This window comes from Pseudomassariella vexata, assembly GCF_002105095.1.
Source record: "Pseudomassariella vexata strain CBS 129021 chromosome Unknown BCR38scaffold_6, whole genome shotgun sequence".
NCBI lineage: Eukaryota > Fungi > Ascomycota > Sordariomycetes > Amphisphaeriales > Pseudomassariaceae > Pseudomassariella > Pseudomassariella vexata.
The window spans coordinates 118,943-339,227 of NW_024467961.1; the positions used below are offsets into that span (position 1 = coordinate 118,943).

General features: G+C 50.0%; 64 protein-coding genes across 64 annotated transcripts, besides 3 other annotated features; 23 read left to right on the forward strand and 41 right to left on the reverse strand.

Moving 5' to 3' along the window:
• The first annotated feature begins 1,979 nt into the window (after nucleotides 1-1,979).
• Nucleotides 1,980-2,809, forward strand: BCR38DRAFT_431028 (glucose-repressible protein Grg1). Its single transcript, XM_040860072.1, has 2 exons — nucleotides 1,980-2,586; nucleotides 2,648-2,809. The coding sequence occupies exons 1-2, from the start codon at nucleotides 2,410-2,412 to the stop codon at nucleotides 2,657-2,659; spliced, it is 189 nt and encodes a 62-aa protein (XP_040715949.1). The 5' UTR covers nucleotides 1,980-2,409; the 3' UTR covers nucleotides 2,660-2,809.
• Nucleotides 2,810-3,048: 239 nt separating this feature from the next.
• BCR38DRAFT_341988 (uncharacterized protein) lies at nucleotides 3,049-4,805 on the reverse strand (the record flags this gene model as incomplete). The annotated part of the gene is made up of 2 exons (XM_040855913.1): nucleotides 3,049-4,489; nucleotides 4,543-4,805. The coding sequence occupies 2 exons, from the start codon at nucleotides 4,803-4,805 to the stop codon at nucleotides 3,049-3,051; spliced, it is 1,704 nt and encodes a 567-aa protein (XP_040715950.1).
• A 2,929-nt stretch (nucleotides 4,806-7,734) lies between these two features.
• BCR38DRAFT_523382 (uncharacterized protein) lies at nucleotides 7,735-9,590 on the reverse strand (the record flags this gene model as incomplete). Its single annotated transcript, XM_040865257.1, has 3 exons — nucleotides 9,311-9,590; nucleotides 8,943-9,264; nucleotides 7,735-8,227 (listed from the first exon to the last, which is right to left on the reverse strand). Exons 1-3 carry the CDS (start codon nucleotides 9,477-9,479, stop codon nucleotides 7,735-7,737), a joined length of 984 nt encoding a protein of 327 aa, XP_040715951.1. The 5' UTR covers nucleotides 9,480-9,590.
• A 1,896-nt stretch (nucleotides 9,591-11,486) lies between these two features.
• BCR38DRAFT_484279 (Argonaute siRNA chaperone complex subunit Arb1-domain-containing protein) lies at nucleotides 11,487-13,459 on the reverse strand (the record flags this gene model as incomplete). The annotated part of the gene is made up of 5 exons (XM_040863728.1): nucleotides 11,487-12,480; nucleotides 12,530-12,811; nucleotides 12,864-12,881; nucleotides 12,936-12,999; nucleotides 13,054-13,459. 5 exons carry the CDS (start codon nucleotides 13,457-13,459, stop codon nucleotides 11,487-11,489), a joined length of 1,764 nt encoding a protein of 587 aa, XP_040715952.1.
• Nucleotides 13,460-15,782: 2,323 nt separating this feature from the next.
• Nucleotides 15,783-17,499, forward strand: BCR38DRAFT_431042 (inositol polyphosphate multikinase). The gene has a single exon (XM_040860073.1). It carries the CDS (start codon nucleotides 15,876-15,878, stop codon nucleotides 17,007-17,009), a length of 1,134 nt encoding a protein of 377 aa, XP_040715953.1. The 5' UTR covers nucleotides 15,783-15,875; the 3' UTR covers nucleotides 17,010-17,499.
• A 217-nt stretch (nucleotides 17,500-17,716) lies between these two features.
• BCR38DRAFT_341824 (mRNA cleavage and polyadenylation factor IA/II complex) lies at nucleotides 17,717-19,206 on the forward strand (the record flags this gene model as incomplete). The annotated part of the gene is made up of 2 exons (XM_040855898.1): nucleotides 17,717-18,842; nucleotides 18,911-19,206. The coding sequence occupies 2 exons, from the start codon at nucleotides 17,717-17,719 to the stop codon at nucleotides 19,204-19,206; spliced, it is 1,422 nt and encodes a 473-aa protein (XP_040715954.1).
• Nucleotides 19,207-20,194: 988 nt separating this feature from the next.
• BCR38DRAFT_465451 (Alpha/Beta hydrolase protein) lies at nucleotides 20,195-21,078 on the reverse strand (the record flags this gene model as incomplete). Its single annotated transcript, XM_040862703.1, has 2 exons — nucleotides 20,195-20,638; nucleotides 20,683-21,078. The coding sequence occupies 2 exons, from the start codon at nucleotides 21,076-21,078 to the stop codon at nucleotides 20,378-20,380; spliced, it is 657 nt and encodes a 218-aa protein (XP_040715955.1). The 3' UTR covers nucleotides 20,195-20,377.
• A 2,334-nt stretch (nucleotides 21,079-23,412) lies between these two features.
• Nucleotides 23,413-25,323, reverse strand: BCR38DRAFT_457130 (Sodium/calcium exchanger protein-domain-containing protein; the record flags this gene model as incomplete). The annotated part of the gene is made up of 3 exons (XM_040862002.1): nucleotides 23,413-23,447; nucleotides 23,502-24,508; nucleotides 24,569-25,323. 3 exons carry the CDS (start codon nucleotides 25,321-25,323, stop codon nucleotides 23,413-23,415), a joined length of 1,797 nt encoding a protein of 598 aa, XP_040715956.1.
• A 3,131-nt stretch (nucleotides 25,324-28,454) lies between these two features.
• On the reverse strand, nucleotides 28,455-34,106 carry BCR38DRAFT_341472 (uncharacterized protein; the record flags this gene model as incomplete). The annotated part of the gene is made up of 1 exon (XM_040855871.1): nucleotides 28,455-34,106. The coding sequence occupies one exon, from the start codon at nucleotides 34,104-34,106 to the stop codon at nucleotides 28,455-28,457; it is 5,652 nt and encodes a 1,883-aa protein (XP_040715957.1).
• Nucleotides 34,107-38,656: 4,550 nt separating this feature from the next.
• On the forward strand, nucleotides 38,657-40,328 carry BCR38DRAFT_341773 (Tannase/feruloyl esterase; the record flags this gene model as incomplete). Its single annotated transcript, XM_040855892.1, has 2 exons — nucleotides 38,657-39,937; nucleotides 40,005-40,328. 2 exons carry the CDS (start codon nucleotides 38,657-38,659, stop codon nucleotides 40,326-40,328), a joined length of 1,605 nt encoding a protein of 534 aa, XP_040715958.1.
• Nucleotides 40,329-41,206: 878 nt separating this feature from the next.
• On the reverse strand, nucleotides 41,207-43,193 carry BCR38DRAFT_185196 (FAD binding domain-containing protein). The gene is made up of 2 exons (XM_040853962.1): nucleotides 42,543-43,193; nucleotides 41,207-42,493 (listed from the first exon to the last, which is right to left on the reverse strand). Exons 1-2 carry the CDS (start codon nucleotides 43,019-43,021, stop codon nucleotides 41,353-41,355), a joined length of 1,620 nt encoding a protein of 539 aa, XP_040715959.1. The 5' UTR covers nucleotides 43,022-43,193; the 3' UTR covers nucleotides 41,207-41,352.
• A 173-nt stretch (nucleotides 43,194-43,366) lies between these two features.
• On the reverse strand, nucleotides 43,367-44,658 carry BCR38DRAFT_408573 (uncharacterized protein; the record flags this gene model as incomplete). Its single annotated transcript, XM_040858277.1, has 3 exons — nucleotides 43,367-43,943; nucleotides 44,327-44,583; nucleotides 44,653-44,658. The coding sequence occupies 3 exons, from the start codon at nucleotides 44,656-44,658 to the stop codon at nucleotides 43,367-43,369; spliced, it is 840 nt and encodes a 279-aa protein (XP_040715960.1).
• A 1,439-nt stretch (nucleotides 44,659-46,097) lies between these two features.
• On the reverse strand, nucleotides 46,098-46,536 carry BCR38DRAFT_484288 (uncharacterized protein; the record flags this gene model as incomplete). Its single annotated transcript, XM_040863729.1, has 2 exons — nucleotides 46,098-46,118; nucleotides 46,192-46,536. 2 exons carry the CDS (start codon nucleotides 46,534-46,536, stop codon nucleotides 46,098-46,100), a joined length of 366 nt encoding a protein of 121 aa, XP_040715961.1.
• Nucleotides 46,537-48,176: 1,640 nt separating this feature from the next.
• Nucleotides 48,177-48,359, reverse strand: BCR38DRAFT_341005 (uncharacterized protein; the record flags this gene model as incomplete). The annotated part of the gene is made up of 1 exon (XM_040855833.1): nucleotides 48,177-48,359. The coding sequence occupies one exon, from the start codon at nucleotides 48,357-48,359 to the stop codon at nucleotides 48,177-48,179; it is 183 nt and encodes a 60-aa protein (XP_040715962.1).
• Nucleotides 48,360-48,624: 265 nt separating this feature from the next.
• On the reverse strand, nucleotides 48,625-50,192 carry BCR38DRAFT_341556 (exopolygalacturonase; the record flags this gene model as incomplete). Its single annotated transcript, XM_040855877.1, has 4 exons — nucleotides 48,625-48,948; nucleotides 49,004-49,061; nucleotides 49,116-49,287; nucleotides 49,352-50,192. The coding sequence occupies 4 exons, from the start codon at nucleotides 50,190-50,192 to the stop codon at nucleotides 48,625-48,627; spliced, it is 1,395 nt and encodes a 464-aa protein (XP_040715963.1).
• Nucleotides 50,193-53,327: 3,135 nt separating this feature from the next.
• On the reverse strand, nucleotides 53,328-54,793 carry BCR38DRAFT_431062 (enoyl-hydratase). The gene has a single exon (XM_040860074.1). The coding sequence runs from the start codon at nucleotides 54,522-54,524 to the stop codon at nucleotides 53,592-53,594; it is 933 nt and encodes a 310-aa protein (XP_040715964.1). The 5' UTR covers nucleotides 54,525-54,793; the 3' UTR covers nucleotides 53,328-53,591.
• Nucleotides 54,794-55,021: 228 nt separating this feature from the next.
• Nucleotides 55,022-58,047, reverse strand: BCR38DRAFT_390594 (uncharacterized protein). The gene is made up of 4 exons (XM_040857558.1): nucleotides 57,838-58,047; nucleotides 57,654-57,740; nucleotides 55,493-57,588; nucleotides 55,022-55,435 (listed from the first exon to the last, which is right to left on the reverse strand). The coding sequence occupies exons 1-4, from the start codon at nucleotides 57,860-57,862 to the stop codon at nucleotides 55,343-55,345; spliced, it is 2,301 nt and encodes a 766-aa protein (XP_040715965.1). The 5' UTR covers nucleotides 57,863-58,047; the 3' UTR covers nucleotides 55,022-55,342.
• A 159-nt stretch (nucleotides 58,048-58,206) lies between these two features.
• Nucleotides 58,207-59,133, forward strand: BCR38DRAFT_431068 (uncharacterized protein). Its single transcript, XM_040860075.1, has 2 exons — nucleotides 58,207-58,259; nucleotides 58,315-59,133. Coding segments are annotated over exons 1-2 (753 nt in total). The 5' UTR covers nucleotides 58,207-58,257; the 3' UTR covers nucleotides 59,066-59,133.
• BCR38DRAFT_367501 (tyrosinase central domain-containing protein) lies at nucleotides 59,134-60,860 on the reverse strand. Its single transcript, XM_040857245.1, has 6 exons — nucleotides 60,460-60,860; nucleotides 60,239-60,401; nucleotides 60,095-60,181; nucleotides 59,843-60,033; nucleotides 59,513-59,783; nucleotides 59,134-59,452 (listed from the first exon to the last, which is right to left on the reverse strand). Exons 1-6 carry the CDS (start codon nucleotides 60,633-60,635, stop codon nucleotides 59,186-59,188), a joined length of 1,155 nt encoding a protein of 384 aa, XP_040715967.1. The 5' UTR covers nucleotides 60,636-60,860; the 3' UTR covers nucleotides 59,134-59,185.
• Nucleotides 60,861-62,779: 1,919 nt separating this feature from the next.
• Nucleotides 62,780-63,474, reverse strand: BCR38DRAFT_431071 (uncharacterized protein). Its single transcript, XM_040860076.1, has one exon. The coding sequence runs from the start codon at nucleotides 63,168-63,170 to the stop codon at nucleotides 62,877-62,879; it is 294 nt and encodes a 97-aa protein (XP_040715968.1). The 5' UTR covers nucleotides 63,171-63,474; the 3' UTR covers nucleotides 62,780-62,876.
• A 25-nt stretch (nucleotides 63,475-63,499) lies between these two features.
• BCR38DRAFT_523397 (uncharacterized protein) lies at nucleotides 63,500-64,493 on the reverse strand (the record flags this gene model as incomplete). Its single annotated transcript, XM_040865258.1, has 1 exon — nucleotides 63,500-64,493. The coding sequence occupies one exon, from the start codon at nucleotides 64,491-64,493 to the stop codon at nucleotides 63,642-63,644; it is 852 nt and encodes a 283-aa protein (XP_040715969.1). The 3' UTR covers nucleotides 63,500-63,641.
• Nucleotides 64,494-65,175: 682 nt separating this feature from the next.
• BCR38DRAFT_457139 (Alg9-like mannosyltransferase) lies at nucleotides 65,176-67,072 on the reverse strand (the record flags this gene model as incomplete). The annotated part of the gene is made up of 3 exons (XM_040862003.1): nucleotides 65,176-66,243; nucleotides 66,293-66,971; nucleotides 67,035-67,072. 3 exons carry the CDS (start codon nucleotides 67,070-67,072, stop codon nucleotides 65,176-65,178), a joined length of 1,785 nt encoding a protein of 594 aa, XP_040715970.1.
• Nucleotides 67,073-68,148: 1,076 nt separating this feature from the next.
• BCR38DRAFT_341334 (Gar1/Naf1 RNA binding region-domain-containing protein) lies at nucleotides 68,149-68,877 on the forward strand (the record flags this gene model as incomplete). Its single annotated transcript, XM_040855860.1, has 1 exon — nucleotides 68,149-68,877. A coding segment is annotated over one exon (729 nt), but the record flags the coding sequence as incomplete, so codon positions are not given.
• Nucleotides 68,878-70,580: 1,703 nt separating this feature from the next.
• BCR38DRAFT_342033 (uncharacterized protein) lies at nucleotides 70,581-71,174 on the reverse strand (the record flags this gene model as incomplete). The annotated part of the gene is made up of 2 exons (XM_040855921.1): nucleotides 70,581-70,733; nucleotides 70,842-71,174. The coding sequence occupies 2 exons, from the start codon at nucleotides 71,172-71,174 to the stop codon at nucleotides 70,581-70,583; spliced, it is 486 nt and encodes a 161-aa protein (XP_040715972.1).
• A 1,481-nt stretch (nucleotides 71,175-72,655) lies between these two features.
• BCR38DRAFT_523400 (glycosyl hydrolase) lies at nucleotides 72,656-75,751 on the reverse strand. Its single transcript, XM_040865259.1, has 4 exons — nucleotides 75,270-75,751; nucleotides 73,425-75,193; nucleotides 73,300-73,370; nucleotides 72,656-73,242 (listed from the first exon to the last, which is right to left on the reverse strand). Exons 1-4 carry the CDS (start codon nucleotides 75,397-75,399, stop codon nucleotides 72,765-72,767), a joined length of 2,448 nt encoding a protein of 815 aa, XP_040715973.1. The 5' UTR covers nucleotides 75,400-75,751; the 3' UTR covers nucleotides 72,656-72,764.
• Nucleotides 75,752-77,010: 1,259 nt separating this feature from the next.
• BCR38DRAFT_457142 (uncharacterized protein) lies at nucleotides 77,011-79,147 on the reverse strand (the record flags this gene model as incomplete). The annotated part of the gene is made up of 2 exons (XM_040862004.1): nucleotides 77,011-77,601; nucleotides 77,651-79,147. The coding sequence occupies 2 exons, from the start codon at nucleotides 79,145-79,147 to the stop codon at nucleotides 77,011-77,013; spliced, it is 2,088 nt and encodes a 695-aa protein (XP_040715974.1).
• Nucleotides 79,148-82,925: 3,778 nt separating this feature from the next.
• Nucleotides 82,926-84,468, reverse strand: BCR38DRAFT_457143 (major facilitator superfamily domain-containing protein; the record flags this gene model as incomplete). The annotated part of the gene is made up of 4 exons (XM_040862005.1): nucleotides 82,926-83,099; nucleotides 83,156-83,260; nucleotides 83,291-83,854; nucleotides 83,989-84,468. The coding sequence occupies 4 exons, from the start codon at nucleotides 84,466-84,468 to the stop codon at nucleotides 82,926-82,928; spliced, it is 1,323 nt and encodes a 440-aa protein (XP_040715975.1).
• Nucleotides 84,469-85,378: 910 nt separating this feature from the next.
• Nucleotides 85,379-87,139, reverse strand: BCR38DRAFT_367512 (D-3-phosphoglycerate dehydrogenase). Its single transcript, XM_040857246.1, has 3 exons — nucleotides 86,500-87,139; nucleotides 86,284-86,421; nucleotides 85,379-86,234 (listed from the first exon to the last, which is right to left on the reverse strand). Exons 1-3 carry the CDS (start codon nucleotides 86,832-86,834, stop codon nucleotides 85,634-85,636), a joined length of 1,074 nt encoding a protein of 357 aa, XP_040715976.1. The 5' UTR covers nucleotides 86,835-87,139; the 3' UTR covers nucleotides 85,379-85,633.
• Nucleotides 87,140-88,278: 1,139 nt separating this feature from the next.
• On the forward strand, nucleotides 88,279-89,772 carry BCR38DRAFT_390613 (pectinesterase; the record flags this gene model as incomplete). Its single annotated transcript, XM_040857559.1, has 2 exons — nucleotides 88,279-89,285; nucleotides 89,354-89,772. Exons 1-2 carry the CDS (start codon nucleotides 88,463-88,465, stop codon nucleotides 89,770-89,772), a joined length of 1,242 nt encoding a protein of 413 aa, XP_040715977.1. The 5' UTR covers nucleotides 88,279-88,462.
• A 58-nt stretch (nucleotides 89,773-89,830) lies between these two features.
• Nucleotides 89,831-91,338, reverse strand: BCR38DRAFT_431085 (bacteriorhodopsin). Its single transcript, XM_040860077.1, has 7 exons — nucleotides 91,290-91,338; nucleotides 91,175-91,241; nucleotides 90,948-91,124; nucleotides 90,565-90,869; nucleotides 90,321-90,513; nucleotides 89,969-90,269; nucleotides 89,831-89,917 (listed from the first exon to the last, which is right to left on the reverse strand). Exons 1-6 carry the CDS (start codon nucleotides 91,331-91,333, stop codon nucleotides 90,249-90,251), a joined length of 807 nt encoding a protein of 268 aa, XP_040715978.1. The 5' UTR covers nucleotides 91,334-91,338; the 3' UTR covers nucleotides 89,831-89,917; nucleotides 89,969-90,248.
• Nucleotides 91,339-94,080: 2,742 nt separating this feature from the next.
• BCR38DRAFT_457147 (uncharacterized protein) lies at nucleotides 94,081-94,677 on the reverse strand (the record flags this gene model as incomplete). The annotated part of the gene is made up of 2 exons (XM_040862006.1): nucleotides 94,081-94,116; nucleotides 94,180-94,677. The coding sequence occupies 2 exons, from the start codon at nucleotides 94,675-94,677 to the stop codon at nucleotides 94,081-94,083; spliced, it is 534 nt and encodes a 177-aa protein (XP_040715979.1).
• Nucleotides 94,678-98,814: 4,137 nt separating this feature from the next.
• On the forward strand, nucleotides 98,815-100,199 carry BCR38DRAFT_408591 (DHH family protein; the record flags this gene model as incomplete). Its single annotated transcript, XM_040858278.1, has 2 exons — nucleotides 98,815-98,984; nucleotides 99,041-100,199. 2 exons carry the CDS (start codon nucleotides 98,815-98,817, stop codon nucleotides 100,197-100,199), a joined length of 1,329 nt encoding a protein of 442 aa, XP_040715980.1.
• A 1,442-nt stretch (nucleotides 100,200-101,641) lies between these two features.
• On the reverse strand, nucleotides 101,642-102,711 carry BCR38DRAFT_457149 (dienelactone hydrolase family protein; the record flags this gene model as incomplete). Its single annotated transcript, XM_040862007.1, has 4 exons — nucleotides 101,642-101,880; nucleotides 101,947-102,251; nucleotides 102,406-102,541; nucleotides 102,624-102,711. The coding sequence occupies 4 exons, from the start codon at nucleotides 102,709-102,711 to the stop codon at nucleotides 101,642-101,644; spliced, it is 768 nt and encodes a 255-aa protein (XP_040715981.1).
• Nucleotides 102,712-103,661: 950 nt separating this feature from the next.
• Nucleotides 103,662-104,277, reverse strand: BCR38DRAFT_408593 (uncharacterized protein; the record flags this gene model as incomplete). The annotated part of the gene is made up of 2 exons (XM_040858279.1): nucleotides 103,662-103,990; nucleotides 104,244-104,277. The coding sequence occupies 2 exons, from the start codon at nucleotides 104,275-104,277 to the stop codon at nucleotides 103,662-103,664; spliced, it is 363 nt and encodes a 120-aa protein (XP_040715982.1).
• A 496-nt stretch (nucleotides 104,278-104,773) lies between these two features.
• Nucleotides 104,774-105,455, reverse strand: BCR38DRAFT_523407 (CoA binding domain-containing protein; the record flags this gene model as incomplete). Its single annotated transcript, XM_040865260.1, has 2 exons — nucleotides 104,774-105,267; nucleotides 105,362-105,455. 2 exons carry the CDS (start codon nucleotides 105,453-105,455, stop codon nucleotides 104,903-104,905), a joined length of 459 nt encoding a protein of 152 aa, XP_040715983.1. The 3' UTR covers nucleotides 104,774-104,902.
• A 500-nt stretch (nucleotides 105,456-105,955) lies between these two features.
• BCR38DRAFT_341093 (methyltransferase domain-containing protein) lies at nucleotides 105,956-106,843 on the forward strand (the record flags this gene model as incomplete). Its single annotated transcript, XM_040855839.1, has 1 exon — nucleotides 105,956-106,843. A coding segment is annotated over one exon (888 nt), but the record flags the coding sequence as incomplete, so codon positions are not given.
• A 905-nt stretch (nucleotides 106,844-107,748) lies between these two features.
• On the forward strand, nucleotides 107,749-108,378 carry BCR38DRAFT_341107 (myosin regulatory light chain cdc4; the record flags this gene model as incomplete). Its single annotated transcript, XM_040855842.1, has 3 exons — nucleotides 107,749-107,929; nucleotides 108,058-108,291; nucleotides 108,350-108,378. The coding sequence occupies 3 exons, from the start codon at nucleotides 107,749-107,751 to the stop codon at nucleotides 108,376-108,378; spliced, it is 444 nt and encodes a 147-aa protein (XP_040715985.1).
• Nucleotides 108,379-108,817: 439 nt separating this feature from the next.
• On the forward strand, nucleotides 108,818-111,652 carry BCR38DRAFT_473856 (peptidase family M3). The gene is made up of 2 exons (XM_040862949.1): nucleotides 108,818-111,057; nucleotides 111,142-111,652. The coding sequence occupies exons 1-2, from the start codon at nucleotides 109,208-109,210 to the stop codon at nucleotides 111,410-111,412; spliced, it is 2,121 nt and encodes a 706-aa protein (XP_040715986.1). The 5' UTR covers nucleotides 108,818-109,207; the 3' UTR covers nucleotides 111,413-111,652.
• Nucleotides 111,653-114,001: 2,349 nt separating this feature from the next.
• On the reverse strand, nucleotides 114,002-115,219 carry BCR38DRAFT_340946 (Ecdysteroid kinase-domain-containing protein; the record flags this gene model as incomplete). The annotated part of the gene is made up of 2 exons (XM_040855824.1): nucleotides 114,002-114,490; nucleotides 114,545-115,219. The coding sequence occupies 2 exons, from the start codon at nucleotides 115,217-115,219 to the stop codon at nucleotides 114,002-114,004; spliced, it is 1,164 nt and encodes a 387-aa protein (XP_040715987.1).
• A 654-nt stretch (nucleotides 115,220-115,873) lies between these two features.
• On the forward strand, nucleotides 115,874-118,474 carry BCR38DRAFT_408599 (uncharacterized protein; the record flags this gene model as incomplete). Its single annotated transcript, XM_040858280.1, has 4 exons — nucleotides 115,874-116,026; nucleotides 116,092-116,385; nucleotides 116,450-116,559; nucleotides 116,608-118,474. The coding sequence occupies 4 exons, from the start codon at nucleotides 115,874-115,876 to the stop codon at nucleotides 118,472-118,474; spliced, it is 2,424 nt and encodes an 807-aa protein (XP_040715988.1).
• Nucleotides 118,475-121,496: 3,022 nt separating this feature from the next.
• BCR38DRAFT_408601 (uncharacterized protein) lies at nucleotides 121,497-121,908 on the forward strand (the record flags this gene model as incomplete). Its single annotated transcript, XM_040858281.1, has 2 exons — nucleotides 121,497-121,563; nucleotides 121,598-121,908. 2 exons carry the CDS (start codon nucleotides 121,497-121,499, stop codon nucleotides 121,906-121,908), a joined length of 378 nt encoding a protein of 125 aa, XP_040715989.1.
• Nucleotides 121,909-123,511: 1,603 nt separating this feature from the next.
• BCR38DRAFT_342020 (uncharacterized protein) lies at nucleotides 123,512-124,573 on the reverse strand (the record flags this gene model as incomplete). Its single annotated transcript, XM_040855920.1, has 2 exons — nucleotides 123,512-123,874; nucleotides 123,908-124,573. The coding sequence occupies 2 exons, from the start codon at nucleotides 124,571-124,573 to the stop codon at nucleotides 123,512-123,514; spliced, it is 1,029 nt and encodes a 342-aa protein (XP_040715990.1).
• A 358-nt stretch (nucleotides 124,574-124,931) lies between these two features.
• Nucleotides 124,932-127,206, forward strand: BCR38DRAFT_341296 (fungal-specific transcription factor domain-containing protein; the record flags this gene model as incomplete). Its single annotated transcript, XM_040855858.1, has 4 exons — nucleotides 124,932-125,176; nucleotides 125,233-125,872; nucleotides 125,927-126,445; nucleotides 126,493-127,206. 4 exons carry the CDS (start codon nucleotides 124,932-124,934, stop codon nucleotides 127,204-127,206), a joined length of 2,118 nt encoding a protein of 705 aa, XP_040715991.1.
• Nucleotides 127,207-127,243: 37 nt separating this feature from the next.
• BCR38DRAFT_185473 (major facilitator superfamily domain-containing protein) lies at nucleotides 127,244-129,198 on the reverse strand. Its single transcript, XM_040853963.1, has 5 exons — nucleotides 128,528-129,198; nucleotides 128,386-128,446; nucleotides 128,053-128,285; nucleotides 127,470-127,998; nucleotides 127,244-127,408 (listed from the first exon to the last, which is right to left on the reverse strand). Exons 1-5 carry the CDS (start codon nucleotides 129,179-129,181, stop codon nucleotides 127,281-127,283), a joined length of 1,605 nt encoding a protein of 534 aa, XP_040715992.1. The 5' UTR covers nucleotides 129,182-129,198; the 3' UTR covers nucleotides 127,244-127,280.
• Nucleotides 129,199-130,453: 1,255 nt separating this feature from the next.
• Nucleotides 130,454-130,913, forward strand: BCR38DRAFT_484316 (uncharacterized protein; the record flags this gene model as incomplete). Its single annotated transcript, XM_040863730.1, has 2 exons — nucleotides 130,454-130,642; nucleotides 130,728-130,913. 2 exons carry the CDS (start codon nucleotides 130,454-130,456, stop codon nucleotides 130,911-130,913), a joined length of 375 nt encoding a protein of 124 aa, XP_040715993.1.
• Nucleotides 130,914-134,581: 3,668 nt separating this feature from the next.
• Nucleotides 134,582-136,628, reverse strand: BCR38DRAFT_457159 (mitochondrial matrix Mmp37-domain-containing protein; the record flags this gene model as incomplete). The annotated part of the gene is made up of 3 exons (XM_040862008.1): nucleotides 134,582-135,994; nucleotides 136,236-136,391; nucleotides 136,572-136,628. 3 exons carry the CDS (start codon nucleotides 136,626-136,628, stop codon nucleotides 134,582-134,584), a joined length of 1,626 nt encoding a protein of 541 aa, XP_040715994.1.
• Nucleotides 136,629-136,922: 294 nt separating this feature from the next.
• Nucleotides 136,923-139,635, forward strand: BCR38DRAFT_390646 (spindle assembly checkpoint component Mad1). The gene is made up of 2 exons (XM_040857560.1): nucleotides 136,923-137,205; nucleotides 137,287-139,635. Exons 1-2 carry the CDS (start codon nucleotides 137,131-137,133, stop codon nucleotides 139,477-139,479), a joined length of 2,268 nt encoding a protein of 755 aa, XP_040715995.1. The 5' UTR covers nucleotides 136,923-137,130; the 3' UTR covers nucleotides 139,480-139,635.
• On the reverse strand, nucleotides 139,636-140,644 carry BCR38DRAFT_431107 (uncharacterized protein). The gene has a single exon (XM_040860078.1). It carries the CDS (start codon nucleotides 140,561-140,563, stop codon nucleotides 139,721-139,723), a length of 843 nt encoding a protein of 280 aa, XP_040715996.1. The 5' UTR covers nucleotides 140,564-140,644; the 3' UTR covers nucleotides 139,636-139,720.
• Nucleotides 140,645-141,462: 818 nt separating this feature from the next.
• BCR38DRAFT_431111 (Muniscin C-terminal mu homology domain-containing protein) lies at nucleotides 141,463-144,842 on the reverse strand. Its single transcript, XM_040860079.1, has 5 exons — nucleotides 144,513-144,842; nucleotides 144,287-144,379; nucleotides 144,146-144,231; nucleotides 142,436-144,084; nucleotides 141,463-142,383 (listed from the first exon to the last, which is right to left on the reverse strand). The coding sequence occupies exons 1-5, from the start codon at nucleotides 144,549-144,551 to the stop codon at nucleotides 141,671-141,673; spliced, it is 2,580 nt and encodes an 859-aa protein (XP_040715997.1). The 5' UTR covers nucleotides 144,552-144,842; the 3' UTR covers nucleotides 141,463-141,670.
• A 129-nt stretch (nucleotides 144,843-144,971) lies between these two features.
• BCR38DRAFT_185527 (kinase-like domain-containing protein) lies at nucleotides 144,972-147,024 on the forward strand. The gene is made up of 4 exons (XM_040853964.1): nucleotides 144,972-145,383; nucleotides 145,458-145,554; nucleotides 145,727-146,683; nucleotides 146,742-147,024. Exons 1-4 carry the CDS (start codon nucleotides 145,316-145,318, stop codon nucleotides 146,772-146,774), a joined length of 1,155 nt encoding a protein of 384 aa, XP_040715998.1. The 5' UTR covers nucleotides 144,972-145,315; the 3' UTR covers nucleotides 146,775-147,024.
• Nucleotides 147,025-148,062: 1,038 nt separating this feature from the next.
• On the forward strand, nucleotides 148,063-148,810 carry BCR38DRAFT_457164 (uncharacterized protein; the record flags this gene model as incomplete). The annotated part of the gene is made up of 2 exons (XM_040862009.1): nucleotides 148,063-148,152; nucleotides 148,400-148,810. 2 exons carry the CDS (start codon nucleotides 148,063-148,065, stop codon nucleotides 148,808-148,810), a joined length of 501 nt encoding a protein of 166 aa, XP_040715999.1.
• A 153-nt stretch (nucleotides 148,811-148,963) lies between these two features.
• On the reverse strand, nucleotides 148,964-149,440 carry BCR38DRAFT_484323 (Mss4-like protein; the record flags this gene model as incomplete). The annotated part of the gene is made up of 1 exon (XM_040863731.1): nucleotides 148,964-149,440. One exon carries the CDS (start codon nucleotides 149,438-149,440, stop codon nucleotides 148,964-148,966), a length of 477 nt encoding a protein of 158 aa, XP_040716000.1.
• Nucleotides 149,441-149,540: 100 nt separating this feature from the next.
• On the forward strand, nucleotides 149,541-150,265 carry BCR38DRAFT_185531 (uncharacterized protein). The gene has a single exon (XM_040853965.1). It carries the CDS (start codon nucleotides 149,640-149,642, stop codon nucleotides 150,090-150,092), a length of 453 nt encoding a protein of 150 aa, XP_040716001.1. The 5' UTR covers nucleotides 149,541-149,639; the 3' UTR covers nucleotides 150,093-150,265.
• A 9,097-nt stretch (nucleotides 150,266-159,362) lies between these two features.
• On the reverse strand, nucleotides 159,363-160,316 carry BCR38DRAFT_431124 (uncharacterized protein). The gene has a single exon (XM_040860080.1). The coding sequence runs from the start codon at nucleotides 160,068-160,070 to the stop codon at nucleotides 159,573-159,575; it is 498 nt and encodes a 165-aa protein (XP_040716002.1). The 5' UTR covers nucleotides 160,071-160,316; the 3' UTR covers nucleotides 159,363-159,572.
• An 11,409-nt stretch (nucleotides 160,317-171,725) lies between these two features.
• BCR38DRAFT_185664 (CVNH domain-containing protein) lies at nucleotides 171,726-172,687 on the reverse strand. Its single transcript, XM_040853966.1, has 3 exons — nucleotides 172,148-172,687; nucleotides 171,915-172,062; nucleotides 171,726-171,845 (listed from the first exon to the last, which is right to left on the reverse strand). The coding sequence occupies exons 1-3, from the start codon at nucleotides 172,349-172,351 to the stop codon at nucleotides 171,796-171,798; spliced, it is 402 nt and encodes a 133-aa protein (XP_040716003.1). The 5' UTR covers nucleotides 172,352-172,687; the 3' UTR covers nucleotides 171,726-171,795.
• Nucleotides 172,688-174,120: 1,433 nt separating this feature from the next.
• On the reverse strand, nucleotides 174,121-176,030 carry BCR38DRAFT_341385 (uncharacterized protein; the record flags this gene model as incomplete). The annotated part of the gene is made up of 3 exons (XM_040855866.1): nucleotides 174,121-175,049; nucleotides 175,119-175,870; nucleotides 175,933-176,030. 3 exons carry the CDS (start codon nucleotides 176,028-176,030, stop codon nucleotides 174,121-174,123), a joined length of 1,779 nt encoding a protein of 592 aa, XP_040716004.1.
• A 1,087-nt stretch (nucleotides 176,031-177,117) lies between these two features.
• Nucleotides 177,118-178,270, reverse strand: BCR38DRAFT_341382 (uncharacterized protein; the record flags this gene model as incomplete). Its single annotated transcript, XM_040855864.1, has 4 exons — nucleotides 177,118-177,656; nucleotides 177,715-177,941; nucleotides 178,106-178,121; nucleotides 178,201-178,270. The coding sequence occupies 4 exons, from the start codon at nucleotides 178,268-178,270 to the stop codon at nucleotides 177,118-177,120; spliced, it is 852 nt and encodes a 283-aa protein (XP_040716005.1).
• Nucleotides 178,271-179,748: 1,478 nt separating this feature from the next.
• Nucleotides 179,749-180,378, forward strand: BCR38DRAFT_408618 (ubiquitin 3 binding protein But2 C-terminal domain-containing protein; the record flags this gene model as incomplete). Its single annotated transcript, XM_040858282.1, has 1 exon — nucleotides 179,749-180,378. One exon carries the CDS (start codon nucleotides 179,749-179,751, stop codon nucleotides 180,376-180,378), a length of 630 nt encoding a protein of 209 aa, XP_040716006.1.
• Nucleotides 180,379-185,981: 5,603 nt separating this feature from the next.
• On the reverse strand, nucleotides 185,982-191,813 carry BCR38DRAFT_341677 (glycosyl hydrolases family 18 protein-like protein; the record flags this gene model as incomplete). Its single annotated transcript, XM_040855885.1, has 7 exons — nucleotides 185,982-186,887; nucleotides 186,960-189,317; nucleotides 189,430-189,972; nucleotides 190,082-191,143; nucleotides 191,233-191,393; nucleotides 191,455-191,612; nucleotides 191,665-191,813. The coding sequence occupies 7 exons, from the start codon at nucleotides 191,811-191,813 to the stop codon at nucleotides 185,982-185,984; spliced, it is 5,337 nt and encodes a 1,778-aa protein (XP_040716007.1).
• A 1,294-nt stretch (nucleotides 191,814-193,107) lies between these two features.
• Nucleotides 193,108-196,353, forward strand: BCR38DRAFT_431162 (uncharacterized protein). Its single transcript, XM_040860081.1, has 5 exons — nucleotides 193,108-194,032; nucleotides 194,151-194,361; nucleotides 194,425-195,445; nucleotides 195,520-195,667; nucleotides 195,733-196,353. Exons 1-5 carry the CDS (start codon nucleotides 193,579-193,581, stop codon nucleotides 196,299-196,301), a joined length of 2,403 nt encoding a protein of 800 aa, XP_040716008.1. The 5' UTR covers nucleotides 193,108-193,578; the 3' UTR covers nucleotides 196,302-196,353.
• A 19-nt stretch (nucleotides 196,354-196,372) lies between these two features.
• On the reverse strand, nucleotides 196,373-198,280 carry BCR38DRAFT_185748 (uncharacterized protein). The gene is made up of 2 exons (XM_040853967.1): nucleotides 197,708-198,280; nucleotides 196,373-197,531 (listed from the first exon to the last, which is right to left on the reverse strand). The coding sequence occupies exons 1-2, from the start codon at nucleotides 198,165-198,167 to the stop codon at nucleotides 196,444-196,446; spliced, it is 1,548 nt and encodes a 515-aa protein (XP_040716009.1). The 5' UTR covers nucleotides 198,168-198,280; the 3' UTR covers nucleotides 196,373-196,443.
• A 2,457-nt stretch (nucleotides 198,281-200,737) lies between these two features.
• BCR38DRAFT_185786 (extracelular serine carboxypeptidase-like protein) lies at nucleotides 200,738-202,821 on the forward strand. The gene has a single exon (XM_040853968.1). The coding sequence runs from the start codon at nucleotides 201,026-201,028 to the stop codon at nucleotides 202,637-202,639; it is 1,614 nt and encodes a 537-aa protein (XP_040716010.1). The 5' UTR covers nucleotides 200,738-201,025; the 3' UTR covers nucleotides 202,640-202,821.
• A 1,913-nt stretch (nucleotides 202,822-204,734) lies between these two features.
• Nucleotides 204,735-204,907: a sequence feature (Protein overlapping with rRNA (BCR38DRAFT_390672, ORY64858.1) was converted to a misc_feature.).
• A 231-nt stretch (nucleotides 204,908-205,138) lies between these two features.
• Nucleotides 205,139-205,623: a sequence feature (Protein overlapping with rRNA (BCR38DRAFT_390672, ORY64858.1) was converted to a misc_feature.).
• A 194-nt stretch (nucleotides 205,624-205,817) lies between these two features.
• Nucleotides 205,818-206,104: a sequence feature (Protein overlapping with rRNA (BCR38DRAFT_390672, ORY64858.1) was converted to a misc_feature.).
• Nucleotides 206,105-207,535: 1,431 nt separating this feature from the next.
• Nucleotides 207,536-208,357, forward strand: BCR38DRAFT_408624 (uncharacterized protein; the record flags this gene model as incomplete). The annotated part of the gene is made up of 3 exons (XM_040858283.1): nucleotides 207,536-207,613; nucleotides 207,692-208,143; nucleotides 208,183-208,357. The coding sequence occupies 3 exons, from the start codon at nucleotides 207,536-207,538 to the stop codon at nucleotides 208,355-208,357; spliced, it is 705 nt and encodes a 234-aa protein (XP_040716011.1).
• A 272-nt stretch (nucleotides 208,358-208,629) lies between these two features.
• Nucleotides 208,630-209,815, reverse strand: BCR38DRAFT_431168 (uncharacterized protein). Its single transcript, XM_040860082.1, has 2 exons — nucleotides 209,299-209,815; nucleotides 208,630-209,244 (listed from the first exon to the last, which is right to left on the reverse strand). Exons 1-2 carry the CDS (start codon nucleotides 209,395-209,397, stop codon nucleotides 208,768-208,770), a joined length of 576 nt encoding a protein of 191 aa, XP_040716012.1. The 5' UTR covers nucleotides 209,398-209,815; the 3' UTR covers nucleotides 208,630-208,767.
• Between the last annotated feature and the right edge of the window lie 10,470 nt (nucleotides 209,816-220,285).

Below are 220,285 nucleotides of genomic sequence, written 5' to 3' on the forward strand. Positions count from 1 at the left end.
TCGAGATCCAGGCTGTTTCTTCCGTATAGAACGAGTCTCAGATGATCCTAGAACAAGACCATTTGATCCTCTACCTTCTAGAATACCTGTTTCATCCATATTGTATCGATTCGAGGCCTTAATAGCTTTGATATCAGGGATAGCGAGGTATTTGAACCATTGCCTGATCACATTAGCTGAGGCTCCATTAATACGCTGGGAATCGATAGCTCTGCTTCTCTGGACCTTGACTGAAGGGTTCCTCTTGATAAAAGCCTGGACCCAGTTCTTTCCAAGTGGTTCGGTGTCTCCGTGGATCTGTAGGATACGCTCGGCGAAGTCTTTGAGCTGTTGATGGGTTGGTGGGAGGCCTAGGGCAGCCTGGATTCGAACCCATTCAGCCAGATGAGATTCCTGGGCTGGAGAGAGCCTCTGGTAGTCAGCGAAGGCTATATCTCTTGACTGGGCTCCCTGAATCCGTCGTGAAAGAGTAGACCTTGGGACACCATGCTCATATGCTGCTTTTCGGAGGCTTTGACCGGTAGCTATTGCTTGAAGAGCTCGATAAATATCATCTTCGGTATATTGACTCATATTAGTGTAAAGAAGACGTACGTAAAATTTCGTAACGATTGAATCGATATTGGTAAAGAAAAAAGAGGTTGAAGTTAGAGACTAGCGGTGTTGATGAGGCATTTTTGGGTGTCCCACATGTGGGGGTGTCCCGGATGTGGTGTGGGACGTTACATGTTAGCGTCGAAGAGGTGGTCGATTTGAAGGTCTTTATTATGACTACGGTAGTCGCAGTACTCGTACCATTTTCCAGAATTAGGGATTTCCCCCCGAGGCTGTTCTATCATATATCATGAGATGTGTACAATTTCTATCTACACCTTCCAAAGAGTCTAGTCGATCTCTTAGACCATTCTCCAGTTCCTCTATCAAGACAACCCGAATCAATATGCTGGCATTGGTGCATGTTATATTTTCAACCTGGGGCGACTATGCCTCGTACGTGTTCTTTTTATTGATGGTTCATGGTAATCGCTTCTTCATTATTGTATACTCTCATCTCATCATCGTGCTAAGGCTCCTGTTTTGCTCAGCTGGCGGGAGTTATGCTCCTGGAATTGATGGTGTCGCTTGTACAGCGTCTGCCCCGCTACCATCTCAATCGGAGAATCCTATCCTTCGAGAAGCTAGTAAATAATAATAATAGGCATGCTTTGTGGTCTAGACCAGCCGAGGCGTCATGAGGCCAATGACTCTCATCTCACAACCAACCATTGCTTTGTACTACACAAGTGCAGACGGCCACATATCCGTATCCCCGCTTGGCTACATGCGTGAGGGCTGAGGCGATGGTCTTCAACATTTCACCCATTTCACCAAGACCCGAACATAGCACTTCCACAGCTTAATTCACGTCCGCCTATGGTGCTAAGGTTAGCTTCGAAACCTAAGGCACTATCTCAATCTATTCGGCGTCGAGGGGCAAAGCATGAGTTTCAGCATCGGAATCCTGCCGCTGCTCATCATCATTGCATGCATTTCGCATGCCTGAGATCAGGAATGATTGACAGGTGCAACGGTAACGGTGCAAGGTAGAGAGGAATTCCGTCATAGGTCTGACGTAGACACGTGGGGGCCACACATTTGCGAGCATGGACATTTAGTCCTAATTTGATGTGCTGATGTAATAAACATCGCATGTGGGTATGCGTATGACACGCAGTTCAGATCGATCTCGTCATTCACAAAAGAGCTCGCCCAATAGCTATGACAAGTAAGTAGATGCGGCGGACCTTTATTTCCGAAGCATCGTGATGGCATTCCAATAGAATACCCGCTTGTATGCGCGCACATTGAAAGTATGGCTTAGTGGCTGTTCGCTCGAGGCTTCTGTGACGCGTGACGCGGCTTCATTGGCTCGGCGAATAAGCTATCCACGCCTTCGGCGCGGCGAGTTTGGCCTTGCGTGGGAACTTCTCTTTTCGGACGTCATACTTCGTCATAATACCATAAAACTGGGCATTGGATTCCAGGCTAGGCAACTTGGGTTTATGGGTTTTGGAGACAAGCGAGATTTCTCTAAGGCAAATGTCAAACCTTAATGGGGGTTTCTGCATGTTTCTGTGGCTTCACGCTGCCCAGGCTGCCTGAATAGGTTGCACCAAGACATTACTGCATCACGAAATACCCCACCATTGGGAGATCTACGCAGATGAACTACGTAGTAGGTTTATTTAGGGCTGACATGAGGGGCAGATGAAGGGGCAGGCCTTCCAGGTTGATACTCTTGAAGTCTCACTGTCACTTATAAAGTGAGGCTCCTTCCTTCATTATGGACAACTTGGTTCTTCACCATCATACATCTAAAGCATTCGCCTCATCATAAACAACCAGTTTTATCTTAATTTATATTTCAAAATGGAGACCATCAAGAACGCCGCCAATTCTGCCTCTGAGACCGTCCAGCAGGGCGTCTCCAGTGTCTCGAAGGAGGGTAACAAGGAGGTTGCAAAGGACTCCAACGCTTCCACCGGCACCCGTGCCTCAGCTGCTAAGGATGCTGTTGGCGACAAGGTTGAGGAGACTACCCACTCTGTAATGCCGCACATTCTATCATTTTGATTAGATCCGAATCAGTTACTAACAATATTTGCAGGTCAAGAAGTAGATAATAAGCTACACTCATATCCTTGGTATCCTTGTTTGGAGACTTAGTCGGAGGAAAATAGTTGGGACATGTATTCTCACGTCAAGCCTACTGTGAGCGTATTCTAGTACAAACATCTCAGTCAATGAAACAGTCGCACAACAAAATACGTTGAGTTTTGGTGAAATTATCTCCTTACTCTTGGTCTTCCTACTGTTGTGCCAAATCCCCACATCATCATACGTATTAATCTACAGGCATTAAAATTTGTAGAACTTCGGGTTCTCTCTGTGCCTTCAGCATGTTATATGATAATCGGTAGGCTTACATATGGGCGGGTTGAATATATCCCTATTGGGTGCTTGTCTGGAGCTAAACAAATATTGGGCTGTGAAGGTCCATATGCGGTATTATAAAGTTGCGCACATCCTTCCATCATCAGAAATAGTCCAAGCCTCACTGCCAACACCCTTTGTGGCATATAATAAATCAGTCGGGTCCCACCTCTTTTTAATATCCAGTAGCCTCTGGTAGTTGGAACCCCAGAACGCATCCTGGAAGTTCGCCTGCCGAAAGTCCCCTTCGTTGGCATATGCGCCGCTACCGGGCGTGGCTGCTTCGATCTCCGGCATGATCTTTTCAGTCATGAGGTCTTGTAGCGCAATCATGTCTTCCCATGGTGCCGTAAAGTTCCAAGGCGTGGTCAATGTAGCGTGGACGATGGCCTCGCGCCAAGCTGGATGGACAGAGGTGGTTTCTGTCGTTCCGAAGGGGTTGACGTTGGTGCCTACACCAATCCAAGTCACGCCCTGCTCCACGATGCTCTTCATAGTATCGGAAATGTTTGAAACCACGGCTCGGGGAATGAGCCGCCCACCATATTGCGCAATGCCGACTTGAATATTTCCGAGAGGAAGCGGGCCGAAATATGTGTCGTAGTGGTCATAATAGGTTGCAGACATGTTGTAGGACGCAGTGTAGGTCACATCCAGTGAATCCAGAGCCTGCACGAACGGTGACATGATGACCTCAACCTCGTCTTTGGTCTTGTTGTAGGCGTTCACGGGCGAAATCATGAAGAACGTGTTGGTGAAGTAGTAAACGACCATGGCGCCGGCGTCCACTATTCTCGGCAAAGCCTTATGGAATGCCTGGATACCGCCGTAGAACTTGTCTGCTGAGTTGTCGGTCGCAAAGAAGGACAAGGTGGCACCACCAACCACAGTGTCAGGATGAGTTTTGACGGTCATGGACACAACAACCGCGTAAGTGTTTCCACCGCCGCCATTCAAGGCCCAGAACATGTCCCGGTTCTCGGTTTCATTGGCATTGATCAACTCCCCAGCAGCGGTGACCACTTCCCAGTTCAAAACGTTATCGGCAGAAAGACCGAAACTAGTGCTCACCGCACTATGGCCACCTCCTTGGGTATAGCCTCCAGAGATGCCAATCGTGGGGCACTCCCCGCCAACAACGATCTGTCCCCGGTCCCGTGCTGCTTCCATGATCTCGAAACCCTGGACCCCTGCGCCTAGTGTGACGGCCGGGCCTGTGTATTCCGAGCCTTCCCAGTTGTCGATGAACTCAATATTTTTCAGGTGATGAGTCCAAATTGCCAGAGCCCCGGCTCCCGTTGAACGGCCCAGATAGTCATGACCAGTGTTGCGAATAACCAAGCGGATATTCTTCCGCCGCGCAAATGCGATTGCCATCTGTACATCAGCTGGGCCGGTTGCGTCAACTGCATAGTGGACATAGTTGCCAAGTTTGCATGGCTGTGACTGAGGCTGAAATGGATCACAGCTCTGGTTGGCAAAGAAGGGTGCCATGATTGATGACGAAGAGTTGAAACTGAGCTCATATTAGTGTTAGTCGCAGATGTTACGGGGTCTGGTGTAGCATACTGCACTTCTTCATACTGCCACCCGCCCTGCAAACCTTCGCATGCCGATTTATCATAACTTGGATCATGGCATGGCGCACCAAGGGGAACGGTCGCAATGAGGCGGCCGCTCACCGTGGTGTTCAGTGCATCCCACTCGCCCGTTGAAGGCCAGCATTCATCACTCGGGAAACACTTGCAGCTAGTAGTCGAATCACTCGTCGCCGTCGACGTCGCCGTTGCGATACCAAAGAGCACCGAAGTAACAAACACTATATGAAGCATCTTGGCTGATGATAGGTACATCTGGTGTCCCAATCAAAGTGACACAACAAATTATATTGCCAGCCTGTCGGATGCGTCGGTGAATAAACATGAGGACCAGTCCAGCAAGATTGTGCAACAAAGATTGCCGAGCAACTGGAGACCAAGCGCCAACGCTCTAACTATCCGTCTCGAGCAGGCGTTCCAGTATGCGCCAGTAAGGGAGTCGCCCCACAGTTCCTCGTGAAGATCCACGATCAGTGGTCGCACTGGCTTCTGATTGGTGTACTTGAGTAACTAGGAAGTAGATCCAGGTCGAGCAACCCGAATCCAATCACCAGTACCGGGATTAGCCCTTGCTAAGGTTCTCGATATCCATTCTCTCTATACCCCACGATGTAACGTCCATCGGCCACATCTTACTCCTTCATGTTAAGTCTCATCTGCTGTTCTTGGTCAATTTTGACGATAAGATATCCACTGTTTATTCCTCATTGCTCGGCTCGTACGAGGCACATCCAATCTTGTTTCAAGATGTTAAGTAACTGTTCTGAATGAACAAGAAATGTGGATCTACTACCGTTGGGCCAACCTGGCATTAAATGATTGTGTTCTATTTGATATTGAAAATTTCATCGGGGCTAGGCTGCTTTTCGAAGAGTACAAAGAAAGAGAAAATAATAACAAAAAGAAGCAGTTAATGCTCATTTCTATATATTCAAAAGCGTTCAGAATTCACTTTTTCACAAGTGCTAATAAGATGATGAACTTGGAGATATATTACTTCAGCTGTATGGAGTTGTACCAATGGTTTCTAGAACCCCCTCATAAATCTCTCAAGACTTGATGACATATTTTATCTTTATTTTCTTGTCGTTAACATAATACGAGTATATCTTCCGACAAGATCTTTATCCCGCCTTTTGAGGCGGAAACACAAAGCACTGACAGATGCCGTAAAGTCCTCCGAATAGGCGTATCGTGTGTGAGGACCACACCGGTTCCAATGGGCAGCGGAACTTACAAGTAACGTCTATAACATAGGAGACCAAAGGGATTTTCCTGAGATGTTTCTTGTCAGATGGATTGTCTTGAGCCATTTTGCTTGGGAGGAAATGGTTCGTTGTAGCACATCAACGTATAAATATATTTAGCCGTCAGGAGATTATACATTTTCCATTGGCACTGCCACTGGAGCTACAAAGATGCATTTAGAAAGAAGTGACGGCCGGGTCACTCAAGCTTTGGGTTGAGGAGGAGCCGCTGAATCGTTTATTATTTCGATAAAAGGAAAGGATGAGGATGATAACCTGAGCCAGCAGAGCTACATGAATCCTAGAAGAGGCCTGTAACTCTTCGCTTTGGATATTGGACGACCATGGTCATTGAGCCCTTGTGCATCTTAACTGTCGTCGTCGGGCGAGAAAATATGAGCCATATTCATGCCGGTATTGATAGGCTTTGGCGTCTGTTAGACGTCCTATATTTAGATAAAGTATTGAAGAAAGTATTTCTAAACCTGGAGACGGTCGCATTCATACCCCCCAGCCGAATCGAGCCCAAGCAACCAAAGAACCACAAGCCACAGAACAGGATAATTCTGCACTTCTCTCGGAGAATAAATAGCTCAGTCGTACACTATACAGTTTAAAAAGGCTGAAGACATGTCAATAAATAGAGGTGAGGAGCTAATTGGCCAGTGATGCCAATCTATATTGCGAAATCGATGGTTCGGATTACGATAAGGAAAGATATTTACACAAAGATTGGGATTTATATTTTGAGTCAATATTATTGTTAGATGAAGATTCGATGGATAATCCAGGAGTTAATGCAGAAGCCTGTTCGGGGCAAGATCCAGGGGAAGATTCGGATGATCAAAGATTTCTGACTTAGTCGCCGATTAATCTTCTGGGATGATGTATTGCAATGATTTCATGGAAAAAGGAAATACTTCGTGTGCTAGGATGAGTGGAACAGCCACATCAGACTTCGAAAGTTACAAGCCTTGTCGGGGATGAGGTTGGAGAATCAGAAAGCCCAGCTGTCAAAAATTGCCAGGGAGGGGTCATTGCCACATAATGAAGTGGCACTACCTCTTCCCAGATTCAACAATTCGGACATTTAATGCGGTATGTAAATTCAAGTTCAGTTATAAACACTAGAAAAGTTCTCAAAACAATATACCTATCAAAACTTCGCTACACGAGTAGTCCCACGTGTTGATATCATCCTCTTGTTGCTTGGGCCTGGCTGAAGCAGAGCTTTATTTGGTTTTTCTGTGTCTTTTAGCTTTCACCATCTCAGTGTCGAGAAACTATTTTCCAATAGTAACATCATCTATCATAGATGTATTTAAACCTTCTGTATTAATACGCTTACTTGTAACACTAACCGTATTGACCACCTTTTTGCATGCGATTAGATCAAACTTAAAGCACAGGAATGGCGTACCTGTATCGCCTATTTTAGCCAGGAAAGATCAACTTATAAATCCATCTACAGATATATCCAAGCCTCCTATACGGCTTCACTACGACCGGCCCCAAAATTCCATGGTCTTGCCTACTACCAGCCGCATATAGATCCAGCATCGCCACCCTGAGCCTGTTCAACAATGTGGTGGCAAATTTTATCTCTAGCATGTTCTTTCCCCTTTCGATCCAAGGCCCAATGTCGAACTCAGTAGCCAGCTAGTCCTAATGTGGCAGATTATTCCCATTCACACTGAGCCTAAGCTACCCACGAAGTTCGGAATGCTCAGCATGGCACCTGCGTCGGAATGCCAGTCGGAGAGTATGATGAATGTGCTATAAGTTCCAATCCCAGATATTTTTTGTAACTCGATGATGTTTTTTCCAGGGTATGAGGGTATTCAAGGTGACCTTGTGCATGGTGTAAATGGTATTAGTGGAATTGATGTCTGCTGTGGACTCCCAGGACTCTGCGCTTAATGACCAGGATTTGAGTTCTTGGTCTGCTGGGATTTATCGAATGCATGTGGTGGAAGTGAAATCGGCGCTGAATTTGCTAGTATAGGTTCTTGGTTGGTTGGCTCTGAAGTAAAGACCACCGAAGCCACGGGGATGTCAGGTGTTGTGGTGTTGATGGCATGGATGGGTATAACAATTAGTGGCACGGGTGTGATCATGGTAGCTTGATATATTTCAAGACTGATATGCAACTTGATATGTCCCGGCGACAGCTCAGTATAGACAGAGATAGGCGTCATCTGTCCTGTCCACAAGTCGATGAGTATGGGAATCTGGTTCTTGGTGCGCCGCGGCAAAACCACGTCGACTTCAACATCAACGACTTTGGTTTTAGTTGGGACGGCAAAGGTAGCCGGGGAAGCGGCCACGAAGAGGAAATCATCAAGGTCTTCATATATGCGATAATAGTTGATGAGCTGAGACGACGGATACTGGTTGTCAGGAACGACCCTATTTGTGCCAATTTGGCAACGCCGGCTACTATGTCATCCCGACTAGGTATCGTAAGCACATTATGTTGCTTCAGTATCTGGGAGAGTGTTTATGTGATACATTCGCTTTTGTTTGATTCGAAACACTAAGAGGTTTACGCTCAAAAATGGCGTTAAACCACACCATTATTACTTACACCGTATGCCCTGACTATTAACCTATCGCCGATCAATAATATAGGCAGTCCATCCCGAGCCATATTCAATATCTTTTTCGCGTTCTTCAGCTTCATTACCGGCAGTGGCGACGAGGCAAAAGCGTCGCCCTCGAAGGCCAGTAATTTACAAGCCGGACCGTTTGGAGCAAGTTGTTGGACCTTCAAGGCTACTACATCAAGACTGCCAGTCTTAGAAGGACATATGGCCACACACCGTACGTTATAGGCCAGTATGAGCACCACCCATCGAACCACACAAGTCCTGCCTATGGGACAGGTATCAGTCATTACTGTCTATATAAGGCCCTTATGGCCGCCGTTCACTTCGTTTAGCACTCTCCAGAGATAATGACACTTTCAATACAAGACCATTTGCCCACAATCCAACACAAGTCGCTTGTTCTCGACAACTGCGCTGGGGTAATCAAGTTAACTTGGGCCGATGATATTCAAACTTCAGTCTTACGTTCTACTTGACTGTTAGTGTGCCCATATTCAAACTTCGGGACAACTCACGTTCCACTATCCGCGAACCAAGAGCTGTTGCAGCCAGCGCCCACGTAGCTTTTCTGCTCAAAGAAGGCAACATCATACTGCGGCTTGCCATATTTGAGCAAGAGGTGCATACATGCGATGTAGCTGGTGATTTCATTGGCGTGATTCCAAAGCAGGGTACGTGGTGCCCAGGATTCTGCATAGCCAATGTTGCCGCTGTACGGCGAGAAAGCAGCAAACCCCGGCCACAAAGCAATCGGTGCAGATAGATAGGAGAACCCATGAAACAGATGATGGTTGATTCCAGCAGTGAATATCGGATTTATTGTTTGAAGCACTGCGTCTGCTATTGGTGAGGTCCAAACATAACAAGGGGGGCGTTCACTGACCAAGATCCCAAGTGACACTGGACGCGCTACTAGCAAAAGCACAAGCCTCATTACTCATCAGCTGAATACTTGCCATATTTGCCGCACCAGCAATACTCCTATAATCGCCCAGCTTCTTGAAGTGCAGGCTTTCACCCTCGAGGATATCTGCCACCGCTTGACCAGCCATGGCATCCGTCGGTAGCCCATATATCTGCGCTCTCCACTACATGCCGAGGCTATGTATCCAATTCTTTACCTTCATGTCGTGGCTATCGATATACAGCTGCCCCAGTACATCCTAGAAGTCGTTAATGACGCTGCACGTGATCTCTGAGTCGCTGAAAGAAAACGCGTTTTTCTGGTTCTCCTGCGCCACAGCAGGCAACACGGACCAGAGATCGTATCCCATACGCTTTTGGAATTCAGCGCGCAAGGTGTCCACAGAGTGATGTATTCAAGCTCGATGGAGTCTTCAAAGATGGAGCCACCAATTTGCTTCAAGAACGGTTTTAGTTTCGAGCTCAGGATATTAGTATCCCAGTACTGTGTAATTCTTTAGTTCCGGCCTGTGAAAGGTGGTCGATCACAGTACCATCTGTATTGTTATGCGGACTAGCTTGAGCCACTTGTCCAGTACCAAAATAATGAGCCATGTGCCATTTCAGGGAGTGTGAACTCAACTTTGCTGCTCTCTACATTGTCTCTAATGTCAATGAGTGTGTTGGCATCCAGGACAACTGGCACTGCCGCGTGCAAGCTTCTAGAGTTCATCCGTACGGCCTGTAGTGCAATGAGGACCTGGTTGTATACTCTATTTCCTGCCGCCTTGTAGGGAGCAGGCACTGGCCCATTGTAAGATACTCCATTTTTGATGACAACTCGGCCTATTGCGATTTCCTTCTCGGCAGCTTCGTCCGGTAGCAAACTTCGCTGTGTCAAGTCCAACGGCGATCCTTGCCATTAAACAAACATGCCGGCAAAAGTTTTACTAGGCTTAACACAAGCCAAGCAAATTTTGTACTCCAACAGTAGCTACAGATGTACAAACGCCCACTTCAGCTTCCACGGTGTCTATTCGCAATCTTTCTCCATCACACTCACGTACAAGCACTTAGCGGTCGACTTAGCCTCGTATCCTATATAACCGGATATAAACCGTGAGAGTCAATTATCACGGTGCATATCCTGTTATTCTTGAATATTCCACACATTAGTATGCAATAAACTTACAGAGAGCAGGGCGGGAAGGCGAGTTGTGTGGCGGCTCAACACAACATGGTCCCTAACTTTGTCGTACCCGAGCGCATATGACGTAATGTTGCCTCTCACCCTACACAATTGTATTACCGGCAGTTCTCTCCAACTGTTTTACTCCGTCTCACCGCATGTGGTCACCAATTCAGTTTTCCTGTCACAGAAAAAAAAAGCAAGCCTTCCATCACTCGTTTCGTTGAATTGATAACGAGGAATTCCTCGCTTACGGGAAAGAGACTCTGCCGCGGAAGCAAGCTATGTAAGTCTGAACCTATTCAAATGCTACACTATGGGATCTAACTGGCGGTCTTCATGAACCACACTTCACAACGACGATTGAACCTCACATCGATTGATTTGGATTTACTCACTCTCGCTAATTTGCTAGGGGATTCAGCGGAAAGTGCAAGATCTGAAAGCTCATCGGCTAATGCTAATTTCGACGCGCACAAGCGAGCCTTTGTTCTGTGCTGATGGTCATCAGAGTTAATTTCTTGGTGAAGTCCGTAGCATCTTGGAGAGTTTGATCGAGTGCCACCACCAAGTGTAATTAGTTAACTCTTTGATGCTGCCCCAGTGGGGACATTGAGGTCAAGCTAAATCATAGCATATGATCTTATCGAAACATGGCAGCCTGGTTCAGAAGTGTCATCAAACAGTGTCTCGTTTCATCATATGCCTGGCGGCAGATCAGTGTTTATCTTAAGGATGTCATGAGCTCGTGATACGCGCCCTTCGCGAATCGCAATGGTTCCCATGTTCCAGATTCATCTCCCAAAAATTCATCAAGGGCCCCGGAGCTCTCAGTCAAGGTATATTCAGCTGGCCCTAAAACCCCCAACGCGGCTAGGTCCCAGAGAACTAGAGCTACCACTTTGTCAAAAAGCACAAGTCTCTCGTCGTAGCTCATCACACCTTCATTCTCGTCTATCAGAATCGGCTATTCCTTCTCTACCGTGGGGAGAGTGCTCAGAGCCTTTGTCTCCACGCCGGAGTTGACAGTCTCCTCCTTCACACTAGGGTCCATGGCCTTCTCCTCCGCATTGGGATTCTCTACCGACGGCGCAGGTCTTTCGTTCTCGACGGGATCCTTCCAGCCGTGCATCAAGCTCTGGGGTAGGAACGTGTCGAAACTGACCGTGATATCGATGCAATCCTTGATAAACGACAGGCCAATGTTCAGCTCGCAAATCACCAGCTTCATCCTCATGCCCTTCTTAAACTTAGCGAGCATATCGTCATCGATGAAGAAAGACTCGGTTAGGTGTTTGCTGAAGTCGACTTCTTCGGGGCGAGGGAGGTTCGAATATGCATGCTCTATGATGCTCGGACAGAGGACGAGTAGACCGGCAGGCTTGACCTTGCCTCCGTAGCCCATCTCGTCGAGAAGCTTCTCAAGTGTCTTCTTGTGACTCTTCTTGATACGCTCGATGTCGACTACCTGGTAGGTTTCTGTCTTGGTACTGATGATCCGGATCTGGGTAGGTTCTCCTTTCGTTATAATGTCCTTCAACTTGGGGTCTGGGATCTTGTCTAACACGGTTAGGCGGAATCGGATGAACTGGGTGAACGGGTACGATTCTTCAGCATGAGACTCATCCTCCTCCATATCACCATCTGGCTTGGAGGTCTTATCAACGGCAGCCGGCTCCTGCGTAGGCTCGTTCAGTCTGTAGATGCCTCCCTCGCAGAAGAGGAATCGTGCCGCAGCATTGAAGGAACCGGGTAGCTCTACGAAGAGCTCATTGGCGTGACGAATTTCGGTAGGGGCAACGTGGCAGATTTCCCTGGCCTGCATGAGCTGCGACTTGTATTCGGGGCAGACATCGTGCATCATTATGTAGTTCAAGAAGTTGGTAACCAGGCTCGCCGCTTCCTTGTTGTTGGCATTGGAGTCTCCACCTCGGGGGCAGACCTGGGGGACCTCGCGAGACCTGCTTCAGTGTCAGTAGCGCACAATAGTGAAACACACTTGTCACCTACAGGAAGCCCTTCACAACGCCTACGAAGTCCACGTCCCACTGCTCGTGGTCGTCGATATCATAGAATTTGGAGCCAGCAGTACCGTAGTGGATGACATCTCTGGCGGTCATCTGGCGGATCTCATCGGCAGTGGAGAGCTTGATAGTATCGGTGTCCATACCAGTGAACTGGCGCTGTGTCGAGTCGATCCCACCGAGAAGCAGGTATCTGTCGAAGATGAAGTTACGGGTGCAATCCCAGCGGCGGCGGGCACGGTAGCGCTGGATGCACTGCTCAATGCGTCTGTGGGAATTAGAGTACGGCCTTCATTTCTGCCATCACTCGAGAAACTTACTCGGGGAAAGGGACGTGGCTGTTTCCCGTTAGCGAAACTCATCAACATTTCTGCTTCGAACGTGACACCTACGATGCATAGATTCCTCTCTCCTCCTTGTATTCGTCGGGTGTCACGGGAACATCGGCAAAATTTGCTGGAGACAGGCGTTAGAGCACATCAAGGGACCGAACGCAGAATCATGACTTACGTTCGAAGCCGCTTATTTTTCTGGTAGACTTGCCCGGTCTCTTGCTTCTCTTTTTCTTCTTTTTATTGGGTAACTCGGATAGGCCACTCACGATAGATGCGACGGCCTGTTGGTCATCGTCTTGAACCTCGGTGACACCAGCAGCGTCGGCATCAACAACATGAGCATTCACGGACTCTTCATTGATAGACGATCTACTCTCACCTCCGGATGAAATAGATGCGGTTACATGGGTCTCAGTGGTTCCATCGACTGTGCCATTGACCTTGCTCTTGGTGACTGCGGTGCTGGAATGGCTACCCATAGAACGACCTGCGCTGCCAACATCGTTGGCAGTGCCATCAGGCTTGCCATCGACTTTGATGAAGGGAAAGTCTCCCGGAAGCTCCACACTTTTCTCCGCCATCTTGTTCGACCTTGATGTTCTCCGTCTGTGTTTCCAGCACTGGTTAGCCTCGTGCATCATTGCGCCCTTGTGAAGCAATCCCTAGGTGAAACGAGACAACGCATGCTCTCGTAGGGATTGAAGTTTCAGATACCTCTTGTATACCATCAGCTATTGCTGCTGATTTGTTTGTGGGAAACCCTCGAGCATGTAAGCGATGGAAGGTCCAGGGAAGTTGTGCAGTGAAGGGAATGGAAGGCACGGCACAGAGTCGAGATACGTTGCGTAAGCCAATCAGAGACACTGGCGACCTTGAATGGATGCCAGATAGAGTCAACATAAACGTAGAGGGAGCGTATGCAGGTGGATTGGCTGAGAAATTGGAATGCATAGGGCAGCGCTTACCTTGGATGGGTCGAGGCAAAGTTTAGACAGAATACGAGGACCTTTAGACAATGAATGGGAAAGTCAACGAATCAAAGGGAGTGATGAAGGAAACGGTGTCAACGTTTTGAAATTAGTTGGGTGTACCGTGGAGACATCTTACCTACTGCTCGTGTTTGGAGGGTGAGATCAGATGCTATGGCAGCAAACGGGTCACAAACACCAAGCCTGCCAGGATCAAGGTGTCGGACGAAGGCAGTTGATTGCAAAAGATGACACCATTCTGGAATTCAATTATCCGCGTGCCCAATTTCTCAGTTTTTCTCAGTTCTTCTCAGTTCATAGTGTTTAGCAGGATGATCGCAAGGCTGTTAAGTGGTCAGGCTTGAGGACGTAGAGCATCATCCCCTTAGAGTAAAAGCCTGGGTAAGGAGATACAGGCACCCTTCGGCCGTGACTTCTCATCTATACCTATTTCCATTCACGAATTCACATTTATAGAGATATCTGCGCAAGAACAGTAATTTAGCAGAAATAATTTCCATGGAAAAACATGTCGACTCTACTGGTTGTTTGACATATCCTGTTCGTACATAGATAACTTCTCTTTAGGAATTGCCGTACAAGGTGAGCGAAAGGACCCGCATCGCCCTGTGGCATGGCCTGGGGACCCGACTCGAATGGCTTCAGGCAGGATACGTGATATGTTATCTTGACCAGTCATTTTCATAATGTGAATGATATGGTAATATTTCGGCATTTGCAACGATCATATGATCTGTGATGCTGCTTTTCTGCCGCAGATGAGAATGTCTCACTCTATTTGGACCCATTGGTGGCTTGAGGCGACCGTTAAACTAGCTGCGAGAGACGCGAGAAGGAGTGGGTAAGTTACTTCCAGTGTCAGCCTTTATGGTTACTTCAAGAGCACTGAGTCCACATTTACGGGAGGGCATTTTGAGCTAGTTTGACGACGTTAGCATCGTGGCGCCCGCAGGGTTCTCTCATTACTCTTTAGACGAAATTGACTGGCCGAGGAAGACTGCTCCCAGCGTGGCTGTGCGAGCGAACCGCCACTATGAGCTGCGTAACTGCACTGCGTGCGCAAATTGCCGCTTGATCCGGCATGGGAAATGGGGGAAATCGCCATGCGAATGTCACCAACAGGCCTTGGTTACACAGTTTGCCTCACTAAAAGAGGCCCTGGCAGCCAGTTATCTGCCCCCTGCGGCAGTGGCTTGACCAACGGAGATCCCTCGCTGGTCCTTCAATACGTTGAGTGCCTTTCCACTTCGAAGAGAGGCTTGCGATTAAGGATTTCTAGCTGGGGTATTTTTTCTTTCGCCTGCGCCATCTTGCGGGAAGCGATTGATGGTCCCTCGCGCCGGTCCATGTCCAGGTGTCCCCTTTCCGATTCCCCGTCTGTGTGTCACTGTGACCCTGCTCTGCCTGCTTAACTTTTTGTTTCCAATGCCATACGCGCCAGTCCCTCGGGATCGTCCTCGTTCATATTAGTATGATCCTGTCCCCCCTCCTTTGTGCACCTTCGTAACAATACCTTTTTTCACCCATGTTTGCGTTTTCTGCTCTGAACCTTCAGGCCCATGTACAACCTTGCCTTCTTTATTTAGATCGGCCATCTGCTGCTTTTGGCTGTCTCGTGGGGTTACATCAGTTGACCCTCCTTCTCCTTTGTCGCACTCCGACACGATACCCTATCAATTTAGACTAACCACCCCCTTTGCGACCCAACCAAGGCGCCCAACTACAAACCACCTCGACTTCGCCTGGACATCTAGATATGACGATACGGTAAACAGAGCCATTAATCAAGCAAATATTCGCTCTCGTCTTTGCTATGGACCCGCACAAGCTGCTCGCTACGGCCGCGACATTTCCAACGGGGAAGCGGACCCGCAGTCGCGAACGCGAGATGCCCAAGCCGCAAGACCTCGTCGAGTACAACTACGCCGTCGCCGGACAGTAAGAGCAGCCTCACCTTGCGCGCTCTTTCATCTTGAATGCTGATGACCCTGGTTTTAGTGCGGGCACAATGTGCGATGCCGACGGCGAGCTGTTCATCAAGCCGTGCACCACTTCGGAGATCACCTTCTACGAATCCGCACACGCATTACATCCCGACTTCTCTGAGTTGATGCCTCTGTACCTGGGGAGCCTATCGCTCAGTGAGGGCATGACGGACGAGATGATCCATGCCGCCATTCCAGCCATCGTCGAGAACGCCGACATTCCCACCCCTAAGAAGGAAGAGATCCAGTCGCACCTACACTTGGCTGAACGGCCAGTCATCCTTCCCGAGCCCTCGCTCCAGCGCGCCGTTACCGACGGTGTGACGTGGATACCGAGTAAGAGTCGCAAGATCATGACCGATCGCGCCGTCGTACTGGAGAACGCGAGCTTCGGTTACAAAAAACCGAACATCATGGATGCGAAACTGGGAATCCGACTCTGGGCAGATGATGCGCCATTGGAGAAGCGGAATCGCTTCGACAAGATTGCGACCGAGACGACGCACATGAAGTACGGCTTCCGCGTCGCGGGCATGCGTGTGTACAAGGGCTCTACGGATGCATCCGAATTGGACGTGGATGACTACCGCATTTACGACAAGGACTGGGGCCGCTTCACCGTCAACAATAACAACCTCCTGGAGAAGCTCAAGACATTCATCTTCAACGAGGCTGCCGGCATTGACGAGGAGCTCGGCAAGATTGTCGCCGGCGCATTTGCCTCGGATGTACGCAGAGTGCAAGATGTGCTTGAGTCAGAAGAGAGCCGAATGTTCTCGTCGAGTCTGCTATTCGTGTTTGAGGGAGATGGCGAGGCCCTCCGCGCGGCCATAGAGGAGACAAGCGCCAGCGCCAGAGAGTCAGTAACCGAAAAGGCTTCAACAGCAGCGTCCGGCCGCGCTAACCTTAGGGTGGATAGCGGGATCGGAATGGGCGATGATATCGGCGAAGCCAAGAAGCCCAAATCCGCAGAAGCAGACGAGACCAGCTCAGACATTTCTGACGATCTGGACGAGTTCTCGACCATGCCTCACATCTACAGTGTGAAGCTCATTGATTTTGCGCACGCAAGATGGACTCCTGGTCAGGGTCCAGATGAGAATGTCCTTCTCGGCGTACGTAGTCTAGCTCAGCTGTTCGAGGAGATGTCGCAATGAGGCGCTTCATTGTAATAGTGACATCTCGTGTAAGATTATGGGAAGTGGGTAATGCATTGAGACTAAGCAGGCAGGAAGAGGTGAAGGGCATTTGCCAGCCGGAAACCAGATGCTGCGGCATATGCGTCGTCAGCAGATCACGCCCAAGGGTGATTACATCGCATTGCATCGAGACGGGAAAGACGGTACAGAGAAAAGTAGACAGTACGGGCGTTTTTTCGACTGGAGTTTGCCCAATACCCCTCGCATGTTACATTCATAGATCAACCCTGTCCAAGGGGACTAGGGATTAGGGATGGTATGTCATGATGACCATGATAAGTTTTACGGTTCCTGATAGTTCTTCATGATTGAATTGTAGGCATCGTAACCATTGCTTCCTCGTACTTCATAAAGACTCGCAAAGCGTGTTGGAATTCCAAAAAGATGGAGTATTGCCAGTTGTAATTTCAGCGGTTTCATGCAGCCTCTTTGCTTCAGGGTTGACCCCTGTTTCTTTACGTTTGTAGGTTAGCAACTTGCAGGACTGCGCCAGCCTTGCCCCACTCTATCAACCTCACATGCAAGGCTGAGCCTTGTATTTGAAGCTACCGCTCGAGTCATTCCAGTTAGCTAAGGGCCTGAGGTCAACACTGTTTTCCAGGCTACAATATACAACACCACGAGACTTTCACCCCATCTTACGGCCCCGAATGAGCTGAGAAATAATGTCGATTCCCGGCCTGGGCATAGCCCCCACGGCTGCTACCCCAACCGCAGCGCCGACCTCCACTGCGACCACTACCATCGTCTCGCTCCAGCCCTTCTGGGAGTGGCGCTTTGAGGTCCCCGTCTCATCGTCGCTGACTATCCGACTACTCTCGGGCACCGCAGAAAAAGACGGCACCGAACTCGCGCCCAGCACGCCCTACACCTTCAGTGGCGCCAAGTCCAAAATCAACACGTGGAAAGGCTGCGAGCTACAAGTCACCGCCCCGACCCCTGATGCCTACGACGCCTACACGAGCAAGCCCACAGCGGACGAAACCCCTATGGTCAGCTATCTTAACCTGCACATGAAGCTCGAAGGTTTGCGAGCCGCAGCCGCGAAAGCAATAGGGAATGGCGAAGGGGATATGGGACCGCGCATTCTGGTCGCTGGCCCAGCTAACACGGGCAAGACGAGTCTAGTCAAGATGCTGGCTGGTTGGGCCACGCGCATGGGACACCAGCCAATGGTGGTCAATACAGATGCGGCGCAGGGCATGCTCTCGTTGCCTGGCACCCTGTCAGCGGCTGTGTTTGCGACCATCATGGATATCACGACTGAATGGGGCGGCATACCCAGCAGCGGGCCGGTTGCAACACCCATCAAGCTGCCGCTTGCATATTACTATGGTTTGAGCAGTCCGGACGAGAATCTTAGATTGTTCAAGAGCTTGTTGAGTCGTCTAGCTGTTGCAGCGACTAGTCGACTGGCCGAAGATCCAGATGTGAAGAAGACGGGCATGTTGATTGATACCAGGACACCCAATGCAGCAAAGGGAGGCTACGACTTGCTGGCGCACATCGTGGCAGAGTTCTCCGTCAATATCATCATCGTTCTGGGCTCAGAACGGATGACTGCCGAGTTGGTCAGGAGATTTTCCGGCCAAAGGACAAGCTTGGGCGAGTGCATACACGTCGTTGGCTTGGACAAGAGTGGAGGTGTCGTCGAGAGAGACGCCGCCTTTATGCAGGGCGCCAGGGAAGCCACTATCCGGGAGTACTTCTTTGGTGATGTGCGGAGGTCCTTAAGCCCGTTTACACAGAGTGTTGCTTTCGACGGTGTGGGAATATGGAGAATCATGGAAGGTATGTCAAGATTCGACCGGCATCTGCACACCAATCTTCTAGAACAAAACATGCTGATCTTGACATAGCACCAACTACTGCAACTGCTGACTCAGACGACTTTTATAACGTATCTTCGCGCGAGCAGCTCCTGGAAAAGGTGGAGCCTTCCCTTATGATGGTCAACTGCATGCTGGCCGTCATGTACGCCTCTGTCCATGATGCGCCTGAGACGATACGCGACTCCAACATTATGGGTTTCGTCTACGTCGCAGATGTTGACGAGAAGAAGAAGAGACTCAAGGTCCTTGCGCCAGTGAGCGCCAAACTCGGTGACAGACCCTTGCTTTGGGGTAGCTATCCGGAACCTATGGTCAGCCTCTAGGGATGATCACCAAGTTATGGAAAAGTGCAAATACATAATACTCACACTTCAATATGCGTGCAATATTCTGAGAGGCTCTTGTGTCTTGCGCCAGGAATTCTAGCGCCCGACAAGTAAGAGGAGGTCGAGAAACATTTAGTTTGAGGGAGGCTGGATAAACAAGAAGACTCCAAGGCGAGGGGTAAATTCCCTGGCCCATTTCAGAAATCTATGCATACTGGACAGAAGCGCACCCAAAGGCTCTTTAAAGAATACTTCTCAGAGGGAAAAGTACCTAAGTACCGAAAGTGAAGCCAACTAGCGATGTAGGGTGCAGCGAGATACCTTACTTTTGGCCCACAACATGATATAATATTTCAATACCTCATGCCAGACCCGATATAACCTGCCCCCCGCCTCGCCCGGCCCCTTCCCTACCCCTTCTGATACTAAATCACATGCCATGCCAGATTACTTGTACAAATCAGCAGGGCCTTAAATACCTATCTAACACGTCTAACGGGAGGATTCCATCTGATCTTGTCAAAACTGGGGTGCCCGGACCCAGCTGGTCGTGCGGCCTTGGCATCCTCGCAAGCGTCATGATATTGCCATGACATCTTCTCGGTTGAGTAAAAACTAAGCGCATTTTCCTTTCTTGATTATGAAGTTTCCAAGCATACTTACATGATGATTTCGTAAAGGGCAAGACTCGTGAAGCTGTTGTCAGCCCAGCCTCAAATAGAATGTTAAAGTTTGCCTCGTTGGATTTGGTTGCTTCACACCTGCAGATTCAGGGGTAGTCGACAGATGGGCAAGTATCCTTTTTTCTGCACGATGATTTAGGATATCGAGAACGTTAATTTTTACTGATTTTTACCGAGGTACGCATATGCAATGTTGCTTTGTTGTTGGCCTATCATTCGATCGTGTGATGAACATATGGAAGGCATTTTTCGATTTTTCCAATCAAACAAGCCACAGTCCGTAAGCTCAAAGATCACTCATTGCGTATTTCGTCCCTAGTTTAGGCTCTACTACATCTATTTTTTATTCCCCTATTTCGTTTCGTTTTCTTATGCACATGATACTCCCATCGACTCTATGAAAGCAGCTAACCAAAAAACACCGGGAGATTTCCCCAAGTTTATGAACCAGATACAGATAGTCCACATGGTACTACAATGTTACTTTACACCGGCGTGACGAATTCTTTCAACCACCTCTCGAGCTGGTCAGTCCAACTATGTTTCTCATCCTCCAAGGCCAAGCCAATGCCATGAGGACCATCCGGCAAGACGACAAGCTGAAAAGGCCGCTGGTGCTCGGCCATGGCGGCGGCAAACAGCAAGGCGTTCTGTACAGATACCAAAGCATCGTTGGCCGTGTGTAAGATGAATGTGGGCGGTGTAGACTTGGAGACGCCGTTCTGTGCCGACATGTCGTGCACCAGCTGGGGATTGGCATTTTCACCAAGGAGGTTTATCCGTGGGCCACATTTCCATGCTCCAAGGTGATGACGGGGTACGTCAATATGGCAAAGTCGAGCTCAGCTTCTGTCCTGGTGGCGGTGATGGCGGCGAGATGACCGCCGGCCGACCAGCCCCAGATGCCGAGGGTGGTGATGCGTTTCTGGGAGCGGATGTCGACAATAGCGGCGAGGGCTTCGTCCCGCGGCTTGGGGTAGATAGGCACGGGGGGTTCAGTACACGATACAGTGTAAGAGAGGACCCAGGCATCGTAGCCTCGCTCGTTAAGCCATTGGGCAGGGGCAAGACCTTTTTCGTTTGTGATGTTGCCATAACCGCCGCCAGGCAAGAGCAGCACACCCGTCTTGTTGGGTTGAGGGGAGGGGCAGAATTCCAGTTTCATGGTGACTGTCTGCTTGCCCATCTTAATTCATTACTTATTCAATTCAATTCAATTCAAAGCAAAGTCTTGTTAGTGCTTCGGTCGTTGGGTATGTCCAGACTTCAACGCAAACAAACTTGCTCTTTCCTGGCCAAAACTGCGACCGGCGTCGAAGTTAAGTACTGGGATCCTGGGTAGCAAACATACCTCATCCTGTCACAATTGCAGACCTTAAGGTACTATGATCTAAATATCAGACCATTTTCACCAAGACTGATGCAGATGCAGATACAAAGTAACAAACTGGGATACTTAGTACTCAAATGGGCAACAATATCAATTGGCGTCTGTTCTTGTTGACTGGCCTTGGCAATCCGGCCCCCAATCCGTATCAGCAGTCCGGGGTTCTGTACTTCGAAGTTTCTTTTCTTTTCTGTTCTTTGTTCACCGGTTGTCATAACCAGGGCCTTGATCCAGAGCCCTGAAGTTGGGGCATTCACCGAGGTCGCAGCGCGGCAGTAAGAAGAGCATGCAAGGTTAGTCATTGTAAATACGATGGATAAGCGAGTGCTGAGTGCCACGGGCCGGCGGTTTGCGGCACAAGTTAGTAGGGCGAATCACAAAGTGCAGATCATGAAACCCAGAGATCGGCTCTGCACGACCAAATGCGGTCATTACAGGAACCGTTATGGCGGGAAGCCTCAACACACGGCTGTGACAGCATCTTGCATCAGCCCAGCGCAAAATCCTTCAACTTTGAAGGGTTGAGAAGCTCGATCTCAACGGGCTGTGCGACCTAGGTTCAGTCCCCACCTACGTCACTTCTGCGTGCAAACCCGGATACTTGGTATCGGTCAAGCCAGGGCCAGACACTCTACGATTCTAGATAGGAGATAACATGAAGATGGTGGATGTTGGACTTGAAGAATCCTGGCCGAGAATTTGAACCTTGGCTGTAGTCCAAGACGTTGTTCAGCGTCAGAGCTGGAGCTCACATCTCCAGTCAACATCCTCCACCATGGAAACCTGAGCCATTCACTAACACAACATTTCACACCACATGCAACTAACAATCCCCATGACTCCCAAACGTCCCCTTCTCTGGGACTGGACCCTAACCCGCGATAACCCCAATACCCCCACCCTCCAATAAACCGTCTCCTCCCTCTCGCCCCCATCTCCATCCCTCCATTCCCGAAGCCGTGGAGTCCTGGCGCAGTAGAACACTCCCCCTCCGCCAGGAAAAGGGCCGCCTCCTCAAGCTCGTCGGGCCGGCCTGCGCATCCGACCCAGCCGGGTCCCAATGGCTCTCGAACTTCATGTCCTCCCTTGAAGCGGACGAGAAGCCCGATTATGGCAGCGAGATCAAAGCCGCTAGATGGTAGACGGAATCTATGTACAACGCATACAGGTTGCCTGTCGTAGTCCCCGAGATGACGACCACCCGTCGGGATCCGGGCGAAGTGTGCGAGACTAGCAGGACACCGGCGGTGTGAATGGATGAGCGTAAGCTGTTGGTTGAGTATGGGTTCTTTGGCGTCGTGCTGGAGGTACTTGACCAGTATGCCAATCCCGCAGATCAGATGCTTCATAAGGAAGGGGCATGGACTGAGATGGGAAAATAGTGGGTTGGATTGAGCCTACAGTGGAGAGAAGGATTTGGCTAGATTGTCTCAATTAGAAGCCCATCAAGTAACAGTGTAGAGGCCATTAATGGGGTAAATTCGAAACAATCGGGAGGGCATGTGTAACATTATAATTTGTTTTTGAGACTACATATCTGGTGTGCCACTGAGTCGTTGTCAATTTCACCAAGCCCTCTACTATTGGAGCTGGATTCACACGATACCTTTCTCAGAGCACCCCTATCGCGTGTAGGGGCAACCGACTGCATCGCCCAGACCTTCGCACCACCCGGGATAATCTGCCTCGCAAGATCGTTTCGTTCCCCCTTCCCCTCCCCCCTTTTTTTAGTATATATTTTTACGCTAGACATCTTATAGTACTCTCGCAACCTCACGTTTTCTCTAGCAGGAAAGAACCCCATCGTAACGCCACGCTCATGCTAACACTTGGAACACGCCTCCAATCTCGAAATAGTTGATTAAAACAGTGGACCAGCTGCCGGAACGGCGAAAAGGCGCAAAGAGAGGATACGGTGAAAGAGGCCAGATCAGAAAAGAATATATACAATACATCCCGGCAGTGACATGTCGCATATCGCATGCCGCATATTTTCGGGTATGAGTATTTTATACAATAAAATCGACCAGGGGGCGTAAAGGGAATATGCCGGATTTCCGGTAGTGAAGAACAAGCCCATGTGGCACCACTCGTGAAGTATATCGTCTTGTGCTTCGTCCTGTTGAAGTCTTCTCAACTTGCAGTCGCTGTGTCCGCAGTGGGGTAAACTGTATATCATCAGCATCTAGCGCAACTCTCATAGGAAACGTTGTAGCACTTACAGAAGGAACAGACAGCTATAATGGCGTACAGACATACCAGTAACATCCCTTCTAGCCAATGACTTTCACCGTCGGCAATCAGATAGTTAACCAGTAGGACTGACACAAACATAACAGTGATTTGAAACAAATCAAAAGCAAGCGTCATCTTTTCATTGCCGATGCCCCATCCGATGATGACAAGCAGAGGAATCAGGAAAAGCGCGACCTGCATCGACGATCCGACCGCAACACCGATGGCCAGGTCCATTTTGTCTTTGATAGCAACCGTGACCGCAGTAGCGTGTTCGGCTGCGTTGCCCACAATGGGGAGCAGAATGAGACCAATGAATTCTTCACTGATGGCCCCCGTCGCAGTAATATCTTGGATGCCGTCGACCATGAATTCAGCGCAAAAAGCGATGATGACGGTGGAAATGGTTAGCGTCGCAACCGCAACCCAAAAGGCAAGTTGGGGGTATTCCTCTTCCTCTTCCTCCACAACTTGCATGTTGAGAAGATCGACCGGTGTCCCATCCTCGTGAGTATTTCTTCCTTGGCCGCTCTGTGCCACAGCACCCATTTGGCCCCCGGCCTTGGCGAGAACACCAAGATCCCTTTCCTTGTGCCACGGCATGGGTACCGTATCAGCCTTCTGGGATGTCTCATTGTATACCTTACTGTGCGTCTTGAGTTGGAAAAATAAGTACCCGCCATATACGAAGAGCAGGATGACGGCCGTGCCACGAGACAGTGCAGCTACATCCTGACCCGTTTCCGTCTGGGCTACATCTCTGAAAACGGTTGGCACGATGACCGATGCGGCGGCTAAGGCGAGAAGGCTGGTTGCCGTCTGGGCTACTGTTTTGTTGAAGAACTGAACTCGGCGGTTCACACCACCAGCAAAGAAGCACATGCCCAGAACCAGGAGCAAATTGGAAAGGATACTACCGATGAGCGAGGTCTGCACAATAGGTACTTCATCCTTCAACAGTGCCATGACGGCCACAATCAACTCGACAGCGTTACTAGATAGTCACATTAGAATCTCGATGAATAGTATCCGAGGACCGTGGGGAATCGCATACCCAAAGGTGGCGTTGATAAGGCCACCAAGCGTCTCCCCCGTCCTTAGCGCAATCTCCTCTGTCGCAAAACTTAGCATGGCTGCCAGTGGGATGATAGCGATGAAGTTTACGGCAAAGACGATCTTGCCATCGGCACCAACGTAGTTTAGGGCAATGCCGGCGGGAGCCGCAAGGATTAGGATGTTGATCCAAGAATTCAAAAACGTGCGTTGAAGTTGGTTCTTGAGGGTAAAAGGATCGCCTTCCTTTGGTTTTACATCTTTAAAGATGCCCGTTTTCTTCTTTGGCTTCTCGGGCTCCTCATCGCCAACTGTACCATCTGCCTCGCCATGTCTTCGGTTCCTTAAGCCACCGTTGGCGTTGGTGTTCGTGGTGGTATTGGTACTGTTGTTTTCCGCCGTCGTAACCTGCGAAGCGAAGGGGTTGGTGTTTTGCGTCTCGCCAGACGAACCTGGCACCTCACTATCCTTGCTTGTTCGCGACCCTTCCCGCTCAGCGATTGGCGTGTGTAGTCGATCTGGTGCTGTGCTTCGGTGTCCAAGTTGGCCAGGGCCATCATCGCTGGGTCGTAACGTTCCAGTCTCTGCGTCGTTGGCCGTATTCCTTCGCTTCGGCGTATCAAACTGAATCAGTCCGAAGGGGTTCCACCTCGAAGCACCTTGTGAGTCGCGGCGGCCAGCACGACGGGCTTGGCGTTTGATATCAAAGAGATTAAAGCTGTCTTTTTTTCCAACTGGGTTAGAAATTTCGTCCATAGCTTGAAATGCGCAATGAATGCAACTAGCGGAAAAAGTGGAATATACAACGAAAGAGAGGGCAATGTGAAATTATTGAGGGAAAAATGCAGCAGCGTGTGTGACAAATTGTTTAACCCCAATCCGTTCCACGTGAGATCTTTCTTCTGAAATTTGAAGTCGGCGATCGGAAGGACCATGCGTGAGATGCGGTGTTGGTGGTGGCAGGCAGCGGTTAGAGGGCCATTGAAGAGAATGCAGAATGAAGAATTGACCGACTGATAAGGTAACAGATGGGAAGGGAAATTGTTTGGTGTTGTGGAATGGCTCAAACTCAGAGCTCAGACTTCGAACTTCAGACTCTGGCATAAACATGCGACGAATACGTTCGCACTCTAAAGTGTGATTTGAGGTGGGTTGGGCAATGAGTGAGCATGCATTGGCATTCTTGAACGGACAATAATTATCCTCGAGAACCCTGCAAGATCCGGTTATGGGGGGTCCGCAGTCTCGAAGACCAATTTCCTATTTTCGGGCTTTTTTGGTCGGACACTCTCCGAGGAACAGAACCAATAGGGCGCTTAACGTGAAAGAGAGTATGGTTGCTTACCTCGTTGACCTGGTCGATTATAGTTGGCAGACATGGTGAAATGTGTGACAAGTCGCGCTAGTAACAGACCACTCTAGGCGCGTCTCGTTTGCGTTGATACCGGGGGTTGATTCGACGTATGCAACCTCGCAATATGGGTAGCGTTTGCGTTGTTCGTTTGCAGCACCTAGCAATTTGTCGTCTTCCTCTCTTTTCAGCTTCAGAAGCCCCTAGCTCCCAAGAATGCCACACAATTTGCTGTGCAAGGTGTATTCATTTACTTCAATAGACGTGAGCTTGAATAGTACCTGTCCAAGTTTCTTTCGGCGGTCGGCTGAGGCGTAGAATATCGGTGAAATGACGGGTCAATCGAAAGTGCTGAAATCTAAAATCTAGATTCACTACTGCAAGTCGGTCCAAATAGAGTGGGGAAACTGTACTATTGCGGCATGTCGCTGGCTGAAAGTACAATTGATGCGTCGAGATGGTGGAATGAGATCTCGAAAATCAAAGCAAGTAGTAATGAAAGACAAAGAATGCCATGGGAGTGTCTTCAATTTGAAGGAGAACAAAGGGGTCGTGGGGATCTGCTACCAGCAATCTCCCATCAATTGCTGGGATTCGAAATCTGCCGCCCCTTGGCACTCAGGCAGCTTCAGCGAGTCACGTCCTTGGTTGATGCCACCTGGCCAGCATGTAACATGGTCTGCATCAAGCGGTGATAGTTGGCCCAATAATAGCACACGTCATTGTACGATGGATTGAAGCTTGTTGTCTCGCGACGTGACCTACAGCAGTCTAGTGTTTACACTCAGCTACACCCACCAAAAGTACCTTCCAAGGTTGGGTCATGAAGGTACATTAGTGAACTAAAAGGACCTTGGGAGGCCTCATTACTCTCATGATGAACCATGCCGCGGCCAGTATCATTGATTGGTCACAGAGCTCAGAGTCAGGGGTGCACAGCCAATCCCACTTTGGCTGTAGAAACGCTGACGATGGACTACCGGATTTGCAAAAGCGACACTGCACATCACGATCCCTACATCTACGAGACCCCACGCACGATCCGACCCGATGCTTTCGAGTAGAGTACAGTCACATACACACACGTGGCATCTGATTCACAATGCTTTGTTGGATAAAATCAAATGACTCCATGTTAGATATGCTGCCGTTGCCAGGGCCGTGGGACCCACAGAAAGCTTTGATACTTGCCATAAAACATGGCCAGCTGCACAATGACGCACCTTGGTTGAGCTAGTGCACCATGAAATTGTATCAAGCTTTTAGGCAATGGTAGAGCCAAGCGATCATGAGCATTTTGGCAAGCGAGTTCACGGTGACTAATTGCGTCAAGCTTCCTCCAAGACTTTCCAAGACACCATCAGAAAATCATGTTCTGCTTGGCTATCTTGGCTACTTGGCAGAGTTCAACGACATGTCTTGGACCAAGGGGAAACATCATGGGGTTGGGGAATTTCGTATTGTTTGTGAGGTATTTCAACCATCCGGGACAATCAGCTATCAGATATGGAAGGATACTAATCATAGTAATTTTAATTCCAAATAGGCATACACGTGTATGTTGTTTCTTTGCAAGCACGAGGACGTATCTGACGCAAGAAGTAAGGAGCACAATATCACTATTATCCGAAATATAACCGATTGAACAAGTCCTGAGATGTTCGGGACTCTCCTGAGTAACAAATGACTACTGCGACACATGGCATGCGCTGTCTGGGTCTGCAACAGGTCTGGAAACTAGAATTTCCATATAGTGAAGACGAGATAGCCGTCTATGAGGGACCGAATATCAATGGTCGCAGGTAATACGCCGATTGACCGCTGTGGCCGGCTGCGGATACAAGCATGTCCGCCAGTCGTTGAGAGGTGAATATACGCCGACAACCACGTGTTGCACTGCCGTTTCCCCTTATATGTAGTAGGTATTGACCCTGGAAGTTTGGGCAAGAATGCATACATCCTAGTCCCTTGCATGTTATATGGATACTCAAGCAGGAACAGCCAAGTCGAGTCCAGCAATCTGACAACAAGCTGGCATTCAACCATCAATCGTCGCAATGAGAATAGCCTGAAGATAGACAATGCCCAACAAGGAAAGTCGCATTCCGAAGTCTCTATCGTTTGCTGTGCTGACGTGTCTCTGCATCCGCCCTGCTTCCTAACAAGGTCATCAGGGTCATCAAGCCCACCAACCAATCACAGCCCGGGCGCGTTCCAATATCAATGCAGTTTGTTGTAACTTTCCTTGTGGCTTATATACAGACTGGCTACCTTGGTATCACATCATCAAAGCAAGAATGAGAAGCTCATTTATCTGATTGGAACCTTCAGCTGGTGCAAGCATCCTGTTGCTCTCCACGGGTAACTTAGCGGTGAACTCACCGCTGCCAAATTGGTTCTCAGGACCCTGATGACTCAGCTCTTAGATGGCTGAGCTCAATAGACGCGAGTCTGGTATCTACATCACTATGGTATTGCGGCTCCTATTTCTCGTGTAATATCATCGCCATCATTTACATGTGGGTAAACCCGTCCATTATTGTTCGTCCGTCCCGTGGTCTCTCGTCAGCTCTCTCCCGTTCGCTCTCTGATACTGCGCACTGCCTCGCCTAAAGAACAGAGATCCAGTCATGTTACTAGGTGTCCCTAGCCGTGGGCTGGGACTAATACCCAACTCATCAGCTCCGCTGCCAAGCACGCCGGGAGGCAGCCCAAGCACCGGGATCCCGGAGTCGGAATCTGGTTCACCATCCTGTACCGGTGCGGTTGCAGTGCTGGCAGGTGTAGCAGCCGTTGGTACCTTCTCTAATGTTTCTTTGTAGAAACTTTCGAGTGCCTCCTCATCTGAGCAAAAGGCTTCTAGATTGTCAAGAACTGACTCAGGCTCGCCCAGGTGATACTTCGGCGTTGCCCCGGGTTTGGCCTGAGTGGACGCAGCTTCCGAAACCGCTGCTCTTGATGCCTGTTGTGCCGAAGTGAACAGCACAGGCCTGAACATGGGACTGGACATGGGTGTCGGCTCCGCCATTCCATAACTCGTGTATGCTGGAGTAGCCATGAGGCGTGACACACGCTCATTGGGCAGCGGCTCGGTACGCGGTGGAGCCTGCTGGGACGCTGCTCCCCGATTCGTGTAGACTCGATTGGCAAGGATTAGGAAGTTTCCGTCGTCCATGATCTCGGCCAGCAACACACCAGAGCGGTGGATGTACTGTGTGTACTTAAAGTCCGGCTTGCCCCATGAATAACTCACATCTACGTCTCCAGGGAAGTTCGACGCTGCCTCCACGTCCAACACAAAGTCGAACTTCCGCAAAAGGGCCTTTTGGTAAAAGTGTTTACCTGGCGGCGCCTGTGGGGTGAATGAGTTGGGATCATAGTACGTGACGGGACGCTGACTTGGCGGAGGCAGTGCAAGCTTGACAGTGTAGGGCCTTCTGAACGGGTTGACCTCGGTAATTGTGCAAGCTTCAGCGATGGGCACCTCGACAAGGCGCAGACCATGCTGTGCTGCAATGCCTGCCCACAGCTTAATGGCGTCCTCAATCAGCTTGGCCGTAACGTTCATCCAGTCTATGCGAATATGGTAGCAGTTGTCGGGATTGTGTAGCCTGTCGTAGTGCAAGTTGATCCGTTCAGGTCGATACGACTTTCTACGTTGATCGACGTCGTACTTCATCACCTTGCTTAGTACAACTTTAGGCTTCCTGTTGTTGCCGGTTCCTGGCACAGTCGGAGTCGAGGCACCGGACACAGGCGAGTTCTCTTCGTGGATGGATGTTGGCCGCGACATGTTGCTAAGGCCAGTCCGAGGAGAGTCTCTTGGAATCTGCTCTGAAAGTGGAGTCGAAGGAACAGACGGGTCTCTTCTTCTTATAGAGAGCCAGCCCGGAGGATGCGGTTTGGCATGTTCGGTGGCAATCTGGTAGAAGAACTGACCATCGCGGAATGGATGCCGCCTTTCAACATGAACAAATATGCCACGATCCTTCTTAAGCTCTTTGGGAGCGTCCCTATCTCTATCCTTGTGCTTCTCGTCATCGTAGACCATCAATGAATTTCCAAGCTCGACAGCTTCTTCTCGACTCTCAAGATCCTCAAAGCTGTCCAAGAGCCAGGTCGTCATATCCGAACCGATGAAGCAGTTGTAATGAAGACGAAGATGCCATCGCCGGTTCTGCATCCGAATGCCCCCATTTTCTGCCGGTTGCTGAATCGCCTCCGCAAGAGCAGCAACGTCAAACCCCTTTTTCGAAAAACGCTCCCGGCTGGATATCAGCTGGCCCTTCCTATGGGTAGTGTCTACGTTCTCGAACAATGGAAGGGTCTCCAATTCTGCCGCAATAACTACCGACGAATCCTCGGTCTTGTAGACAATGTCAAGAGGGTTCGGGTCTCTCGCTTTCCTTGCGCCTGCGCTCTGGAAATGACGTTCAGATGGTGGCACGTAACGATGCCGCTGCCACGTCTGAGCCAGCCGCTTGATCCCTTCAAGGCGAACCTCCTCCTCGTTGTCGCCGTTCTGGTGGGTTTTGGAAACGGACATGCTCCGAGAATGCATGGGTATGAGGACGAAACGGGCCCGCCAAAATCTTAGATTATCCGTCATTTCGTCAGTGTGGCCGGCTAGGTACGAGTCAATATAGTTCCAGTTCTTCTCGGGTTTTGGCGTCAAGATATCAATCTGCCTGTCCTCATACGCGGAGTCGAGGAGCGTACAAATGGCTGGCTTGTAAAGAGCCGCCGGCTGGTCGGCCTGTCCAGACGACTCGGTGGGCTTCCGAACGAAAATATTAACTTCAACTTCGGTGCCATTAACACATGAGAGTTGGTGGATGGTGTTTCCAATACTCATGAACAGGCTTGTGCCGTCTTCGACAATGTGATCCCGCGAGAAGATATCGGCGATCTTGACAACTTTCTGGCCTAGAGCCCTGGCCACACTAGGGCCAATAACAACTTGAAAGCCGTGGGCAAACCTGGCACTGATAAGTTCCCGCAAGAAGGCTTCACGCGACTTGGGCTCCTCAGATAGGTCATCTTCTACGTTCTGGGCGATGTTGTACGGTTGACGCTGATACTCGGTGTCGAACTGAGCCTTAGAGGGAAAGTACTCTGTGGTTAGGGGAACTGCCGCCGGTGATGAGATAGATTTCCACTTCATGACTTTCATCTCAGACGGTCGGGGGAAAACGTGCTGCCATCTACTAAAAAGGATTGCGTCGTCCACCTTGTTGACATCGGGATTCGACGGGTTAAGAACAACGAGCCACGGAGCCATGGCCGTGGTAGGAGAAAGGGTCGATGGTAGCTCTGGAATGGCGCCTGCAAGAAGCTTATTGTTGAAGAGCTTTTGCGCATCTTCGGCTCTCAAAGCGCTGGAGAACTGTTCATCGTGGTCTTCCCTGGGTCTGGTACCCCTGAAAACCGGTGTTGCTAAAGCCGACCCAGCTGCTTTGATGTTTGCAGACCTCGATTGGTTTGAACTTCCAGGATCCACAGACGACGCCCTAATTGATATCGGCCTGCTAGGTGTATTCCGAACGAGATCGTGGAGCTGGTCCGATAACTCGGAGTCAAACTGTTCGAGCGGTCGCAGAGATCTATCGCTAGGTACTATTCTCGGCGAGTTGGTGGTAACCATGACAGGCATCGCGGGGGCTGTCACGGACGGGGTCGTAACTTTCGGCCTGTATTGCTTGCCACTCGCATGCTCCGTCCTGACTTCGGCAATCGCTGTTGTCGGCGCTGCGACGCCAAACCCTTTGTGGCCCAGACTGACCTGCCTCATGAACTTTGGCATCTTCGTAGGTGTTATCTTGGGCTGCGAGCCCATAGTTGTTGATTTTCTTCGAGACCCTCCTGCAGTGACAGTATTAGAGACTGCTGGGGCGGCGACTCGATCCACAGGGACAAAACTGGAAGAAAAGCCGCCAAGTGGAAGCTCGGGTTTTTTCTCACCCATAGAGGATCCAAATAACCCGGTATCCTGCATGAGTGGTCTGCGGGTGGCCTCGTCGAGATCTCTTGTGGATTTCACAATGGCCAACATGCTACGTGACGCTGGCAGTCGAGCCCGAGATTCATCAAAAGCTTGCAATTGTTTCCACAACGAGTCTCCACCACTCTTGGTCAACTTGTCGGGTACAAACTTTTGAAAGCCGTATACAGGATCGAACAATGCCTCAGGCACTTTGCGAGGCATTGTGGACAAAGGTTGTGACTTTTGATTGTCCTCCAAATTGATCGTCTTGCTAGGAAACTTTGGATCTGCGTGCAGCGGTGTCGTCTCTATTTCGTTCGTCTCCAATACACTTCTCATTTGTAAATCGTACAGCCGACACCTAATTGTGAATTCTTCCTGTGCTTCTTTGCGAGCGTACCCATCTGCGGACAAGGCGATTCCCTGGAATGAAAGAGCCTCCTCCGACTTGCCGGTCCAGTACGAGACGTGAAGCCACTGAGGCAACGCAAAAGCCCACTCGTCAGCACAGAGTTTAGCAAGTGGATCAAGGCGACTTGCGACATCCAAGGCTTTCGTCGGAGACAAGGATTCAGTCAAAGTGGTGTAGCTGCCTACCAGGGGGGTGGGCTGCTTTGGGGTACTGTCCCTACTACGTACGGATTGATTTTGTGCGCGCTGGTTGCCGTTGAGGAAGAGCGGGTTCCGGTATCGAAACAATGGCACTGAATGGAGCGGTATCTTGGGGATACAGATCAAGTCAATGCCTATGCCATTCCCGATCAGAGCTTCCGTTGTTCGCCGTAGATTCTCATACTCAACCTCGAACACGCCAGTCCCTGGACTGATGACAACAATGGAGATGCCGGTGCGCAGCAAGTCTCGATCGATGTAGTCATGTGCATATTGGGAAGATGCAAGGTTGATGGCCTCGAGGAAGTTGCCGTACATAGCCAGAGACGATTCTGCCTTGATCCTGGTAGCAGAAGCAGTTCTGGGCGGGACATCTTCGACTGGTGTCTTGGCGCCGCTGCTCATTGCATCAAGATGATGCAGGCTGATATCTTTGCGGAAGATGTTGAACTCGCGCTTAAGTTGGTGCAGGATGGTGGTCCATTCACCACTCGACATTTCACTCACTACAACGCGGTAAAAGTCCTTGTATGGTCGTCGATCTCCTGAGGCTTGGAAACCCGTGTAGTAATCGTCCTGGAGAGAGGTATTCGCGAATTCCGTGTTAAGGCCCGTATCATACTCTACTCTTGCGAATAACACGATACTGACTAGATGTTTCACCTGTAGCAAGGCCCATTTCTTGAAGAGGGCAGGCAGAAATCCGTTTACGACTTTGTAGAACATGATCTCGCCGGAACCGTCAGAATCAAAGTCCCACATCTCACGCGCCATTTGAATGAACAGCACATATCTGGCGGATTCGCTGCGGAAAATGGGGCGTGTGTTGCGGCCAAAAAACGCGGACTGAACCTTGCGGCCTTCAACAAAGACGGTAGTGACGGTGGCCTTGATGGTACCCAGGAAGAAGACCACTTGGCCCTTGTAGACAGTCCTATCAGCGAGGTCCGACACAGCTAGCCTCCACATGTCGGAGCGTGAAAGATACATGTCCTTAAAGGACAGTTCGACATGTGAGGCCTCGATGGCCGGGGCGTGGTCGTCGACGGGGGCCAGCAGGACTTGGGTTCCCTTTTTGATAGCAAAGGCATCGCTGATGTTCTTGGCTACGTAAACCTCGACACCAGGATGCCTAGCCCTGAGTTCCTTGGACATATCCTTCACCACGAATATGTATCGCTTGTCTGCGTTGCCTTCGAGTTTAGAGAAGTCGGGTGCGGAGGGTAGCCGATGGAAGGACGCGTTGGGCCTCAGAGACCCATGTGGGCCAGTTGCCCTGTCCTGATCCCCCTTCAAGGCCGTGATGGACATCAAGGCACCGGGCTTGATACCCCCTCCCAGTAGCTCGAGGTTAAGAAGTACATCGTCGCCAAGCAGGGACTCGTTAATGGACACGATACAGGTGCGCTCGGCGACTCTCTTGGCCGAATTTGACTCGCGGATGGTCGACGAGCTGGAGACGGTGTCGGGGGAACGCGGTGAGTCTAGCGAGGCCCTGTCGAAGCTCGTCTTGCTGATCTGGCGGAGATGCGACGTCCATTGCGGCGCGCTGCGACGAGCGGTCGAGGGAGACGCGGCGGCGCTTCGCGACATGACGGACAATTACAAAAACGTTATCCATCCCATGTGAAATAAGGGCTTTTTCATGGCGGGGGAGGTGCGGTCACGCCCATGTCGAGGCGGCCTGGTGTTCTTCGCAAGTCCTAATGTATTGTTGTCAATGGTGCTAAACTTCAATTGATTGCTAGCATGGACATTAAAGGAAGTAAAAACGGCAGAATTCAGGTGGTTAGGCTAGCAGGTCACCGCCTTCTCAGCTTGCTTAGTAGCGCTAAATTCCCATCCCGGCCAACTATCTCCAACCTCCATAGTCTCTATAGAAAACAAACTAAATTCATAACCACAGCATTCGTCCAGATCCTCCTGAACAAGTTCTTTGGATCAAATAATGTTACAGTCTTGGTCACTTATTTCGTGTGTGTTCTATCCAGTGGACTCACACAAATGAGCAGGTTTGATAGATTGTGCTTATCTACATAGTGGTTCCTAGACGTACTAGCGCCGAGGGTTGTGACTCAACTCAGACTCTTACCCGTGCCACACTGCACTTGTTTCGGACTCGCTTAAGCTCACAAACTTAGCGAGGTTTTTACTACTTTTAACTTCGACCTAACGTGAACTATTGTGGATCTGAGTGTGGCCCTAGGCCCCACAAATGTGGAAATAAAGCCAACGCTGTTACCGCGTTACATAGAAACCTAGACTTATCATCAATCGATCCACGAATCAACAGATCTGACCACACAGCTGACTTGGCACGAATTCAATGAACTTGACATTCGTGACATGAGTCCAGTGCGGTAGGTCGACCAGGATACACACTATAAGTCATTTTCGTATATAAGTTACTTTCGTACTTTTCTTAGCACCTTTAAGTAATTTTGTAATATCCTATATATAACGTGAATGTACACCGAGCTGGCCATGACACTGAGCTGGCCACTTTCATGCGCCAACGCGACCGGCCAACTTAATCTTTGATTTTCTCAACAACCAATTATGGCAAAGTCATACAACGAAGCAGACTTAATGCTAGCCCTTCAAGCTCTCAAAAATGACCAAAAAATTAGTCTCCGACAAGCGGCAAAAACGTACCGAGTCCCCCGAAGCACCCTCCAAACGCGTAAAAACGGTGGCTCGCCCTCGTACGGGCCGAGTGCGCTGAGCTTCGAGAGGCAAATAAGATGTTAAGCCGGCGCCGGAGGACTAAAAAAATGCAATTACGGGAAGGAGAATCACTTAGTTTCCAAGAAGGACAGGACCTACGGGACTCTAGGGAGTTGGCGACGCAGATACAGCAAGAAGAGCGCCGAAATGGTGGTCGCGCAAGGCGTGTTGAAACGCGCCCGAGGCGCTGTGGTATTTGCAACGGGACTGGGCATAATGCGCGAACTTGTAAGATCGCATTGCCATCTTCTGGAGAGGAAGATTCAGAGTAGTTTCAATTGATTTACGGCGTTGTGGTTTTACTATCGTAAAATTTCTATGCGAGGTTATGTAAGGGTGGCCAGCTCGGTGTACATTCATTCACGTTAGTGCATCAATTTCCTCCAATTTCTAATTTTCCTCAGCCGACGCGCCATTTGATCTCCAATCCGATTGCTGTATACTATGTGATTAGGTCGAGATTATATCACTCCATGTGAGTAAGCCATAATGGAATGAACTGCTTTAAGTATTCCTGCTTACTAAATGTATTGGCCAAACTCAGATAACAGTCCAGTAGACCAGCCTAGGGGACGACTTCCATCATCGACTCTACGAGCGCAAGATGCAACCGCGACCCAATTCAGCCCTGTGTCATTACTTGATTATCTATTCCAGCTTCAAGAACACAGGCACTGTGGGTAATACAGGCAAGAGAGTTATACTGGTGATGGTAATAATGATGTGACTAACTCGAAGGAATCTGTAGCTACAGAAGGGCTATCTATGGCGGTTAGCCCGGGCGCTACACTCAGCACACAGGCGGTGTGTCTGGGCCAACGCAACAGACACTGTCTAACGGCATGATGCCGAAACTAACAACATGAGACACAATCCGGTGGCCATTAGAAGGCAAGTGAGATTCCAGCAAAAGCAGGATTCAAGACCGGACTTCTTAGTGATTGGTCTTGTAGGATATAGAACTGCCAATATGTAGTCCTTTAGGACACTCCAACCAGTATCTCACACTTATGCCTACATTACCATAACCTTGTTGACCTTACATGTAACTCGTACCCTTAATAGATAGTTATATACTTTGTGCTCGTAATTCTGGATATAGCGCAGACTTTGCATAGCTTGTGTTACAAATGAATAATCTAGTTCATTAGTAGCGAGGCGTTATAGCTTGATTGCCTAGTCTTCAAGGGCATGCGCATGTATCCAAAGAGCACCGCATTAGTACTTAGAGACCTGCGGCTTTAGGCTAGTCTACAATTTGAAACATTTCCCGGCCTGAGAAACTACGTTTGAATGAGATGTTGCTTAGGAGTATGTTAACGTTTCTCATGTGTCACCCATTGACGAGTCCTAGTTGGATGGTAGTCTGATCACGTTATTGACTCATTGATGTGTCTCTTCGTCAGGGCTGTCAGTCAGCGGCAAACTCAAGGAGGAACTCGGCTTTATTAGGCTCGCCTACCAGACCAGTCGGCTCACTTCAGCAGATCTAAGTTACCTGCTTTGGTCTCGACTATGCGCCTTGCTCCAACGAACTTTGGACCGTCGATAACCTGGTGGCTTGGTGTTTCCCACGGCAGCGTTCCGCAGGCGCGGTTGGACAACATGGCTCTTCGCTCCGTGCTGCCTTACTCCAAGCCCCCTGATTCGCAAGACTGGTGGTGAGGCTATTAGTCTGCTCAAGAACAACGTGGCGAATGGCGGTGGCTTCGGCTCGGGTCGAATGTCGCTTCCGTACCTCTCACAACTCTACATGATCAGCAGAGCTATTTGCTAAAAGTCATACCTTTAACAGGCTATGTCGGCCGAATGCGAGCGATTATTTTTATCTACCGGTAGGATGATAACTTCACAGCTGTCTGGCCTTAACGCCAAACTCATAGGTATATACCAGACACTACAAAGTTAGTACAGGGCCGGCTTAGCAAGCCTAGGAGACCCTCTGTTAGCGGCTATAGCGGCTGGGACAGCCATACAAACATACTGGCTAAGTGAACCGGATAAGCCTACTCATGAGGCTGCTGCGGAAGCCGTTGGCATGCTAGGACGGTATAGCGCCGATGATACGTGACCCCATGGGGGTTCCCCTGTAGCTATAGTCGTGTCTTGAATATTCGGAATAATGCGCCGCCGTTATCGCGAGGAACAGTAAAAGAAAGACGACTGCGGCTGAAAGTGATGGAAGGTACTTCAGAGGTAGTAATTGCCCTCATAAGGCAACAACTCAGCCATTTTTGGAGCGCAAAAGTCTTATAAGGACACTCGTAGAGATCGCTTCTAGGGCTAGAACGCATGCGGCTGGGGAGGCCCCAGAGGGACAATTTTACTACTTCTCCGGAACACAAGATGCAATTTATACTGCTAATCGATTGATACGAACCCGGGAATGATTGCGTTGGATTCTAATCTGATGTGTAAAAAGAGGAAGCCATTTCCTGCGGCCACTTGCCAGGACTTGGTGTAGAAGGATTCTCAACCAATCATATGCATCCATATACGTGTATAGTAGCCACCAATCTTGAAGCTCGCACTGCTGGAGGCCTAGCGCCATCGACCCCGTTTCTGCTTACATGCCTCTCATTTAATTCGCCAAATGTAGGACCAATGCAACCCGATTATGTACGCGGAATCAACGACTCTCGACGTATTTGCAGGATCTGATGCAAACAGTGAGAGCTGCGAACAGCTTGTCACGTTTAGAATGAGCCCGCTTGGAGTCTGTTTGGATTGGGATTCACGGACACCGTTTTAGGTGTTCAGACGAAGTACGGAGTTCACGCGTCGACTTCGTGGGGAATCCGTGCCACACTGGCCTCGGTGAAGTTGCGAGGGGACGTGTTAATAGGCTATCGTCTTTTGCCCTCTACCTATCCATCTAAGAAGAGGATATCGTTCCTGGCTGCAACGAAGGTTTCAAGTGCGTCTGTTCAGTGCTTCCAATTTGATCCAGAGCCAGTGAGCCACCAGCAAGTGTATTACTGAAGTGAGTTCCATGATACTGCCCCAATGGGGATTGTACTGTTGCAATGACTGGATATTGGCCAGTCGAGAGTCATACAGTCAACAAAGTAGACGTGTCCCTGCCTCTGCGGTAGAGGGTCATACGACGATCCGAATCGATCCGTGTAATGTGAAGCATTTGGATGATGTCAGAAGTGCCAGAGATTTTCAATCACATCTTTCGGTCAGACGGTGTTTGTGCCTGGTGCTACAAAACTGCGGGGTTCTCATTGGCGATGCATCATAATGAGACATCGGTTACTTCCAAGTCGCTACCATATAAATGAGAATAATGCACTTGAGTAGTCACTGCTGACAATTGCTCCAAAATCTATTCTGTGGAATGCATACGACGGCTCCGCGTGGCCACGATGTTTTCCCTAAATAACAACGATTTATTTTCCCTTCCTCTGAGTATGCCTGGCATCCTCCAGTCTGTCTTGTCTGTGCCCCAGCACACAGAGACTGCAGAGCCAACCGTGTCTCTTTCATCAGATCTCCTATCGCAGTGCGCCTCTTCAACCTTTGCAGGCAACCTCACCCTGACGGGCGCAGACTTCACCTCAGTCACTGCAGATCCAGTCTTCAACTTTTCCGACACCGCACCCGAGTACCTGAATTTCGGCCATCCCAACACATCTGTCTTCAATGCGACCTTCTGTAACGTGACCGTCACCTACACGCACCCAGGCCAGGGCGACTTTCTCACCATCAACGCCTACCTCCCCATTTCCAATCCGTCGTGGAATGGCCGCTTCCAGGCCGTGGGGGGAGGTGGCTGGGTAGCGGGTATGTTTTCTCTATCCTACGCCGAGATGGTCGGTGCTCTCAGCGATGGGTATGCGACCATCACGACGGATGCTGGTGTCGCAACTGATATGAGTGTGGAATCGTGGGCGCTGCTGTCGGAGGGAAACGTGAATCTCTACGGACTACAGAATCTCGGTAGTGTCAGTCTTCGCGACGAAGCCATCATCGGAAAGAACCTGATCGCATCATTCTACGGTGAGGGCCCCAAGTACAGTTATTGGTCTGGATGCTCCCAGGGCGGAAGACAGGGCATGATGTTGGCTCAACGCTATCCGGATCTGTATGATGGTATCGCCGCGAATGCCCCTGCCGTCAACTGGGCGAAGCTGTTCGCTTCCATCTTCTGGCCCCAACTCGTCATCGACCAATATCTCAACGGGACCGAGCCAGCAGCGTGCGAGATCAACGAACTCACGAGTAAGGCCATCCAAGACTGTGATAAACTGGACGGAATTGTGGACGGGCTGATCTCCGAGCCCGATCTCTGTCTGTCCACTTTCCATCCCGACAAGTATGTAGGCACCTCTTTCAACTGTTCGACGACAGGAAAGATGACGACTATCTCTCAGGAGGCGGTTATCTTGGCCAATGCCACATGGCACGGTCCACGACATCCTGACGGCAGTCTGCTGTGGTACGGGCTCTTTATCGGATCTCCTCTGGCACATCCGGACCTGTCTGATCTAAGAAATATATTGGGTGGGCAGTGGCTGCGACTGTTTGTGAAGAAGAACTCCACTTTCGACATGAGAACCTTCACCGTAGAAGATATGGAGCGGTCTATGCACCGGGGTGCTGCTGAGTTTGACTGCATTGTTGGCACGAACTATCCTGACTTGCGGGAGTTCAAAGAGCTGGGCGGCAAGATACTGGCATATCATGGACTTGTGAGTTGATTATAACACCAACCAACTAATCATTTAAATGATCCAGTAATGACAATGAACATTGCAGGCGGATCCGATCATCCCCTCCAAGAACTCCGAGCATTATTTCAATTCCGTCACGGACTTGATGGGCAATGTGGATGATTTCTACCGCATGTTCGAGGTACCCGGCCTAGCACACTGCTACGGTGGAAACGGGGGCCAACCAACGACCTTGTTTGCGGCCCTTGTGGACTGGGTCGAGAATGGAACGGTACCAGAGACAATTCCTATCAGTTTTCAGGACCCGTCCGGTGCGATCAACAACCGCATCCTCTGCCCCTATCCTTTGAAGGCTGTATGGGACGGTGTTGGAGATACGACGGAAGAATCCAGCTTTTACTGCGCATAGGAGGTGGGACGCCGCCATCAAACTGCAGGCATTCGGCAGAGTCGTGCGTCTTGGACAGACGAAAAAGACGTACTTGTACCGCATTCTCGCAATGGACATAATCGCCTGGAGGACATTGCGAAGCTCTTTGGCCGTGTGACACGGGATGCTCATGACAGGATCGGCTTTCAACCTGACTATGTGGACGAGCTGGGGCAGCTCTTATCTCTCTCGGGAAATCAAAGTTCAAACACCTAAACACCCTTTACCTAATTACTTTCACCCCCTTTCGTCTGAAGTTACCCAAGACCATTTCATCATTCACGAGCATGACACAACAGGACGCCAAGCGACACCCTCGCAACTGATTTACACCAGGCTAATCCTTGTCGAGGACCTGCACATGCCGGAGCCTGGAACCATCAAAATATTCAACGGCGAATTCTTGTCTGGAAAGAACAATCTGGGTATAAGCCATCGAGTCATTAGTCTTCGACATCTTCTTGCCTTGGTGTAACCTGTGTCTAGACCCCATCAAGTTACTTGATTACGATTTGGTTTCAGTAGCCAACCTATGCGTGAATCCCATCAAGTTCCTCGAAGTTCAAATCCTTGCCCTCACCAAATCCGTATATGTAAATCCCACGAAGTCATTTGTCTCGAAATATTCCATACTATTAATCTCCATCGCTACTTAATCTCCTCCGGCCTTGACGACCGGGACTGTATATTCCAACACCGATGTTGTGGGTGACCCATCCGCGTTATGAACACACATGATAGTATAAGCTTCTGTGTGAAGACGACATTGTATAGCTTATATCTCAAGGATACGATGCAAGACATGGGCATGTGCCCAAACCATTGATACCCTACTTCAGTTGTCAAGCAACTTTTTCACCCTACATGATGCACCGAAGGTCCATAAAATAGCCAACACGCTGATGGCAACCACTAAACAAGTTTACAACAACCCTCATTCCGCTGCGAAAACCAAGCCCAGCTACCCAAATAGGCCTCGACTATGACAACGAACATACACCATCTACGTGGCCACAGCAGTCAGCGCCTCAAACATACTACCCCTTCCCGTAAGATAATTGAACTTTTCGTCAGCTCCATCCTTCTTGCTCACAGGTCGACTCTCATCCAAGAGATCCTGAACGGACCACGCGATCCTTTCCGCCCCAATCCGCGCACCGATCAAGTTCGGCGCCCCAGGCCCCAGCTGCAGACCGGCCAGTCTTCCCGCCACGAAGAGCGGCACGTCATCCCTCCACTTCATATCCTCCGTGATGCAGGGAAAACCGCCACAGTTCTTTACGGGGTATTGCTCCTGCAGGGACTTCAGATAGGGCAGGGTCTCGAAGTCGGTCTGGATACCTATGGCGAAATAGATGTGATCAAAGGGTGGTATGTCCTGGTTCTGGTCTTGTTCGGGTCTCGACAGCTCGACGTGCCAGGTTTGCGAGGCGCTGTCCCACCGATAGCTACTTAGGGTTGTATGGAGGCACAGTTCCAGCTTGCCCTTGGCAACGTGTCGTTCTACTATTTTCTTGTATGGCATTGTGATGCTGCCTCCGCCCCTCGCGGTCCTGTACTTCTCCCAGCGCTCTTCGTCGGTGTCCGAGGACCAGAATGCGGCCTGCTCGAAGTTGCGGAACTTGCCAACCCATTCTAGGCCTATGTCGAAGGGCTTCACCTTGAGCGGACCGCGCATTATCAGCCAAACTTTTGTTACCCCTCTACGGAGAGCAAGGTCGGCCAATTGTGCAGATGTCAAGCCGCCACCGACAATCAAGACATTGGTCGTAGCTTTCGCAGCAATCTTGTTTCGGACACGCTGAGATGGCATCTCCGTGATCTGCATGGCGTGTGTTATAGCATCCGTTGGTTCACCGGGTAGCATGCCAGGTATCTCTGGGCCATTGGCGGGGCCGACAGCCAGCACCGCCGTCCGGGAATAATGCATACCCTTGTTGGTCTGTATGGCAAAAACCTTGTCTGTTGAATGTATGTGGTCGAAGTAGTCATATCGAATATCCAAGACTTCTTCCTGTCGAACGACATCCTCGCGGAGGGCATATCGATCGATGAGGCATCCGCAATGAGAAGCGAACAAGCGCGTCGAGGGCACGAAGTAGTCGTTGCGGTCCCGCTCGTCAATGTTGGGGTGAACATCAGGTCTGGCCAAAGTTAGAAACGTTCCACGACTGTTCCCAGAGAAGGACCTACTGTCTACGAAGCTTCTCCCTCTTCTTTCGTTGATGTTTGCTCACTTCTTTCCCAACGCAGCCACCGATCTCCTTGAGTTCATTGCCTCTGCCACTCATATGCGCGTATGCTAATAAGCCGTCTCTCTGGAGGGGGTCGAAGTGGAAGAACATGGGGCTTCGCAGATGATCGATTCCAAACCTCGCGAACAAGGTATCCCAGCGTGCCATCCATCGGTCTCCGCTGGTATCTAGCACCACCATGTCCAGCTTAGCGTTGATCGTCTGTTGAGGAGGAATCGCAGCATGAGTCTTGTAGTTCTTGATGCTCATCTTGCCGGTGTGTTTTCGTATCCAGTGGTATCGCTGATGTTCTTCGTCTGTAAAACTTGCCGCGGGCATGTGTTCGCTGAGCCGACAAGCAACTGCGAGGCCGCAAGGACCACCGCCGATGATGACCACATCGTGCAGTTCGCTACTGTTCTCAAGATCGTCCGACATTGTGGCTAAGGATACGTGAGAGGAATCATGTTTTCCGAGCCGGTTCTCCGTGTGACGAGATTCGGGAGGTCCCCTGTCCTAATAAACCCCAGCACACGTCTACCTCGAGGACATTCGCCAATATCCATCACGTCCATCCGGGTTCTCACAAAGTCTTGAAATCACGAATTTGACGAGACATCAAGGTCCTTATTCCAGGATGATCAACCCACAAGCGAGTCAGAATCACCATACAGAACCATGCATCAAGCACGCGAGGGTGACTGTCTCCAGGATTGCAGCACTGTGTGGTGGTCGTGCCCTTGCCTCGATCTTGCTCTGTACTGCTGGGGCGTTATTGCCCCATCACTCAAAGTGTTCGGACACATGATGCGCAACAGCTGCCTCATCACCTTCAAAGGCGCCGCAAACGGGACAAGTGGCAGTGGCAGATGCGACATCGGTTGCGATCCTTTGAGGGTCGGCGGATGGCTCATTGAGCGGGGGTGAATCCTCTGCTGGCTGTGCCTTGGGCGTCTTGCGCCCTTTTCCCTTCTTCTTTTTGGGAGCTACCATGTATGCGGCCAGATCAATCTGCTCCTGTGGAGGTTCAAAATGCCCATCGAGACGAACATCTTGATAACGCGGCGGTGCGACAGCTCGTGGCGGCCAAGGTGCATCGGTCTGGGATGCGACTACCCCACCACCAACCGCCGCGGAACTGGTCGCACCTCCACGAATTGGCTCTTGCTCAGAAGCTGAAGCGGACGAAGACATCCTCTGCACACGCCCAATGCGACCATCTGTCAAGCGGACCTTAATACCGCGATGGTGGTCGCCGCGTGTCAAAACATTCTGGACGACGCCTTGCACTTCGCATCCAGTGCGTTGGTCTGCTTTCAGCACAATGCTGACGTTGGCGCCAGGAATTACCTGAGTCATCCTGGGAACTCTATTAGTCATTATGTCTTTTTGACTGATGTCTATGAGAGATTGAGGTCGCTTGCTTGAATTGGCTGGCATCAAAACGATTTGAAGAAAATATGAGCTCGACATCGGAAAAATCAGAGTGGCACAATACTGATTTGTCGTATAAGCATAAACTCAATTATATTGCATATCTAGGCACTCGTCCAACCACATTCAATTCTCGAAAGGGTTTCGCTAAAGCCAATTATTTCCATGTGTACCATCATCCTTCCCCTTTGAGTCCGAGCGACGTTCTCAGTAACGCATTGCAATTTTACAAGCTGAATCCCAAAGGCCACCGTACGCTTTACCCCAAATCATCCGCATCTCCCTATGCAATTATTGTCCCTTGCACACTTGCAATTCCCACACGTCCCAGCCAGATATATCGTCAGACTGCCTGTCGACGGGTTGCAATATGCGCCGCTGTTGCTGGAAGAACACATTCTCGTCACCGAGGGGGAGCCACAATCGAGATGAAAGCTTGCCGTTGCGTCGGGATCTGCATATGTGGGGTCTGTATCAAGCACGCCGCGCCGGTCTTTTGAGTTTTGACTTGGTGCGGCCGTGGTCGTGTAGAGCTGTGCAACGAGCAGCAGGATACTCGAAGTGATCTGCGTGCATTCGGTTATTTGCATCAAGAATAGCAAAGAGGATAAATGGATAAATATCTAGAGACTAACCTTCATCTTGACAACAGGTCTGTTTGCTGAATGGCTGACCTAGAGCAGATGAGGCGAAATTAAGAACGGCAGATGCGTGAGGTATGAGGGGATGCCCTGTTCCCCAGTCTACTCTCTTGGTAAGTGATGGGCGACGGTCATTTATGAACATCTTTCCCGGATGTTCCATGTGTTCAATTTGTTTCGGTTCCGTGGTCCTGGTCTTGGGAAGGGCGGGTGCAACACTCCTTGTTCTAATTAATTTCGCCTACCAAGTACAGATTGATTTGGTACCCAAACCTGGCTGACAATGGTGATAGTCGTCAGGTCTATCCAGTCTTACGAGGTTAGCGGCGTTTCGTTGGGGTAAAGCTTCGCACCGGATAATGTAATAGCCAAAACTAGAAGTGGTCTGTCTTTCGGGGCTCCGGCTCCGGCTATTCATGGCAGAAAGCCGAAGAACGGCGCCGAGCGAGTACCATCACATTGTGAGCCATGGTGACGGTAACACTGGCATGGATGAACGTGGTTGGAACTCTTGCAGGGCACGGGATGCGCGGTCAAGGCCGCTAGTTCAAACTCATCATCCAAGCTATCGAGTCTCTTTTACCTACGCGAGCCCTGAGAATTTATAGGCACGCGCTGTTAAAATAAGCCTTATGTCATTACTATGGTTGTGTTCCCAAGACTCTGAAAAAGTAATAGGATAGAGAAGCAGGATTTGACGAAGTTTCAGAACGAGCAAATGTGAGGGGCTGTGTTCGGCAACTATATGCAATGGGAGGAGTGTCTCATACAGGGATAGAGCTGCCTTTCTCATTGATGATTCAGATCAAATTTATTAACATGCTCAGTCAGTGTAATACCAAAACGCCGCTCACCACCAAGCAGTTACATTCTGATTTATCATCCCTCCCGGCCCTATGATTGTTACTTTGATCGGAATGTGTTGCATGCCCGTGGATACTACCACGTATTTAGCCATATTAATATCCGTTGTCCCAATATCGCGGTGCTTAACCTATCAAGTAGCATTTGCGGCTCATTCATCTGAAAATCGGTTTCTTTGTGTTGTCCCTTGTTAGTGACAACACGAGCAAGTTTCGAAGCCCCATCCATATGGGCCCCGCAGCTGTGTAAGCGTACACTCTGTTCAGTGAGTTGCCCTTCAGGCGAAAAGTATGCCTATCACGGGGTTGTTAAGTCCAATTCCTAATCTCTTCGAACTTCCCGATCCCTTCGAGCTCGTCTCAATGCGGGGAGTAAGAGGATATTTACATCGAGAGTCACGTCAAATCGTTCAAAAACAAAAAATCCGCCAAACGTGATGAGTCTCGGAATGATGAGATTAAAGTGACTTAATTGAGTAACAGTGGGTATATAAATCTCCAGCTAGCCTGTTGTGTAGCTCGACTAGAAACGTATCTAACGCTTATCGCTCTACCAGTATCGTTCGCCACCCTAACTTAGTTGGAACCATCCAGAGTCTGCCGACACGTTAGCCTTGTTTGTGGATAAAGACATTTCCAAGGTGACCCTTGTAACATCAATGGCGCTTACAGTTTGGAATGTATTTCCAGTATCCTTGTCTTTACAAGACGCCGCCCCCGTAGCATCTATAGTGCACGAGAGGCTCCCATCATCGACCAGCTTCTGCAGGTTCTCAGGCAGACCCGAGGTGATAGCCGCGGCGCTGGCTGATGAGGTGGCACCGCTACTGGCGCTGCTAGTCTGGCTGGCATTGTTGTCATCGTTGTCATTATCATCATGATCTCTTCGCAACACCATGCTGGGGGGAAGCCTTGGTATCACGACCGCATGACGCTCGCTTTGAGGGTTGGGAAGGGTCGCCACGCTGGTTATGAGGCCTAGCAGGGCGAAGATGACGATATTCTGGAAGTACATGATGAGGGAAGGATCGGACCGGCCGGTTGAGATGAAAAGATTCAGAATGAACGGATTTAACCGGAGATAAGTGAGGAACGGAATGGGTCGACGAACAGTGTGTGGTTGTCAAGAAAGCTTGGCTATGGGTAGATCTACTTGGCGTCGATTGCATTTCCTTGGCAAGCGTTTATTTATACTACCACCTTCGAGTTGAACGCTGGGTCGCCATAGCTTTCCACGTAATTGTTTGTTTCTCCATACTTCCTTTTGGCTTGCATGACCCACTCTTGTTTGAGATGCCAACACGAGGTTGCAGATCTTCAATGAGCCTTGCTTCGGCATATGCAAATCCGTTTCCAATGAAGTGAATCTCGTTGACGCCCAGGGTCGTTAATCTGCACAGAGGGCCGTCTGAAAACTTCAGATGACGTCGGTTGTGGCAGGTGTCGTTTGAGATTAGCCCCATGTTCCAACGTTCGAGACACTCCCCACTTTACCATGACAGCGTTCCACCGGGCGCCCAGCTGATACCACGATTTGAGCTGAACACAACCCCGTTTCCGCTTTATTTTTGGACGATCGGTAGAGAATGTTGCGAAACGCCAAAAAGTTGAAATTGTGATAAAGGGTTCAAGATTCATGGAAATTCAATGCCATGTGCCCTTACTGGTGCATATGGCTCATCGCTGGCCTTGGCTCTCCCAAGGCCGCTGTAGCCTGACACAGCAGGTTTCGGAAGAGGTGAGCTACAGAAACTACTCCGTGATCAATGAACTGATTCCGAGGGACGAATCGGCTGTCACGGAAGCAAGGACTAAGCAGGTCATGATCATCTGTTGTTGATTTTCAAATATGTCCTTGGGCGCTCACAGTATCCGCCACCTTTGAGGCTATGAGGCTTTGGCGTAAAGAAGCCAAGGGAAGGAGTTGATCTACTGCAGTCGCTCTCACAATTATGTAAGTCCCATATCATATTATGCAGCTACCGAAACATGGTGACTACTTAACTAAATACGTAAAAGTGAAGATAATAAATAATGGGATCCTGATGAGAATCTGACGGTTTCACATTCACACCAGACGGCGTGATCAGGCTAGACGATCATACTATGACCACTCAATCCCCATCCCTAAGAATTATGGCCGCTTGTTTCAAATAACCAAGGTCGCATTCTCGCGAGTTTCGCGAGAGCTTGGACCCACAGCAAAGGTGTAAGTGGCACTGGCGACAGCCCAGTCCTGAGCGCTCACATCCTAGTAACTCAAATCTCGACGTCGAAGAATAAATTCAACCTCAGCCGTTTATCCGCCATAATAGCGACCTTTTTGAACCCACATATAATACGAACCGCTGCTGTGCCTCCTCAGGGAAACTGATGGAAGCTGCGTCACCTCGGCACCTTCGACGACACCCCCGGGGGATTCTGGACGGTCGTACTCACCGTCGCAACGATATCATACAAGTCCAAAATGTACCAAGTCACAGCTTACCAGAGTCGGGTATTTAGACGCCAGAGCCGAAGAGTTCATAACCTCCGCCGTAACATACCGATACCCAAAGGTAGTGTAACTCAACTCGTATCCAAACGGATACGCGGCTCCATATCATTCTTGTCGAACCATTGGTAATCCACATACACGCCATCCTCAAACGGACACTAGACCGTCTCGTACACGCCAGCCGGGTAATTCGACCCATTTTTAGCAATACTGTTTCTCAGCTTCCCGCTCGGGTTCACATCACCATAAAGCATCTCGGCGATGGAGTTTCTGGACTCCTGACCCAGCAGGCCCGAGTTTATGACCGCGGTGACGTTTTCGTGCTCGACCCAGGAGGTCATCTTTCTCATATTATACGCACGCGCAGCTGAGAAAACGAGGACAATGGATCCTTGATAGGGTTTCTGGCAAATTGAGCATACGGATACAGAGGTCTTTTATGCCATTTATTTGAGGCAGAATGAATGTGAAGACACCAAGAACAAGATTCGAAAATTTTGTTATTTATTAATGATTCACTACAGACGTAGGGTAAATATATTACAAGAAGAGTATTACGCTTTCCCACCTTCAGACTGTTGCACACCCAGGAACCATCATATGCATTTAGAAAGGGGGCGCGATGGTAGCCTGAGGAACAGTGCAAGTGGCGGCCAGGGCAGCAGTCGCCTCGGTCGAGTTGGACGGCACGCAGTCAACACCTATTCCGCCACGAATATCATCGCAGATGATGACTGCCTCGCCGCAGGGAGAGGTGATGTTGAAGTTCTTGAACGTAATATTATCGCACACGGCGTCGGGGTTGGCCGAGCAGGTGAGCCTGGCAACGGCTGTGCCGTATTTTCCGCTCGTGTAACCGGTGAAGTTCTCAAACAGGATATTGGTTATGTTCATCTGCGACGGGTACTGCTCACAAGTGGATGCGTCGATCTGGGCTCTGTTAGTTTGGTTTGATGTAAGAGGTGGATTTCAAAATGACACATACGTTGAAGTAGCACGAGTCGAGGAAGGCAGCGTATTCATTGGCTGCTTGCCAGAAGTTTCTAAAGGGAACTTTAGCCGAGTACCAAGTTTGTTTTGGATGTGAGGCATCCTACCGAAAGGTGATGTTGTCGACGAAACCGTAACCAACGTCCGGTCCAGCCCAGGTCTTGATACGGGCACCGTGTTGACCGTTGAGCAACCAAACATTCTCAATGACCACGTCCTGGATGAAGCTCTTTTCGCCGGCGTATTGACCGACAGATCCCATAGATTGGCCATGTGTACCTGTGAGAGTTAACTCTAGGCCCATCAAGTGTATGTGTATGTATGGGTGTATGTGAGGGCTCACCATTGCAGTACATGGTATCAACGTGGATGTTGGTAGCATTGGACTTAGGCGAGAAGCAATCATCGCCAATGTTTACCCAGACACGCTCGACTGTGACATCCTCGACATTCAGAGAGTCGAAGAAATCCGTGTTCTTGGGCAAGGAGCTCGCGTTGTTGGACTCAGCGGTGACAATGACGTTGGTGAACGAGACACCCTTGGAGGTGACGATGAAGTTGGTCCAGCAGGGGCTGTCCTTTTCATGAATACCCTCCATCTCAAGGTTGGTTGCGTTCTCGGCGTAGAACAGGATGGGTCTGAGGTATTCGTTGTCGGGGTCCAAAATCTCCAGCCCGGCGAACTCATTCCACCACCGTTGGCCGTTTCCGTTTAGAATGCCCTCGCCGTAAAGCTTGATGTCCTTGCCTCCCCATTTCCAGAACATTAGAGAGTTCTGGAAAGGATGGGCGAAGGCATTGGCTTGCCAGAATGGAGTGTCGTCTGTGAACTTGACTTCACCATCCCAATGAACTTGTACGTCGTCCAAAAAGGTCAAGTCGAGCGGCTTGTCGATAATGTACAGCTCTCCTTTCGGCAAGTAGAGAGTGCCACCATGATTAGCCTTGTGCAAGCCCTTGAGGAACTCGTCGGCCACACCGTCGGTGGCGTTCCTGGAGGGCCGGATCTTGACAATAGGTCGTTGTCCATCTGCGTGGTCGCTACCACCTCCATTCGACTTATAAGGGTGCTTCAGGCGAAACTCATGGACATTGCGTGGGACGCCTGCCGGAAGTTCACCGAAGGCAGTGGCAAGGACGCCGGCCGCGGCGGAGAGGGCCACAAAAAGAGTAGAACAACGCATGTTTCGTGCACTGCAGCTCAAGAACGATCGTCACTGATCCTGCGGGTATCAGAGCAACCAAAAGTAGGAACCAGCCTGGCGAGAGCTGCCAGCTTTATGTCTCCCCAACTGTGTCGCAATCATAATTTTGCCGATCTGCAGCTACTCCAACGATGGACTTTGACCGGTAAACCAGTAAACCGGGTCGCTAGCCAACAGGCAGCAAGGGCGCCCAGTGGTCTCGGTTCCACCTATCATGACACCTGAACATCGAGTGCGACCCGGCAACAGAAGCGGAAAAGCTGTTCAGGCACAGGGCTCAGTGAAAGGGGCTCTCCCGTGTGCACGAGAAATTGGCATGCCGGGGATAGAATATGTTGATATAAGCTTCTTGGCGGTCGAGCTGATTGATGGGATTTGCAAGGAACATGCCCGCCGGAATAATCTCCGCATCACCCCTGAGGCCCAGCACAGCTTCTCCACACGACTACCCCAGCATTTCTCCGCACTGGCATCAGCTTTTAGCAGCTTTTCAGTCGTTGCTATTGTTGTAGACGAGATGACGGCAAGGACTGGCTCAACGAGCTCCTTAGCAAGTTGGGAATGTTGTGGGGGACTCCTTAATGTTGAGTTTTGACTATGTCAGACTTTCTGGACAATTCAGCCTCAATGCCTTTGTTTTATAGTATGCTCTTGGCACATCTTAACATGCGTGAATGGTGGAATAATCTGTATCTTTGTGCCGAGTTCCATGAATATCTCGGGCTCTATTCTGTAATTTGAGTCCTGTTTGTAGTTTATGGGTGCACCTCAAATTAAACTACATCAGCGAACCCCTAGTTAGCAAACTGCAGCTGATTGTCACTTTGATGAGCACCTGAGGCTACCAAACATGCCGTCCTGGCCTCAGTACCTTCCCTTTCCGATCTTATTTCCGTCGAATTGTATATTCTATTGCCATTCACAGGCGCTTGCCGTACCAGGTATCCGTTAAAATCTCCTGACAGCGCCCTCTTGTCAACGGTTTCACATGTCCTTTACACCTTGTCAGTGGCTGGCGGCCCTTCAGTAGACCTTATCACGCAACACTTCATCCAGCCCTGGAGGGAATAAAAACCTGTAGTAGCTCGGGTCTTGTGCGTCCTTGATAGGGGACGGCGATCTGTACCAACAGTTCGTCGCGTAGCCCCTTCTGGTTAACTTATAGCAGTGCTCTTGGTTTCGCCAGTATTCTTATCCTTGCCCTGCAAATTCACTGACCTTTTTATTATCCTTATACTTCTGATTCGTCGACTTATTATGGAATCTGGCCTGGTTGTCGGTCTTCAGCTATCTCACATCGTATAATTCCGTGAAGTGCTGTTTATCTTTAAATTGAGGATTAAATGCTAATGTGGTAACGGATAGGCGTATTTTCTATAGCTCTAAACTGTCAGTATCGGAAAACCTGTTCTAGTTTCTAGGCTGGACGCAAAGTGCCCCACTTGAGGCACTTGGTTATCTCCATAACAGTAATTATGGCTTCTATTTACTCTGCTATAACTCGGACCTAGCGGGAGCAGAGCCGCGTTGTGTTTTTCTATCTCTTGCTTTCACCATCTCCATGTCGAGAAACTTATATTGTTGGCAATGACTTAATACAGAGTATGCTACATTGGCTAAATCCACTTACGTATATCCATTGCGCATAAAAGAAATGGTAACTTAGCCAAAAAGTGATTTATCAAGAATGTGATTTACAGAGGATCGATTGCCAAACACAAACAAAAATGACCCCTGAGAGCTTAGAGTGTGCCCATTGCACGTTCTTCCTGCAAAGGGCGGCCTCTGCAGCCGAATGAAATTTCGGTAAGACTTGCTGCGATAATCGGGAAAGTTTCACGCAGCTAGCGTCAACTGAAAGCTCGACTTTGACGGTCTTGGGGCTAGGCACCTTCTTAACACAACAACTGTCGTCATGGAAAGAGTGCAGTTTGCTCAGCTGGTCCCTGTGGTCGTGAACAGCGCCGAGGTCGTCAGGCTTCTCCTCGAACAGGGTTAATCTAGCAATGTCTGCAAAGCTCTCCGCGGGGAATTGTTTGGGCAAGCTCCGATGCCACGACATAGTCAAACCCAGAGCCTTGCGCTAGGTGGCGGTCTCGCTGAAGAGATTTTCTCCATGTTGGACCAGGCCATTATCGAGCGAGTGAGCAGTAAGTTTGTCATGGTGCCGACGTCCCAGTTCCCATTGTGGTCAAAACCAACCCATAACACCATCGCCCACAAGAACGGTATAGTCGAAAACATTGTAACATATGCGTTCTTGCAGTTTTTGGGAATGAACATTACGTTGCTCTGGGGTTATTGTCAGCATCATGTTTGTAACGGCGAATCCGTCAAAATCATGACGTAGAGCGAGCTTTCATAGGCTCTTTCTTGTCTGGCTGTGAGGCCAAACTCATCCGGGGTATGATCAAGGACCGACTGGAAGCTTGCCCAAATTGTTCAACGGCATATTCAATATGCATGGTTGCATCTTCGTGATCGCAGAACACCCAGAGAACAGCACAGTTGTCATACATCACATTGACCACCTTGAAGCCTCTATTGCTGACGTTGGCGAGATCGGCTGCATTGTGGCAGGTCTAGGGGAACTTACCCTTTAGCCATTCTTGTGTTTCTTTGACAGCGTGAGAGGGAATTTTTGATCCAAGCTTTCGACCATTCCCTTAACGTCGAAGGGTGATCAGATGGCAGACATGTTGACCCCTCTCGTCTCTGAATATAGTGTTAGAGGTACTGGCGGAGGCCGAGAAAAGAAAAGCGAAAAGAGTGGTAAACCTAAGCATTTCCTTTTTTTTTCTCAATGAGCCGATTAAAGAAGCGATTACTAAGTAAGAGACAGATTATTTAAAGAAGCCTGCGCATGATGAGGGGTTTAGGTGACTGACGAGTGTATTGCGGAATCTTTTTAGTTGCGAGGACGATTTGAATATGTAGTAGGAATTGCAATTTCAAGTTGTTTGAGGGGAGGGAAAGACAGGATGAAGAGACATCAGTTTCAATGGATATGTATTTTTGAGATCTGCTACGGAATTTGCGAGCCCGTGAATCTGGGTATCTACTCTCTTATTACGGGTTTGCTATGCTATAGGTCGTTGATACTAAAGCCTTTGCCCCTGCACCGCCCTCGTTTCTACGAAAACGGAAACTTTGCTGATATATGGCCTATCCCCGCCTTTTAATAGGGAAGCTTTAAAATTCATCCAACTCCTGCTGATATACAAGTTAGCTATATCTTGGAACCTTGGAAGCTTCCAAGTTCCAGCAGTGGACAGCTTGCGCCCGTGCTTCCCACTACTTCAACGAAGTCCTATCAAACTAAGCGCGTCGTTATTTCCGGCTAGATTCGTACTGCGACTTTATTGGTACAAAGGCCTGTCACAACTTACTATCCCTCCAAACTGGCTTCCTCCTCTCCACAAAGCTCTTAACCCCCTCCACCATATTCTCCCCCTTGTCCATTCTCCCGTACCACCCCTTGGTAAGAATTTCTGTTGCCACATCCGGCGCAACGCCTTCCCATCCCAACTTCAATCCCTCCCGACTTACAATCACCGCATCAGGGCTATTCCCCGCGATCCTCTTCGCCCATCTCATCGCCGCATCTAGAACCTTCCCTTCCTCCTCTTTCTTCCCGTTTTTCCCCACCTGAACTACCTCATTCACCAACCCCCAACCCCTCATCTCCTCCGCCGTATACGCTTTGCCCCCTAACGCCATCTCAGCCGCCCTCTGCCTTCCCACGGACTTGACGAGACGCGGCAAGGCACCTGCTAATGCGATGACGCCGATGGTCACCTCGGGCAATCCAAAAGTAGACGACGAAGAGGCGATAACCATGTCGCAGTTAATGGCCATTTCCATGCCGCCACCAAAACAGATGCCATCGACGGCTGCTAGGATGGGTTTTTTGCCGGGGCGGTTACTCATACCGCCGAAACCTCCGCGGGGCATTCTCGAGTTCGAAATTCCTCCACATCCTTCCTTCATTTCTACCATTGCGACCCGTTGTTGATCTTGGTCGCCTGTGTCATCATTAATCCCATCCCATTCCTTCAAATCGGCCCCGGCACAAAACGCGCGTCCGGACCCCATGATGACGGCCACACGCAGGCCTGGTTCGTCGTCGAACCATTCCCAGAGGCGCTCGAGGGCAAAGTGCTGCGGGCGCGGGATGGCGTTGAGTTTTTCGGGGCGGTTGAGGGTCGCGAGGAGGATGTGTGGTGCAGGGAAGGAGATGAGGGTATGTAGGACGGCTGGTGGCGGGGAGATGAGGTTGGTTTGGGCGTTGATGTTGTTTGGTGTTGACATGATGAAAATTTATATATTTTGGTCTGCTATTTCAAAGCTATAGACGGGAAGAAGTTGTTGTTTTATTGAATGGCGGCCGTGGCGTGCAGCTATTATGAGCGGCGGAGTAAGTTGCTGCGGGATACTCGGAGTACCGGCAAGTGCTCAACAAATATGAAGTACAACAAGGCAGATGACTTGAAACATGAGTTTGAATGAAGTGAAATGAGGCCAAGTACAACACAAAGTCAAGCTTTAAAGCGAAAATGCGTAAACCGTTTGAGATAAACATAGCGTCGCCGTGGCTCGATCTTCAGTTCAGGAATCATTTCCAGGTGTGGGGGTACCTCGGCATGCGGTTGAGCTCCCCACGCATCTGCCGTACCACCTCGTTCGTGACAGCCAGGTCGTCATTCAATCGCAAAGTTTATTGCAATCGTCGGATTCGTTTTGGGAAGAGTGATGATATCTCACCATACACAGTATTAGGGCCACAGGCTTGGTCATGTCACTGATAGGCCTTTGTTAACCTCCATGCACAATGAGGATTCTCATTGTTTGACTGTTGAGCATTGTCTGATTATATCTCAAAAGGGTGTATGCAATCCTAATCCTCACAGTTCTGCCATCAACTCTACCTTTCTCCTGGAACCCTCAACGTGTAGAGCACTCCCACATTTTTTTGAGCTCATCGTCATCTGAAAATGCCCCCATCGAGTCCTTAAGGTGGCTTATCCATCCTCTCAGCTCGCACTAGGCTCGAATTGCGAAATGCGCCAACCCTATACTTATGCACACTATAGATACAACAGGCGCCCTCGCCGGCGGCCTGGTTGATTTTACGCTGAATAACCCCTCTTCTCGCTCTCTGTAAAGAAGATAACCATACGCCAAAGTTTCTTGACAAGTGCCTCTGCTTCATCATCAAGCGCCTAATAACAAGTCAGCAAGTATTCATAGAGTTTCATGAACATGTAGGGATGACGTACCTCAGCCAACTCTTCTACCAATTCAGACGGTTTGGCGTGCTTCCTCAGATGCTCTTCCACCACCTCAATGAGCAGTTGTTCCTGTACACCGAGATACTCCACCAACTTCTTCTCCACGAAAGGTCGAAGCTTGTCTCGGATGACACTCTCGTCCAAAAAGTCCCACTTGACGTCCCACGCCCACAGTCCCTCCTTCTCATTGGGAATTTCCTGGGCAAGAGCACGAACGGCCTGCTCGCGCTCCTCTTCCGACATCCCGGCCGCAGTTGCTGGTTCAAATTTGATTGGGATGAGTTGTCTGCGAGTCGTAGACTCCTCTTCTTCATCCTCGAGCAGTCCTTCAACTTCAGCAATGGTTTTCCGTTGTGGTGCAGCACGTTGAGCCTGTGCTCGCTGAGCCGCCGCACCAAGTGACAACTTGAAGGGTTGTGGCGCGGCCAGGCCTGGTCTGCCGGTTGACCTTTGCTCCATTTCTTGAGCCTGGCGCTCGAGGAACGAGTCGGCCATGCCCCTGGCTTGCTCCCGCTCTGCCTCCTCTCTGAGCCGCTCTCTCTCCTCTGCTTCGCGATCCGCATCATCTTGCGCAATCTCTCTGGCTCGAGCTGCAGCTCGGTTCCGGATCCATAGGCTGCGATCTTGATAATACGCCTCCTTCTTTCGCGAGGCTTCTGCGTCGTCGTCGAAGTGCTTAAGATAGTGCAATGCGTCCTCGCGTCTCTTGGCCAAGTCATCGTCATGCGAGTCGTCACGCTCCTTCTCGCGCTCGAGAGCCGCAGTCCTGGACTTCTCTCTGTTGAGCCACCGCCTTTCAGCGTCGAGATACAGCTTTTCCGTCTCCGCATTTTGCTTGGCGGTCCGTCTGCGTTCGAGTTCGTCGTCACTGGCGTCACTGTCTTCATCTTCTCGGTTGATGACCAAGGCCCCATTAGTAGTCCCGCCGTTGACAAAGTTGATCGAACGATTGAAGTCCTTACCCATCTCGGACTTTTGGCCTTTGGGACCCGAGGGCGCATTCGGGACACCTCGCGGGCCCAATGGGATGTTGTTCGAGTTGCCTCCATGAGGCGGGGATGCCAGTCTGGAGGGTCTCGATCCGCCGGCACGTTGGCGCTCCAGTGCCTCGAGCTCTTCTTCACGTTTCAAGCGCTCCATGTCTCGCTTGATACTGCGGTCTCGGAAGGCAGCGATCTCTGCAGCAACGGTCTCGCGCATCTCGGCCGGAATGTCGGCAAGTTCGTCCTCCTGTGCCAAGGGGATATTAACCACCTCGACATTCTCGCCATTCTGGCCGGACAATTCGCCCATAACCACGTCTCCGTCTGCATCTGCCGCAGCACGCAGGGGAGGGTAGAAAAAATTCCGGATGAGCTGCTTCAACGCACCTATGGACGCACTGAGTCTTGCCTCCGCCTCGGACTCATTCGTTCGACCCTCTCTGTAGGCCTCAAGGTAGTTCATAGTGTTCTCGTCCAGCTTGAACTTCAGCATGGTCTTGTCAAAGCCGTCGTACGCATCGTTGTCGTCAGCGGGACCGTCGCTAGGCGCCTGTTTCTTTGTGGGTATTTGCAATTCCCTAAGAAGTTCCGAGGCTACCCACAGTGATTCGGCGTCCTCGTACTGCGCAAAGCCAAAAGGCATCTCCTTACCAGCTGCGTTGGTGGCCCGGTCCCATCGCCGTAGCTTGCCGACTACGGTCAGAATCTGTTCAATTCCCTCATTACCACCAATACCCTCGGTGATGCCGTCCACGAATATCGTTCGAATGATCTCTTCTTTGGTCGGTGGGGCCAGGGCTTGCATCGTCTCGCGGATGGCTTGTCGGGTCTGATCGTATCCGCGGTCCATACCGACGCCTGCTCGTGGCCCAGCCGAGTTTGGGTTCTCGTTATCTTTCCGTCCTGGCATGCCGGGCGTAGAAGGCTTTGCGCCGCCAGTGGTTCCGAGACGAATTACGGGTGCATTGAAGTTGATGTTGGGCATGTTTGGGGGAGCTTGGAAGTTTGAAGGCAAGCCGCTAGGTCGATTAGCTTGATTGATGTTTTGCTGCTGAACGCCAGGCGGCGCGGTTCCCGGGGCAGACATGCCTGGTGGAGGTCCTGGAGGTATAATGTCAGTACAACAGGCGCGAGTAGAGTGATGGGTTGGTTGCCTTTGCACATACCTAGACCAGGAGCAGATGACATGCCCGGAGGTGCACCATTGGCGCCAGGATATGAATTGTATGTTGGTGGAGGCCCAAACCCGGGCACTATCGAAAGAAAGTCAGTACATTTCTCATCTCATATACCCTAATCTATCGCATCCTCGGCGAAGATGCAGCTCACGGCTGAGATCGCAACACTCACCTCCTCCATAGGGGTTGTAGGACATGGTTGGTAACTCTTCGTTGGCGAGTACTGGGGTTTAAATTTGCTATTCTATATCTCGATGGAAGTGCGCAAGGCGTGGATCGTCAATGTTTTAGCGATGCGCAAAGAATTCGCCGGCAGCAATGCGGGCAGATTTCACAAAGCAACAACTTGGAAGCTCCAACCACCCTGAAGGTTTATCAGGTGTGGCTTGGTGTCGGGCGAGCGCTCCCCTGCAACTGGCAAATGCTATGGAAAGCGCGACGTGAGTCTCAGTGGAGCCCCGGACCCCTGGTTGTTCCATGCCGGTGAAATTCAACCAGGGAGCTCCGAGAGCGATAGCGACTGCGGAACTTTGAAGCTTGCATGTGGTGCTATTGAATTATTATTTTGAGTGGCCAATTCGCCCAATTAATCATGTGAGACCTTTTGGTGAACATTATCAAGCAATAACAATACTGACATGAATTCCAGGGCGTCGGAAGTCGGGCTGGTAGCCAACATGGCATTGCGATGTGCTTTGAGAACTACGACATCGAGAATACAGCCGTGTGCCCGAGCACTTACCCATATGATCGCTTCCTCCTCTGCCCGGCCGCTATCAACGAGTACCCTTTCTTCGTCGATGCGAAGCCTGAGCAACTCCAATGGCTCCTTGTCACAAAGGCGACACGCATCAGGCTGGTCTGCACCCGACCGTGCAATCCGACCCAAGACCGTGTACGATGACGCTAGCATCTCCAAGCCCACCGGCCCAACGACTTCATCCGACCCCTCAATGCCTCGCGAATTCAAACCGACAAGCAGTACACGAATGTTTGGCGACCCCAACGATCTGTTTGATAGCATCAGCGCCGAAACTGGATATGGCGATTTGACGGACATGGAGGACTTTTCGAGCCGCTTTAATTTTGGTGAACTCAGTAACCCGAATAAAGCAAACGAACCGCTTCCAAAACAAGAGCAACCAAGGGATCGTTTAGTTCCGCGTCTAGGACGCACAGTCCACGTCTCCAAGGGTGCCGACGTCGCCCGCAGCTTCAAGCTGCTCAACATGCAGTGTGCGGCCAACCGGGTGCGCCAGGAATTTCAATACCAGCGGTACCACGAGCGTGCAGGTCTGAAACGCAAGAGACTCAAGAGTGAGAGGTGGCAGAGAAGGTTCAAGAAGGGGTTCAGGGCCACATGTGACCGGGTCAGTGAGCTGCGACGCCAAGGATGGTAAGAGGCAATAAAGTGTAACATATTGGAAGCCGTGTAGGATTTTGATACTATATGCATACATGGAGCACAAAATGCAATCCATGTTTCCATGTTTTTCTTCAGTCGTTGCGAGCTTGTCCCTCTAATTATATATATAGCAGAACTGCCCGTCAAGCCCACCCATTGTTTTCAGAGCGTCCCCCAGCCGAAGCTTTTCAGCGAGAAGTCCAAGGTCAAGCTCATCATCTAGAGTTCCGTTCCGGCTCGGCGGTGAGTTCGCGGGGGTGATGGTACCTGACACGTCGTGAAGCCGAGCTGGCAGGTTCTGCAGCTGCCATATCCAATACACGCGATCGATCATGCCGTGATGTAGGTAGAACGCTGGGTCACCAGGCGAGACGAAAAAATCCTGCTGGTTGTCAGTCTTGATAATCTGTCAATACTTAGGACAGACATCAATATCACTCACGCCACCAGGGTCACCCCCTATCGTGAAATGCCCCGCTGTATGGACACCCCACTCCCCACGCTCAGCGCGTCCGTTCATGATGGTCTGGAACCAGTACACGTTATTGCTCTGCTCGATCAAGTATTGTGTCCAGTTCGAAGTCGTGGCGGCAGCAGCGTTCTTGTTGACGTCCCGACGGAGACAGCGTGGATTGTACCCCAGCCCGTCGGCCTGCGGGTTTGGTGGAACGTCTGGTAAGCCGGCAAACACGGGGCCCAGGTTGACTTTCATGCTGTTATTTGGCTCAGTTACAGCCTCATGACATCTACAACAGGAGAAAACGGGTCATACTCTTTGAACGGGCCTGTTGTGACACAACCGCCTCCCTGATCTGGTGGGACGATATTGTAGGGGGCCTCATACAGTGGTAAAAGCAGGCCTGGGTATTCGGAGTAGACGCCATTCCCAGACATGCTGGCTGCATCGCCATTGAAGATGGGAGAGTTAATCGGGTCTAAGGCGTAGCGGCCCCAGTTCCAGTACTGCGGGATAAGATTAGATGACAGTTCAGGGTATAACATCACCATGGTAACTAAGACTCACAGGTTGGTATCCCGTATACCCACACTCTTCGCGCAATGCCTTTTCATAAGCCCACGTGAAGTATCGATGCCACGTCAGGAAATTTGCCTATTCCATGTCAGTTCCTTTGTCGGGTGGGTGAGGGGCGTAGTCGTCTTCGCTGACTGTGGCATGGATAGACCCCGACATCTTGATGTGCACAGCAACAAAGTCGTCAAACCGGCTCCGAGCCCCTGGGACCGTGACGTTGTCTGATATGGGTGGAAGTGATTGGAGACACAAGACGGCATTGACATAGTCCTCTCGCTGCCGGATGCTCAGATCACCCCTGAGGCAGTCAATATATGTTGATGCGCCAAATCGGCACACGTGGGGTTAACAATTACCATTCTGATCGCTTTGCGGCAGTTTTGAGCGTGCAGCCCCCTGAAGCCGGGTTCTGAGCTAGGTAACGTTCGAGTTTGACCAGACCGGATAATGCCAATCTATCAATGGCATCTTTGGAAATTGGATAGGCATAAGTATAGCTGACTAGTAGCAGCAAGAGCGCAAACAGGGGCATGATGGACAGTATACTGTCGTTTCATGCACGTTATTTTCGTACTGACTGTTTGACTGAGAGAGCAGAAATCAAAACAAGGAAAACGAGTCCTCCTTGAGGTTATTCCCCTTATAAATATGTGCCAGTCTTGTGTAGTTGCGAACTTGCAGAGAGTGAGCAACCTGACTAAGCCACCGTTCAGCCGAGAAGAAGATACGGGATTGAGGCTGCGGATAGAGGTTGGTCTAGAACCCAGTATGCTCCAATCCTTGACCCTATACTGACAAACGGTGTGCATCTCTTCTCCGGGATGGACTTAAGCGAGTACAACGCTGATCCTGCATGATAACGAAGAAGGGTGCGCCACCCTGGTCTTGGCACTATAGATTACACCTACCACAAGCTACATGACGCTGAGCTGAACAACCTCATTAGAAAGCGATTGGCGTCTTGCCCCCGACCGAGGGGGAAAGTTCTCGTCTCCAAGAAGGGCTGTTACAATGAGACCCGGAAGGGTAAATCAGATTGGACATTAGTAGAACATATACGAAGAAAACTAAATCCCACTATAGTGTTTCGCTTGTCACGTTTTGGGTCCTTTGAAAAGTACGCGTAAATAACCACAGAAGGAGAGCTTGGATTCCCTCCATAACAGATATTTGGTTACAATTTGATCTCGATATATCCAAAATTTGCGCGAGCCTCGTGTATGCCGTGTATACCGTGACCACATGCCCTGATGTGTTAACCACATAAAGTGAAGTGCTATGTTCATGCCGATAAAAGCATGCGATACATGTAAGGCATGCCTTAATGTCTAGTCCATATGCAGCGTTACACTTAGGAGCAGATGAATTTGATTTTGGCAACTGTCTCAAAAAGATGGCTTTACCATATTTTGGCCAAAGAAATTATGAAAAGACTTACATAGCAAATTCTCTACAATTATACTCTTGTCATATTGACTTCTTTACATAGGCAATCGATTTCTATACATAGGATAGAAACGGGAGGACTGCCGGTCCCATGCGCCAGACCAAGAAAGACTTGCAGACGGGGAGTGATGTCCTAGTGATCGCTAAGTACATTACCATGAAGAGGCTTTCCTGACACTAAGTTGCTAAAAGCCAGGCGATATAATGAAAATAAAACGCGGCTCATCCCTATACGATTCCAAGCAACAGTAGCCTATGTACCTGTTAAGGCTTTATTCTATTGTCCACCTGCTGAGGTGATTCCGTTCTAGGACCTGTTAAGGCCCTATTCTATTGTTTATGCCTTTTGGTGTTTAGTCAATTGTTCGTACCTGCTGAAGTACTTTGTTAATCCGATCAGAGCGATAAGGCTCTTGGTCTTTTATTATGTTACCCGCCCGGACAGTCTTGAGGACCTTGTTTTCCGTCTCTATCATCTTCACATTAAACCTGCGGGCATTTACTGCCCGTCATCACTATACTCGAGTCGTTATCTATAATATCTTTCCCTATTATAGTCCTCATCTTCCATCTTTATCTCCTTTGTTCAGCGGTAATATAGTCGCTTTTATAACCTTGAAGGGCTAGACTAGATATGAGACCGCTTGTCATATTCAAATATCCCACGTATTCCTAAAACTACTCCAAATCACAACTCCCTCCTCAGCAAAAGCCCAGCATGTCCCGGATCTACAGACGAGCTCAGCGCCACCTCCGTATCCCCCTTCCCTTCCTTCTCCACCTCCTCAGCGACCTGTGAATCCGACTTATCGGCCGCCGCCAAAAGCAACGGCACCGTCTCCTCGGTAATGATCTGCGAAATAGACTGCCAAAAGTTCCCCTGAGCGGGTAATTTCGAGTGCGTCAGGAACAGCCCCGTAATACCGATAATGCATACCAGATTGACGAGCACTATGGCCGACACGCCTGCAAGCCCGTTGAAGTGGATGGGCGCATTCACGTCGACAGTCGACAAGGTCCTCACATTCGTGCCGTTGTTGGCGAAGGCTAGAAGGTCGTAATAGTTGTTCATGGACAGGATGATGAGGATGGCCTCGAGCGCTAAGGCGGGACGGCCGGTGGATTCTAGTGTTTGTTGAAAAAGGGACATATAGTGTGGGTGCATGGCCTTCATCGGCCTCCAGTCCGTTGGTTGGTCCAACGTGCTGTTGTCTTGTATCATGGAGCATGCTGGGCACATAGAAATCGAAATGTTTCCAGGTGGATACTGGGTAGGTGCTGCTGCCACCGCCTGAACAGCGTCTTCACAATAGAGCGGTTCTTCGTTTTAATGTCTCGTAGGCTTGCCTCTGAGCCGCCGCATCTCGAGGACCTGCCTCTCTCGCCGATCGAGGGGTGTTCGCCAGGCTCCAATCTGTTTTCGGACACTGGCCGAATTCCACGTCCTTTTCATGGAGTTCCATTCGAAGGACGGCTGGGACAAGTTCCATCGGGCACTCAAGTGGACTTGAGAATAGTCTACGGTGAGTGCAGTGAGGCATATATTAGCAGAGAGCGTTGTGTTTTTCTCTAATTTGTAAGTGACCCATTCGCCGTTTTCGTATGGGTCCCGTAGCACCATTGAGTGGTTTGTTGTGCCATCAGAGGTATCCCATTGATTCGGATCGCCGCTGATATTGAAAACCAGGTACGTTTTGTGATATGGTGGAATCCATGCGACCTCACGGAGTGGACTGTCATAGGAAGAATTTTCAACGTCGATAGGGAGATCCAAAACGCATGCGACGTTTGTAGCATTGTCGAAACCTCGACCGTAGCTGATTCGAGTGGAACAAGTGAAAGCCCGGTTCGAGCAGTTTTCTGGCCTGAAGCCGTTTAGCAAACCGTCAAAAGTGCAGTTCTCTCTGTACGGGAACCCATAGCCTGCAGGGATACCCGCAAAATCCAGTTCACCGACTAGGGCACTCTTAACACGATATGTTGCGCTCATTATTGGTCTGAAACAGGTGGTCCTCGAGTTGAAGTTGGTTGTATATCCAGTATACTCTCTAAGAGAAGTACGATGAGTTGGATTGGAAAAGGGTAGGAACGCTCATTCAATGAGGCCGGTGTCGCTGACACCATTCGAGTCTGGAGTAGGTAGTCGGAGTTCAGTTTGGCCAAACGGAGTAACGACCTGTGGCCTCGCGCTGTAGTCAACAATCGAGGATAGGAGAACAGCATTCTTGTTCATAATGTCTTCATCGGTAGCCGATAGAGTCTTTAAAAATTTGTCCCCGGATCGACCTCTTTCCGGACCGGGATTGACGCTCTGATTCTTATATGAACCAACGATGGATGTGTCGCCAAGATCTTGCACGAGTATAGTCGACGAAAATTGGATCGCTACAGATCCCAGAAAGAGAAGGCATAAGTAGGCAATTGGGATAGAATTGAATCTCTTCGCCCACCATGTCTGAATCAAGAGCATCATGAGTTTGTCAGGGCTGGTATTCCCACTCCGAAGGGCCGAAAATTGAGCGACCTGGGCCAAAGGGACCTGCCTCCGCTGTAGAAGCAACGCTGCCACCAGGCTCGTACAGAGCCCAGCTTGAAGCGTGATCCCTACACGAAGTAACAAGGAAGTGAAAGTTATAGCAGGCGTCGTCTTGCCCTGGAGCACAATCCATCGCCACAGAGCAGGAGCATCTCGACCCTCGAACGACTGGTTGGCTGTCCAGAGAAAGATGAGCAAGGCCATAGACAGCAATGTCACCGTCAGTCCAGTGAGCAGTATAGCCCATCCTGAGCCGCCGATGGCATCTTTCCAGTGCAACTTCTGAGGTGGAGGCCCTGGAGGGTACAAAGGGGTTCGCGGAAATCCATCCTCGTCTGTTTTCGAAGGCGAAAATTCGACCGTAGACGGAGTAAGGGGACTTAGGAGGTGCTTTCTAGAATCGTTCATATTTCAATTGGTTCAGTATATAAGATGCTTACTGAATATCGGAAAGGACAATGGCTCGGACTGGACTCGACCAAATATGTAGCGCATCCCGCACATTATACCGACCCAATCTGCCCCGCCGTCCAACCTCATCACACCCCAGCTTGGCACTGGTACGCAACACTGCATCAAAGGTGTGATAACATCTTCCGCCCGTAGTGATGCTGCAGCCTCCCCAGTTTGTCAAACCGTATGAGGTGTTGAGTTACAAGGTGGACCAGCTGCTGCGATGGCTGACCAATGGGAGTTGCATGCCATGATTGCTATATGCAACCTTGCACCAACATCATTCTACACATATCTTATGATCCGCAGGTAAGTCCACACACACCAGTATGCGACTACCACATGTGCCCTCAACTTTCGATCCCAAAGTTCGTTTGATGATCCCCAATTTAGTCAACTGATATGCACGGCAGCAATTACTACGCCCCGAACACGACAGTGCCACTAGACGCTGTGATTGAAACATGCAGTACCGAGACCGTACAACCAGGGTTGTCTCGTGTAAATCATGAACGTTCCTCAGCGATAGCCATTCGGAAAATAGTGAAACAACCTATGCAGCTTCTCAGCTTGAATTTATATTTATTCCCAACACACGTGATCGGACCAAAACTAAGCCAACGTTCGGTACCACAAGTTACGCACCAGACGCAACCTTCTTCTGGAGCAGACAGTGGCGTCCCCATTTGCGTCTAAACTTCTCCGGCACTAGCTCCGAGTCGGGTAACCAGAGAACCCTCGCTAACCAGTGCGTCTTCCCGGCATCCAAAAAAGGCACACACTTGGCGACGGCCCAATTGTCCGTGTCCGCAACGTAGTCGGGCTCGTTGGGCGGAAGCGGCTCCGTGTTCTCAGGATATTGCGTATCGACCAAGAACGAGCACTGGCGAATGTCAACGTACTTGCCCAAGTCTTCCTCATTTCGATTGTTCATGCCGCTCGTTGGCAGCCACGTTCCGCTCCAGAAACCAAAGCCAGTGCGCGCTTCTGAGAAGTCGCCCGGCAACAAGCCACGGAACTCTGATCGAATGAACTTGGCGTGCATGTCGCGTGGCAGGAAGTATGAACTGGGGAACCGGTACCACTCCTTTCCGAAGCAGACGTAGTCCCCACGACCGCCTAGACCTTCTTGTCCAGGATTGCCAGCGCCAAGAGGGGAGTAGAGCGTCAGCGGCCCAGAATAACCTGTATAAATTCCAATGACACGGGCAAGTCCGAGGTCAAGAGACAGGAATAGGACTGATGTGACGGCAACCAGCTTCAACCGCGCTGGGATCTTTCCAATCAGTGTCTTGGGATCAGAATTGCCAAAGGCGTTGAGGATAATGTGGAGTGCCAGAGCAGCATTCAGGGCGAGGAATGGATACACCGGGTACATGAACCGCTCTTCCTTGTGTGGCTGAAGCGTGAATATGCCCAGCCACATGTAAAAAGGTGCGAGGAAGACAATGGTACGCATTCCCGACTGGAAGCCAGTCTGTCGCACTGAGGCTGCCTTTTGGATCATGAACAACGGCAAGGATAATAGGGCCAGTATGAACCATAGGTTGAAGTTGATTGCAAGGTTGCGGAAGTAGAAGGTCCAGGGTTCTGTTCCATATAGCTCGGGCCCGCCAGTCTTCGAGAAGATGTTGTATTTGACGATATTCCACGCGGCAGTTTCCACTTTCTTGTAGAAGAAGGTGTTGATGGCCGTATCACCAATCTGCAAATATTAGCCTATAGACCATCCCGGAGTGTGGATAATGACCTACGAGGAGTAGAAAGGCGGCAATGACACCACGACTAACGCGCAGGGCGGCTTCGTAGAAGCGTTCTCGGTCGCTAAACACAGCAAACATGGCCTCTTCGAGCAGGAAAGGGGCACATAGAGCAGATGCAAAAGGCCATCCGAGAATGCCGCCAACAGCGAACCACCATATGCCCCATGAGGTCTTCAGCCCACCGCGCCAATTCATGAAGGCAGTTGCTCCAAGCAGTGACATGTACATAGCGAAGCTGGATGGGAGGTAGGCAGTCGCTGCATGGAAGTTTCCAGGGCTTAGAACCGTCGCAAGTAGGAAAAAGAGACCGATTCGCGCATTCAGGGTGAAGCTGACGACCCGGAACATCAGCACCTGGCAGAGGGCGCAGATGAAAGCCAGAACATATCTGACAAAGTAGAACTCGCCAACTTTGGTGGATTGCGGGAGCAGCCTCCGAAAGTTTCCCACTATGGCGTGCAACGCAACATAGAACCAGCTGCGGATGGCATAGTCGGGAGAGTACTCCCACGTTTGCAAGCCATAGCCGTGTGATAGGTAATGGGTTGGTTCCCAGTAGTTGAAGGTCTCGTCGCAGTCTTGGATCGGAGCGAAGACAGCTGATATCATGTTGGCTCCTAGGAAAATATAGAAGGCTTTGATGGGCTCGATTGCGAAGGCCGAGGGACCCCTAGACAGGCCCCGACGTTAGCGGGGTTCAACTTTTAAGACATTGTATGGCTTGCTGGCATACTTCTTCTTGGCATGGCCGGATGAATGAAGCGGTGGCATCGTTGCGAGTATGTCAGGCTCTCCCGACCGTGTCGATTGTCGTTTGGGGTTGCACAAGTAGCTTGAGCGTGGGGCATGGGCAGATCAAAGTCAATTCGAAATCAAATGATTGACAAGAGCTCCAACACAGCTAGCAGGTGCGGGTGACGTCGTGCACGCCCACGGGCCCCTAGATTATCCGACTTGACACGACCAGGGGGTATTCAGCTCACTGAACTGGCTGCCCAAATAACAAAGTAACTAGGTACCTCGATGGTTGATTGGATCTTCTGAATATTTATATTTCAGAAACTAAAACTAGTAGCATATATTAAAGTTAACAGCTTATTGTAATAATAATATATATGTCTTTACTGCAATATCCAAAGCAGGAATATGCCTGAGTCTCAGCTGTACTATGTAAGCTCAAGTGAGGTGTGAGGCACGCTAGCAATCTTTATCGGCGCTAATGCAGGTGGATAAGCCAGTTCCGCTTTACTTTTTGAAGATGTGGTGGGGCTGTTCTTCTTGGAGTGAAAAAAGTCACGTACATTGAGATCTTCAGCATCACTCAAGGCCTGTTCAAATTGCAGCTTTTTTTGCGGCCTGAGATATACAGAATCTTGCAAGTCAGACATTGAAGTCCAGGTTCGCTTGCTTAATACAGTTTTGGTATTATGCAATTGGGCTAAGAAAGACTGTCTTACTGTTCAACCTACATCCTCGCGACACCTCGCCGCCTAGTTCATCAACAAGACTTGTCTTTGCCAACACTTTTCTGGATTTGGCTTCAAAGCTAGCCCATTCACGCAATTTTCACATTTACATCTAAGATCACACAAGCCATAGCCACCATGGCATCACAAACTTTTCAGATCCCCGGCTTGACAACATTGTTACAGCCGCAACACGCTGAAGAGCAGAGCAAGGGCAACACCAATACAGCAGCAGGGACGACTGTGGGTGCAAGCAATTCACGAGTTCCTGTTCAGGAAACGGTCGAAATCCCTACCACAGACAATGCCATGAACGCAAATGAGCCTGCCACGGAACAAAATGGCAAGCGCGAAGAGGTTTCAAGTAGCACAGCAACTGCTATGGAGATTGACCAACTGGAACCCATCCATCAAGCAGATTCATCCACTGTCGATGCCGTCGATGCACAACCAAGCCCGCCTTCTCTTACCCAAGGTTTAGAGGCTCTGTTGGGTGGTTTAGATCCTTTACCTGACGAGACAGATTCTGCTGCAGACCAGAATGTGGAGATGCAAGACAGCGAGGAACAGGCGCAGCAACCGGAGAATGTAGAGTGGGAGGAGGACTCTTCTCCATACGCGTCGTCTTCAGATTCTAGCAGTTCGGATGATTCAGACGACGATGATGACTCGGATGACGGCCAGCCGCTTCTCAACCCCGAAGAAATGGCTCGCATACTTATGGAAGCTGGGTCTGATGACGAAGGTGAAGGCAAAGCTAAGGATTCTGGCGCCGGCTGTCAACTTCGGACCAAGAATGAGCAGGCAGAGGAGGTCATCCCAAAGCCCGACGTCACCATCACGCCCGAGATGAAGGTCGAGGAGCTGGGCAACATTGAGCACATCGTCGACAATACTGTTGTCATCAAGGCGAACACGACAGGTGAGTACAGAGTACTGGACGCGGGATCGGTTTTGTGCAACAAAGAGAGGACCGTCATTGCAGCCATCGCCGACCTGATAGGGAGTGTACGGGAGCCTCGCTACATTGCGCGGTTCACCAACGAGGAAGAGATGAAGGCTTTCAATCTCAGTATGGACACCACCATCTACTACGCGCCTGACCATGCCAATTTTGTCTTCACGGAGCCTCTGCAGGCTGTCAAGGGCACGGACGCCAGTAATTGGCATGACGAGGAAGACGACGACCTCGAGTTCTCCGACGATGAGAAGGAGGCTGCTTTCAAGAAGGAGCAGAAGTTGAAGAAACGCGAGCGCCGGGGGGCAGCAGGCGGTTCGTCAGAGTACAGTGGTAGAGGTGGATTCCCGGGTCCTTCATCCTGCGACACTCCGGATACTGTTTCCCTCAACTATGACGAGGACGAAGAGGATGGTCCCTACCGACCTTTGGCTAGACCCGCAGGATACGGTCAGGGTGGCCCTCCTACTAACTCGGCCGCCGCCAGTGGTAGTTCATATCGTGGAGGACGAGGCGACCCGCGTGGTAGAGGTCGTGGAAGGCCATACGACAGAGCAAATCGTGGTCGCGGTCAGCGTGGCGGCCCGCGTGGTGGTCCTGGTTACTCTCTTCCTCCCAGACCATCAATGTCTCAGGGGCAGGGACCAGAGCCGCAGCAGCAGCAGGCCTTCAATTTCCCTCCTGCTCCACCTCAATTCGGCAATCAGCCCTTCACACCTCTGCAATTCCCAGGAGCCCCGGGCTTCCAAGGTCAACAAGCCGTCAACCCTTCGTATCCATTTCCTGCCTGGCTTCAGAACACTCCCCAGAACTATATTCCCCCTCCCCCGCCACAGTTTCAACAACAGCCTCAGGGAGGCCAACCCGCTCCCTTCTACAACCCTGAGTTCTTTGCAGCATTGCAGAACCAGCTCCAGGGACAGCAAGCTGGTGCTCAGCAGCCCAATCACTGGCCTGGTCAAGGTGGATCTGGATAGGATCCGACTGCCATGGCCGGCAGCTTTGACCCGATGGCGATGGGTTATCCCATGGGAATGATGCCCATGTTCAATTTCGGTATCAACATTTCTCAGAGTAATTCGATGGACATGGACAATGGGAACGACGACGCCAACGAGAGGGGCAATGTTGTCTAGCGTCAAAGCAGTCCCTACAGTGGTCCTCAACAATCGCAAATTCCTGCCGAAACAAATTTTGGCTCGAGGATTGCGTGGCCGATCGACGAACAATAACGGGACTTTCCGTGTCGCCGCAGGATAATCAGCTCGAGCACGAGAGATCAGCAACGCGTCTGAGTCAATAGCTTCCAAACTTAGGAACATCTCCAGAGTCTGATGTGCGACGACTGATAGCCAGCCTAAGATTTCGGTATGAGGACTCCCAGTGTCACATGGTAATTTTCGTGTAGCTAGTAAATGCAATAAGACATACATTGCCCAACCCCCCTTTCCCTCACGGAAACCCATCCTTCCCGCCGGCTTGAAGTGTGGAGGAAGATCCGAACCGGGACACCGCCACCTTGCGACAATGGGACCGGGCAGTGACGAGAAGTAGCCAGCTCCCCTTGGAGGCGTGTCATCCGTGTGGCGTACGACTCGTTGGTCTGTTAGCCCGCGTGAGAGACACAGATATCCCAACCCCATCAATCGCATTCACCGTCCGTCTCTACCTTCCGCCCACATAGCTTCATCCTCCGCTACCTTAGCGAGTACCATTCATGTTTTGATTTGGCTTCGGTGGAGTTGGTGAGTGCGTCGCGGGGCTTGGTGCGCCACCCTGTGCCGCCCCTGCCGGTCCACATCCCGCCATAGCCTTCGAAGAGTGTCAAACGTCTCGTATACTCGAGTAGTCAGAATCATAGTTCACTTACATCCATCATGTTCTGCATGTTCTGCATTACCCCGCCCGCGAAATCCTTCTGTAGCGTTGCCACAGTCGGGGCATCTTGTTGCGGGTTCCCCGTTAGACTCATGGTTAAGCCGAGTTCTTCGAGCTGTGCATTAGCTACCTGCAACAAAAAGCAAGAGCGGTCAGCCACGATATTCCAGATACCCTCTGACGTCTCCCTTTAACCTCGTCCTTTCATCTGAGTTCTTTGCTTCAATTCGCTATTTACCTTAGCCAAACCCCCCGTCGCCGCGTTCCCCAACGGTGTGATTTGTTGATTCATCTCCCGGATCGCAATCCCGTTGTTAACGAAAGTAAGGAGCGTCGCCTTGGCAGCGTTGAACTGGTTCATATCGACAGGAGTTTGTTTTAGTGCCGTGTCGACAGCGGCTAGTGCTTGTTGTTCTTGCTTCTGATCCATTATGTTGATATTGATGCCGTTAGCAAGGATCAAGGCGGCTTCGCAAGCTGGGCTGCCAGCTGGGGGGGTTTGTCCTTGGGCGAGGACGATGGTCACCACTGCCGAGAGGGCGAGAAGGGAGTAGAAGGAAAGCGAAAACATATTGTACGTGTTAATTAATTAAATAGTGATTAACTGTGTGGATCTGCGATTTAGGTTAAAAAGATTGTAGGCTATCGAAGATCCTATCGGCCGGCGATTAGACGGGGGTTGGTGAGTAACGGTAAAGTGAACGACTGGCGAGGCTCTGAATAGGCTTGTGAGCAATTGACACGAGGCTTCATAGATAGTTGATATATTTTTCCAACAGCCATATATATAAGACGACTGGTTCTCGTCCAGTGCGCCATATTGGAGCCTTCCCACTTGCCGGCAACGGTCGACTTTGGGCGCGCCCGGGATCCCATCTGCCCGCAACTCTATTCCGACGTTGTGGTTTCGCTACAGGCTGCGTTTCAAACTTTATGCCAACCAACAAATATGAGAAATATCAGCTTATTGGGGAAGGGCAGCGAGGGGAACACTTGCGATGTGGAAGTTCGTACCAGGCATTGCTACCCTCACCAGGTTCCCCCAGCTTTCGAGAAAGCAAGGATCGAACCACTACACCCTTGATGGGACGAGAAGTCCAATTAGAGTTAGCCTTTCATCCGTTTGTGTCGTGTGCCGTCTCGGGCGACGTCGTGGGGCAACCCCTAATAGGCAAGACATTGCCTTGGTTCAGGAACAAGCTCTTTAGAGGCCCATTGAAAAAGCTTCCCGAGCTATCCCTTGTACCTAAGCTACAATGGGAGATACTAGGGCCGACAATTGGGTATTAATGGAGCTAGTCAGCTAGTCGAACTACTGTCTTGATGCATCCAGATAGATGCCCGTACTTAGGTTGAGTTATAACTAGTAGCTGGCAGAAACTGGCAGAAACTAGGAGCTTGGCGGGTCATCCCTATTAGAAACGAAATAAGACTTCTTAAATTAAGTGTAATATTACTTCTAGACATTCGGATACCTCATGCCAGCACCCATATCAGACGATGGGGAGAGTACAGGAGAACTCAATCTAATTTCTACGTATGAAGCCGGGCATCCTCCCTGCTTCAACTGCCGGACGCCCCTACCAAAACTCGAATCAAACCAAATTATCTCATAAAGGAAGAAGCGTACCTAGAAATTCAAGTTGCTTGTAATTCTCAAATACTCCCTGATCATCCACTTCATGGTGAAATGTGAGCGGGAATCGGGCTTTACTCGACGGTCTGATTACTCTATTGGGAGATCAAGACGAACAGCATTGGATGACAGTGACACAGATCCTGAAAATATAGTCAGTGAAAAAGACGCTCTTTGCGCGGCTTGACGTCTTCAAGCCCTTGCGCTGTCCAATGATGTGTATTAGACTCGCGGTACCGAAGTTTCCGGGAGCTGGCCCGCGGTCTGGACAGAATTGGGCATTGGCTGTCTCTCCTTAGATGGTCAAAGGGCCTGCTATCTCGAATTCGGATTGCTCGGCTCGGTAAATTGTCTCACGCCATGGACATGCCCCAGTCGGCTTAATTTTTCCTGATCTATAAGGGACCGTCCCCTAATCCAAGTCGAAAAGTCGAAAAGTTAATTATTAGCGATTACCGAAATGTTACAATTAGAGTGTCAAGTTCTGAACTCCCTCTACAACCAACCCCTTGAACAGCCCCCATATCATATTGTCCAATGTCCAGGACTAGGCGGCCCCTCCTCCGTCTCCCATGCTACCGGCTCCTCCCCAACCGTGAACTCAATACTCCCCCCTTTAACCATGACATCCTCATGCTCAAACCAATTCTTTCCCCACACTTTTCCGTTAATCTTGACCTCTTTCAGGTAATATCCATTTTGTCCCAAAGTTCGGCTATCTCCATTACTCGTTATCCTCAGCGTGGCGTTGGTGTTAACGGTGATGTTAATTTCGCTGAACCAGGGCGATTCGAGGAGGTACACGGGCTGGGTGACGATAGGATATAGGCCCAACATCTGCCAGATGAGCCAGGAGTTGAGGGCTCCGGCGTCGCTATTGCCCGGGATGCCGTACAGGGCATTGTGGAAGTATTGGTTTGCTAGGGCGCGGGATTGGTTGACGGATTTGTGTTGTTTGTTGAGGTAGTTGTAAAGGTAGGGGGTTGCAAAGTCGGGCTCGTTTCTGAGTGAAATCTAGGTTAATGAGAGAAACGGCGTTTCGGATATTCCAGGGGCGTACCCAATGTTCATGATTGAAGTTATACTCGCCCCATTCGAAGATAAGTCTTGCTGGCTGGAGTTGGGTTGGAACTAGGCAGTCCCTATCAGTAACCATTTCTCCGTCACGTCTCAACTCAAACTCACTATATAATCCAACCTCCGCTCAAAATCCCCCTCGCCCCCCATAAATTCAATCAATGTACGCATATCATGCGGCGTCGTGAAAGAGTACTCCCACGGTGTCGCCTCATACGAGATAGAAGTCCACTCACACGCCCCACACAACCCCGGATTATACCCCGTCACGTTCCACTCGCCATCCCTCCTCCTCGGGGCCAAGAACCCACTGAACCCCAAGCTCTCCACGTCACGATTCCATATCCGCTGCCAGCCCGCCGACCGGTTCAGATACTTCTCGACATCCTTGGGCGCCTCCCCGGCAGCCACGACACTAAGCGCATAATCGTTCAGCGCATACTCGATGGTCCTCGAAATACACCGTGTGCTCTCGGCTGAGACATAGCCAAGATTCTTCCAGTCATCCAAGGCACCCCGACCTTCCTTGACGCTCGCGCTGAAGTCGATGGGGCTGAAAGTGTTGTACGGCGTTACCTCTGCGTTTTTTACCATGGCCAAATATCCCGCCGTCCAATTGATATCCCCCCTTAACCCCTTCACATACGCATCAGCAAGGACATTATCGGCATTACTGCCCCCCTGAACCAACCCATTCCAGTTCCCCGACCGTCCGTCAGGCATATACCCCTCCCACCGCCAGATATCGATCAGCGACCTGATCTGACTCTCGTACGCCTCCGGTTGGATAATATGGTACAAGCTGACGGTGCACCGGAATGTATCCCAGAGGGCGTAGAAGTCGTCCCATAACGGTTCGCCGGAATCCCAAAGCGGATTCTCGCCCGTACGGTCCGAGGGCATCAGGTGCATGAAGTAGAGGGACGAGTAGAGGAGGACCAGGTTCGTCCGGTTGGAAACAGATTCGTCGGTGGGGACTTGAATCTTGTTGAAGACGACATCGTTCCACTCTGCTACCGCGGCATTTATGGTGTCGTTGAGTGACCAGGTTGGAATTTCATTGTCTTTGAAATAACATGCTTTCTCGACCGACATGAAGGATATCCCGACTTTGGATTTGACTTGGATTGCAGCACTGTCGTCCCAGCTAAACACTGCTCCGATGCGATCGTTCAGCGGTCCTGACGTTACCGTGTACGAACTGTTGTCTCCGAAAGTAGCTTGCCCGACCGGCTCGTTGCTGAACGTGTGGTATCTCTGCATGAAGGGCGGGTCCGTGTTCCTCCCGCGAAATGTTCGTGCTTGAACCGGCTCTGTCTCGAATTCGCCGCAGAAATAGACAGTATACGGCGCGCCTTCGTTCCAGCCGCCTCCGTAGGTGCCATGTCCGGTATACTTCTGTCCGTCCAGGTGAACCTCCCCCCCTAAGAACACCTGACTGCTATAGCTGCCCAGTAAACTAGGCAGATAATGCGATATGTCCACCAGCACATGCTTCTTTCCCTCCGGAAATGAGTATTGCATGATGCCGGAGTGCTTCGATCCAGAGAGTTCCACCATGACGCCGTTTTCGAACTGAGTCTTGAAGTATCCTACCTCCGCAATGTCGTCCCCTACGCGGGTCTGCCAATACGTCTGATTATCCAAGATATTCACGGGCGCCTTGATAGAAGTGAGCGGCATTTGCGGTATGATTCCGTACTTGGAGGGGCCACCGGTCCCACTCTCATGCATCATGCTGATCCCCGTCACATAACCCTTGGGCGTCCACCCGCCGTTGATGACAGCGAACGACACGTTTGGCTCGTACGTGTCGATACCCACTTTGGCGACCCCGAATGGACGAGCTGCTCCGACGAAGATGTCTCCTCCTCCGTCTAGACATATGGGTTAACCTTTTGCTCAACTTCTAGCAAACGTGGCAAGTGTAGCGATACGAAATGGAAGACTTACATGCCAGGCCGTCGAACGGGCCAGAGCCACCGATGAAGGGGTTCACATATTGAGAATAGTCCACTTGGGCAAACGAGACTTGAGAAATAGCCAGGAGTAACAACCATTGGAGAACTGCTGTTCGTTCCATGATGAGTGATTCCCCTTGGGACAGGCGAAAGAGCTAGTAGCGCTTTGCGGTGATCTCGAGAAGTTGGGAACACAGGCAGACTCGCATGCAACCTTCGCTGCCTTTAAGGCAACCCCACAGATCGAATACCGGGAATCGTTCCCATGTAACATGGCCCTAGATATCCTGAAGTTCGGTGTGGTTGCCGGTTATCCCCAATCCCTCACCCCATTTCCCCGCATCTAACCCTAGTGATCTGTGGGGAACGTATGACTGCTCTTCGCAATTTTCAGGTTGCATACCCGAATCATGGTACACTAGGAAAAATACACGATGCCGTTTGTGGTGTCTGCTCCACATTGTCGAGTCGGTGAAGCTTCCAAGGCACTGTAATACTGTAGTTTGTGATGTTGAGTTCCTAAAATAGAGATGCGGCGTTGCTTCTCATACAGCTTGGCCCGTGATACAAATCTCAACATAGCAGCATCAAATGCCCCCATCAGCCTGTGCCTGTGTCCGTCCAGGATCATGAGCGGCCCCAATCTGATCGGGCTCTCAGCTCCGATTCTGTGATAATGGTTTTTGCCGTGAAAAAAATGCATGGTGGCTGGCCACCTCGTAGTATACTTATTCAGTGAATATGATACTCACCGGGTTTGGCAAGATTCCACGATGGTCTACCATGTGCTGGACACCAGCAATAAGCTAACCTGGTGTCAGCGTGCTGTAACCTCTTAACAGTGTAAAGTATTACCCAGCAGGGTGCTTACTCGAGTCGAGTTATTCAGCACGGTTCAATCAGGTCACAGTTATTGGCACATGTACTTAAGCGGGATACGACGTGACTTGTAAATGGCATTGATGAATCACCAATATATTGGCATCAGCAGCGTATCTACATGTCGAAGCCGCCAATGCAGTCCAATCTCCATCACGGGGCTTCAACCTAGCAGCAACCCCATCTCGACTCCATGGGAGCAAGCCATCTCTAACCAGCACCCAACCTCCAAAGCCGGCCTCGTCAGGTACCAGCCAAGCTCCTCCAGCCAGTGGCAGTTAGTAATGGTCAAGGCGAGGTGCCGAGTTGTTAATACTCCAGCCAAACGGCTGTGAGTTTACCGGTCGCAGGCAGAGGTTCAACACATTGAGTGCCAAACTTACTTACGTTACAAGAAATTAAACAATACAGAAATCCGGACCATGGGCAAATCCGAGAGATTTGATAGCGAAATTGCCCAATATAGGTCCGAAGATCGGTTGTGGAAAATGGCCGAGTGAAGGAGCCACTATTCCACGAAGAAATTATTGACAAAAAGATGCCAAATACCCTGTACTTGAATGAGTGCAGGCAATGTCGGGAAATATCCGAAATTGGGTATCCGAACGTCAACGCTGGTGAGTTGATGGAAGCTGGGAATATGAACCGTCGAGAAGGGCCGGAAAAATGATCAAAAGTGGAAGGATGTATCGCAAGCTAGTGTCGAATGAAGGTTCAAGATTCATATCAAAGGTCATAAAATGTCGTCAAGGTCGAGGGCGAGGAAGGTCGCCGTGCGCTAGGGTAGTCGACAGCAGAGCACTTCCGGCATTTGACAATACTACGCCGACTGACGCCACCGGGATTTGCCGCATTCAGTAGGCTTGACCAGGGACAGGCTTTCTTCCAACCGGGCCTCGTGGAGGTCCTTGGTATTGTTTGACGGGGATATTACTACCCGGAGCAGGGGCAGGGTACATCGGGCTTGGACCTGATGGGCTTGGTCTGCTCTGGCTGAAGCCTCTCTCCGTCGGACCAGGTGACTGCGTGCGTGATACAGGGATCATAGACCTTGGCGCGGGCGAGGCATTTCGACCAGCGTTGGGGCTCATGGGACCGGGAGACTGACCACGAGGCATACCGGCGGGTGACTGGGGTAATGGCACGCCGGCAGGAGATTGAGGTCGCGGCATAACTGCAGGGGATTGGGGTCGTGCACCGGCAGTCATTGGGCGGATGGGAGAGTCGGGTCGTGGGCGAGTAGGGCCGCCTTGGGGAGTCATAGGTCTCTGAGCAGCTGGGTATTTGGGACCTCCTCGAGGGCCACGGGGTCCATTAGGGTTCCTAGGTGGGCCGTTACGAGCTCCAGGAGGACCACCAGTCGGGCGAGGTTTCACCGGTCGAGTTGACAGGCAAGTTCTCGGAACAACACCTTGTTGAGAGCGGTCAAGTCGGATGCAGAGGGCCTGAACATGTTAGCTTTTGTTCTGCAATAAGTTTCAGGAGAGTACTCACCCAGCCATCATCGTACTCGTGCAAGAGTCTCACCAGCTGTCCAGCTCTCAATCCCATCTCGTCTTCCAGAGTAGGCTTGAAGTCGAGTTGCACACGGTGCACAGTTGAAGAAGCGGGACCACCGGCAGCAGCAATGGCATTGGCGCTCTGGGAAGGTCCGGGAGATTGGCCAGTGGCGACAGACGTGAAGCTGTATTCCGTGCCAGTTGGACTGGGTTGGGCATGGATGGTGGGAAGTGTAGCTCCGCGAGTCAGATCAAGCGCCTGGGGAGCATCCTTTCGGATGGATTGCTTGCGCTTCATCGGAGTAGCAGCGACAGCAGCACCTGCGACTGCCCCCGCCCCGACTTCAGCAATAGCAACCTCAGCAATGTTGGAACTCTCTGGCGGCGAGTTGGTACTAGTGGCAAACCCTACAATATTTTCGGGGGCGTTGAAGGGATTGATAGACTCATCATTACCAACTGATCGCTGCACATTCTGTTGAGACTCGATCCGCTGTGCACCGCTGCCAAAGGGGTTCTCCTCGTTGTTGCTTTGGCTAGTCATAGAATTTTCCCGCAGACTACCATCAACAGGGCGACTGTTGGGAGTGTGCTTATGCGTTGGAGTGGTAACAGCCAAGGCAATAGCGGCGCCCTTGCTGGATCGTCGCTCACCAAAATTTGGCAGGAACTGCGTGACGGGTCGCAAGCTCAGGCGCGGTGCGGTAGCGGTGGTACGCGTCGTGTGAACGGAATCGGGCCGCTTCGACTCTGTTACGACAAAGTTGGAGTCCGCTCCTCCAAATGGACCCTGAACTTTCTCATCGTCCGCGATACGCTGCTTCTCCATCTGCTTCTTGCGCCTGTTGAACAGGAAGAAGACGAGCATTCCAACTACCAAAAGACCGGCCAAAATACCAATAGCGATACCGGCCTTTGCTCCAGAGCCAGATCCACCGCTGGAGCCTGACGATAACGAAGTCGAGGTAGACGAAGATGCCGCATTGGTACCAGTAACGGCCTGCGTTGTCGCAGCCATTGTCGCAGTTGTCGCAGGTGTCGTCGGGTCGTTTGTGGCTATCACCAGACTATTGTCATTGACGGTACCGGTGGTCGAGAGTACGATGGATTCCGGCAACGAAGTATCCGTCTTTGAATTTGCCTTGGTAGTCGCCTTGGTTGTGGCAGCAGCCTCGGAAGTCGTTGTCTCTTTCGTTGCCTGTGCTTTCCTTGTCGTAGTTTCCTTAGTCGCTGCGTCTTCCGTGGTGGTCGCTGCCCTTGCGGTCGTCGTCTTATCATCGTCGTTGGAGCCCGTCGAATAACCGCCAATAGCACCTTCGAAGGTGGGTTTCAAGGTAGTGTAGACGGTCTTGTAAATTGTCGATCGCGCAGCGTTCTGCTTGCGCCGTAAAGTGTGGAAGGTGTCGGAGCCATTCAAAAGGTTGGCCACGCCATCGGAAGACCCATCCTGGGCAACTGCCCTCCGGTGCAGATGTGGGTGGCTGTTCACCATACTGAATTATTTACTAGGCTAATATTATCGTTATATTTGGGTGTTGATGTGTCAGCCAGGTCAGACCATGAAGCTGTGTTTTTTGCCTTCGTGCGCAGTATCGGTTCGTTGCGGGGCAGTATATGTGATTCAACACCTGAAGTATCAGTCACAGCAGTGTGGTCGGGCTGAAAAGAATGTAATGCGCTCAAGAGCGTCGTTGGGTAATTTCGGGCTGGTGAAAGAGTGTGTCGATTACTTGCCCTGGTCAAGTCGTGAACTGATTGTGCGATTGACCTGCAAGTGACGGGCGTAAATCCTCGAAGCTGAAAGTCCAGGGATCTCGGTAGACAAAAACGAATGGAATGAGAAGCGATCTGTGATAACAGGCCACGTTCTCGGGAGAGAGGGTAAAGAAGGGCTGCAGGAGAGAGGCGGCCGTGTGGTTGCAGCAGCGACGGTGAGGAGGGAAGAAGGCAGACAACGAGGGCGGGGAAGAGGGTAGTCGAGGGAGAAAATGGTTATTGCTGGATGTTCTGAGCGGCCGGGGTTGTTGCCAGGGTCCGTGAGTGGGTTCTGTGAGATCAACGCCCGGGTCAACTAGCCTGAAGGGAGAAAGGGCGACAGGGACGAAATCGCGACTTCTGGGACAATCAAATAGGGTAAAGTCGCGATAGCGGAGATTCCTGCTTGCCGCGTATATTGGGATGTGAACTATTTGAATTGCAGGAACTGAGCGGAGGACTCGAATTCACGGCCTGGAAAGGTGCTTGGTATTGTTGGTTTGGCTCCCGATTTTTTGGTTCTTGGCCAAGCACATTCACGATGCGCACATCCCACATGCGGTCGACATTCACACAACAGTCAATTACCCACCTCGGCTTCAGCATTACCTACTGGCTTCGTTGCGTTTTCTAGAGGGCATCTGTGCCACACAATATCTAAATCGGTTGATACGACAACTCAATTGATTCAGCTCGTCATTGCCGTTTGCGCGCAACCTAGCCTCCATGCAAGACTGCCATCTTGACCATCGCCGCAACTCGGGGCATCAACGGTGGAGAGCCGACTTTCCCTATGAGGCAGCTTGAGTCGCCCATGCGTCTCTAGTCAGGAACGGCGCAGAAACAATAAGGCACAAACCGACGATGATTGGTCTTGTGGCAAAAAGAAAAGGTGGGCCATATTGCAGATTACGCGAAATTGGTTGCCGGGGGCATCGATGCAATGCGTCCTCATTCGCTGGTAAATTCATCGTGCTTAGTAGCAGCGAAAGCATTGTCCCTGCGAATATACCAAGATTAGCGGGCTATTTCAGTACCCCGCTATATTGAGAAAACGTCGCTGCTTGGCTGATGACACCCCTGCACCTCCCTTTAGAATATTGCAACTCTCTCCGTCTCTCGACATGCAAGCCTCCTGCTCCTTAGGTGTGCAGAAATTCTCTACGTCAACCTCTTGTGACAGGTTCGTTTCCAGCATTTTGCATACATCCATATTACCGCCTTCCCACCGCATCTATCTTTGCAAATTCTATAAGATTTGCCACAGACTCTCGGAGGGAGTGGTTGCGACGGGAAGCGCGCTTAAGACGCGTCCCGTTCTGTTTGCCCACAGCCAATCGAAACGATGCGCCGGTGTTCTTCTATTTCTCGAGGATTCATTTTCCCCGGCATCACGCAATTTTCACAATGTGATCCCAGCTCTGGTTGGCCTCGAGCGCATGGGACCTGGACGTCTCAGATGTTGATCGTCCGCTCGAGCTAGGATTGAGTTCCGGGGTCGCACCAAAACACAGCCCCATATTCGGAAATTGAACGTGCGGGAGTGACGACAACTTCACCTACCAAACTCCACCTGAATGCATTGTCGTCACGAAATTGGTCAGAGTTTGGCAGCAGCCTGAGCAAGATAGCGCTCGTCGCGTCACATCAATCTGCCGCAGCGCTCTCCCAACAATGTGGTCGACGACGACATCTTGCATCGAGGCAGCCACTGCAAAAGCAACGTGTGTGCATGCGTCCCAGGTCTGCAGCTCCAGGTTCTGGTCCATAGGGCTGGTGCTACCGTGTGATCTGATCCATGAGGCTATTTTTTCAGTCAGGATATTCGAAGAAAAGAAAGTGATTGCTAATTCGCGCAAGCAGTCATCCAAGGGCTGTTGCCGTACCCAAACCTGCCAAGGAAGCTTTTAAGGTTTATTTTCTCGTCTATCATGGACCTGGAAATGAGCGCCGTTTCGCATTGACTCCTGGAGATCTCATTTCATCTCCCGTCATGCCATTTCTCATCTAATCATCTGCGTTGCGCAGCCACATCTTGCAATACCACACGAGGGCGCGGGCACTGTTTGCAGTTTGATCATAGTTTGTCTGTTTCAGTATGTGTTGTAGCGCAAGCCAAACAGGCATCGTTGCCATCACTTATAGCTTGGACACGCTTCTACGGTGGAGCAAAGTCATGTTGCACCTTCCTGAACAGATGCCAAGCCGGAGTCCTCAGGTGGCTGCTCGAGTTGACGCTTTCCAAACTGACGTTTCTCCTACCTCCATATCGTGTTTGGAGATACCATAATCGAGTCCTTGTTGAGGGACCACGAGACTTACGCCACAATGACCGTTCAATTCTACACACTGACCTGGCTCGCCCAGTAGGGTTGCCGGAACGGCAACACCATTGTGGGTCTTTGGCATATCAACGAATTCGGATGACTGAGTGCCAAAGTGCATCTCAATCCCACGACAACATCAGTAATTATATGTTTATGCCGCAGCTATTGTTACGGCCTCTCGTGACCATTGCTTGTCTAAACTTATTCGTTTCTCACAGTGGGAGCCCTATCAGCACTACAACCTGACCGCTCCTATAGTCAGTCGCCAAGAACAAGCCCAGGAATAGTCTCATTGATGTTTCTGCCTAAATAGGTAATGGTTACCGACAGCACCTCGGTGTCCAGAAAACTTTCTCCAATGGTAGGTGTCAAGCAGTGTGTTCATCTGAGGATGCTTTCGCACCTCACCATGGCACTTTACGCTCCACCAAATACCAGTTGGATTACTTCTAATAAGCTACTATTGCTTTCGACATTAGCAATGTAGCTCGCTGCTCCTCTGCTCGAGACTTGGTGAATTTGTTCAAGGCACTCTGATCTTAATTTTCCATCCACCGATCTTCGTCTGTGGGTTTTGTCTCATTTCCTGTGAATCGCGATACCACAAGTGCGTGGTACGATAGGGGCACCCTTACATGGGTTGGGCTGAAATGAACGTTACGACGTATCACCTCACCAGAAGATGGACAGTGTTTCCTGGGAATCGGGAATTTGAGTCATGCGCCGTCGATCTGCATCTACAATGCCATTAGGAGCCTGGCTTTTTCTTCACCGAGTAGACTATTCAGTATTGCCTACCTCAGACACTCTCCAATATCTACTAAATTGGAACTAGACACAGCTTTCTGGTGAGCAGCACCCCGCTTGGCTCAGAGCGTTACTACTCTGAGTTCATAGATAAGCTGCTCAGTAAGTTGTATAATAGTAGAGAATGGGGAAGTGCGAATATAGTCAACACTAAGTATAGGACAAGCTCTAGTAGTGGGTTGTATTTCAATTCGTAGTACTTATTCACAATTTGACTTGTGAATAGTTTCACTAACTTGATACCCAAGCGCGACCATGCCGCTAATTACCTCATGTAGAGTATATTAAACATGATCGCATCGATCTGAACGTCTTTCTCCTAAACTGTGCTAGTGTGATACATCGTCCCTCCCCTTTCCCCCCCCCTAATCTAAGATGCTCTCACAAAGTGTGCAACGTGGAGTCCTTGGTCATGCGGCGAAATGTCTTACCGAAGGGTATAAACAACGCTAACCCAATAATGGAGGAGCCAACTGTCAACACCATGAGCAAGAGCACAGGGGCAATATAGCCCTGCCGAGCCGCCCAGTCGTTGAAGAAGAAGATCATGCCAAACTACAACGTCGTCAGTCAGCTGTGCATGATTCCATTCTGGTTGCTGTAGCACTCACACCAAATGTATTCTTCACGATCGTCGCTGCAATCACGATCTCTCCCGGCAACGCCTTGTAGCAATCCGTCGCATACGCAATCGCCACCGCCGGGATCCCCACGACCTACACGCCCACCAAGCCATAACCCACTACCACGACCGCCTCCCACGGCCACCCACGCTGATATCCCACCGCAGTAACCGTCATTCCCACCAGGTTAACAAACACGTACGGCACCAAAGCCGGCAATCGAAATTCAGCCTCCAGAATCCCGTGATTCCGCTTAGCGCGCTGGAGCGTAATCCAGTCGGAAAATGAGCCAGCGGTGAAGAGCGCTACGGCGGCGCCGATGGCAAAGGCGAAGTTGGTGTAGCCGATTTGGGCAGGGGTGAACAAGTAAGGAGGCGGACTGGAGACTTGGGCTTCGGTTAGGTTGAGGGCGAGGAGGGCGTTGGCAGCGAAGCCCATGGTCAGGGATGCCCAGAGAACGATGGGATAGAAGAGGATTTGGAGAGGAGAGAGGATGTCCCGCAGGAATGAGCCTGGATCGAAGCGGACGCGGGGGAGGAAGCAGAGCTGGGATTTGGAGAGTTTGCCTTTGGGTAGGAGAGCAGAGGTGGTGATGGTGAGTCGTGGCCGGGGTTTCGGAGTCGCATCCCATGGAATCGGTTGGCTTGCTGGGTGTTTCGATGAATTCAATGGAAGCTGGAGCTGAGGCTCTGGCGGGTCTATCATACTTGGTCTCCGATGATAAATATCCAACTTGCTCCTTGCAGGATTGTGCAAACCCAGAACTATTACTTTTGTGAATTTTCCGCGTTTATTAGCCTCTGGAATCGGTGTCGACTCACAAACCACCTCCAGCTGATCTGAGACGCAATAGCACCAGAAATAATTGGTCCCATGAACAAACCCATGAAGTACGACCAAAAGTAAAGCGCCATGCTCTTTCCGCGCTGATGCAAGAACAGTAGGTCCGCAATCACCATGGGCATGATACTCTCATTCGCCCCCGCCCCTAGCCCGGAGATAACACGTGCACCGATGAAACTCGAGTGGCTCGTCACAAGCCCCTGCCAAATGTTGGCCAAGGTACAGATGAGGCCGCAAACAATAATCACGGGCCGCCGGCCAAACACATTCGCGGTGGGCACGATGAGGAGATTAGAGTAGCCGAGCGTAATGGCAGCAGCACCGAACAGCATGTTAACCTCGGGCAAAGACTTATGGAACTCGGCCTCAAAATGAGCGCCATGGGCGCGATGGCTAGGGGCGTCATGATGCTGATGAAGACAAAGACGAATTGGTTGAAGATGACGATGGCTTTCCATGTTGGGGACTAATTCTGTGGTATCCCGGTCAGTGATGAGGTCCAGACATATGATCTGATTCAAAGCAATGGCAAGAAGAAAGTCTCACCAGGGGGTCGTCAGGGTTTGTCGTAGGTTGAGGGATGAGAACCAAATCGCCTCGTTCCTCGCCGTGCTACTTGAGTACGACGTCAGTTCCGGGAATGATGTCTGTCTTCTCGTTGATAGTCATGCTGACGAAAAGTTCTAATGGGTCACTCAAAATATGAATTGTCGCGCAGTATACCTGCCTTACGAGTTGAGCTAGGCAGGGCTCTGGATGTTTATATACAGACTGTCATTGTTTTGACATCCGCCTGGCCACTTTTCGATATACGAATTATTATATCTTCAGTTTCAACCCCACACTGTCCGGACCGTCGACTTGGCACTTGTGTTCTCACAGGACCCTTCACAGCGCAAGACACATAACACTATAATCGCTGCGCTCTAGCTGCGTTTGTTTATAGTCAATAGGGACTATTATACTTCCAATGTAGTCGGGCAATTAAGTCTTGATAGCCGATGCGCCATGCGTTTCACAGGCCAGGATGCCCCGTCGGGTTATGCTATTCGTTCATGGATTACGGCTTATGGTATAGTAAGGACGAGCTTTAAGCTTTTACAGGAAGATAAATTCAGATGCAAGCTGTGCCGGAGGTCCGGACGATTCACATCGAAACTTCCCGCACCCGCCCGGAGCTGGAGATATGCCTTCATTGGCATAATCGGGGACATCGAAAATTATGCTTAAATCCCGTTGGCTCCACATTAATAGACTGACTCTGGTGTTACTGCTGCTTTTGATCTATTACTTAGCCTGGGGACACCTTGTGGACGATACGTTGGGGAAGCTAGGGGAAGTGGATTCAATAATTGTTAGAACGTATAACCACCAATATGACCACATTCCACAACGAGATTACCTCTCGGCTATTGACGGTCGTTTGGTCCAGTAACAATCAGCAACTGGCATATGCACGCATGCCTGGCATTCGCTTTGTTCTGAGTGCCGACCGATGGCTCGGGGTATTAAGCCTTCAGCCAAGTGTCGAAAAAGCATCAAGCAATTAACATCGAGCACTGCTATGAAGCATGCGACATTTCTGCAACAACTGCAGGCCAAGCCCATACACATTAAGCCTGATCAGTAGTGCAACTCCCGATTCACCATGTTAATCGGCTTCTCTCCCTTATCCAATCTCTCCAAATTCGTCTCCAAGATATCCATAATTCTCGCATATACATTCGTCGTCTGCCAGCTCACATGCGGCGTAATCAACAAATTCGGCGCCTTCCATAACGGGTGCTCACTAGGCAACGGCTCCGGATCTGTAACATCCAACGCCGCGCCGCGAATCTTCCCCGTCTCCAGTGCCTCGATGAGCGCCTCCTGGTCGATATGAGGGCCCCTCCCCACATTGGCGAGGAACGTCTTTTTCTTGCTTAGGATCTCGAACTGCTCCCGCGAGATGATACCCCGCGTTTCTGTAGTCAAGGGGGCGCAGACGACGAGGATGTCAAGGTCCTGGCCTAGAAAGGCGTTGATGCTCTCTTTGGACGCGCCGTGGAACCATTTAGTGGGGAGGAGACCATCTGGATCGCCGGTGCCGGGCACGCAGTAGCTGTCATCTTTGCGCTGGGCCGCGGTGACGCGCTCGCTGCGGGTGTAGGCGTAGATCTCCATGCCCATTGCATTGGCTACGCGCGCGCATTGTCGGCCGATGGCGCCGTACCCTAGGATGCCCCTTTCTTCTTGTTAGTGACTGTCCCGGTTTTGGCCTGGATTTGACTCACATTCTGCACTCGGTCGAGTCTTGCACCGTCGATTCGTAGGGTGCTTCCCAGTGTCCCTTCTGCATGTTCGCTGCATATCTCGCGAAGTGGTGCTGAAACGATAGCCATGCCCCAATTACCCATTCTGCTATCTGTGGTCTGGAATGTACTGGGTCAGCCTTCACTTCATCGTTTCCGCGGATAACGAGTTCATGATTCATCTCAGCGGGAACTTACGGATGACACCCATTAGCCGTGCAAAAGATGACTTTCTCATCCTTATACACCTCATGCTGCGCCCACATATCGGCACCCGCCGACACCAGCTGCACGAAGCGCACCGAAGACATAAGTTCCGCCGGGGGCGGTCGGTATGTCACCAGTATCGTAACGCCCTGCCAGACCTCGGCCTCCTTGCTCGGCCCGGTGTTCCCTGGGTCGGCATCCACCCAACAGACCTCGAGTTTCGGGAATTTGGACTCAATCCGTGGTATCCATTCTGGCCGCGGTTTGCCGGACAGAAGGAGAAGGAGCTTGTCTTTGCTTGGTGCGGAGGTGCTTGTTACTGCCATTGTGCTTATTGGCGAGGGTGGAAATTGGAAATGAGAGAAAGAATCGCTAGAAAACAGACTGACATATACACGTTGAGATAAGATGTGATTAGATGAGATAAGTGACTGCGATAGCGCGAACAAATTATCCTACAACATAGTGACCACTAGCGACTCGCCTGTTAATTTGCTTGGCAAAATTGCGCAAACAGAACCAATGACTCGACTGGATAAGGAGATTGCCAGACGTCTGACTATGTGTTTTAAATGCTCGAAGATGTGCTTTCTCGGCTTGACATCCCCAAATTTATCGACTTCTTCTGTCTTTTTAGTTGGTTGAGGGTTGCCGCCTAGCTCCTTCCGCACTCGGCTTGATAGATGCTTTGCTGCCCCACTATGACCCTAGCAAACGCCGGCCCGGCTCCGAAGGCTCCTATCGCATTCCGGTCTAGGTCCAGCTCCGGTAAAGGAGTGTCTGCCATATCAAGAGAATGTAATGTGGGTGGTTTAAACTCGGGAATGGATGCATTTGGGTCTCAAGTGATCATGAGGGATGCCTTCACATTGAAACCTTGCTAGCTAGTAGAACAGTGACTCAGTTACTGGTATAATATCGCTGATCTATTTAGCTAACTTTGTATAGTGGTGAGTTTTCATCCACATGACTTGATCGATTACTTGGAACCTTGGTAGGGTTCTGGTTGAATGTGTGTTTACAAGGAGACCAGCGTAGCAAACCGGTGTAATCCGTGGTGTTACTTAGCTAACTGGTATTTCACCTGCGCATCAAAGTGTTAGCCGTACAAGCAACTGAGTTCCAAGAAAGGTGGAGGTTAGACGGGTGCCGCGTGAAAGAGCTTGAGAGTTGTCATAAGGAACTCTAACATGAGCGGAATCCATTAATGTGCTTTAGAAGAGAGGCTGAATCTTGTCTTTCTCCAATAGCGACAATCCTGCGAGGAAATAGCGCAAATTGAGCAAATATTGTACGGGACTTGTGCCACCCGGCTAACCAAATACTGTAAGCCGTTCAGCAAATATGCTTGGAATTGTGCAATGGAGTATAACCTTATTTTCAAGTTGTTTAACTGATAGCCTATTTTATGTGTTTCTCAGTTCAACCATAGTCCTATGCAGTCTGTTCACGCTCATTTCCTTCTCAGTTACCTTGCAGTATTCGATCCTCCTGCTGAGTATTTTTTTTCTGTATAAGATTATGTATAGGTTCCTCGAGGCCAATGGATCGGACATTGATGTGGCGCACTCCAAGTCTACGAGGGCTAGAGTAGTTGGTGCTGTCATTTCAACAGGATATTACTCTCCAGGTTCTCCGCACTCACCTAGTAGTACTGCCAGTGTCAACTTGACAAGTTTGCAGGGGTCCCGTCCAGGCTCCAGGTCTTGTAGGGGTCCTGTTTCGTGGAATATTTTACTCCGCATCAACCCCTTCTCCTCCACAATGTCCCCCACATTCTATGGGTCACGATGGAGAAACTTCCAGTCCCAGTCAATGAACCCAGCATCATAAATAATCAGGATGCAGGAACCATCCGTGAAATTGTTTATAAATTCGTGCCAAGCCGGTATGGAGTGCCAATGGATGACACCTCCATTTTGTTCTGCCTCCCTAATCGTAGTCAGCAAGCAAGATGGTCCGCCTCTCCGCCGCGGTTCTCACCGCAGTGCTGCACATGACCTCGGCAGCCTCAGGAACCAAATCAACCCATCCAGCAAAAACGTACGCAGAATGCCAACGCCGAACCTATAAGCCCCTCTCCGGCTGCCCATCTGGCACACTCTTTGTGAGCCAAAGCAGCTTCGCCGCGAACTTCACCTCGATCCAATCCGCTATTGCCTCCCTCCCCAACGATAACTCATCGCACACCATCCTCATCGCTCCAGGGAACTATACTGAGCAACTCAACGTGACCCGTCCGGGTCCCCTAACCCTCCTAGGCCAAAGCGATGACCCCTACCGTGGTATCTCCTACGGTGCTTCAGTGTCCTCCGACACGGACCGCAGAAATGGAGTCCAAGTCCTTTGGGCAGCCGCCAACACCGACTCCACTGGCCAGCTCATGGACAACGCCAACACGAGCGTTTTGACGGTGGCCCCAACCTGGAACGCCTCTTTAACGGGGTCAGGGCCAACGGGTTTCCCAGTCCCAGCCGATACCCCCTTTGGCAGCAGTGACTTCCGCGCGTATAATATCGATTTCCGGAATGTGTACTCGTTGCAAGCGGCTGGGCCGGCGTTGGCGGTCAACGTGGCGTACGCGAATGCCGGGTTTTACGGGTGCGGGTTCTACTCATACCAGGATACTGTATACATCGGTAAACTGGGGAACGCGTACTTTTATGATAATGTAGTTGCCGGGCAGACAGATTTCCTGTATGGATTTGGGACGGCGTGGTTGGAACGCTCGACGTTGGCGTTGAGGAATTGTGGGGGTGGAATCACAGCTTGGAAGGGTGAGTTTTACTGTTTGCCCTGAGCGTGGATGTTTTTTGTTTTGTGCAGATGTGAAATTGACATTGAGCAGGTACGAACACCACTTTCATCAATAAGTACGGTGTTTATATTTCCGACTCGCGTATTATCGCAGCCAATGCCAGTATTGCGGCCACCATCGCGGGGAAGTGTGCATTGGGTCGCCCATGGAATTCGCTACACCGCAGCATTTTCATGGAATCCTATCTGGACGGGAGCACCCTACCGGCGGGATACATCAAATGGGGCGGCACTGATCCTCGGTACAGCAACAACTTGACCCTCATGGCCGTCTACAATGACTACGGTCCCGGATATAATGTATCTGCCATGAAGGCGAGCAATGTGACGGTCGTGCTAAATGACGCTGGAGTGGTGCAATATCAGTCCCCGGCTGACGTACTAAGCAACCCGGATGGTTCTATTACTAATGTGAGTTGGATTGACGCTACTGGATTGTTCTATTAGTCAGATATGAACAAATTGGGTTGAAAGGATCGAATTCACGTACTATTCAACATCATGACTCTGACCAGGAAAAAGTACAACTAGAATAAATTAAGTGATATTGAAATTGACGATAAGGCGACTGACAATGAAATTATAACACAATGTAAGTGGCTTGCTACGTTATATTCGTGTACAGTATTAATAACGTATCAAGCCACATCGCAGCAAGCAAACTGTCCAACATAACCCAAACATGAATACAACAACATAACTTTTTTTGTTACAATTTTCTCATAATTGGCATCAAATTCCGCGAACGACACAGCCTACGGCACTGGGCACGAAGAAAACGTGATTTTCATGAGCCTAAAAATGAAACAACGTGAGAACACTTTTTGACGACTTGATGTTTTCCACGTAATGTCGACTCGGAGACGTAAAACAGAGCTCTTGGGAAACTGAGCTCTCCGGTAGTACTGCGCTTGATGCAGTTTCTAATCCCGATCATCGCCAACCTGGGTAAGACGTTAGTACACGACAGTACTTCGTATCGTCAAAAAACCTACGCGAAGGGCGCCCTCGGATTGCATTCCATGAGCCCAGAACCCATCCACAGTGGGAGATGTGCGCGACATGCTGTCATGTGTGAACAATAACCAAAAGCCGAAGATGGGTTTGGCAAGAATGTCGAGTATAGCATAGGCGATAATCTCGGTATCAACATTGAAGATGCGAGCACCATCAGCTACACCCCATACACTTACACAAATTAGTTGAATCCAAATTGGGGATTAGAAATGAACAACTTACATTGGATACAGTGTCCAGAGCACGAATGTGAAACCAGCGATCGCGGAGAAGAATGACCTAGTTTTGTTGTCCTTGTTTGACACAGCGTAGCGGCCGTTGTAACCAAGTTGATAGATAACAACCAGGTAGGCGATGCAGGCGATGGCATACCAACCCCATCGTTGACCTCCCGTCTGGCCAAAAGCAGCAAAAAGCCCAGTCATAATCATGATGACATCAGACACGACAGCGACAGTAATACTAGCACCGTTAAGACCAGCTAGGAGACACAGATCGAGGAGTAGTAGCGGAGTAGTAAGAGACCACTAATACACGGGTAAGCGGAATTGCGTGAAAGAGTCATGTTGAATCACAAGGTACTCGTAACGGAAGAGGAAACTCACGTCGACATAACGGGCCCAGTAGACCTCACGCTTGTAGACCTCGGTAACAACATGATGCTTGGTCTCCGTCGTCGCGTATTGATGGAGGCTTAGACCATCACCCGTGGCCATAGAGAAATAGGACAGGAAAGCGAACGTAGTAATGAAGGCTGTAATAATGTGAAACAACCGTTTTTGCTGTATGCAGTCTTAGCACGCGATATGAATGTAGGACTATTAGAACATACCACAGGCACGCGCATAGCCATGCCATAGAATGCTATAGAAGAAATTGCCATGAGGACGCAGACAACCCTGACTAATTAATATTGGTTAGAACGGGGGACCTGCGAGTGATCTCACCAGAGAGCTCGGTTGCCGACATCACTGGCAGACTGAATATGCATCTCGGGTTCAACGGGCATCGACGTCGGGAGGGAAGTAGGCGTCGATGTGGGCGACTTGTGGTCCCGGAGAACTTGCATCAAGCCGTCCAGGGCTTCCTGATCACAAATCATGATGAATAAAATCTGTAGTAATAGAGGCGATTGCTTTGGAAATAATGTGATTTGACGAACACGGTTACCACTAGAGCACGGGAGTAACAATGTTGTTGTAGCATAAAGAAGCAAGAATAGTATATAGGGAGGAACGTGGTGACATATAAGTGTTGGGCGTGGACCACGGCGCGGTTAGCTGAGGCGTAAAAGTGGTGTCGTCACTTTCACCGAAAGACTCGACCACCATCCCTGCATCTCCGATCTTCACCATTCCATGTCCGCCCAAGTCAACTCCTTCTCTGCTAGCAAGATGTCTGGGCCCAGAACCCAGCTTGAGCTTAAATCCGTCTTGCATACATTGACTAACATAAAGTCAACTCTACATGCAAATTGCGGGGTAGACACTAGACACTTAGATCTCAGACGTCGATCTTGATGGGCGTTTCGGCCTGCCCTTCATCTCAATTCCCCGTTGGCCTATCGCAAGTTTTTACCTCGAATAATCCGCTACGCCAAGCCGATGAGCTGGACAGTATTGCAAACTCGAAATCTACTACTCTTGAACAAGGTAGCTCGCTTCCGCAGAATATGCCTTGTCTTTGTTGCGGACCTATTCCCGGATTCCATGAGCTCCGAACCTTGTTGGTTCAACAGCGCTGAACTTTGACACACGAACATGCTTTCTCACAAGTTCCCCGCGTTCAAGACCCGGCATGGTCGGACTAAGTGTAACCCACGCAATCAGAAGGCCGTACTCAATGGACATTGCATGATTTGATACGGGTCGCAACTGATGCCCAGTGAATAGCGCTTGGCCAGCATTGGGAAATCACTTACTGACTATAATATCACAGTGATGGCTCGTAAAGATAGCAATTGGGATTGAAGGTATCTCCCTCTTTAGCATCCTATAGTGTTGTGTTACGTACTTCCGAGACAATAAAGGCGGACACAAAGCAGATATGAGTTCGATATTAATCCGGGCCTGCATAATGCCCACGGTTGAAGGCGAAGCATCATCTCAAGGTTGCCTGGGAGTGTAAGACTTAATTCCACGTGGTACGTGGTCTACACCTTCTATCCTAAAGTCAGGTTTAAGCTTCGACACCTATGCAAGTTTAAATTTAACCCGTGGCCGGTTACCACTCATGGCTAGCAAAGGAGTTTCCACAACTTTAGAGTTTTAGATGTTCCTTAAGTAAATCAGGTATGGTCTAGCCCCCTATTGTGTCGCTAGTACACGCCTCAATACACCAGAGTCTTGCAGATAGACCAGGATTGTACGGCGTCTGTAAAAGGCATTTGCCCCTTGGCATATATATTTATAGCCCACCTCGACGTACCATACTTACAATATTTATAGCGATATTTGGTCCGTCGAAGACATATGCGCTAGTAACATTGTCGAGAAATCCATTCTTCACCATCCAAGTGTGAATATGGCATGTACGTCTGTGAGTAAGCCGTTCACATACCGCAACGCTGTGTGTACAATGATTTATTCGGCAAGGAATCTCATAATTTGACAATTGCAAGTGCTTCATGGTGCTCGAAAGCTTTGCCAATTGCTTCGTCTTGGTAGCCCAGTCTGATGCGCCTTGACAAGTTCATCATAAGGAGAATCCTTAATTCTTCGAAGCTGACGGTTGGCATACACAGCATAATCATCATCCGTGTAGATCTTCACGTCCTCATTCCAATGAGTGGTGTTGACACAGAACGACTTGCCCATCTCCCCCTCTATTATAGGATTCTGGATCTTCCTTGAGGATAGTAAAATCGAAAGTTTTTGTCCATCATTTCCGGGAGGTTCCATGAAAATTCAAACTAGCTCATCTTCCGGCTTGCCTTCTAGGGAATAGGTGTCTCGTACGTTCATGGACACAGAAGTCGATCGCCCCACGGATGCTCCTGGACCTGATCTTCATATGTTTGAACAAAGTGCCCATGGGCATGAAGAATGGGGTCGCGGATTTATTGTCCACGTGGAGTGACACACTCTGTAGTGAAGTTGAGAAAAAGAGAATCCTAAATAGCGGGATTTTACGAGTGTGAAACTCACCATATCCTGAATTATCGAGGCCTTCATCCACAAAGTACGACAGAATCGTATTCAAATCACCGGCCAACTACGCCTGGAGGTATTTATTTATCACCTCTTTCATCTCCTTCTCGGCCTGCCCCAGCGCTTACCGAAAGGCTACACTATGCGAACCACAGGCCATGACCTGGCAGTGGAAGTTGGTGTAAGGTAAGAGGTTGGTGTCTCAATCGCTCAGATAAGAGTGTAGACACACACTCAAAAGGCCCGAACTACAGGTATGTTCAAAACGGATTGCATTGAGGAAAACAGCCATCATATAGCCATTCTTAGCTACATGGTGGGTCGGGCTCATGCATCAGAACAGGGAGTTAACGCCTATCACTGCAGTCACAGCGAACTCCCAACGAAGCCACCGGCAACCTTCGATATCTTATGTAAGTAAATCCACCCTGTGAGCATCACGGTGATAATGGCCGTGTAAACCACCTGCATAGTATCCGTTACCAGCCTGTTGACTGCTTCACGGAATACTAAACACTGCTTTGGTAGTGCCCCCCATCCCCTAGCCCGATAGCCCGAAGCATGGTTATATGGCGTAGTGACATTCAGTCTAGTTATTTGCATGCGCATCATTATAGTAATGAATCTAAAAATCTTGTCAGTCTCGTCTATGATTTATTAAGTAACTAATATTCAGGAAATAACTTACAGTCTGATCCGCACATCCTGGAGGCGTCTGATACGCATAAGCTCCCGTATTGATAAACAGCGCCTGATTCTCGCACACAAGCCAAGCCGCCAGGTTCTGTCGTTGAATTTCGGGCGTCGACCACGTCAGCGCGTCGCCCTGGAATAAAAAGGTGCCAAAAGTATTCTCGGTTGTGTTGAACCAGGTCGCCAGCGTCCTTTGCGTCAGGTTGGTGGGTTTCTCGACGTTGAGGTACAAAGGTGCGGCTCCGTCGCCGTTGTTCTCCACCAGCTGCCCATCTTTGACGTTGAATTGTCCGGCTGTCGTGTAAGACTCGAGGATCGCGGTTCCTGCGGCGTTTTGGGGTTCGGTTTGCAGATACTTGTGGAAGTTGGGTGAGGCTACAGCGCGGATCCAGTACCAGCCTGATTGGAGGCTTGTTCCGGGGCCGGATTGTCTTACCTCGATGGGTGTTGTTGGATGCGCTGAGGTGCATGCTGAGAGCAGCAGCCCGGTCATGATATTGGGACGCATCTTAGTGTAGCGCGGACAACGAATTGTTCCTCGATATTAATGAAATATGACTTCGAAATGTAAGCGACTCGACTCTACGTAGCCACGAGAGACGCAAAGCTTGGAACTGACCTGTTTTACATCAAACCTCAATGCGGATCTTATAAGCCATCACTTCATAACAACGTGCAATAATGTTACCATGGCCTATATATCTGTCACCACTAGTCACAAGAAGCTCGGGTCCGTTCCGGGAATTGCTCTTTATAACTAGGCAATCTATTGGACCATTTGAGAAATTTACGTTCCGCTTTAGAGACAGTCCAGGAGGTTATGCCTCCGTGACCAAAACAATAGCGGAATCCTGGCAGAGGAAGAGTGTCCCGATTACCCGCCGGTTAAAGCTGGAAAGTTCTCACCACTTAAGCGTAACCGTTCGACAGATCTTGGCAAATTGATATCAAGATGAATTAATTGCGAAGCTTGATAGATTATTCCGGTAGTTTCATATATAAATATATCCAAAACAAAGCATGGTTCTAAGACAGGATTGAGAAGATAAATATCGCTTCGTAGCAGACATTCAGCGAGAGCCGTCCCACTTGCGGTGCTGAGTATTGCAAGAGTTATACATTGTCACATACAGGTAGACTTGGATTTTATGTTCCCGTTGAAGGAGCAAAAGGAGGGCACATATGCCTAACCTGTATGTATTGTAGCTAACTCTGGTCCTCTCTTCGAGGGTCTATGTATGGAAACAAAAGGGTTCTTATATAGTCAATGAATGGTAGACTTGCTGATTAATTCAGACAAGTTGTAGAAGCATATAGATAAGTAGGGAATGTTCTATCCTCGCCACATTTCTCGTAATAGAGGTATGTGGGGATGGTCGCCGTTCTAGGTGGCGATAGTGGCAAGTATAGGACCCACATGGCCCACAAGGCCCATATTGTCCAACTGGTAGCTAGGAGACCTTTTCCCTTCAGCACAGAACAATAGGTTTTCAGAACTATCATGGATGCAAATAACATAAAATCAAAATGTAATTTGCTTGATAAATATAGGTTGAAGTTCTGGGGTCTGTGTAATACATAGGGAAGTTTCATAATGAAGCGTGCCCACCACTTAATTATACAGTACAAAGATACGAAAATTTGGGTTTAAAGTACTACAACAATAAATATAAATATCTTGCTTAATTATATTTCATCTTTAAAGAGAGTTGCCTCATCTGCGTAAAAGATCTTGTCGATATAGCTGACAGAAGATGATTTTTCAAAAGACAGCTCGAAGTGTGCATCTGCCGTAGTCGGGACAGACCAAGCTATATGAGCAGACTGCTGAGGGATGATTTCTCGTCTCTTGTTACAGCCCCAGGGCGGATTTTTCAAGAATAATATTAGAAACAGTAGGAAAACACATCGCAAGCTATGAAGTCGTGAGGACCCCGAAAGAAAGGTAGATCTTGGAAAACTGAACGCAATCTCAATTCAACTTGAATTTTCTTCACCTTGACACCTCAATCTAATCGTGCTGTTTGTTTTGCAGCACCATAGAATGGCGGGAAGCAAAACAAAATGACTGCAGGTTCTGTAGTTATCCACCCACTTCGAACCAGTCTTCGATGAACCATTTGAAAGAGTCCCTTTATGCAGAGCTCAGAAAGCATGCTGACCTGCAAAGCTTTACTGCAGAAACTGCTGTCACCGATGCTCCTTCCAATAAGCGAGATCCACCGTCCGTCGTCTTTATTACAGATGCAGAACTCATCGACCTGAGACAGATTTCGCTATGAGCCAAACGTTTCGAGAAGGGGGTGTCGCCGTCTGCACGGCTATCTTTAGCAGCTTTTTCCGTCCACGCCAAATTCAGACCTTCCAGAAGGCTGACCTGCCATGGAACACAGGGACGCATGATGGCGGGACAACAAATATCAACACGAAGTCTCCGGGTGCAATGCTTCTTCCATACCTCCAATCACGCTGCAGCCAGAAAGCTATCTATCTCTGCAACAACAGACCGTGGCTTGATAAAACGAGTATGATACAGACAGAAAGCAGACTGCGATCACCATGGGACAATTAGGAAAGGGCAAATTTGGATATGTCAGTGAAATGAGCGGAGAAGATGGATGCCGAGGTCGTCCTTGGCATGTGTGGAATCAGCATCTCAAGGCCGACTCTTCAAGTTACCACCACGGCGATTTTGCATGTAAGTATGTCACCCTGGTCGATGGATTCAGCCACAATGACCATGAAGATGATGATGAAGAGCAAGGTGACGAATATGAGAGTGGTTCATACAGCGAGGAGACTGAACTCGACCTAATTGCTCCCTGATTTTCTCCCCAACTCAGAAATCAGTTAAGCAATCTAATCATCCTGCAAAAGGATAAGAACGTATGTGGTGGTTCCTTGCAGATTTGGCCTATGGGACGGGTCTTTGCTGGTGATCCTCCGAAACCAATCTTGCCAGTCCACGCAGAGATGCTCGGCATCTTATAGAATTGAGACGAATACTAGCTCATTTGCTGGTAGCCTGAAACCGTACAGCCAGCTCGACGCTTCATCATTGACGGCGCTTTATCCCGGGAATGGATCCAAGTGCATCTCTGAAGCACTCACCCGAGATGAGCTGCGTGTTGGTGAAGTTGGAGATTGCTGATACCACGTCCAGTGGCGATTCAATGTGGAGGCAGAAATTTTGGTAAAGCAAGCTCTTGTTGCAAATTTGGCTTTTACGAAACTATAGGCTGTACGCAGACTCTTTGAAGATCACTGTATCTGTGTCCAGCGAGATAAGGCATACATATGCAATGCTGTGGCTAAGGAAATATATTGCTCTAAGAAATCATGCCATCTTTACCAATCCTACATGATTGGCAATAAATGCCTGTGCCTCACTATTACGAGAGAAGTAAACCATTAGTTCTATCATTGGATGGTAGGGCTCTTGCCAGGACTTTCCTGATATTCGAACTCCAAATCGAGGCAGTCAAAAATTCTCAGTTTTAGCATAAGTAGCCAAGTTTCCTAGCAGCACGCTCTCGAAAAGCCGAGTATAGTCCACAAACTGATCCTCCCGGGGACCGGGCTCAGTGGCCGTATTGGCGCCTCGGTGCACAAGCCCAACCCCGGAGCAAGAAGTGCAATCATGGCGCCCGAGATAGGTGGCGCGACTTTCATTTGTGTTCTCGTCCTGGGTAAATGGGTCGAACGAAGATGAGGCGTATACATTGCGCGGAGTCTTGCGGGACGCCGAGCGGCCACGGGAAAGACACTATGCCGGAGGTAGCTGGGTTCCTGACAAGGGAAGGGCAGCAGCGGCTAATCGAGGCTTCGTTAAAATGAATCTCTGAATCGGTGCCGTATGCGCTGATGCAGACGGTGCAGAGGGATATGTTGGTTACAGTGGGGGCGATTGATGCCATTGCGCCGACGCAGAACTTGTAACAGGTGAGTCATCAGCTGCCAACAGCAAATATTGGCGTCTACCCTGGCTTGGGTTATGAGATTTGTTCGAGTTTACCGAAATTCGTTTCAAGCAGGTGTCAAGTTCTCAGGATGGCGAGTCGCCTGCATCGCTCCTGACTGCTAGGAGGTTGTTGGGTAAGGAGTAGGTGATAGGTCCAAGTTTGGGCTTGTATCCAGTGGACTGCCGTATGTTGGAGAAGTTAAATTGGCTTATTAAAAGATTGAATCGTGAGAATAAACAAATATCTGCTTTTGATTGTGATGACTTCAAAGACCTCAGCAGGTTAACAGTAATCAATTAGGTTAGTAGGTTTGGTTTGATCCCCTGAATATCTGCTAGCGGGTAAGCCCGCTCGTTCCTCCAAGAGCCAACAGCGCCATGACCACGCTATCATTGACGTCATTAGCAGCTCCGGACGTGCTGAAATTGCGATATTTCAAACCTCATTAGCAAAGTCGCAAATTACCGATAGCAACTCAAATGCAGTTGTTCTATCGTCTGAGTTATGGTCGAACCCAGATCATACGGTGCACAAATTTCTACCATAATGTTTGTACGTCAAGCAACGTGACAGTGCTTGGCCAATTGCCACGTCGAGTCTTCACTTACTCAAGAAGGCTTCTCACATATACCACGACAACCCCCAAATCAAAAGTTGTTGCAGTAAATATGAAAAGAAGTGCGCCTTCAGACTTAAAGGCGGCGCCGAAAGCAAAGAAACCGCGCCCAGAAGTTCCGGAGTACCATCTTATCCCGTCGTTGGGAGATAATTCGGGCGAGGTTATCTGGCCGGCTCCACAGAAGCAGATTGATGATGCCCGCGACTTTATATTAGAATGGTATATGAGCCCTCCGTCCCAAATTATCTGCGGTTCAGCTAAAGAAACCCGCGCAGCGCATCTGCCAATAAGAAAGTCTTGATTGTCCCTGATAAAGACGCCGATGGCCTGACCTCCGGCGCCATTCTGCAGAAGACCTTGGTATCGCTGGGCCTTGACCCAGCCTTGATATCGTCGCACCATATCTCCAAGGGGAGTAATATCCACGAGGACAAAGAGCGCACAGCCATGGCTGCCTACAAGCCTGGCTATGTCATTGTCCTGGATCAAGGCTCTCGTCGCTCACCGCCCGTCATCGACGCTCCCCACAAGGCGCTAGTGATAGACCACCATCACGCCCTGGAGGATGAGTTCCCTCAGGGCGCCCTGCACGTGACGGCATGCAATTCTCCTCCCGTGGCGACCAGCTCGCTGCTAACGTATCTCATCTGCGTTGATTTGCATGAGGAAGTTCAAAGCCAGTGTGACTGGCTGTGTGCAATGGGCACTCATGGCGACCTGGGGAATACCCTGAAATGGGAGCCGCCTTTTCCAGAAATGAAGGCCACTTTCAAAATGTATACCAAGAAAGCCATCAACGATGCGGTGTCGCTCATCAATGCACCGCGACGGACGGCGGCGTTCGGGGTGCCAAACGCCTGGAAAGCGCTCATCTCCGCTGCTACGCCTAAAGAACTCCTAGCGAATCAATCGCTTCTGGCCGCCAGAGCTGAGGTGAACGCCGAGGTGGAAAGGTGCACGCATACAGCCCCCAAATTCTCGAGCGACGGCAAAATTGCCGTCTTCCGAATCAACTCTGCTGCCCAGGTACACCCTTTGATCGCGACGCGATGGGCTGGTCATCTTCAATCGTCCAAGTTGGAAGTCATTCTCGTCGCGAACGAGGGATATCTACCGGATATGGTGAACTTTTCCTGTCGTATACCGCGGAGTGCGCGAGGTCGGAATATTCCAGTGAACATCATCGAGGTTTTGCAAGACATTGTGGACAGGGCGCCTGACCCTTCACTACGAGCTCGTATGGGCGAGTCATTTGCCCGTGGGCACAAGGAGGCAAGTGGAGGGATTGTGCCGAAGAAGGAGTTTGAGGAGTTGATAGATATCCTAGAGATTGGGAAGAAAGCCGAAAGTGGCAGTCCGGCAAAGTCCAAAGTCAAGAATCCCGCCCCAAACCAAGTGAATACCATCATGAACTATTTTGGGAAGAAAAATTAGTGTCATGATGGTATTGAAGTCAAATCTGGCACATGAGGCAACCAACAGGGCTGAACGGCGGGCTCCCTTCTGAGTTCGCCAATGACACATTATAGGAAAAGAAGTAGTCGAATCTACGGCGATCTCGCTAATTAGACACGCACGATCTTGCCTAATCGTGCCATAAAAGTCATGCGTGCTACCAGGAAAGTCTCACCCAGTGCGAACCGAATCACCTGCAGATGATCCGTAGCTCTGCGCCAAAAAGGATTTGAGAATTCAACAGGCCGGCTCGCCTTCAAGAGACTCTTTGGCGGCCACATCACAAATCCACGCTGGGTTGATACGTGATTTAGAAAGAATCCAGCTTTTCCGTTGTTAGTCACACCAGACCAACAACAGCCATCTTCATTTACCCCTGTCAATGATCAGCTAGCATCATCCCAATAAAGGGACTATCGACTCCATCACAACTCACAATTCAAGTTGCTGATTGTCTTGTTCATACTACCGTCACACCAGTGTCATGCATACTGGGGTGACGCATGGGAGATATCGGGGCCAGCTCCAAAACGATCGACTACCCATATAATCCATCATGCCAGCCAAGGAACCACTTTTCACCACAATTCTCTGGGTACTCTAACCCGATTATTCGGGCGCTCTCCAGAAACTGGAGCACACCCTTGTCCCCTCTAGGCCAGTCAACTAGCATTCCCCATGTTATCACACATGGGCAGTGGTAGAAACAGCAACTGGTACAGCCGCCAGCCCGATGATAAGATTTTGGTTTGCTGGACAACTAAGCAATGAGGTCGTTGCCTTGAAATCAGGAATGTAAATTTACACGTAGATATCGGTAGAGATGGACCTCGGCGATTCCAGGCAATCAAGCCATGTCGACATGTCCCAGAGATAAATCGGAGTGACTCGTCTATTCCCGGCCCCTGTATTTGTAGCAGCTGCCAGCAAGGACAGGGCATGTTTGTATGCTATGTTGTGGAGGTTGACCAGCAGCATGGCTGATTTTGGCACCGAAGAGGCATCCGAGATAGATGAAAATTGAACCTCAAAGTGATACCCTGTTGTTCATTGGCGGGTTACAGGGGTTAATGGAGTCGGTACATTTTAGGAAGGCACATTGGACAGAGTGGGCCACTGAATCAGCTACCTCGCTGCACATGGGAGACGTGCCAAGATTGTCCTTCATCAGTCCACATGCATCGAATCCATTGTGTGGACTCTAAAATATGCCTCGACGTAGTGGACTACAATGAACCTCATATGCTTTGTGTAAGTCATGATTGCCTGGAATCGCCGAGGTCCATCTCTACCGATATCTACGAGTAAGTTTACGTTCCTGATTTCAAGGCAACGACCTCCATTGCTTAGTTGTCCAGCAAATCAAAATCTTATCATTTTCTCAGCCCCGTGTGCTTGTGTCTCGTCCTCTCATATAACCTTCAACTCGAAGCGCGGGCAGGCTCGTGTTTTTTCATATTCAAGAAGTACTTGAACCACTGGACCGCCTGAGACAAAGCTCGCTCCTTCGCAAACCTACCATGCGGGTCTTTAGTTTTACCTCGAACAGCGAAACCGTGTCCGACGCCAGAGAAGAGGTTCATCTGATAAGGCTGCTTGGTTTTCTCTAACAGCATTTCCATTTCATGCCGTTTGTGTGTGGTGAACGTGTCATCGTTGGCTACAATAGGGACCTATTAGCGATATCCGTCCTCAGGTAAATAGCATAGGCTTGGGGGGAAAGTACTGGCGGCAGCAACACTGAGTGGTCCATTGATGCCGAGGATCTCCTCATGGGCGAGGTGAGTGGGATGTGCGATGAAGCCGGCATCTAATACGCCAGGTTGTAGGGCTCGCAGTAGATATTTCGCGCCAATGCAGTATCCGACGCCGAAAATATGTTGACAACGGGCTACTTCTCTCATCTCTTTCATGACAACCTTGATGATGGGAATGATCTGCTCGGGGGGGTGATTCTTGAGCCAATTCATCAGGTCGAAACTGTCAGAGCGGTTCAGAGTGACTGCGTCACCTCGGAAGAGATCTGGCATGCTTCATATATACGGGTCAGTGTTACCATCACATGTGATATGGACTTTAAAGGCAGATGTGAATCAGTCGTAGAGATACCTTGCGGAATAAGAAGGGTATGTTTATGCGTCAGATTCTTGAGCATAGAGGAAAAAAAGGCTCGGAAGTTGCGTACACAGTGAAGAAGCCATTCGAGGCAAAATTGTCGGCCACAAGTTGAGCGTTGACGAAGTTATGACCCATCACATCAGTGAAGATAATTATGGCATTACGCGCAGAACCATTGGCGGAGGTCGCGTAGTAGGTCTGGACTATTCGTCCTCTCATTAGCGTTCTTCTGATATGAATGGCAACGCGTAAAGAAAAACAAAAATAAAATTTTCATTTACTCACTTCCTCTGATGCTTTTCATCTTGCCCGTTGGTGTGCCTTCGTGGAGGTGACCAGTCGTACATGAGTGAAATTTCGTATCGGATGGCATTGCACATAGGATTTGTATCGACCATGAATATTATGCTTTTCAGAATTGTATTCGGAAGAAACCACAAATCCAATGCTGTCGTGCGTGGTAGAGATGCGAGAAAATTTTTCGTTTCAGGTTACAACGCGGTCTTGAAGCAGTTTTTGATTTTGCTCCTATCCTTTGCAAGCCAGGTTCAGCACACAGGGCAACTACCTCCGGAGCGTACATTCAAGCGGCGCCCACCCAAGTAGATGTCTTAGATTCGCCAGACAATACTTAAATTAAGTATAGATACGTAACTAAGAGAATTACCACTCTTGAATGCACAAACCGGTACAGATGCTTGGTTTCCACGTTTCCAAAGAAGCAGTTTCCTTTTCCCCTTGTCTCGATGATCAACTGAAAAGCGATTCCGGCTTATATTTGGCTAGTCTTACGTGCTCCAGGTGGTGAGACAGTACGAGAAAATGACACAAAGCTGATGAAGATAATATGTTATGCTGTCGGAAATTATTAGGGGCTGTATTGGCATTATGAAAGTGCGTTGGGGATCAATCCGAAGTTCGCCCCTGAGGGGTCCCGAAGTACTACAATCTGTGGCCTGACTGCCATGTATCCCTCAATACTTTATGCCACAGCTTCCCGCAGAGATCATGCAAATTCCGCATTGTTTCAAGAGTTGGACCGACAGCTGCTACTGATCCTATTATCAACATATTACAGTATAGAAGTAGTCCTAAACCTAGCACCACTTGATTCTTATTGGAAGATTCTCACATACTATTACAATATCAGTTTATTCATGTTTAAGTAGTTGTCGATTACTTCACTAACGACGATATCGAGTCAATCATGACTGAAGACCTTCATGCTGGCAATCTGGCTTCAGTGATTCGCGGCAGTAAAATCTAAACAGTAGCCTTTTAACGGCTAACCATTACATACATACACGGGGCAACTCCAACATTTTAAGGTCTCTCACTAGACTCGAATTCTTTTTTCCGCTGAGCCATCATCACTTGAAGCTGCATATCCGAAAGCTTATTTCCATGTTCCCTCGCCTGGTCGACCATTTTCTTAAGCAGTGACTTCATGGTCTGAAGTGTTTTCTCCCGGCCTTGTGCCCGCAGCTTCGCCTCGTATAGCTTGATCCTGCTTAGCAGGTTTTCAGGTTCCGCATTATGTAGGTCTCTTTTTCTCTTGTCGAATTTATGATCCAGACTCGATATTCGCCTCTGGAAAAGTTGTTGTTCTTCGGCGAGTCTGTTGATCGTCTCGGCAGCAATGCGCTTCCACACTATGAGTGTAAGGATATCGTGCTCTATGCTCCATAGCTCGGTATGAGAGATGGCGTACAAATTGTTTCTTCTGCGTTGGTGGGGGTTCTGGGGTCGAGAATTTTTAGGTGTCTCGTGCTGCTCGGTGGTGGGCTTTTGTTTCAAAGGTCGAATTATCTACACAGTACGAGAATCTCAAGTGGCGGTAGTTGTGGACTACGAGTTCGAAGACGGGTTTCAAATTAGTTCCTGATATAGAAAGACTGGACTGACCTCGAAACGAGGAGATTGTTGAGAAGAAGGACATCATGAATCTAAAAGAGAACTAAAGAGCTACTGGTATAATCGCATCAGCCAGAGAGTGTTTCAGACCCCGAGACTGATCTCTTTGGTGGCAAGGTGTTAGCTGACTACAAGGGAACAGTTGGTCCCAATGAATTCGATAGTATAACCTCTTCACGTGAACTACAGGGAGGTATATATGGACTTGTGGGGAGATGTTGCCTCGGGGTTTGGAGCTGGTGTGTCTGGAGAGTGTTTTGAAGATGGTTCCAGAGGCCCACGTTTCTGATGAGAGTGGGATTTGATTCTTGAACGACGTTACAATGCTGGATGGCATGGATGTATGCAAAACCCGACTCCTGGCTAACTCAACCCTCCCGGCATTGGGCACAGTAAATCTGATTTTCGTTGTCCAAGGTTTTGACGGAATATGTGATTATGAGGTATGTCTGCTCATTCATCGATGCACATGGTTGATAAGTTACCTAATAAGTTTTCACTGCATTTGAAGAATACAATGGAAATAAGCAATTCATCAATTCATCCAGTACGTAAGAAGCCACATTCTAGTTCAATAAATTCAAGATATATGGGAACCCAATCCAAACTCATCACAGCAAATTCCATCTCCAACCATGTCCACATAGCCCTTACAACTTCCCCACAGCCTTCAATCCCTTATCCCCATCAACCAATATGCACCAACCCTCACTCCCTCTCCCGCCATCGCCCGCAACCACCTCGCCCTCATACTCATCCTGCGCGAACTTCATAACGGCCTCGTCAAAACTACCGGGTTGCATCCACACAGCCGGAACTCCGAGCTCCTTGGCCTCTTGGAGGACCTTTAGCGTCGCCGCGGGCGGCGTGATGATGGACACAGACGTCTCCTTGGGATTGGGAAGGGCCGACAGCGAGGCGACGGTAGAGTAGGTTGATGAGTTGACAGCGATGGAGGGCGTGACGGGGTTGATGGGCGTCGCGGGGATGGCGTGGTGGATGTACCAGGCGAAGACTTTGCGATCGGGTTACTGACAATCGCTCTCAGGAATTGGGATTTGGTGGGGGTCGAAGATTCTACAGTGAAATGATAAAGGGTGAGAACTCACTCTTATGACCGAATTTAGCGGGGTTGGAACTAGCCCCTACCACGGCGAAGTGTGGCGATGAGAAGAACTTCTTTACTGTGGCCTCGGTCGTCATCTTCAACATTTAGGATTTCTCAATCTTTAGAAAGGAGTAAACGCAGACACTGGTGGTAGACTTAGATGCTTAAGTATAAATGAGAAGAGGCTCAAAGGGATGAAGGGCCGTAATGTGGAAGGTAGTGTTCGACTGCCGTTGACAAATAAGACATCTTGACAAATAGGAAGCTAATGAATCACGTCATTGGTTGATCGATGGCTTCTACCAGCGGCACTACGATTTCGGCGCCGGATCGGCTTCCGCCGCGGTGTTCTGCAGGTGGTTAATTGAGTCGTGTTTGGGTCCACTGGATCAAACGACATAAAACCAACAAGACCTGCCCAGTTGAGATGTATTTTGGCAAGCACGATACTCGTGATAAACGGCCCGAAACCGGGTGATTTGGAATCTGGATACTATCGAGAAGCACTCCGACGAGGCACAAAATGAGCGCATTCGCGTAAGCTAGCCAGATACTCATTCCGTCTTATCAAGTAGTGTTCCTCACAAACAATAGACGCTCAACCTTCTCCGCAACATCATACGCGGCATTTCGGCCGACGTACCCACCCACCCTCTTCAGGACGGTACTGCGCTACCACCAGTTGCCCACAGCAGCAGGCAGTTTACTTGACCTAGGCTGCGGCCATGGCCTCATTGCGCGGGACCTAAGCCCTCACTTCAAGGTCGTCACAGCCGTTGACCCCTCAGCCGGCATGGTCCAGCAAGCAAAGGAGACGACTTCGGACCCCAAGATCGTGTTCCGTCAAGGCGCGGCTGAAGATCTGGGTTTTGTGGACGTCGCTTCGGTCGACATGGCCGTCGCCGGACAAGCGGCGCATTGGTTCGATTACAACAAGGTCTGGCCGAATCTGGCCCGTGTCGTGAAGCCGGGTGGCACGATGGCGTTCTGGGGGTACAAGGACAACGTGCTGCTTGGGTACGAGCAGGCGACTAAGGTCATGGAGCGGTTTGTGTACGAGTTCGGAGAGGTGGCGCCGGGCGTCGAGGGGATGGGGAGGTTCTGGCAGCAGCCGGGAAGAAATATACTCAGGGATTTATTGCGGATTGTCGTGCCGCCTGAGAAGGAGTGGGGGGATGTGCAGAGGTTGGAACATGAGCCCGGGCTGGAGGGGAATGAGAAGACGGCGTGGTTGAGGAAGAAGATGACATTGGGGGAGATAGAGGCGTACACGAGGACTTTTAGTTGTTATACGGAGTGGCAAAGGGCATATCCAGAGAGAAAGAGTAGGGTTGCTGGTGGAAAGGGGGATGATGTTCTAGATGTGATGTGGGAGTATATGATTGATGTTGTGCCGGAGTGGAAAGCGAAGGGCGAGACTTGGAGAGATATTGAAGTCGAGTCGGATTGGGGGACTTATATCATAATGGCGAGGCGAAAGTAAATGTATCAATATGAGTGCCACTGTTGTTGGAAGACATTATACTTCATTTCGAAGATCCATGGGTGGTATATGTATGTCAGACTGCCCCGCCATCGCACTGTCGGTAGTCTTCAATTCCCGTCGCGTTTGTTGTGGTTAGCACAGCACCACTGAAGTCGTAGCAGGCATGCCGGATATGGACACTTGAACAAGCGGTATGGGCAATTTAACATCGACCTGCTTGATTTATGAACCTTGATTCATGAACATCAGCCAGTTTCAAAAGGCCAATGACGATTGACAGCGTTGCCCCATAACTAGTGCTCGCCGGGTGTGCGATCTGGTTGCCCCGTCAATGGATTATCCCAGCCAAAATCTAGGAACGCATGATTTGGCACAGACCAGGACCGACCCAACTCGCCGATAGGAGAAAACCATTGTCAAATGTTTCATTGTCTAATCTGACCTACTCACTCCTCCTGCAATCACTATCGCCAGTCTCAATTACGACTGTTGACGATCCTCAAAATCCTCCCGAGTATCCCTTCCTTCCAAGTATCCCTCAGAATGGTGAGTCTACCCCGCATCATACGTTCCCTAAACTTTCCCTTCGTTTGCAACTTTCTGGAGGGTAAACAACGTGAGGAGGTGACCCCTCAGAACTCCGATTGCCCCCAAGGTGTCTGGCTTTTAGCGCGTCAGTACAATTTAGGAAAGAGCCAGTCAGCGGCGTCTTTGCGCCTGCCCGAAGTCCGCCGTCCAGTCGCCTGTGTTCGCTGAAGTCCTGTCGCATCAATCCCAGCTATCCCCTGAGCATCAGACTGCATTCCTCGTACACACTTCCAAATCCATCACCACCTCTTGGCTCCCAATACCTTCTGTGGTGCACGTTCTGTTGCGAACAACATCTGTTAATCATAACCAATATGGCGGCTAATTACGAGAACAATCAGGCTTCTACCAACTACAAGGAGGCTTTCTCCTTATTCGACAAGCGAGGCAATGGCCGCGTCTCCCTCGACAGCCTGGGTGACCTGCTCCGTGCCTGTGGCCAGAACCCAACACTTACCGAGATTCGTGATCTGGAGAAGAACGTCGGGGGTGACTGTAAGTTGGAAACTCTCTCCCACACGCCCCTCTGAATTATTCGCCCCAACGGGGGTTTTCTACATGCATACAGCCACAAGGGTGGTAACCACGAATATCGGACCACAAGCTAATGTTTACAACAATAGTCGACTTCGAGACTTTCCAACGAGTTCTGAACCGACCGGGCGGCTTCCGCGATCCTGGCGAGCCGGACGAGTACTGCCGTGGCTTCCAAGTGTTCGATAAGGACATGACCGGCTTCATTGGTGTCGGCCAACTCAAGTACATCCTGACAAACCTCGGCGAGAAGATGACGGATGAGGAGGTCGATGAGTTGCTCAAGGCGGTTGATACCAGCTCGGGCCAGGTCAACTACACCGGTAAGTGGATGCCTTGACTCCAGACCGAAAAGAAAAGAACGAGGCTGACGCAATATAGATCTTGTGCGCACAATCCTGGCCAACTAGATCGCCCTGCTAGGATAGAATGGATGCTACGCGGGAAATGATAGTGATTAAGAGTCCGATTGATTGGTCATACCACCAAGACCAAGTCCGGGCGTGGTGGCATCAGGCACTTTGCATGACTGGAAGATGACAAGGCGTTTGCTCGTTGGGATTGTATGAATTGGGTAGCCGGGTTTGGCTGTTTCCGTAGATCAATAGTGCATACGAGGCTGCGTGGCGCCTCGGAAAGGGAGATACTATTTGACATTCTATGCATACTATCTCAAGCATTGCAGTGACTTGCAATGTCTTCCTGAACTGACTCGTAACCATGGGGCGAAATCCACTATTAACACGTTGGCTGGCTGGCTGGCTGGTTGGTGGATCAGAGAGGTGTCCCATTGAAGTCACGGTGCTTCCCTGACCGGGCGAACCCCGCGTTCAGCTGCAGGGACAGCTCCTGCATTAGAACGTTCCTCTACACCATCCGATTTCGACCTGTAGCTTCGTTCTACGCACCGCTTGTTTGATCATAGCTGGGCGCTCACTTGATACAGGAGCTCCTTACCCCGCGCCTTACATTGAACTCATTTGTCTAGATCCAACGCCATTGCGCTTGTTCAGTCATCCAACATTTACGAACCTACATTCTGCAGCTCTGGCTTCCAGTATAAGAAGCTTGCGGTCCCTTCTCCTCGTTACCTCCCTTCTCGTCCTCCTCCTCGCCATCATCTTGAATCTGGCTGCCCCACGAGCCATCTCCCGCCTGAGTCTGTGTCTGGGCCATCTTCGTTTCAGACCAACCAAAACAACTTCTGTCAGCAGCACCTTCACGACCTACAGGCCCCTCATGACCGCGACCATGGCGCCCGAAAAGTACAAGAACCCACCGCAGCCCCCGCCGATTTTCACGGGTACCAAAGACTCCATTGTCAGCGATGCCAATGCGCTTTGTGACTCGACCAGGAAACTGCTCGATAGCCTCGTTGCGAATGTTCCCACCGAGAAGGCCACCTTCGCGTCCGTTTTGAAGCCAATGGCGGATGACGAGAACGAGTCCGGTCTGACCGCACGCATTTTGGGCTTCTACCAATATGTTTCCGGGGATGCCGACCTCCGCAACGCCTCCACCGAAGCCGAGAAGCTGATGGACGACTTCGCTATCGAGTGCAACATGCGCGAGGATGTCTACCAGCTTGTGGAGTCAGCATTCAACAGACAGAAGACCGAGGAGCCTGATCTGGACGCCGAGAGTCTGCGGTTACTCAACAAGGAGCGCAAAAACTACATGAAGAATGGGTTGGGATTGCCGAAAGGGCCGCAGCGGGATCGCTTCAAGGAAATCAAGAAGCGTCTGAGTCAGATTGGGATCGCTTTCCAGAAGAATCTGAATGAAGAGAACCAGGGTCTGTGGTTCACCGAGGAAGAGCTCGACGGTGTACCTAAGGATCTACTTGCGGGCTTGGAGAAGGGCACCGGCGAGAATGAAGGCAAGATCAAGATGTCTTTCAAGTATCCCGACTTGTTTCCGACCCTAAAGTTTGCGAAGAATTCTGAGACAAGAAAAAAGGTATTTATCTCGAACGAGAATAAAATACCCGCCAACGTCGCGCTGTTCAAGGAAGCTATTGTTCTGCGAGACGAGGCCGCGCGGATGCTTGGATACCCTAACCATGCTGCGTTGCGTATTGAGGACAAGATGGCCAAGACACCAGAGACAGTCAACTCATTCCTAGAGGGTCTGAAGGGCAAGCTTTTGGCTGGCGGCGATGCTGAAAAAAATCACCTGCTCGAGCTGAAGAAGAAGGACGAGGCAGCTCGAGGTCTCGAGTCAGACGGAAACTACTACCTCTGGGATCACAGATTCTATGACCGCATGATGGTGGAGCAGGAGTACAACATCGACGAGACCAAGATTGCCGAGTACTTCCCTCTCACCAGTACAGTGGAGGGCATGCTCAAGATCTTTGAAGAAATTTTCGGTCTGGCGTTCATTAAACTCGGCCAAGAGGAGCGTGGAAGATTATCTCCAACCGGAAAAGCGGACGACATCTCCTGGCATGAGGATGTCATCATATTCTCGGTGTGGGATGACTCCTCAGAGGGCGATGGATTCGTCGGCTACTTGTATCTTGACTTGCACCCTCGCCAGGGTAAATATGGCCATGCTGCCAATTTCAACCTGTCGCCTGGTTTCCTGAAGAAAGATGGCTCACGCCGCTATCCCGCTACAGCACTGGTCTGCAATTTCTCAAAGCCCACCCCCACAAAACCCTCCCTTCTCAAGCACGAGGAAGTCGTAACCCTTTTCCATGAGCTTGGCCACGGCATCCACGATCTGGTAGGCAGGTGCACATACAGCCGTTTCCATGGCACTTCCACCGTTAGGGACTTCGTCGAGGCGCCGAGTCAGATGCTGGAAAACTGGTGTTGGACGTCTAGCCAGCTGAAAGCACTGTCGAGCCACTACGAGACGGGCAATTCGATTCCGGATGATCTGATTGATAAGTTGATCTCCACAAAGCATGTCAACGACGCCTTGTTCAATTTGAGACAATTGCACTTTGGTATCTTCGATATGATGGTTCACTCTCCCAAAACGCATGAGGAATTGACAGAGCTTAATCCTAGCAAGTTGTACAATGAGTTGCGGGCGCAGATCTGTGGCCTGAAGGGTCCCGAGGCGCTGGGTGAGCCGAGGTAAGTTTGTCGGGCATTTCTTTCTTGCTCAACACGAAGAATCCCCACCTCCTGCATAGATGAACACGCTAACCAATGAAACAGCACCTGGGGCCAGGGCCAATCAACCTTTGGCCATCTTATTGGCGGCTACGATGCTGGCTACTACGGCTACTTGGCCTCTGAGGTCTACAGCACCGACATGTTCCACAGCTTCTTCAAGAAGAACCCGATGGACGGCAAGGAGGGCCGAAGATACCGACACACTGTGCTTGAACGCGGCGGTAGTCAGGACGAGATGTTGACACTGGAGCAGTTCTTGGGTCGCAAGCCTAGCAGTGATGCGTTTTACAAGGAGTTAGGCATTACTGCCTGATTTGACATAGTCTCACATGGTGTAGATGGGAGAACTGTAAAGTTCCTGGATTGGAAGCAGTATTATTGGACGCGTCTACACTCACTTACTGCTGGATGCCTGGGGTTTTCTAGATGTTGAAAAGAAAAAGAAACCAGAAAAGATGAATAAATAAACATGCCAGAGTACCTGTATGTTTGATTTCATTATGTTATCAAACAAACCCATCCCTAGATCAATCGTAAATGACATGAAGCCAGCTGTATACCATTATCTGGTTGTTTTTCGGATATATCCAGTGGTCGTGTACATTTCGAATAATAGACAATGAGAATGGTCCTGATAAGATTAGTAGTATGTAAACAATCAGACCAACCTAGAGTTCCGGGTATATTGGCAGATTCCGTTGTTTTCCTAAATACACAAACTTTGCCGGCTGTGGTACGTACTTCTCTATACCTGAGGCCCAGATAGGAGCATTTAACCATCTGAAGTAGAACACTTGAAGTAAACAAAAAGGGCCTCTTTCCCAACCAGAGTATCTATCACCCATAGCCGGGCCAGCGACGCGATCTCTTTGACCTTGTGTCTCGCGGCTCTGCCCGGCAAGGACAGAAGTGGTTGCCTGTGTCGTGACCGAGGTCCCATTCTCGATCATTAGTGAGTGGCCAGCTTATATTTATGTTATGCATCACCACCGTGCACTTTCTGTTCTCCTGTTCTACCATATATCACCTCTAGTGGGCGTTCCACAACCCGTGCTTCAAACTCACAGATGATAGACATCTACCGAGTAATCACAACCACTACGTTAGTCCGCCATGGTTAAATCAACTGTGACTTTATAAGAGTGAAGCAAAGACGATGTCTAGTATCTTCTGACGACTTTGACTGCACATGATAACCCTTGCACCCACCTCAGAGGCCGATCATCGCTAAGCAAGAGACCTAGGACAGTGAAGCAGCCTCTCATCAAAGGTGCTGATTCCTATACGAACCTACAAGACGTACACTTTGTGTCTCGCGGTACTCTACATGATCCTTGAGATCGTTGATGTATATTCTGTAGTCTAACGATTGTGGAGACAATTTCAGGCTGAGACAAGAGTTAAAGAAGATTAGAAATTTCTTTCAACTACTGCAAGTCTTACTGACCTGGCAATACGCATTGTGAACACCATAGAACCGTGCTTATCGTCTCTATCCCAAAGACATGACAGTCCCCTGAATTTATTAAGTAAATTGAATAATGCGGTTATGAAAGACAAGGATGCTAGACCATCTGAAGAGAGATCTCGAACCTGCTGGGATGGCAATTATTACATGTTGATTGGAGATCCAAATTACAAGAATATTTTGTTGTTAAGATACGCCTCAATGGCATAGTCTCGATAAAAGAAGCTGCGGCTACAAGCATTGTAATTATGTTGCTCTCTAGGTCTTGTTCCTAAACCATAAGGAGTGGTGGAAGCAAAAGTCGGCTCAACCCAACCAGTATCCACCTGGTGCGCATCAATCACCAACCAACAAATGCCCGAATTTTGGTGTGGAGAACATTAACCCGGAGACTGGTGAGTTGATTTGGTTGATATTTGGTGGGGGCCTGTTATTAGTAGTGTATTTGGCACCTTACCTGGACCTTGCCAACCCTGCAAGAAAACCGACTTCAACCCATCCAACCCTGTAACCAACTCAATGTTTGGAGGTCGACGTCATATCAACTCCAAATTGAAGAGTCCGATACTCCTCATCCGCGCAGCTCAGCATAGACGTCGATTACTCCTTTGCTTTGCCCTGCGAGTGCAATTCGGGAAGAGTCGATATGCGCGAGTATTGTCTTGATCGGAAACTAAGCTAGGAGCAGATGGCCACTTCACAACTTCAATCATGGCACTATAGTCAACTTGCTTCAAACTCCTGCGAAAGATCCCCTTGTTTGGTTCACCGTTCCCGATGATGGTCGCGCAGAAATAAGCGGAACATAAGGCCCACGCCAAGAGCGGGAATCGTTCCCTCTGTTGACGATTCGAAGGGGCATAGATCGGGTGCAGTTTGACCGTTGGCGTCGTAAAGTAACGTGCGGGTGCGGGTGCGTGGGGGCCAGTTACGCCAGGTGGGACGTGCTTTTGCGGACGGCGTGGAGGAAGTAGTGGAATGGTTAATTTACGTGTTGAAAGGTCGTTACATGCGAAGAGGGAAACGGGTATAGTGCTGGATTCCAATCATCAGGGGCTGTACAATCCGTGCCTGCCTGTCTTGTACCCCTCTATACCTGAGGCCACAGCTTCTCACATGTGTATTTCAAGTTTGGGTGTCATTGATAGTGGGCCTGGTGACAAAACATACACTCCGGACATATACATAGCCAGGGTCAGGGGGTTATCAGAGATCTGCAAATGAGATCCGGGGAACCCGAACCAACCTTGTCAAGCCGGTCGAGATAAGAACGAGTTTTCTGATATACGATAAAGGAGACCTCGTAGCCAAGTAAGCTCGACCTTTATGCCGTCTGGGCAACTGGCAATCTTGCATGTGCGGATCGAAGTGTTTGGCAGGTTGATACAACCTAATAGATCTTGGCTGGACCTGGTATTTTCCTATGTAGGGTACTCAAGACGCAAAACCTTGGTCTCTCCAATGCGCCGTGATATCTCGCGCCCGGCGCTCAATCCACTGATCATTACCCCAGAACCCCCAACCGGCCATGAAACGATACCAATCGACCAGAGCAAGTTCCCAGTGCTGCCAGAATTTGTCAAAGTCGTACTCTCCATGATCTCTCAGGTAAGTAGCAACTTCATGTGAAGTCTCCTTCCGACTATTCAACACCTTGGTGAGTTCGGAGTGGTACGGCTTCAACAAGTTCTTCTCATCTTCCAGGCGTCTCATCAAGTTTCCTAGAACAGATGTACCCAAGAAATAGACCAAGTCGCGCGTCACCAATCCGACGCCTACGTATTGGAAATCGTACAGCGCACATTTTCGGGGGCCATCCTTGTGCGTTTGGCCTTTGGGGGCGAAGAAGATGTTCGCCCCTTTGGCATCACCGTGCAAGAGTGTCCCATAAGTTTTGGCCTCATCCTTGATCTTCGCATCGACCTATGAAGATGTGAGCGCGTGAAATTCCAAATCATGGAGGCGCAGAGTACATACCTTCTCTGCCCATTCAAGTAACCATTTTTCATCGGCGTCGATATCAGAAAATTCGGTGCGTCTTGTGTCTAAATACCAGTACGTTCCTTGCTGCCATACGCCCTGTTTGCTACCGCCGTGGTACTCTAGCGGTGGAGGGATCAGGCCAGAGCCAACAGGATCCTCATGATGAACTCCCCAGAATGTACCATGAAAGTTAGCTAGCCAGGATAGAACTGCTTTGGTGTCGTCGAGTCCCAGGCTACCACGAGCTGGGACTGGACAGTCGACCGACAAGTCTTCCATCAAGAGACGGATCGATGCATCCCCATTTTCTTCCGGTGCCAAGTATGGAGTTGCCACTTTGGCCTGAGCGGGCAGTCTGTCGGCGAGGTTGTAGTAAAACCACCGTTCAACTTCATAAGAGAGCAGCTTGCGTAGATGACCTTCGTCGGCCTTATTCGGGTCCGTCCATGGTGGAGAGACAGTTTTGACAATAACATATCGATCTGCATCTGCAAGATTTGAAGGACTACCACTCCCGAATCCCGGAGACCGAAGGGCTACCCTCTCGATCGAACCGTAGTTGGACCATAGTGTGGCTATTCGTGTCGTTGATATCACGGCCCGATCTTGAAATTCCGGGATCTTGGCTACCAACCCAGCGGTCTTTCCAGCTTGCGCCTTCTTCGACATTTTCACGGTAAGGTCTGATACAAGACCGTTGACAAAACTATTCCCCAAGAATCGAACAATCATGAGATGGGTCAAAATATCCCAAAGCGGCGTTGGGACCAGGGTCTGAAGTGCGGTATCGACTCCGGTGACCCACTCAAGCCGTCAATCGCAGCGATGATGCCTTGGCTCGAGAAAAATCTAAGTTAATCCACTTGATCTATATCGTACTCTCAGGTCAATGCATTATCTCAAGATTGGACTGTAATCTGTCATTCAGCATTGATTGCTGAGACGATGTTACTTCGGTCTCATGAGGTGAGACCAAAGATGTTGTGCACCATCTACTTTAATCAAGGGTGTGGCTAGTGAATAAGTGCCGTGATCCAAAGTGTGGCGTTTGTTGACGTGACACGCCTTTGGCCAATAGGACTTCCATGCGCGCGATGCCCCATCCCACCTTCCCAACTTCGAGGGCGCAATTACACTGCTATTCTCCTTCAATCTTCCTCAGTCACCATACTTGCATACTTGTAATAGCTTTATTCATGCTTCAACTCTTGGTCTTGATATTTTAGACACCAACACTACGGACGAGTTTATCACACGACACGATTCCAGCACGTCGATTATAGAGTGCTGCTTTGAGCCCGTTGACGCGACAATCTGCCCAACATGGATGGTGACGAGGTGGCGGACCATTACTTCACATATGATGGTCGATTGGCTTCGTTTCACTCGGCGCAGCCCGTGAGGCGGCGGTCAAACGCGAAAGGCAGAGCTCCCAAGGCATTGACTTGGCCTCACAGGCGGCTCGACCCAGCAAGTGTACGTGGCATACCCCGACATTCTCGCGCTGGGCGGTCGCAACGCAGTGCTAATGTCTCCTACAGCTTGCTCAAGCTGGCTTCTACTTCGACCCCGAACCCGAGTTCACAGACAATGTCGTGTGTTTTCTCTGCCACAAGCGCGTGGGCGGTTGGGACGAGGGCGACAACCCGATCGAGGAACATTTGCGCCTCTCACCGCACTGCGGCTGGGCCATTGTCGCGGCTATTGAGGCAGGTGTTGGAGACTACAACATGGACGACCCAAGCCATCCCGACATGATGGAAGCGAGGAAAGCTACGTTTACCGGAAGATGGCCGCACGAAGGAAAGAAGGGATGGAAGTGCAAGATCAAGCAGGTACGACCACTGGCTGGACAACGCGCGTTGTAGTTTCCTTACTAACGTGCCACAAAATAAATAGATGGTCGATGCCGGCTGGAAGCACACACCAACAATAGACTCTGAAGACATGGCCACATGCACCTACTGCCAGCTTGCGCTCGACGGATGGGAACCCAAGGATCAACCAATGTGCGCCCACCTCTTCTCTTTCTAATGCAGCAACTGACTCCGTGATAGGCATGAACACTACAAACGATCACCCGAATGCCCGTTTTTCATTCTGATTAACCAGTATCAACAAGGACCCGCCAAGAAGACAGGGCGAGCCAAGGGAGCTAGAGCCTCCAAGGCCTCACGGGTGTCGGCTCAATCCGTGGCCACCCTTGCATCTGACGTGACATCGTTCCTTGAACACCCCGCCGACCACGAAGACAGCGTCATGACTACAACTTCTGTCATGACTGCGGGAGGCACCAAGCGAGGAAGGCCGAAGAAGGCCACAGCGGCCAAGGGCAAGAAGACAAGAGGCAAAAAGGATGAGCCAATCGAGGTCCTCGAAGACCCCCCTGAAGAGGAGATCACCCCCCCACCACCACCCAAGCCGACTCGAGGACGCAAGCGAACTAGTGAGGCCGTCGACGACTCGGTCTTGACAAATGCCGAGGCACCTGCGCCGAAGAAGAGGGCAGGACGTACCCGTGGTAGTGCCGCAGTGGTTGAATTGTCCATCTTAGAACCGCAGCATGAGGACATCGTAGATGCTGTCCCGGCGCCTCCTGCCAAGGTATCACGGAAGAAGGGTAGGGTTTCCAACAATCGCGCGCGTAAGGCCTCGATCGCGTCTACAACCTCAGTTGCCTCATTCCGGAGTGCTGATGAGCATGCGATGGACGATGATGAAATAGATCGTCAACTTCTGGCTGATCTAGATCGACCCTTGTCCGACGATGGAATGCTTGCAGCGGATTCCGATTCCGAAAGGAAGAAGGGACCGGCCGCCAAGGGCAAAGGCAAGAAGGCTGCCGTAAAGAAGAGTACGGCAAGCCAAGACGCGGAACTTTCGCGCGATCACGCCATGTTTGATCCGTCTCCTGTTGACGTCGATGACGCCGATATCTCGGCAGAATTGAAGGACCTTCGCATACATATGGAGGTTGAGAAAACCGATAAGCTGGTGGTTCCCAAGAAGGGTCGCAAAGCTGCCACCACTAGGAAGGTTTCAAAGCAAACCAAGAAAGGAAAGGCCGCCGCCCAGCCGGAACCTGAGCCGGAACCCGAACGTGTCACAGCCGTCGAGAAGCGTGCTGCTGACTCTTCTGAGGATGAGCTGAGTATGATGAGTAATGCTACCGTTATCAAGAAATCGATGGCCGCTGCCGCACCCGCTTCTAAAAAGCGTGGCCGTCCAAAGAAAACCAGCACACAGTCTCAAGCTGTCGAGGAAGACCGTCAACCCGAGACACTACCCAAGGCTCCTCGCATGGACTCTGCCGAGACGGTTGAGGAGTCTACTACGCCGCCGCCACCTGCCGAGGAATCCACCACACCTCCACCGCCTGTCGTGGAATCCACTACACCTCCGCCGCCTTCCGATGAACAAGAACCTCACCTTCCTTCGACACCTCAAGCTGCCACCTCGCCCGCACCAGCCGCAAGGCCGGCCGTGATCTCACCATCACGATCACCCCAGTCTTCGGATGCAGAGAACCAACCACCATCCTCGAGGCCTTCCAATGCGGCTAATTCGAGCCAATTGGCACCAGCCCCAGTTGAAATCGCGAGTACACCCATACGGTCATCACCTATCAAGCGCAATGTAAATATCATATCTGGCTTGCAAAGCTCTCAGCCCTGGTCGGCCGTTGACCTGGACGTTGTTTTCGATCACTTGAGCAAAGAGAACGTCATCCCTGATGGCTCGGCTCTGGAAAAGGGGTTGCAGTTGACTAGCCCGGAGAAGAAAATGACTGTGGAAGAGTGGATTTACCACAATGCAGGCTTAGCGGAAGCCAGGCTCAAGGGCGAATGCGAGGCCATGGTGTCGAAGTTTGAGAGCGAGGGTGGCCGGGCTATGAGTGTGCTTGAAGGCTTGGTTGCGGAGTAAATGCCTCAACTGAGCGGTTCGTTCTTTGGGTTTCAATTGCACATGGAGCGTGGTTGCATGGCGAGCGACTTAAGGCATATTACGGAGTGTCGGTGTTGGAATAGAATGCCCATTCACTGCTTGAGGCAAGTGGGCGGCGTCCAGGGTATTTCTCAGAATCTTGCTTTTGTGAACATGAGAATACGCAAGGCGTTGGTCTATCGTCGGTTATTTCAATGATTATGTGAATAATGCCGATACATGAAGATTGCAACATAGATAAGCGTCTGTCGGTTGTGGCAAAGCGGATGAAATGGAATAGAGTTATGGTGTTTGATTGTGATCGCTGTGAGAACACATCAGATGAAGAATATTAGGATGGGATTTTATAGGGGCTAGTTGAGTATACTGCGAGTACATGCAAGTTCTGGGTGAACGAGCTGTATATTTGACTGTCATTATGCTTTTCGGCGAGGACTTGGATGATTCGGTGGGTAGTTGTTGATTCCAACATTCTTGCACATACTCGCAAGACAAGGTTAGGATTTTACGAAACATCCCAACAGAGTTGACATACAAAGACCGTGTTCTGTAAGTGTCTATAATGTCAACATACTCATTTCAGGAGATCCCAGCAACTGCGGCGCTCTGTTCAGAGAAAGGGGCGAATCAATGTGGAAGGCTACAGTCCGGAATCATCAGAATTCTCGAAGCAATATACTCGATCTTTTACATTTTTGGGTCAAGTGAGGTATTCGAGAAAAAACATCGATTGTTCCAATGACAATGTCTCAGTGGTACCTTAAAATCCCCGGTCTCGACCCGCACTGGACCCCCGAGAAAGCCAAAGTCGCCCTAGCACATTACGACTCTGGAGACTCCGGATGCTCGCCCTCTACACTTGTATCATCCTCTTCATCGCGGTCATCTGGGTCGCCGGAACCGAACCCCCGTCGCCCCGGCACAACGACAATTTAACCGCGGTTTGGAGTCATCCCTGCACAGCACGCCTGCTTTCATTGCTGCCCACTCAAATATCAAACCCATACCGTTGCCAAATCAACGACAGAATCGGCTCGTTGAGGTACTTGTAATAATATTCAAGGGAGTATCATGATATACCGGCTGGCTGGGGAGAAGATTGAGGGCTCCAAAGGGAGATGATTTACGCATGGAGGGATGGAGGTGAGGAGAATCAGAATATGGGCTTTTGGCAATCTCTAGCGGAATCAAGGGGCCTAGTTGGATATCGGGCCCGTACACCCTATATCTCTCTTAAACCCTGATAAATTTATTTAAGACCAGTAACCTGGAGACCATCAAGATCATTCTTTGATAAAGGTAACGGAGCCTCAAATTAGAATCTCTGAAGATCGGAATCGAGGTCACAGTCTGTTCTGATCCTGATGCCTGCACGGCGCCAGTCTTTGACGCATGGCGCAAGGCTCGACCCATGGTTGGATCTATCGTTGCTTAGTGTATGGTAGCCATCGGTAACAGTTACCAGTAAAATCCAACCTAGGATCTGAGCGATATTTGTTATTCAGTATATTCGACGAATATGTGGCGGGAGCTTGCCTATAATACCTCAGCATCCTCTAGTCAAATAACGGGCCGTGTATGTCAGCGGAATATATGGCCATTCGGATGAGTAAGATGCCAGTTATTCCTTACACCGTTCAAAGCAGTGCAAATCATATCCAGAGCGAAGTTGCAGACGTAAAACTTGTCAAGAAGATAGATACCATGCTGGACGACCCCCTGCGGAGATCCGCCACATTTCAAGCATTACATCTCCAGTGCCACTTGAACGATATATAGCCAATTAGGTCTGCATAGTCGGCTTTCTGGAACCTGTCTCTCACCCTCAAGAATCTGTTTGAATGTGGACAAGTGTTGGCCCAACCCGACCAGTATCCACCTGGTGCGCACCAACCACGTCCACCACACCAAATGTCCGAATTTTGCTGTGGAAAAAATCAACCCGGAGAGTTGATCTGTTTAATCTTCGGCGAGGGTCCTATTAGCAGTCCTGAAACCTACCAGCTGGACCTTACCAACCCTGCCATACCTATATAAGGACACGCACGCTTTGTAAAACCATTATAGCTAAGTCGATGCGTGTGCATATGGAGGGTAAAGTATATGTATTGATGAAGATACCGGCCTCGACATAGAAATCATGGGCATGTACTAGACCCTTCGAAGTTAGTATAGAGCCAGTTTAATTAGTTCGCCTAACCCCCTGCTTATATTTATCCACTGGAGGAATAGCTCCGTAAAGTCCTTAAGGCCACAGAAGCGACGGCTTAGCTAAGGGACCCCAGCGAGGATGATAGACAGGCCACTAGCGCCGATAATGGGCTTGAGAACGAAAAGGTCGACAATAGCCTCATTTCGTACAGTTAATTTCGGCCAGTGTACACCAACCAAGACCAAATGCTATAACTCTCAAACCGTCAGCCATTTTGTTTAATAATATGATTTTTAACCCATCAGGGGGTGCTGGTGTGGTTGATAGAGTTAAGCCGACCCTTGTATGTGGAGATAATGTGAACGCAATGGATTCCCAAGACTGGGCTGCGCTGCATTTGGCATGCTTCAACGAGTGTCGACACTATCATAATCCTCTTGTATAATGGAGTCAACCTGGACGCTAGAGACTTATCGGGCTGGATTCGGTGAACCTGGCTTGTTCTCAAAGGCTACAAATCTGTGGCCATAGTTCTATTAGAGAACAAAGGTAATCGCCTAGCTAGAGATATTTACAATTTGATGGCACTCAAGTGGGCACTTGCGAGGTATTAAAACGGTATCATGGAATTTGTTATAAAGTAGGACAATGAGAAGTCATCCTTGAGCCAGAACTCCAGACCCGCGGCGAAGTCCGCATCGTATAGTGATAATTCGTCTCAGAGCGATGACTTAGTTGCTTTCGAGTTTTCTGGTAGTTCCGAAGATGCCTACACACTATTTCAAGATTCTACCCTAGATTTGAAAATGATATTAAAAAGCGATAGTTGGGCGGATGTTAACCCTCGTTATGATCTGCGCCATGAAAATCCATATCTCCACGGAGCCACACCCCGAGAGAACCAAGTTTCACAAAGGTACTTTTGGAGAATGGTGCTAAATTTTACCAAGAGTATGACGAAGGAATAAGCCACCCTACTCCAGCGTGCCGTTACAAACAATCAGCGTATGCAGCCACTCGTGCTGGCTTGCAGCCTTCAACTCACAAGGATGATCCTGATATCGCCCTTGAGATGGTTCAGTTAATCCTAAAGCATACATTGAATACAGCTGCCGAGGACTTACATAATATGGCGGCTATTTATTTCGCAGACTGGTCCCGCGTCGTGAAAGTTGTTGAGCTAATCATCAATGCTGGTATGAATTGGCAGCCACTTGATAAGAACATAACAGATGCCTTTCACCACTTCGTTGCGGCTTAGGACAATCAGAGTCTTGGGAATGGCCTTAGTGCTTGTAACTACTGCTTCGTCACTGTGGCCATGAAGCAGTGCCCATTTGTCTGACCTAGGTGGCATTGATCAGTTCTTGGGCCAGGTCCCTTAAACAACACCATCCCGTGCGGTTTGTTGCAGTTCATGGGAGCTATTTGAGTTCTTGATACATATTGGGGCCCGGTTTTAAACTACCAATCCTTTAGATATTTTAGTCGATATAGCTCTTAAAAGTCTTTATCACCCAGCGGTCAAATATCTTGTTGAAAATGGAGCCCGCTTCATATATTATCCGCTATTACCATTGGAAAAAACTTATTCAGGGGTCAATTGGATCTGAAGATGTTGATCTTCTCGGCCAAGCCCACGATGTCATGCAGAAATGATATGTACTCAATCAACTGTCGTACAAAAAAAGGTGCAGATCGTACCAAGCTACCATGCGCAGCAATAAAGGGCTACACAGTTCTGCTAAACGAGTTGCTAGCTCGAGGAAATCATTCAAACATTGATGACTCCCACTACGGCGGCCTTTACACGCTGCAGGTTCCAGTGATTGCTACGAAATGATAACCTACCTCTGTTCCGGTACCAACCCAAACTTGAACTTTGGGGACGTCATCAGACGAGCTCCCAGTCCTTGGTCAGAGGCTATACTAGGGTAACATGAATATATATAGGTTAAACGGATGGCGACCTCTTCAGTTCGCTGATATCAATAGCCACTTCGTGTCTCGAGAGTTGCTCGAGACAGGAGCCGGTGTTCACGTGAAAAAAATCTATGGTTGAATCATGAGCCCCGAATGCTGCAGGCCGGGGTGGGCTCAAAGGCAGAGGAAAATAGCATGGTGGAGCTCTTCTCCTGGATACCGGCGCATATGTAAATGCTCGGGATGAGATCGAAACGACCCCTTTTACCATCAATTGCCCAACTGCGTTACATCTTTCACTTTTTGTCGACATTAACATCCGCGCCAAAAGTCTTTGGAAAACTTCTGGACAAGGCCAGTCTAGACTTGGCTTCTATACTAATCAACCATGGAGCCAAAGTGGGGGCTATGGTGGGGATGTTCAAAAGATTGAGAATCACTCAGATCTGTGGACTAAGCTCCAAGCCGGCAAACCAAATAACGCAAGGCTGTGATGAGATTAATACAGTCCGTATCGGGGTAATTCATGCCCTTCTTATACAAGCTATACGAACTCGCTTGGAAATATGTGGTTCAAGATCTACTCGTTTTCAGCCTCGTCACTTACCGATAGGTTGGAAGGCGATATTGCCAGCAAATATTGTTTCTTGTTTCATTTCTTCTACTTTCTTTTTTCTTTCGCTTTTTTCAATGCACATGATGCAAAATAAACAACGTGGAATGCAATAATCATGTGGGTATACTAGGAGCATTGCGAGGTTATTGCCCAATTCGAATTATTGCGATAGTAATGAAAAATCATTGTTTCCTACATGCATTAAGTACAACGACTCAAAGATCGCTAAGCGCATAGTTAGACCACGAAATCAATGAGCTGGCATGTTACGTCATAATTCGTGCGTTAATGGGCTTTGGATCTTAACAAGACGGCTGGCACCAAATCATACCAAAACCAGTCCGTCCCCAGAGCCCAGTTCAACGAACTCGTAGTTGGGCGCCTTATCCCCAAGAGACTTGGTCTCCTTGTTGACAGCATCAGCCACCGTATACTTGGTCCTCCTCAACATCGGAGCAATAAAGCCCCCGCCTTTTTTAACCTCGTCATGTGTCGCGAGCCAGTACTTAGCACCACAGGTGCGCACCGCCTCGAGCCCGTTCAACGCACCCAGATTTAGTTGCTTCGTCATCCATATACGCACATCATGCAAGCCGTGTAATAATGCCAGGGTGCGGATATTGGCAGCGCCAACTGCTTCGAGATCCGAGGCTTTAATGCCGTGCGGTGAGTAGATGACGGCATTGGCCTCAGGGATATTGGGTGCGGCGGCATCTGGAACTGAAGCAGTGTCGAAGACCACCATGACTGCTGAGTGGTAGTACAGGGCATTGCCTGCCGTAATAACGCGCCCGATGCCAATCCAAGAAGGCAGCGGGGCAACACTTAGAATGCTGTGCCAGTCCTTTGTTTCGGATGAGAACCCTGGAGTTGTGATGACACGGTCAAAGTGTTTCCATGACCGGATGAGCTCGGCTGCCTTTTCAGTCGCAAACACAGGGGTACTTGGAAGCAGCTCTTTGAGCGTCTCCTCATGGCAGTGATCGGTAAACTCATGGGATATCGCCACAGCGTCGATATATGACTTGGGGTTATCCACATTGTCTTCTACTGCTGCGTCCGCCCCCTCCACCTTGGCCAACAGCCTGTTCAACTCATCGATTGTCTTGACGCTGGGCTTTACCACATGCCATTGGGTCGAGAACCACGACGCGACATCGGACTGTGGACCTTGAAGCCAGGGATCCACCAGTATATTAAAGCGGCTGCGGCCCGTTGGCCGTGGGGCCGAAGGTGGGAATGGGAGTTGAATCAGCCATGTGGTGTCGGCGTTGAGGTGGGTGAGCACCGGGTGGAGTCCTTGCAGAGCGCTACGGAGTTGATGGCCGTCGCTAAGTTGGACGATTTGTGGTTGCAAATGTGCACTTTGGGAGTCGGATATCGCCATCACTACTTTCGGATTGTAATGCTTCCAAAGATGCAGAAACGTCCATCCAAACATACGATCAGCTTGGATCAATATATTTTCTATTCAAGCTCATTCTCGCCTTCAAGTTCTATGATGTCACTGCCCCTGAGACACACTTTGTCCCTAGTCCGGCCCGCTTGCCTCGACGTTGGACGCTCAGACCTTCTTCGGTCAAAATCGAATTTTGCCGACCGTTATCCAAGGTAGAAGCTCGGCCAAATTTTCAAGACACCGAACATCACCAAACATCTGACGTTATTAGCTGACCCTCCAGTGAGCCAGACGTCCTTGTCAAATGTCCGATGGACCGACACAACGATGCAAAGATGATATTGCCATGCCAGAAGAACAGAGTACAATCCCGTCTGCGAGCCGGAAACGCAAATATTCGCCTAGCGAAGACAGCACCATCGCCATCGATGTCTTGAACAAGACACGCAAGAAGCCGACTGCTTGTACCAAGTGTCACGCTCGAAAAGTGAAGTGTCCTGGTGGCTATCCTTGCCCAAATTGTCAACAAGCTGGGTGTCCTCAGGATTGTACCTACCCGGTACGTGAGCAGAAAGTAACCGTGCCTAGTAGGTACGCCATCAAAAGTCACCCCAGCACTTACGAGCAGCCACCAATGACCATCACAGCTATATCGAAAAGCTACTGGCAGAGAATAAACGTTTGCGTGAGCAGAGTGTTCGGGATGAGCCTCACCATGGAGGCATAATCGAGGCAATAGAATCGTCAACTGAGCACAGCGAAGCTGCTCGCAATCCACTACTCGATGACAGATCTTGGTTCTTTCCTCTCAGCAACTCTCAGATGCCCGTCCACATTGGCGAAGCCGCCGACACTTCGTTTGCAACTCGGCTCCGACAGGCAATCGCGGAGGACCCCACCATCAGCCACATACCGCGCCAGCACTATGTCACCGACGCCAGAATATTTGCCCTATCTGAAGCCGAATGCCCCTGGCCCACTTTGTCTCGAGCCCGTTTGCTTATTCGCTTTGCGATGGAAGTGGTAGGATCCTGCTACCATTGTTTCCGGAAGAGTGATGTTCATAACAGAATGCAACATCACTACCGCAATCTCAGCGCCCCTAACCCGATGTTTGCATGCAAACTTTGGGCCCTCTTTGCGCTCGGCGAGGTTTACTCCTGCCGCACTTCCTCAACCTCTGAAGAAGATTTCCCAGGCCTGGCATACTTTTCACAGGCTACTAAAATGCTAAGTCGACTTCGAGAACGCCCACAGTTCGACACAATCGAAATTCTTCTGCTTCTTGTAAGTTGCTTTCCAATTGCCAACGTGAAACAACTTTCTTACTGATGGGAAAAGTCTCTATACTCGCTATTAATGAATCGGCGCTATAGCGCATACTTTCTAGCTAGCAGTGCTGTACGTATGAGTGTCATCATGGGGATGCACCAAGCCATGCCGGATTATCAACTGCCTGACAGAGCCGCGAGAGAGCACCGAGCCCGCATATGGTGGACAGCTTACACTTTTGACCGTCTTTGGGCTTCAAAAATGGGTCATCCCGTGTCGATTCAAGACGAGGATATATCCGTGGATTTGCCATCAGATACCGGCATATCTGACGCAGACGCGGCCGACTTTCTGGCGGCCGACTACATGAACGCGAGTATCCGTCTGGCAAGAATATCCCGCGACATTATTTCATCGATATACAACCGAAAGACCACGAACATCCCGTTTTCACAACGGGTACAGAAGGCTTTGGGCGACTTGAGAGGCTGGGTGGGTGCGTTGCCAAAGCACTTGCAGATTGACAGTAGAGAGGGTGAACGACCACTTGCCAGGAATGTACAATTGTTACATTTATCCTTCAATCAGGTACGGTAAGTACTAGTTGTGGTTATCCGTTAGCTAATACCGTTTAGTATGTGATCCAAGCCACGAGACCAATTCTACTTCACGTATTTCAAACACACAAAGAGCTTTGGGCCGCACCACACCAAACACCAGAGCTCAAGCAAGCAATCGGAGAGACTGCCCTTGCTTTAGCTGAAGCGTGTATCCGATGCGCACGACATTCGCATCGTCTCCTATCGGAATCATGGATCGATGGTTCGTTCGCCATATTCGATTACACCTACGCTCAGTACTTGTTCTCTGCAGCAACTATTCTCGCCATCTCGCACTTATCCATTGGTCAGAACAATGAGAACGACAAGGATAACTTCGAATCCGCAAACCTATTTCTGGAGCAATTGAAGCGGAATGGCAACTTCGCAGCTACAGAACTTTGCCAGCATTTTGATGCTCTCAGAGTCGTCGTGAGGGCTCACTGCCCAAGGAGCAGCACAGGAGACCATTTTGACGGCGCCAACGGCGCCAACAGCGCCCTCAACTTTCCCCGACCTAGCATGACCACAGAACCATTCACTAGGGACATTGTGCCCCATGGTACTGACTCCCAGCCGATGATGACGGCTGAAATGGCCCTGGCTGAACCGTCGGTACAAGATTTCCTGTCTCAGGCAGATCTGGATCTCAGATTCCTGGATACCCACATGCAAGACAGTCACTTTCAGAGCCTCTATGTGGGTCTTCAGGACATAGAATGGGGGCGAGATATTAATAGACGCATGTGATGAACTGCCTGCCGGGTGCGCATTTCTTGGCATCTTTCTATTTTAGTCCTATTCGAGTTTATGGTATACTACTTTTAGATCGTAGCGGTGACCTGCCCAGTAACCAGAAATCTATGTCTCCTTTCAATCCACTGTTGCATCCTCAGCCCATATCGGGCCGTTGCCAACACCAAAACACCCCCAGAAAGTGCAAAGACGACGCCTTAAGAAAGTCATTGAGATCAGTATTCTATCGGTGCACTGTTAGGAACATCGATACGTACCAATGGTGGTAGCCGGCCCGACGCCAATGGCGTCAATCAAGGGTACAATGGACGCACTTCCGATCGCTGCAGAAGTATACTGGACCAAATATTTGCCCGCAATGACCTCGGTCCTCCGTTTCGGCAGGACTTCTGCACAATAGGTGTTGACGGAGGAAAAAGCCATGGTCAAGCCCATCGCACAGAAGAATGCCGTCACGATCGGCAAAGCCATCCCACCAATCTGGTATTCCAGTCCCCATCCATATATCAAAGACGAGATTGGGATGAGGAAGAAAAACGATATCATGCCGCTGTGAAGCCTGTCCTGTGGGAGTCGAATACCGCCCCGAATGCGAATCCATTTGATGACGGTCATGTCGGAAAATTTGCCACCGATTACGGTGCCTAGGAGGAACCCGACTCCGGGCGCGATGTAGAAGAGACCCGAAACGAGGGGCGTGGTGAGGTTGAAACGCGGGTTTAGGAGGTGACGGGGTGCGGCGAGGAGTGTGTATTGGCACCAAGACAAGAAGCCACAAGTCACATGCTTCTTGAGCTCAGCTTCGTCATTTACATCCAGGAAAGGGGAAAATACACTCACCGTGAAGGTCACATTCGGATATAGCATTGGCTTGAATATCCTACCTGGGTTGAATGTTTTCGCCGAATCGAGGAGTCGACTATCGGACTTTGCCGGGACCGTTTCATCTGGCCTTTCGATGTCCGGCAGGAAGAAGAGGGATAAGAGGAAGGCCGTACCAATCATTGACACTTGCAGCCAGAGCACCGCACGCCATGTGGCGAAGGTGACGATAATACCAGCCACACAAGGTCCTAGAAGCACAATCATTGGTAAAAGAATATTTCAAAAACTGGTTGTCACGATGTAACGAAGGCTAGGGTTATGGGTCAAGGCAGTATTCAAGTCACTTACCGAATGCTGGCCCGAAGATTGTCCCACACAAGAAGAATCCTGTCGCCATACCGCGTTGTTTCTATTCGCCGATATCAGTAAAAATGAAAGGACAAACCATCTCTCCAAGGGGTAGCGGAAAACGTAAGGGCAATTTGCATACCGGTTCAAAACAATCAGCCAGCCACGTTTGCCCAGCTACATGAAAGAAAGTCCCCTGAATCCCGGATAATATCCTCATAGCGATAAAGACCCGCAACCCCAAATGCCCCTTATCCTCTGGCACAAGGCAAGTGCCGAGAGTGCACAGCGTGAAAATCACACAAGCAGCCAACCAAGCCTTTTTCCTCCCGAAAATCCGTGTGATCGGCCCCCAGACGAAATTCGAGCAGCCCATCGTCAAGAGGACAAGGGAATTCGTTATCAAGATGACGGCGGACGTGGTGTTGAGGGACTCGGCGACTTCTAGGGTGACAGGGTTGAGACTCGTCGATGCGAAGGTCACAGTAAGGGCCGTGAAGGAGGTCGTGAAGACGATGATCTTTTTGCGCCAGGGGGGAAGGGAGAGATACGGCGAGGGGGCACTTGGGATCCGGTGGAGGACTTGGTGGCCGTTTTCTAGGTCTTCTGCTTCGGGACAGGACGATACGGGGGACAGGTGGAGGGATACCGTGGGAGAGGTTTCAATGGAGGGGAGGATGGAGGGGAGTTTCTCTAGGCTCAGGTGGGGGAGTTGCGGTTTGACTGCAGGTTGGTCGGCCACCTTGGCTGCTGGGGGTGGTTGTGAGTAGTTCGACATGTCACTCTGACTTTGCATGATGATATAATTGCAATATCAACAATAAAAGATACTATACAAGTCAAAAGTCCTTGCATATCTTGGTCTACTGCCGTTACTTATAAACCGAAACGTTCGGAGTCATATCCACTATAGTGTCATTATTCGGTGCAAAGCTCAACGTGCCGGCCGGCGACAATTTGGCTACACCGAGCACTAGCGTTGGGTGTGTCCCACGACGCATGTCCACGAATGGCGAAAATCAGTTGGCCGAACCTTACGAGTGACATGTGCAAGATATATTTTCTTGATACCCTTCTTGTGTTTCTCAATGGGCCACCGCAAGCATATAGTCGTTGTACAAGATGGGGTTTGTAGTATAGGCTTGGGGGTTGACATGTAACGGTTACAGTTGCACGAGCCTCATGTGGCTTAGTCCCAGAGTAGTAAACCTAAAATCACCACGTCCAAAAGGAGGTGCCGTCGTTACGCTGCTCAAGGTAGTGAATATCTCGATTCTCAGAACTATTCGATACTGTCCCACAAACGTAATTCAAGAACTTCTGTGTCTGTATTGGGATAGCGCATTGGGAATCACGTCATTCAAAAGCCTAACGCCGATTGATGACTGCGGTCCTTTGAGTTGATTAGCACAAGGCAGCGTCAGTGTATGGTAATCCGTGTAGCGGGTGCAGCTTCCAGGTAAGAATATAGCACTCTGCACATAATCTTGCTGCTATAGTACCATCGTCCATATCAAATTGCCTAGTTCCAGCCTGGAATATATTATCTTGTGGAATTCGCACATGGCATGGTGATAAGGGTTCGACTCCGTGCCGGGTTATACGTGAAAATACAAAGTTTCGCCCGTGGCGCCAACCAACCGGTCTTACAAGTGGCACCGTCAACATTCCACAACTCACCTGGATCTTTCTCGTGTCCCATAGCACACTTCCAGAACGCCTGCCAGAAGTACAGGTACAACAATACAAGCTCAAAAGCCCAGTAATATGGCTTCGTCTTCTTCGTACAATGCTGCCACCACTGCGGACAAACTCGTCACCACTTTCTCCTCCAACATCAAGGGGAACGTCATCCTCACAACTGGTGTCTCCTCCGGCAGTCTAGGCGCCGAATTTATCAAGGCCAGCCGAGCTTGCTGATCATGGCTAGTCGTAATACTAAAACATCCCAAGGTAGATTTGCGCTTACTCCGTTGGGACCTAGCGTCGTTGTCTGCTGATCTCTTTCACGGTTCATTCTTGGAGCGATGTCCCACGTATCGATGTGCTGGTTAAAAATGCGGATATCATGGCCGTCGACTTCGGTCTTTCTCCCGATGGCATCGAGAGCCAGCTAGCTACTAACCATCTGGGGCAATTCCTCTTCCCCAAATTTATCATGGCTGAAATCCTTGAATCGGAGAGCCCGCGAGTTGCCAATGCGAGTAGTGATGGACATCGGTTCAGCCCCATGCGGTTTGGGGGCTACAACTTCAGTGTAAGTTTTCCACAGATCTGGGGGTTCGTCGTGTTCGAGTACTAGATATGTACCACCGGCTCCGAATGGTGAAACTTACAACAAGTGGTACGCAAACGGCCTGTCCAAGACGACCAACATCCTCATGGATGTATCGCTGGCTGAGAAGCTCGGTGAGCATCGTGGGTTGTTGGTTTTCAGTCTGCATGCTGTCGTTGTTCTTAACCACGTCGGCGCGCATATCGAGTGGACAACCGACTTTAGCCTGCCTAAGTACTCCTCCGCCATATAAAGATACGTAGCTTGGAAAAGCAGGGAAACCCGAAATGACTAGCCACTGTGTATTTCTGCACACAAGTCCAAATATATTCCAATTGCTCAAGTGAGGCATACTTTAGAGGGAGCACTGGCAGTATTAACCAACATCTGGAACTAATCATGCAAATTTGAAGCTAGTTTTGCTTGTCGCTTATATGCCTGTATGCTCTAGTTTTCTAACGGGACAATTATTTGTTCTCCGGCGTTGGTTAAGTAGTAGTTGTGCAAATTTCCCTTTGGGTCCACCTTTCAGTCAATATATTGCTAAATATCGCGATGGTTATCCATGTTGGACTCTGATCTGGTCAAGTTCACGGATGAAGGAACAGACAATGTGTAAAATGATTTATATGCTCATATTCAGCCTTTTGTACACATGTAACGGGATTCTGTGTCGATATGATTAATATCGCCATTCGAGGGTGTTCCTGGTTCACAACTAATAGCTGCTGAGAATGACTTCTGTTTCAATCTAACGCACTCAGAGTGCCAATGTGAAAATATACGCACCTTTACTACTCGTGATGAACTTCACTGAAGTGGGTGGGTCAAGTTGCAAGTAATGTCCAGATTCCATGACATTCCTTTGGTATAAGACGATTGGCTTGGAACAGCCCTAAGTACTGTGTGGTTAGTGACCTGAGGTCATGGTAAGGTACACCTGAGATACTTTAGTGCCGTTGTGCGGCTTGGAAACCCCCACCTGTACTCCCCTGTTTCACTTCGTCTGTAGCCGGAAAACCAGTACCAGTGCGATCCCACAAGTACGACATGAGCAACTATGGAAGGGTAAAGTGCGGATGAGATGCCGATTCACCCCCCTGTTTTGGGGATTTGGTGTAGGGATATTTGGCCTCCAGCCGAATAGCTGTGATAAGGCCAACAGCGCAACAGGGGTGCAGCCTATAAGCGTCGAGGTACGGTGTCTATAACTGCTGGGGCTCTGAACTATCGGGAATCATTTCCGGCATCAAGCTTATTTCTCAACTTTAGCTCCTGCTTCAAGTTTAAATCCGACAATGGGGATGGAATCCTTCAAGTGAAGGATCTGCGTATTGGTTGAAAGTTATCTATCGACGGCCCGTTTCGGCACCCCACGAAGTCGATCAGGTTTCAAAAGTGTTGACCAGAAGCTGGATATAAGAATTCTCGGATTAGTCGAAATGACATTCTTCAAGCAGTATTGCTCTCCATCAGCACCATTAAGCTCTCGGTTCACGGCTCTGATTATTAAATATCCCATGTTTCATCATCTTGTACATCGAAAACTATCATCCTTCTCAACTTGCGCCCACGACGTATTGGTGCACCCTCAAGAAGACAGCGACCATTACTGCCATAGAAGGACTTACAGCAGTCTCCTGCGGGCCGATCGTCACGGCTTTGCCAACCAGCACCCGATCGCTGAAGGCCGCGATGACCAAAGGATAACCGGTCATCGCAGTGATTGGCTATGTCAACCCACCCAACAGTGGTACCATGGATCCTTGGTGCAGCCGAATTATCTAATACATGTTGGGACTGGGGGTGGCTGTATTGCGACTATGAAGAACCAATACGCCAATTGGCCCCCGGTCCCTAATACATATTCTGTGCCTGCCAACTTTAGGCCACACTTGTGTCAGACCTTATAACTACCAAAAATACCTCATTCTATAGCGAGTGGGTCCCTCGCTTGACGGTCAATTTGGTCCAACAACTTGCCCACAATACACACATGAAAGTCAACAACTTCACTAATACGCAATTACATAAATACTATGTCAATCCGTAGGTTTTATACATATTTTTATAGAAAATTGACCCAAGATTCCGATTCTTTAGTTGTTAAGATGTGCTACGCGACGTAAGGCTCTCCCAAAGTGAGTGACCATTACGCGCGGCATGCCAATTTCATCCTCTGATGCTTCTACTAGTCCAACTGTGCTCTCATTCCCACATCTCTCCCCCATTTGGCTCTACGCTTATTTGGACTGACAACTGGTTTCTGGGTTATCGACCATTATTTCACGGATTTTCATGAATCTTGAATTCGGATTTCCCACCTTCCTACGCTTCTTAGGCCGTAGGCGCTCATCATTAGCTTCTAGGGCTATAACTCAAGTACAAATTTTCAGTAGTCTATACGCATTCAGCTGATAAACACAACAGACTTCATAAAGTTTTTCTGCCCGTGACGACACTTTTTCCAGACAATTTCATCGTTTATATAGATAGGTAAACCTCGTATGTGGCCCATTCAATTAGCTGTCTATAATTAGCTTCCGCACCGGGTTCGCGATATCAGATGAAGTCTGCAACGTAATGCGTCTTCATATTGGTTGTTTTTATATGTCACATGGATATGCGTTATGGCTCTAATCGGAGATAGAAACATTGGTGAGATTTTATATGTATAGAGCGTCTAACTAAGCCGAAATGGCATATCCCTCCAACTGTTATAAGAGAACATTTCCAAACATTGGTTCATGACTCACTAGCTTGCGGTACGCTAAATAGCAAACAGATACCATCGTGCTATATTGCCCTTTGCTATCTAGAAATATACATCTGCTACGCAATGCGTTATTGAGTTGGCCCATCTGAAGCCACGTCTGCATAGCTGAGAAATCAGAAGGAACTCTGGCGCTAGACATATATGGTGCCCATCCTAGCCAGAGAACGGAGGCACGTTTGATTTCTCCAACGCGACGATCCGCCCCAGTAGGACTGTGTTGTACTTTTATTTAACCGACCTAACTCACAGGAAGTTAACAGCCGCCGAAACTCCAGCATAATCATCCATGTCATGGATATTGGCTCGTATAAGGTTACAAGATGAAGGAGACCCCATAATTCCGAAGCGACCTTCGAAGTACGAAGGCTCAATATCTCCGGTCGGTGATGGCCCGTTTCCGATTGAAAAGGTAGTATTCGTGTTTACTAGACTTTCTACTGTCAAGGGTCACCTCTTACATTATTCAGCAAGTAGCGAACACTCTGGAAGACCAGCCAATAGTAGAAAGTGTCGTAGTGACGAAGATGGTGTGAAGCATGTATCGGACTGATCAATATTAACCAGCCCCTTGTCCGAGGGGTAAGGGGTAAAATGGCCCAGATGTCACTCATCAGCACATCCTCTTTAGTTGTAAGTATGCCCATGGCCACGAAATGCCCCCTTGACCGTCGGCCTTCACATTAAGAACATGTTGACATGCTTAGAAGTTTTACATTACTCATATCTACAACCCAGCATCATCGTCCCTCAGATGACAATATCTAGCCAGGCTTCACAATCCAACGCCGAGGCCTCCTCGAATAGTTGCCTGCTTTCTGGGAATCTTCCTCGAGCCCAAAGCAAGGGGTCTCCATACTCAAAATCATTGGAGCAGGCAGGGCACCTTTCCTTGTTTGGACCCGACAGACCATGGGGATCATCTAAACCGGCCATCCCTCGGTCCACTCAGGATGTATGCCTTTTAGTTTGTAATGTCGTCCGAAACAAAAGGACTCGGCCTTTTGCCCAAACGACGTGAGCCGAAAGGCTCTGGTATCCGTGAGGTTCTATGTACAAACATACAATATCGACATGAAATGAGACCACGCCATGCCCTTGCGCTTCAGGCATACCGACGTTTTCGCAAGTTACAACCAAGGGTAAATTCAAGCAGATTTCTCGCTCTCGGGCTTCTGCTTCTTTCCCTGTTGGTAGTTGGCCATCTTCTCGCCCAAGTATCTGATGGTTTTACGCATGCCCGCTGTGAAGGGACCCTTCAAACTCTGGGTGGTGCTGGGCCAGTTAATCGTCTTCTTGATGACGTGGCGGACGTGCGTCCGGAGCTGCGAAGGGTTGTCTTGCGCTATGCGTTGCTCGAAGCCTCCACCCTGTTGTCGCTTGAAGGACCCAGCGTCTTCATTCTTGCTCTCCTCCATCAGCTTGTTGAAATCGAGCTGAGGAATCTGCAGCTCCTTCTGATACTCGAAGTAAAGCTTTGCGCGGAAAGCCTTGGGCAGACGGCGAACCATGTTACCACGCTTGACAGGGTCCATATCCTGCTGCAGCTTCAGGACGGAGTCCTGATTCCATACCCAATCAGGCTCATTACAAGCAGGATCATCAAAGGTGACGTTGGGCAGAGATTCAACCAGGGGGGCGTAAAGACGGCGAAAGTTCTGCATGTTGTTGCTCACGATATTGGCAACCTTTTGGGGATTCTCCGTTGGGAAAGCCATGCGAGGGTCGCCGAGGTAACTTATACCGGCGATGGTCGAATACAGCGCACGTTCGGTAAATGTTGGCGGGAGTAGGAGTAGTGCCGTTCGGAGTGCAGACATTAAATTTATCTGGTTGGCCATGCGCACTTGGGGATCGTCGCGAAGAATCTTGACCGGCTTGTGGAGACGACCGGCCAAGTACAATGTGTCCCATTCCCGCAAGTCTCTCTTGAGAGTCTCCAAGGTGACAACTCCATATTTGATAGTAATACCCTCTATCGTGACGTAGGTGTTGAAATAGACACCCGCACCCCATTTATCCTGCACCGCAGAGACGGCGCCTGATCCAAGGGATCCGAGCGCCGAGTAGTGGTTACGGTGTTGCATCAGATTGAGTGAGTGCCAGTGCTGGGTATGTGACACTCCGAAAATGAAGTCAATCATCTTCGGAGAGCTTTTCTGCGCTCTTTGCACAGCAACAGGGGCATTGGGGTGAACCGCCTTGAACTCAGACTCGGTGGCCTTGTCGCCCTGTGACTGAGGAAAGACGCCAGATCCATAGGCAAAGGCATATCGAATGGGCGCGCGGAACTTCCAGAGAAGCTGACGCATGCATTCCTTGAATTCGCGATCAATGATCATATGCTGGTTGACGCCAAAGTTGGAGTATGGGAGCTCGGTGAACTTCTTGATGTCCCAGTTGGCCTTCTCTTCCCAGTCATAGGCAGCAGTGTTGGTTGGTTCGCTGTCTGCGGACGAGGGCGATGGGCTACTGGCCTTGGCCGACTGTGAATATGGCTCATCCGGGGAGCTCGCGGCACTGGTGGCAGTCTCGGACGCCGACTCTTTGCTCACCGCATCCTTCGATCCATCATTTTCAGTCGATTTGGAGGCAAACGGTCGATATGCGATTTGGACTGGTAGCGGTTTGGCATTCCTCCCGATGATGAGGTAGGGCTTGCTTCGGCCGAGGCCTGCCAACACGGAAATAGCTCGGTAGCCCAGAGGCAGTGAGTGGCGGCCGGTTGCGAGACTGGAAATGGTTCCAAGTCGATGAGTGGCACATGTGCCAAGTAGCTTGGCAGGGCCAGCTGAAATGAACGTCATCTCGGAGGTTTGGTTGGTTCGGGTTTTGGAGTACGTGTGAGGAAAGATGATATTCGCAGACGGTGGAGATAGCGGATTGTGACAGCAGCTGTGTAAGAATCAAGGGCAGCAAAGGCTGCAAATAGTTTGTCTTGGGAAGGTAGCCATGAGGCTAGAGGCCCCGGATTCGAGGTCGTGAAAATGTGTAGTTGAATGGCCGTCCGACAGCTCGGTTCAGCAGTGGGGGACCGTTTTGACTTCCACCAAGCTCTGACGAAGCTAGAAAGCCAGCATCGTCAGCTTGGCCCGAAGCTTTCCCCAGGGCCGAGCCAGAAAAAGGTTTACGACCCACTTCGGCCAGGCACTGACGTGAGGGCGCCAGGCTCCCACTGCCGCTGACAAGCCACATGGCTCACGCCAGGGCTTGACATGGAACAATGGAAACAGTGTCAGCTTTAAGTGAATGGGTGAATCACAGTTCGTGCCATGCTGCAATACTGAAGGCTGCAAACTGTCCAATTGTGTTGCATCACTTAACACCTGGAATTTCTTACATTCTGAGGGTATTGGTGACAAAAGCGACATCGCCATGTTGTGAAGAGAGGGTCTTCTCATATGCACTACCTACCTAATCTAACTACACTGTCAAGGGTAGCTCCGATCTGTCTAGCTGCGGGAGACGGGCGCAAATCCCGCGGCGTCAGTTTAACCCAGAGCTGAGCCACTTCCAGTCCAAGTGGTGGCAACTGGCAGCACTAGCACGACTCCAGGAGCTTGCAGGGATCTTGATGGACGGTCGCATCCCCAGGCCAGCCAGAACAACAAAACAAATGGATCGCCCAGGCGGTAAGTTTACTTCGTACGAGACGGCATGATCGCACAAATGTGGTAGGGCATTGCCAACACTGTCAATGAGTGGCCGATTCCGCAACAGCGTGGGAAGCACCGCGCTCCCACGTCCAAATACGTCTCTTAGGCAATCGAGGGTAAGTCGTTTGTGAAGTACACCGCAGCTCGGTTTACCCTTTCCGGCGAGAAGGCATTCTGATGAGCAATGCCCATGATAGGTTTCCTCATTCAACCCAACGCAATCTCAATCCCGCTACGATATTCTTACCGGCGAGGAAATCGCGCCCGACACCCTCCATGGAAGACCTTCGTCAAGAGCCGGTAACGGCATGCGCGCGTCGTCGCGTGAGAGCTCTAAGGAAAACATGGCACCGCCAGACGCCGAGGAGTACGAGACGCAGCGCAAGAAGATCGAAGAGCTGAAGGCGGAACTGGCCACCATGCGCTACAAGATCAACAATTACGAGCAAGAGAAGGAGATGGCGTCCCTGCAGTATGAAAACGAGGTGCGCGAAGCCAGGCGTAAGGCCGATGAGGATTTCAAGCAACGACAGGCCGCCGAAAGTGACAAGTCTAGGGCTCAGAGGCAATACGAGTCGGTCCTGGAGGAGATGGCCAAATTGAAGGAGGACGCAGCCAATGACGCCCAGGCCCTGGAGAAGAAAGTACGGGAGTCAAGCGATGAAGCAAGGTTGATAAGGGAACAGCTTGAGGATTTGTCGGCTGCCAAGCAAGAGGGAGAGCGAATGCGTGAGAAGGAGAAAAGCGACTTGCAAATGCAAATCTCGAGCTTACAGCAGACGGTGGGAGAATTGACCAAAGATGGCCAAGCCCAAGAAGCATTGCTACAGCAAGCCCAGGACCAGCTCGCTGCCAAGTCTGAAACGATTGGCCATCTTGAAGCAGAAAATCTGCGTCTAAAGGCGCAGACAGGGGACGCAGACACGATCGCTGTCATTCGCCGCGAACTCACGGAGCAAGTTCAACACATTCGGTCCCTGGAAGCTAGGAACACCAAACAACACGCCGAACTTACGCATCTGCGTCAAATCCACAAGGCGGTGGAAATCGTTGAGGAGGAGAAGCGGTCTCTACATAGGAAGCTGGCTGCGGCCGAGTCCCTCGAAGCCGAGCTCGTGGAGGCAAGAATTCAAAGGCAACGGTTAGAGGACGAGCGGCTTGCATGGACCGCATACCTCCAGAGTGCTAGTGACAATGACGGGTTGATGGAGTTCGACTCACCCGAGGCTGTTGCTAGGGCACTGGTGCAAGAGCGCTACAACTCTGCGGCTCTCATGGAGAAGCTGGGTGAAGTGCAACCCCAAATTGCCGAGCGCGACGAGATAATCAAGTCCCTGGAGAACGAGAAGCGCAATCTCGATGCCCAGGTTGAGAGTCTCAAGACGGCAACACCCGCCCTGCCTGCCGACAAGGCCAGGGCTAGAATCGAGCGCCAGCGAATCCTTGCCGTGAAAGAGGCCGAGTACCTACGGGCCCAGCTCAGGGCTCTCGACGCCGAGGATGAGACGTTTGAGCCCGAGAAAGTTGACCACGAGAAGGTGGATCGCATTTCACAGCTCGAGCAACTAGTGGATCAATACAAGGCTGAGGTTGAAGCGCTGCATAAGGAGCTCTCCCCGGCTGATTCATCACAAGCCAATGGTGTTCCCCAACCTGCAGTTGGTAGCAAACGGGCCCGTGAGGAGGAGCTGGAGTCGGAGCAGATTGGCGAATTGAACCGCAGGCGCCGCAAGCTCGCCGATGAGCTCTCCAAAGAGAAGACCGCAACCCAGGTGCTGCGGAAGGAACTCTCGGTCATTAAGTCTCGTCTGGAAGCCGCCGAAACCCATAATAAAACCCGCGTCCTGTCCCTTCGCTCGAACCCAACTTCGGACTTTGAGGCGATCAAGGTCGCCACCCTCAATGCCCTCAAGGCAGAAAACGCGCAGCTCCTTTCTCAACTTCAGAAAGCTAACCGCAACCCCAAATTCCCCGTCATTCCCGCCAGCCAGCTCGATGCCGCTAGACGCGAAATCGAAGAGGCGCGCAAGGAAACCGCCTCAGCGCAGAAGACCTCACGCCGTCTCAAGGAGGTCTGGGCATCCAAGTCGCAAGAGTTTAAGGAGGCCATCTTCAGCACGCTGGGATGGACGGTGACATTTATCCCCAACGGCAAGATGCGGGTTGAGAGCTTGTTCTATCCGAGCAAAACGGAAGAGCACGAGAATAGCATCGTGTTTGATGGCGAGAGGGGCACGATGAAGGTCAGTGGTGGTCCACAGAGTGCGTTTGCCCTGCGCATCGCGGATCAGATCCAGTTCTGGGTCAGAGATAAGGGGTGCATCCCTGGTTTCTTGGCGGCGCTTACGCTGGAGTTCTTTGATGAGAGCAACGGGAATCCGAGGTCTTAGATGGGAGTTTCGGTGGCGGTTTGATCTATAATCTGTGCTAATGATATCTTGGCTGGCGTACTTGAGTGATGATATGGTCAGTATGCCCAGGGGTGGATGGCTTCATACTAGAGAATGGACTTGTGCACGTACATCGTGCCCTCTGATTGACAGACTAAGATGCCGCTAAGTTTATTCCTGCAGCGTGCTAGGAACCTTTCCTGTTGTTACTCGACGGTTCCTATAATCACTCCCCGCTTATCTACGCCTCCTCCCTCTCAACCTGCTTCCAGATCTTCGGATACCCCCTTTCTACCCTCCATTTCTCTGCCTCTATCTCGACACTCTTGACCAAGTGTTCCCGCCAACCACCAAACATATCTTGCCTCCAATTAACCCGCCCCCCAAAGTTCCAAGCCAAAACCCCCTCGGCTCGAGCCCCATCAGGCGAATCCAGCAGTCCCACTGCTACATCCACCAACTCTGGCCGATCATCCACCACGTAAAAGACGCACGCCGAGCAACGACTGCAGAAGTACCTCTGCACATCGATCGAACTCGCGTAGTATGCCAGTGTTCCCAGTCGCGGATCCCGTTTCCCTGCTTCCTCCCCCCCAGCGACAGCATCCCTCAACTCCCCCGTTGTGGCCGGGAACCCCTCCAGCAGACCGTCTGAGCCTGCAGGAAAGCCAACGTATCGCAGCAGCGCCAACATCCAGTGAAATATCTCCACCCCTGATGAAATGCGACACGAATCGCACGCATCGAAGTCCGCGATGAGCTTGTGCGTGACGGGGTCGACCATCCAGGGTAGGGCCTCCCCGCGGGAAGCCTTTTCTTCGAATTCCCGTCTTGCAAGACCGACTCGGAGGACGAGGTCGACACCTTTGCAGTGGCAGCGGACCGGTATCTCATCGACATCTAACCTAGTCGCAGCATTTGGAAGTGACTGGACCGGCGGCCAGTAGTTGGAGCTGTTTTCGTCCCACAATACCTCCTCGCTCTTCTTCTTCTGTCCCAACCACATTCGAGGCCTCGAACCATCCTGATTCAGACCGTGCAGCCAGGGCGAGGCGCCGCCATCGAGACAATCGCCTATGAACATACTGTGTTTGAAGCTCACCAGCTGTCTCCTGTCTCCATCCTCGCCCAGTCCCCTAACCCCAGCATCCCCCAAAACCCCCGTCAACACCTCCAAACCAACTACCCCATTAGAATCATCCGGGTCCTTCTTCTGGAAGAACATAGGACTGCCACAAGTCCCGCAAAAGAATACGGTAAGGATCTTGGTGTAGACGTATTTTTGCAGTGATGAATTGAGGATAGGTTCCGCTGGGCTGGGCCATGGGGCGTCCATGCTGTATAGGGCTCCTGTGAGGTGGCGGCAGGAGGTGCAGTGGCAGTGAGTTACTTCTAATGGGAGAGAGGAACGGGGGAGAAGGGGGTTTGTGGTGAAGGTGTGGGCTTTGCAAAGGCATTGGGCTTTGAGCGCGAATGCGGAAGGTTCGTTGGCGAACATGGTGGCTGTTTGACCACACGGGACGTAAGGGTTGTTCTTATGTGATAATAATGAGTGACGTCTCAATGCGCTCCAAGACTCGATAATGCTCCTCCGAACAAGAACCTTTCAACGGGGTAACTGTGGCTTTTAAAGAAGTAAGTTGAGTTGATTGTGAACACTCCCCGTTATTCGGAGCAAATTCCACGGTTGAGCTGTCACAGCTTTGGAAGCCGCACCTGCAGCAAGCAGTAATTGATCTGCAGGGATGAGGCGAATCCGAACTACAGGTATTCGAGATATTGGGTGGAAACCCACGTGGTTATGCACCTTACGTCCTGCAGAAGATAACCTCGCTTGGGATTTGATTTGGTCTTTAAGCCTGTTGGCGCTCCCAAGAGTTCGATCTAACCTAGATGCTTGAGCAATGTACCCGTTTTCTCGTGAATTAGGTGTGCCATCTGGATCTGTTACCGCTTAACGCATGGGAAGACGACTTGATGAATACCTAATGAAACTGTATTTGTAGATTGTTTGTGTTGAGTGCACCACTGCTTCGTGTTAAACTCCATCAAAATGCTCGCTTACATTTAAAATGCTATACAATATCATGTCATGTCTGGACCTTAGACAAGTCCCCCTATACGAGAATGTACGGTTGCATATGTGTCCTTACAACTCATCCTCTGCTTTCCATCTACATGCCGCCCCTGACTACTTTGCCTCAAACTTCCCCGACACCAACCTTCTAACCGCGGGGACATCGATCCAGCGGCCTTCCGCCGTGCTGACATTCTCCCCAGCATCGGCAAATGGGTCATCGTCGTTGAGCTCTACTTCCTTCCCCTTGCCTTCTTCCATTTTGGACACACTGACTACCTTAGCACTCTCCCCGATCGAACTGAATTCCCATCTCGCTTCAACGATTCCGGCTTTGGGTTCTACGCCCACGTCTCCAACAATGCGGCAGACAATCTTCTGAAGTCCTTGCTCCGGCGTCAGAGTCACGTCGCCTAGCCGCCAGTACACTAGGTGTTTATCTTTCAAGTGAGTGCCCGAAGGCTTCGTCTGCGCGCCTGAAGCCTTGCCGTCGTACGTCGCAAAGATAACCAAGTTGTACAGGTTCACAGAACCACCACCGCTGTACTTGAAGGCCGGGTTGAGCTTGTATTGTAACAAGAGGCCCAACTTCGCGCCTTGCGGTTTCCAAGCCGGGTGGAGCAAAATAGGGAGATGCTCAACAGCTGGGGTAACGGGATCCGTATGGAGACGGTATGAGAAGCCGACCGTAGCCTGGTATTGGCGAAGGTGTGTCAGGTCGAGCGTAAACTGGTCGGGATGATCGGTCGCATGGTTGGTCACAAAGATACGGTTGGGACCTATGACGTCCAGTGTCGAGAAATTGTTTATACGTATTGATTGGTGGGCTAAGGTACGTCAGTAAGATCTCTGTGAACAGGCGGTGCTGGCGCAACATACTCTGTGTGCTAGATGGGTCTGTTGCATTGAAGGAGAAAGCAATTTCGCCGTTGACTTTGACCGATTTCACCTCCGTCCCCTCGAAAGTTGCCGATACTGTCTCCACGATAGACGAGTTTAGACCTGGATCATGCATGTCGGGGTGCTGGAAGTGGACGATGCTTCCCAAAGAGTTGGAGGATCGGATAGACTGTGTGTCCGAAGTACCTGCAATGCTCGTTTCAGATGTGAGGCCTGCCACAGCTGATGGCTTAGAGATGGTCGACGGCAAGCTTGGTGAAGGTGGAAATGGATTCCCGGATGAAGAGCTTGGCGGTAGAGGTGCTGGCACGTAAATGGTGTTCCTAACATCCCGGCGGCCACGTATGGTGCCCGCCCTCCGTGCTGGTGCGCCCAAGGCTGAGAGACTATTCGAGAACTTTGAAATGGCAGCTTCCCTTTCCTCTGGGTCTTCCTCTGCTATCGGCTCCTTTTGGATGTTGAGCTTGAATGCAGGCTCACTTTCATCTCCCACAGCTTCTCTCTCGGCGGCAGAAATCGGATCGTCTGCAGCAGGTGGCACACTGTAGCCTTCTTCATCCTTCTCGGGTTCTTTTTGGGATGGTGGTGGTCCTGGCGGAGGCAGTACATCAGCCACGTCTAGCGCCGCTGCTGGACTGGTCCCGTTGACATGAGCTGATTCTGCCCGGGTAGAAGGCCCATCTCCAGTAGCGTCGGCGCTTACACCATTGGGTCCTTCGTGACTTGTCTTATATCTCGAGTCGGAAGCAGATGGGGCCTCCTCTCCAGCATCAGGCTGTTCGGTCAGTGCAGACAGTTTGTTGTTGGATTCGCCGAGATTGCTCGAGGAAGCCCGTGGTGAAAGACCATGGCTGCTCTTGATGTTTCTTCCAAAAGCTCCTTTTGCGGGTGACAGTTGCCCAAAGCCGCCGTGGATACTCTGTCTTCTCCGACCAAGCATAGTGCCGATGCGACTGCGCAACTTGTTCTCGCCTCCCTTTTCTTCCCTCAAAACCGAATGGTCGCTTCGATCATCCCCGGCCATCGAGGGCTCATGGGGACTTGACGCTGGCGCGAGAGAGGGCGGGGCGCCACCCAAGCTTGATGGCTGTCGCGTCGTGGTTATTCGTTTCTCCAGCTTCGGCCGACCGGCTGTCGTTCTCTGTACAAAGTAATTGATCTCGTGCGAGGTGCTATAGTCGAGGAGACTATTTAGCACCCCCTCCGAATCGGCCTGCTGCTGTTGCGCCTTTTCTCCCTCATATGTGCCATACTGGGTCAACACATCGCGCAGGTGATTCATTCGTGTCTCATCTAGTGCCTGAAGCGTCTCGAATATGAAAGGCGCTTGCGATTCCCACTGGTTGGTGGCCGACTCGAGCTTGGTGGCGGCCTGATCGACCTTCACCGCACTCGCCTTCCCAGCCTTCTTGTTGAGAGAATCTGACTTCTTCTGGGCATCGTCGAGTTCCTTGGCCATGCTCTGCAGGTTGCCTTGTATGGTCTGCATGTTCTGCATCTCTTTCTTCGTATGGAAGCTCCGCAGCGGTTGTTCGACGTCCTTCTCGATCTTGGTGGCGAAGAGGTGGTGCGACATCGCCATGGCCTCGGCCGACTGCTGTATTTTGTCCCATTGCCCCTGGAAGGTTCTGTAGAGACAGTATGTCAGTTGAGGATGAGCGCATTTGCAGCATGATGCGCATGACTTACCCGAGCTCCGATTGCGCATTTGGGACTCGGAATTGGGCCAACTTCCTCAATCCTTGGACATATTGCTCCTCGACTCGCCTTCGTTCCTGTGTTTGTGTTCAGTGTCCCTGGGCTGCTCCACCCATATCGCATTGGTCGTACCTGTAACCAGTCGGCAATTTCTACGTTGAGCTTGGATATGCGTCTAACTCGGTCATTGAGAGTCTGCGCTGCTTGCGACGGTGGGAGGTTCGCCTAAACACATCATGATTGATTAGCCCAGCGTTGCGATACTTTGCTGGTGATGGCTGACGCGGCAGTCGTGTCCTGTTTGCTACGCCCGGGATCAGGGAATCGAGGGCGCGGCGTGAGACTTATTTGGACTTACCAGCATGGCTGGGTACTCTACTCGCATCGAGTCATCCATTGCGATTGATGTCCAACGCAATCACATAAACATGAATAGTTGGATGCTGGAGAGGGGCGGTAGGAAGACATATAATAGATACCTGGGGACAGTAGACGGGAAAGGCTATGATTACATGGGCACAAGGCGGCCAAAATTGAACTGGAGCAACATCACATCAGGCGATGATGCGGTAGTGGTCGTAGCAGCAGCAGCGCTCGGGCGAAAGCGCGTAAGCCGTCACGGGAATTTCGAACGGCCCTACGCTGGGCTCTGTTACTCCCATTGTTATTTCCTCTCAGCTGTTCTCACTCACTCCCAGTTGCCGAGATGACCCGTGCGGCAGTATTTTGCACCCATCTGGCAGCTGCCAGTGGGCAAGGTCTGAACATTTGAACAAGATTGGACCCACACCTCTAGATATTTGCCCTGCCGTTTACTCCAGATTTTCGAGCATCTACCCTCATTGGGAATAGGGTCTGAGGAATTAATATTGATTTAATTCCAACTTCGAAGTTTCAATCTGAAGAGCCCACGCCGTATTGCGCTTGATGGTCTTTCTTGCGCAGAGGCAATTGGTTGATTGGCGGTCCAATTTACCGTCAGCGTTTGGAGACGGTGACATTGGACAGTGCACTTTGATCTGAACATTCACAGAAAACCGAGTACCTGAGTACCGAAAGCTTCAAGGGCTCCCCAGAGCTTGGGTTTGTTAGTTAGTGGCTTTGCGACCTAACACTCCTGCGTCCAAGGCATCTTTTTTTACACTCTCCAAATCGCCTGCCATGGACTCCGGATCTACCTGGAAGAGCTCGCTGTCATCGTCTGAGCGTTATGAAAACATCCAGAAAATGTAAGCAGCCTACTTGTCTCCAGGGGCAATGGTCGCCTCAAATTTTCGTCATTGACACTCATGTGTGAATTCAGAAAGAAATCAATTGAAACATTGGACTCGACCAACGCAGCTGCACAAAAAGATGCATTCTCAGTTGAGAATAAGGCGTACCAGACATCCCAATCGCTCGTACGCAAGCCATATTTTAGCATCCTCATCTGAGCCAGCCCCTGTTCGGCATCATCTTACACCCCACCAGGTGCTTCGTTCTCATTACCTGCAGCACCCTTTCATCATCGTTCCCTCCCGGGACATCACCATGACCACAAACCCCCGTAAAATTTACTTACTGATTGAGTAGGACGAGTACTATGCAGCATGCCGGATTTTCGCTACGCAGGAAGCCCCAGTCTCACCTGCAGCCGAGCCGCAGTCAACGGGTGACAAGGTCCCGTTATCTCCCGGTATTGTCATTGGGCCTTACCATGACTGTCATTATGTCGCCAGTGGTGTGACCGCTGAGGTGTACCGGGTGAACACCCGAGCGCTCAAAGTGATCACCGAAACCCGAAATATCGAGCCCCATAACCCCAGCAGAGAGGCGAAGATGTTGGCATCTCTCAAGAAGCCCTGCATCCCTCTTTTAGAAACCTTCAGGGACCAGGAACAGCGATTCGTGCTGGTATTCCCATATATGCCGTTGAGCCTTGATGCCCTGCTCGCACGAGGGCCCCTGTCGAGAGCACAAGTCTGCAAGCACTTTCAGAACCTGTTGGGAGCATTGGAGTACATCCACAGCCAAGGCATCATCCACCGAGACATCAAACCCTCAGCTGTCCTACTCGAGTCGCCAGATGGTCCTGCGTATTTATCGGATTTTGGTACAGCCTGGCATCCGGAAATGTCTGTCGTCACCGAGCCGCCGGACCAGAAAATCCTCGACATTGGCACAGGTCCCTATCGAGCTCCTGAAGTCCTGTTCGGAAACAGATCGTACGGCCCTGCAGTCGACATGTGGGGTGTTGGCACGATGCTTGCGGAATGCTGTCGGAAGCCTCCACGGCCGTTGTTTGAATCGCGTCCAGTAGACGAAGATGGAAATCAACTGGGTTTGATATTGAGCATATTCAAAACGATAGGGACTCCGACATTGCAATCGTGGCCGGAGGCGGCGACCTTCAGAACTCCGCCGTTCGAGATGTACACGGTTTTTGAAGAACGACCATGGGAGACAATATTACCCGATGTTGACGCCGACTTTCGGGATGTCGTTGCTTCGCTGGTGAAGTACAACAGCAGTCGAGCTACCGCTACCCAGGTAAGTGCATCCGCGCTTGCCTACGCGGAGAGAATTTTATTGGTTAAACTAGGTACAGGCATTGTCGGTCGAGTGTCTGACAACCGAGTGAGTCCTTAAATCGAACTCCGCGTCGGTTTCGAATCATGTTTGAGAATCCCAAGAGGATCCCACCGTCGGAGGAACCGCCATTGGTGATCCGAACATCCACACTTGATCCCGATGATCCCGATGTGCTCACCATACCAAATCACATTCACCATGGCCAACTGTCAATTATCACTCGCTCGGTCTGCATATTCTCGGACGGCACATCGATGCAAAGTGGTTCTCCAGAAGCCCCGTGGGCAAATACAGCTTGTTCATATGCCGGCTGTTATTGCCATCTACCAGTATCAAATAGATTTCTCCATCCTGCGTGTGGGTCCGTGTTATTTGAGTCGCAACTACGTAGTAGTTTTTGGACCCATTGAACCCACATATTAAGACTACGGTCTAGCGTCGTTGATGAGAGACCATAACATCAGTGACTTCATTCAGCATCCTGAGATACATCTAGGCGTCATCCACGCAGTCCAGGGCTTCTGACGGTACCTTTCAACTTGGGGCTCATGTTTTGGGTTGCCCGTGGAATCACGCTCCTCTCGTCACCGTCTACCAGCGTTTCAATTGAGGGCCAATATCGCGAGTTGCGGGATCAAAATTTTCGAAAAGTTTACCCCACAGACCACCCAGCAATGCGGCTCAACAAGGTGACAAGCCGTGGCGCTAGGGCGATCTTAAGAAGATCTCTACCATATTAGATGCTCCTGTGCCCTGCGCTCCAAGCCCCGTTCGTATTGTCTGACTCGTCCCAACTTTGTTCGTCCGATCCATGCATGCCAAAAGTGGGTGACAGCTGCGGCGACCAGGTTTGGCGCGCCTCAACCCCAGTTGAACCCATCCACTCTAGCACCCGCACAACACGATGGGACGTCGCCAACTCCTTGTAAAAATCCTCATTGTCGCTATGATCCAGCCCGTCGAATCGAGTGTTGTCTGAGCTGCATATGACGAACCCCTTGATGGGACGGTCGCTTTACCAGCCGATTGGGTCGTCTACAAACTTCGAAACCAAAGTCTGGCTCATCTTGGTTCCTGGGGATCTTATACCGCCATATAACTAGGTTAGGTCTCTCTCATTGCCTGGCCTATTGTTTTGAGCTTTCTTCCGCAGCTGTTGATCATCTCTCTGTCTCTGTATTCTCATTGCTTTATCTTGTTATTTTATTCTCTACGTTCAGTTCAGTGGCTGCGCCATATTTCATTATTTGTACACTTCCATACAATAGCCCACAAGTTACCACTTGAGCCACAGTCCATCCCTCTTTCCGGTTCTCAATTTCACAGCCACATTCATCATGAAGCTCCTCAACGTTTTGGTGTTGTCTGTATCGGTGTCCGCTATGGTGGTCGAGCCTCGCCACAGGAACCAGAATGGAAACAACAATGTTGCCAACACAGTTGCGAGGGCTGTTAAGAGCGATATTGTTGCACGCCAAGCCAACGTCCTAGCTCGTCACCGGTAAGGGATTTTATCTTGTCACCCTTTCGGTACCTCTGTTGTTCATGTGGGCAGATACATCTCATTTCAGACCTGAACTATAACTCGAACCTCCTGGCTTCCCACTATATAACCCTTCGACTAGCACTGGCTAACTCCTAGTGTATAGAAAACGCGATGGAGATGACGGCCAGACCCAAGTCCTCAAGGAAATTGGGGGAATCCCCGGAAATGAGTGCCTCACCTTCCGCAACAACGGTGAGATTGTCGATGCAGCCTGCGTCAACGAAGCTGCCGACCGCCAAATGACGCCCACGACTCTCAACGGCGAGAGCGTTCTCCAAGTTCAGCGGAGTTTTTCTGCTGATTTCCGCGCCGATCTCGTGGGTGTCGACGCCTGTGTCGGGTTCAACGGTACTCATTTCCGGGCCGAGGACTGTGCTGCCAGCGGGATCGAGAAGGTTACGTTCCAGGGTGGTGAGCTGAGGGCTACTAGCGGTGCTTGTTCCAGCGGGCATGATGATGCGGCACAGATGACGGTTGATGCTTCGGGGGAGAGTTGTGCTCAGTACACTAGCACCGAGGTCACACCCACTGAGTCTTAGAATGGGTCGTGGCGTCGTGAGTGTGTACAGTGTAAGAAACAAAATTAATCAATTCTTGCAAATATGAGGTTCCACCTCTTAGTTCGAATTCTGTACTCTATACCTTCAACTAGAAGCTCAGGGCCAGACACCCAATCCCATCTGAACTCCTACTCAAGCAATATGCGGGGGATTCTGCGCAAACTGCTGCATCCCCTCCGGCAGTCTGAGCTTCCCGACCGCGCGCGAAGTCCAAAAATGCGAAACTAAGTCCTTGTCCTGCAGACAATCCCAGTCAAACCCGTCGATGCACGCCGCCGGTATACTGAGCCACTCCCCGCTCGCCGGTTCATGATCCACCAACCGACGGCCCGCTACCGAGACACCGCATGCAGTGCAGAACAAGCGCTCGACGACACTACCGCTCTCGGCCGCCCGGGGAGCTTTGCGGACCAGACTTTCCTGGTTTTCGTTGCTGCCGTTCAGCAAAATGTCTGATCCTGAGCCGAGCTCTGTCTTGAAGATGGCGCTGACGCGAAAGGTTGAGCCCGTGGTACGCTTGCATGCGTCACAGTGACAGACGACCACATGCCAGGGCTTTGGTTGTGGGGTTGGGAAGGCGACCCGGCCGCATTCGCATTTAACGTCCATTTGGATTTTGTGAATGAATGAATTGTGGCCCGGGGGTAGCTTCAATCTGATTTCATGGGGTGTAATTTGATGTGTCCAGTGATCCGAGAGAGCTAGAACTAGCCGGGGGGGTCGTCGTGATATGTATGTGAAGAAGACGAGCGGTGTGCTAGCCACTGTCGACCACCAGTGCGCCTTTATCCCTTACGCATAACACGCGATGGCCACCTGTTCTTGCTTACGGGAGAAAAAGGTCGGCTGCATTTTCCGCCCTAAGTATGACAACCGACAATCTTACCTTGCAGCAGCCATGAGTGGGACCGCATCGAATCCTCGGTCCATGGGCTTCGAGACCCGACTGAACCTACTGGACCTCCCCCGTGGATTGAGAGACGAGATCTATTTCCTCGCCATCTTCGAACCGCCCAGACTGGAGAGCCGCCATGCAGCGAGTTGTCGCTTCGTCAATCTGCAGCCCAACAGTTCTGAGATTCCTTACCTCAACATCACCAACTCGGTCCCATGCACTTGCGGACGTCGAAAGGCCTTGGGCTTGCTACTCGCGCCGCAAACCCCGGCCCGAGTATTGGAACATGATTGGGCACATTTGTCTGTACGACCGTTGGAATCGTGCATGAAACTCCTGGGGCCTTTCCCATTTGGACTTGGGTAACCTGGCTGCGGACAACGATCCATCCAAGACGAATTCTCATCATAATATATGGCGTCTTCTCCAAAGCTGCAAGTCCCTTCAGACTCTTCAAGTTCCACCTTAGCATGGAACCGAGATTTTGAGGCTGAAAGCCACAAACTTCCAGCTCCAAAGCGTCGCCTACTTGTCGTTGAGCAGTTCATACTTTTTCGTTACTGGTGAGTTCAGAATCTGTGTTTGCCACCATCGAGTGGGAAATTCCTTTCAACCCCAAACAGCACGTCTGGTACATCAGGCTGTCTCTATTCGACCACGATACTGTCCGTGGGCAAATTGGCACAGCGGTCAGAAAGGATCTACTGGGACTCAACTACAATGACCAGAGACCGGGCTGGAGCAGGCTGAGATCTCGGACGTCAACGAGACTACGGTCACTCTCGAAGATGGAGAATCAGCTCGACTACGGATTTTAGGTCTTCTCAACTCCGATGCTACGTTCAGGCGCCACATTAAACAATGCCGGAGCGATGAAGCTACACCCCGCACCATCTCAGAAGTAATGGTCGTCGCGAAAGACGACGATGAAACCGAAGCCGTCAAGTCCCAGGAACCTACAGACGAGCTGTTCGTCTCTTTTGCCATGACTTCTGATGGACATGATTGATGCGTGTTCTAGGGGCCTTAACCGCGTATCTTCACTGAGCCACCGCCTGCATGGTTTATGGGATGCCTTGACGATTCTGCCAAGACGTTGAAACTTCAAGGGCGCTTATGTATGGCTGCATCTTATCTGGAACGTGATGAGCGTGGGTTTTCGTATTCAACCACTATATACCCCCTCGAGGTCCACACCTTATCTAGGACGGTGTTAGAATAATAAAATACACTGAGTTAGTTAGTTTATACCCATTATTGAGACTTGCCATATTGGCAGGACAGGTGACTTCAATGAAAAGGTTGTCCCTGGGGCTTAACCCAACATCTCCCGAGAGCGTGAAGTGTACAGCATCCAATACTTGTACTTTAGTCGAATGAGTGGTATTGAACCTCCCAAGACAGGAGCATGTGACATTGCGGACGACAAAATTCTATCCCCCGGCAGTGTGAATATAAACCGCAGCAAGCCCAAAAGGAACCCTCGGTCCAGAGCCATCCAGTCCGGCTGGCATGAACCTGTGAGGATTGCTTGTGCAGGCTCTTGCATCACCAAAATCACCTGCCAGAGAGGTATATCTACCTCATATAATTCTCCTGGTTTCGCTGAAGGAAATTGTTAATAGAGGGCCCATGGACGACATGAGCCAGAAACATGACCGTCTAGAACAATTACCCCGGTGGAATTGTGGATGGAAATACAGTGCGGTACCAATGGCTTCATTCTTGTTGTTGTTGATCTCGTCCTAGAATTGACTACTCCAGAAAACAGCGTTCGTGACCGCCACCGTAACTGGGTCCCAATTTGAAGCTCGAATACGATGACCGATGATCGCTATATACTGCCACAAAATGGACGTCGGATGAAAGAAGCAGATGCGATCATAGCAAGCAGGGCGTGACTTGGAAAGATATGAGGGAGACGGTGCCCCAAATGCGGTACGCAGAAAAATAGGGGCGAAGCAGAATGTCCAAATCGAAATCCAGTAGGACAATGATATGACCTGACTCTGGAAAGTTAGAGATGGGTACATGGCGAACGTCGGCTGCTACAACAATATTCGACTGTGCTAGGTGGAAACCTGGAGGTCGCACAAGCCTGACCGAACAACAGTTCTTATAAATTAAGAAAGACGTACGATGACGCGCCTGAAGTTCTGTGGGCCTGTTTTTAGTTCGCCCATTCGTCCTTGTGGTGTACTCCTGGCCTACGACACGGCCAATGATATTGTCTATCCCTCGCATACAGCGTTTGACTGCATACCAATCCGGCACTTCGCCATCGCGAGTAGGACAGTACCACGCACATACGCTATCGACGTCTTTTACATAGCTAGTTGGTGCCTTCCGTCCGTAATCACAATGCATGCAACCCCCTTCCCCTCGTAATACAATTGCTTGGAATCCATCGTTAGTACGTTCCTGGTTTCCCGTCTTCAGTCCCCCGTTCATCGCAGTTTCGCCACATGTGGCTCTGGCCTAGGCGGTGTAACCCTCGCCCAGGTACTCATGTAAGTGCCATTGACACAAATCATTCCTGTTTCTGCCTGCATTTCACAGTACCCAGGTAGACAGCAACTCAGCGGCACGGCTTCTTATATTAACATTTGTATATACGTGCGGCCTCCTGGTTACTCTTGCACTCTAACTCTCTATCGGCCACGGCTAAGTGATGCACGCTGATGTAGAATAACGTAATTTCTAGTATTAGTAGCCTGAGGGTGATAGAGAGAAAAGAAAAAGAAGAGCTGACTCAAATCTTGGTCCTGAGTTAAGAAATGGCTAAATCTGACAAATAGTTCCTGTATATTATAACGTTGTACATAAAGCCTAACTTGAAACTTGGAATGGGGCTCACATCCCGCAATTAAACGGATTTATATCCAGACTGATGTTACCCTTGAAAGTCTTTCTCCTCTACTAAGTCACCTCTTCGATTTCCCTCGTATCAGACTTGAATCTGCTACCGTGTTCATCTGCTCGTAACAGAAGCTGATACATATATATATATAAAGAAACTGATGCACATCTTGACTTCTTAGTTGCATCTATCGCAACTTATCTTTGTCTCTTTCCACACTTTCCTAGACTCCTTCTTACAAGTCCTGCGCTTAACTGACCGTCTCCTAAACCGATCGAAGGAACTGCTCCACACAAACGCGTCGACAATTCCATGGATCGGGCCTTGATTCGCCCTCAATCTGGATGCAAAGCTACTTGTCCACACCACAGACGATACTTGACTCTTTGCTGGATCTTCACCTCGACCACACCACTGCGGGTAAACTTGATTTCAGTCCTTCTCCTTCAAGGCCCTGCTATGCACCCGCCGTTGGTCCACATAGCCCTGGCAACACAAGCATCCAGCCGTGCTCTTCTAATGCATTCTATCAGCCATTCAGCAGTGCAGCCCGGAAACAACAGCGGTGTAGTGGAGGAGACATGCATCTCGTGATACAGGGTTAGGATTGGTTCAGGGCTAGGGGTATCAGATAAGTCAACCCTTCCAGGATTTACTTCTACACAAGGTAGCACACAATGTAGCATTCCATGCCCGCAAGGAAACTTGCGGGGTGGGCCGGCCCTCCCGTGCTAGACTAGAGGCCCCAGTCACATGCAACGAGGTGGACCTCGAAAATACGGGGTAGTATCACAAGCAATGGTGTCAAACCCAAGGTGTCTGAAAGTACCAATGGAATAGATAACAGTTTACGGGCAGCAATTATGTGGGAAGGTTGAATTGTTTGTATTAATCAAGTCCAGCTTCGTGATGCTGGCCTCTAAACCGATCCTCATCATCATCAGGTGTCGGTGTCGTTGTCGTTGAATTATTATCATGTGCAGCGCTAGTAAAACAAAATCACCATGGAGTTGAGTGTGTGTTCATAATTCCCCTTCCCCTTTTCTCGTCAACACATCTAGCTGGAGGGGTTGTATCCGGCGTAGCCGATGTGCCGACGGAACAACTGGAAGTTGTTGAAGTCGGTTTCGGAGAGGTTGCCCCGTCTGTGTCTGGTTCGGCCGGTGATATTTTGTGTTACTACGAGGTGGACCGTTAGCAGGTGCTCCTTTGGTTATGCGTGGCTTGGTTGATTTTCGGAGTACGTACTCGTTTGAAGCTCCTCGTTGGCTAAAAGTTCCGGTGTTTGGTCTTGGTGACCAGCGGAGAAGTATGATGGCGGGGAGCCTTCGCTGCTGACCAGTCCTGGAGGAGCTGTTAGAATGAAGCGGTCTTTTTTGGAGCTTGATCGGAGCGGTGGACTAACCGTACGGAGGCGCGGTCGTCGTTTGCATATGGGCCAGAGGTGACTGCGAGGGCGAAGACATATCAAGTTTCACCTATATATGATGTGTTTTTGGTGCTTGGTTGGAGTTGACAGAGAGTTTTTTGTTGGATGGAGAGAACGACGGGGGAATTATCGAAGTTCTCAGACGACCATTTTAACTTGGGAGAGAGCCATCGCCCGTTGCCTACCATGGCCATTGACCATCGTGGCCGATTGTTCATCGACCCAACTAAAGTTCCATTTAATGCGCTGTATGACCTACTCAATTTTTTTCATAAAGTGGGTGATAAAATGGGTAAAAATGGGTATCTCGACAGATCTAGAACCGGGTCGACTATGAGGTGCTTCGGTCTTGGCCTGCGCTTTCGCACGCGACCCATAGAATCCTTTCCATCCTGATTTGGCAGAAAACATGATTGCAGCCCACGACGTGACGGATCCAAGCATCTGCCTGCCACACTGGAAGTACCGGAAAGCGGCTCCTGGAATCAGGGTGGATATGTTGGGGACTAGTGGTTTGAATCATTATGCGGCCAATCAATAGCGGAGCGCTTGGCCGGTCGGCTACATTCCACGATGTTCCCATGAAAACAGATTGAGCAAATTCAAAATGCAAAATTCAAGATTAGATCTGGAGAATAGACTCCAGATCTGCATAACCTTTTCACAGAGAAAAAACTCCACAATGCGAAGGCCCCTGAGTTGAAAAGACATTGTTTGACGGCATTGACGCGACTTGGACGTCCGTAGAATAATTGGGTTTATGAGCAAACCCATTGAACTACACTTCCCCGACACAACCCATGGAAGAGGCGTTGGTTACGACAGCATTGAGATAAGTCGTCGGAATTAGACAATACTGCGATGATCGTATCTGCGGGCTTGCTCCGGAAATGTGACGTGTTGTCTTCTGAGCATACGAGCATTAGCTTCACACATTGCTACCTTGTGGCTAAGCGATTTATAGTGTACAGATGCGGGGAAGGAGTTGACCTTGTTGTCGATCCAGTCTTTGTTCCACTTTGGCAGGCAAGTCAGTTATCTGCAGCTCGAGATCTCGTTTTATTAACCCCCGAGCATGGGATTTGCAGCTTGAACATACGACTTTGTCCCATTCTGATCAAGGCGCGTAAGTTCTTCCCGTCATCCGGCTTCATGCAGGACAGTGACGCCAAGGTATGTATAGTCCCCACTAGTAAAAGACTATAGTAGCAATCCCAAGACTTATCCCCCGGTTTTCAATGTTACGATAAATACGCATTGAGGGGGGGCGCCTCCTTGATTTTTGGGCATTAGTTTCAATTTATGAAACGTCAACCGTCGCTAAGGTGTATCGTCACCGTCTCACAGTATTTGGGTATAAACTTGACTTCGACAGTAGTCTATTGGCGGGTTATCAGTGAGTATACTCGAATTTCCCCGGCACCGTCTCCACGTGCAGAGCAGTATCCGATTCGGCTGTGCTCGCCACAGAGTTGGCAATATGATTGGCTAAGTCGTGATACCTACTCAACCATACTGCATAGATACCCACGTCCTCCACATCTTAGCATGGACAGGGGCTCTGGAGTACTGTTGTTCGGGCCACAGTGTTGCATTCAGATTGGAGTCCTGTGTAGTAGCAAAACTTGAAGCGATCAAGCAACCCAGAATTTGTGTGTGTCTTCCAAGTCTAAACGATGCATCAAGTCGAATGGTCTGAGATTATCTGAGCAATCATATCTGTTCCTTAATGATACTTGTCAATGACATGTTAGTCATAGATCAGCTCCTTCGTCATCCTGACTAACCCCCATGCACTCATGACGTTATCATTGAAGTCCGAAGAGCCGGCTCCGCGAGCTATGGATCGCCTGTGTACATGAGTACTTGCCTGGATTTGAGACGAACTTGAGTGGACGCCCTGCCGATCTCTGTATCACTGATCGGCAACGCTACTATCTGCTATAACCTGGGGCTGAACCACGAATACTGCACTTTGTTCAATGTTGTCCTCGTGAGCGTCGAGGCCCTGTTCTACGCCTTATATAGCTTCCTGACCTGCTTTGAGGCCATCGGTGACTCAGCAGGGCGGCAGTCCCGCCCAGGCCCAGTGGTATTTTGGGAATGATAGAAAAGTCTACTGTACTAGCGTTATGATAATAGTGGGTCCGTGGGGGTTAAGACTCGTCGGGTGTTCGGATAGAACAGTTTGTTCAGGTTACGTGTATAGTATTAGAAGAGGAAGGAGCGAGGCGTCTACCATGGCTCCAGCCTAACTCCGACTCACTTTAATTTACCCCAGGTCCAGCATACCTGATGCAAGTGCAGATGGGGTGTGAGTTGTTGTATTGGGAGAGGAAAGCCAAGTCAGCTATTCTGGCCTGGCAAAGCTTTTTTATAGCTGTTATCTTATCTTATCTATCTTATCTATAGCTACAGGGTAATACTTAGATGAAAGGGTGCTGACAGAAGAGGGTACGTTATAACCTGCCTCAACTTTAGAACCCACCTTACCCTTCCATCCAGTGCCAACAATCTACTGCTATCGCAATCCGTACCACAGCCGAGGTGCCGACTCTCGGTCTCAACACGCATTTGGGCAGAATGCAATGAAACATGAAGACGCAGGCGGACAGGAGCGGAGTCCAATGGCGGAGAGTAAAAGAACAGGCGAAACGGGCCCTGAGGCTCCCAGCTTAGCAAGAAGGCCGGGAACGGCAAAATGGGCTCGAGGTAAGTCAACAGACTACCGCGCCTCGGCACAGGGCGGCGAGGGAACGGATCCTCACATGAGCGTAACTAACGCAGGCGAACAGTGGAAGATGGAAAAAGCGATACAACTTCTAGCATGGGCATCCTGTCGGCGAGCTGGCTCAAATATCTAAGAGATGTAGTCTTGGGCCGCGCTGCCAACTATGAGACCACCCAACTTGAGCACGAGTGTTTCCTCGAACGCTATGCCGCGTTGGAACCCTATATATAGGAGACCGAGGCAGTGCCCAGCGACCCCACTCGGTCGAGTGTCACGAAGGAACCGTCCGAATAGTGCCTATTATTTATGAGTCGATTATCTATAAGGCACCGTTCTTCGTGAAGGTGGGTCTACCATGCTTAAGGTGTGGATGACGGAGAGGAGCACACGATAAGCAGTGATCAATCCTATAGGATCTCGCTCTTCATCGTTTTTTAACGAATTAACTTTACAGGGTTAATATATTATAACGCGCAGCTACTTGTAAAGTTATGTAAGGCTGGGTGCTGAGGAAGGTGATTCGGTGATGCGTGCACCTAGGGGGGAGGATGCTATAATGCAGCAGTGCGCAACGTTATAGTATCTAATTGAATGGGATTCACCTAACCAGTGGGTCCCCCTCCCTTTTCGTGACATTCGGACTGAAGTATGTAGGTGGAACTATTCTAGGAAGTTGTGTATTGAAGAAACTTCCATCCGTAAATCTAGTCTCGTGCGACGAACACCTTTTGTGGAAATGATTCGCCAAATATTATCTAATCTCACAAGTAGGAATCAATATCTTAAATAGACTTGATGATAATAACGAATACAGATATTAGATATTAGCTCTTAAAGTTAGACTCTTGGTATCTTGCAAGATACTCGTTAGCCAAATATTATGACGCTAGGAAGTAGTTATATATATTTACTTGTGAGTAACGTATAGTATCTAAAGAGATAGGGAAAATCTCGTTAATAGGAAAGGCAAGGGATTATAGGGGTATTCCTAAGCGATATAACGTAGTCCACAAGCGAACGGGTCACCCAACCAAACGGGTCACGCCAACTAGCAAAACATGGAATTCAACACGATTTCGCAACAACAACGCCGTAAATCAATTAAAACTACTCAGAATACTCTTGCCCAGATGATTCTATCTCTACCTGACAGGTTCGCGCATTATGTCCGGTCTTCCCGCATACGCCACAGCGCCGTTGCCGTGGCTGGCCACGATTTGATCCAGCGCTATTTCCACGCATTTCCTGCTGTACTTGCTGCGCAACGTCCTTTTGATCTTGAAGACATTGTACGTCTTGTGAATTAAGTGATCCTCCAAGCCGTACTCGTGTTATTTTGGCCCTGTGCCGCTTGCTAATTAGAGCATTTGCCTCTCGAAGTTCGGCGACCTCAGTTTGGAGTAAAGCCATCTTATGCATAATACTCCGCGCTCCTTTCGAAAACTGATCGATAGCATCGTAAATTGACGTTGGGGAACTATTTTGATGCCTGGCAATTCGAGATTTAATAAATTCGGATTGCGAAGTAGCCTCGGTTGGGTTGTTTGGCGTCCGAGAAGCCCAAGGAAGGGTTTCCCGCGTAGGGGGCCGGGAGGACGTTGGAGTCTGTAATTTCACATCCAGCTTCTCAATAACAATATCTGGGCTTAAAGGCACAAGCCCAGCCCCTTTAAAGCCTGCACGAATATTGCTTTCGGTCAGGCTCTTCTTGAACGCGTCGCAAAATGCCGGAAGAAAGTCCTCCTTTGTGATATGCGAGTCGCGTAGCAGTCGGTTTGCCATATCTTCAACAGCACTTAGCCGGGGAGGAAATGCTTGCGAATCTAGCTCAATTATCCTTTGAAAAATCGTATTTTCTTCTAGTTTTGTTAAATTCCGACCGTTGGCTTCGATATTGCGACGTGATTGACGTTTTTGAAGACGCGCCTGGAGAGTAGTATTCGAGACTTTGTAGATTGTTGCAGCACGTCGGATACTAAGTGTTGAGTCATTTCTGATAGCCAGAGTTGCAAGAAGTAATTAAGATTCTTTTTGAGCAGAATCCATCGAGAATTAGTTGCGTGGTAAAGTTAGGAAGTTTAGTTCTATTTTTTGCTATGGGCGTGACCCGTTCGATTGGGTGACCCGTTCGCTTGTGGACTACGTTATCGTAGATAACTAGAATTATAGTTAACAAAATTAGATAACGACGAGGAGTTTCTATCCGAGTAACCCGACTGGGGCTAATACAGATAGAGCCCTCGATTATGTTCTGAAGATGGTCTTCCTGGGGTTTGCTTTACTGATGTGGAGGGAAAAGGTGAAACAAGGGAACGAGGGCAGGGACGCGTAAGCGAATGCTACACTGGTCCAGACCCAACTCACTTGAAGAGAATTCGTAAAGATGTGATGGTATCATTTGAAAAGGCCTTTTCGACACTGGGGTTAAAATGTAAAAATACAGTAGAACAGAAGACACAGTAGTAAGACTTCAGCAAATCCAAAATAACAACGAAGTTGACAAAAGCCACGGGCGCTACACTCAAACAGTATGTTTCAAAATTAGCGGCTCATTTTTACACATGGTTATCTGTTGGCTATAATCAAGATAACCCGACAGGCAACCTCCTGCAACTGATCCCATCCCATGTGACTCCTCCCAGCAAACCCAACCCTACCAGGCGGTATGCCCGCCATCAATCACCAAATTATTCCCCGTCATGAAGCTGCTCGCACTACTCGCCAGAAACAAAACCGCCCCCTTAAACTCATGCGGTTCCGAAAGCCGTCCCATCATATTCTCCTTCTCGCACTTCTCCCTCAAGCCGGGCACTTCCTCAAAATTCTTCAACACCCGCCCCATTCCGACACGGCGCGGGCTCGGGCTTGTTCCCAGGCGTCTCCCTGGTCGGGACCCGGTCCAGACAGTATACTGAATTTTATGAGTCTCGGGAATGAGTCTCGGGAAAGGCTTGGGTAAGCACAAAGCTTGCCTTTGCCTCCGGCTTCGACCAGCGCTTCTGCGAGAGCCAACCCGAGACCCCTGGCGCCGCCGGTCATGATGAAGGTCTTCCCTGCCAAGTCGAAGTCGGCAAATCTCTTGCGGCCAGCATCCTCGTTTGTCTGTTGTGGCGGCTCTGCGCTATGTGCAACCGTCTCCCATTCGGACACGTCTGGGTTGGCCGATTTGGAACAGCGTGATGGTATGGTCTGGAATGCCCTAACGTGTGGGTGGACTTGATCTGGTTTGTTGACAGTTGCCCAATCTGCACGCAGGGGTCTGATGATGCTAGGTGTCGGTCGGCAGCTCGTGAGGGTGCGGACAACTTTGGAATTGATGGTCATTGTGCATATTTCAAGTTATTTCCCAGCGTGTATCCTATAAAAGGAGACCAAATAGTACTAAATGGGACGTTTTACGTGAACTTGTTGGCTAGCTTGCTGATTATTAGGGACACAACGATGAGGGCGGCTTAAAACTTGGACGTGGTTTCAACGTGGAAGCAAGCGAGACTCGACCATTAATAGGACGGATGCCAATACCCTGGTTTCCTTCTTGGCTACTCCGGCTTCGTGGTTGTTCCGTAAATTCTCCCAACAGCCAGGAAGCAAGTGAAGTCAGTTGACGCCATTTCATCGCGATAAGGGTGTGAAGGCCTTGCCAAGCGTGCGTCATCAATCCCTGTCTCGCCTAATTAGATGGTTGAGGCAGCGCAAGCGACAGTCAATCTCATCCGCAAAGAGATCCGTGAGATCCTTGACATGGATCCGGAGTCAGCTCCGGTGCGTCTGGGGTTCATACGGGCTACCCTGCTCTTCGTTCACGAGGACATGAGAATTACATCATTATTGTACGAGCATGGACAGAAGAAATGCGTAAATCAAATTCCAAGTCAAACCGAATCCATATTCAAGTTTCAGTTCCATTGGGACTTTGAATGTTGAATTATGGGGATGACTGTCGCTACCGTGGCTAGAGTCTCGTATCAGACTTCATGATGAGCAACTATTTGGAATGCAATTACCCTTCCCAACTCTGCCATCCACCGAAACTCCTCCAAAAAGCACATCAACGCGTTTATACCACCGCCCGTCACCCCATCTCAATGCTCCGCATGCACATATATCCCCAACCACTTCTCATTAAAAACCCTTCTTCCGATTCCTTATCTTCCGCCAATGTTCGCAGCAACCTTACATACTCCTCCAGCCTATGACCCCACGCACTAATCGTATAAGCCGTTCTACTACCCTACGCCCCATCACGGCCTGGGAACGGTGCCGAAAAATCCAGAGCCTGCTTTCGGGGTTCAGGCGAGCGCATTTGGTCGACGAAGAAAGCGGGCATCGGATCCCTGTCGATGGTGAAGGGCTCAATTGAGTCTTCGTATGTGGCATATGAGAGCAATTGCTCGGCGAGCCGTGCAGAACGACGTAATCAGACGACGAGGCGAAGAAGGAGCGCAGTAGGTCTAAATGTAGTGCAATTGGATGCTGCAGGTCTGCAGGTACGTGTTCAGATCTTCATGTTTTATTCTTCCTAGCAATATCGTACAGAGACTGGAGGGATTGGTGCCAGCGATCAAGGACTTATAGGTAAGGACGGCGGTACTCCTGCCAGTTTGGTGCATGGCAGGAAAATTTAATCTAAAGAAGTATAAGATTTATAGTTGGGGAGTTTGGTACCTGTGGCTTGCGCTTGCGGCTGAAGTTCAGGGCGAAGCGCTGCGTGACAGTGAACGAAGCCGGCAATGTTTGAGACAGATCCGTGGCACTGGTTTACAGATAGCAAGGCCGGGGCGGGCCGTCCCAGGCTTAGCATGCACATCGACCACGCGCAGAAATCGAGCCGATAGAACGGATGACTTAATGCCAGCTTTGTACTCTTGCCCTAGTCGGGAGATAAGGTAGTCCCGTATAATTGACAGACGGTGGTGGATCTGCTAAAGTATAGCGCAGTGATTGTTGTTGAGCGCCTCGAAGGCAACTAGTAAGATACAGCGTAAGATTGCGTCCAGGATGCTGCTTTCCTCCGCCACTATAGTTTCACCTAGTTTCACCAGCTTCATGGCACGACCGTAGTTTCCTAGGGCGTTCCTGTGGTACACACTCTCTCACTTGACGTAAAGGAACGTTCTACTGGTGAGATCATTCTCCAGGGCAATTTTAATGCAACCCAATGCCATCATAGCGTAATGGACGAATAGGGTCCTTTATGGCCGAACTGAGCGATGGACGTCGTATATATTCTTGAGGGTAAGACAGAGCCCGGGATGTCTCCCCACAGCCGCAAAATAGTCATATTACATTTGTGGTCAAGAACTGGATGATTGCAGTTGGAAGAAGCTGAGCACAATCTACCCAGATAACAATCTTTCCGAAAAACCCTGCAGGAGCCCGAAGGTGAACTGTTAGCCTTCATTCTCCCCTCCTAGACATCGAAAAAGCCCTGTCACTTGACACATGGCTAGCATGGAGGACTGCCCTTATCGCATTTCACATGTCGTTTTCTGTAGCACTATAAGACAATGTATCGATGGCACCTCAGATGCTACACTTGCCCACCGAAGTGTAAGCATTCAACTCAAGCACCAGATTTTAATGTTGGGTTATGCCGCGAGATTCCATATGAAGAGGGAAACTGGCAGGGCGAGCCTTATTCTTTGACACGGCCAGCATGTTTCAGTATATTGTCGTTCGGGGTATAGCAGAGACCACGCAAGACATCAGGATAGTTACAACTCCTTAGCAACTTGAGATATGCGTCAGGCCTGATCTATCGACTTCAAGACAAACCGCATTCAATCAGAACTCGCTAAGTAATACTCTGCCACTACTCGGAAGTCGAATTTCTTTGACTTCTTCCTCCTTTTTTCAATACTATTTTGTGGAAATGCTCTAAGCACATATGCAACCATACTATTGGGGCGGATATTCCAACTTGTCTGCCCACCTTAATAAGCTTATTAGTCTTGGCAATTGGGAAGGAGGTGGATTTGTCGGGCCTTAATCCGAAACGCTGTGACCCAGTGGGGATCAGCCCAAGGTTAATTGGATATCTTTCAAAACTTCAAAACAGATTAACATATAGGTATAGTGGTAGATCTTATTACTGGCTCCTGCACTTCGTACCTCCTCCAGTCCTAGACGAGGTATAGTGCGGAAGCTCTCTGCAAGAGGCGGAATGCAGAACATGGTTTGAATTATGTCTGGGAAACCCATCGAGATCTCGAGAAATGAAGGATTCAATTTATATAATTATGTAAGTTAATTGGGTGAGGCGACATTATTCCAGAGGAAAGTTGATCACACTCATATATTGTTTGTCAAATAGAAAAAAAGGACGTGGTATGAATTTGGCATTTGGACCCGCACGTGGTATCGGCGGGTTCGTGGTTGTGATTGTCATGCCCAATTATAGTAGAATGGTATATTCTTCCGAAACCCCAAGGTGGCTTCTAGCCAACCCCCAATTTCCATCAATTCGTCTAAAACATCGTCCCTTGCACTCATCCTGCCCGACTGGGCGTCTCAAGTCGTATCCCTCCAAAGAAAATAAACCCCAGTTGAAGGATTCGTTGCCAAGATGAGGCATGAACCGCATTGAGTCATTCAGTTGTAGTCGTTATAGTCGAAGTCGAAGTTGAAATTAAAGTCGTATTCATGAGTTGAATTCCCGCGCAGATGTTCCCGACCAGGCGGTTTCAGCTTAACGTCTCAACCCAGACCCAGTTGATTCAACGCCGTCATCATGCTGTGCGTGTGTGCATGGAATAGTTCCCCTTTACTCCTGTCCCGGCACGCGGAGGTTCAGGCGGGCAATGGGGTAGTCCCTAGGGTCGCGCTTGGTCAGAGGCAGGGTGGTGGTGGTGGTGGTGTTGTAGTGTGCCGCGACACGGACGTTTGTTGCGGCAGCCGTGCTATTGTAGAGACGCGGCAAGACATTGGTGGGCATGGCAGCAGCGGTGTACAGCATGGCGAAGACAGCCAGCAGTGCGAAGGCGAAACGAGCCATGGTAGGCAAAAGACTATTCGAGCGACTGACGTGGGAGGGACAGGTTGAACGAAAGTTGGGTTTGCGTCGGGAGGGCGAGATGGACAATTGCCTGGCTGAAGTCTCAAGAGGAAAAGCAAAGGAGGGTGGGCAACTCACGCCCACTTATATACGGCTGGACCTCAGCGTGGTGTTGCGGAATCACAGTAGTCGAGGTGATCGGCAGTCACTTCTCGTTCGTTTCCACATTGTTCAGGGTCTTATCTATGACTAGCGCTTCTTCGCGGGTGACGAGCTAGGCAGGCCAGCGCAGACCAAGGCAAGGCACCTCTGCGTCGGGTTCTACATCGATATCACAGCATTTGCAGCCATGCCGCACAACCGCCGGGTTTGGAAATGATTGAGATCTGCTTACGAGGAACACGCTACGTATCCCTTTCCTTCGACGGGCCGACGAGATGGACGTGTGTGCATTAGTGGAAGAAATATCAAACAGCCGGCGCTAGACCCTGCTGTAATGATGCTGCAGCGAACATGTTTAGCGGAGGAAACACAAAATAAGAAAGAAATCTGCACAAGCCTCCTAGCTCCCAATGTTGATACCACGGTACGGTACCCCTGACGGCTCAACAAAAACAGAAGGCAGTTTTGGACAAGGTCGTAGTGGAGCCTCTAGCTGAGACAGGTCGGGTAAGCAAGGGGCAGACTGCGATCCTATCTAGCATTATAGCCAATCATGCACAGGAACGCCTCGGTGCAAAGCTGCGTGGGGTGTGGGCTTGGCGTAATCTAATGACATGATAGATCTGTGGCCGGCATTCTATACTTCAAAGGCACAATATTGACGTGCTGTGTCAACGCAATTTGGCAGAATAACCATGCCGCAGGGTGTCAATAGAAATCTCGCACCAATCTCTCACCGTGTCAAGCGAGGGTCCGATGGAGCAAGCATATATTACCTATATTGCCTCGATGGGCCCAGCGTTGCAATCGCGATAGCGCAAACGGAAAATCGGGTATTAGCGCGGCTCAATTGGACTGGTAGCGGGAGGCATAATATCGAAAATGTGACCTCTGTGTATCCACAGTCAGGTTAAAGTCGGTGGCGCATGTCAAGAACCACGCTCAGGTCCGTGTCGATGGCAATGTCTGCCTTTCTCTTGCAGCCGTTCATGTTGATTCATCGCCGCGCTGATGAACGGCTGACGAACGACAAAGGGGGATTGTGTGTTTGGACTATTTTCGGGTCGAACTAAGCATGTGCGATTATCGTGGTGGCGTGTTTCGCGCAGGCACAAGCTCCGAGAAAACCACACACCGTCGTGGGAGAGTGGAAGCTCACGGTTGCAGCACGGCGGGTTCCATCATTTGGAGAAGTGCAGATCGTAACTAAGCGTCTGGCCAATGTCGATCGCCTAACGCTAATCAGCGTTGGCTTTTTCTTTCCTGGCGCTTTTTACCCATCACTATCATAGATGATAAATACCGGAACCAGATTGATCAATGCTCCAGAGTTCTCCTATCGCCGGGATGGAGGCTCGGAGTTGTGGAGATCCTAGCCTTTCCGAGACAGTTGTATATAGCGATTTCCATATCACCATAACCGCTGCCAAGACTTTCTCGGAACATCGATTACGCACGGAAACTCCGCTCTCCAGGCATGTAAGTCGTTAGCGGAGGAGATGCCCTGTTTTAAGCGACTGATCAACGCATATGAATCGTGTGGGAAGTCAAGTACCATTTTGCTTGCACAAGCGTGTCATTACCCTTCACCGCATTGAAAACGAGGGGAAGACCAGGTGCTATGGGCGCGGTGACACGCTAACCATCTGCATGCCTGGAGAGGTGCAATACCACACTGAGCTAAGCAGGCTGGTTGCTTTCACCCACTTTGCCAGGTAGCGTCCCCACCACCAAATGTTTAGGCTTGTGTGAAAGGCTTCTGGAATTCTGCGACTATCGAGCCCTACTGCACCATGGCTCAGTGTGCTTGCAATCCCAGAGACGGCATGGTTGGGCACGAAGGCTTGCTTCTATGGTAGTGATGTCGCTGTTCCAGCCATCACCTTGCCGCCTCCAACTTTTCGTAATCCACTGCGTCCAGCCTGGCAAAGCATGATGAGATCAGCCATGTGGCAGACCAGCAGGAATTGCAGTATCAGCTGCAGGAGGATAAGGTGAAAAACAAAAGTTCCTCGGGTTGCCAGAGGCTACTCGGACTGCCCATTCCGGGAGCCGGTGTCGGATTAATAGGAGGTGGGATTTCACATTACTACTGCGAATGTCGATCGCGACACCTCAACGGGCCAGTTGCTATCTCTTCCGTTGGAGCGTCAAAATCGCGACTTTCCATCTCATTTCTCACTTTTTCGCATGTATACGCTTCCCCCATCTCTGGCACGGCATCAAGTCTGTTGCGTGGCCCCCGCAGCTCTTACCTTGCGTGAATCCCTTTCCAAGGCCTTTCTCCTATTGACCAGCATCTGCTTCATGGCAAGCACCATCGTTTGCTGGCGCAGCATGGACACTGCCATACATCCTACCCGAGGTAAGGCCGCACTGTTCATCTTCGTGTTTACGTTTCCCAGAAGATTGGGATAATCATACGAGGAGAGTAGTATAGTCACACGGCATTGACGGGTAAATTCCGTCTCCGGCAAAGACACCTTACCCACTGCCAATTGGCAAGCTGGCATTTTCGCCATCGCAGTACTTGAGTGATGCGCTCTTGGCATCGCCCGCGGCTATCATGATATCGATGATCTCTCGGAGCTTCGGATGGATCATTGCCGTGGTTTTATTCACAGATTGAGCTCTTCTCTGTGACACGGTCCCGCTGCCACAACCGTTGCACCGAAAGAACTAGTCCTGTTGCTTTGAAGATCGGAAACTTGATTGTACTGGTTTGACTGAGTCCGAAGAACAGCCAGAAGCAAGACTCCGGATGCCCAAGAGGTGTATAGCCAAGATTTTATTGCTGCTTCCCAGATAGCTGTCTCGCCTATGATGGCAAAGGAATGCCACTATTGGCGCTCTGAGACAGGTGCTCCGGTATTAGATCACATATCACAGTAAGTTGCATTCCTTGGCTCTCTACGCGTTGTCTACCTCAAACTACCAACACTGACATGCTACCGGTATTTTTAAGATTTCCGGTCCAACAACAATTTATTTACTCATCTCCTCAACAAACTTCGCCCACTTTCCCAATGAATGGGAACTTCTTCGAAAGGCAGTCCCGAACCCTGTCGCCTGCAGTTTCAAGGTGATTGCTATATGGCCTTTGCTTTCACGAGGAGGCAAATCCAGCCACATCCGAATCGATTTGGGGGTACTAGGGGGAGGAGTTTATTCATTCCCTGTAGGGGAAACTGAATTGCCGGATGTGACCCAAGCGATCTATCAGTCGTTTACGCAATTAGCTGGTACTGACTTCAGGGTCTCGTGGGTGTCGCCTTTGCAGTCCTCCACGACGTATCGGCAATGCCGAAGCGGAATATGTTGAAAATCCCACAGCTGGGTACAGCAAAGGTAATTCTACGAGTCTAAGACGGCTCTGTCTCTCGATATATCATTGTATTAACTATGAACGGGTTGGCGTCGTAACTGATGACGTGGGTTTTGGCCATCTCTATTACAAATTCCACTTATATCGGCTTTCATTTTATAAACAGATACAGCCATGTCCCGGAAATAACATATATTATAAGTGTGTAGGCGGATTAAATTATCGGTATGGGAGCTCGTGAGTCTTTTTCCAGAGCAGATCTGGTATGTGTGGGCAATACAGGCAAGAACGTTGTATTGGTGATGATACTGATGATAGACAACGATCAAGTTGCAGGGGAAGGCAGGGCTAAATATAGTAGTATAGCCTCAGACATGCACTGGCCACGTGACTAGAATACAGAACCATCCATTTCTTACCTCCTAAACATAGGTTATAGGAACGCCCTTAATAGAGCAATCCTCGCTGTATTGTTTAAAGCCTACTCGGGCCTATTTAATTTAGACTACCATCCGCTTCGCTGGAGGAAAGCACTTATCCTAATACTACCTAATGCTAATAAAGAGGACTACTCGAAGCTGAAATCCCATAGGCCGATCTCCTCACTAAATTACAGTATTAACTACTATAATTCGGGATATCAAAGGGACCTTCGACCATCTGAGAACAGTGTAACAACTGCTCTACTTTTGAGGGTAGAACGGTGGCTGGGTTTGCGTTCACAAGCAAGTCCTACTATGAACTAACTGAGCAGTAGGTAGTGGGGCTCTTAACTTGGGTATGTGTGGAAAAAGGAATTACATATACAAGAGGGAAGTTGATATTAAGGTTTGATAAGCCTCACTAGTAGGTTAGATTGATGCTTAAATTAATGACTGAAGTAGAGACTGTCTATCTATGAAATGCCTGGTGACCTCGACCCTGGACATCCATTCTGCCCTTACTATTGCATTAATGTTGCTAGCTGCTGTATTTCCGACTTTGAAGGCGCCGGCAACTGCTGTGACGGGGCTACCGATACTGATACCTTTGACGGCATCCGGGGCAGTGCTCTTGAGGATGTATTCGCTTTAGTGTGATTCATACGGGGCTTGACATAATCAGAAGGTGAAGGCGAGGGAATTGTTAATTGTGAAGGGGATCGTGACTTTGGCTGGCGCTGGCGGTAGTGCGTGCCACTTGTACGGCTCAAATAGCTGGTTTCTTGACTGAAAAGATTCTTGACAGTAGTGGCAGCGGCTCGGCTTGGGCTTGTGTGTCCCTGATTCTTAGGTACTGCCTGGAGGCGAAGGAGATGATGATATTCGTAGTGGCTTGTCTGGTGTGACTAGCGCTAGTTGTGGCGTTGTTGATGAGGTTGGCGGCGGTAGGTTCGGCGAAGTCGACTTTGTTGATTGTGGCGGCGATTGTGGGATCTCTAGCGATAAGCTATTCCCATCGCCTTCACTAGTGTAGTTGTTAACGGCGGCGGCGGAGGAGGAGATGAATATGGGGACGGCGGACTTGTTGATCGAAGCGAACGCACTTAGGCCTGTAGGATGGCTACTTGAAGTTGGTGATCTTCTGGCTTCTGGGGCTCTGTTGGTTCTAGCGTTGATAGTAGTTGGCTATGACGTGGCTTATACAGCTATTGCGGTTAGGGAGGACTTTAAGGCACTTCTGGTAGGTACTTTGGCGGCGGTGCTGTTGATCTTCTTCCTGTTGTTTCTGGGGCTTGCTTTAATCTTGACGGCGGCGCCGAGAGTGAGGCTCACGATCTTCGGATCATTGGCGCTAGCGTTGACGATCTTCCTTACCGTCCTTGGTGCGATAGTCGCTGTCTTCATAAGACTGTCTGTCGAGCCTTTTATAGTTGCTATTACGCGTAGATTCGGAAGTGGTCGTGCTCTTCTCACTGCGTGACTTGGGGTACTTATCTGCTGTAACTGCGAGCCGAATAGATTTATCGTCACTAATAAATCGCTGGTACTCGGTAAAAGATTCTATCGTTAGATGCTCGAACGTACGAGCGGATGCTGAGTGGTCTGTGTGTCCAGATTTGCACTATTGCTCCGTACTAGTTGAAATTATTATCGCCGACGATGCCTATAGTTCTAGCCTGTCACATCTTGGTAATATAAGAAAGAGCTACTTAACTACCTAGCTATTAAGAAAATAGCTACGAGAAATTGGTATCTGTACTAGTAATAGCTATAGTGCGAGGGAACTTTTTCAGTATTTATGGAGGTAAAAGCGAGACGGAAGTAACTTATAGCTTAGGCCTTAACAGCCTAGCAGTAATTATAAAGGCAGAGGCCCCTGCCCTTTTTCACCTATAGTAGCTAGTCTACTCCACTGGCTTGATAAGCCGTGGGCTTCTATAAGGGAGTATACAAACGTGGTTAAAACAAATAGGTTAACGTCACCCACAGGTCAATGCCCCACACGGGTCTTTGCCCAACTTTTCACGACCTCCCAACCTTTAATCTTAGATAGATCAACAACAACCCGTATTCATTCAAGAAATTAATCAGAATTCTTTTCATTATCTGTTTCTACATCTGCCTGAAAAGTTCGCGCATTATGTCCAGTTCCTCCGCAAATGCCACAGCGCCTAGCACCCGTTGCCCTCCTCCTTGTAGGACGACTACTTTCACCCTCTTCCTCACTTTCTAAACCCGTATCACCCCTAATAGCCCGTAGAACTTGTGCATCTTCTATATTAAGTGGCCCACCATACTGGATTTGCTTGTTTTTGGTTCTGAGACGTTTGCTTAGCACATGGTTAGTCTCACGAAGCTCTTCGTTCTCGCGACGCAAGATAACATTCTCTTGCATCATTGCATGCGTAGCCTTTGCAATCGAGTCAATTGAATGAATAATATGCGTCGTAGAGCTGTCTTGATGCCTCTGAACGCTATTATTAATCAACGTTGACTGCGATTCGGCTTCAAGGGTGGTAGTAGGTGTCTTAGAAGTCCAAATAGGGGGTAGGAGTTCTGAGTCGGCAGAGGGTGTACGCGCGACTTCTGCGACATCCAGGGCAGATATAACCTTGTCGGGGTCAAAAGGGACAATTACAGCTGCTTCGAAACCAGATCTGATGTTTTGTTTAGTAAAAGCAGCGCCAAACGCCTCCAAAAAACCGGCAAGGAAATCCTCCTTCGCAACGTGGGTATGATGCCGTCGCATCAAACCCTCAACAAACACACCGTACGCCCGTTTCAAAACACTAAAAGGCACCAAGTCGAGAGGCTGGAGCTTATGGGACGAATGGGCAGGCATAGGAAGGGTAATGATGCCATGGTTCTTGCAGTATTGTTCGAAATCCATCGAGTGGTGGCTTTCGTGACCGTCAAGACTCAGGAGGCGTTTGACACCCTTCGTACGATCGTGTGTGCAGATCGAAGTGAGCTGCCCAGCTGAGACCCATATCATTCGTTTTCCATCCGTTGTGGAATAGATCAACGACCCAATTGCCCGGTAATGTGGTGTCGCGATACCACGAAGCGAGGTGAACTTTGGTCGCGAAGATGATGTACGGCGGCACCGCCCAGCCTTGGGAATTGGCCGCCTGAATGACAGTAACCCATCCCTATTGCCTTGCTGGGCTTGCCTAGGCCTTCCACGTCTTTCGGTACTCGTAACGACCATGCCGGTTGAGATCATGCCCATTAAAAAGCCCGTCTCGTCAAAGTTGTAGATATCCTCCGGCTGGATGCCGTGCTTCGCTATTGTGTCCGCAACACGCTTAAAATAACCGCGATACGCGACAGGATCTTCGCAGAATGCCCGCTGTTAATCGATTCGACGATTTAAACGCGTCCGGAGGTCTGGTTGTCGCCGTACGAAGCTCGAGGCCCGGTTCTTGCCGACGGGTGACGCGTCGCGGTCGCGTCGGAGGATATTCGCCATTTCTTCAACGTATCGAAGCCGGGGAGGAAAAGTTCGCGAATCTAGCTCAATTACGCGTCGGGTAATCGTATTCTCTTCGGTTTCGGTCATTTTCCGTTTGGACATGTTAGTAATGTGTAATGGTTGTACGCCTTCGTAACGGCGCTTCAATGTCTTATGGTCGACTTTGGAGATTTTACCAAGCTTATTCCAACTTAGGTGAGGATCGCGTCGTTTAGTTTGGATGGCTAATTGAAGATTAGCTTCACTAGATTTGCGTGCCATGTTGTGGAAGGGAAGAATTGTATAAGTAAAGATGGAAAGTCAAGATTTCTTGAAAAGTTGGGCAAAGACCCGTGTGGGGCAATGACCTGTGGGTGACGTTATGTAGAATATACCCAATCAAGACCACCCGGCTAAACACTAGACTGTAACAAATCCATATGATTCAATTCTGGTTCAACATATGGGCAATATTGTCAATTCCAGAAGGCGGAGAAATAGAAAAGAGTATGTACAGACCAACACTACGTTGAGAAAACCAAAATATACTTGAATGAAACCACCCCTTACAAGCCAGATAATGCCAAATCTCAAAAATCGAAGGCTCTACCCACTTTTTCATCTTCTGAAAGCTTAACGAAATGCTATTCAAGTACCACATGCATCCCTCCAAACACCATGTCTCAACCCACCTACGGTATGTTGCACATCAGGTTTCCAAAGCGGTTATCAATTTCCGCATCTACAGACGCCATAGGTCAGTATCTAAGTATGGAGCAACATAGTTTCTTGAAGAGGAGCAGTGGCTTACCGGTATTAATAGCAACTTCAGTTGGGGCACCCACACACGTGCAATTCATCCAAGGGTGTAAAATGCCCACGACGTCGTAAACGGGATCTGGCAAGCGGATGATTGCGCAGTCGGTGCATGAATTACTGAAGTTTCCATGGAAGCTCGGCTGAAAAAAGCACACACATAGTCAGTCTTATGTTCTCTTCGACGCGAATGAAGGAAAACAAGAACGAGAAGGAGAAATGACATACCTCAATCTTGTTATTTTGATACTTGTAGCAATCGTTCAAATCGAGCGAAGTCAATTTCGTAATTCCTCTCCCATCGCCAGTGCGGCAGGTGGCAGTGAGCACGTCGGTCACGGGATCCAGTGTCTCATCGAAGCACGACTTGCCCCAGTCGCCAGCGGCGGCTAGAGTGATGATGAATGCGAGGATAGTGAGTGGGGACTTCATTATGATGGATGGGAGCAGTTAAGATGAGGGTTCTGAAGTGTAATTAGAGTCAAGTGTGTAGGCTCAGTGGCAGTTCGGTAGAAGAGACATTCCCGCGTCGATGACCGTCTTATATACTTTGATAATTTTTGAGCCCTGCAGCGGCGCAAGAGTTGGGCCGAGATAGTCGACAGTAACTCCCATGATGAACGTTGGCCAACCTCCTGCTCAAGGGCAACCCCGCTTGGCGATGATTATGGACTAGTCACTGGTATCAATCCCCGCGAACTCAACAAGTGCCGGCGTGTATTTACCTCACGCAGGTAGGCGAACCTAGAAGGATCAGCCATGCGATGATGCCCCGCTAACACGTCCGTAAATCGCGCCGACGTATTTTATCTGATCCTTAACTGGACATAATAATTACCCACCTTTTCTCTGATTACAAAGAATTATTCATCTTCTCCTCAATCCATGCCCTGTCGCACACCTGTTGCAGGCGGTGTCCAGAAGAGCCGGCGCGGAGTTCTGGGAGGAGGAGACAGTCCTCATGCAATAGCCCCGAGGTTGATATAGACTTAACGTTGGCTATATAATTCCTTTTAGCACAGGGAGTCCTGGAAGTGGTCTTGGCATGGCCATTGCCGCTTTTCAAGCTCCCAGTTCCTGGTCTCGCTTGTAGAAACTTGCCCGATGATCGGACCACTTCGGAATCGGATCGGCTACGAGAGATGCATACATAAGATAGCCGTGCCGCATTTCGTTCCTGCTTTGGTGGAAGTTCTGGCTCGGTTAAGGCCTGTTCAGAGGATGTCGGGAATAGGACGGGATTGGAGCGGGTTGACCCGCTCGGTTATTGTCAGGGGGTCCCAGTTACTCCATTGGTCAGACCTATTATACGTGGGGTGCTATATGGGACTCTATCATCCACCAGGGCCTATTCACTAGGTCGAACGCGGTAACCAAGAGATCCGTTCCTCTTCACCTAGGGCATGTGGTGGATTTCCTTTCTCTCGAGATTTCTTTCTGTCAATGAACAAAGGGACCAAACCGTATACTGTTTCTTTGGTGCCAAATTCGTGTTTAATCTCCGATCTGAAAGTTGCTCCTGTAAACTACTCCTTGAACTCATAGCTAGTTGATTGTTAACTATAAAGTGGGAACCTCGTTCCATTTCTCGGGCTGAAAATTCATGTCGAAATATACGCCAGGCCCCAGACGCGGGGACCGTGGCGACCACTCACCAACCTGACAACCTTGTAACAGTACAAGTGGGTAATGTTAGTTAGGTTTCAAGGATTGCCCGATGGCAACATCATAGTAGTAATGCCAGATTTTCACGTACGCCAATTCCTGTATAGTCATTCTCTAAATGAGTAACTCTATAAGCAGATTCCTTGGACAGGTTCCCAGATAAAACCAACGCGAAGCTGTCCATGAACAATGAACAGGGAACAGCAGACACTAGTTAGAACCGGGAGTAGGTCGTTTCCTATGTGAGCAATGACCTCCCCTTCCCAAGAAAGCGCAATCTCTCACCCACACATTGGAACAGCTCACAATTGCATGACAAACACGAGAATCTGACTTGCTGTGCCAAACGGGACATGGAAAGTGCACACTTAATTAGCAAATGCCCAAAAAACAAACCTCGTTATTGGTATCTCCATAATAACTAAACTCGGATTCAGAAACAAAGACAGCCCCAGACGATGCAACGCAAATCGAAGACACAGTAGAACTCATTCCAACCAGCCGTCAACATCCCAACCTCACACCCTTTGCCTACATTATTTCTTCCCATCATCCATCCCACTCCCTTCCGGACTAGGCAGCTTCTCCGCATAAGCCTCCAGCTCCGGCTGCCCCTTCCTCCCCCTCGTCTCCTCATCGTCACCCATCTCCGCGCCGGGCAAATCACTCCTCACCCCCTTAATAGAATCAACATCAACATCCGTCCCCTTCCCGATTTCCTCATTGATACTACTAGCCTGGCTTACATTCGCACTATCTGGACTTTGCACCCGAAGCCCCAGCTTTTTCTCCTGCGCCGGGTCCTCGTCGTTCCCGCCTTTCCAGTCCGCGGGCTGCATTTGCGGCACGGGAGAGTTCTCGCTCGGTTCCGTAATGACGACCTCATTTGGTCCTGTCTCGACTCCCTCGGCGGTTTGCGAAGCTACGCTTCGCCAGACGACGGCAATGCGGTCCATCGCACGCGTGCCCTTCTGGCTCGATCCCTTGATGCCGTCCATCTTATCCCACTCGATCTCGAACACGCCATTGTCCCTTGAGATCCCACCCTGCTCAGGGCCGTCGCCCTCGAAGAAGGCGTTGAACCACACGTGGGCCACGGCGGTCACCATCGTGAGACCCATGGAGCTGGGCGCACGGTTGCGACGTTCGAGGGTAATGTTCACGTCGGACGTAGGCACTCTGATGGGTTCTTTGGGCTTGAAGATGACGGCACGGCCTCCGGGCTCGGGATCAAGCTTGTCCACCGACGTGGACGAGGAATGGCCAGAGTCGTCAGCGAACACTTTCGACTTCCTCTTCGACTTCGAACACCCCAAGTTATCTTTAGATGTGCTGCCAGTAGAAGCGTTGCGCGATATTGGCGAGATCAGCTTCGCCGTGTGAGACTTCTTTGGTGCTTCGATAGTTTCCGACACGGGCGTCGCAGAGCTGCTGGGAGTGCGGTTGGGTGCGCCTTTGGTAAAGTCTGTGCCGTTTTGCACATCAGCTTCCCTTGCCCCAACAAGAACCTCCTGTTCGGTAGTTGGGCTGTTACCATAGCCGGCAAGTTCATATATCGAATCCATTATCCCCGAGCTACCCGGCGCATCCCCCTCCACGACAAGGCGCTCTTCCCTATTGAAGGTGTGGAAGACCTTGATTTTCTTGCCTTCGTCCACGAAGCCTTCGACTGAGAGCTTGACGCCACTGCGCAGACCCCAAACATGGATCTCAACGATCTCAATCTCGCGATCCACATACTTCTTGCCGCCTTTCGTCCAGCGGTCCACGTAGCCGATCCATCGTACTTGACTGGGTATACTGACGCCCGGGCCAAATTTTGGCCGCATTCGCCTTTCCGTGAATCTATTGATGGCCTGCTCAGGCGTCCAGCCGCACTCGGAGATGAGGAAGCTACAGGCCATGGTACCGCTTCGTCCCTTGCCTGCCTTGCAGTGCACGACAACCACGCGACCGTTCTTCTTGTCCTTCCAGTGTTCCAACACTCGTGCTATCAATTTAGACTTGTCCTCAGAACGCGCACCGTCTTCATCAAGGTCGTTCCCGTTGAGCCAATTCCTCATGCTGGCCACGATCATGGGAACCAGTCTGAAAGGCGGCGGGTGGTGGTCTGGCCAGGGGTAATGTCGGATGCGGTCGTACACCAGGTGGTCTGGGTACCCGGTGCCCTCAGCGCGGAATTCCCATATTGCCCAATTTTTGCCATGTTTAGCGTCTAAGAAAGTGACGAGACGGTCGAGAGGGTTACGGTATGCTCGTTGGGGATATGTTTGTGAAGGGCCGGAGCTGCGAGTTTGTGCCTGTCAGTCTTGCAATTCCCCGTGATTTCAGATGGGTGCAATTCGTACGTTGCAACTATATTGTCCGTCACATAACAGAGATCCAGGCCTGCTTCCGGATGTCTGGCGCGAGGGCCAGCGACGATCTGACGTAGAAGCGAAGCCATGGTATTGAAGGGCAAAAGGTCGCTGCGCAGTGCGAGACCGACTTGCGAGACGGGCTGGAATAGCCAAACAGGGTCAGTCCACTTGTAGTAGTTCGTCACGCATCGAATCGGTCTCGTGACGGTCGTCTAGTGTCTGGGCATGCAAACAAGAAACCGAAGCAGTGAGTGCAGGATGATCGAAGGACGGGCACGTCGGAATTACTCGATGCTGGGACGCCTGTGCTGGCAGGGCCATCCCACCTTCATACCCTCATTCTACGTCATCGCTTCGCTTAGTGGGGTACGAATGTGGCTTGAATGGGATAGTTAGTCTACACGAGATCGGGTCATACTCAGCGCTGTCGGTTACCTAACTTGACATGAAACTTGCGTAACCTCGCTTTAATTGCTGTTTAACCCGGAGCAGTCAGCTTTGAAATTAGATTATTTCCTGGGTATCAGGGCATGGCTCATGCACAATTGCGTCCCAAACTATTTGAATCCGACGTCATATCCACCTGTGGCGTAAGCTATCAAGTCTCCGCATGGCAGAGTGATCATCTTGAGGATCCATAATTGGCAGTGATCTTTGACCGAGTTCCGCCTGGGATGTGTGTGGAGGTGGTATTAACTGTAGACCCAGGCAGGAGATTCATCCCAGGGGGCTTGAGTAGGCGCTGTTAGAAATCATAGCTGGCAACGGCAAAATAGGTGAGATGCACAAGTTGGATTCAACAGCCGTCAGAGACATTCATGTCTTATGCTAGAAAGTCATAACCGAGTAAGAAGACAGAGCCAAGCCGTCTCCGGCACCCGAAAATACAAAGTCGCCGGATCTCAGCCTATAATGCATGGTCGCCGACTCCTTATAAGCAGGTAACAAAGTGTGGATTCACAGAGCGGATGTACCGTTCCCTTTTTCAGTTCCTCCAACCATTCTCCCCACCATCACCAAATCGTCTTTCACACCTTCGTGTACCAATATTTTGCTCCGAGGAGATTAACCATATCCTACCTCCACCCTGGCATCTGGTTCGTATCTGTCGTACCGCCGTATCACCGTGGGCGTCCAACCGTGTCGAAAGAGACAGGAAATCGTATCGGGAGTTTAAGACGTTTTCTTGGGTACTGAGGCTCCGTTCATGTACTTGCTGATGTCAGTCGCGCTGTGGAACTGACGAGCCACATTCTTGACCGTCTCCCAGATCTGTCGCGCCACCGGGGGAAGATTTTGAGCTCCGACGGCCGAATCAATACGTGCCTCGATCGTGGCGAACGCGTGCTGCACGTGAGAGCTTTGGGAAAATCTGGCGCGGAGGAAGACGGTGTAGATGACAATAAGGATCCATGACCGTCGCTGGAAGATGATGGCAGACAAGAAGATACGGCCCCAGAGAGCGATTTCGAGGAAAGAAACAACAGACATGGACGCATCATAGTAGGTCTTGACGAAGGATCCAATAGCATCGGCGATGGGGTTTCCAGCAGCCTTGGCGCCAGAGGAGGCTCCTGCAGCAGGCTTGGCCGGTTGAATAGTGGGGATAACGTTGGCACGCGTGTAGGTCGCGACGTGGAAGATGGAGTAGATTCCGTAGGGGAGCATAGCCAAGGGGTACTGGGGCATGAAGAGCCAGACCAAAGCCATGACTAGACGAGTTAGCTTTTGAAAGCAGGCCAGATGATCGCGATGAGACTGGTAACTTACCCAAGTATTGGACGTTCTCATCGGCCGCAAGTCCCAAAGCGCCGCCCGAAGGGTACTTCGCGCCCACCTTTTGTCTAGCTCGCATCGTCTTGTAAACAACGATTCCGTAGGTGGCGGCAGCGGCAATAAAGGCAGTGCGGTACGAGAACTGCGCCATGCGGGTGTAGTAATTCATTCGGATCCATGACAGCGAGTATCGGGTGATGCAGAGCAACAGGACGAGATGTCTGTGATGTGATCATTAGCCACCTTTTTTATTTATTTCATTCAGTCTGGGCGATCCCTCGAGTGTCTCGGGTATGCGTGCGGATGATGCTCGCGTATGATGCTCGCGTGGTTGACATAGGATGCGCCGCCTCAAGATCACGAAGCGCTCGATCGATGTACATACCCGGTAAACCACCCAACTGTGGAAATTGTAAGGTCAGCTCAAAACTTCACCAAACTGGGACGGTGCGGGGTGTTGTGAACGGGGATGTCACGTACACTGGAGGGTTTTCGCGAGGATCACGATTCTCTCGGTAAGAGGCAAGTTGGCAGAAGGTGGAGGTGCCATAGTGCCGGTGGGATATGAGCTGCAGGAAGCGATACAATGCCCAAAGATATGATGATGGCTTTTCGAGTCGCCTGCAATCGGATTAAACGAGTATGGTTGACTGGCGAGGCAGAAACGATATGGTCTTGTCAGACTTCGAGGAGAATGGGGATCGGAAGCTGAAAGCTGCTGAGGTGGCTGGAGTGGGAAAATGACGACGTGGGTCCGAGTTGGAACAGGGCCCAGCGAAAAGCAGCTTCTCGAATTTGGTAATTGGCCTGTTCGCAGAGGAGTAATTGTGCCGTGATCTGTGCGTCACCGCCTGGGCCGGTTGCGATTACAGGTAGAGCGGCTCAAGTTTGCTGCCAAGAGCACGTTGTTGGTGCAGCTTTTTAGAGGGGCGGAGGACTCCGTGCAAGCAGGAGGAAAAAGTAATTTTCTGATGTCCAAAGAAAACCGATAATCGCGATTCCCAAATATCAAAAGCTGAAGTGCTATCCTTCTTCACATGCAAGCTGACCGAATTCGTCTCGGTATACATCTGCAATGACTTAACTCTTGCATGGCGATTGCTCATACCAGTCAAGTTGATAACATTGTCTATCACTCATTGTCCAATGCCGCTATTTGAAATCAACTCGCAAATTATGTCCCAGGCGCATTGTCGCAAATGGCGTTCAGTTACATGTCAAATGAGAATCGCATTGAAGCAACGAAATAAGTGTTAGCAGTATACAGTCGTTGAGCATTGTCGATGTTTCCCTGTTCCCATATGTCAGCAATATAGAGCTGGTTGATCCGGGTGCTTGTGCGCTAGATCACTAACTGCTTTCTGTCCTTGAAGCTTCCCAAGAAGTAATTTCGACGAACGGGGCACGTACTGTATTGCAAATTACAATGTGCCTCCGTTATACTTTTTCTTGGTCCTTAGTGTTGTTCGCTTATATCCTTCCTGGAGCTGCTTCAAGTCCAACTAGCAGCCGCGCTTATACGCCGACGCCAAGATATGCCTACATCAGAGAGTACAACGCTCTAGCCATCTTTTTATAGTCTAGAACTCCAGCAGCTAGTACAGAAGTTTGAAACGGGCATCTGAGGCTGGCAGGAATCGTGCCCAAATTCTAACCTTCCCTCGGGATTGAGACCCTCGACCCTAGGAATGAGGCGGTTGAAACCAAAAGCTTCGTAAAGCACTGGCAAAACCTGGGGAGAGTTTCCCACTTAGCCTTAGACTGCTAACGCACACAGACGTGTACTATTTCTCTTGGAAAATTTTCCTCTTTCAGCCGCGCTTAGATGCTATGGTAGGAACTGCTCTAGCCGTCCATGCGCTGTGGTTTGCTTCGTGACAACTGCTAGAGTAAAGTTGTTCTAGACCATTGTAGATCTCTCCGTTTACTATCCCTGCATCCAGAGTCCATCGTTCAAAGTCATCATTCTAGGTCAACAAGGCCACTTCTCTAACCTCCAACCTACACTCCCAAGCTATCAGCGTCAAAATGAAGACCACCACCTTCCTCGCTACCATGGCGGCCTCCGTCTACGCAACGCCCACTCTCTTCCCAGGGGCTTCGACTTCTCAATCTCAATGCCCGGCCAACGCAGCTCAGCCCGACGGCCTCCTTCCCAAGGGCTCAATCTCAACCTCTGTCCTCCTCCCTATCTCCGCGAAGAAACCCAATAAAGCCTTCGCGGCGACCCAATGGGCCCAAGTCACGCCCAACGACATGTGCACCATCTTCAACCTTGAACTTCCCGCCGCCGCCACTCAAGGGAAGATCTGCAACCTGGTCTTCGATTTCCCCTCCCAGCTGCAAGCTCCGGGCTCCTTCGCCTTCCAGGGCCCAGGCACCGTAAAATTCACCGGTTACGCTATTGGGGTGGGTGCTGTGGTTGGGCAGACTACGTATCAGAATCAGCCTGCTCCTGGACCTAGTCCGCCCAATCCGCCTCCCGTTTTGAAGCCAGGGCACAGCTATGTGGTGAATAGTGCGCCTTGTGGGATTCCGGCCGAGGCGGGGACGGTTACGGTTAGTGGGAGTTTGTGCTCCCCTGATACGACATTCATCTTTAAGCAGTGTGGAGAACAGTGTCCCATGGGGTTCTTTGTTGTTTTGACGGATGCTTAGATGGCTGTGGTGTGATGTGGGAGATAGTTTTTGCGTGGTGATGGGTATTGGGTATCGGGTTATTTTGAAGTCAGTACTCTCAAGACTGACCAAGAATGTGGTGGAGATAGGTTGTTGCGTAGGTTGTACTTATAATTTTGTGCAAGTAGGTTTTATGTTAGAAACAAATTTGAAGTTTGATCACATCATTCACTCACAACAAACGATGGATAATATTTCCCTCCTTGATGTTTACGCAGTATCTTAGGCAAGTTTCCTCTATTCCGCGAATAATGCGGTCCTCGTCGGAATAAGCTCCCACCTTATCGTGATTATAGTAAACCCCCAGAGGTTCTAAGGAACAACCATTTTGCCCAGTACAAACAATTGACAGTTGATAGTGACATCAGAGAAGCAATCAATATCATAGCCAAATACGACATTTTGGTTCCAGACATAAAGATCCTTCACTCGCTCTGCCATAAAACGCAGCAATATAGCCGCTAGCTCAGTCATGTTCTAAAAGTCAGGAGACCACCCCGCCAGAACAACAAATGCTATAAGGCACTATAACTAGCCCTTAGCCATTTTCCCATGAATATAAGCGATTTCACACACAAAATGGAGTCAAAATAAAGCCTAGCATATAGATATTATGTTTTGTACACCAACCGCGTACTTTTTTAACCACGCGAAGCCGGCGCTCTAGTATAGTAATTGGCCGCTTAATCCCGTCACCACTACCTACACCTTCTATAGTAGAGCGTGACAAGCTTTAATATTGAGCTTATTATTTTTTTTGATTTAATGTTACGATATCAGTCTATCTCTATTAACGAATACTAACCTGTGTTCTCTCTAATCCCTGGTGGGCAAACTTCATCTGCGTAATGGATAGGCTCTATCCGAGGACTACAAATCTCACCAGGGCCTATGTCTAGGTGTTGTGCGATTGAAATAAGTACTCGTTTGAATCTGCAAGTTTCTGTCATGGAAGTGCTTCTTGAGTACTGCTGTGATGCGCTCCTCAATCCAAATCCCGGGAAATGTCGGTCGTCCTTCGCAGAATATATGACGCGACAGGCACAGGACACCTTGTGACAGGCTGTTGTGCAGAATTCTATGGATTTAAATAAACTCATTACTATCAAGTCGGAAAATCTGTGGACTTATCGTCCGATATCTACGTACGACATGCGGAAATTAATGAGGTTCGGTATATATCCAGTCTTAGTAATCACGCAACTTCTGGATCTGAACTTCTTTTCCGCGGTCATCCAGCCTAACAGATTAATGTTGGAGAAGATGAACTAGGTGTAAGCAGGTATTAAGCACTTTAGACAACAGTAGTACCTTGCCTGCCCCTGGTCCTTGGTGGACATAACTATACCGACCAAACAGGACTTCCATGAGAGTTATTTATGATGTAGGCTGCGATAACTATTATATTTAATATTAATTAATTGTTCGCGGATGACACGAACCTGCTAAGCGTCGGCACCGATCCAGACACGACCTGCCGCCGGTTGGAGAGCGCATGGGCTACGTGTCAGCGGTGGGCAGTGAGGCACGGGAGGGAGTTCGCTCCTGACAAGAGTGAGCTAATGCACTTTACTAGGGCCCGAGAGCCCTTGCCGCAAAGTATTCGCCTTGGGGACGCCACAGTGTCGCCGGTAGTCTCAGCGAGGTTCCTAGGAGTCTGGTTCGACCGCAAACTGACGTGGCACGCCCATGTTGAGCGTGTTAAAACAAAAATGGCAACTCAAAAGCTAGCCCTGACAAAGCTAGTCAATATGTCGTGGGGCTGCGATCTTATACGGGCGAGGCTGTTATATACGGTGGTTATCCGTAGCGCGATCGCCTTCGGGGCGACTGCGTGGCATACTATAAGTGAGGAACCGGCAGGGCCAGCTAAGAGCCTGATGGAGATACAGAACGAGTGCCTCCGGGTAGTCTGTGGCGCCCACAAAGCGACGCCGGTTCGCCACCTGGAAGCAGAAGCAGCAATCCCGCCACTAGACCTCTATCTTAGTGCCCGGGCTGCTAAGTTTGAAGAACGGCTACGGCTTAGCGGGAAGAGAAATCTGCTTCGCAGCGCGAGCGCTAAAGCGTCATATATACTCCGGCAGGATAGGCCGGCGAAGAGGAAGCAGGCGTCGCAGCTACTCCGACCGGCAGGGTACACTATGGAGAAGGAGGCTCGGGGCTCCGAGTGGATGAGCGAGGAAAAGGAGGTCCCGGCTGCCCTCCTCGGCCACTGGAGGAAGAGATGGCTCACCGGAGCAGAGCATCACGATCGCCAGCGACGCGCCATCGCTGAGGAACCGGAGGGCCCTTCGATGCAGATACCGAAAGGGGGCAAGTATTTCGGCCTGAACCGACTGGAGGCGTCTACGCTGTGCCAGATCAGGACGGAAAAAATAGGACTAGCAGCCTTCTTATTCAAGACAGGGGCTTTTGGCGTGTACTCGCCGCTATGCCGCTGTGGCGACGCACCTGAGACGGCAGAGCACGTAATCCTCTTTTGCGGGCTGTTGGAAGGACCGAGGGAACGATTACGGGCCGCTATCGCACCACGGCCACTACACTCTCGCAGAGACCTCGCAACGGCAACAGGAGAACCAGTAGTTAGTGGGACTATTGTAAGGTGGCTGCTAGGGACGGGTCGGACAGCTTCAAGGCCCAGATAGCATCGATCTTCTCAGGGGGGACTTTGTTGGTAGGTTTAGAACCAACGTAGTATGGTAGTGAACGCAACGCAGTCGCCAATAGGGCGAACCGACGACGCAGCGTATGTATTTAGTCCAGCCATTAGGGCACGGTTTGACATACGGGAGTACTAGTAGAGGTACCGGGGGCTTCGAGCCTACGGCGTATTTAAAATAATAATAATAATTAATTAATTGTTTATAGGGCCTGAAAGCAGATGAGGTGCTTTCGACAAAAGTGGGCTAGGACTCCTTCGACCTTGTCCGTTTGTCGGTTCCGAAGGCTAGTCTCGCTCGCTTTACTAATCTAAGTTTCATTAAATAGTCTAGTCTATTACTGACGGATTCGAATAAAACAGTTGCTTTGCAATTTTCTGGCTATAACTGGATACATCACACTCTCTAAGCAAAATAGTACTCGGGCAACTCATGCCCACACGGATTAAACGAGCCTCCAGTACTACAAGAATGTGATAATATATTGTCTAGACATACACACCTATAGACGAAGGCGAGCTTTCGGATATAGTTAGCGCTCAAGTAAAAGTTTCCAACCCACATTTTGTTTCACTGTGCTCTCTACGCAAGGTTGATTGATAATTCAGGTTGAAGCTATTGCTTATTTAAAATAGTTTACGACTAATCGTGGTCGGAAAGTTGTTTTCGGACCTTATTTTAAGGACTCTGAGGAACGCCGACTTCACTTGGTGCCGAGATCCTCATCTCGAGTGAATTTATGCTTTGCGCCTGTGGCAGTTGGATTCGAGGAGCTACAACCTACCAATTACAAAGATGATCTCATACCTAACTTGGATATTCCCGATAAAGCAAATTAGTACTACTCGTCCTGCCAGTTGACTGATATTTTATCTTGAAACAACGAATTGAGAACAGATTGTGGAATTGGCGATGGGCACTAAAATGTTAACAGAGAATGCTGGTGGAGAGAGATTCCTTGGTCAGAGACTTTATACTGGTAGTATACTGTAGCCTCATGTCAAATTAGTCACCACGCTTAGACCATCAAGCTTGACTTGTTACAATACCTCAATCTTGACACTTTGCATCACATGATCACTCGCCCCTTTTTCTCAGGCTGCCTCAAGCATAGCTCGCCCTGCTCGCCCTGCTTGCCCGCCGTTTCTGCGACTCTGGTGTAGCATGCAAACAGCAGCAAGTATATCCGAAGAGCCATAAACGACCCCCAGGGATCTAAAGTGGAAAAAAACAACGCCTCGACTGTTTGACAAATTTTGTGCCTTTGTGACGAGGCAGAGGCACTGCTATAATGAACGCGATCTCGTCGAATTTAACTATAGATATCTCCCTCTTAAATCCCCTACTTATTGATTATATTTTGTACGAGCGTAAACCATGCAAGATACGCGTGAATATTTTCGTAGAGGATTCTCTAGTAGTAGATTCCTCGATTAAACGCGTCTGTAGATCTGGTAATCGTCAAACGAGACTCGAGACCTAGTTAACGCCGACGCGTCCCGGGTCGCGTTAGCGGAGGAGTCGATTTGCCATATCTTTCACATCACCGATCCGAGGAAGAAACGATCGCGAATATAGTTCGACTATGTATCTTATAATTGCTTCTTCTTCTAGGTTGGTTAATTTACGGGAGTTAGCGGGAATTCCGTTTCGTAGAGGAGACCGTGTCGTCGATTACGTAAAGTCGTACGAGGGATATTCTAGGTATTTATAACTTCCCTATCGCTGAGTTTAGGACTATATCAAAGGGCTGAAGTGTACAAATAATTTACTTTTCGTCGTATGTTCGTGGCATGTTTACATGTGGTGGAATCGAATTCTAAATACCAGTCGAGCGACAATCTGTATAGGTGGTGGACGATAAGTATAGTATTTCCCTTGACTAAGACATCTAACATTACTAGTTATCCTCTACCAATTCTACTCCAAATATTATTTTTAACAGATCATCGTACATAAGAGGATCGAGGATACAAATATAATTACGAATCTAGACCACAGGAGTGAAATGACCCATTTCGCTTAGCGTAGTGATTAGAGAGCAGGAGATCCCTACCTACTGTAGGCCAGTAACTCCTACTATTAAACTATCCCAATATAACTAATCTAGAATAGATCATGGTTTGATGATTCTTAACAGGTTCTATCGAAATTTGTTTTTGCAAAAACGTAAGTTGACGAGGTTAGTACTGGTATCCACCCTCAGATTTATATGAAGACCAAAAAAAAGATGTTTTTTTTTTCTTCTTCTATGATGGTTACTTCTGGTTTTGGGGCGGGGTTTTGTAGCCCTGTACTTGGCCGTACCTTCCCACCTCCCTCATCCAGCTGAACACTCCCAGGTTTAACCGTTTTGTACCAGCGGGAGCATCTACGGTGAGCTTCGACAGCCCGCTCTAGAATTGCCTTGATGCTCGATAGCATCCTGGCATCCAGACATCGACTTTGGACTAAGTGACGGCATGGATATGAGCGAGCAGCTCCTGTGTCGACAGATTGTGCTTCACAGCCGCGATCTTCTCAGCGACAGGGGCTGGGACAACAGCTGACTCGTCTTGTGCGAAGCTCAGCTAGTCTGAACGGGGGATGCGCATGTTACTACGTAGTAGCGTGAGCAAGTTTTACACGACTAAAGCTTTTCCAGGTTCGAAGAGCATCATATCCCCTGGATAAATGCCAGCGTATTGACTTTAAGAGAGGGGATCGAGAAGGTTAGGCGACTAGCCGAAGCTTTTCAAGCGCACATGGATAATATACGGTGTTATTGCAAATGTTCGATTAATCGCGCTAAAATGGGCTCAAACATTTGAGGCTCCCAGACTTTAGCAATTTCGATATTGTTGAATCATTACCCTCGGGTACGCCAAATGAAATTGAAGAACAACTGGTACGTGTTTCCTTCCCCTTACCTCCCAAAATCTAAAATGGATTCGTCCACGAGTTGGGCTTATACCTCGCCCACTCAACATCCAACTTGTCTATCTTCTCAATGAGGTCTTGCAACACCGTATCACCCTGCGCCGCCTGTGTAGCGGCCTGTTCCTTCTTGAAGTCATTCACAAAGCCCTCCTTGAGTATTGCCAGGTGGGTATCGATGTGCAAAATGGCCTTGGACCGCGCCGTCGCGCCCTTGTCGCGCATAAAGGTATTCCACAGCGCCTCGAGGCCCATGGGCTGCCAGACGCCGTACGCTGCGCCGGTCAACTTCGTCTTGCGCATGGCCGGCAGGGCTACCGTGTCCAAATCACGCAGGCGGTCGCCGATGCGCACTTTTTGAGCTAGAAGATGTGAAGCGATGGTACTGTCCTGCAGGTACTTCATGGCAGTCATGACATCTTTAAGGTTCTTGACGGCGCGGTCGCCATCGCCGTCGTAGCCTCTCATGGTGTCGTCGTTCTGGATAGTTGCGTCGCCGCTGAACATGCGCTCCTTGGCCGTGTTGACGCTGCTGTCAAGCAGTACGAATTCGTTCTTGTAGTTGTTGTCGTTGCCCGGCAGCACGGCCAGCACGTGGTTCACCGGGTCGCGCGTCTTGCCGTCGAAGACGGGCCGCTGGTTTTCTGTGACGCCCTGCCAGAGCGTACGCAGAACTTGGCACATGTTCTGCTTGCCGTTGCCGCCCGGGTTATAGTTAGGGAGTGAGGAGCCCAGGCGCGACTGCAGGTTGTCGAAGAATTGGCTCACTAGCTGCAGCTCGAGAATGTGCTCCGTAGCCCAGCCGTCCTCGAGGTCTGCTGCCGCGGGGTAGTCCCTGTTCCCGTCAAAGTCGAAGTTGTTGCACACGCCCGGCTGGACGTAGCCGTAGACCTTGACGTTTGTCACTTTCTGGATGCCCAGTTATTAATTACTCACTTCTCGTGTCTTGTGCTGGGGGAAATCACTAATGGGGGCACTCACAGTATTTAATGTCCCGCTGGTATCATACGGCGGCGCCAGGAATGGTATCCCTCCAGACGATTTGTAGGTGGAAAGACACGCCTTGGTCGTCCTGCTCGAATCTGTGACGCGGCGATCCCACTTGTGCAGGTGTTCTTCTCCACCATCCGTGTACTCCCGTTTCCGGAGCGCAGAGGTGTACTGATCGTCTTCCCAGCCCTTGATCAATTCGCAAGCCGTCGATGTTTTTCCTCCTTGGCTGGCCTCAGGACACAGCATCTTCTGGGCGGGAATAACGATGACGGCCGGGACGACGACCTTGGCTCGTTTGTTCAGTAATGTGCCGTTATTGAAATTTTCTCTAGTGTCCTGGCTCGGTTGGGCAATCTCATTTCGGAGAGAAACACTGCTGAGCCCCCTTTTTCTCTTCTCCTCAGGCAAGCCGCCGCTCGTGCCGGGACACTCATCCATGGGTATGATGCTCTTCATACCGCTCCCAGGCAGTGGGAACTTATCCATCTTCCAGTTGAACAGATCCGGAGCTTGGGCCTGGGCGTATAGATCAACACCGACATTCACTCCCCACACAAAGGGACAGCTAGCCACCGTGTTGAACTCGGAGTGGGCCTTGGCCTCGACCCAGCCGTCGGCCACAACGCTCGCGATGGCGTCGCCGCCGACGTTCCAGCGCGTGTCGAAGCTGATACCGAACTCGACGGCGGCGATGGCGTGCGCCTTGAGGTTGCCGTCGGCCGTGACGCCCGCGTAGAACTGCGGATACTGCACCCCGTTGAAGTCGCCCGTGTCACCCCAGCCGGCCTTAGTGGGTTCCTCGGGTTTGTATTCGTCGTTGGGCGGGAGTGTCGTTTGGAACTCCCACGACGCGATGTCGACCTGCGTCTCCATCACGGCTGAGAGAACCAGCCCGGCCTCGATGCGGCCCTTGAGGTGCAGCGCCGGCCCGATGAGGGCGATTCCCGGAATTTTAAATGCCGCGCCCGGGAACGGGATGCGGATCAGCGACTTCTCCAGCGAGTCGTAATGCAGATCCAGATACGCCTCGAGCCGGAAGGTGGCGGTGATCTCGCCGTTGTTGGTGAAGGTCAGGAATGAGTCGCTCAGGTCGATCTCGGGCAGCAGACGGCACACCAGCGTGAAGCCGAAGCTCGTCTCGACGTGCACGTTGGTCTCGGCCTGCGCCAGAAGCCTGCCGCTGTGCAGCGGGCAGTCCCACTCGGCGTCGATGATGTTGAGCGTGTACGTGTTGTCCAGCACGTGTTTGAACTCCTTGCTGATGGTCGGGCTAAGCATCTCCGTCAGCCACGCGATGATGCCCGAGCCGAACCAACGCTCGTGTATTTCTCGAGTGAAAAGCCCGCTGTTTAGGTGGAAATCGTCACGGAACTCTTCCTCGAGCCAGCGCACGTGGTCCCCCCCGACGTCCTCGAGCGTTCTTTTACTCTTGCGCTTCTTGGACGCCGCGGCGGCCACGATGGTGTCCCAGTACCCGGGCTCGTTGCTGAAATCCACGCGCATCTGCGTGTCCTGGCCCTCCTCGCGCGGCACGCGGCTGAAGTCATAATCAAAAGTCAAGTCGTAAATAATGGGCTTATGCGCCAGCCCTCCAAACTTGCGTGGCAGGATTTGTTTCTCGGCCATCTTCATGTCCACGGCCACGGCATACTTTCCCGGCCCGCAGCCTTCGGGCATCTGCAGGATGGTACCCGGCACGCCCTTACCCAAACCGATCTTGTGGCAGTTGCTGTTCTCAGACATGTCCGTACACACCATCTGGATGGTTTGCGGTTCTTCGCTGACGGGATCGGCGTCGTAGCAGTTGAGGTCCCAGTGCGAGCCGTCCCGCTTGTCGAGCGAGACCTGCAGCTCCTCGGGGGACGCCAAAACAACGAACTGGAAGGCCGCGTTGTCGGGCTCGTCGTCATCGCCGCCGTTTTTGTCCCGGCTGGTGCCCCAGGTCTCGTCCGTGCTGAGCTCGTAATCGGTGTCGACGTTGTCGCCCTGTGGCGGGGATGGGAACAGCTTGCCCAACTCCACGGGCAGGAAAGGTGATTGATTGTCGGCCGGGTCGCAGCAGAAGACGCGCGTGCGCTCCAGTCGGATCCCGCAGTCGATGCCCTCTCCGTAGGCATTATCCGTCAGCTGCACTGAGTGGCCCGTCGGGCAGTGGTTGTCGAAGCAGCTGCCCTCCTCGCCGTGCCATGCACAGTTCTGCCACGAGTCGATCTGGTCCTTGGGGCAGCAGTAGAGCTTGAGCAGCTCGATGTTGGCTTCATTGAGGGCGTCCTCCAGGAGCAGGCCGATTAGACCTGAGAAGCCAGCGATGTCGGCCAGTCTCTGCAGGAATGTCCCGGCGAATGTCTGTTCGCGTGTTATTCAAGTTCTGGACTACTTGTGGTCTCATCGAAAAGGAGTAGGGCTGAGAATAGGGGCAATACAAGAAAAGGGACACGGCCAGAAAAGAGCAACATACCAAAGCAACATCATCCCCATTACACCGCTGCCCTTCTCCAGTCCAGTAGCACTCATTCTCCAGAGAAGTCTTGCAGCAGTACGCCTTATTGCCATCCTCGCAATACTTCCCATCACCCCAGCGGTTCAGCTCCAGCGCAACCTCATCCTCGTGGCAATGTCCGTTGCAGCTCGGCGCTGTGCCGCGCCACTCGCAATCGCTGGCGCTCGGGGCGCCGCCCAGCGGACAACACAACAGGCTGTCCGACTCGGTCGAGTGGCGCGTGAGCCAGGTAGCGCTGCCGCACGGCTGGTTCTCAATCTTGAGGAAGCCCGCATCACAGGTGCCGCCGCAGTCAGTCACGTAGCAGTCGGGCACCGACACGCCCTCCATGGTATCGGCGTTGGCGGCCTGCTTAGAGAACAGGCGCAGGTTACCTTCACCGACGACGCCCGTGAGCGCTTCCAAGTTGTCCGTGTCTTGGTCCAGCGCCCAGATCAGCAGGCCGCCGAGGCCAAGGTCGTTGGCGAAGTCAATTTTTTGCTGGAAGGTCTCTGCATCATCCTGGAGAGAGGAACCAGGAAGTTGTTAGTTGTCCCGGCTAATCTAAGTTCGCGTTTGGTGAAAGGAAAAAAGGGGGAAGAGGGGGAGGAGGAAAATAAAAGAAACTTACATAAGAAACCCACTGGTCCTCGTTCCACGTAACATACTTGACAGCATTTTCCTCGTCATAGTACGGCTCCAAGTCTTTATCCTTGACGATATCCATGATTTCGCGATAAGTCAGCGTTCCTGAGTTCTGACTGCAAGGTCCTGGCGAAGCACCTCCTCTGAACATACAACCCGGCGTGTAGCACGTCGGGTCCGACAGCTGGAAGCTTCTGCCGTAGAACCCGAGACCCAGGTTCAGCTTTTCTGCTTTAACGCCGTTCCGCCAGAAGAGATCGAACGCGTCCTTGATCTCGGTGAGGTTTGTGTGCGCATAAACATGGCTCCCAATGGGGTTGGTCGAGTCCCATATGCCGTGCAGATCGTAGCTCATGACATTGACAAAGTCCACGTGGTCAACAGCGGTCAGATCAAAGTGCCGCAGATACCAGTAGCTGGTCGGCACCGTGAATGACACAACGTACTTCTCAGGCTGGTCGTTGTTGACCTCGTCCAGCTCCTTGAGGAAAGTGACGAAATTCTCGCCATCCGAAGACTTGCCGCCCCGATCGTCGGCCCCAGGATACTCCCAGTCGAAATCGACGCCGTCAAAGCCATACTTGCGCATGAACCCCATCAGGTTACCAATAAATGTCTTGCGGCTCTCGGGACTGGCCACCATGTCGCTGAACACGGTCTGAGTGGCGCCCGGATCGTTGAAGCTCCAACCGCCGACGGCAATAATGGCCTTAAGACCCGTGTTGCCCTGCTTAATAGCCGTGAAGTCCTCGAACAGGTCTGGGCTCAGGTCGTCCATGGGCGCGATCATGTAGGTGCCCGGCGTGATGAAGGCGAAGGAGAAGTAGGCGTGTGTCAAGGCGCCGACGGGAATGTCCTTGAAGTTCATGTTCTGACACTCGCGGTCGTGCGCCCACGCCTCGTAGTACCCGATGATGCGCTGTCGCACGTTGCTGTCTGAGGCCCCGGATCCGGGCTGCTTGCAGTTGCTCTGGCAGCTGGTCTCCTCGTCGTCCGTCACTTCGCAGAACTCAGAAGTCATGCCGCAGAAGCCGAACTTGGAGCAGCACTGCAAGTGGGATATTCACTGATTAGCACAAGGTCTTATGAAGTTCCAGGTTTTGTGATGTCATGTGCTCATGAATAACAAATACTCACCACGTTCAATGGACACTCGGTCCCCGGTACCAGCGCGTCCCGGCCGCATTCTGCGTAGGCATCGCAGTTGGACCAGCAGACATCGTTTGGGCTCGTGCCCGTGGTGCCGCACGCTTCCTCGCCGTAGTTGCAGTAGCCAGTCGCCTTCGGACAGCAGGCCCCTGGGAATCTGAGATGAGTTTCCACTTACACTGACGCCACTAAGAGGGCATCCTGACTTACCGTTGCTGCAAGGCTTGTTCTCCGAGCACGAGTAGTCGTCCTCGGCCGCCGCCTGGCGCACACCGAGCAAAAGATCCGAGGTGGGTGCCTCGGCCAGAAAGCACAGTGGCAAGTCATCTTCATCTCTGGCTCGGACTTTTGCTGAGTAGTCGAATGGACTGTGATTTATCAATCATGCGGACGTTTACAATATAATAGTGATGAACTTACGATACTAGATTCCGGCAGGAGTTCCGAAGTTCCAAACCTGGGTGAGAAGAATGGAAATGTGAATGAGATTGTTGAGGTGGCCGAGCCGTCACAATGTGGGCACTAGCATATAATAGACCAGCTAGGTGGATGGTGCTCGAGGCCACCATATTGTCGGCGATGTTTAGAAAGTAGCATGGGGGTTCAGGGGAACTATTCACTAGAAGTCTGCCACGAAGTAAACATGACTTTTGTTTGGATCAACGGTTCTACAAGGCTACATATATGTACAAATATGAGATCCAGGGTGTAGCAGACTGAACCTATGCATCTGTAACCTACGGGCTTTATCGAACTGAGTCCAGACTCCGGACACGATTGCGTTTGTTGCCAATCCATTTCTACACTCCCTTTGTCCTGCCTCACTTTGCCGTGCGTACGGCCCGTACCTGAATGTTACAAGTGTGAGAAGCATCAGGCTAGCCAATTCAATCTCCGAGTCTGACTACCAAGACTTTTCCTTCATATGCAAGATAACATCCCGCTCTGTTCAATATTTGGGATCAAAAATAACTTTCTGGCCATCAGACATGGGGTACTCAAGTCATAAGTAGAATTTTAGCCTTAATACACAATAATAATTCTTCCGTCAACCATTGTCTCACGTATAGAATTTCTAACCGGGGTTCATCTGACTACAACTTTATCTAAAAACGGTATCTGATACTATGATGTCTTGCATTCGACTTGAAGAGGTGGGAATTCCGAGATGAGGTTACATCCTGTCCCTCGCCCGAGTGTATTAATTGCTTCTGCATCACCGGGTGAAGTAACCTATACGGGATGTGGGTACAATAAATCGAGTGTTTTACGTCGTACTCGCCTGGGCAGCCTGTGTTACATAAGTGCCTTCTGCTGCAATCAGCAAGTAGCGCAGGCCCCGAGATCCGCAAAACCTTTCGAATCAGAGGTGCGGCACAGCGAAGAATCCAATGAAAATGGCATGCTAAGCGGGATTTTCTAGGGGTCGGCCCTTTTTGGCGTGTCATCTTTTAGCGTCAGCCCCCTATTCAGCACTTTCCCTTTGGTTTGTTATTATATACACATGGCGAGAGAGGCTCCCCAATAAACCACTTGATTTAAGCTTAAGTCCTTGAAAGCAGCTACAGTGGATTTTTTGACGCAGATCTCCGACATCCATGGACGCAAAAACTCAGGAATTCTTTGCTGCTGGCTTCATTGTTCTTATCATCTAACATTCATGATAAATTAGTAAATCTACCGCTGTGATGGATTTTCAATACTACAGACTCGATGCTACCTCTTGGCACTGCTACTTTAAGTCGACAGTTTTTCAAATATGACTTGTCAAGGATTATACACACCTCAGCACGATGTCCTTACTAGGATTACGGCCTGCCTCGTTAGCGCCATTGAGTCTCTGGATACAGAAGATGCTGGCCATCTAGACAAAACTTATGGGTATACTCATGACCATCAAATACACCGGAAAGGATCCTGGTGCACATGTAATTTGGTCCTTACCCATGACTTTCAATATTCGGCGAGTCATCTATCCAGTCCATCGTATCATAGACGGCTGGTTTTGCGGAGCTGAAAGCCCGCAATGGTTGAGCAATCTTAGAAGCAGGAGGGCCTCGACTTCGCTTTCATCTGGTTGCACCAACCCCTGTTTCTCGGAGTACAGTGAGATCTCACTACTGTGTAATTTGCATTGCAAGTTGGATGTACGGTTTGCCTTTGTCGCCGTGACGGTAGGATCCTTTTGTCTTCGAGTCACGGCTTGAAAAGACTTCTCGTTGCTTCAGATACTTAAGTAAAGAGATCCATTTCCAAGATCACATGCCCTGATCTAAGCCGTTTCCCACCGAAGGTGTATTCCTTCACTCAAGTCCGTCTTCCTATCTTCCCAACATGACAATCCGCAATGCACAAAGCCGCCAGTCCATCTGGGCCATCATGTTCGGCCTGGTCTGGGTCCAGCTCGTCCCGGCCGTAGAGCTCTATACCCTATCCACCATTCCCACAAGCCTCTCGTCGGACTGCCAGGCAGCTCTCCTGGCCGATGTGGCGGACTGCAACCTTATGGTGACCAAATTCCGATACGGCTACTTCTACCCGCAGGCGCTGCTGGAGAAGACGTGTACGTTGCCGTGCGGAACCGCGCTGAAAGCCTTCGAGGACGCCGTTGTGGCGGCGTGTGCGGGCGACGTGTGGGATGGTTACAGGGACGACGGCGAGGCCGACATGCCCGTCGCCGTGATCCCCAATGTGCTGCGGTACTTGTACGAGATGACTTGTCTTCAGGACGAGGAACGGTTCTGCAATGTCGTTGCCGGGGCGAATGCTGCTTTGGCTGATCCTGGCGGTAAGGTCCTCTTAGATTTCTCTATCTTGGTTTCCAGCTTTTTTTGTTTTTTTTGTTTTGGGGGTGTACACAGTTGATCCAGCAACTTCAGGCAGTTGGTTCTGACATTTTTATATAGATGGTGTATCGGGATGGCTAGGTACCGTCGACAACACCACAGCGGCCGCAGAAGCTTGCGATATGTGCTTCATCAAAAGCCTTCGCATGCAAGCAGGTTCGTCCTATTATGACGGCCCTGCTCTAGCGAGCAGCTCGATTTACGAGTCCAAGACGTCCAGTTGTCAGGTTAGCGACATGCCGCGCACCACGTCGACATTGCCATTCACTGTGTATGTTGAGCCCCCGCCTCTATTCCACGTTGGAAAAAGATAAACTAATTAAGCTACGAACAGACCAGCGCCGGCAGAACCAACAAGCATGACATGCGCTGGGAAGATATACGACATCCAGGCTGGGGATGACTGCCATAGCGTATCCATCTCACAGGGCATAGGCACGGCATGGCTTTTATCAGATAATAATCTGGCCGCTTTTTGCACCGATTTTCCAAGCTCAGGCTCGCTCTGCTTGGTCAACACGTGCTCTGTGTACACGGTGCAAGCCAACGACACATGCAAAGGCATCGCCAGATCAGCAAACATCACGGAAGCCGCCCTGAAGAGCTGGAACCCGGCCATCAACTCGGGCTGCTCTAACCTCGACCGTCTGGTAAACGACCAAGTCTGCATCGGCGTCCCGGGCATAGCCTACATCGACCCAGAGCCCACGGTCCTCGCGCCGACAATCGCGACCACGTCAGCGCCCATCCCCACGGACGTGGCGCCGGGGGTGGTCACCAACTGTGGCAAGTACTACCAGGTGCAACCGGACGAGTACTGCAACCTGATCGTGCTGCGCTTCGGACTCACGCTGGCCGATTTCACGCTCCTGAACCCGGACATCAACGAGAACTGCACCAATCTGTATGCCTACGAGAGCTACTGCGTGCTGCCCGTGGGCGACATCAACACGTATCCCGGGCGTCCGGGGGCCTCCGCCACCACCACACCGACGGCCACCATCCCCTTCACGCCCATCACCAGTCTCGACCCTGTGGCCACGTCCTCGGCGCCCATCTACGTGTCGACGGAGCTGCCGCTGGCCGTGGGCACGCGCGAGGACTGCGCGCGGTACTTTGACGGCGCGCAGGTTTTGGACGAGGATATATCCGGTACGAGCTACGCCAACGCGTGCGAGTTCGCCGCTGCCGTGTGGGCCGTGAGCCTGGATGAGTTTTCTAGGTGGAACTCGGCGCTGGGGAATCTGACGGCCGGCGAGTGCGATATGGCTGCTGAGCTGCGGTATTGTGCAAAGTTGAGGTATGCGGATGCGTTGCCGAGTTACGAGGGGGTGGGCTATGAGTTTGAAATCCGGGTGAGTTGCTGTAGCAGGCACGATGTGTACTGATGGGATGGGAAATTTGCTAACCAGACGTCGAACAAATCTAGGCGGGTTCTATCGAAACTTGTACCCAGTATGCTGATGCGTGGCCTGACTGGGACTGCTCGGATATCCTGCTCAACTATGAATTAACGATCGCGCAATTCTACGAGTATAACCCCGTGGTGGGCGCAGATTGCAGTGGACTGTGGCCTGGTGAGTTAGCCCTTTTTGTCTTGTTCTTTTTCTGTCGCTTTCCAGCTGGCTGACCACCGTTTCAGAGTACGCATACTGCATCCGCGCCGCCGATTACGTATCGCCCGTAACCAGCACTACCACGGCCTCGGCAACAACGACAGCAACATCACGAACCACGACCACGGGCCCACCTGCAGCCACACACACAGGCCAGCCAGCAAACTGCGACGAGTGGCACGTCGTAGTTGACGACGATACGTGCACCAGCATCGAACAGGCCTACTCGATCACAGCCCCGCAGTTCCTCGCCTGGAACCCTGCTGTTTCGGCCGACTGTAGCACCAACTTCTGGCTGGGCTACGCTTACTGCGTCGGCGTGTCTGATGATACACCGACTGTGACCACGACTAGGACGACTGCTGCTCCAACCACCACACCCAGTGTACCGTCGCCCGTCCAGGAGGGTAACGCGGTGAGCAATTGCGTCGCCTACGGGCAGGCCGCTGATGGGGACTGGTGCTCTGCATTCGCAGACCTGAATGGAATTACCCTGGCGGAGCTGTATGCGTGGAATACCCTGTTGGGATCGACAGGTGAGAATTGTGGGAGTAGCTTCTGGGCTGGGTATTGGTATTGTATTGGGGTTGCCTAGACATTCAGCTCAAGGTCGAAACTAGTGGGCTATTAACTCTGAATACCAGGTCATTCTTATATATTAGTCTGAAATATCTCGTCTTCATTTGAGACACCTTTGACTAGGCCATTTGTTCGTCTAAAGTGAACCAAACTCCGAATTAACAGTCGCCCCAGTCCAGAAAACAAATTACCGCATCACCGCGACCTCGGTCCCCTCCAATCGCCCTGAAGATTTCCAGCGTGGGCTCGTCGGGCCGCCACCCATTCTCCGCGTGTATGAAGATGCGCCACGTGGCAGTCCCACCAGTAGCATATTTCTCATCCCAGTTCCGACCCGGAATCGACTTCCCAGGCGCCGCGCAGTGAACAGCCAACGGCCAGTTCTCGCTGCTCCTGTAATGGATGTCCAGGCTGGCCATGTGCAAGGCGAGCATGCGCCCACACGCCCGCGCAAACGCTGTCAGCAGGGCATTGACACGCGCATCGTCCGGCACCCATCGATGAACCTGGTTCGCGGCTGCCTCGTCAGAGTTAGGATCCGGCAGTTCGCGTCCCCACATCCATTCGTCGCCGTACTCGAGCGCCGCTTGCAGCTCGGCTGGTGTTGATTGGTAGCCCGGGGGCAGCTGCGGGTTGATGAAGAGCAGGGGCTCGTCGCTGGACAGCGTTGCGCCGTTTTTGTCCTTGAAAAGCCACCGTCCGTCCGGGCCGCACCAGTTGGCTTTGACCGTGAAATATTCGACAGCTTGCCAGCACGGCTCGTCATCTGCGCAGTTCGGCGGAGGGTCGAAAAAGGAGGTGTGCACTGGGACGTCGAGGCTGATCGCGCTGCAGTCTCTAGTGAAGCGCCGCAGGACGAGGCCAACAGGGTCGTGGTTCTGGGGTGAGATGAAATCAGGCAGGGAGTCCACCTTCATATCCTCGCAGAGAGGTGCCGGCAGCGCGCAGGAAAAGTCTTTGACTGTTGCTGGGAGTGCGGGGTGAAGAAGCAGGGCTTCTACGAGGCCATCTCGCCAGTTCTGGTTCATAATGTAGTATCTATCCCATGGTGCCTCTGGCACGTTAAGATCCCATTCTACCTCTGCCGATCGCGCCATCTTGGACGTGAGAACGACGGGCACACGAGGATGCCATACGCGAGCGCCGTTGGCAATCTCAAATTTTTTCACGCAAGGCAGAGGTGGAAAGTCCCGGGCCATGTCTGTTAGATCTAGCATGGAATAGTCATGGCCCTCTTCCAACAAGTCTGCGGCATTAGGTCAGCGTTTCATGTATTTAACCTGACTACAAAAAGACGCAATCATGACAATCTAATTTGCAGGAACTGAGACCGCCAGGTTGTTTTCTCTACTGCAAATACTTGCGGTCACATATTCCGGCCCAATAGTTTTAAGTATGCCGGCGATCGGAAATGAGACTTACCATCCGTCGGACTGGTGCCCGAGAGGCGGAAGTGAACTGACGGTGTCGAGTCTTCATCGCTACTCTGCGGGCTCCACGAGGACATGATGCGAAACAAACGTCGCACCATCGCAGTCGCAGCCTCCTCGTTGGCGCGGCGTGCCCTATCCGTTCCATAGTCATCCGATCCAATTCTGGGAGGATATGATGGCACAGAAAGTTCGAAGGACATATGTTTCAAGAAGCGCTGCCGTGACGGCGTCAAGATGCGTTCCAGATCGTCCAGGTCAGCGGGCTTGGTGTCCAAGGCGCGGAAGGTGAGGCGTTCGACGGCGCGCTGGAACTTGCGGGAGACTGCCGCCAGTGGAGGTCGTGCTAGTGGAAGGTTATTGCGCTCCCAGAAAGGGACGCTGGCCTCGCCGATGCGCGTCTCGACGAAAGACACAATGTTATCGTGTATTTCTTGCGGAAAATGGACCATAGTTGAATTGCAACAATTGACTGTACTACCAGCAGAACCCAAAAATTGAATACAAGTGAGGGGGGATTGTTGTTGTTATTGTATGTTAGCAATTTTACGGCCCACGAAGTGGACTAACTTTGTTAGGAACTGTTATTTCGGTTGGCGAAGGTTTCTCAGGGAGGGTGCATACTCTAGGGTCCATTATAACGCCACTGTAGGTTGTATTTATCCCACGAAAGTGTTTTGGATAGTTGGAATATTTCTAGTCAATCAATTCCCACATAGTAGCTCTTTTACTACTCCAACGCACTTATTAACTGGGAGGACATGGATCTGATGGGCGCTGTGGCCCATTAGTGGCTTGTACCAGCTATGGTATTGGACGTATCGGTACAACCATGAGGTGAAGGGTTTTCCAGGGCTACACCCTCTATGCGCCTACACATAGATAGTCTTGAAGGGCGGTGCAGACGATTGGTCTTTCCCTTCAGAAAATAGTTATCCAGTAGTCATAATACTACCAATTCCACCTCGGCTACTTCCGTCTCATCCCTCAATGACTGTTTTACCTACATAGTAGCATCTTATATCGCTAGGTACCGGAAAACAGAATTCAGAATGCTGTTGTATCACACGTGTGTCTGACCAATTTGGGTGAATTCTTTGATTAATATATGTCCTTTTTATTCTGCGACCTCAAGTTACACCGGAATTGACCCAAGTATACTATCTGTAGGTGTGACTGGGTACGGCTGTGTGTAGCTTGACTAAATGCAAGTATATAATCTAAAGCCCGCCAGATGACTTGCCGGAAGTATGTTGTCTGTGATTCTTTCAGTTCAGGCATTCGAATTCTTCTTCCGTTATTTCCTTTAGTTTTCTTGATTGTAGCGATTTTGAAATATCCTTCAGGTCTATTTGTACTATGAAGCTGTTAAACTGCACCAAAGGTCGGACTTGCCTAACCTGGTGAGCCAGGGTTAGTGTGGATTATCACGACTACCCTTACCATTCTGCGGACCTTGGTTGCCAAGGCTTAAATAGATATTTTGACCGTGCTGGGGGTCCCTGCAAGGCCTGTAAGACTTGCGTTGGATTACAGACACTCCACAAGCCACTCACATGACCAGTCAATCAAGCACCTTACCCCTAATTGCTTAAATACGCGTGGTTTACGCTCGTACAAAATACAATTACGAAGTATAGTATCTAAGAGGTGAAGACTCGAAATAACCTAACCGAGATGTAATCCTAATCTAAGTACGTTAAAACTAGAATCGTATAGTATAATAATAGCTCCCTAACGATCGTCGTACAAGACCGGCCGAACTACGCCGGTAGCGCTGTAGGATCTACGGAGAGCCCGGACATAATGTTCGTACTTGTTAGAATGATAAAATATGCGTACGAGGAAGAGGATTCCAATCAGTTCCAATTGATTTTTTTGGTTGTGGTTAAGTTAGTGAAGTTATTCGTACTGTGCTAAGACAAAGCAAGCCTCGAGTTAACCCAACCAACCTCACTATCCCCTTCCGTAAGGTTAACAATCAAATTAGTAAGCAAGATGATCGTTAGGTTGACCAACCTGCCATCCATATTGGGCTAGGTTGACTGGTTGCTAAGGTAGTTGCTATAACTAGCCGGAAATGAGGTTATTGTTGACCTCACCGGCGCCGTCTATCGAAACCAAGCTGTTAGCCAAGCTATTTGACCTATATATCGTTATTTCCCGCGTTGTCGATGGTGAAGTAGCTAATTTTATCCCGGATTCCGTAGAACTCGGTGACTTGAGCGCTAGAGGACCGCCGAGATGATAGCGAAAGTTCCTACAGGGCTGGTAGGGGCCTCTAGCACGTGCAAAATGCTAAGAATAGTGAGCCCTTAACTCAGCAACTGTCAGAGCCACAAGTGTCATCCGAGGCGGGCCGGCTTCCACCAGGAAGGAAGCCGTTTGTGGCGGCTAGAGAGCCGCTTGTGGCGAATGAGAGCCGTTGAAGCCGTTTGCAGCGGATAGGGAATCGCTTGGTTGCAGATAAGGAGCCGCTATCCAAGATATTGGCCGAAGTCGGAGGAACACAGACATACGGAAGCAAACATCCAGAATCCAAGAGAGAACCTCGGCTGGCTATAAGTAAGGAGTCGAGACGGAGGAAGATAGAGAGGGCAGAGATCAATGAACTACTGTGGACACCCCTACCTGCCATCACCAAGTGACCACCAGTGACCACCAGGTGACCACCAGGGGGACACGCCTATTTCTCCCCTTCACTCTGTACTATCGCCTTCGGTCCAGGCCGTAACCTGACAGCAACCACTTCGTAATCAAGTCCCCAACCAAGTCTCCAAATCGATATGCCTTGGCAACCAAAGTCTAGAGAATTGGGTTGGGTTGGCTGGTTGACGTCAACCTTTGGCAACCAGGTTGAAGTGGTTGGGTTGTCTCGAGGCTTGGGACAAAGTGGCCAACTTGCTTGTGTGGTACGTTACCTCTAATTAACAAGTTTTTAGATGTATCCTGATCTAGTTATTGACATTCCTGTTTGGTCCAATTTCGCGAATTTACACCCTGCAAGTCTTCTTGACTGATTACGTGGGAAAATCGGACTTATCGGGAAAGTAGCAATACCTACCGAGGAACATACTGATTCGCCATCATGTAGCTCGTATTCCCGAGCGTCGCATCATTAGCCGAGTTGCCTTCAAGTTGCATACATATATACGCGGTTCCAATATGAGTCTTTGCCAAGGTCTCTTCCATCTCCCACTTATATTTGGAAGGATATTCGTTTCCATCGCTGCAGTGATATGTGCAGGTGTGCCAATTCCAGTATTAGAGTTGATGCAGCGCCATCTCAATTGATATTCAATTGACCAAGATGAGATTCGTGGGAACAGTCGCATGCCTTTTGGCCGTGGCATCGGCCAATGCCATCAGAGACTTGAGGACTACATTAGCAACGAGGGACAACGATCCTGGGTCACGAGCACAACTAACGTACCCAGCCAACTATTTCGACCAAGTTATCAATCATTTCCCCAACAACTCTCGCTACGCCCCTTACGACAAAGGAACGTTCAAACAAACTTACTATTACGACTACTCGTACTACAAGCCTGGCGGGCCCGTATTTCTCTACATCGGCGGGGAAACCAGCGGTCGAAGCCGCTGGTCCAACCTACAAACAGGCATAATCCAGATTCTAATGCAAGAGACCAACGGCCTGGGCGTGATCCTAGAGAACCGATACTACGGCACCAGCTACCCCTTCAACGACAGCACGACGGATCACCTGGCGTATTTGACAACAGAGCAAACCATTGCCGATAATGCCTATTTTGCGCAGAACGCCGTATTCCCCAATGTCACCGGGAACCCAGATCTGACGGCACCGGGCACGCCCTGGATCTTGTACGGCGGTAGTCTGGCTGGGGCGCAAACCGCTTTTTCCATCAAGGAATACGGCGACGTGCTGTACGGGGGCATCGCATCCAGTGCGCCTATTGTGGTCACGCAGGCGTATCCGGACTGGTACGACCCGATCCAGAAGTACGGACCAACGGACTGCATCGCGCGCATCAACGCCATAGTCGATAATTTTGATGCCCTGGTGCGGGACAACTATACATCCGCCATCCAGCACTTCCAATCCCTCTTTGGCCTCGAATCCCTAACGGCTCTCCGCGACTTCGCGACAACCATTAACTACCCTATCGGCAACCCAGGGTTCTATAGTACCAACACATGGCAAGAGCTAAACTGGAACTCGACCTACGGATCCAATGACTTCTTCGCCTTTTGCGGCAACGTGACTGACCCGGACCCGCCCGAGTCCGTCCGGGAGCTCGACTTCGCCTTAGCAAGCTACACCAATGGCACTCCCTGGGATGGTCTAGGCGGCTACGCAGACTACGTGAAAAAGACGGTCTTGCCCCTCTGCCCGCCGCCTTACGAACTCGACAGCAATGACTGTTTTGGCACGCACAACGCGACGTACTGGGCCGACACCGCCAACGGCGGCACCAGGTCATACATATACACGTCGTGCACCGAGCAAGGTACCTACATCTCCGCGCCTGAAACTGGGCCCAGCTTGCTGTCCCGTGTTGTCGATACGAACTACGCGCAGCAGTGGTGCACCTGGGCCTTCCCGGCCGGGATGTATAACTCCATCCCACTTACGCCGGATACCACGCAGTACGAAAAGTACGGTGGTTTCGACTTCAGCCAGCCGAGGCTAGCTTTTATCGACGGTGACCAGGATGTTTGGTTGGACTTGACGTACCATTCCAACTTTGCACCGTCGCGAGCCGATAAGACGGGACAGGGCGCCGAAAGCTACTTGATTACCGGCGCTGGCCATCATTGGGATAGCTACGGCATACTAGATGTGTCTGCTGAGCCCCAATTTATCCGCGAGGCGCATAGGTGGGAGATTAGGACCGTTAAGTCTTGGTTGAGGGATTATGAGGAGTGGAAAGCAGCACGGTAGACTCTAGAAAGGCGGTGGCGAGATCCTGGGCTGCTGCTTGGGGCTGCAAGCAGTTTCTTGCCGCTTCTCAGGGCACGCTCGCCTTCACGCCTTATGCGTCTCCACTCGCGCATGAGGCGCTTATATGAACTCTCTAGACCTTCACAGTGGGAATCGGAGTTCAGTGGTGAGGTTTTGGCGATGACGAAGGGGTTGGTCGGACCGTAGGCTTCATCTAGCACTTGATCAAACTCCTCCAAGCGGGCTCCATCTCTATCCCTTTACCGCTTCTGAAAAATCATCGTCGTTCACCAGAGTTCCGTTGCGCAGGTTTTTCAACTTTCGCCAGTGACCCGGCAAATGTGCCCACGTTGTTATTATCTATCATGACATCGACGCCAAAGGGATCCGCCGCCGAAGACTGAATGTCGAACCCCTTCTGGATTTTATGCAAATCAGCGTGGAAATTGGCAGGCACTTGGCTCGGATCCTCTTCCAATTAATCCTCCACCTCGTCGAGCTTACGCGTAGCTTCCCCGTACTCCTCATTTATGACGTTGCGCTTCTGGGATCTCTACGTTGACGAAAGCGATTGCAACTCGAAAGGTCCGAGTATTGACGACGGGCAGTGAAACCACCCGCAGGTTTAAGGTGTGAAGATGATGGCAACGAATAACAAGATCCTCAACAAGACCTTACTATCCGGGAGGTGGAAAGAAATAACAAGATCAAGAGCTCCTTGCCCTGATCGGAACGACAAGTACCTCAACAGGTACTAACAACTGTAGCCTCAGCAGGCTGGGGAAGAAAAGGAACCTCAACAGGTGAAAGATGGGAACAATGGCCTCAACAGGCACAATCAGATCTATAGGGGCAACAAAAGTACCTCAACAGGTACGTCAGACATTGAATGCCTGTCCAAGTAAAGAGAAATTGGTTCAGATTACTGTGGAAAAGGCCGCTTGAATTACTATCTTTTTCTCAAGAGAGTTACTATGTACATAAGGTCTTAAATACCCTTCAAGAACGCGCTTACATAACTCGTCTGAAACCGGAAAAAACGAAAACGAGCACCCAAAAACCCTAACCCCACGTCAGTATTCCCCCGTGTGGCAGCAGTACACTGGACGGTTTTAGGGGATATAGAAAGCAGGGCGAAGAACCGGGTTCCTTCTGCGGAGTGGTAATAATAGGCTTGGGTCTCTCTTTGAACTTAACTTGTTGACTGGCCATGACGTTCAATCGGGCGGACGTGGGCGTGAGTATCTACCAACTCTGTTCCTTTTCATGTATCACCAGCTGAGTATAAAGGCGTTCATCATTCGACTCGCAGTACATTACGCTCAGTTACAGCTTCGTCCCCTGACCATGTTTAGGATCTCTAGAACTATCCAAGCATCGTCCCTGATGGAGGCCTTATTAGAACCTATCGACCCTTTGATTTATCTGCCTTAGGGAAATTTATAGGCCATAAAATCCGGGTTGTTAGATCATGCCTGCTCTCAGGGGCGAACGGCAGCTAGCTATCATATCATACATAGCCTTAAGTATCTCAGCCTCCACTACATCAACCACATTCCTTCTCGCCTTCTTCTGGCGTACTAGTCGTTGTCTAAAACTGTGTGATTAACTGCCTGCCCTTCTAATTAAGCGGCGGAGCCTGTGGCCGTATCCGGTCGCCATCCTGCTGAGACTCACCTGATAGTTCTGGCAGATAATCTAGCCTTATAGAATGTTAATAAGGATCTCTTTAAGAAATGATAGGAGATTAGAAATAGAAGGACGAAGATTTAGATTAATAGAGCCGGAAAGATAAGCTAAAGGCTTATGTAATAAGTGAAAAGGAGCGCTAATAAGTCTTTAGGGGCGTTATCACATTTACTAAACGCGTCCAGAAGGAATCAACGCTTAATTCTAATACATTTAGTTGAAAATAGCGTTTATAAATAGCTTCAGCTTTACTTAGTAAGCCAAAAATGGTGGCTCGCTAAGGGGTATGTCCCATGTAACGAAACCTCTACTGGTTTAAACAATATCAAAGATACATATGGAGAATCGTGCTTGGGTAACTGAGTAATTAAGGGTAGTTCGGAATAGAGTCTTCAAGGCCAACGAAATGATCTACACAGCAGTCGCACAGCTAACCAGCTTTTGCTTATTAAGTCTTCAATCCGATGCGATTCAAGGAGCCTTCCTCGAAGCAGAATTGAGGAGCGTGAAGGTGGCCTTGAAGGTATGGGCAGAGCCATACGAAGATGCCGCGAATTTCTTAGAAGAGGGCACGGAGTCGTCTCTGGAGTCGTCATCGTCACCGTTGTCACAAGCAGAAGAAGACTTTATATCCGAGGAAGTCGCAACTGGCAGGGTCGTCTCCCTGCGGTCGAAGTTATCGTGTGGGACCCCGGGGTTGCCTCGCCGAGATGAAGATAGCGAGGAAGAAGAAGATGGGCCAGAAGGTGGCTTGCCTCCGCCACGGACAAGGTTAGCGGGTAAGTGGAAGGATGGCTCGTCTGACAACAGCTCCGACGAAGGCGATAAGACGTGCGATTCAGCGCCTACCAGGCAATATTGCTCACAGGCATGCCTGTTAGGCCTAAAGAAGGGATGGGACCTCGATAACGGTTGCCCTAATGTGCTCTCGCATCGTACCGCGGGCGGAGACGGCATACGGCACTGTATCACTGCCGATCAGTTTACCCGCCTGGTCAGTGAGCGGCTGCGCGAAAACCCGTATCGTGATTGTTTAGCATTAGACGGGTGGGGTAAGATCGGAGCGATAGGCGTGCTGTTTAAACTCGAAGTTCCATCATATGGCTACACGTTCGTTGGTAAGGGGACATTATCAGATAGGCTCAAACGTCTACAGAACGAGTGTGACATCTACGCCCGGCTAGATACGCTCCAGGGCTGGGTGGTGCCTGTGCACCTGGGCCTGGTACACCTGGACAGGGGCTATATCCTACCGGGCGCGGTATGCGTGGTTCATATGATGCTCATGTCATGGGGTGATCGAAAGATGAAAAGCACTTTGAAAAGAGGGTTAAATAGCACGTGAAATTGTTGAAAGGGAAGCGCTTATGACCAGACTTTTTCCCGGCGGATCATCAGGTGTTCTCACCTGTGCACTTCGCCGGGTTTAGGCCAGCATTGGTTTCTGTAGGGGGATAAAAGCGGTGGTAACGTGGTGGCGAGATGGCAGTGGACGCATGCATGGGCGAATTAGACTTGAAGTTGCAGCGGCAGCGCTCGTTGCAGGCTGTCTGGGCCGCGGGCGTTGACCAGGGCGACGAGCGCGACGCCAATCTGCTCTGGAATGTCGAGCGTGGGCGTGTCATGGTCATTGACTTTGATCGTGTTGCCCTCATTCCAGCCCCTAAACATCGACAGGTCTCTAAGCTATCCAAGATGAAGAGGAGACATGGTGCGGATTGCTCCGAGGGCTCTCGGAAGCGTGGTCCGCTCTACAATGGCCTGCAGTCCTCGTAGTTATTGTGGAAGGAAGCTTCGGAAGAATAAGCACAGTTTTATGAAGAGAGAAATAAACTTTATACATTTCCATAACATCAGCACGTGTGATTTGAGATACAAGCCGGCGCATATGCCTTACAGGATTCGTATTTTCCACTTTCGTCCCTTCTGCTGTATAGACAGTTGTCCCAGGCCCGTCAGTCGATATTTTGTGTCACAGCTTATTCAACTGGCAAATGCGAAGCTGTTGGATTATGCGCTACACGGGGAGTGAGCAATAGAGAAGAGAGGGTGGGTTGCTGGAGACGATAGTTGCTGCATAAAACCTCACATGTAGCATGGTTGGTTTTGCCCCGGAAATGCTCCGCAGTTATTCCCCGCTCAGCCACGCTCAACAGGTCCCGGCTCATCAGAGGCGCATCGACAGCGTCTGCAGGGATATATCGAATATGACTAGAGCTCCAAGTCTTGTTCTCTTAGGGTCACGTACACCTTCTTTTCCAACTAGTGCACACTCCTGCTCTGTTCAGTGGTTCCTCATACTCGGTTCCTCTTTCCTGCGCTTGATCTTTTTTGTTCCCCGATCTCCTTTCGCACTTTGGCAGGTGGTGAGCTAAAGCAACTAGCACTATCGCGCTACCTTGCAAAGGGTTACGTCTAGAGTTCGTCGTCTGTCTCTCGTGCTCGGTTATCTTCTGTGAACGTTTCGTTGGAGAAAAACCAATGCTGCTAGAAATTTGGCAACCGTACATGTGTGCACTCTAGAAATGCCTTTAGTTGCTTTTCGTAGTCTCTCAAAGCAACGCACGTGTTAATACATTCTACCTTGTGCAGACTCTCAGAAGGAAAGAAGTATCTCTTTCGAGCTTGGTGAATGCCATCGGAGCAGGATTGAGCAAGGGGGTATCACTGGAGAGTATTGCACAAAGAAGACGGCGTGATACAGTTATATCAGGCAAGGTGCATAAAAATGTCCAGCATATATGTTTTCGAGTCTTGCCAGCAGTAGTTCTTGGAAGTAAACCATGTTTAGCATGCGGCTTTTGGCTTGCTTCTATACACGCCGCCGAACGATTACGGATCGGCCGTGAATCGGGTCTGCGCTAGAAACAGCACACGGGAAACAGTTGGATTTTCGGGCCCTACACTCACTACGCGGGAACCAGAGGGCTGCACCGCTACTGATGCTACACCCATAGAGCGTGATCGCAGGGGCTAGTCGGGTGAAGACGACCTTACCTGAGCAGCTGCTGATCTGGTTCCAGAATCCATGTTATTGAGAATGATATCTGACCCGGCTTCTCTTTGGTGCCTTTGACGAGGATGGATTCTTGCGCAGTCCAGGGAGGACGAGGAGTTGATCCCGATGGCACGGGCTGGTTGAAAATTGCGGATCTTCACTTCTAGAACACGCATCAACTCAGAAAACGCACCGCCTTGCTATTGGTAATGTACGCACATCTCATAGCGGATTGCCAGAGGAAGCACGCCCCTGCCAACTGGGATGCGTTCAAGATTTCACAATCCGTAGGCTGAACCCGTCTCTCCAGTCTGTACTCGCGTATCTCTGCTAAGTAAAGCAGGTTCTCATAACATCACAGGTAGCCCAGTCATCACCATTGCGGATTGCCATTTCTCAAGGGCAACACAGATTCCGTGTCGGTTGACGATAGCGCATCAGTGTCAACCAACAGCGCCTACTTCACAGACAATCCAACGGTGAAAGCTAAGCGTGACGATGGTAAGGTCGATTATGTCCTAGTGATGGATACGTCAAGGTCAGCAAAGCTCCAGCAAGTAATACTCCGTGTTGCTAGTCAAGACGGCGGTGTCAAACAAGCTATCGCCCCGCTGAACAGAGCCCGATCGCTGTTTCCATTGAAACGAAGCCAGAGATGCCACAGCAAGACCCTTTATACCAACTTAGTATTCAGGCTGCCGCCCGGCACCAACATATGTACACCCTCCCACTCGGCCCTAGGCATTACTGGTTCTGGTGGCGCTGGTGGTGTTAGTCCGCTGCGTCTGCCACTTGTCCAGGTTGTCGGGCATGTATGGTGAGTTTACTTTGCCAGCGATGTGGGGACTTCAATCAGCGTATTTGGGTCCATGACCATCGGTAATACGGAGGACGGGGTCTCGACCCATGTCCTACTTGCGTTGTTACAGGCTCTGAAGAACTGGGTCGAAGGCACGTCCCAGGAAGCCATGAAGAAGTGGTTGTGGTTGAGGATTCATCTACGGGCACATCGGAAGCCCCCTCGTCTTTGATCACAAGAGGCACGGGCAACACTGCGGGAAGCGTAATTGATATAGGGTAATTCGTAGTTATATTCACATACACACTCTAGTAGAGGTCGCACCCGGAAGTTCATGACTCCCCATGAGATTCACGGTTCTCATTAACGTCCCCCTTCTGTATAGATACCATGGACGGCCTCCGCGTGGGGTCCTCAAGTACATCTCGTCGATCAACGCCACACCGTACGTAGGGCACTCATACGTGTCGTAGGTGTGTTCTAGATGAACACTAACAAAATGGTGCCTAATGTAGCAGACCTGCTTCAGCTTCGCGTTGCGGAACCGACGCGTCAGATTACGTCTCGGCCAGTATCTTGTCTCAATATGACGATAAGACCGATAGCCTACTTCTCGACATAATTGCATTTGGCAGGTGTATGCTATTTCGAGATACAATGCCCGTACTTTCTGGAGCGCTCTGCACACCAGCACTCTGGACACTGGTAAGATGGAGACGACTTGCGGCTCCACGACTCGACAACATGACAATAGCCCTTCAGAAGCCTGGAAGAGGATTCCGCCGCATATTTCTTCAATGCACTCTTCCAATACACTTGTCTCTTTGGCCGCCACCGATAGCAATCACAGCAAAGAGCCCAGCGCGAAGGCCTTTTGGGTGGCTCCATGACTCTTAGCAGTCTGAGCATTCCGGCGCAATTCAGGTCAGGAACCGCACGGTGGCGTGCGGCAGAGGGGATCCTTATGGCCGTCATTGATGACACCACGAGCAGCCGCTTGCAGGTGAGGGCCAGAGCCAAATCACCAACCAGGCGAGTATATCTGAATATCAGGAGCAACAGCTCGTTCGGTAGCTGCAGCAAGGCGGATGACTGAGTTGCCTGCGATGCGACGAGAAGCTGGTTATTGCTTAGCAGCAGAAGTCAAGAACAAATTCAAGATGCAGAGCCCACCGTTTTGGGGATCTTGAATTTACCCCAGCAGGCAGATGCATGGCCCTGCTTGCAATCCTGAAGGTCAAAAGACAATCTCTTCCATCGTGCCGATAGCATGGTGAATGGCTGGCGAAAGGAGGGCGGGGTCTGATTGTGGTGATGCTGAAGTAAAAGCCAAAGCAATCCTTTGCTAATTGTCTAGGTACTCAGGTAGTAGTGTTGGAAGAAGATGAACAAGGAGGACCCAGCTCCTGTTTGATGGGTGTCAGGTTCAGGTTACCCCAGTAAACACAGAAGATATCTTCTTCATAGAAAAGAAACAGCCCGGATTTAGTAGTGCTAGATTTAGCCGCTCGTGGGGTATGGCAGTAGATTTAGTTGATTCAAAAGACGCTAGTTTCGCGATCATTTCCTCCCTGGCCTCGCAATGTCGAAGATATGGCTAACCGACTCTTACGCCACCGCGACGCGCCACGCGTCGAAGTGAGTTAACTGGGCCTCGAGTTTCGTACGAGGAACCAAACGCGTATCGGAAGTGGTTTGAGCTTGTACGGAATATCATTTCATCTCCGCACGGTCCTCCATCGTTGAGTAGGACGTTCGCCGCCTCTTCATGCAGCCCCCTCCTTCAGATAGAATGCCAGTGGAATAAGATAAAATGAAATGAAACCTTATATCTGACTACAGACCACACACAGCACAACTTCATTTTGCTCAAAATTAGATACATACTGTAAACTGACTGCTGCCTGGCAGGGTCTGGGTTGGCTCCTGCTTGACGATCCTGCAGCTTTAACTGACTCCCGCTTGCGTCGACGTAAAGCCTGAACTCGCTCCTGCCGGGAGGTTCAGTAATCTTTACACGCCTAGCCCTAATCATTGATTGGGCATGCCGAGACGGGTGAGCGGGATTGGAAGACCGAACTTTACATATATTGAGAATTTAGAGTTGAGTAGCTGGTCTTTCATGGGCAAGTACACAGCCGCAGGGCTCCCAGGCTCCCATGAAGCATCGTCGCTAATGCATATGCACACAGGGTGCTACATAGCCATCTATCAGGCTAGCTATTTTACCCTGGGAGGAATTAGCTAGGTTAGTAGGTTACCAGGCTAGCATGGCTAGCCCGCGTGTACCAGTACACAAATTCGGCTGCTGACCCCACCTTACCAAGGAATCGGGATCTCGCGCTGCTGCAGCTAGCTAAGGCCCAGATCTTCCCCCCCAGATATGTACTAGTATACGGGAGCTGGTCATCTTCCAGGCTAGCCAGTTCATCCCAGGGCAGAATAGCTAGCCTGATAGGTGGCTAGCTCCTGACTTCGCCATATCCACCCTTCGATTTAGGACGCAGGCAAACCAAATTACGTACAATTCAAATTTATACAGTCGTACAGCAATATCAATCCTTCACAACCAATTATTGCCCTGTACAAACCGTCGCAGCGTCATCACAGGCTTGGACAGCTTTACAGAATCAAGGCAGCATGGCGGCGATTCCATTCGAGAAGTACAGTCGCCAGCGAAATGTGCGTCCTCTCTCCACTCTCTTATAGTTCCCGTTCTGGATCCACCCTGCAGGGGTATGCGCTGACCCCACGTACCCCTCCATGCTTACCAGGTACCGAGCCGTTTATGATCTAGTGATCCTCTGCTTATGCATGCATGCATAAATTGACTATATATACAACGTGGTTTACCATTGAGCTACGCATATCATTAAGCTGCGCACTTTTTCCACAAATTGCTACCTCTAGACCTTAACGCGTTTACACTCTACAACCATGCCTCTAATCTAAACTAAAGAAGTTAGAATTTTTCTAGCAATCGAAGCGATCCGAACGACGCAAAAGAAGAAGAGAAAATAAACAAAAAACTAGGTATTGACGTGGGGTTAGGGTTTTTGGGTGCTCGTTTTCGTTTTTTTTCCGGTTTCAGACGAGTTATGTAAGCGCGTTCTTGAAGGGTATTTAAGACCTTATGTACATAGTCACTCCCTTGAGAAAAAGATAGGAATTCAAGCGGCCTTTTCCACAGTAATCTGAACCAATTTCTCTTTACTTGGACAGGCATTCAATGTCTGACGTACCTGTTGAGGTACTTTTGTTGCCCCTATAGATCTGATTGTGCCTGTTGAGGCCATTGTTCCCATCTTTCACCTGTTGAGGTTCCTTTTCTTCCCCAGCCTGCTGAGGCTACAGTTGTTAGTACCTGTTGAGGTACTTGTCGTTCCGATCAGGGCAAGGAGCTCTTGATCTTGTTATTTCTTTCCACCTCCCGGATAGTAAGGTCTTGTTAAGGATCTTGTTATTCGTTGCCATCATCTTCACACCTTAAACCTGCGGGTGGTTTCACTGCCCGTCGTCAGTATTCGACGCGCTGTACCGATATCTAACATACTTAAGTCGATACTACGCTATCGAATAAGCGGTACTACTCTCTACGAGCCAAAACACGACACGGAAGACAGAAAATAGATAATATTAAAGAGATCGTTAGTACTAAGCAGGTACTCGATTTAGATTCGCGAGGGATACCCGTTAAACTCGATGGTATTAAAGACATAGCTAATCTTCTACTTAAGTCGCGCGTGTAAGGAAAGAGCTATCATGGCGGGCCGGTCTCAGCTGACAAGCTGAGTCGGGCCCCCGATCCGGTAGAACCCCGGAACCACCTAGTCAAGGAGAACATCTCGAGGCGCTCCTACCTGACGTATCATAGCCGCTCTTTGCACTACCTGACTACTATCGTGAGACGTGTGGTATCCTCGTTACAGCGCGGTAGTAAGTCTATTAGTAAGTACTAGGCTAGGCGGTTTATAGACCGTAACCTGTAGCTGAAACTCGTCTTACTTGTATACACTGTGAAGGTCAACCCTCGCAGACTCACTACAACCAGGTGACTTACAGCTGGAACACCTGCCGTGGCAGTGCCAGATGGGAAGCCAATCATAACCCCTGTAGGAGCCCCGCCAAGCGTGGACGACTTAGTCGCGCTCCCTCAAACCTAAGTTGTCATCTTCTTTCCTTCGCTCCTTAGAGTAGAATCTTCGTCGATAGCACCTAATCGAGGTCTCTACCAATGCGATGCAACCCAGGTCGTGACATACACGATCTCCCTAGCAACTAGGTTATTAAGCCTACTTCTAACGGATAGACGGATAACGAGACGCTACCTTGAAAGAGAATAACGCGCAAGATAAGAAGCGCGGAGCATTCCGCTTGACAACGTCGTGCCGTATACAGAATCAAAGGACAAAATATATTCTGCATTGATCTTCGTGCCGCAATCCCACAACACGTTTTGGTGACGCCAAGCTTCTCTGCGATTGACTATGTCTTGTCAAATGCGACTAAGCTGACCTGGAATCTCGCCCCGCTGCTGAGAGACTTGGCCAAGTGAGTCTTTGGTTCTCATCTGACCGATGATGACCGTCCAAGTACAAATCAACTCTAAGACGGCGTTGAATAGATCTGCATCGACAAATCCAGGGTTATAAGTCACGATGGACAGTAACAAGGGAAGGAGATTATCATAAGCTCCAATAGTGAAGACTTATGCCTAGGTACAGAGCGAGATACTAAATACAACCCCGATAGTCTCGGCAGCTGCGTATCCGCTAAGCGGAACATTAGTAAAATTCCAAGTCTTCAGAGGTGCCTCTAGCGACCGTTGCAGATCTTTTGTCCTGTACTTCTTTACTACGGTTCTTCGTTCACAAGTTTGAACTTACAATATAGGTATGGCTACTTTCCCCAAAACAACCCGTGCCACACCCAGCTTTAACGATCACTTGCACCAGATCACAGCTATAACAACGGGTTCTAACATCGTCGTCATAACGGATCCTGGAATCAGTAACAGCATAGGAAGGCCAGTATGTTCTTGAGCACTCCATTTTTCTCAGTGCTTACCTGACCAAGGATTTTCGCTCTAAAGACGCCCTATACGATACTTCGTCATCGAAGGCTCATGATTTTTTTGTGTGACTACATTATCTCATCCTCAGGATGGGCCTGCTTCGGTAGAAGTTTGTACCGACTTACGCCAGACAGCTAGATCGAAGAGTCGCATGCGTCCAGCTACATGGGTCACTGCGCCTTTTGCATTCTTCGCTCTGCAACGAACGCTATAGCTGGGATGAGAACGAGAGAGTGGTCAATATTGGAGCGAGAAAGCTGCCGACCTGTCTGCTGTGTATCGAGCACTCCAGGGCTCGATCGGCCACCGGACCACGCAGGCAAGAGCCAGGACTGCTCTGGCCAGACATTCTTCTTTACGGCGAGGACAACCCGCGATCTGACTTTATCTTGGAAATCTTAGAACGCGATGTACGCCGCAAGGTTGACTTGCTCCTAATCTTAGGTATAAGTCTTAGTATACGAGGTATTTAGGAACTAACAAAACATTGGCGAATATCGTTTATTATATAATGGCATCGTGATGTCTGTGCATCTAATTAAGCCAACCCATAGCTTCTCGGACAGAGTAATTCATTTTTGGGCCGAGTAGACCTACGATGACTGGGTATCAGATCTAAAGAAATGGAAGCCGCAGGCCTAGAGTTCTCGCCCTAGGCAGTAGATTACACCTTGTCGGATACAGCAGAACCACGCCGAGCGGCCATATATCTGCCCTGTTACTCCTGTCCTCTACGAGAGACTCGGGTGGCTAATACCAAGGCGTCCCTATCGCTGAATGTACGTAGCATATGATCTAGACTTCTAGTAGGTATATTTTCCCCTTAGTCTACACACTAGGTCGGTGAAGTGATGGTGAGAAGAAATTGTCAAAAGAAGTTGACGTTGGTTAAGAAGAAAATGATGGGAATAACTTCACTTACGTTTGAAGACTTCTTATTGTTAAATAGCAAGTTTATTTAGGCAGCAGGGCAGTTGTCGACTGTCACGACCTGGGTTGCATCGCATTGGTATAGACCTCGATTAGGTGCTATCGACGAAGATTCTACTCTAAGGAGCGAAGGAAAGAAGATGACAACTTAGGTTTGAGGGAGCGCGACTAAGTCATCCACGCTTGGCGGGGCTCCTACAAGGGTTATGATTGGCTTCCCACCTGGCACTGCCATGGCAGGTGTTCCAGCTGTACGTCACCTGGTTGTAGTGAGTCTGCGAGGGTTGACCGTCACATCGACGTTACGATCGGATATGGAAGGAGCGACTATTCAGGCGGATACGATTAGAAGATTTTTCCTGCTTCTACTTCTACTAGACCTGTTCTATAACTCTATCGAATAATATAATAACCTTAAGCAAGATATCATCTAGAAAGCTAAAGCGCCCTTTAACTAACGAGGTGGGCCAAGCAGTCTATAATACTATCGTGAACTTTTATAGCTAGGGAGCTCTGTAGACTAGAAAAACTATCCTAAATGCCCCTGTAATTAATATCCTATTCCGCCCGAATAGTTTTATTGCTTTCTTATCTCCGACCCTAGACTTCTTGAAGGGCAAGCTAGGGCCCTTGATAATTCCTCGCCGATGGACTCATGTGATACTTCGAGGATGCTGGAATGTAATATAGAAGGCTTATAACTTTCGATGGCTCTTAAACGAGGATATTAACAGGGTTACTGATGTCCTACTCTAAGGGATCCCGAAGGAACGTCTGATTAGAGAGTTATCGTCGTTATAGACCCTCTAGGAAAGTGCTTGGTATAGTTTCAGTAGTATAATGATACGAGATATTAAGTAATATAAGCTAGCTTTTATCTGACTGATGTCCTGCCGTAATGTGTCGCCTAATAAAGTAATAGGCTATTGGGTCTGAGGGCTGGTGGATGTGAAGAGCCGAACGATCTATGTGGTTGATAGCTGATGCGAGTGCATATGGGGTGTGAATTCTTGTATTGGAAAAGGATGGCCAGGTCAGCTATTCTCGCCTGGCAGAGCTCTTTTATAGCTCTTATCTTATCTTATCTGTCTTATCTGTAGCTATAGGGTAACCCCCCATGGGGTCACGTATCAATAGCCTTGTTGCCGGCAGATAAGCTAGAAGTGAAGCCCTGGTAGCGTAGTGCTGCGAGGCTTGGGACAAAGCCGGCCTGCTAGAGCCTGTAATAAATGATGCTTATGGATAGTAGATGTCTGATCAGAAGGACGGCTGGAGTTGTGGGTTCAGAGTGCTGGATTGGTTGTATAAATTCGTGTGTGACCCGGTCGCTGTTAAGTAATTAGGCCGAGGTAGCTGAGAGCCTGTAGATGATCTACGTCGACGATGGGCTAAGTAGATTGCTGGATGGGTAGGTATTAGTATCTTATTTAATAAGGACTCTGATTAGTTATAAAGACCCTCGAACCCTAAAGCTATTACTTAACCTTCGAGACCCTAGAAGGGGTAATCCCTTTTAGTACCTCGCGCTCGCTAACCTATTAATAACGGACGAGAGCCGATTGTCCTTAATACGAGTGATATTGTAAGACCGCCTGTAGGGACGTAGCGTAAGGATAGCTTGATCGCAGGGCGGTGGAACACGTATGTATCTCTTCTATTTTTAGCCTTGACAACTACGGGGACATGCGTCTTGCTCTGATCAGAGCAATCCAGTGACCGGAAAAGAAGAGATTCTCCACGTCCTGTTATGCACCACTTGGTCATCCCCACCTCCACTTTAGGCACCTCTTAGCTAGCTTTAGAACACTACATCTTGTTGCTACGTGATGAAGTGATTTCTTTAGGGAAGTGAATTATTTAGGGTTATCGGATGGACAACGCGGAACATGCTGTGTTAACAGTATCATAATAATCTGTTGGGCTCTGGAGACGGGGGAAGTCTAGGTTAATCCAATACATGTCAGGCACAGCCTAAGAGGTACGTACTTTTAGTACTCTACAAGCCTTTCGGTGGAAAGGCGTTCCGTTAAATATTATTCGTATGCCACTAGTTGAAGAATAACAGAGGACTAGTGGCACATGTCAGATAGGGCACCTGGTTCCTAGGTTCAGAAATGATATGGCACTGGAGAAGACTATTGTCACTTAAAGTTCAGAAGGCGAAGGGGCCCCCTTTTCTCAAAAGTAACACCAAAGTTACTGTCCACTTAGGGGTCAGATACCTGAACAACGTACCTCCGATATGTTCTAAAGAATCTATAAAAGACAGAGCAACGGGAGTTCGAGAGGACAGAGAACAATACACCTCATTCATATACAATCTTACGCACTTCTGACTACTCGATTGGACACACGTGATATTCGACAGCACACAGTCCACTGGCGGAGCCCTAGTTACTCCGTAACAATGTACACTAGTTAGATAGGTAACATTCTACCGTTACACCTGACGTAGGTTAACTTAGCTGAATCAACATCACAATCCTCCATGAAAGAATAATGGCCTGATCGATGCCTCGTTAGCTATGGAGTCCAGAGGCAACCCTTCATATATTTATCAGTCGCTCTACCCTCTTGTCAGGTGCAGATAAGCCAGTCACTTTCTGGGACCTAGTCTATGCGAGGGTTGGCAACGCATAAATAGGCTGATATGACCCCCGTCTCTTGAGGAGGGACAGCGATCAACTTGTCGTCATTGAGTCCCCTACACTACCTTGCTGGTACCCACCTGGTAACTGGCAGCCGACTTCTCTCTAGCACTCTCATCCTTCACCCTGTACTTAAAATACCCGTGAGACCTTTGCACTTAAGCGAGCAAATTATAGTAAAAGGCTGTCCTACAAGTTCCTGGATGACTGTTGTGTTGGACCTTCAAGGCCATTGCGACCGAATTGCTAGTTAGTGAGGTCATATGGCCGCCTAACGTACGTTATTTGCCAATATTACAACCATCCAGTGTAACACGCAATTTCTGCCTGTAGGACAGGCATCGTTCATTTCTACATCTACAAGGCCCCTATGGCCACAGCACACTCTTTTGAAGAGGATCTAAAGAAATCCACACACTTTCAATGCAGTACAATTTGCACAATTAGTCTGATATTTCGCACGAGAAGTGAAGTCTGACTTGCTGCGAATAGGTAGAGGTGTGCACCTGATCATGTAGGAGCTGTAGGAATGCAGGTAACGCACTTTGGCATGGAGTGACCGGGGGTTTGTGAGACTTGTTAAGTAAGATAAAGGAGGGTCCAAGTCTGTAGACGAGTTTACTATGGTACTATATATTACAGCCATCTAATACTAGGGGTATAACATCACGGATGGTAGACACCAGGGTGGGCAGGGCAAAACTGCTTTTTTGTACTATTGACAGGTAGGTCATGAATAAAGAAGGTGAGTCCGTGGTTCTAATCAAGTACATGGGAGTATTACGAACGTACAGAGGGTATGACAGGCCCAAATATTCCTTTCGATTGGAACCATGAAGTTAGTGAAGTGAGGCTTATGAACATTATAAAGTTACGAAGTATTTCAAATAGGGAAAATAGCTGGTAGGATCGATAATTTAATACTCTTACTTTATATGTTAAAGATTATTTAGACTCAAAGCTCCACAAATACCCCCAAGACTAAGAATGAGCGGCACGCAATGATAGAGGCGAAGCAGAAGAGGAAGATAGTCGCTTAATAAGGCCAGGAGCTAAAACCCATCTGCCACGCAAGGAGATGCCGCATGCTGTACACCGGTCTTCATTATCCGACTTTCAGATCTCGGCTCCAAGCATCCAGGCCCCGAAAATGCAGCAGCTGGACTATGAGACCATGGGTAGTTCACACGCAAAGTCCAGAGGCAGGAACGAGACCGAGATATTGAGTGATGAACATTCAATAATTCGACCAGGCCTCTGCGTAAAAGTTTCTATAATTTTGAAATAGCGCGCGAAGTCTTTTTACTTATAAGCCGCCTCTATAGTTCTTGTCAACGGTCTCAAGGATGAACTGAATGCCCGAATTAGCTTACTCAACAGTCTTGGCTATGCTATGTTTTTGCATAACAGAGCCCGAAACTGGCCTCATTGTCAGTTCTTGCCTCAGAAAAACATTACGATAGGCGGTCTGTGCTTGCTCGTTCAAATCAAAGTTATACTTCGTTGTTTTCATATCTATGTTGTGAGGGTAAATACGTTAATATACATGGGGCAACTCCCATCCTACATGTACGATGACTGAGCGATTGTGATCCCTGCTTTATTTGTTTATTTATGTCGGCGTTACCGTGATGTAGACGAGGAATTTATGTGAGCCTTGATCATGAAAGAGTGACAGAACAGAAAGACGACCAAAGCAATTCTTAGCAGAACGGCCATCAACATGTTTGACCGTGCAAGCGTTATGGCTAAGCTATATTTGCGGGCCTTTACTTTTGAGAAGTGGGCATATTTCTGGAATTGTTTATACAAAACTGCTATTGGACCGCAGGGCAAATGGTCTTGCATTAAATTATGATGATCTGAAGAGCCCTCAAAGTATTGGTATGTGGCCAGAAGGGCCTTATACAGGTAGAAATGAACGATGCCTGCCCACCGGCAGAAATTGAGTGATACTATGGATGATGCGTGATGATCATATTGGCCCATAACGTACGGTAGATGGCCACATGTCCACAAGCTGGCACCTTTTGGTGTAATAGCCTTGAAGGTCCAACAACTGCGCCGCCCATTGATCGAGGGTACAAATCGCGTATGTACAAGACCTTCCCATATCCAGTAAAAACTATTCGATTCAACCAAGAATATACTCCGAGACTGTAGGATTATTTGATGTCCCAATTAATCCACCTGGTCTTCCGCTGAGCTTTGAGGACGAGTGTCAGGACTTTCAACGACGTTGATGCCGCGGAGACACCGTTATTCGTCAACTCAGGCCGCATGTCCGAAGCAAGCCAATATGTGCGAGTTTGATCAATGCCAAGAAGCGTAGGGAAGAGATAGATGGCCTTGATGACTCCCCATGGCCGAAGAAAGAAAGTGGAAGCATGCATATTGCAGCAACAAATTGCAAGTAGCCGAGGCAAGGTCAAGTTGGTGAATTCAACGGACCTGGTTGCGACGAGAACAAGAAGTACTAAATCAAGTGTAGCATACGTTGAGTTAAAGTCCTGGAGTAAGGAATTGGCAAGCAGCGTTTAACTTTATGGAAGTGAGGGGCGTGCCTATAAACTTGAGAAACTGCACTAATGGTGCATAAACCACGGTTAGTTTACGGAAGGATAGTGGTTCTTTTTTATATGGACAACACGATGAAGAGCGCTAAGGGAAATATAGAGAAGGCAACCTGCTCGAACTTGATTGTGAAGTTGAAGTCGTCACGACAGCCTAATACGCCTGGACCAAAAGAGAAGGCGATGCAGGCTGAGAACATGTTTCGCCTTTCGAGGATTTTGATCTGGTAGGAAATAAGTTGTAATTACAGGCTAGGCTAGGTGGTCATGTTTCGTGTCTTAAGGGCGATTTTACGCCTTTTCTACCTCGCAGTCGCTTGGATCAGGAACAGAAACAGGAACAGCCAACCCCTGCGCTGATTAATACCCGTAGGCCGGCCAGTATCGACAACTCAAAATGGATATCAGCAATTTAATTATCGGGATGATGACTATCTGGTGCCATCAGCCAAGATGTAGTCTTCGGGTTTCAGTCGGAATGTTACCTGCTGTGAACTTACATGATAGCATGGGGATATCTTTCGGTATGTAGGCTGGTATATCATTCATGGCTGGAAGTTGACAGGAAGAGAGCAAGGAAGGGGGACTGCTCTTTATACTTATTGTCCACTTTTATAGTCGTCAATACTGATTTCATCTCTGGCGCCATCACATCACCAACACTAAGAAGGCATATGTCGGCACGGATATGGATGAGGGCACACGTTTAGCCTCAACAAATTACTGGCTGACGACCTCGTCTTCCGCCTGGCGGCATGGCCCCGGTGACGTGGTTGGGCACATGCATGGCTGGCATGTAGAATTACTGACGTAGCCAAGGCCTCTACTACCACATACGATTAAAAATCCCGACACCACAACCATCAACAGAGCCGAATGCTGTTTGGGATGCCAGGAGCTACGGAACGGAGCCATTCCAATATGCCGCAGCGCGA

What these genes read in the sequence shown, in the direction of transcription:
- BCR38DRAFT_523400 (XM_040865259.1), bottom strand. Translation starts at nt 75,399, where the DNA reads ATGGAACGAACAGCAGTTCTCCAATGGTTGTTACTCCTGGCTATTTCT. An exon ending in CCCGTTCGACGGCCTGGCAT is followed by an intron (nt 75,194 to 75,269) that starts GTAAGTCTTCCA and finishes CCATATGTCTAG; the next exon opens with ACGGAGGAGGAGACATCTTC. An exon ending in AGCGGAGGTTGGATTATATA is followed by an intron (nt 73,371 to 73,424) that starts GTGAGTTTGAGT and finishes GGGACTGCCTAG; the next exon opens with TTCCAACCCAACTCCAGCCA.
- BCR38DRAFT_431124 (XM_040860080.1), bottom strand. Translation starts at nt 160,070, where the DNA reads ATGACCATCAATTCCAAAGTTGTCCGCACCCTCACGAGCTGCCGACCG.
- BCR38DRAFT_431162 (XM_040860081.1), top strand. Translation starts at nt 193,579, where the DNA reads ATGACAATCCGCAATGCACAAAGCCGCCAGTCCATCTGGGCCATCATG. An exon ending in TGCTTTGGCTGATCCTGGCG is followed by an intron (nt 194,033 to 194,150) that starts GTAAGGTCCTCT and finishes ATTTTTATATAG; the next exon opens with ATGGTGTATCGGGATGGCTA. An exon ending in GCTATGAGTTTGAAATCCGG is followed by an intron (nt 195,446 to 195,519) that starts GTGAGTTGCTGT and finishes GAACAAATCTAG; the next exon opens with GCGGGTTCTATCGAAACTTG.
- BCR38DRAFT_185531 (XM_040853965.1), top strand. Translation starts at nt 149,640, where the DNA reads ATGGCCACCTGTTCTTGCTTACGGGAGAAAAAGGTCGGCTGCATTTTC.
- BCR38DRAFT_431062 (XM_040860074.1), bottom strand. Translation starts at nt 54,524, where the DNA reads ATGTCAACACCAAACAACATCAACGCCCAAACCAACCTCATCTCCCCG.
- BCR38DRAFT_367501 (XM_040857245.1), bottom strand. Translation starts at nt 60,635, where the DNA reads ATGCCCCTGTTTGCGCTCTTGCTGCTACTAGTCAGCTATACTTATGCC. An exon ending in GGTATACGGGATACCAACCT is followed by an intron (nt 60,034 to 60,094) that starts GTGAGTCTTAGT and finishes CTTATCCCGCAG; the next exon opens with TACTGGAACTGGGGCCGCTA. An exon ending in TAGGGGGTGACCCTGGTGGC is followed by an intron (nt 59,453 to 59,512) that starts GTGAGTGATATT and finishes GACAACCAGCAG; the next exon opens with GATTTTTTCGTCTCGCCTGG.
- BCR38DRAFT_367512 (XM_040857246.1), bottom strand. Translation starts at nt 86,834, where the DNA reads ATGGCAGTAACAAGCACCTCCGCACCAAGCAAAGACAAGCTCCTTCTC. An exon ending in ACGGCTAATGGGTGTCATCC is followed by an intron (nt 86,422 to 86,499) that starts GTAAGTTCCCGC and finishes AGTACATTCCAG; the next exon opens with ACCACAGATAGCAGAATGGG. An exon ending in GACTCGACCGAGTGCAGAAT is followed by an intron (nt 86,235 to 86,283) that starts GTGAGTCAAATC and finishes ACAAGAAGAAAG; the next exon opens with GGGCATCCTAGGGTACGGCG.
- BCR38DRAFT_431071 (XM_040860076.1), bottom strand. Translation starts at nt 63,170, where the DNA reads ATGGTGCTACGGGACCCATACGAAAACGGCGAATGGGTCACTTACAAA.
- BCR38DRAFT_185748 (XM_040853967.1), bottom strand. Translation starts at nt 198,167, where the DNA reads ATGGTCCATTTTCCGCAAGAAATACACGATAACATTGTGTCTTTCGTC. An exon ending in GGGCACCAGTCCGACGGATG is followed by an intron (nt 197,532 to 197,707) that starts GTAAGTCTCATT and finishes CTAATGCCGCAG; the next exon opens with ACTTGTTGGAAGAGGGCCAT.
- BCR38DRAFT_431107 (XM_040860078.1), bottom strand. Translation starts at nt 140,563, where the DNA reads ATGTTCATAGGCGATTGTCTCGATGGCGGCGCCTCGCCCTGGCTGCAC.
- BCR38DRAFT_431111 (XM_040860079.1), bottom strand. Translation starts at nt 144,551, where the DNA reads ATGGATGACTCGATGCGAGTAGAGTACCCAGCCATGCTG. An exon ending in TAGAGTACCCAGCCATGCTG is followed by an intron (nt 144,380 to 144,512) that starts GTAAGTCCAAAT and finishes TGATGTGTTTAG; the next exon opens with GCGAACCTCCCACCGTCGCA. An exon ending in AATGCGCAATCGGAGCTCGG is followed by an intron (nt 144,085 to 144,145) that starts GTAAGTCATGCG and finishes CTGTCTCTACAG; the next exon opens with AACCTTCCAGGGGCAATGGG.
- BCR38DRAFT_473856 (XM_040862949.1), top strand. Translation starts at nt 109,208, where the DNA reads ATGACCGCGACCATGGCGCCCGAAAAGTACAAGAACCCACCGCAGCCC. An exon ending in GAGGCGCTGGGTGAGCCGAG is followed by an intron (nt 111,058 to 111,141) that starts GTAAGTTTGTCG and finishes CCAATGAAACAG; the next exon opens with CACCTGGGGCCAGGGCCAAT.
- BCR38DRAFT_431042 (XM_040860073.1), top strand. Translation starts at nt 15,876, where the DNA reads ATGTGCGATGCCGACGGCGAGCTGTTCATCAAGCCGTGCACCACTTCG.
- BCR38DRAFT_185786 (XM_040853968.1), top strand. Translation starts at nt 201,026, where the DNA reads ATGAGATTCGTGGGAACAGTCGCATGCCTTTTGGCCGTGGCATCGGCC.
- BCR38DRAFT_431028 (XM_040860072.1), top strand. Translation starts at nt 2,410, where the DNA reads ATGGAGACCATCAAGAACGCCGCCAATTCTGCCTCTGAGACCGTCCAG.
- BCR38DRAFT_185196 (XM_040853962.1), bottom strand. Translation starts at nt 43,021, where the DNA reads ATGTCGGACGATCTTGAGAACAGTAGCGAACTGCACGATGTGGTCATC. An exon ending in AGGGAGAAGCTTCGTAGACA is followed by an intron (nt 42,494 to 42,542) that starts GTAGGTCCTTCT and finishes AACTTTGGCCAG; the next exon opens with ACCTGATGTTCACCCCAACA.
- BCR38DRAFT_431168 (XM_040860082.1), bottom strand. Translation starts at nt 209,397, where the DNA reads ATGCTATCGGCACGATGGAAGAGATTGTCTTTTGACCTTCAGGATTGC. An exon ending in AATTCAAGATCCCCAAAACG is followed by an intron (nt 209,245 to 209,298) that starts GTGGGCTCTGCA and finishes AGCAATAACCAG; the next exon opens with CTTCTCGTCGCATCGCAGGC.
- BCR38DRAFT_390594 (XM_040857558.1), bottom strand. Translation starts at nt 57,862, where the DNA reads ATGTCCTACAACCCCTATGGAGGAG. An exon ending in CTACAACCCCTATGGAGGAG is followed by an intron (nt 57,741 to 57,837) that starts GTGAGTGTTGCG and finishes TTCTTTCGATAG; the next exon opens with TGCCCGGGTTTGGGCCTCCA. An exon ending in TGGTAGAAGAGTTGGCTGAG is followed by an intron (nt 55,436 to 55,492) that starts GTACGTCATCCC and finishes ACTTGTTATTAG; the next exon opens with GCGCTTGATGATGAAGCAGA.
- BCR38DRAFT_185473 (XM_040853963.1), bottom strand. Translation starts at nt 129,181, where the DNA reads ATGCAAAGTCAGAGTGACATGTCGAACTACTCACAACCACCCCCAGCA. An exon ending in AATCTTCGGGCCAGCATTCG is followed by an intron (nt 128,286 to 128,385) that starts GTAAGTGACTTG and finishes TTGTGCTTCTAG; the next exon opens with GACCTTGTGTGGCTGGTATT. An exon ending in ATCCGAATGTGACCTTCACG is followed by an intron (nt 127,999 to 128,052) that starts GTGAGTGTATTT and finishes GAGCTCAAGAAG; the next exon opens with CATGTGACTTGTGGCTTCTT.
- BCR38DRAFT_390646 (XM_040857560.1), top strand. Translation starts at nt 137,131, where the DNA reads ATGAGTGGCCGATTCCGCAACAGCGTGGGAAGCACCGCGCTCCCACGT. An exon ending in CGTCTCTTAGGCAATCGAGG is followed by an intron (nt 137,206 to 137,286) that starts GTAAGTCGTTTG and finishes TGCCCATGATAG; the next exon opens with GTTTCCTCATTCAACCCAAC.
- BCR38DRAFT_431085 (XM_040860077.1), bottom strand. Translation starts at nt 91,333, where the DNA reads ATGCATATTCAGTCTGCCAGTGATGTCGGCAACCGAGCTCTCTG. An exon ending in ACTGGGCCCGTTATGTCGAC is followed by an intron (nt 90,870 to 90,947) that starts GTGAGTTTCCTC and finishes CCCGTGTATTAG; the next exon opens with TGGTCTCTTACTACTCCGCT. An exon ending in CTCTGGACACTGTATCCAAT is followed by an intron (nt 90,514 to 90,564) that starts GTAAGTTGTTCA and finishes AATTTGTGTAAG; the next exon opens with TGTATGGGGTGTAGCTGATG.
- BCR38DRAFT_185664 (XM_040853966.1), bottom strand. Translation starts at nt 172,351, where the DNA reads ATGAAGTCCCCACTCACTATCCTCGCATTCATCATCACTCTAGCCGCC. An exon ending in ATCAAAATAACAAGATTGAG is followed by an intron (nt 172,063 to 172,147) that starts GTATGTCATTTC and finishes TGCTTTTTTCAG; the next exon opens with CCGAGCTTCCATGGAAACTT. An exon ending in TGAAGTTGCTATTAATACCG is followed by an intron (nt 171,846 to 171,914) that starts GTAAGCCACTGC and finishes TGGCGTCTGTAG; the next exon opens with ATGCGGAAATTGATAACCGC.
- BCR38DRAFT_185527 (XM_040853964.1), top strand. Translation starts at nt 145,316, where the DNA reads ATGGACTCCGGATCTACCTGGAAGAGCTCGCTGTCATCGTCTGAGCGT. An exon ending in ACCAGACATCCCAATCGCTC is followed by an intron (nt 145,555 to 145,726) that starts GTACGCAAGCCA and finishes CTGATTGAGTAG; the next exon opens with GACGAGTACTATGCAGCATG. An exon ending in GTCGAGCTACCGCTACCCAG is followed by an intron (nt 146,684 to 146,741) that starts GTAAGTGCATCC and finishes AACTAGGTACAG; the next exon opens with GCATTGTCGGTCGAGTGTCT.